The following is a 214,064-nucleotide window of genomic DNA, read 5'->3' on the forward strand; positions in this document are numbered from 1 at the left end:
AACTCTACACTCATTAAAACCCATCACCTTATTCCACTACTTTAACCCTATCTTAACCTACCCCGGGCCAACGACCCGAGAGGACGAGACACTACCACTCAACACACCCTGTAACTCTTCTGAAATCGAATCTCGTACCCCCAAGTACTTCTCTGCAGCTGCCACCACAACATCTATTTTCTATGACTTACGTGTCATCTCTGCGGTACAGCAGATAACAATTGCTATGAATGCTAAGCCAACCTCACTGAAACATATATCACTCATTGGCCTATCCCTCTGTTCTGGCAAAGATCTACTATTCACAGGGATTCTCTCTGAATCCCTCACCCTCCACTACCTTCTTCACTTCCTCTGCATACAACATCTTCTGCACTACAATGACCCTGGCCACCTAAACCTGCCTCTCTCGCACCCGACACCTCCACTTAGGGTTACCTTCACCGACTCAACGGCACCCACCATCTTTTCCACCCAACTTGAAACCGACCATGGATCAGACAAAAGGCCTGGTTCCACCTTCTTCAAAAATCTTACTCCCACTGAACCAATCGTATCTTTATCATAACCATACCCATCAATGGAAGAATTGGGCTCCAAGCTCCTCACAACAACTTCTACCCCTTCCACTCTGTTTGAACTTGATAGCAATCTTCCTCGACATACCCTCTCCCTTGTCATTGCTATCTTCAACAGATACAAACCCATCCTCTGCCTCCCTCAGTCTTTTCAACCTCCTCTCTCTTTCCCTCCAATCCTCCTCCCTTGACCAGTATAGACAGTGTTAATGTGCATCCATAGTATATAGTGAGCAGTACTGTGCATAATGTAGCAGATGCAGGAATGCCCTCATGCAGGAACACCCCGAAATGTGGGCTGCAGTTGCACACTATTGACAGAAAGACACATCAACCTCAAATAAAGCATCCGAGACAGCAAAACAGCGCTCCTCTGTCTTAGTATGTGTAGGCCATGTATCTGATGCCGTCTGGTCAAAAAGCATATAGCATGTCATACAGCCACAGTTGTAGAGCGGTCAGACTTTCTGGATGTTTAGTTCAGTCCTATGTGTTCTCTGGCCAATCTCTGATATCTTGTCGTGGATCTTGGCTATGATGGTGGGCTCCCCATTGACAGAAAATAAATATCTGCTGTGGGAAACCGTGTAGACAGTGTTAGTGTTCATGTATAGTGCAGTATAGACAGTGGTAATGTGCGTCCATAGTATAGAGTAGTGAACAGTACTGTCCATAATGTAGCATAGAGCCCATGTCGTATGTCCAGAGTGTTCCCAGAGTGGTATACCAAGAAGCAAGCTAGATCTACTCAGGGTCTTTTAAATCTAGCCAGCTTCAGTTAGCTTCACATTCCAGCTCAGGCTTCATCCGTACTACGATGGTGGATTTTGCTCGTCCACCTGCCGCAAAAGGCTGTCACATGCTTCCCAGTCGAAACAGTTTAAGCTTATACATTTTGTGAAGTTTTTGTTCATTTTGGTGTTTGGTAGGTTTTTTTCAGCTGTTTGCGTACACCAATTTTTGTGTTGAGGCAAGTCGAAGTTTGGTAGTCAAAGTCTACACCCCTTCATCAGTGATTGGTTCACAGTAGGGGTGGGAACTATGGACGGGATTCTTCAATGAAGTGTTTGCTATCATTCAGTTGAGAATTACTGCACTAAACTGATGTGTAATTGCGCGACTAAGACCTCCTCTGCAAAAACTTTAAAAATTCTATACAAATTTCTTGATGTATCTATTTTGAGCAAGTGTTTCTGGCTATATTGTTACTACGGTGGCTCAAGAGAGACAAACAGTAATATTGCCTCTTTCTCCTAGTTTTTCAAGCCAAGGTCTTTAGGAAGTGTGAGCACAGAAGTTTGCATCGCCTAGCCGAGTTCTGCTAGGAGCAAACTGAACCTATGTATGGGGACGTCTTTACTCTAGAATAGTTATTGCAAATTTTATCAGGCTATGGTGTAAAATAGTCCAAATTAGAGCCATCTTATGGGCAAAAGTGCCATATTTTATTATCTATTGTTAACGTCTTTGATATGCTTATCGATGCACAAGCCCCTTCCTCCCCCACTCCTATCGATCTGATTTCATTGGTCCTCGCAAATCAGACACTTCATTCAGGATATATGAGAAAGCTCCGAGTTAGCCTACCCCAGAGAAGGTTTGTTTTAGAGGATTTGTTGCCTTGGAAATGTACACTGAACAGAAATATACACACATGTAAAGTGTTGGTCCCATGTTTCATGAGCTGAAATAAAAAATCTCAAAAATATTCCATATGCAAAAAAAGCTTATTTCTCTCATTTTGTGCACAAATTTGTTTACATCGCTGTTAGTGAGCGTTTCTCCTTTGCCAAGGTAATCCATCCACCTGACAGGTGTGGCATATCAAGAAGCTGATTAAATAGCATGATCATTACACAGGTGCACCTTGTGCTGGGGACAATAAAAATCCCCTAAAATACGCAGTTGTGTCACAATACAATGCCACAGATGCCTCAAGTTTTGAGAGAGTGTGCAGTTGGCATGCTGACTGCAGGAATGTCCACCAGAGCTGTTGCTAGATAATTGAATGTTAATTTTTCAACCATAAGGTTCCTCGAACATCATTTTAGAGAATTTGTAGCCACGCTGGGAGGGAGGCTGACAAGTATTTGCATATAATAATGCCTTTTTGTGGGGACAAACTCATTCTGATTGGCTGGGCCTGGCTGCAAGTGGGTGCGCCCTCCAAGGCCCACCCAATGGCTGTGCCCCTGTACAGTCATGTGAAATCCATAGATTAGGGACTAATGAATTCATTTCAATTGACCTCCTTATATGGACTGTAACTAAGTAAATTCTTTGAAGTTGCATTTATATTGGCCTTCCGAGTGGCAAAGCGGTCTGAAGCACTGCATCTCAGTGCAAGAGGCGTCACTACAGTCCCTGGTTTGAATCCAGGCTGTATCACATTCGGCCGTGATTGGGAGTCCCATAGGGTGACGCACAATTGTAAAAAAAAATCTGTAATGTTGCAATTATACATTCATGCAGGAGGAAATACAATGATTGCACTAGTGCATATGCGTGAAAGTGGTCTGCACACAGCACATTATCCCCGGAGATTCCAAACTCGGGCAACGTGTCCCCCATATGACATCACCGTGATGTCATAATGAGTGGGGGAAAAAACACCTGCATCAGAGACAGTGCAAAGGTTTTCATACTCTGCCACATCCTGAAGAGTTACCTTGTTGTACAATGTCTACCATTTACAACTGGAATCTACATTGAAATTACAACACATACAGTATTTATTATGAATACATTTCTTTCTTGTTGTCCCATGATTTTCACTTAGCAAAAAGAGTTAATGTCAACGCGAAACTGATTGTGAGGACGAACAAAGGTACTCTTTACATAGTCCTATATGCATCCCAAATCAACCCTATAAAGTACACTGTCAGCCATGGTCAAAAGTAGTACACTATGTAGGGAATAGGGTCCCATCAGAGGACAAACACTCATGATGCATCATGGACAGTAGCTGTGAAGTGATACACATTGCTACAGTGTGGTTTTTACTATGTTTATGAGCTTACTAGTACTAAATATACTGTATTTCAAACATAGAAGTGGATTAATTGGATAATAGGCCTATGTGGCTCTGGTGATTTGTTGTCTGTCAGGGTGGGTGTGGTCTCCCATGGCACCACATTACATCACAATCGTGATGTCATAAATAATTGTATTCTGATATGATGACAGCCTAAATGGTTTGCCATTTTCGGCAACACTTACAAGTTCAATTCAGGGTCAAAATCATTGCTATATTTTGGATGGTTATTTTTTAAGTGATTGATTGGTGGTAAGTAGTTGTGACCACTTCTGATTTAGTGTAAAAAGGCCTACTTTGTGACAATTTAATTTAGATGATTTAAATAATCTAATAATATTTTTAAGCCATATTGTACCTTTTTCAGGATTACTGTAATTGAAGGAACTATGGGAAAGTTCTCCTTCCCAAGGCTCATCATAAGAATGGTTAGAATCTCTTTTCTCTCACCACCCTCATAGTCAAAACTCCAGTGATTTAAAATCATCACTTTGACATACAGGCCTATGAGCTTTTCTAAGATTGAAAATAACAATAACCTCATTACTGACTGCATGTTTGTCATCATTTTCATTTCTAGCCATGGGCAAATCGGACTGCACAGGACAATTTCTGCACAGGAACTACTGAACTCCACAGGCCCAGAACACACCAGCCTCACAACTCCTCACAACTCCCCAGTCTTAATGTAAGTCCCATCTGCAGGCTACATCTACGACCCACTAAAGTGGTCCAGACTAATCATGTATGGACAATCAGTGTAAACGTTGTACTAACTACGGCTTGATCTAGTGTCAACATTATACCTTATTGATATTCTATATCAATGAAATACAATGGAAGGTACATAATAATCCAATGAGTAAAATAAAATATACCATGTTCTATTCTCAATATCCCTACTGCCCCAAAGGTGTGTAGGCAGGGCAAGGAGGACACCGATTCAACCCAGAAGAAGAGGAAAAAGAAGAGGCTAAATGAGAAGGGAACCCAGGTTGAACTAGGCATGCGGGAGGATATCCGTGACCTTGACCTCGCCCATTGGAGATTGGCCAAAGAGACATGGAGAACTGAGCGAGGAAACATGAGGGAGATTAAGGCGCTGTATGGAGAAATATTTAGGCTGCACCAACTCTTGGAGGAGGTAACAAGAGCAGTTTTCTTCAATCAGACTTTCATAACAGTAGATATACTGTAGTTGCTTTAGATGTTCCCAATCCTGATACACAGAAATGAGATCTAAATAGATAGAATAGTGAAATAAGAAGGCAAGAAAAGAACTGCACATTGGAAGTATTCTGAGGAAGGTCTGCAGTCTGCACATTGGAAGTATTCTGAGGAAGGTCTGCATTCTGCACTGGTAGTATTCTGAGGAAGGTCTCCATTCTGCACTGGTAGTATTCTCAGGAAGCTCTGAATTCTGCACTGGTAGTATTATTAAGAAGGTCTGCATTCTGCACTGGTGGTATTCTTAAGACGGTCTGCATTCTGCACTGATAGTGTTCTGAGGAACGTCTGCGTTTTGCACTGGTTGTATTCTTAAGAAGGTCTGCATTCTGCACTGGTAGTATTCTTAAGAAGGTCTGCATTCTGCACTGATAGTATTATTAAGAAGGTCTGCATTCTGCACTGGTAGTATTCTTAAGACGGTCTGCATTCTGCACTGATAGTGTTCTGAGGAACGTCTGCGTTTTGCACTGGTTGTATTCTTAAGAAGGTCTGCATTCTGCACTGGTAGTATTCTTAAGAAGGTCTGCATTCTGCACTGATAGTATTCTTAAGAAGGTCTAGAATCTGCACTGGTAGTATTCTGAGGAAGTTCTACATTCTGCCACTGGTAGTATTATGAGTTCTGTCGGCATTATGCTCTGGTAGTATTCTGAGGAAGGTCTGCATTCTGCACTGGTAGTATTCTGAGGAAGGTCTGCATTCTGCACTGGTAGTATTATGAGTTCTGTCGGCATTATGCTCTGGTAGTATTCTGAGGAAGGTCTGTATTCTGAACTGGTAGTATTCTCAGGAAGCTCTGAATTCTGCACTGGTAGTATTATTAAGAAGGTCTGCATTCTGCACTGGTAGTATTCTTAAGAAGGCCTGCGTTCTGCACTGGTAGTATTCTTAAGAAGGTCTAGAATCTGCACTGGTAGTATTCTGAGGAAGGTCTGCATTCTGCACTGGTAGTATTCTTAAGAAGGCCTGCGTTCTGCACTGGTAGTATTCTTAAGAAGGTCTGTATTCTGAACTGATAGTATTCTGAGGAAGGCCTGCGTTCTGCACTGGTAGTATTCTTAAGAAGGTCTGCATTCTGCAATGATAGTATTCTTAGGAAGGTCTGCATTCTTAGAATAAAGTTGAAAAAGAATGGAGGAATTTCTGAATCGGAATGATTCCAAAAGTGTGGACCTTCCCATTTTCCTAACAGGCTAATATACAGTAATAAAACGTGTTTTCTTTATGATATTTATTACCCATACACATGTAATTGTTTTAAGATAGTAATAACAATGACCATCAAGCTATTAAGTAATAAAAATGTGTCTGTCATATTCTGAGGAAGGTCTGCATTCTGCACTGGTAGTATTCTGAGGAAGGCCTGCGTTCTGCACTGGTAGTATTCTTAAGAAGGTCTAGAATCTGCACTGGTAGCATTGTGAGGAAGGTCTGCATTCTGCACTGGTAGTATTATGAGTTCTGTCGGCATTATGCTCTGGTAGTATTCTGAGGAAGGTCTGTATTCTGAACTGATAGTATTCTGAGGAAGGCCTGCGTTCTGCACTGGTAGTATTCTTAAGAAGGTCTGCATTCTGCAATGATAGTATTCTTAGGAAGGTCTGCATTCTGCACTGGTAGTATTCTTAAGAAGGCCTAGAATCTGCACTGGTAGCATTCTGAGGAAGGTCTGCATTCTGCACTGGTAGTATTATGAGTTCTGTCGGCATTATGCTCTGGTAGTATTCTGAGGAAGGTCTGTATTCTGAACTGATAGTATTCTGAGGAAGGCCTGCGTTCTGCACTGGTAGTTTTCTTAAGAAGGTCTGCATTATGCAATGGTAGTATTCTTAGGAAGGTCTGCATTCTTAGAATAAAGTTGAAAAAGAATGGAGGAATTTCTGAATCGGAATGATTCCAAAAGTGTGGACCTTCCCATTTTCCTAGTAGGCTAATATACAGTAATAAAATGTGTTTTCTCTATGATATTCATTACCCATACACTTGTAATTGTTTTAAGATTGTTATTACTATGACCATCAAGCTATTAAGTAATAAAAATGTGTCTGTCATCATACAGATTGGGGTGGATAAAGGGGTGATCAAGCAGCGCTCCACCTCCTCCATTCTTTGTCCCGTCTCCCCGACACTGCCAGCTTTCCCCTGGTACAACCTCCACAGGTACCTCGCCAACAGCCATTCGGAGCCAGACCAGCATGCTGCCGGCACCCAGAAGGACCCATCTAAGAAACATTCAATCTTTCCCCCTCTGGACACACAGAGCTGCACCTCCCCTGAAAGATGGCCTCATTCAACGTCCAAGACATCACACCCACACGCTTCACACCGATTTGCTGTCCCATCCCACCCCCTGGTTTCCGGCCCTCCTGCCCGGATGAGACAGACCCATCCGCATGTCCACCCCAGGTCCCCATTGACTGGCCAGGCAAAGGTCAAGGATGAGGTCAAGAGGCCAGAGATTGCATCGTCTGAAGAATTGTCTGAGGAAGTTCAACGGAGAGGTGCAGAAATTGCGAACATGTATAAAGCACAGCTGATTGAGAGGATGGCCCAAAAGAGAAAGGAAGAGATTCTGAAGAAAAGGGTAAACAACGATGACAAGAACGATGACACTGAGGCCTCCTGCTCCTCTGCAGTAGAACAATCCAATACCCCTGCCACAGCCCCCGAGCGCCCAGCCAGCCCAGACGCCACGCCAGTGGCCGCCCGAGAGGACACTCAGGGGGACACCCAGCAGGACCTGGTTGAGGTTGTGAATGTGCTCAAGAGGCAATCATCTGATCTATACCTGCCTGACGACGTATGTGAGGAGTCACTCACATGGAAATCCATTTACGAGGAGCTGTGCCCGCTCGCTCACAGGGTGAACACAGAAGCTGACTACATCAAGGCGCTCCGCGTCATCACTGAGAAGGCTGTGACTCCCTCGTGCTCGTCTGAGGATGATGTGTCTCAGAGTGTGAGTGAGGACACAAGTCAGGAGGGGAGTAGTGAAAGTGAGGAGAGCATGAGTGGACAACAGCAGAGATGTCTACACAGAGATCCTTATGGTGAGAGGGACAGGAAGGAGATTGATAGTGGTAAAATGGAAGGGAGATATGCAACCGCCAATGCAATGTCTATGATGGCGAGCCGAGGGAAAGAAGAACTTAATGCCATGAGCTACGCAGACAGGATCAAATATTTCAAGGACGAGGCTAAGAGAAATGAAGAGATGATGAAGATCGAAAGGAGGAAGGAAAAAGCCAGGGACGAAGAGCTCAAGAAGTGGGAAAAGAGACAGAAGAAATTGAATGAGGAGGAAAGGAAAAGGACAGAAAATATGGAAAAAAACAAGTTAGAGGAGCAGAGGAAAAGGGAGAAGGCAGAGATGAAACTAAAGATCGAACATGAGAAAAAGAGACGAGAGCAAGAGAAAAAGAGAGAGAAAAAGGAAAGAAAAAAGCAGGAGATGCAACAGAAGGCCCGTGAAAAAGAAGAGAAAAAGAGGACAGAGGAAGAGAAAAAGATGGAGAAAAAGAGGGAAGAGAAGTTGAAAAAGATTGAGAAACAGAGGATGGAGGAGGAGAGGAACAGGGAAAAGGAGAGAATGAAGGTGTTGGAGATGCAGCAAAAGGCACGAGAGAAAGAAGAGAAGAGGAGGAAAGAGGAACAGAAAAGAAGATTGAAGATACAGCAGGAACAAGAGAAGGAGGAACAGAAAAGGCAGACAAGGATACGAGACGAGGATAAGAAGAGAGCAGAGCTTCAAAAAATAAAAGATCACGAGGCCAGGTTCAAGATGGAGATGGAGAAACTATATGAGAGAGAAGAGAGGAATGCACAGATTGAAAGAGAAAAGAGGCATGCGCTGTGTCAGAAAAAAGGGCAGACACAGAGAGCAAAACAGGTGGTGGTAAACGAGGTCACATCGTCTACATCTGACGCCTCTGTGCGGAGGGAAGAGAGGGAGCAGCGTCCAGAGACCGCTCTGCGAAGAACAAGGAAGAAGCAGAAGAAATTGGCGGACGAGTCAATGACAACTTTTGAGTAGATGACAAAAGAAAGGGAGCAGACAAAAGAAGAAATGTCAATGCTCCTAGGTATGTTAATAGATGTAAATAAACAAAAACAAATTAGATTTTTTTAAAGAGAAAAAGCAAACAACAAAACGAGAAAATGAGCAAAAGCAGGAAAAAATTATAAGGAAGCCAGGCATGAGGGTGAAGAGGAGGAAACATGAGAGAGGAGGAAGGGAGACCAGAGTGGTTTATCAGGAGGGAAGTAGGATATGTAGAATTCAAGTTCTGAGGACAGAATCGGTAGGACCATGAGATAAAAGGTAAATGAGATCAGCAGTAAAGGAGAGCTGAGTGGATCAAAACAAAGTTATGGAAAACACAAGGGGTGGCAAGATAAACAGAGACCCAGAGAAAAGAGGTAATAGAGAGGAGATGGAACTAGAATTCCAATGTACGAATGGCCAAAATAACTATCTAAATAACTAAGGATGAGCAGAAAAGGAGAAGACCAAGAGCACAGGAAAAAGAGCCAACAGACATGTCAAATAGAAATGAAGTCTGCCTCTTCTACTTCTCTTTTAAAGTTGCTTTGGTTTCCTTTTGTCCTCTTTCTAAGCCTGTTCAAGTCTGAGATAGATGAGAAGAGCAGCCAAAGAAACAGATCTGTTGAAGCATCAATTGGAAAGGATGGGAGGGTTGGAGGAGGAGCACAGCTCCATGACTACATTAGGTAAGTGTTTACTATCAAAGCCTGTTCTCTGTAGACAACTGTATTAGTGTTGATAGAAGTTCATTTATGGAATGTCTTTCAACTCAAACACTACAATTACTGATCTCATGTGATTATTCACCTCATGTGAGCGGGCTTTCGGATGTTTTTTTCTTGAAACAGATTGTGGCATATGAGGTCACTTTATCTGTTGAAGCATCAATAGGAAAGGATCAAAGGGAGGGAGGCAGGAAGAGGAAAACACAGAAGAGCAGATGAGGTAAATGCTTGGGCTTGTGATGAGAGGATAGGGGCTCCAGAACTGGGGTTCATGATTGAAAATGCTCAGACAAATGTATTACTGTGAATCCCATTTGTTCAATGACTATTTGATGAATTCCTGACGGGATAATTGTTTTACAGGAGCACTCTATGTTCTGCTTCCATGTGGATTGACAGCATTGCTTTCATGAGCTGCTGGAGGACAACATGGAAGAAGAGGGAGAATGTCTATGATAGGCAGTTTGCCATGGCCATAAATGGGCTTTTGGGTGTTAATTCTTCCTGCATTATATCATACAACTTTACAATAAAAATGAATTGCAAGCATCAGCCTTTTCTGTTTGAGTGTGATCAGCGCAGTGGTAGTAAGATTAGTGTAAACCCATGGAATATTCTGGCCTTCTAGGCAGAGTTCCTCTGTCCAGTGTGTTCTTTTGCCAAGTGTCTGTGTTCTTTTGCCCATCTTAATCTTTTTATTGGCCAGTCAGATATGGCTTTTTCTTTGCAACTTTGCCTAGAATGCCAGCATCACGGAGTCGCCTCTTCACTGTTGACGTTGAGACTGGTGTTTTGCGGGTACTATTTAAAGAAGCTGCCAGTTGAGGCATCTATTTCTCAAACTAGACACTCTAATGTACTCTTGCTCAGTTGTGCACTGGGGCCTCCCACTCTTTCCATTCTGGTTATTGCCGGTTTGCACTGTTCTGTGGAGTAGTACACAGCGTTGTACGAGATTTTCAGATTTTCAGTTTCAGTTTGAGACTGTAATCGAACCCACAAATGCTGATGCTCCAGATACCCAACTAGTCTAAAGGCCAGTTTTATTGCTTCTTTAATCAGAACAGTTTTCAGCTGTGCTAACGTAATTGCAAAAGGGCTTTCTGATGATCAATTTGCCTTTAAAAATGATACATTTGCATTAGCTAACAATGTGCCATTGGAACACAGAAGTTATGGTTGCTGATAATGGGCCTCTGTACAACTATGTACAGTTGAAGTCAGAAGTTTACGTACACTTAGGTTGGAGTCATTAAAACTCATTTTTCAACCACTCCACACATTTCTTGTTAACAAACTATAGTTTTAACTAGTCGGTTAGGACACCTACTGTGTGCATGACACAAGTAATTTCTCCAACAATTGTTTACAAACGGATTATTTCACTTATAATTCACTGTATCACAATTCCAGTGGTTCAGAAGTTAACATACACTAAGTTGACTGTGCCTTTAATAAACAGCTTGTACAATTGCAGAAAATGATGTCATGGCTTTAGAAGCTTCTGATAGGCTAATTGACATCATTTTATTCAATTGGAGGTGTACCTGTAGATATATTTCAAGGCCTACCTTCAAACTCAGTGCCTCTTTGCATGACATCATGGGAAAATCAAAAGAAATCAGCCAAGACCTCAGAAAAAAATTGTAGGCCTCCACAAGTCTGGTTCATCCTTGGGAGTATTTTCCAAACGCCAGAAGGTACCACGTTCACCTGTACAAGCAATAGTATGCAAGTACAAACACCATCAGACCACGCAGCATCATACCGCTCAGGAAGGAGACGCGTTCTGTCTCCTAGAGATGAGCGTACTTTGGTGCGAAAAGTGCAAATCAATCCCAAAACAACAGCAAAGGACCATGTGAAAATGCTGGAGGAAACATGTACAACGTATCTATATCCACAGTAAAACGAGTTCTATATCAACATAACCTGAAAGGCCGCTCAGCAAGGAAGAAGCCACTTCTCCAAAACCGCCATAAAAAAGCCAACTGCACACGGGGACAAAGACCATACTTTTTAAAGAATTGTCTTCTGCTCTGATGAAAAAAATAAATAAAACTGTTTGGCCATAATGACCATCATTATGTTTGGAGGAAAAAGGGGGAGGCTTGCAAGCCAAAGAACACCATCCCAACCGTGAAGCACGGGGGTTGCAGCATCATGTTGTGGGGGTGCTTTGCTGCAGGAGGGACTGGTGAACGTCACAACATAGATGGCATCATGAGTGAGGAAAGTCATGTGGATATATTTAAGCAACATCAAGACATGTCAGAAAGTTAAAGCTTGGTCGCAAATGGGTCTTCCAAATGGACAACGACTCCAAGCATACTTCCAAAGTTGTGGCAAAATGGCTGAAGGACAACAAAGTCAAGGTATTGGAGTGGCCATCACAGAGCCCTGACTTCAATCCTATAGAGAATTTGTGGGCAGAACTGAAAAAGCGTGTGAGAGCAAGTAGGCCTACAAACCTGACTCAGTTACAACAGTTCTGTCAGGAGGAATGGGCCAAAATTCACCCAACTTATTGTGGGAAGCTTGTGGAAGGCTACCCAAAATGTTTGACCCAAGTTAAACAATTTAAAGGCAATGCTACCAAATACTAATTGAGTGTATGTAAACTTCTGACCCACTGGGAATGTGATGAAAGATATAGAAGCTGAAATAAATCTTGATTATTCTGACATTTCATTCTTAAAATATAGTGGTGATCCTAACTGACCTAAGACAGGGAATTTTTACTAGGATTAAATGCCAGGAATTGTTTAAAACTGAGTTTAAATGTATTTGGCTAAGGCGTATGTAAACTTCTGACTTCAACTGTAGATATTCCACTAAAAAATGAAAAAAAAGCCTTATCCAGCTACAATAGTTATTTACATTGTCGACACCATTTCTGATCAATTTGATATTTTAATGGACAAAAAAGGCATTCAAAAACAAGGACATTTCTTAGTGACCCCAAACTTTTGAACGGCTGTGTGTATAAATCTTTATGTATATTGGTTTAGCATTCCTTGCTAAAAGGTGGGCCACTTCCATGGTACCGGTTATCCTGAGTTGAGCTCAAGAGTTCACCCAAGTTACCTCGCCAACTCAAGCCTGTTTCGTAGTACACCCTTCTAGAGGGCGAAATTGTTATTTTGGTGAGTCTATGATCCCTGCTGTCTAAGTCCTGTTACAGCATCATCGTTAAATAATTTGTTGCCTAGGTAGTCGGCCAAGTTTAAGGAATAACTCACCATTAATTTAAGTCTCTCCTGCTATGCTAGATCTACTTCTTCTCTGATCCCACCTTGGGATGTATGATGAGCATAGCTGAGAAGGTCCATTATAGAATGAAACAGAACACTGCAAGCAACATCACACTGACTGGATTCTTTTCAGTCTAGGTCATTTTATTTATTTCCAAGACAAGTGCAGTGGTATAGGCCTAATTCAAGGCAGCAAGAGCACACAGGAGCAATTAAACTACTGCCACACACACGTATAATCCATCAGAAAGCTTTAAGGGACTTGTTCAACTTATTCATTGTTGAGAAGTTAAAATGTCAGTGCCATTTGTGTTGGAATCTTCAGTCGACAGCAGCGGTGTTGAAATCTTCTTCGATGGTGTCATAAATGCTAAACTGTGCATTGTTATTCTGTGAAAGACAGGACATGAACATGGTTAGAATACAGTGCGATAATGACTGCATTTACAAAGGCAGCCCAACTCTGATATTTTTCCTGTCTGTGTGTGCATGTCTTTACCACATTGATAGAGTTTGTTGAGGCGTGCTATGTCCAGGGGGCTCAGGTGATTTCTCTGTCCAATCTGGACTCCCCTCTTCTTGGAGTGAATAGTGGGGTTACGGTTTGATGAGAAGTAGTATCTGCCAGGAGAAACCCAACAATTGGGGATTAGAGGACTTGCTACTTTAACACAAGGACTGCGTCACAATGCCACCCTAATCCCAATATAGTGCACATAGTTTGACCACAGCCCAGGTAAACAATAGTGACCTAAATAGGGAACCATTTGGTACACACAGGGAAATGTTACTGGAGCTGGATACTGTACAGTCGTGGCCAAAAGTTGAGAGAATGACACAAATATGAATTTCTACAAAGTTTGCTGCTTCAGTGTCTTTAGATATTTTTGTCAGATGTTACTATGGAACACGGAAGTATAATTACAAGCATTTCATAAGTGTCAAAGGCTTTTATTAACAATTACATTCAAGTTGATTCAAAGAGTCAATATTTGCAGTGTTGACCCTTTTTCAAGACCTCTGCAATCCGCCCTGGCATGCTGTCAATGAACTTCTGGGCCACATCCTGACTGATGGCAGCCCATTCTTGCATAATCAATGCTTGGAGTTTGTCAGAATTTGTGGGGTTTTGTTTGTCCACCCGCCTCTTGAGGATTGACCACAAATTGTCAATGGGATTAGGGTCTGGGGAGTTTCCTGAACTTGGACCCAAATTAGCGATATTTTGTTCCCCGAGCCACTTAGTCATCACTTTTGCCTTATGGCAAGGTGCTCCATCATGCTGGAAAATGCATTGTTCATCACCAAACAGTTCCTGGATGGTTGGTACCATTCTTTATTCATGGCTGTGTTCTTGGCTGAGAAGCAACCCCACACGTGAATGGTCTCAGGATGCTTTACTGTTGGCATGACACAGGACTGATGGTAGCGCTCACCTTGTCTTCTCCGGATGCCCCAAACAATCGGAAAGGGGATTCATCAGAGAAAATGACTTTACCCCAGTCCTCAGCAGTCCAATCCCTGTACCTTTTGCAGAATATCAGTCTGTGCCTGATGTTTTTCCTGGAGAGAAGTGGCTTCTTTGCTGCCCTTCTTGACATCCTCCAAAAGTCTTCACCTCACTGTGCATGCAGATGCACTCACACCTGCCTGCTGCCATTCCTGTACTGGTGGTGCCCCGATCCCACAGTTGAATCAACTTTAGGAGACAGTCCTGGCGCTTGCTGGGCTTCAGGGCACCCAAGAAAGTCTTCTTCACAACAATTGAACCGCTCTCCTTGAAGTTCTTGATGATGCGATAAATGGTTGATTTAGGTGCAATCTTACTGGCAGCAATATCCTTGCCTGCGAAGCCCTTTTTGTGCAAAGCAATGATGACGGCACATGTTTCCTTGCAGGTAACAATGGTTGACAGAGGAAGAACAATGATTCCAAGCACCACCCTCCTTTTGAAGCTTCCAGTCTGTTATTCGAACTCAATCAGCATGACAGAGTGATCTCCAGCCTTGTCCTCATCAACACTCACACCTGTGTTAACGAGAGAATCACTGACATGAGATCAGCTGGTCCTTTTGTGGCAGGGCTGATATGCAGCGGAAATGTTTTGGGGGGATTCAGTTCATTTTCATGGCAAAGAGGGACTTTGCAATTAATTGCAATTCATCTGATCACTCTTTATAACATTCTGGAGTATATGCACATTGCCATCATACAAACTGAGGCAGCAGACTGAAAATGTATATTTGTGTCCTCAACTTTTGCCCACGACTGTACACAGTCACAAAACTAATATTTACTTATTGCTATCAGTTTAAAAACAAGGTGAGTAAAATTAGGACTTTAGTGGGAATAAGGAGGAGAGGAGTATGACTGACGTTCCGTAGTGCATTATGGAGTCGTAGTCATAGGGCAGGTCCTGAGTGTCTCCTTTCTTCACCTTAAAATTATTTTCTTTTCCTGGAAGTTAAAAAGAGTTACAAGAAGCAGATGTGACTGGTGGACACTGCTGGGTGTGAATGTGATATAGGGGAATGAAAATGGAAATGTAGACAAGTTGAGATGGAAACCATTAAGTTGAACCTCTAGCAGGAGGAAACTCTACAGGATTCAAGGCATGAATATTTCATCTTACCTAATGAAACCCATTGTGGGTGGTAATGTAACAAAACTGCCTTCAAAACGAGCTTACATGTTATCCCAGGATACCCATTACGGGTGGCAACTGTAAAAGGTATATTTTACACCAGGATACCCATTACGGGTGGTAACTGTAGATGACAACGTAGTGTTATTCGCGTCAGGCAAATTTAGCGAACAAGGTTGCTGCGTTCACGCCAGGGAAAATTCACAGGAGTAAACTAATTCAGTTCAATTCTACATCATTGGAAATGAGCCTGAAATACATAGTATTGGTCTCAAACTGAAAAACACTGATGGTTACTGGTGTAAGATTCTCTCTGGTGTTTACAGAACTGGTGCTGTGAGATTAGGATATCAGGATTCAAGGTAGCTATGATATTAGGCTATCAGGACCTGCTTAGACAAAGCAATTTCAACAGTAGAGAAAAGGGTTGCAATGTATGGGGAAATGAATGGCTGCAGTATTTCCGTTATAATAAGTACATTTGTAAAGTGTTCCACTGGATATCATAAGGTGAATGCACCAATTTGTAAGTCGCTCTGGATAAGAGCGTCTGCTAAATGACATAAATGGAAATGGAAATGGAACGTTAAGGCATAAATGTATGAAAGACTATTCTTATTTTAAACTAGTGGTTCTGTCCTTGTGGTATGTAGTGTTTCATGTTGTGTGGACCCCAGGAAGAGTAACTGCTGCTTAGGCAGTACTTAATAAAATACTAAATGTCAATAGTTATTCTATACGGTCTTCACTCCAGACCACAAAAAGCTGAATCAGGTATGTTAGTGCTGGGCTGCTACTAAAGCCTGCACACTGCAGCTCTTCATGGGACAAATTGACCAGCCCTGCCCCTGATCCACATGCACTGCCCGTGAGGTGGTTTAGTATGTTGTGTTGGTGTGAGTTACCTGGGACCACGTTGTCCCACTGTATGGTGACGTATTGGTCACGGTCTGGCCGTGTGTGCTCGTGGTGCAGGCCCAGGGCATGCATCAGCTCATGACACAGGTTCCCCACGTTACAGGCTCTACCGAAGTACACAGACTGGGCCCCGCCCTGGAAACCTACATACGACGCACAGCTAGAGTTAAGTGAAGAGAGATAAAGGGGAGAGAAGCGGGAGGAGAGAAATGGAGGAGAAAGAGGCGATATGACAGGAAGAGAGGAAAAATAAAGGATTGAACACAGGAAAAGGAAGGAGAGGTTGTGAGTTAACTGTAAACTGCTGGGAAGGAGAGAATGTGTTAATGTGCCCACTTTGGACTCACCCTGTCCCAGAGATGAACTCTATGTAGTTCATCTCATTGGTGTATTCGTGGAAGCGGATACACGTCTGGTCTGAAATAAGCTTGAACGCTGCTAGTATAGTTTCCTTTCTGTCCACTGTGTGGATCAGAGACAATCTACCATTAGACGGTGCATATCATTCTCACTGTATTAGAAAACATCTAGTGTTACAGTGTTCATCTCTCCTACTGTATTCGACACTCACCCAGATAATCGTTGATCTTGTAGGGGATAGAAGTGACGCCTTCATTCTCAGGCCAAAGTGACTTCACAGCTAATCGGTCTTCCTGTAGGACAAACACCTAGTCTTAAATCCAGCTGTTGCTAGAGTATAGGCCTCAGATTAATTCAATTGTTATTTACGCGTTTCCCCTATGAATGTTTTTAACCCCTGTGCGGCCTCTGTCCCGTAAGCGGGACGAACATCCAGCGAAAAACTCCTATCGACATTAGCATAACGAAATGTAATATATATTTTTTTCAAATATAGGACTGTCTCATATCGTTTTATAGATACACCTCTCCTGAATCGACCCACGTTGTCCGATTTCAAAAAGGCTTTACAGGAAAAGCAAAACATTAGATTATGTTAGAGGAGTACATGGTAAAAGTAGCCACATAGCCATTTTCCGACCAACCACATGCATCACAAATAACCAAAAAACAGCTAAATGCAGCACTAACCTTGTACAAACTTCATCAGATGACACACGTAGGACATCATGTTACACAATGCATGCATTCTTTTGTTCGATAAAGTTCATATTTATATATAAAACCAGCATTTTACATCGGCGCGTGACGTTGACTAACTATTTTCCCTCAAATGCATCCCGGGAAACAGTGCTACAATTTACTCAATTACTATTCGAAAACATTTTGAAAAAATGTAATATTGTCATTCTAAGATTTATAGATGAACATCTCTTGAAAGCACCTGTAATACCAGATTTAAAAATAACTTTACTGGGTAATCAAAAGGGGATGCGATACCTAGTAAATACAGCTCAGCACCATCTTGGAACAATCGCATATCACATCTAATCTTGTATACTATTGTCAATAATCCCTTACCTTTGGTTGTCTTCATCAGAAAGCACTTCCAGGAATCCCAGGTCCACAACAAATGTATTTTCGTTCGAAAAAGTCCATCCTTTATGTTCCATTAGCTTGCTGTTGTTAGCGCGTCTGAAGACTGCTCCAAAACCTTCGTCGGCCGCGGGACAGCAATTTCGGAAAAAAACATTTCCCCCCCAATTTAGGTTCGTTCAAACATGTCAAACGTTGTATAACATAAATCTTCAGGGCCTGTTTCAACAAGATTCGAGGGGGACGATTGCATTGTGTTTCAAAACGTTTCGAAAGGTGGGGGTAGACAGGGCCGCCGGCGTCATAATGGTGATGGCCCTCCTCCTGTGACCAATTTCAACAGACTCTCATTCTGTCAGTTTCCACAGTAGAAGGCTCAAACCACTTTGTAAAGACTGGGGACATCTAGTGGAAGCAATAGAAAGTGCTCAATGAACCATAGCTCACGGTGTGATTAATAGGCAAAGATGTGAAGTTGAGTCCACAATTCAGAATTCCACTTCCTGTTTCGATCGGTCTCGGGGTTTTGACTGCCATATGAGTTCTGTTATACTCAGACACCATTCAAACAGTTTTAGAAACTTTAGGGTGTTTTCTATCCACAAGTATTAATTATATGCATATCCTAGCTTCTGAGTTTGAGTAGTAGGCCGTTTAAAATGGGCACGAATATTTTTAAAAATGCGCTGTGGTGCCCCCTATCCTAGGGTAACGTCATTAAGTTCTAAAATGGTCAAACTATTTCAGTATTAACTTCAATGACTAAAACCAGACTAAGTATGTAGAAAAAAAAGAATGGAGCAATATACAGTGTACTTTCCATGACAGACTGACCAGGTGAATGCTATGATCCTTAGAGGTCACCTGTTAAATCAGTGTATATGAAGAGACCGGTTAAAGGAGGATTGTTAAGCCTTGCGACATGGATCATGTCTATATGCCAGTCAGAGGGTGAATGGGCAGGACAAAATATTGAAGTACCTTTGATCAGGGTATGGTAGGTACCAGACTCACCAGTTTGAGTGTGTCAAGAACTGCAACGTTGCTGTGTATTTCACACTCAGTTTCCCGTGTGTGTGAAGAATGGTCCACCACCCAAAGGACATCCAGCCAATGGCAGTCCAGTGGTCGAAAATGGGTGACACGAATTGTGCAGAGCAACAGACGGGCTACAGTTATAGTCAATTGACAGTCCAGTAAAACATTTGTTCCCAAAGACCCCAAAAATGCTCAGCTCGTAGAACCTTGACACAAATGGGGTATGGCAGAGTTCCACTTCTTTCAGCAAAAAACTTGTTGCAGTGGACTAAGGAAACACTGGACACAGGAGAATTGGAAAAGCGTCTGGTATGATAAATGCCGTTTTTTTGCAATTTCACGCTGATGGGAGGACTAGGGTATGAAGAAAACCACATGCATCCATCATGCCGTTTGTCAACATTGCAGGCTGGTGAGTGGCAGTGGTATGCTGTGGGGTGCCTTTTCATGGCACACGTTGGGTCCCATGATAAAAGTTGAGCAACGTTTGAATGTCTTAACATAATTGAAAAATCAGGTGCATCCCTTCATGGCAGCAGTGTATCAGCAGGTTAATGCCCCATGAAACAAGGCTCGGATTGTCCAGGAATGGTTCCACGAAAATTACAGTGAATTCAGCTTAGTGCAGTGGCCTGACCAGTCACCAGATCTCAATCCAATTAAGCATCTGAGGGATGAGATGGGAACAAGCCATTTCGGATTAGAGATCCACTACCAGCCAACTGGGCACAATGGTGGGAAGCATTGAGGAAATCATGTGGCCAGCATTCCTGTGGAATGCTTGACACCTTGTAGAGTCCATGCCCTGACGAACTGAGGCTTTTCTGAGGGCAAAGGGGGGGTGCAACTCAATGTTAGGTGTTCCTAATGTTTTGTAGACTATTATTTTTTTATATATATATATATATATATATTTTAAGATCTTTTAGAAGAGAAATATATATTTTAGAAGAAAAAAGGAAAAAAAATAAATAAATAAATAAACTAAAACCGTGCAATTGGCAACGCCCACTACGATTTAAATTGAGATTGTCACTGGCCGACACACAATAAATCTATTATTTGCATGACTCACTGTGCAACAGTGTTTAACATCAATTTTTTATGACTACCTCGTCTCTGTAACCCACACATACAATTATCTGTAAGGTCTCGAACAAGCAGTGAATTTCAAACAGATTTAACTACAACGACCTATTGGTTTTCAAATAACTTGCATAAGGCACCTATTGGTAGATGGGTAAAAAAAGCAGACATTGAATATCCCTTCGAGCGTGGTGAAGTTAATAATTACACTTTGGATGGTGTTTCAATACACCCAGTCCATACAAAGATACAGGTGTCTTTCCTAAGTCAGTTGCCAGAGAAGAAGGAAACCGCTCAGGGATTTCACCATGAGCCCAATGGTGACTTTAAAACAGGTAGACTTTAATGGCTGTGATAGGAGAAAACTGAGAATGGAACTACATTTTAGTTACAATACTAACCTGATTGACAGTGAAAAGGAAGCCTGTACAGAATAAAATTATTCCAAAACATGCATCCTGTTGGCGTCAAGACACTAAAGTAATACTGCAGAAAATGTGGCAAAGCAATTATCTTTTTGTCCTGAATACAAAGTGTAATGAGAGGCAAATCCAAAAGATTACAGAGTACCACTTCATATTTTCAAGCATGGTGGATGCATCATGTTATGGGTATGCTTGTAATCGTTGCGGACTGGGGAGTTCCAGGATAAAAAAGAAACGGAATGAGATAAGCACAAGCAAGATCCTAGAGGAAATCCTGGTTTAGTCTGCTCTCTACCAGACACTGGGAGCATAATTCACCTTTCTGCAGGACAAGAAACTAAAACACAAGCGCAAATCTGCACTGGAGTTGCTTAGCAAGAAGACAGAATGTTCCCGAGTAGCCGAGTTACAGTTTTGACAAATCTACGGCAAGACCTGAAAATGGTTGTTTAGTAATGATCAACAACCAATTTGACAGCTTGAATAATTTTGAGAAGTTACACAATCCAGATGCGGAAAGCTCTTAGACTTACCCAGCGGGACTCACAGCGCTAATCGCTGCCAAAGGTGCTTCTACAAAGTATTGACGCTGGGATGCAAATAGTTTAGATATTTCCGCATTTCATTTCCAATAAACTAGCAAAAATGTCTAAAACATTTTCACTGTCATTATGGGGTATTTTGTGTAGATGGGTTAGAATTTGTGTTTAATCCATTTTGAATTCAGGCTGCTTTCGGAAGGCACTGGACCAGCTTCTGGTATGCACAGACTGAAACGAATGACTGCAAAATCGTTTAAGGTTTCTTTACAAGACAGAATGTTGAATAAAACCACATTTAAACTTACTCTACTGGTGGTCCGTGGTGTTGATCCTTCAGATGGTCAAAACATCCACAGGAAAGTACTGTTAACAACTTTTTAGAGTGGCGGTACTGAAGTTGAAATTTCTATCACCTGGCACTTCAGTTAGTATGCATGCATTGTATATTTTTCCTGTGGATATTTTGGCTCAAATTTCAACCATCTGAAGGACCAACACCATGGACAACCGGTAGAGCAAGTTCAAATGTAATTCTGTTCAACAATCTGGCTTGAATGATTTTGCAGTCATTAGCTTCAGGCTGTGTATACCAGAAGGTGGTATCAATCTGATTCATCAGCCTAAAAAAAGATGCAGTAACAGGACAGAAAGCAGGGATAATAGACTCACCGAAACCAGAATGTCTCCCTCCACGATAGCAAGGTCGAACTGTAAGTCCTCTGTAACAGAGAGAGAGGGTCTGAAACAACCACACTGACACAACATGTACTAGTTACAAGTCACTACCTCCAGTGCCATTAAAGTCCAGACCTCGCAGTAGAGGTCCAGGATTGTGCGCTTCATCTAATGAATGCGTTACCTTCTCTGGTTTCAGGCATTTTAACCCAATCATTTTGTCTGTGGCGTGGTCCCATTGAGGCAGTAGAACCTAAAGGCAATTGTTAACATTAAACACATTTTGCAATATTTTATTTTTGATAGATAAGCCATGAACTTGAAGAAAACCAATGGAATTGTTTCTTTAGGCCCATCACACCAAGAGATTGACTTGAGAATCACAGTAGAGGCCTACCTGTGGCAGTGAAAGTCACATTTGTAGAATTGTTGATGGGGTTTGTAGAATTGTCCACTGAAATACAGAAAGAAAATATAAAGAGGAACAGAACAACAGTTTTGCAGTGGGGCTGGCCTACATGAACTAAAAATGGTAAACAGGCCTAGTTTTCAGCCTGTAACCTTACGAAATGAGTGGTCCCCAATGCAGGCCTGCTTACCTGTGGCAGGGAAAGTAGAATTTGAAGTAGTAACATTTGTCAAATTGGTGATGGGAACACTGCCCACTGAAATACAACAAGGGTAACATAATACATGTTACATAATAACATGGTGAACCAATTGGCGTCTACAGTGGAACTGGCCTGGCCTAACTCAAATGGAAAACACTCAAAAGTAGGATGTCACGAAAACAAAATGACTGGTCCTACCTTGGACAAACCAGATGAGAATCAGAAACCAAACCATGTTGAAACAACAATTGTCCCCCAAGATTTGGGAGAAAAAAAAACAACCAGAGAAACAGCACAAACAAATTTCTTCAATAGCTCTCCTTCCAGTCAAATAGTTGGTAGGGCAGCAATCACAAAAGAACAGGTGCCTCCTCCTTCTTCTTCTTCTTCTTCTTCTTCTTCTTCGGTGAGGTTTAAAGATGGTTGGCATCCAATACGTTGCATTATCGCCCTCTACTGAACTATCGTATGAATCCATTACCTTTGTGATACAAAATGGGAAAGGGGGAACCGTGAAAATGTAAAAATATATATATATTTAATGACTCTACTAACTAACCCTACACTCATTAAAACCCATCACCTTATTCCACTACTTTAACCCTATCTTAACCTACCCCGGGCCAACGACCCGAGAGGACGAGACACTACCACTCAACACACCCTGTAACTCTTCTGAAATCGAATCTCGTACCCCCAAGTACTTCTCTGCAGCTGCCACCACAACATCTATTTTCTATGACTTACGTGTCATCTCTGCGGTACAGCAGATAACAATTGCTATGAATGCTAAGCCAACCTCACTGAAACATATATCACTCATTGGCCTATCCCTCTGTTCTGGCAAAGATCTACTATTCACAGGGATTCTCTCTGAATCCCTCACCCTCCACTACCTTCTTCACTTCCTCTGCATACAACATCTTCTGCACTACAATGACCCTGGCCACCTAAACCTGCCTCTCTCGCACCAGACACCTCCACTTAGGGTTACCTTCACCGACTCAACGGCACCCACCATCTTTTCCACCCAACTTGAAACAGACCATGGATCAGACAAAAGGCCTGGTTCCACCTTCTTCAAAAATCTTACTCCCACTGAACCAATCGTATCTTTATCATAACCATACCCATCAATGGAAGAATTGGGCTCCAAGCTCCTCACAACAACTTCTAACCCTTCCACTCTGTTTGAACTTGATAGCAATCTTCCTCGACATACCCTCTCCCTTGTCATTGCTATCTTCAACAGATACAAACCCATCCTCTGCCTCCCTCAGTCTTTTCAACCTCCTCTCTCTTTCCCTCCAATCCTCCTCCCTTGACCAGTATAGACAGTGTTAATGTGCATCCATAGTATATAGTGAGCAGTACTGTGCATAATGTAGCAGATGCAGGAATGCCCTCATGCAGGAACACCCCGAAATGTGGGCTGCAGTTGCACACTATTGACAGAAAGACACATCAACCTCAGATAAAGCATCCGAGACAGCAAAACAGCGCTCCTCTGTCTTAGTATGTGTAGGCCATGTATCTGATGCCGTCTGGTCAAAAAGCATATAGCATGTCATACAGCCACAGTTGTAGAGCGGTCAGACTTTCTGGATGTTTAGTTCAGTCCTATGTGTTCTCTGGCCAATCTCTGATATCTTGTCGTGGATCTTGGCTATGATGGTGGGCTCCCCATTGACAGAAAATAAATATCTGCTGTGGGAAACCGTGTAGACAGTGTTAGTGTTCATGTATAGTGCAGTATAGACAGTGGTAATGTGCGTCCATAGTATAGAGTAGTGAACAGTACTGTCCATAATGTAGCATAGAGCCCATGTCGTATGTCCAGAGTGTTCCCAGAGTGGTATACCAAGAAGCAAGCTAGATCTACTCAGGGTCTTTTACATCTAGCCAGCTTCAGCTAGCTTCACATTCCAGCTCAGGCTTCATCCGTACTACGATGGTGGATTTTGCTCGTCCACCTGCCGCAAAAGGCTGTCACATGCTTCCCAGTCGAAACAGTTTAAGCTTATACATTTTGTGAAGTTTTGTTCATTTTGGTGTTTGGTAGGTTTTTTTCAGCTGTTTGCGTACACCAATTTTTGTGTTGAGGCAAGTCGAAGTTTGGTAGTCAAAGTCTACACCCCTTCATCAGTGATTGGTTCACAGTAGGGGTGGGAACTATGGACGGGATTCTTCAATGAAGTGTTTGCTATCATTCACTTGAGAATTACTGCACTAAACTGATGTGTAATTGCGCGACTAAGACCTTCTCTGCAAAAACTTACAAAATTCTATACAGATTTCTTGATGTATCTATTTTGAGCAAGTGTTTCTGGCTATATTGTTACTACGGTGGCTCAAGAGAGACAAACAGTAATATTGCCTCTTTCTCCTAGTTTTTCAAGCCAAGGTCTTTAGGAAGTGTGAGCACAGAAGTTTGCATCGCCTAGCCGAGTTCTGCTAGGAGCAAACTGAACCTATAAATGGGGACGTCTTTACTGTAGAATAGTTATTGCAAATTTGATGTAAAATAGTCCAAATTAGAGCCATCTTATGGGCAAAAGTGCCATATTTTATTATCTATTGTTAACGTCTTTGATATGCTTATCAATGCACAAGCCCTTCCTCCCCCACTCCTATCGATCTGATTTCATTGGTCCTCGCAAATCAGACACTTCATTCAGGATATATGAGAAAGCTCCGAGTTAGCCTACCCCAGAGAAGGTTCGTTTTAGAGGATTTGTTGCCTTGGAAATGTACACTGAACAAAAATATACACACATTTAAAGTGTTGGTCCCATGTTTCATTAGCTGAAATAAAAAATCTCAAAAATATTCCATATGCAAAAAAAGCTTATTTCTCTCATTTTGTGCACAAATTTGTTTACATCGCTGTTAGTGAGCGTTTCTCCTTTGCCAAGGTAATCCATCCACCTGACAGGTGTGGGATATCAAGAAGCTGATTAAATAGCATGATCATTACACAGGTGCACCTTGTGCTGGGGACAATACAAATCCCCTAAAATGCGCAGTTGTGTCACAATACAATGCCACAGATGCCTCAAGTTTTGAGGGAGTGTGCAATTGGCATGCTGAGTGCAGGAATGTCCACCAGAGCTGTTGCTAGATAATTGAATGTTAATTTTTCAACCATAAGGTTCCTCAAACATCATTTTAGAGAATTTGTAGCCACGCTGGGAGGGAGGCTGACAAGTATTTGCATTTAATAATGCCTTTTTGTGGGGACAAACTCATTCTGATTGGCTGGGCCTGGCTGCAAGTGGGTGCGCCCTCCAAGGCCCACCCAATGGCTGTGCCCCTGTACAGTCATGTGAAATCCATAGATTAGGGACTAATGAATTCATTTCAATTGACCTCCTTATATGGACTGTAACTCAGTAAATTCTTTGAAGTTGCATTTATATTGGCCTTCCGAGTGGCGAAGCGGTCTGAAGCACTGCATCTCAGTGCAAGAGGCGTCACTACAGTCCCTGGTTTGAATCCAGGCTGTATCACATTCGGCCGTGATTGGGAGTCCCATAGGGTGACGCACAATTGTAAAAAAAACTGTAATGTTGCAATTATACATTCATGCAGGAGGAAATACAATGATTGCACTAGTGCATATGCGTGAAAGTGGACTGCACACAGCACATTATCCCCGGAGATGCCAAACTCGGGCAAAGTGTCCCCCATATGACGTCACAGTGATGTCATAATGAGTGGGGGAAAAAACACCTGTATCAGAGACAGTGCAAAGGTTTTCATACTCTGCCACATCCTGAAGGGTTACCTTGTTGTACAATGTCTACCATTTACAACTGGAATCTACCTTGAAATTACAACACGTACAGTTTTTATTATGAATACATTTCTTTCTTGTTGTCCCATGATTTTCACTTAGCAAAAAGAGTTAATGTCAACGCGAATCTGATTGTGAGGACGAACAAAGGTACTCTTTACATAGTCCTATGTGCATCCCAAATCAACCCTATAAAGTACATTATCAGCCATGGTCAAAAGTAGTACACTATGTAGGGAATAGGGTCCCATCAGAGGACAAACACTCATGATGCATCATGGACAGTAGCTGTGAAGTGATACACATTGCTACAGTGTGGTTTTTACTATGTTTATGAGCTTACTAGTACTAAATATACTGTATTTCAAACATAGAAGTGGATTAATTGGATAATAGGCCTATGTGGCTCTGGTGATTTGTTGTCTGTCAGGGTGGGTGTGGTCTCCCATGGCACCACATTACATCACAATCGTGATGTCATAAATAATTGTATTCTGATATGATGACAGCCTAAATGGTTTGCCATTTTCGGCAACACTTACAAGTTCAATTCAGGGTCAAAATCATTGCTATATTTTGGATGGTTATTTTTTAAGTGATTGATTGGTGGTAAGTAGTTGTGACCACTTCTGATTTAGTGTAAAAAGGCCTACTTTGTGACAATTTAATTTAGATGATTTAAATAATCTAATAATATTTTTAAGCCATATTGTACCTTTTTCAGGATTACTGTAATTGAAGGAACTATGGGAAAGTTCTCCTTCCAAAGGCTCATCATAAGAATGGTTAGAATCTCTTTTCTCTCACCACCCTCATAGTCAAAACTCCAGTGATTTAAAATCATCACTTTGACATACAGGCCTATGAGCTTTTCTAAGATTGAAAATAACAATAACCTCATTACTGACTGCATGTTTGTCATCATTTTCATTTCTAGCCATGGGCAAATCGGACTGCACAGGACAATTTCTGCACAGGAACTACTGAACTCCACAGGCTCAGAACACACCAGCCTCACAACTCCTCACAACTCCCCAGTCTTAATGTAAGTCCCATCTGCAGGCTACATCTACGACCCACTAAAGTGGTCCAGACTAATCATGTATGGACAATCAGTGTAAACGTTGTACTAACTACGGCTTGATCTAGTGTCAACATTATACCTTATTGATATTCTATATCAATGAAATACAATGGAAGGTACATAATAATCCAATGAGTAAAATAAAATATACCATGTTCTATTCTCAATATCCCTACTGCCCCAAAGGTGTGTAGGCAGGGCAAGGAGGACACCGATTCAACCCAGAAGAAGAGGAAAAAGAAGAGGCTAAATGAGAAGGGAACCCAGGTTGAACTAGGCATGCGGGAGGATATCCGTGACCTTGAACTCGCCCATTGGAGATTGGCTAGAGAGACATGGAGAACTGAGCGAGGAAACATTAGGGAGATTAAGGCGCTGTATGGAGAAATATTTAGGCTGCACCAACTCTTGGAGGAGGTAACAAGAGCAGTTTTCTTCAATCAGACTTTCATAACAGTAGATATACTGTAGTTGCTTTAGATGTTCCCAATCCTGATACACAGAAATGAGATCTAAATAGATAGAATAGTGAAATAAGAAGGCAAGAAAAAAACTGCACATTGGAAGTATTCTGAGGAAGGTCTGCAATCTGCACTGGTAGTATTCTGAGGAAGGTCTGCATTCTGCACTGGTAGTATTCTCAGGAAGCTCTGAATTCTGCACTGGTAGTATTATTAAGAAGGTCTGCATTCTGCACTGGTAGTATTCTTAAGACGGTCTGCATTCTGCACTGATAGTGTTCTGAGGAACGTCTGCGTTTTGCACTGGTTGTATTCTTAAGAAGGTCTGCATTCTGCACTGGTAGTATTCTTAAGAAGGTCTGCATTCTGCACTGATAGTATTCTTAAGAAGGTCTAGAATCTGCACTGGTAGTATTCTGAGGAAGTTCTACATTCTGCCACTGGTAGTATTATGAGTTCTGTCGGCATTATGCTCTGGTAGTATTCTGAGGAAGGTCTGCATTCTGCACTGGTAGTATTCTGAGGAAGGTCTGCATTCTGCACTGGTAGTATTATGAGTTCTGTCGGCATTATGCTCTGGTAGTATTCTGAGGAAGGTCTGTATTCTGAACTGGTAGTATTCTCAGGAAGCTCTGAATTCTGCACTGGTAGTATTATTAAGAAGGTCTGCATTCTGCACTGGTAGTATTCTTAAGAAGGCCTGCGTTCTGCACTGGTAGTATTCTTAAGAAGGTCTAGAATCTGCACTGGTAGTATTCTGAGGAAGGTCTGCATTCTGCACTGGTAGTATTCTTAAGAAGGCCTGCGTTCTGCACTGGTAGTATTCTTAAGAAGGTCTGTATTCTGAACTGATAGTATTCTGAGGAAGGCCTGCGTTCTGCACTGGTAGTATTCTGAGGAAGGCCTGCGTTCTGCACTGGTAGTATTATGAGTTCTGTCGGCATTATGCTCTGGTAGTATTCTGAGGAAGGTCTGTATTCTGAACTGATAGTATTCTGAGGAAGGCCTGCGTTCTGCACTGGTAGTTTTCTTAAGAAGGTCTGCATTCTGCAATGGTAGTATTCTTAGGAAGGTCTGCATTCTTAGAATAAAGTTGAAAAAGAATGGAGGAATTTCTGAATCGGAATGATTCCAAAAGTGTGGACCTTCCCATTTTCCTAACAGGCTAATATACAGTAATAAAACGTGTTTTCTTTATGATATTTATTACCCATACACATGTAATTGTTTTAAGATTGTTATTACTATGACCATCAAGCTATTAAGTAATAAAAATGTGTCTGTCATATTCTGAGGAAGGTCTGCATTCTGCACTGGTAGTATTCTGAGGAAGGCCTGCGTTCTGCACTGGTAGTATTCTTAAGAAGGTCTAGAATCTGCACTGGTAGCATTGTGAGGAAGGTCTGCATTCTGCACTGGTAGTATTATGAGTTCTGTCGGCATTATGCTCTGGTAGTATTCTGAGGAAGGTCTGTATTCTGAACTGATAGTATTCTGAGGAAGGCCTGCGTTCTGCACTGGTAGTATTCTTAAGAAGGTCTGCATTCTGCAATGATAGTATTCTTAGGAAGGTCTGCATTCTGCACTGGTAATATTCTTAAGAAGGTCTAGAATCTGCACTGGTAGCATTGTGAGGAAGGTCTGCATTCTGCACTGGTAGTATTATGAGTTCTGTCGGCATTATGCTCTGGTAGTATTCTGAGGAAGGTCTGTATTCTGAACTGATAGTATTCTGAGGAAGGCCTGCGTTCTGCACTGGTAGTTTTCTTAAGAAGGTCTGCATTCTGCAATGGTAGTATTCTTAGGAAGGTCTGCATTCTTAGAATAAAGTTGAAAAAGAATGGAGGAATTTCTGAATCGGAATGATTCCAAAAGTGTGGACCTTCCCATTTTCCTAGTAGGCTAATATACAGTAATAAAATGTGTTTTCTCTATGATATTCATTACCCATACACTTGTAATTGTTTTAAGATTGTTATTACTATGACCATCAAGCTATTAAGTAATAAAAATGTGTCTGTCATCATACAGATTGGGGTGGATAAAGGGGTGATCAAGCAGCGCTCCACCTCCTCCATTCTTTGTCCCGTCTCCCCGACACTGCCAGCTTTCCCCCGGTACAACCTCCACAGGTACCTCGCCAACAGCCATTCGGAGCCAGACCAGCATGCTGCCGGCACCCAGAAGGACCCATCTAAGAAACATTCAATCTTTCCCCCTCTGGACACACAGAGCTGCACCTCCCCTGAAAGATGGCCTCATTCAACTTCCAAGACGTCACACCCACACGCTTCACACCGATTTGCTGTCCCATCCCACCCCCTGGTTTCCGGCCCTCCTGCCCGGATGAGACAGACCCATCCGCATGTCCACCCCAGGTCCCCATTGACTGGCCAGGCAAAGGTCAAGGATGAGGTCAAGAGGCCAGAGATTGCATCGTCTGAGGAATTGTCTGAGGAAGTTCAACGGAGAGGTGCAGAAATTGCGAACATGTATAAAGCACAGCTGATTGAGAGGATGGCCCAAAAGAGAAAGGAAGAGATTCTGAAGAAAAGGGTAAACAACGATGACAAGAACGATGACACTGAGGCCTCCTGCTCCTCTGCAGTAGAACAATCCAATACCCCTGCCACAGCCCCCGAGCGCCCAGCCAGCCCAGACGCCACGCCAGTGGCCGCCCGAGAGGACACTCAGGGGGACACCCAGCAGGACCTGGTTGAGGTTGTGAATGTGCTCAAGAGGCAATCATCTGATCTATACCTGCCTGACGACGTATGTGAGGAGTCACTCACATGGAAATCCATTTACGAGGAGCTGTGCCCGCTCGCTCACAGGGTGAACACAGAAGCTGACTACATCAAGGCGCTCCGCGTCATCACTGAGAAGGCTGTGACTCCCTCGTGCTCGTCTGAGGATGATGTGTCTCAGAGTGTGAGTGAGGACACAAGTCAGGAGGGGAGTAGTGAAAGTGAGGAGAGCATGAGTGGACAACAGAAGAGATGTCTACACAGAGATCCTTATGGTGAGAGGGACAGGAAGGAGATTGATAGTGGTAAAATGGAAGGGAGATATGCAACCGCCAATGCAATGTCTATGATGGCGAGCCGAGGGAAAGAAGAACTTAATGCCATGAGCTACGCAGACAGGATCAAATATTTCAAGGACGAGGCTAAGAGAAATGAAGAGATGATGAAGATCGAAAGGAGGAAGGAAAAAGCCAGGGACGAAGAGCTCAAGAAGTGGGAAAAGAGACAGAAGAAATTGAATGAGGAGGAAAGGAAAAGGACAGAAAATATGGAAAAAAACAAGTTAGAGGAGCAGAGGAAAAGGGAGAAGGCAGAGATGAAACTAAAGATCGAACATGAGAAAAAGAGACGAGAGCAAGAGAAAAAGAGAGAGAAAAAAGAAAGAAAAAAGCAGGAGATGCAACAGAAGGCCCGTGAAAAAGAAGAGAAAAAGAGGACAGAGGAAGAGAAAAAGATGGAGAAAAAGAGGGAAGAGAAGTTGAAAAAGATTGAGAAACAGAGGATGGAGGAGGAGAGGAACAGGGAAAAGGAGAGAATGAAGGTGTTGGAGATGCAGCAAAAGGCACGAGAGAAAGAAGAGAAGAGGAGGAAAGAGGAACAGAAAAGAAGATTGAAGATACAGCAGGAACAAGAGAAGGAGGAACAGAAAAGGCTGACAAGGATACGAGACGAGGATAAGAAGAGAGCAGAGCTTCAAAAAATAAAAGATCACGAGGCCAGGTTCAAGATGGAGATGGAGAAACTGTATGAGAGAGAAGAGAGGAATGCACAGATTGAAAGAGAAAAGAGGCATGCGCTGTGTCAGAAAAAAGGGCAGACACAGAGAGCAAAACAGGTGGTGGTAAACGAGGTCACATCGTCTACATCTGACGCTTCTGTGCGGAGGGAAGAGAGGGAGCAGCGTCCAGAGACCGCTCTGCGAAGAACAAGGAAGAAGCAGAAGAAATTGGCGGACGAGTCAATGACAACTTTTGAGTAGATGACAAAAGAAAGGGAGCAGACAAAAGAAGAAATGTACAAGTCAATGCTCCTAGGTATGTTAATAGATGTAAATAAACAAAAACAAATTAGATTTTTTTAAAGAGAAAAAACAAACAACAAAACGAGAAAATGAGCAAAAGCAGGAAACAATTATAAGGAAGCCAGGCATGAGGGTGAAGAGGAGGAAACATGAGAGAGGAGGAAGGGAGACCAGAGTGGTTTATCAGGAGGGAAGTAGGATATATAGAATTCAAGTTCTGAGGACAGAATCGGTAGGACCATGAGATAAAAGGTAAATGAGATCAGCAGTAAAGGAGAGCTGAGTGGATCAAAATAAAGTTATGGAAAACACAAGGGGGAGGCAAGATAAACAGAGACCCAGAGAAAAGAGGTAATAGAGAGGAGATGGAACTAGAATTCCAATGTACGAATGGCCAAAATAACTATCTAAATAACTAAGGATGAGCAGGAAAGGAGAAGACCAAGAGCACAGGAAAAAGAGCCAACAGACATGTCAAAAAGAAATGAAGTCTGCCTCTTCTACTTCTCTTTTAAAGTTGCTTTGGTTTCCTTTTGTCCTCTTTCTAAGCCTGTTCAAGTCTGAGATAGATGAGAAGAGCAGCCAAAGAAACAGATCTGTTGAAGCATCAATTGGAAAGGATGGGAGGGTTGGAGGAGGAGCACAGCTCCATGACTACATTAGGTAAGTGTTTACTATCAAAGCCTGTTCTCTGTAGACAACTGTATTAGTGTTGATAGAAGTTCATTTATGGAATGTCTTTCAACTCAAACACTACAATTACTGATCTCATGTGATTATTCACCTCATGTGAGCGGGCTTTCGGATGTTTTTTTCTTGAAACAGATTGTGGCATATGAGGTCACTTTATCTGTTGAAGCATCAATAGGAAAGGATCAAAGGGAGGGAGGCAGGAAGAGGAAAACACAGAAGAGCAGATGAGGTAAATGCTTGGGCTTGTGATGAGAGGATAGGGTCTCCAGAACTGGGGTTCATGATAGAAAATGCTCAGACAAATGTATTACTGTGAATCCCATTTGTTCAATGACTATTTGATGAATTCCTGACGGGATAATTGTTTTACAGGAGCACTCTATGTTCTGCTTCCATGTGGATTGACAGCATTGCTTTCATGAGCTGCTGGAGGACACCATGGATGAAGAGGGAGAGGGTCTATGATAGGCAGTTTGCCATGGCCATAAATGGGCTTTTGGGTGTTAATTCTTCCTGCTTTATATCATACAACTTTACAATAAAAATGAATTGCAAGCATCAGCCTTTTCTGTTTGAGTGTGATCAGTGCAGTGGTAGTAAGATTGGTGTAAACCCAAGGAATATTCAGGCACTAGTTTTCAGTTGTTATAAAATAGTTTTAGAAGAAATGATCATCTTTTGAAAACAATATGGAGACAATATGGAAATATCAAAAGAAGTGTTGCATTTACTTAGTAATAGCTATTTGTCCCTCATAGAGAATGGTGTCCTTGTTGTGATCAGTCCATCGACAAATGCATGTATGCGCGCACACACACCCACAGAGAGTTAGTCATGATTTCCCTGAGTCAGACTCTGGTGAAGGTTTCTTTGCATCTTGAGCAGTCTGTGTTGTATCCTTGCCAGACTCGTCTATAACAATCTCGAAGGACGCCTCTTCTTCTACCCTCTTCACCTTCTCCCCTTTCGCTGCAAGGATTTCCTCAATGTTCCTGTAAGAAAAAGGAAAAAAAACATGAATAATAAAAAACAAAATGATTCAGGAATAATACTCCAGTCTTAAGGAGGCTACACACTTCATGCAGACCGAGCGAAGGAGCATCGTATATAGTTTGTTCCAAACTAAAGTACCGAGAACTGTGTGAAAATGATGCTGCATTTGCGTGAAGTGTGTAGGGCCCTTTAGTCCACACAAACATTACAGCCTATTAATACGGGATTCACTTATGATTCACTATGACTGCAGTTCCATTTCTCTTCTGTGCATATCACTATCAATAGGGATAACACATATCCTTGTAATACTGTACAGTCGTGGCCAAAAGTTTTGAGAATGACACAAATATTAATTTCCAAAGTTTGCTGCTTCAGATTCTTTAGATATTTTTGTCAGATGTTACTATGGAATACTGAAGTATAATTACAAGCATTTCATAAGTGTCAAAGGCTTTTATTCACAATTACATGAAGTTGATGCAAAGAGTCAATATTTGCAGTATTGACCCTTCTATTTCAAGACCTCTGCAATCCGCCCTGGCATGCTGTCAATTAACTTCTGGGCCACATCCTGACTGATGGCAGCCAATTCTTACATAATCAATGCTTGGAGTTTGTCAGAATTTGTAGTGTTTTGTTTGTCCACCCGCCTCTTGAGGATTGACCACAAGTTCCCAATGGGATTAAGGTCTGGGGAGTTTCCTGGCTATGGACCCAAAATATCAATGTTTTGTTCCCCGAGCCACTTAGTTATCACTTTTGCCTTATGGCAAGGTGCTCCATTATGCTGGAAAAGGCATTGTTTGTCAGCAAACTGTTCCTGGATGGTTGGGAGAAGTTGCACTCGGAGGATGTGTTGGTACCATTCTTTATTCATGGCTGTGTTCTTAGGCAAAATTGTGAGTGAGCCCACTACCTTGGCTGAGAAGCAACCCCACACATGAATGGTCTCAGGATGCTTTACTGTGGACATTTCACAGGACTGATGGTAGCGCTCACCTCGTCTTCTCCGGACAAGCTTTTTCCGGATGCCCCAAACAATCGGAAAGGGGATTCATCAGAGAAAATGACTTTACCCCAGTCCTCAGCAGTCCAATCCCTGTACCTTTTGCAGAATATCAGTCTGTCCCTGATGTTTTTCCTGGAGAGAAGTGGCTTCTTTGCTGCCCTTTTTGACACCAGGCCATCCTCCAAAAGTCTTCGCCTCACTGTGCGTGCAGATGCACTCACACCTGCCTGCTGCTATTCCTGAGCAAGCTCTGTACTGGTGGTTCCCCGATCCAGCAGCTGAATCAGCTTTAGGAGACGGTCCTGGTGCTTGCTCGACTTTCTTGGGCGCCCTGAAGCCTTCTTCACAACAATTGAACCGCTCTCCTTGCAATTTTACTGGCAGCAATATCCTTGCCTGTGAAGCCCTTTTTGTGCAAAGCAATGATGACGGCACGTGTTTCCTTGCAGGTAACAATGGTTGACAGAGGGAGAACAATGATTCCAAGCACCACCCTCCTTTTGAAGCTTCCAGTCTGTTATTCGAACTCAATGAGCACGACAGAGTGATCTCCAGCCTTGTCCTCTTCAACACTCACACCTGTGTTAACGAGAAAATCCCTGACATGATGTCAGCTGGTCCTTTTGTGGCAGGGCTGAAATGCAGTGGAAATGTTTTTGGGGGATTCAGTTAATTTGCATGGCAAAGAGGGACTTTGCAATTAATTGCAATTCATCTGATCACTCTTCATAACATTCTGGAGTATATGCAAATTGCCATCATACAAACTGAGGCAGCAGACTTTGTGAAAATTAATATTTGTGTCATTCTCAAAACTTTTGGCCACGACTCTAGAATGCATGCATGTAAAATGTTCAGACCTATATTAACTTGGCCACCAACCTCTTTCCCTTCAGGTCAGAGAACCAACCCAAGTTGTCAGCAATAATGTGGTGTTTTTCACATCCTGGGCAGGTCACTAGGACAACACCTTTATGATAGGCTACCTTGGATATCCTCTTTGTTGACCTGGTTGAGCACACCTGCATACAGATAATTTACAGTCAAATAATGATACAGTTTATTAGAAGAGTCAGGGTGAATCTGAACTTTATAAACTATCCATATAATCGTATTCATTATTATCTAAAAGGCAAAACAGATATTTTCAGTTCGCTGCAGCTAGAGACAGAAACAAGCTGCAAATAAACACTCAACCTGGACAGTTTTATCTCAATCTCTTCATTCAAAGACTCAATCATGGACACTCTTACTGACAGTTGTGGCTGCTTTGCATGATGTATTGTTGTCGTGATGTGCGTTTTGTCCTATATATATATATATATATATATATATATATATATATATATATATATATATATATATATATATATATATATATATATACACAGTGGGGAAAAAAGTATTTGATCCCCTGCTGATTTTGTACATTTGCCCACTGACAAAGAAAGGATCAGTCTATACTTTTAATGGTAGGTTTATTTGAACAGTGAGAGACAGAATAACAACAAAAATATCCAGAAAAACGCATGTCAGAAATGTTATAAATTGATTTGCATTTTAATGAGGGAAATAAGTATTTGACCCCTCTCAATCAGAAAGATTTCTGGCTCCCAGGTGTCTTTTATATAGGTAACGAGCTGAGATTAGGAGCACACTCTTAAAGGGAGTGCTCCTAACCTCAGCTTGTTACCTGTAAAAAAGACACCCGTCCACAGAAGCAATCAATCAATCAGATTCTAAACTCTCCACCATGGCCAAGACCAAAGAGCTCTCCAAGGATGTCAGGGACAAGATTGTAGACCTACACAAGGCTGGAATGGGCTACAAGACCAGCGCCCGCAAGGTCCCCCTGCTCAAGAAAGCACATATACATGCCCGTCTGAAGTTTGCCAATGAACATCTGAATGACTCAGAGGACAATTGGTGAAAGTGTTGTGGTCAGATGAGACCAAAATGGAGCTCTTTGACATCAACTCAAATTGCCGTGTTTGGAAGAGGAGGAATGCTGCCTATGACCACAAGAACACCATCTCCACCGTCAAACATGGAGGTGGAAACATTATGCTTTGGGGGTGTTTTTCTGCTAATGGGACAGGACAACTTCACCGCATCAAAGGGACGATGGACGGGGCCATGTACCGTCAAATCTTGGGTGAGAACCTCCTTCCCTCAGCCAGGGCATTGAAAATGGGTCGTGGATGGGTATTCCAGCATGACAATGACCCAAAACACACGGCCAAGGCAACAAAGGAGTGGCTCAAGAAGAAGCACATTAAGGTCCTGGAGTGGCCTAGCCAGACACCAGACCTTAATCCCATAGAAAATCTGGAGGGAGCTGAAGGTTCGAGTTGCCAAACGTCAGCCTCGAAACAAAATCCCTCCTGAGATGTGTGCAAACCTGGTGGCCAACTACAAGAAACGTCTGACCTCTGTGATTGCCAACAAGGGTTTTGCCACCAAGTACTAAGTCATGTTTTGCAGAGGGGTCAAATACTTATTTCCCTCATTAAAATGGAAATCATTTTATAACATTTTTGACATGCGTTTTTTTCTAGATTTTTTTGTTGTTGTTATTCTGTCTCTCACTGTTCAAATAAACCTACTATTCAAATTATAGACTGATCATTTCTTTGTAAGTGGGCAAACGTACAAAATCAGCAGGGGATCAAATACTTTTCCCCCCCACTGTATTGTAATGAAACAGGCAGGGAGCAGGTTTCAAACCCTCGACCTTCTAGCCCGAAGTCCAGCGCGCTATCGACTGTGCCGCACGAGCATGCTTTTGCGGCACAGTCGATAGTACGCTGGACTTCGGGCTAGAAGGTCGAGGGTTCGAGTCCTGCTCCCTGCCCGTTTCATTACTATATATATATATATATATATATATATATATATGACAAAACACACAATACATAGACATTATATTTTTTATCCCAGCAGAAGGTATTTTGCCTTTTGGTAGGCTGTCATTGTAAATAAGAATTTGTTCTTAACTGACTTGCCTAGTTAAATAAAAGTTAAAATATATATATTTTTAAATCCATCACACTCCTACTCTGAGATGCTTTGTGGATACGGCCCTGAGTGCCAGTGTTTTGATCACCTCACCAACCAAATCTTGATTGACAAATCATCCTATGACTGTCACTGTAGAAACATGATGTGAAAAAGAACTGATCTTCCATTTCAAATCTCATCCATTACCTTGCATGTGTAAACCAAGTGGTAATGTGTTGAATGAATCTTCCCAATGGAATCGCTGCAGACGTGTGTTGTGGTAGAGAATTGTTTATCTAAAGGTACATCTCTTCGATACTGCCTGAAAGCAAATGGCAAAGTCGGACCACTGCTGTGTCTTGACTGTGAAGTGGACCATTGACTGGTCCCTGATGCAAGCGGTTGTACGTGCTGTAGTCTTGTCCTTGATAACCGAGTCCATGATCTCAACAAAGTATAACTTCTATGCCAGTGCCAAAATATACGATTCGTAACCCGAATTGTATTCTGTTGAAACATTGAGGAAAATTGCTACGAAAATATTTTAAATTCCGTAAGGTCAAGCTTCTGTTGTCCTCAGCGTGGTTGAGTCGCAATGTAATGACGTAAAATAAAATGGTTGATTGGTTTCGATTGGAAGCCAATCGTTTGTTTCCATTTTGGTGACGGATCTCACGTTACACCAATGAGAAACCACAATTTGAAGAAGGCGGGTCTATTGATCCGCACGTGAACCAATTAAATAGTCGCAAACATTACCGCTTCAGTTTAGCAAGCGACATTTTTTGAATGTTTATATGCATTGGTAACAGATTATAAACAAAAATGAGCGACGAAGCTGTCTTTGAAACAATTGAAGAGGTCAATAAGCATATCTCACACGTCGAAGAGTCAACCTGTGTGAAATATATTTCTTACCGTGTGGACAAGCGCTTCAATGACCAAGGTAAACTAGCTATCGACGTTAGCCAAAGAGTGTGCTGCGTGTAGGAAACGTGCATTGATCAAGCTGCAGACAGTGCAAACAATCACGAGTGACATGGCTATCTTTCAGCAGTTCCATACTATTTAGCTACCTACATTGATTGATTAATATTCTTATGTAGTGATGAAACCTCCAGAAACTACTGGTGTATTCATTAGTCGGATTCCGTTGCAAACGTTTTTGTGTTGCATTTTGCAACGGAAACAGTTTACTCCAAACATATAACGCTTTGCAACGAAAACGTGGTTTTCTATTGGACACATTCAGGTAAGTCCCTCCCCGTTTTAGTTCCGTTTGGTTCCTAGAAAGTAAATGGCTTCCGTTGACAAAACGTTTTGCAACAGAAAATGTTTTGCTGCAAATCAGACTAATGAATACCCCTCTGGACTCATGGCTCTTTCAATGTGTTCTGCTAAACAGGTTGGAAACCACAGGACCACAAGAACCGGTTATACTGGGAATGGAAGTACGGCAAGGGTACTCCCTGTATCCCCTTTGACAGCGTACCCTTCATGTTCATCGGACACAAACTGATGGGATGCCACAGGGGCCGGGCAAAGTGTGGATTCAAGAAGAGGCAGGAACTTGAGGATCAAAGGGTGCTGATATCTATGATATTCTGAAATGGCTTTTAAGTGTTCCATGTAGCTACAGTTTGTTACACCAGATAATGTGATCTAACAAAATATTTTTGGTATCCATTAGTGGGAGTTACAAGTTAGATACCGTTTGGTGTAGCACAGAGAATTTTCCACCAACCTTAGATTGGCAATGCTGTCTTCATCCTTGAATCTTTGGTTGGATCACATTATCAGGTGTAACAGTCTGTAGCTAGGATGTATTTTGCATCTAAACCTGAATCAAATTCATTAGGACACAATATGGAAAAACGTTAAAAAGCATTGTAAAGGAGCTTTTCTTATTGGAGTAGAGGTTGTCCCTCCCTATTTCATTACATTTTCTTCCATATGGTGCCTAATGAATACGACCCTGGTTCCATCAATGCTTCTAGGTAGTTGAGGTTCACAACTAATCTCAACAATTCCATTCTTACCTACCACTAATTTAATCCAAAATCCTCAAAAAGTTCTACAGCTGCACCATTGAGAGCATCCTGACTGGCTGCATCACAGCTTGGTATGGCATCAGCTTTGTATCCGACTGCAAGGCGCTACAGAGGGTAGTGCATACGGCCCAGTACATTACTGGAGCAGTGCTACCTGCCATCCAGGACCTCTATACCAGGCGGTGTCAGAAGAAGCCCCTAAAAATGATCAGACTCCAGCCACCCATGTAATAGACTGTTCTCTCTGCTACAGCACGGCAAGCGGTACCGATGCAACAAGTCTTGAACCAACAGGACCATGAACCGCGTCTACCCCCAAGCCTTAAGACTGCTAAATAGTTAATCAAATAGCTACCCGGACTATCTGCATTGACCCTTTTTGCACTAACTCCTTTGACTCATCACATACGCTGCTGCTACTGTTTATCTGTCCTGTTGCCTAGTCACTTTACCCCTACCTATATGTACATATCTACCTCAATAACCTCGTACCCTTGCACATCGACTCAGTACAGGTACAACGTGTATATAGCAAAGTTATTGTTACTTATTGTGTATTCATTCCTTGTTATTGCTTTTCTGTTATTTTACTTTGTTGGGAAGGGCCTGTAAGCATGTCGCTGTTGGTTTACACCAGTTGTTTACTAAGCATGTGACAAATAACATTTGATTTTTATATTTCAGGAAAAAGATGGCAAGGAAAAAAGAAACCTGTTGCTGAAAACCAAGAAGGTAGCATGTCCTGCTGTGTTCACAATCAGCCGTATTGTCAAGTTCCCTGGATTCAAGGTACGGGTTAAATACTGTGTTTATGTTTATATATGTTTATTATGTAACTCCAGTGACCGTGCAACACAGTCAACAGTAGGATGCACATCAGACGTGTGTGTGTGTGTGTGTGTGTGTGTGTGTGTGTGTGTGTGTGTGTGTGTGTGTGTTCGCTCCACACTGCATCAGTTGGAGAAGGACACATCACGGTTGAGGAGGGTCATGTCTATTTCCATCAAACAAGCTCTCCAGACAGACCCAGCCTCGGTGCAGTGGAAGATACAGTATTTCCTCAAAATACCCAGTGTCACTGACCACAAGGGCCACCCTATTGGAAAGGTATTACTATGTTATTACTATACTATGACCATGGGATCTATTGCATTGGACTCTCTTTAGGCTACATAACTAGTATCTGTATGTCTATTCGGTACACAGATGTAATAAAACCTTGATCTCTTAAAATTCCCTGTGGAATACAAGTATCTGACCCTGTAACAGTGGTTAGGGGTATTTTCTCTACTTAACGCCACTCTTCTCGTTCCCTCAGGGTGCAGATCAGATGGACGACAGGGTCAAAGGTTACATCCGAGCGTTGGTGCAGCAGGGGGTGAGGAAGGTGAAGGAGGTAAAGAACCAGATGGTCCAGTACGTGCGGACGGAGCTGTTCCGAGACACGACCCCGCCGCCGCTGAGGCGCTTCTTCCCCACAGAGAAAACCATCCATGCCGTCATGGCTCAGGTTATCGCGGAGGAACACTACAGCAAAATAGACCTGGTCAACCTGCTGGTGAGAAGGCTGTGCTGCACTCCATCATTCCCACCTATTCATCAGATATTTGGATTGTCTTCTGAGACATTGGGGCTTGTGGTGTTAGCTGTATGTTTTCAATGCAATTTATGAATAGTTTGTATGCATGTCACCCACCCTCTTTGAAACACTTGTTTAACGGGGCATTTTACTCACTATTGTTTCATTAGTGTACTTTTTGATATAGTCCCAAAACATTCTACATGTCAACATTCATGCTTTCAGTATATATAGCTTTCAGTCTTTCAGTCTCAAAAGACCAACTTGTGAAAAAAAGATCAGAACTAGGCTGCCTGTCTAAACGCAGCCAGAGTCACTGAATTGGATACATAGTCATTGCCTCCATTGCGATTGTATTTATATTTGAGTAATTAACAGACGTTCTCATCCAGAGTGACTTACATGAGCAATTAGGGTAAAGTGCCTTGCTCAAAGGGCACAGACAGATTTTTCACCTAGTCGGCTGATTCTAACCGGCAACCTTTCTATTACTGGCCCAACGCTCTTAACTGCTAGGCTACCTGCCGCCCTACTTGTTGACAGTAGATGCTGGCCATTATTATGTAAATGTACAACAACAACTGGGTTGAGTGATGTCATTCTCTCAGACCCCACCACTCTCTCCCTGAGCCCATTCCCCAAACAGACAGAACAGCAACACCAGCAGAGCTAAAGCACCCCTCATTCTGGAACTCCTTTTTAGAAAGTATGTAGTCTGAAACTTCTACACACTGGGTATGGTGAATTAATACATGGGAACTTTAACAGGTGTCCTCAGTGGAACATTTTGAGAACTAAGGACTGTGTGATGTAACAGAGCACAGATAAATATTACTCCATGACACGTCATTGGGGTTGTTTAAGGCCATGGGAATATCACTGCTGTGGTTTAGAATAAGACAGACATGTTATAGCAAAAGTCAAGGTGCACAACCATATATAAAGCTCACGCTGGCGCAAAAAGGAGTTTGGTTAGCACTGAAATAATTGAAAGGACGCAAAAGTTTCACCTCAGCTATTAACCATAACTCCCCCCTCTTAGACCTTGGCAGAGAATTGGAAGGCGGAAGCTCCTAGAATCAACTTCCTGCTTAGGGTTCAATCAGAGAGCGAGAACCTGTTGCTCTGCTACCAGACGGACTGGCAGCGACGGCTGCTTCGGCAGTATGGCAAGGAGGTGTGCTTCCTGGACGCGGCCTATAAGAGGACGCGCTTCCCCCTGCCACTCTTCTTCCTGTGCGTGCGCACCAATGTGAGCGTGGTGCCGGTGGGCCTGTTTGTGGTGCAGTCGAGGAACGCCGAAGCGTTGGGGGAGGCGCTGGGGGTGTTCAGGCAGTGGAACCGGGGCTGGAGCCCAGCCTACATCCTCACTGAACACTGTCCTGTGGAGATGAAGGCGGTGGAGGCAGCATTCACAGGTGAACAGTGGTGAGGTTTTAATGTTAGCTATGAGGTGGGAAAAGCAAGTTAGCTTCATAATGTTCTCTCAACACTGTTGGCTGTGAGTTTCAGGATTTTCTTTTGAAAAGACCTGTTGGTCAAGAAAATGTTTAATCTGTTACAATCTCTAAATACTAGAGGATGAGCGGGTTACAGTTTGCTAATTACGGACTGTTTCTCATTCCAATCTCAGGTGCTCAGGCAGTCTTCAGCGATCACCTGCGGGAGAGGACCTGGACCAAGTGGCTGAGCAACCGGTCCCGAGCCATCACCAACCAGGAGGGGATCTTTGATATGATGAAGGCCATTGCTGAATCCCTTACCAGAAAGCAACACCAGGGGGCAGTAGAACTACTACAGCAGAGCCCCATCTGGTTGGAAAAGAGACAACTTTTCAAGAACTGGTTCACTAACAAGTGGCTGTCAGAGGAGAAGGTTTGTAGTGCACATGTCAATTAATGAAATCACAGGGGCAATGGGGTCAGGTCCTGGACCTGCTGTGTCTTCACATGCGTATTAATGAAGGTCAGGGTGGTTAGATGGAAAGCAGATTTCAGACCTGTGCTTAGAGGTGCTTTCATCCTGAAGCAGACAGCATGTTTAAACCACAACTACTGTATGTAGACAGTCTGTAGAATGTTTTTGCTAGCTGAATCCATGATACGGTATCTAGCTATAGATCCATAATATGCTAGCTATAGGTCCATAATGTGCATCCTAGTCTAATGATGGAGCATAGAGAGGCTAGCTACATGCTCTTGTTTTTGTTCATTTAGAGATGGGCGAACGCTGTGAGGGTTGATATTGTCAACTTTGTGTCTATGGTGAACGGAGGTCTGGAGATGCAGAGCGACTTTTTCACACATAATAACATGAAGGTCCATAAAAAAGACACCCTGAGCCAAATGCTGCAGTTTCTTGTTGATGACTACTTCCCACAGATGCACCAAAGGTAAGTTCGTTTTAGAATAGGATTCAATGTCATTTAGAATAGTATTCGCTGTCAAAAGTGGTCTTCTGTTGACATATCTGCAAAATTTATGAAGATAAACACCATATATTTTACAGTGCTTATCTTTTCCATTGGGGTTAAGATGTAGAATGTGGACTCATCTTGACATTTGACTACTTTTGTAAACTTTTATTTTGGAGTGTAATTCCCCTTTAATGTAAGTGCTGTGATGTTTGGTCAGTCTAAACCTGCTACACTCCCTGAACCTCCAGGTACACAGACCTCAACAGCCAGTCCTCTGGCGAGTACAGCCTCAACCCCACTGTGCCTCCGTTCCTGTGGCATCGCCCTTGGAGTGTGGTGGCCCTGGTGATGGACAACATGTCTGCGGCCTTGCAAGACCCCGACATCATGGTGGAGCAGGCCAGCGACGCCGCCGACGGCACCTTCCGGGTGAAGAGTCGGGCAGAGACCACGGCAGCACGGTCCTACACGGTCAGCTTCGGTTCAGAGTCCACCTGGCCCTCCTGTGAGTGTGAGGTGTGGAGGGACCAGCGCCTGCCCTGTGAACACTTCTGTCACGTCTTCAGGTCTGAGCCTAACTGGACCTGGGAGCACCTGTGTCCCAAATACAGGGACCACCCTCTGCTCAGGCTGCATTCACAGACCACTCACACCACAACAGAGGAGATGGAGGAAGCCCTCAATGGTCTAATGCATCTCTCCCCAGCTTCCCCAGTCTCTCTTCAGTGGGATGGGCCTGAAGAAACAGTGCCACTGGTGCAAACTCCTCAAACTCCACAGTTACAACTGCATAGCATACACACACAGTGGGTGGCCCCACAGGCTTCACAGGGCCTGCGGGAGAGGGAGGAACTGCAAAAGGAGGAACTGCAGAGGGAGTGTGTGGCCAAACTCAAATCCATCATGGAGAATGTGAGCGGGATCAACGACATTGACCACCTACAGGAGCTCAGGCAGAAACTGGACGTTCTCCAGGCTCAGAGTGAGGCCATGGTGGTTCAGAAGGACGCTAGCGTCAAAACAGTTCTCACCTCAAAGGGGAAGAGAAAAAGGGCAGGGATGGAGATTATCGTGGCCATGCCCAAACGCATCAAAGTTGAAAATGTTTAGAAATAGCTTTTTTCTAAAGATGGAAAATAAACAATGTACAGTATTAAAAGGCGGCTCTGCCACTTTTAACTTGTGGGTTGTTTTTATGTAGTATTTAGTGTCCTACACAATTTGTTTTCTTTTTCTTTTTTCCCCCCATGTCTATTGCCTCTTAGTGAGGAGCAAAATCGGAAATTGCTTGTCTGACGTTTAATAAGTAAGATCCCTGAGATGACTAATAAAATAATTAGTCTGTCATTTTCATTCGTCTATATAACCCGTATGTAGTTTTCTGATCATATGTGAACTCCCTGCTATATGTAACTCTGGTTGTCTTCATCTAACAAAGGTCTCTTTGTTAGGATGTGGTGACATTGTATCCAGTTCTGCATCAGCTTGATTAAGGCACTGCGCAGGTTCACAAATCTATCCGTAACAAATTAATAAATCAGTTATTGCACAGTGGTTTGGCAGTTAAGGTTATTTTGTGATCGGATAATACGCACATTAGCTTGCTTAACCTGATTATGAGTAATTGGCATCAACCAACGCATTTCCCTTAAGTGAATTAATTGCGTTATTATTTAAGCTTTCCAGGAGCTCAAGTGTGTACGATGAAGCAGAGCTGTCTCAGCTAGCACCAGATGTTGTGATGGGCGTATACACTAATGCGCGTGCACATTATTTCGACATTACAAAATTGGATGGATTGACCTCAAACGCCTCTATGTGCAGTGGCTCCCAATAGTTTAGCTAGCTGTGCCCAGAGACGGCAGTGTGAATATAGCCAGAAAATACTTATCTAATAGAAATCCCCGATCACACTTGTAGGCGATGTCATGGCAACGTTTGCAAGCCAAACCTCGTAGAAACCAATACAAAGCCTGGATTGCTGATGCTATGTAGTGGTCGTTGAGAGGCTTTGAAGCCACCGGTCGGCCATATTGGCACTCCGTAGTAGGAGCAATCCTCCATAGGAATTAATGGAATTCTACAGTATTTCAATAACATGTTTCAAGGAAAAGATTACATGTATTTCGTTGTAGTGGGGACAGTAACATTAATCTCTAAAAGTTATACATTGAGGAACATATGTTTATATATATATATATAAGTTTGGGGTCACTTAAATGTCCTTGTTTTTTAAAGAAAAGCAAAAAAAAATGGTCCATTAAAATAACATCAAATTGATCAGAAATGCAGTGTAGACATTGTTAATGTTGTAAATGACTATTGTAGATGGAAACGGCAGATTTTTTTAATGGAATATCAGAGGCCCATTATCAGCAACCATCACTCCTGTGTTCCAATGGCACGTTGTGTTATCTAAGCCAAGTTTATCATTTTAAAAGGCTAATTGATCATTAGAAAACCCTTTTGCAATTATGTTAGCACAGCTGAAAACTGTTCTGATTAAAGAAGCAATAAAACTGGCCTTTAGACTAGTTAAGTATCTGGAGCATCAGCATTTGGGTTCAATTACAGGCTCAAAATGGACAGAAACAAAGAACTTACTTCTGAAACTCGTCAGTCTATTCTTGTTCTGAGAAATGAAGGCTATTCCAGGTGAGAAATTGCCAAGAAACTGAAGATCTTGTAATACTCCCTTCACAGAACAGTGCAAACAGTCTCTAACCAGAATAGAAAGAGGAGTGGGAGGCCCTAGTGCACAACTGAGAAAGAGGACAAGTACATTAGAGTGTCTAGTTTCAGAAACGGATGCCTCACAAGGTGACTCCGTGATGCTGGCCATCTTGGCAGAGTTGCAAAGAAAAATCCATATCTCAGACTGGCCAATGAATAGAATAAGATGGGCAAAAGAACACAGACACTAGACAGAGGAAGATTGGAAAAAAGTGTTATGGAAACACTAATCTAAGTTTGAGGTGTTTGGATGACAAAGAACATTCGTGAGACAATGAAAAGATGCTGGAAGAGTGCTTGACACCATCTGTCAAGCATGGTGGAGGCAATGTGATGGTCTGGGGGTGCTTTGGTGGTGGTAAAGTGGGAGATTTGTACAGGGTAAAAGGGATCTTGAAGATGGAAGGCTATCACTACATTTTGCAACGGTTCGAATCCAGGCTGCATCACATCCGGCCGTGATTGGGAGTCCCATAGGGCGGCGCATTGTAAATAAGAATTTGTTCTTAACTGACTTGCCTAGTTAAAGGTGCCATCTATTACTTTTTTTAAAATCAAATGTGTATATATAAATTGGTAGAAAGCATAGAGATAAATAGGACTCAGCTTTATATCTGTGCCATTATAGCGACAGCATGCCCATGCTAAAATGGCTTGTTGGCCTCTATCATTTTTATTTTTTTAAGTTTGCACAAATCTTTATTTAACTTGTTGTAAATAACAGTAACATGCAAAACATAAACATAACATAACAGCCAGAGGGAATCCAAAGAAATTAGAGACAAATAAAAAAAACTATATCAAATCAAATACAGACATATATCGAATACATTTTTTTGACATATTGTTTTGTATACGTTTTAGAGATTCTACGTACTGTTCCAAATCAGATTAAAAAATTTTAAAAAGGGGCTTTTTCTTCATAAATTTGTATTTGTGGATGAAAGATTTTCCTAATAAAATAAAGAGATTTATGACATACTCACGTTCAATTGTGGAATCAGTGTAGTAAAATGATATGTCAAACTTAGTAATATCAATGGTTGTATGCAATTTGCGGCTAAGATATAGTTTTACATCAGTCCAAAACACTTCACTATATAAACAATTACAGAATAAGTGTTCAATAGATTCAGTTTCTAGTTCACAAAAACTGCATTCACTGGTAACGTCAAATATATATTTAGAAATTAAGCTATCATTCTCTATGGTAAAAACACGTCCGCAGGTCTAAAAGTCGCCTCGCGCCGAACTGCGCATTGACATCTCAAACCACAACCCCCGGCCTGGTCGATCTCGCAAACGTTACCAGAAGTCTCGCGATGTTGTACCTCTGGGTTTAGAAACTCTGTGTTGGTACTTAGCTAGCGAGCTACATTATTTGAATGTTTACATGACTGTTTCTCTGCGTTGGTAGCTGATAATAATCAAAAATGAGCAACGAAGCGGTCTTTGAAACAATTGAAGAGGTCAATAAGCATATCTCACACGTCGAAGAGTCAACCTGTGTGAAATATATTTCTTATCGTGTGGACAAGCGATTCAATGACCAAGGTAAGTTAGCTAGCAAGCTAACGAGCGTCACAGATATAACAATGAGACAGACATTTCACCGGATGGATAAATATGATGCATCCGGTTGGCGTTTCCTCTCTACCAAATATGGTGATGAGAGGAATCCCAGTGGCCGGCAGTGAGTGAAGATGGAGCGAGATGGATTTTCGCCAACATTCTGCAAATGTTCTCATCGATGAAACATTTGATCTCCATACAGTTCTTTCAAAAGTATAATCTATAACAGAGTGGACTGTGTTTTGTAGACTTCACCCTTTGCCAAGGTTTAAAAAAATAAAAACCGTTGTTTAGAAGAAGTGCAAGTGCGAATTGAGTTATTGCACAAGCGCACTTCACAGAGTAGTCGTTCCCTAAAGAAGATATGCAAATCAATGATAGAACGCGCCAATAAGATCTCAGTCGCTCGTGCTTGGCTCTGCCCACCTCCTTGCTTGTTCTGCTCGCTATGATTAATTTGCTCCTATTGGAAACGACAGGCTCTAGTCTATCTTGGGTTAGTTATAAAAAATCTTTGAGAGTGTTCTGGAGCAAACTTGCATTGATCAAGCTACTGCTATCTTTTAGCCCTTCTATACTATTTAGCTACTGATACTATTATACTAAGTAGCCATTGATTGATTATTATTCTTATGTAGCTAGTGATGTATATTCTGCAAACTACTGGGGTGTATTCATTAGTCAGAAACCGTTTACTCCATACATAAAATGTTTTGCAAAAAAAACACAGTTTCTATATGACATTCAGGTTGGTCCCTCCCCGTTTTGTTCCGTTTGCTCTGTTAGCTTCTGTTTGGTACCTAGACAGTAGACGATTTACATTGCAAAACGGTTTGTAACAGAATCCGACTAATAAATACACCCCTGGCTCTTTCAATGTGTTCTGCTAAACAGGTTGGAAACCACAGGACCACAAGAACAGGTTATACTGGGAATGGAAGTACGGCAAGGGTACTCCCTGTATCCCCTTTGACGGCATACCCTTCGTGTTCATCGGACACAAGCTAATGGGATGCCACAGGGGCCGGGCAAAGTGTGGAATCAAGAAGAGGCAGGAACTTGAGGATCAAAGGGTGCTGATATCTATGATATTCTGAAACGTCTTTTAAGTGTTCCATGTAAATGATTAGGACGTATTGTGCATCTGAGACTGGATAAAATTCATTAGGACACATCATAGCAAAACCTTTCAAAACATTGTGCAACGGAAAAAGGAAAGGAGCTTTTCTTATTGGAGTTCAGGTTGGCCCACCCTATTTCAGTAAATTTTCTTCCATATGGTGCCTAATCAAATAACATTTTATTGGTCGAATACACATATTTAGCAGATGTTAATGCAGGTGTAGCGAAATGCTTGTGTTCCGAGCTCCAACAATGCAGTAATATTTAACAACAATACGCACAAATCTAAAAGTAAAAGCATGGAATTAAGAAATATATAAATATTAGGACAAGCAATGTCGGGAGTCCGGAGTGTGTGTGTGTGTGTGTGTGTGTGTGTGTGTGTGTGTGTGTATATACACACTTCCATTCAAAAGTTTGGGGTCACTTAGATATGTCCTTGTTTTTGAAAGAAAAGCACTTTTTTTGTCCATTAAAATAACATCAAATTGATCAGAAATACAGTGTAGACATTGTTAATGTTGTAAATGACTTTTGTAGCTGGAAACGGCAGATTTTCTTATGGAATATCTACGTAGGCGTACAGAGGCCCATTATCAGCAACCATCACTCCTGTGTTCCAATGGCACTTTGTGTTAGCTAATCCAAGTGTATCATTTTAAAAGGCTAGTTGATCATTAGAAAACCCTTTTGCAATTATGTTAGCACAGCTGAAAACTGTTGTACTGATTAAAGAAGCAATAAAACTGGCCTTTAGACTAGTTAGGTATCTGGAGCATCAGCATTTGTGGGTTCGATTACAGGCTTAAAATGGCCAGAAACAAAGAATTTTCTTCTGAAACTCGTCAGACTATTCTTGTTCTGAGAAATGAAGGCTATTCCATGTGAAAAATTCCCAAAAAACTGAAGATCTTATACAACGCTGTGTACTACTCCCTTCACAGAACAGCGCAAACTGTCCCTAGCCAGAATAGAAAGAGGAGTGGGAGGCCCCGCTGTACAACTGAGCAAGAGGACAAATACATTATTGTGTTTAGTTTGAGAAACAGATGCCTTGCAAGTCCTCAACTGTCAGCTTCATTAAATAGTACCCACAAAACACCAGTCTCAACGTCAACAGTGAAGAGGCAACTCCGGGATGCTGGCCTTCTAGGCAGAGTTCCTCTGTCCAGTGTCTGTGTTCTTTTGCCCATCTTAATCTTTTCCTTTTATTGGCCAGTCTGAGACATGGCTTTTTCTTTGCAACTCTGCCTAGAAGGCCAGCATCCTGGAGTTGCCTATTCACTGTTGACGATGAGACTGGTGTTTTGCGGGTACTATTAAAAAATCTGTTTCCAGCTACAATAGTCATTTACAACATTAACAATGTCTACACTATATTCGGATCAATTTGATGTTATTTTAATGGACAAAAAATGTGCTTTTCCTTCAAAAACAAGGACATTTCTAAGTGACCCCAAACATGTGTATATATATATATATATGGTACCAGTCAGAAGTTTGGAAACACCTACTCATTCAAGGGTTTTGCTTTAGTTTGACTATTTTCTACATTGTAGAATAATAGTGAAGACATCAAACCTATGAAATAACACATTGAATCATGTAGTAACCAAAAAAGTGTTAAACAAATCAAAATATATTTTATATTGGTATTTCTTCAAAGTAGCCACCCTTTCCCTTGATGACAGCTTTGCACACTCTTGGCATTCATGAGGACTGCCACAAGAATGGAAGACCCAGAGTTAACTTCATCAGAGTTACCAGCCTCAGAAATTGCAGCCCAAATATATGCTTCACAGAGTTCAAAAGACACATCTCAACATCAACTGTTCAGAGGAGACTGTGTGAATCAGGCCTTCATGGTCGAATTGCTTCAAAGAAACCACTACTAAAGGACACCAATAAGAAGAGACTTGCTTTGGCCAAGAAATACGGGCAATGGACATTAGACCCGTGGAAATCTGTCCTTTGGTCTGATGAGTCCAAATTTGAGATTTTTGGTTCCAACCGCCATGTCTTTGTGAGACGCAGAGTAGGTGAACTGATGATCTCCGCATGTGTGGTTCCCACTGTGAAGCATGGAGGAGGAGGTGTGATGGTGTGTGGGTGCTCCTTCAAGACTGTTGGAAAAGCATTCCAGGTGAAGTTGGTTGAGAGAATGCCAAGAGTGTGCAAAGCTATCATCAAGGCAAAGGGTGACTACTTTGAAGAACCTCAAATATAAACTATATTTACATTTGTTTAACACTTTTTTGGTTACTACATGATTCCATATGTGTTATTTCATAGTTTTGATGTCTTCACTATTATTCTACATGGTAGAAAATAGCAAAAATAAAGAAAACCCCTGGAATGAGTAGGTCTGTCCAAACTTTTCACTGGTACTGTGTATATTTATGTGTGTGTGTGTGTGTGTGATGTATAGACATTATGGACAGTATGTGGATATAATATTTAGTGTATCTGTAGAATACGTAGGATAGAATAGTGTGTATATATACAGCAAAAGTTGAATAGGATGGCACTGAGTAGAATACAGTACATAAACTCAGCAAAAAAAGAAACATATTCTCACTGTCAACTGCGTTTATTTTCAGCAGACTTAACATGTGTAAATATTTGTATGAACATAACAAATAACAACTGAGACATAAACTGAACAAGTTCCACAGACGTGTCTAACAGAAATGGAATAATGTGTCCCTGAACAAAGGGGGGGTCAAAATCAAAAGTAACAGTCAGTATCTGGTGTGCCCACCAGCTGCATTAAGTACAACAGTGCATCTCCTCCTCATGGACTGCACCAGATTTGCCAGTTCTTGCTGTGAGATGTTACCCCACTCTTCCACCAAGGCACCTGCAAGTTCCCGGACATTTCTGGGGGGAATGGCCCTAGCCCTCACCCATCCGATCCAACAGGTCCCAGACGTGCTCAATGGGATTGAGATCCAGGCTATTCGCTGGCCATGATAGAGCACTGACATTCCTGTCTTGCAGGAAATCACGCACAGAACGAGCAGTATGGCTGGTGGCTTTGTCATTCTGGAGGGTCATGTCAGGATGAGCCTGCAGGAAGGGTACCACATGAGGGAGGAGGATGTCTTCCCTGTAACACACAGCATTGAGATTGCCTGCAATGACAACAAGCTCAGTCCGATGATGCTGTGACAAACAGCATGATGCTGTGAATCGATCCCGCTCCAGAGTACAGGCCTCGGTGTAACGCTCATTCCTTCGACGATAAACGCGAATCCGACCCTCACCCCTGGTGAGACAAAACCGCAACTAGTCAGTGAAGAGCAATTTTTGCCAGTCCTGTCTGGTCCAGCGACGGTGGGTTTGTGCCCATAGGCAACGTTGTTGCCGGTGATGTCTGGTGAGGACCTGCCTTACAACAGGCCTACAAGCCCTCAGTCCAGCCTCTCTCATCCTATTGCGGACAGTCTGAGCACTGATGGAGGGATTGTGCGTTCCTGGTGTAACTCGGGCAGTTGTTGCAATCCTGTACCTGTCCCGCAAGTGTGATGTTCGGATGTAACGATCCTGTGCAGGTGTTGTTACACATGGTCTGCCACTGCAAGGATGATCAGCTGTCCGTCCTGTCTCCCTGTAGCGATGTCTTAGGAGTCTCACAGTACGGACATTATAATTTATTGCCCTGGCCACATCTGCAGTCCTCATGCCTCCTTGCAGCATGCCTAAGGCACGTTCATGCAGATGAGCAGGGACCCTGGGCATCTTTCTTTTTGTGTTTTTCAGAGTCAGTAGAAAGGCCTCTTTAGTGTCCCAAGTTTTCATAAATGTGACCTTAATTGCCTACCGTCTGTAAGCTGTTAGTGTCTTAACGACCGTTCCACAGGTGCATGTTCATTAATTGTTTATGGTTCATTGAAGCATGGGAAACAGTGTTTAAACCCTTTACAATGAAGATCTGTGAAGTTATTTGTATTTTTACGAATTATCTTTGAAAGACAGAGTCCTGAAAAAGGGATGTTTCTTTTTTTGCTGAGTTTACATATGAAATGAGTAAAACGGCATTTAAACATTATTAGTGACCAGTGTTCCATTATTAAAGTGACCAGTAATTCCATGTCCATGTACATAGGACAGCAGCCTCTAAGGTGCAGGGTTGAGTAACTGGGTGGTAGCTGGCTAGTGACAGTGACTAAGTTCAGGTTAGAGTACTGGGTGGAGGCCAGCAAGTTATGGCTATTTAACAGTCTGATAGCCTTGAGATAGGAGCTGTTTTTCAGTCTCTTGGTCCCAGCTTTGATGGACCTGTACTGACCTTGCCTTCTGGATGATAGCGGGGTGAACAGGCAGTGGCTCAGGTGGTTGATGTCGGGTGGTTATGGTCCTTGATGATAATGAATATGTCCCTGGTTTCATCAATGCTTCAAGGTAGTTGTGGGGTTCACAACCAATCTCAACAATTCCATTCTCACCTGCCACTCATTTTGGTCTTTCAGGCAAAAGATGGCAAGGAAAAAAGAAACCTGTTGCTGAAAACCAAGAAGGTAGCATGTCCTGCTGTGTTCACAATCAGCCGTATTGTCAAGTTCCCTGGATTCAAGGTACGGGTTAAATACTGTGTTTGTTTATATATGTTTATTATGTAACTCCAGTGACCGTGCAACACAGTCAACAGTAGGATGCACATCAGACTAATATACGTGTGTGTGTGTGTTCGCTCCACACTGCATCAGTTGGAGAAGGACACATCACGGTTGAGGAGGGTCATGTCTATTTCCATCAAACAAGCTCTCCAGACAGACCCAGCCTCGGTGCAGTGGAAGATACAGTATTTCCTCAAAATACCCAGTGTCACTGACCACAAGGGCCACCCTATTGGAAAGGTATTACTATGTTATTACTATACTATGACCATGGGATCTATTGCATTGGACTCTCTTTAGGCTACATAACTAGTATCTGTATGTCTATTCGGTACACAGATGTAATAAAACCTTGGTCTCTTAAAATTCCCTGTGGAATACAAGTATCTGACCCTGTAACAGTGGTTAGGGGTATTTTCTCTACTTAACGCCACTCTTCTCGTTCCCTCAGGGTGCAGATCAGATGGACGACAGGGTCAAAGGTTACATCCGAGCGTTGGTGCAGCAGGGGGTGAGGAAGGTGAAGGAGGTAAAGAACCAGATGGTCCAGTACGTGCGGACGGAGCTGTTCCGAGACACGACCCCGCCGCCGCTGAGGCGCTTCTTCCCCACAGAGAAAACCATCCATGCCGTCATGGCTCAGGTTATCGCGGAGGAACACTACAGCAAAATAGACCTGGTCAACCTGCTGGTGAGAAGGCTGTGCTGCACTCCATCATTCCCACCTATTCATCAGATATTTGGATTGTCTTCTGAGACATTGGGGCTTGTGGTGTTAGCTGTATGTTTTCAATGCAATTTATGAATAGTTTGTATGCATGTCACCCACCCTCTTTGAAACACTTGTTTAACGGGGCATTTTACTCACTATTGTTTCATTAGTGTACTTTTTGATATAGTCCCAAAACATTCTACATGTCAACATTCATGCTTTCAGTATATATAGCTTTCAGTCTTTCAGTCTCAAAAGACCAACTTGTGAAAAAAAGATCAGAACTAGGCTGCCTGTCTAAACGCAGCCAGAGTCACTGAATTGGATACATAGTCATTGCCTCCATTGCGATTGTATTTATATTTGAGTAATTAACAGACGTTCTCATCCAGAGTGACTTACATGAGCAATTAGGGTAAAGTGCCTTGCTCAAAGGGCACAGACAGATTTTTCACCTAGTCGGCTGATTCTAACCGGCAACCTTTCTATTACTGGCCCAACGCTCTTAACTGCTAGGCTACCTGCCGCCCTACTTGTTGACAGTAGATGCTGGCCATTATTATGTAAATGTACAACAACAACTGGGTTGAGTGATGTCATTCTCTCAGACCCCACCACTCTCTCCCTGAGCCCATTCCCCAAACAGACAGAACAGCAACACCAGCAGAGCTAAAGCACCCCTCATTCTGGAACTCCTTTTTAGAAAGTATGTAGTCTGAAACTTCTACACACTGGGTATGGTGAATTAATACATGGGAACTTTAACAGGTGTCCTCAGTGGAACATTTTGAGAACTAAGGACTGTGTGATGTAACAGAGCACAGATAAATATTACTCCATGACACGTCATTGGGGTTGTTTAAGGCCATGGGAATATCACTGCTGTGGTTTAGAATAAGACAGACATGTTATAGCAAAAGTCAAGGTGCACAACCATATATAAAGCTCACGCTGGCGCAAAAAGGAGTTTGGTTAGCACTGAAATAATTGAAAGGACGCAAAAGTTTCACCTCAGCTATTAACCATAACTCCCCCCTCTTAGACCTTGGCAGAGAATTGGAAGGCGGAAGCTCCTAGAATCAACTTCCTGCTTAGGGTTCAATCAGAGAGCGAGAACCTGTTGCTCTGCTACCAGACGGACTGGCAGCGACGGCTGCTTCGGCAGTATGGCAAGGAGGTGTGCTTCCTGGACGCGGCCTATAAGAGGACGCGCTTCCCCCTGCCACTCTTCTTCCTGTGCGTGCGCACCAATGTGAGCGTGGTGCCGGTGGGCCTGTTTGTGGTGCAGTCGAGGAACGCCGAAGCGTTGGGGGAGGCGCTGGGGGTGTTCAGGCAGTGGAACCGGGGCTGGAGCCCAGCCTACATCCTCACTGAACACTGTCCTGTGGAGATGAAGGCGGTGGAGGCAGCATTCACAGGTGAACAGTGGTGAGGTTTTAATGTTAGCTATGAGGTGGGAAAAGCAAGTTAGCTTCATAATGTTCTCTCAACACTGTTGGCTGTGAGTTTCAGGATTTTCTTTTGAAAAGACCTGTTGGTCAAGAAAATGTTTAACCTCTCTTGGGGAGCGTCCCACCCACGGTTCACACTATTCAACACCCAGTGAAAAATCAGAGCGCCAAATTCAAAACCACAAAATGTCATAATTCAAAGTTCTCGAACATACAACTATTTTACACCATTTTAAAGATACACGTCTCCTTAATGTAACAACATTATCCGATTTCAAAAAGGCTTTACGGCGAAAGCATAAAGTTAGATTATGTTAGGACAGTTCCAAGACAAGAAAAACCACACAGCCATTTTCCTAGCAAGGACAGGCGTCACAAAAACCAGAAAACCAGCTAAAATTATGCACTAACCTTTGACGATCTTCATCAGATGACACTCCTAGGACATCATGTTACACAATACATGCATTTTTTGTTCGATCAAGTTCATATTTAAATCCAAAAACAGCATTTTACATTGCCGCTTGATGTTCAGAAAATATTTTGCCTCCAATACTGCCAGTGAATCAGCACAACAATGTACAAAAATACTCATCATAAACGTTGATAAAATATTAAACTGTTATTCAAAGAATTATAGATGAACATCTCCTTTATGCAACCGCTGTGACAGATTTCCAAAAAGCTTCACGGGGAAAGCACACTTTGCAATAATCGGAGTACTGCGCTCAGAAAAAGACATCAAGCAATACAGATACCCGCCATTTTGGAGTCATCTAAAATCACAAATACCATTAGAAATATTCACTTACCTTTGATGATCTGCATCAGAAGGCACTTCCAGGAATCCCAGGTCCACAATAAATGTTGTTTTGTTCGATAAAGTCCATAATTTATGTTCCTTCAAACATGTCAAACGTTGTATAGCATCAATCTTTAGGGCCTTTTTAACTTAGAACTTCAATAATATTCCAACCGGATGATTCCAGTGTCTTGAAAAACGTTTTGGAACACAGCTACCCCTCACGTGAACGCGCGCCAACAAACTCATGTGCTTTCCTGAGTCAACAACTTCCAACTTCCTCTGTTCGACTCTCTGTTCACCATAGACGCCTCAAACAACTTTATAAAGACTGTTGACATCTAGTGGAAGCCTTAGGAAGTGCAAAATTAACCCTAAGTCACTGTGTGTTCGATAGGCAATGACTTGAAAGGACTACAAGCACCAGATTTCCCACTTCCTGGTTAGATTTTTCTCACATTTTTGCCTGCCATATGAGTTCTGTTATACTCACAGACATCATTCAAACAGTTTTGGAAACTTCAGAGTGTTTTCTATCCAAATCCTAATAATATGCATATTCTAGTTCCTGGGCCCGAGTAGTAGGCCGTTTAATCTGGGTACGTTTTTCGTCCGGCTGTGAAAATACTGCCCCCTACCCAAGAGAGGTTAATCTGTTACAATCTCTAAATACTAGAGGATGAGGGGGTTAGAGTTTGCTAATTACAGACTGTTTCTCATTCCAATCTCAGGTGCTCAGGCAGTCTTCAGCGATCACCTGCGGGAGAGGACCTGGACCAAGTGGCTGAGCAACCGGTCCCGAGCCATCACCAACCAGGAGGGGATCTTTGATATGATGAAGGCCATTGCTGGATCCCTTACCAGAAAGCAACACCAGGAGGCAGTAGAACTACTACAGCAGAGCCCCATCTGGTTGGAAAAGAGACAACTTTTCAAGAACTGGTTCACTAACAAGTGGCTGTCAGAGGAGAAGGTTTGTAGTGCACATGTCAATTAATGAAATCACAGGGGCAATGGGGTCAGGTCCTGGACCTGCTGTGTCTTCACCTGCGTATTAATGAAGGTCAGGGTGGCTAGATGGAAAGCAGATCTCAGACCTGTGCTTTCATCCTGAAGCAGACAGCATGTTTAAACCACAACTACTGTATGTAGACAGTCTGTAGAATGTTTTTGCTAGCTGAATCCATGATACGGTATCTAGCTATAGATCCATAATATGCTAGCTATAGATCCATAATGTGCATCCTAGTCTAATGATGGCGCATACAGAGGCTAGCTACATGCTCTTGTTTTTGTTCATTTAGAGATGGGCGAACGCTGTGAGGGTTGATATTGTCAACTTTGTGTCTATGGTGAACGGAGGTCTGGAGATGCAGAGCGACTTTTTCACACATAATAACATGAAGGTCCATAAAAAAGACACCCTGAGCCAAATGCTGCAGTTTCTTGTTGACGACTACTTCCCACAGATGCACCAAAGGTAAGTTCGTTTTAGAATAGGATTCAATGTCATTTAGAATAGTATTCGCTGTCAAAAGTGGTCTTCTGTTGACATATCTGCAAAATTTATGGAAGATAAACACCATATATTTTACAGTGCTTATCTTTTCCATTGGGGTTAAGATGTAGAATGTGGACTCATCTTGACATTTGACTACTTTTGTAAACTTTTATTTTGGAGTGTAATTCCCCTTTAATGTAAGTGCTGTGATGTTTGGTCAGTCTAAACCTGCTACACTCCCTGAACCTCCAGGTACACAGACCTCAACAGCCAGTCCTCTGGCGAGTACAGCCTCAACCCCACTGTGCCTCCGTTCCTGTGGCATCGCCCTTGGAGTGTGGTGGCCCTGGTGATGGACAACATGTCTGCGGCCTTGCAAGACCCCGACATCATGGTGGAGCAGGCCAGCGACGCCGCCGCCGGCACCTTCCGGGTGAAGAGTCGGGCAGAGACCACGACAGCACGGTCCTACACGGTCAGCTTCGGTTCAGAGTCCACCTGGCCCTCCTGTGAGTGTGAGGTGTGGAGGGACCAGCGCCTGCCCTGTGAACACTTCTGTCACGTCTTCAGGTCTGAGCCTAACTGGACCTGGGAGCACCTGTGTCCCAAATACAGGGACCACCCTCTGCTCAGGCTGCATTCACAGACCACTCACACCACAACAGAGGAGATGGAGGAAGCCCTCAATGGTCTAATGCATCTCTCCCCAGCTTCCCCAGTCTCTCTTCAGTGGGATGGGCCTGAAGAAACAGTGCCACTGGTGCAAACTCCTCAAACTCCACAGTTACAACTGCATAGCATACACACACAGTGGGTGGCCCCACAGGCTTCACAGGGCCTGCGGGAGAGGGAGGAACTGCAAAAGGAGGAACTGCAGAGGGAGTGTGTGGCCAAACTCAAATCCATCATGGAGAATGTGAGCGGGATCAACGACATTGACCACCTACAGGAGCTCAGGCAGAAACTGGACGTTCTCCAGGCTCAGAGTGAGGCCATGGTGGTTCAGAAGGACGCTAGCGTCAAAACAGTTCTCACCTCAAAGGGGAAGAGAAAAAGGGCAGGGGTGGAGATTATCGTGGCCATGCCCAAACGCATCAAAGTGCTCTCCCGGGTTGATGTAGAAAATGTTCAGAAATAGCTTTTTTCTAAAGAGCGAAAATAAAGTACGGTATTAATCAGGTTGTCGCTCTTATTTCTTGGGTGATGTACAAATAACTCTTTGTTAGGATGTTATCACGTTGTATCCAATTCTAGAAAGTGTTTGGCTGCTTGTTCACAAGGGTCAGCTTGATGTAAGGCTCTGCGCACGATCACAAACCTTTCCATAACAAATTAATAAATCAGTTATATTGCACAGTCCAGACTATTTAGAAATTAGCCAAGTATCTCAACTCCACGCTTATTTCTTCTGCGGAGTTGAGTGGAGCCTAGAGGTTTTGGAGTGAACCTCCAACTTTCTTCGAGTCGCTGTACAATCGATACTTCAAAATTGTAAATTCTTAAACCCTTACCCTTACCGTGTACCTATTTTTGTCCTCTCTGGCTTTCTTTGTTTGCTGAAATCCATACCTTTTAAATAAAAAGTTAATCGAATACAACCACTGACTGTTTCCTCGTTGAAATTCATTTCGCATATTTGCGCAGAGTTGCCATGTTAGAGCAACAGCTAGTGGCATCATGCCCATAGGGGGCACAAAAGCACGTGGCCCCTCAGATTTTTCCTTTTTATTTATTTTTATTAAAAACGAAACTTCAGTTTTAAGCCCACGTTTTATTATAATTATTTATAAAAAGATCTGTCAGTGGTATTTTGCATCGGGAGCACACTGAATGGACCAGGCAAAGAATACCCCCTTCCTCCATTCTCCCTAGTAAGTGTGTGATTCCAAGGTGCACAAAGCAAAGAGATGCCTAGGCAGGACACAAGATACTGTAGTGCATGCAGTATCATCAGTAGAGGAGGAAAGAGAGCGTACAGCAGTGGACAACGACCTGCTCTCAGAAGTTCAAGGCCGACCGCGGTACTGCAGGCACTGTTAGCAGAAAACAGGATCACCGTTATCGTGAATGCAAAAATGGCAGTCTTCATGGTGAATCATTGTGTAAAGAATTGTTTTTCGAGGACAATCATGGTATCAATAATTGCTTCTAATACATCAGATGTACCCTGGTCAGCCTTCAACTGACCCTTCTCATTGAGTTACTCAATGAGAAGGGTCAGCATTGAGCTAGCCTGCAACGTCACTTCCTGGAGTATTTCAAACTGTGCATGTTATCAAATACAGTACAGTAAGCAGAAACTGCTTCTCCAATATAAATCCCCCGATAACGCTTGTAGACGATGTCATGGCGACTATGGCTAGCTAAGCTCATGCGCAGAAACAGTCATCGGTTCTAACCGTCATATCAAAGGCACTCCTTCCATATACAGTGTTTTTGGAAAAATGTTGACGTATGCAGTTTGTCATTTTCACGAGGTTGGAGTAATAACATCTTCAACTACTTAAGATATTGTCTGGAATCTAGATTGTGCCTTTAGATTTAGAGAAAAGGAACAACTAAGGAATCATTTTTCACTTCTCTCATTTAGTTATCAAACCCCATACCCCGGCCTGGTCTGCTTGGTCTTTTTTGCAAGCCTTCCCAGAAGTCTGGGGATGTTGCGCCACTGGGTTTAGAAACTCTGTAACGTTATTTCTCCATGAGACGCTGTTTTAACCGACTTAATTTGGCTTCGATGTGCTATTGAGGCTTCACATAGGAATGAATGGTGTCACATGATCAAAGGATTTGTCCATTCATAAATACAGTCATTGGTGTAGGGCAGGAGTACAGAATTACCTTCAGCCGCAGGCAGATTTCTTCTTGAGCGGATGGTCAGGCGGCCGGAACATAATTATAAATAATTTGTACATTGCAAATTGACAGCAAGAAAACCACAAATATAGTATTTGACAAAAACATTATAATTTCAAACCTTGATTACATTGAGAAATAGATATATAAATTAAAATCACTTTGAGCTGATTTCCTGGTGATTTATTTTTTTATAGCACTTTTTCACCCCAATTTCGTGATATTCAATTGGTAGTTACAGTCTTGTCCCATCGCTGCAACTCCGGTACGGACTCGGGAGAGGTGAAGGTTGAGAGCCATGCGTATTCCGAAACAACACCCTGCCAAGCCGCACTGCTTTCTGACACACTGCTCGCTTAACCCGGAAGCCAGCCGCACCAATGTGTCGAAGGAAACACTGTACAACTGGCAACTGTGTCAGTGTGCATGTGCCCGGCCCGCCACAGGAGATGCTAGAGCGTGATGGTACAAGGACATCCCGGCCGGCCAAACCCTCCCCGAACCCGGACAATGCTAGGTCAATTGTGCGTCGTCTTATGAGTCTCCCGGTCGTGGCCGGCTGCGACACAGTCCGGGATCGAATCCGGATCTGTAGTGACGCCTCAAACACTGCAATGCCTTAGACTGCTGCACTACTCGGGAGGCCAATTTCCTGGTGATTTTACAGCCTTTAATGTCCAAAAATGAAATATATACACACATATATATTTATATACACTGCTCAAAAAAATAAAGGGAACACTTAAACAACACAATGTAACTCCAAGTCAATCACACTTCTGTGAAATCAAACTGTCCACTTAGGAAGCAACACTGATTGACAATAAATTTCACATGTTGTTGTGCAAATGGAATATACAACAGGTGGAAATTATAGGCAATTAGCAAGACACCCCCCAAAAAGGAGTGGTTCTGCAGGTGGGGACCACAGACCACTTCTCAGTTCCTATGCTTCCTGGCTGATGTTTTGGTCACTTTTGAATGCTGGCGGTGCTTTCACTCTAGTGGTAGCATGAGACGTAGTCTACAACCCACACAAGTGGCTCAGGTACTGCAGCTCATCCAGGATGGCACATCAATGCGAGCTGTGGCAAGAAGGTTTGCTGTGTCTGTCAGCGTAGTGTCCAGAGCATGGAGGCGCTACCAGGAGACAGGCCAGTACATCAGGAGACGTGGAGGAGGCCGTAGGAGGGCAACAACCCAGTAGCAGGACCGCTACCTCTACCTTTGTGCAAGGAGGAGCAGGAAAAGCACTGCCAGAGCCCTGCAAAATGACCTCCAGCATGCCACAAATGTGCATGTCTGCTCAAACGGTCAGAAACAGACTCCATGAGGGTGGTATGAGGGCCCGACGTCCACAGGTGGGGGTTGTGCTTACAGCCCAACACTGTGCAGGACGTTTGGCATTTGCCAGAGAACACCAAGATTGGCAAATTCGCCACTGGCGCCCTGTGCTCTTCACAGATGAAAGCAGGTTCACACTGAGCACGTGACAGACGTGACATAGTCTGGAGACGCCGTGGAGAACGTTCTGCTGCCTGCAACATCCTCCAGCATGACCGGTTTGGCGGTGGGTCAGTCATGGTGTGGGGTGGCATTTCTTTGGGGGGCCGCACAGCCCTCCATGTGCTCGCCAGAGGTAGCCTGACTGACATTAGGTACCGAGATGAGATCCTCAGACCCCTTGTGAGACCATATGCTGGTGCGGTTGGCCCTGGGTTCCTCCTAATGCAAGACAATGCTAGACCTCATGTGGCTGGAGTGTGTCAGCAGTTCCTGCAAGAGGAAGGCATTGATGCCATGGACTGGCCCGCCCGTTCCCCAGACCTGAATCCAATTGAGCACATCTGGGATATCATGTCTCGCTCCATCCACCAACGCCACGTTGCACCACAGACTGTCCAGGAGTTGGCAGATGCTTTAGTCCAGGTCTGGGAAGAGATCCCTCAGGAGACCATCCACCACCTCATCAGGAGCATGCCCAGGCGTTGTAGGGAGGTCATACAGGCACGTGGAGGCCACATACACTACTGAGCCTCATTTTGACTTGTTTTAAGGACATTACGTCAAAGTTGGATCAGCCTGTGGTGTGGTTTTCCACTTTAATTTTGAGTGTGACTCCAAATCAAGACCTCCATGGGTTGATAAATTGGATTTCCATTGATTATTTTTGTGTGATTTTGTTGTCAGCACATTCAACTATGTAAAGAAAAAAGTATTTAATAAGATTATTTCTTTCATTCAGATCTAGGGTGTGTTGTTTAAGTGTTCCCTTTATTTTTTTGAGCAGTATATATACATACACACACACACACACACACACCAGTCAAAAGTTTGGACACACCTACTCATTCAAGAGTTTTTCTTTATTTTTACTATTTTCTACATTGTAGAATAATAGTGAAGACATCAAAGCTATGAAAAAACACATGGAATCACGTAACCAAAAAAGTGTTAAACAAATCAAAATATATTTTATATTTGACATTATTTCAAAGTAGCCACCCTTTGCCTTGATGACAGCTTTGCACACTCTTGGCATTCTCTCAACCAGCTTCACCTGGAATGCTTTTCCAACAGTCTTGAGAACTTGTTGGCTGATTTTCCTTCACTCTGCGGTCCAACTCATCCCAAACCATCTCAATTGGGTTGAGGTCGGGGGATTGTGGAGGCCAAGTCATCTGATGCAGCACAGGTAGTCACCTGGAAAGCATTTCAATTAACAGGTGTGCCTTGTTAAAAGTTCATTTGTGGAATTTCTTTCCTTCTTAATGCATTTGAAACAATCAGTTGTGTTGTGACAAGGTAGGGTTGGTATACAGAAGATAGCCCTATTTGGTAAAAGACCAAGTCCATATTATGGTAAGAACAGCTCAAATAAGCAAAGAGAAATGACAGTCCATCATTACTTTAAGACATGGTCAGTCAATCCGGAAAATGTCAAGAACTTTGAACATTTCTTCAAGGGCAGTCGCAAAAACCATCAAGTGCTATGATGAAACTGGCTCTCATGAGGACCGCCACAGGAAAGAAAGACCCAGAGTTACCTCTGCTGCAGGAGATAAGTTCATTAGAGTTACCAGCCTCAGAAATTGCAGCCCAAATAAATGCTTCACGGAGTTCAAGTAACAGACACATCTCAACATCCACTGTTCAGAGGAGATTGCATGAATCAGTCCTTCATGGTTGAATTGCTGCAAAGAAAACACTACTAAAGGACACCAATGAGAAAAAGAGACTTGATTGGGTCTATAAACATGAGCAATGGACATTAGACCGGTGGAAATCTGTCCTTTGGTCTGATGAGTCAAAATTTGAGATTTTTGGTTCCAACCCCTGTGTCCTTGTGAGACACAGAGCAGGTGAACGGATGATCTCTGCATGTGTGGTTCCCATTGTGAAGCATGAAGGAGGAGGTGTGATGGTGTGAGTGCTCTGCTGGTGACACTGTCAGTGATTTATTGGGACTCCCAATCACGGCCGAATGTGATACAGCCTGGATTCGAACAAGGGACTGTAGTGACGCCTCTTGCACTGAGATGCAGTGCCTTAGACCACTGCGTCCGTGTGTGTGTTAACTATTAAACTGTACAAGAACGCTTAAAAGGCTGCAAAAATGTTTAATATCGGTTATCGGTATCGCTTTCTTTGTCAAGGAAAATATTGGTTATCGATATCGGCCAAAAATGTAATATCGGTGCATCCCTAGTACATACATATCCCAACCAGAAGCCATGGATTACAGGCAACATCTGCATCAAGCTAAAGGCTAGAGCTGCCGCTTTCAAGGAGCAGGACACTATTCTGAACACTCATAAGAAATCCTGCTACGAACCATCAAACAGGCAAAGTGTCAATACAGGATTAAGATTGAATCCTAAAGGGAAACCCAGCTGCCAGTTTCCCAGTGATGCAAGCCTACCAGATGAGCTAAATGCCTTTTATGCTCGCTTCGAGGCAAGCAACACTGAAGGATGCATGAGAGCACCAGCTGGTCCAGACGACTGTGATAACGCTCTTGGTAGCCGATTGTGAGCAAGACCTTTAAAACAGGTCAACATTCACAAAGTCGCAGGCCGTGACAGATTACCAGGATGTGTACTCAAAGCATGTGTGGACCAACTGGCAAGTGTCTTCTGACATTTTCAACCTCTCCCTGACGGAGTCTGTAATACCTACATGTTTCAAGCAGACCACCATAATCCCTGTGCCCAAGGAAGTGAAGGTAACCTGCCGAAATTATTACCGCGCCGTAGCACTCACGTCGGTAGCCATGAAGTGTTTTGAAACGTTGGTCATGGCTCACATCAACAACCTCCTCCTGGATACCCTAGACCCACTCCAATTCGCATACCGATTTGCATACCCTAACAGATCCACAGATGACGCAATCGCACTCCACACTGTCCTTTCCCACCTGGACAAAAATAAATCCTATGTGAGAATGCTGTTCATTAACTACAGCTCAGCGTTAAACACCATAATGCCCACAAAGCTCATCACTTAGCTAAGGACCCTGGGACTAAACACCTCCCTCTGCAACTGGATTCTGGACTTCCTAGCGGGCCGCCTCCAGGTGGTAAGGGTAGGCAACACCACATCTGCCACGCTGATCCTCAACACTGGGGCCCCTCAGGGGTGCATGCTTCACTGTTGGCGTTGAGACTGGTGGTTGTGGGTACTATTTAATGAAGCTGCCAGTTGAGGACTTGTGAGGCATCCGTTTCTGAAACTAGACACTCTAATGTACTTGTCCTCTTGCTCAGTTGTGCACTGGGGCCTCCCACTCCTCTTTCTTTTCTGGTTAGGGCCAGTTTGCGCTGTTCTGTGAAGGGAGTAGTACACAGCGTTGTACGAGATCTTCAGTTTCTTGGCAATTTCTCGCATGGAATAGCCTTCATTTCTCAGAACAGACTGACGAGTTTCAGAAGAAAGGGCTTTGTTTCTGGCCATTTTGAGCCTGTAATCAAACCCACAAATGCTGATGCTCCAGATACTCAACTAGTCTAAAGAAAGACAGTTTTATTGCTTCTTTAATCAGAACAGTTTTCAGCTGTGCTAACATAATTGCAAAAGGGTTTTCTAATGATCAATTGGCCTTTTAAAATGATACACTTGGATTAGCTAACACAACGTACCACTGGAACACAGGAGTGATGGTTGCTGATAATGGGCCTCTGTACACCTACGTACGCGACATTAGTGGGTTTTCAATCATGAACTGCTTGTTTCAAGTCCTGCCACAACATCTCAATTGGGATTAGGTCTGGACTTTTTGTGTGTTTTTAAGCATGAACTGCTCGTTTCAAGTCCTGCCACAACATCTGTTGTTCTATGCACATATGATTCAAAAGTATAACTTTTTGGACGACATGGGGAACCCTGGTGTAGAGTGACACACATCGTTTGATTTTATTTTAGCTGCTGGTGATGGGCAGGAGGAGGTATGTATGTAAATTAATTTGATCAAGCTATGAGCCTAATAATTCCTTCTTGATAAATAGAACAAAAATGTTTTTTTTCTCTGTAATACTAGCCTCCAAGAAATGTTATGAAGTTGGACATTCATAGAGAGCGAATTCAAATTCACTGAATTCATTGATATTTTCCACTGTGGAATTCATAGACATTTTCCACTGGGAAATTCATAGACAGAGCTATGCAAAGATTGACAGACTGGCAATAAATAGATCCACAATTGATTAAAATTGATTAAATTCTTGGGTTATGATACAACACTGAACAAAAATACAGGGGCGCAACTTTCACTGGGGACGGGGGGACATGACCCCCCACCCTCACATTCTGAAATTACATTTTTGCCCCCCTCGGTTATATCATAATACAAAACGCAGCCTCCGTGTCCCTTCGGACCATGTGGACGCATCAGAGCTGTCGGGTAGGCTGTTTTCCGGTTTCAGCAGGCTGGATTTAGGACCACACGGACACCACCGAGCGTGCGGACAGGCTGTGTTAAGGGAAGGCTTCTGAAAGGCTGGCGTATAGGACCAGCATGGGAGAGATGATCAGAGGCAGCTGCTGTATGTGTCGCTCAATTTCTCAGAGTTATAAGCAAAGCAGGGCAGAAACTGGCAACTCTTTAGTTGACTGATCTAGCTGGCAAGGTAACTGTTGTTTCAAAGAAAACAAGTTTAAAGTATTTATTCCTAGTGCTGAGCTAGTAGTGTAACTGTCATGTTACGTTTGCTAATGTTTCATCCCCTCTCGAATGAAGTGAATGAACTACTAGCAGCTAGGTAGCTAGCTAGTAGCTACCATGACCAGTTCAGCTCTAGCTAGCCTCTAGCTATCTGTCAGGCAGCAGTATCTAACAGCTGTAGTGTGTATGGTAATGTTTTGTATCCTTTGTTTGTTCCGTTTCAACAGAAGTAAATTTGATAATGTACCATTAGCTACACCTAGCCAAAAGTTGGCTAATGTTAGCTAGCTAGCTCACTAACTTTAGCTATTAGTTTTGTCTCAATTACCCTAGACTTGAATCAAACGATGAAACCAGCGGCCAAACCATTGAAAACCGATATGTTTAATTAGTCAGTATAGCAGCGTAATGTTATTGATCTGTCCTTTTCCCTAGCTAATTCCCTACTTTTCACACTGACATGGTATAAACAGCTTTACATGCTTCACTGTCACGGTGCACAGTCAGTACACAACACTACTCTGATCATGCCAAATGGATCAGGTGGTGACAGGGGTCCCTGCAGGGTCAGACAGCCAGGGAAGACCAGTCTATGGAGCTCAGGTGAATTTTGTTGTATAACAATCAGTGAATGGATACAAAGTATCCATTCACTGACACAAAGTTCCATCTTGAGTTATGGGTACTGTCTGGGATCTGGGAATAATGGTCATTTCAATTATTGAACTACTTCTATTCTTGGATAATATAATGTATAAGTGTACACCAAGGTAATTCTTTGTCATGCCTCCTCTGAGCAGGATCAGATGGGGACAGGGGTCTCATCAGGCTCAGGCAGCCAGGGAAGACCAGTCTGATGGCGCAGAGGTGAACATTTCCAGATACAACACTTTATTCTCTCTGTGCAGTAAACACTGGACAAGCAAGAAGCTTCATTGATTTAAACTATGTTAAGGCAGTCTGACAAACCTCTAAAGTTGATTTCCAAAATGTATCCCTTAATACATTTTGGAAATCAACTTGAGGTTAGAGGCTTTTCTGGATGGTACAAAACATGTAAAACAAAATTGAAGAAGACCTGGGAGACGTTATTTATGAAGAATGGATACAGATATGTTAGAATGCCCAGTCATGTTCATATAATCTCAGACATAAATTACTGCAGTTTAAGACCATCCATAGAACGTACTACAGTGGCTTGCGAAAGTATTCACCCACATTGGCATTTTTCTATTTTGTTGCCTTACAACCTGGAATTAAAATGCATTTTTGGGGGGTTTGTATCATTTGTTTACACAACATGCCTACCACTTTGAAGATGCAAAATATTTTTTCTTGTGAAACAAACAAGAAATGAGACAAAAAAAATAAAACTTGAGCGTGCATAACTATTCACCCCCCTAAGTCAATACTTTGTAGAGCCACCTTTTACAGCTGCAAGTCTCTTGGGGTATGTCTCTATAAGCTCGGCACATCTAGCCAGTGGGATTTTTGCCCATTCTTCAATGCAAAACTGCTCCAGCTCCTTCAAGTTGGATGGGTTCCGCTGGTGTACAGCAATCTTTAAGTCATACCACAGATTCTCAATTGGATTGAGGTCTGGGCTTTGACTAGGCCATTCCAAGACATTTAAACATTTCCCCTTAAACCACTCGAGTGTTGCTTTAGCAGTACGCTTAGGGTCATTGTCGTGCTGTAAGGTGAACCTCCGTCCCAGTCTCAAATCTCTTGAAGACTGAAACAGATTTCCCTCAAGAATCTCACTGTGTTTAGCGCCATCCATCATTCCTTCAATTCTGACTAGTTTCCCAGTCCCTGATGAAAAACATACCCACAGCATGATGCTGCCACCACCATGCTTCACTGTGGGGATGGTGTTCTTGGGGTGATGAGGTGTTGGGTTTGCGCCAGACAGCGTTTTGGCCAAAAAGCTCAATTTTAGTCTCATCTGACCAGAGTACCTTCTTCCATATGTTTGGGGAGTCTCCCACATGCCTTTTGGCGAACACCATTTTTTCTTTAAGTAATGGCTTTTTTTCTGGCCACTCTTCCTTAAAGCTCAGCTCTGGGTACGGCTTAAAGTGGTCCTATGGACAGATACTCCAATCTCCGCTGTGGAGCTTTGCAGCTCCTTCTGGGTTATCTTTGGTCTCTTTGTTGCATCTCTGATTAATGCCCTCCTTGCCTGGTCTGTGAGTTTTGGTGGGTGGCCCTCTCTTGGCTGGTTTGTTGTGGTGCCATATTCTTTCCATTTTTTAATAATGGATTTAATGGTGCTCTGTGGGATGTTCAAAGTTTCTAATATTTTTTTATAACCCAACCTTGATCTGTACTTCATCACAACTTTGTCCCTGGCCTGTTTGGCGAGCTCCTTGGTCTTCATGGTGCCGTTTGCTTGGTGGTGCCCCTTGCTTAGTGGTGTTGCAGACTCTGGGGCCTTTCAGAACAGGTGTATATATACTGAGATCATGTGACAGATCATGTGACACTTAAAGTCCACCTGTGTGCAATCTAACTACTTATGTGACTTCTGAAGGTAATTGGTTGCACCAGATCTTATTTAGGGACATCATAGCAAAGGGGGTGAATACATATGCACCCACCACTTTTCCGTTTATTTATATAAAAATAAAAAATTGAAACAAGTTATTTTTTTTATTTCACTCCACCAATTTGGATTACTTTGTGTATGTCCATTACATGAAATCCAAATAAAAACCTATTTCAATTACAGGTTGTAATGCAACAAAATAGGAAAAATGCCAAGGGGGTGAATATTTTTGCAAGACACTGTACATGCCAGTGAAACTGAACATCATGCACTCAGAAATTGAATTATTCTGCTGGAGGTGTAAAACACAAAAGGGGACATATTTGCATATGTTACCGTCTTGTGAAGGCTGGCTGAATTCCGACAAAGAGTATGTTCTTTTATCTCAGCATGTCTACAGATTCTCACTTCTCCCTATTTTTGTTTGCTTGGAAATGTTGATACTGGAGACTTATCAAAATAAATTGTGTAACCTAGCATTTATAGCAGCTAAGAAATGCATTGCCATTAATTGGAAGGTTGGTTATCCTCCCACAATGGATGGAATAAATGTCAAGTTATGTATCACTAGATTTGATTCATTACAAGATTAAGGGAACATTGTGCAACTTTCATAAGGTCTGGATGCCTTATATGGAATACTGTACAACAAAGGAGTCTGTATTGAAAACATGCCCACGTCATGGGAGAAATCTTTTTAGGCAATCCCTGCCCTGCTGGGCTTAGACCTGGCCCTGGGAGTCTGCCGTGCTGTTGGATGTCACTCTGGCCTTGGCCTAACACACCTGAAACCAATAATGAATGTTTCACTAAGATCCTAAAGCTGCGTGGGGTGTGTTGGGTTGGGGCGCTGCAGGGCCGTGGACCCCTAGGGGATCTGTTGCCAGAGAATTGAATGTTAATTTCTCTAGCATAAGCCGTCTCCAACGTCATTTTAGAGAATTTGGCAGTACGTCCAACCGGCCTCACAACCGCAGGCCACGTGTAACCACGCCAGCCCAGGACCTCCACATCTGGCTTCTTCACCTGCAAGATCATCTGAGACCAGCCACCCGTACAGCTGATGAAACTGTGGGTTTTGCACAACCGAAGAATTTCTTCACAAACTGTCAGAAACAGTCTCAGGGAAGCTCATCTGAGTGCTCGTTGTCCTGACCAGGGACTTGAACTGACTGCAGTTCGGTGTCATAACCGACTTCAGTGGGCAAATGCTCACCTTTGATGACCACTGGCATGCTGGAGAATGGCCACTGGCATCCAGGTTTCAACTGTCCCGGGCAAATGGCAGACAGTGTGTATGGCATCATGTGGGAGAGTGGTTTGCTGATGTCAACGTTGTGAACAGAGTTCCCCATGGTGGCAGGGGGGTTATGGTATGGGCATGCATAAGCTAAAGATAAACACAATTGCATTTTATCGATGGCAATTTGAATGCACAGAGTTACCGTGATGATCCTGAGGCCCATTGTCATGCAATTCATTTACTGCCATCACATGTTTTCAGATTGCAATAAATAGCTGTCGTCGTCACCCCCCTCATCCATCCACATGTACTTCGTGCCCCCTCTCGGAATAATGTGCATGGCAACAGCATGGAGGAAAAATGTGCTTGTATTTGATTGTTAGCTGAAATCCATACTTTTTAATAAAACAAAGAAAGGCATGCAACAACAGAGGAGAAAAATAGGTAGGTGCACGGTAAGGTTTAAACATTTACATTTTTTAAGTATTGACTGCACAGAGGAGGTTCACTCCAAATACTCTAGTCTCCACTCAGTTCAGATACGTGGTTATTTCGAAATCAGATAATAAGCACATTAGCTTGCTCAGCCTGATTGTCATGAATAATTGGCATCATCAATAACTTCAATCAACTCATTTCCCTTCTAGTGAATTATTTGCTTTATTACTACAGCTTTTCAGGGAGCATGTGAATGGGCGCGTTCGAGCGGCTAACTTTTGTCAAGTTGGTGACAATCGTTAGTCAACGCCTTCCAAAGTGTGATGCATTATGGGGATACAAATGTCTGACTTTCACCTACATGATGACTGCATGAACTACAAAAACCATGTGATCAAAGGTCATGAAGTAAGTGACTGCAGTCTACTGCAAATTTCTGCAAGTGGCTCTTCACCAACTATATCCTGCAACCATCACCTGCATTGTGGGAGGCTCTACTGGCAACAAATGAGCGGATTCGTTTATGCAGCGCTACGGGGTACCGGTCTATGGCCCCTTACATGAACGGGCAAACACGGTGGGGGAGGAGTGCCTTCTCAAATCTAACAGTAATGTGCACTGCTCGCTCATGTTGTCAACAAGGCAGCATGGTGCATCGTCCAGAAACATACAACATCTCTTTTCCATAAAATATGTTTCAATTTTCAAAATAGTTTTCATAATAAAGCGTTTTTATCAAAAGCAATCACTTTGCATGTGAAATCACAGAATCCTATTCATTTTCCACGTGCTTAATTACGTCAGTTTTGTGTTGAGTCTACTTTGCTGTGTGCTTTGAACGGGCACCTGGCTCACACCCGGGGCCAGATTAATTGAATCCCCTCAATCATTATGGGAGATTTTGTTTGACCCACGCGGGCGTGCTCTCACTAAATGATTGTGCAATGTAGGCACATGATTTCAGTTTGTGAGGGTGTGATACAGGGGTTAAAGACATGTTAATATCGACATTATAAAGATTTTTTTTATAAGCAACACTGTCATGTTGATCTGAGGCTTGCTGTTGGAAAACCACATTAATATCCTACTGTCGGTTGTCGCAGATACACCTCCCCTGACTACACTCCTCGACATTCGTCTACAGTCGGTTGCTTTAGACTTACCACTCAAACGAGCCCAGTGGAAACCCTCTGGTACCATGTTATTATGATCCAACTTCCTGGGTGGAGACAGCTGCCTCCCGAGTATTTTCTGTTGCTGCGAATGGTGTGTGAACGTAAATATGTCCATTCTGTGAAACATTAAGAAATGTATCACTTATGTGCGGAAGAGGCGAAAGACAGTTATTGTAACAAATTAGGTGAGTACGAACTATAAAATGCTACATTACGACAGTCCATATCGCAGCATGTTCATAGAGAAATGTCGACTCTTGTGTATATACATCGTTTCTGCCGCCCTAGGCGAGACAAAAAATGTGCCACCCTGCCCCGCAAAACTAGAATAGTGTAGCCTACGGTGTGGCCCGCAATGGCATTTTATGAATACACATAAATGTAGTAGGCCTATCGTTTAAATCGGCAGATTCATTAATCCTTATTTCCGAGACTAATAATTTTGGGTCTGAATATCAACTACCCAACTTTATCAAGATTTATCCTGAGAATCCATGAAATCAATGTCTTTACACAGCGAGACATGCAGAGGTATTTTTTTCTCGCTATGATGCAATTCCCCAAATGGATAAATGGGTCTACAAACCTGAAATCACTGATTTAACATGACAATTTAGCACACGGGGCGAATTTCCTGGACAGTTTAGCCGTTGTGAGTATCCTGACTTTATTTATTTTTCCAGATATTGTCAATATTACTTTGATTTGTCCTGTTTTTAGGATAGGCCAATATTGTTTGGTAACATGTCATATTCACAACTAAACGCATTTTTTTATTGATTGGGCGCCATTTAGGTTAGGCTATTTGATCGGATTAACGTGCATGATGTAAAACGTGTATCTCATGATATTGTGATTAAATGTAATTCTCCAGCCAGTAGGCTACAGAAAACGACACTCTTTCTACCGTAGGCTAGTAGGGGTTTTCAAACTTTTTGGGACCCCATTTGTGATGGCAAATTCATAAACCTCATAATCAGCACAACTCGAGTGAGAAAAGAATAGCATACAGGGAAGGGAGTGCATGGCAGGAAGAACCAAGTCTCTCAGGCCCTGGGAAGAACATTTTTAAAGGCCAGCTTGTAGGCATTGGAGAGAAAATGTTGCAGTTTTTAAGCAAATTTCCTGCAATTCTACACATTTTGCCATGAAGCAGAGAGAATTTTGCAGTTTTAAAGCTTAAAGTAACTGTCCAGTGTTTCCAGTGTCCATGAAATATGACCTATAATTAGTTATAATATGAGTGAAATAGTTTTCTGCACAAAAAAAATGCAATTAAGTATGATAAAAAAAAATGATATTTTCTGTCTTGGAATGTACCCCAACAACAGAATGGTGTGAGCATATATCAGTCATTCAAAATATTCATGCAGGTACACTGCTGATTGGCCAGCATCATCCTCAATTCGGAAATGGAAAGCATTTTTGAAAAAGTCTGTTTGAGATAAGTTAGAGATGTAAAAATAATAATTCTCCAATTTATGATTTGACCACTAAGTATAGGCTGAGCCAACAATATTATTTGGGTATGAGTTAACAGCATATGAACTTTTAAGTAAGACTTTCACTGGACAGTTACCTTAAATTACAGTGCATTATGTATAAAAAATATAAAAAAATTATAAGAATTGTGGGAATACAGAAAGTATTGCGTTAAAATGTATAACTGGGGGAGTACTGTGGATTCCAATATCCCTGTGATCCTCACAGGCCCAAGTTTCCCATGGTTAAGAACATAAATTGTAGATTAATAATATTGTATTACTGAACTTATTCCATGGATACCATGGCCTAAATTAGTTTAATCTGTTAGTAACATTCATTTACAAATGATTGTTTCTTTATATTTCGAGATCTGTCCACAGACCCCCTGCAGTACCTTGTCCTCAGACCCCACTTTGAGAACCCCTGGGCTATTGGCTACATGATCTTGGTTTGATCATTTTTTTGGAACATTGGTGGAGCACAGCAGTGGTGCTTCTCTCCAACAGCATCCTGGAGAGACATGCAGACATGGACAATATTTGACAAAGTTGGTACTGCTTATCATGGGGCGGCATCAGCGTTCAACTAAATAGCCCATATGCCACTGGGTGAGAAACTAGCTAGTATTCATGTGAATATTCTAAAATCTGCATAAAACAAATGAGCATTTTCCTACCAGAGGTTAGCCCTGCTGCTATTATTCCTTACGTCGTTTGTCATTTGCTGCACAGCCGGTAATACACTCGTGTACCCTGGCGACCGGTTCATACATAAAACATCCTTTATTCAGGCTGCAAAGGCGTCGGTTTCTTTCTTTAACTCGATTTAATGGCCCTTCGGTGGAAAAGAAAATATGGAAAATATGTGTACTGTCTTTATTAAAACAAAATGTTCCACCACCATGCTAGAGTGGCTAATTGTTTTTCCTGTTGTTGTCCTAGGTTGAAGTTAACAAAATAATTACATGCAGAAGTGTTCGAAAATAAACAAATTCATTGGACCAGTGCCGGACTTAAAAACGAAGTGAATGTTAGCAGTACAGAAAGTTCACCATCAAAGTGGAAAATAAACACAATCATAGTGAATTTCAGCGAACTACTCAACAAACTCGTACCTACCCGTTTTAGTCATTCTATTCATTTAACATTTTTTCAAATGATCTACAGCCACTTTATTACTTGCTTTTCCGACCGCCGGTCGTGTTTTAAATGCTAATCCTGTAGAATCTGCAACGGCGCTGGTCCTATAAATATTTCACATTGTCTTAACTTGTGTGTATTTTTTCCTCCCCTTTTTTTCCCCAATTTCGTGTTTACGATCTTGTCTCATCCCTGCAACTCCCTAACGGGCACGGGAGAGGCCAAGGTCCTCTGACACATGACCCGCCAAACCACACTCCTTAAAACACCCGCCTGCTTAACCTGGAAGCCAGCCGCACCAATGTGTCGGAGGAATCACTGTTCAACTGGCGACTGGGGTCAGCCTGCAGGCACCCGACCCGTCTCAAGGAGTCGCTAGAGTACGATGAGCCAAGTCCAAACGTTAGTGGAGAAAAGCGGCCACAAGCGGCTGTTCAGACTAACCAGAGATGCCTTTCCATCAAGCGGATAAAAGGTTGTGGGCGGTGACATAGTGCACATACACGTCTTGTGGTTAAATTCCCATGTAACAAATAAAAAATGCAAGTTAAATGGGTTTCCATAGCATTTTCAACTCTACTGATGGTTTTGTCACAACTGTTACAAAAAGTGTTATTATATCAAATGTGCCCACTCTGTTCTTGAATCGTGCTAGCCAACAGCTCGGTACAGTGTGAGTAGGCTACCTACATGATGAGAATATTATGGATAAAACTTTTTTATTTGTCCAAGCGTAAATCGTCATGTCACCAGAATAAAATACTCTCTTTTATTGGAAAGGATCATCAAGCTCATCACTGTGCACTTTCACCACCTTGTGAAGTTTGACTCCAAGTTTACTTCAATATGATATGTGAATGTTTGCTCATGAAGGCATTAACACTTCTGTTTTTCGGTTAATTTATTTTACCAACACAAAAAATGTAAAAAGATCCCACCATGTCGAATGAACAAATTGTCTGTCTGCATTTATAAAATTGTACCGGCATTTCCTGTTTCCATCAGCCCGTTCGTGACATTTTTCCATAGACATTAAAACCAGTAGATAGTGACAGCGCTGATGTCATCTAGGTATTCGTATTGAAAACTCAAGATCGCTTATGAAGCTGGAAGTATTTGAATTTGAAGCGTTACATATTGCTGAATGGGGCTGACTGGCATAAAAAAATTGCTAAGGATCATGGTGAAAGTGGACGTAACTAGCAAAGGATCATGGTCAATGTAGTCATTTTGTAGCAAACTTTAAAATAATTCACTGTGGGGATGGAACTTGATCATAATAAACACATTTTTGAGCCCAAAGCGTCCGTCTGCATTTTTGGTTTGACCTTCCTGCAGATTTGTAATTTACTTAGGCTTTCTAGGGCAGACCAGGGCTTTTGGCACTGCTAGGTTGCTATGCAGTAACCCACCAGCAGAGCCCATGACTTTGCTCTCCAGACCGGACACTGGGGGCAGGCTTTTTGAATGCGTCCACATTAAATAGAAACCTAGTTGGTCCATTGAATTTATCCCAGATTTTCATGCAAATATTATAAAATCTGCTTTAAAACATATGCGGATTTCCACACCGGAGGTGTTTCCACCAGACTGACTTTGTTGCGACTGTGCGTGATGACGTAGTGCACATAAAACACTTTTGCGCTTAAGTTTTCATGTACTGAATATAAAACATGAGTTGAATGTGTTTCCATTTAATTTTCCACTCTGATAGTTTTCTCAGACAAACTGTTGCGATAAATGGCAAACTTGCCCAATCTGGTTTTCACGCATACTCTTTCGACAGCAGTTCGCTGATTTAAGTGGACATTGGACAGATTATTTGATGAGATGGATGTGGCAGCTAATCACCGATCATCTTGTCCCTAGCATACAAATTTAAGACCCTTGATAGTTATTGGAAAGGTGTATCAAGCTCATGACTGTGCACTTTCACCACCCTGTTGCCTAAACTGTGCATGCTTTTCCAAGTCACAGCAAGTAACCCAGGCTGCCGCACATGGAACGGGGTGGAGTTGCTGTGGGGGGCATGTTTTCATTGGTTGAGGTGCATTCACATTCCACCATGCTCAAGAGAACATATCCTGGGCGGTGATACGTCAGCACGTACACGTCAGCTAGCTAAGCTTGCCACTCTTGCTAGCTAGTTAGCTGGCTAACATGATTTAAAAAAATAGTTTTACAGAGTCACATCGACTAAAATCATTGTTTTCTAATCTATTTTTGGGTTAATCATTTCTGTTGCATGTAAATACTTTTTATGCATGTTGGATCACTTTGTGTTGGATCACAAATCACATGTTCGATCACAAAGTGCTGTGAAAATTGTGTCCCGGGATTTATCCCCTGTACCCCCATTTTTACACAAGGGCCCTTCTGTTAGTTTACTTTCAGCTTGCTGCAGCCAAGAGGATCAGATTACCTCGATCAATCCACCTGGGGAATAACTTTAGTTAAGATTCTACAGTACCTGCCTAAACTTGAATACTAACCCAATTCCATGTCAGGCAACTGTCAGGGAAACTTTGAAATGCAGTTGCAGTTCTATCAGACATTCTTGGGAGGTTAATTAAGTAGGTGTGCCAGGGGACCAGACGGATGGGGAAGACAGAGAGGAGGGATATTGGGTGTACTGTTGTTGGGCAGATCTCCATATGTTTTATACTGTCTGAACCTGAGCAGACCGGACACATCTAGGTTACTCTGACCCACACGGGCAAACAGAAAATATTTATCAAGCTGCTACATAATGATCTGAGTGACGTACCCTTAAAGTGTCAGATCTGCCTGATAGTGCTCACTGTGAAGCTGCTGTACGTGAACTGAAAGGCTGTGTGACGGGGTGTTTGAGTCACCCGGGCTCGCACACAGTATCAGTAATTTATGCGCTCTGATGCAAACGTAGAAGTCTACAACTGGAAATATGAGAACTAAAATGTCACTTTATAGGCAACTTGATTCTGAAAATTAAAATAAAATAAGAGTAGAGGGAAACGGACTAGTTTTTGTTCGGTCTCCAGTCAGTGTTATAACTAGACTTATTTCTGACAAACTGGGAGTTGCTGCATGAGAGGGCAGCGATCCAAAGAGAGAGAGAGAGGCAGACTTAAGATGGCTACATGGCTCAGGCTCCTGCCTGGCATACTGATTTGGACTGGATGAGCCTCTGTTAGCGTCCATCAACCACATTGCATGGGGAGGGGCACATGGAGAGCGGGAGAGACAGAACTGAAGAAGTTATAAACTGTCTACACCACCCACTCCACCACATCTGACCTCAAGCATACAAAGAGGAAACAGGAAATATCTTACTGCGAGGGTTATCTAATCAGCAGTATCACAGGCTCTGCTGAGGGTGGGCACTCTAAGCTTCAGTATATTCTCAATTTTGGGATCTTTTCATTAAGTAGCGTGTCGGGGTTAAACCGCAGTGTTTCCCCTATATGCATTTACGCCACTGCTAAATCCAATCCAAGATGGCATAGCAGTCAGACATCCTCGTCTTGTCGTGTCCCGTATATATATTTACATCTTCGCATATTTTTTATATATTTTTTTCTAGAAACTCAACTTCAAAACACTCTTCTGCAACCCGCCTCACCAATTTAAAAATAAAAGTATTATTTACCTAAAATCTGAAATCCACAACAGAAGCTAGCCGCCAGGGAGGCTAGCCGCCAGGGAGGCTAGCCGCCAGGGAGGCTAGCCGCCAGGGAGGCTAGCCGCCAGGGAGGCTAGCCGCCAGGGAGGCTAGCCGCCAGGGAGGCTAGCCAGTTAACTAGCGAACGTTAGAATTAATCTAACCACGGTTGGCGGTCATCAGCTATCCCTCTCCTTAATGTCAATATGCCTTGTCCATTGCTGTTCTGGGTAGTGTTTATTGGCTTATTTCACTGTAGAGCCTCTAGCCCTGCTCATTATACCTTATCCAACCTCTCAGTTCCTCCACCCACACATGCTATGACATCACCTGGTTTCAATGATGTTTCTAGAGACAATATCTCTCATCACTCAATGCCTAGGTTTACCTCCACTGTATTCACATCCTACCATATCTTTGTCAGTACATTATACCTTAAAGCTAGTTTATCGCCCCCAGAAATCTGCTCCTTTTACTCTCTGTTCCGGATGTCCTAGACAACCAATTCTCATAGCTTTCAGCCGTACCCTTATCCTACTCCTCCTCTGTTACTCTGGCGATGTAGAGGTGAATCCAGGCCCTGCAGTGCCTAGCTCCACTCCTATTCCCCAGGCGCTCTCTTTTGATGACTTCTGTAACCGTAATAGCCTTGGTTTCATGCATGTTAACATTAGAAACCTCCTCCCTAAGTTTGTTTTATTCACTGCTTTAGCACACTCTGCCAACCCGGATGTCCTAGCCGTGTCTGAATCCTGGCTTAGGAAGACCACCAAAAACTCTGAAATCTCCATCCCTAACTACATTTTCAGACAAGATAGAACGGCCAAAGTGGGTGGTGTTGCAATCTACTGCAGAGATAGGACAGAACTCTGCAGGCTACTATCCAGGTCTGTACCCAAACAATTTGAACTTCTTCTTTTAAAAATCCACCTCTCTAAAAACAAGTCTCTCACCGTTGCCGCCTGCTATAGACCACCCTCTGCTCCCAGCTGTGCTCTGGACAACATATGTGAACTGATTGCCCCCCATCTATCTTCAGAGTTCGTGCTGCTAGGTGACCTAAACTGGGACATGCTTAACACCCCAACCATCCTACAATCTAAGCTTGATGCCCTCAATCTCACAAATTATCAATAAACCTACCAGGTACCACCCCAAAGCCGTAAACAATTTCTCCATTTCTCCTTCTCCCAAATCCAGTCAGCTGATGTTCTGAAAGAGCTGCAAAATCTGGACCCCTACAAATCAGCTGGACTAGACAATCTGGACCCTTTCTTTCTAAAATTATCTGCCGAAATTGTTGCAACCCCTATTACTAGCCTGTTATACCTCTCTTTCGTGTCGTCTGAGATTCCCAAAGATTGGAAAGCAGCTGCGGTCATCCCCCTCTTCAAAGAGGGGGGACACTCTTGACCCAAACTGCTACAGACCTATAACTATCCTACCCTGCCTCTCTAAAGTCTTCGAAAGCCAAGTCAACAAACAGATTACCGACCATTTCGAATCCCACCGCACCTTCTCCGCTCTGAAATCTGGTTTCAGAGCTGGTCATGGGTGCACCTCAGCCAGGCTCAAGGTCCTAAACGATATCTTAACCGCCATCGATAAGAAACAATACTGTGCAGCCGTATTCATTGACCTGGCCAAGGCTTTCGACTCTGTCAATCACCACATCCTCATCGGCAGACTTAACAGCCTTGGTTTCTCAAATGATTGCCTCGCCTGGTTCACCAACTACTTCTCTGATAGAGTTCAGTGTGTCAAATCGGAGGGCCTGTTGTCCGGGCCTCTGGCAGTCTCTATGGGGGTGCCACAGGGTTCAATTCTTGGGCCGACTCTTTTCTCTGTATACATCAGTGATGTCGCTCTTGCTGCTGGTGAGTCTCTGATCCACCTCTACGCAGACGACACCATTCTGTATACTTCTGGCCCTTCTTTGGACACTATGTTAACAACCCTCCAGACGAGCTTCAATGCCATACAACTCTCCTTCCGTGGCCTCCAACTGTTCTTAAATACAAGTAAAACTAAATGCATGCTCTTCAACCGATCGCTGCCTGCACCTGCCCGCCCGTTCAGCATCACTACTCTGGACGGTTCTGACTTAGAATATGTGGACAAATACCTAGGTGTCTGGTTAGACTGTAAACTCTCCTTCCAGACTCACATCAAACATCTCCAATCCAAAGTTAAATCTAGAATTGGCTTCCTATTTCACAACAAAGCATTTTTCACTCATGCTGCCAAACACCCTCGTAAAACTGGCCATCCTACCGATCCTCGACTTCGGCGATGTCATTTACAAAATAGCCTCCAATACCCTACTCAATAAATTGGATGCAGTCTATCACAGTGCCATCCGTTTTGTCACCAAAGCCCCATATACTACCACCACTGCGACCTGTACGCTCTCGTTGGCTGGCCCTCGCTTCATACTCGTCGCCAATCCCACTGGCTCCAGGTCATCTACAAGACCCTGCTAGGTAAAGTTCCCCATTATCTCAGCTCGCTGGTCACCATAGCAGCACCCACCTGTAGCACGCGCTCCAGCAGGTATATCTCTCTGGTCACCCCCAAAGCCAATTCCTCCTTCGGCCACCTCTCCTTCCAGTTCTCTGCTGCCAATGACTGGAACGAACTACAAAAATCTCTGAAACTGGAAACACTTCTCCCTCACTAGCTTTAAGCACTAGCTTTAAGCACCAGCTGTCAGAGCAGCTCAAAGATTACTGCTCCTGTACATAGTCCATCTATAATTTAGCCCAAACAACTACCTCTTCCCCTACTGTATTTATTTATTTATTTATTTATTTATTTTGCTCCTTTGCACCCCATTATTTCTACTTTGCGCTTTCTTCCACTGCAAATCTACCATTCCAGTGTTTTACTTGCTATGTTGTATTTACTTCGCCACCATGGCCTTTTTTGCCTTTACCTCCCTTATCACACCTCATTTGCTCACTTTGTATATAGACTTATTTTTCTACTATATTATTGACTCTGTTTGTTTTACTCCATGTGTAACTCTGTGTTGTATGTGCCAAACTGCTTGCTTTATCTTGGCCAGGTCGCAATTGTAAATGAGAACTTGTTCTCAACTTGCCTACCTGGTTAAATAAAGGTTAAATTAATAAATTAAATTAATATATATATATATATATATATATATATATATATATATATATATATAGCCACAGATTTTTTTGTGTATGTTTTTATACAGTACCAGTCAAAAGTTTGAACACCTACTCATTCAAGGGATTTTATCTTATTCTTTACTATTTTCTACAATGTAAAATAATAGTGAAGACATCAAAACTGTGAAATAACACATGGAATCACGTAGTAACCAAAAAAGTGTTACACAATGTCAAATATAAAATATATTTGGAATTCTTCAAAGTAGCCACCCTTTGCCTTGACAGCTTTGCACACTCTTGGCATTCTCTCAACCAGCTTCATGAGTTAGTCACCTGGAATGCATTTCAATTTACAGGTGTGCTTTGTTAAAAGTTAATTTGTAGAATTTCTTTCCTTAATGTGTTTGAGCCAATCAGTTGTGATACCCCTATTTGGTAAAAGACCAAGTCCATATTATGGCAAGAACAGCTCAAATAAGCAGAGAAACAACAGTCCATCATTACTTTAATACATGAAGGTCAGTCAATCCGGAAAATTAAGAACTTTGAAAGTTTCTTCAAGTGTAGTCGCAAAAACCATCAATCGCTATGATGAAACTGTCTCTCATGAGAACTGCCACAGGAAAGGAAGACCTAGAGTTACCTCTGCTGCAGAGGATAAGTTAATTAGAGCTATCAGCCTCAGAAATTGCAGTCCAAATAAATGCTTCAGAGTTCAAGTAGCAGACACATCTGTTCAGAGGAGACTGAATCAGTCCTTCATGGTTGAATTGCTGCAAAGAAACCACTACTAAAGGACACGAATAATAAGAAGACTTGCTTGGGCCAAGAAACACGAGCAACAGACATTAAACTGGTGGAAATCTGTCCTTTCCTCTGAGTCCAAATGTGAGATTTTTGGTTCCAACCGCTGTGTCTTTGTGAGACGCAGAGTAGGTGAACGGATGATCTCCGCATGTGTGGTTCCCACCGTGAAGCATGGAGGAGGTGTGGGGTTGCTTTGCTGGTGACACTCTGATTTAGTGTTCAAGGCACGCTAAACCAGCATCACTACCACAGCATTCCAACAAGTGCTCAGCACTTGAGCATTCCTCATGAAGCTGGTTGAGAGAATGCCAAGAGTGTGCAATGCTGTCATTAAGGCAAAGGGTGGCTACTTTGAAGAATCTCAAATATTGAACACTTTTTTAAAAAGTAGTGTGGTGAGTAGGTGTGTCCAAACTTTTGGCTGGTACTGTACATTTTGTTGAGAGAAGTCTTAGTGCTAGCATCGGGTTGTGGTGGTAAATAGTAGAGGTCGACCGATTAATCGGCATAGCCAATTAATTAGGGCCGATTTCAAGTTTTCATAACTATGGGTAATGTGCATTTTTGGATGCCGATTACATTGCATTCCACGAGAACTGTGTGGTAGGCTGACCACCTGTTACGCGAGTGCAGTAAGGAGCCAAGGTAAGTTGCTAAATAGCGTTAAACAGTTTTTTTAAAGATAAATCTTCACATAATCACTAGTTAACTACACATGGTTGATGATATTACTAGGTTAACTAGCGTGTCCTGTGTTGCATATAATCAATGCGGTGCCTGTTAATTTCTCATCGAATCACAGCCTACTTCGCCAAACGGGGGATGATTTAACAAAAGCACAATTTTGAAAAAGGCACAATCGTTGCACGAATGTACCTAAGCATAAACATCGATGCCTTTCTTAAAATCAATACACAGAAGTATCTTTTTTTTAAAACCTACATTTTTAGTTAAAATAAATTCATGTTAGCAGGCAAAATTAACTAGGGAAATTGTCACTTCTCTTGCGTTCATTGCACGCAGTGTCAGGGTAAATGCAACAGTTTGGGCCGTTTGGCTCATTGCGAACTAATTTGCCAGAATTTTACATAATTATGACATAACATTGAAGGTTGTGCAATGTAACAGCAATATTTAGACTTAGGGTTGCCACCTGTTCGATAAAATACGGTTACGTATTTCACTGAAAGAATAAGTGTTTTGTTTTCGAAATTATAGTTTCTGGATTTTACCATATTAATTACCAAAGGCTCGTGTTTATTATAATGAAGTCTATTTGATAGAGCAGTCCAACTGAGCAGTGGTAGGCACCAGCAGGCTCGTAAGCGTTCATTCAAACTTTACTGCATTTGCCAGCAGCTCTTAGCAATGCTTGAATCACAGCGCTGTTTATGACTTCAAGCCTATCAACTCCTGAGATTAGGCTGGCAATACTAAAGTGCCTATTAGAACTTCCAATAGTCAAAGTTATATGAAATACAAATGGTATAGTGAGAAACGCGTCATAATTCCTATAATAACTACAACTTAAAACTTCTTAACTGGGAATATTGAAGAACTGGGAACATTGAACCACTAGCTTTCATATGTTCTGAGCAAGGAACTTAAAGATTGGCTTTTTAACATGGCACATATTGCACTTTTACTTTCTTCTCCAACACTGTGTTTTTGCATTATTAAACCAAATTGAACATGTCTCATTATTTATTTGAGACTAAATAGATTTCATGTATTATATTAAGTTAAAATAAGTGTTCATTGTTCATTCAGTATTGTTGTAATTGTCATTATTACAAATATATATTTGTAATAACCGATTATTGGAGGACCCAAAAACACAATACCGATTAATCGGCCGATCAATTAATCCGTATCGGCTTTTTTTGGTCCTCCAATAATTGGTATCGGTGTTGAAAAATGATAATCGGTCGACCTCCTAGATGGCTTCTAAAAATATAGATAAACTCTCTTGGTAAATAGTGTGGTCTACAGCTTATCATGAGATACTCTACCTCAGGTGAGCAAAACCTTGAGACTTCCTTAATATTAGATTTCGTGCACCAGCTGTTATTAACAAATAGACACAGACCGCCGCCACTTGTCTTATCGGAGGCAGCTGTTTTTATCTTACTGATGCACGGAAAACCTAGCCAGCTGTATGTTATCCATGTCGTCGTTCAGCAACGACTCTGTGAAACATAAGATATTACCATTTTTAATGTCCCGTTGGTAGGATAGTCTTAATCGGCACTCATCCAGATTATTAGCCAATGATTGCACGTTGGCTAATAGTACGGAAGGTAGAGACGGGTTACCCACTCGCAGTCGGATTCTTACAAGGCACCCTGACTTACGTCCCCTATATATCCTTCTCTTCATGCGAATGACTGGGATTTGGTCCTTGTCAAGTGTGTAAATCCTTCATGTCCGACTCGTTAAATTAAAAAAATATTTGTCCAGTATGAGGAGACTAGTCGTTGTTCTGATATCCAGAAACATTATGCACAAAACAAGCTACAAATAACGTGAAAAAACACACACAATAGCACAATTGGTTAGGAGCCCGTAAAACAGCATCCATCTCCTCCGGCGCCTCTAGATTTTATAAGAACAAGGCTAAGCATTATTCCCATTTTTTTTTTTTTGTCACAGCAAATTTCAGGTCTGCTGAGTGCAAACTTGAACATTGAAATTTCTGTGCAACTTCCAGCGCGCGTTTACTGTGAACACTGAGGCTGCATCCACTTTAAGTTAGTTTTAAGTGGTCAAGTAAGCTACTGTGGCTATTTGATCATAATGTAGGCCTGCCAGTGTGGCCTACCATCACAAACAATGGAGAACTCCTGAGTGGCGCAGTGGTCTGTGGCGCTGTGCCACTAGAGATCCTGGTTCGAGTTCAGGCTCTGTCGCAGCTGGCCGCCACCGGGAGATTGGCCCAGCGTCGTCCGGGGAGGGTTTGGCCGGCAGGGATCTTCTTGTCCCATCACGCACTAGCGACTCCTGTGGTGGGATGGGCGCAATGCACGCTGACACGGTCGCCAGGTGCACAGTGTTTCCTCCGACACATTGGTGCGGCTGGCTTCCGGGTTAAGCGGGCATTGTGTCAAGAAGCAGTGCGGCTTGGTTGGGTTGTTTTGGAGGACGCACGACTTTCGACCTTTGCCTCTCCTGAGTCCGTACAGGAGTTGCAGCGATGGGACAAGACTGTAACTACCAATTGGATACCACGAAATTGGGGAGAAAAAGAAAAACTGGAGGAAATGCATCCCATAACATTTTAACATTGAAATAGCTGTTGTATGGTTCAGCCTACAGTAGCGGCCAATGTGTGGTGTTCAATGTAGGCCTACACTCCATGAGTCTTAACTAAAAAAAACATGCAGGGCTTGACATTAACCTGTTTATCCATTGGTCCTTCAGACAAGGAAGGGACTGAAATTGTTCTTCAAAAAGAAAGGAGGACCAAGGCACTCTTCATATAATTTCGGACTGAAATTGTTGTTTGATGCAAGAAACCACTTTACAAAAGAAAATGCATCATTATTTCCATACCCTTATTCCAGAGAATCAAATAAATTATTCTACCCTCTTTCAATTGGTTACTTGGCTTATTCAAGCCTGGCTCAAAATACTGCCCCTTTAAGACAAAAAAAGCTATTTTACCTGACTTGCTTTTCAACGATGTCTAGAAATATACATGTTTTGTGCTCTTGTAGGAAGCAATTACTCCCCAATTCCTGACTACAAATGATCTAAAGTTGGGCTAATAACTCACTAACTTACAAAGGATAAGAACAAAATTACACGTCACTACATGTAGCTCTCACTTTGATCCCAAAACAAGCGCATTGACTCACGACCACTCATGCTGTAAAAACAGTCTAGTTCAAAGTGAATGGCACATCCATATGGCAATTGTCTATTTGCATATACAGTGTATTCAGACCCCTTGACTTTTTCAAAAAATGTTATGTTACAACCTTATCCTAAAATTGATTCAATAGTTTTTTTTTCTCAATCTACACACAATACCCCATTAAAAAAAACAAAAAAACATTTGGTCGAAGGAATTGTCCGTACAGCTCCGAGACAGGATTGTGTCGAGGCACAGATCTGGGGAAGGGTACCAAAACATTTCTGCAGCATTGAAGATCCCCAAGAACACAGTGTGGCCTCCATTATTCTTCAATTGAAGAAGTTTGGAACCACCAAGACTCTTCCTAGAGCTGGCTGCCCGGCCAAACTGAGCAATCGGGGGAGAAGGGCCTTGGTCAGGGAGGTGACCAAGAAACCGATGGTCACTCTGACAGCTCCAGAGTTCCTCTGTGGAGATGGTTGTATTTCTGGAAGTTTCTCCAATCTCTGCAGCACACCACCAATCAGGCCTTTTTATGGCAGAGTGGCCAGACGTAAGCCACTTCTCAGTAAAAGGCACATGACAACCCGCTTGGAGTTTGCCAAAAGGCACCTAAAGGACTCTCAGACCATGAGAAACAACCTGGCACAATCCTTACAGTGAAGCATAGTGTTGACAGCATCATGCTGTGGGGATGATGTTTTTCATCGATAGGGACTGGGAGACTCAGGATCGAGGGGAAAGGTGAATGAAACAAAGTACAGAGATCCTTGAAAACCTGCCCCAGGGAGCTGAGGACCTCAGACTGGGGCAAAGGTTCACTTCCAACAGGACAATGACCCTAAGCACACAGCCAAGAGAACGCAGGAGTGGCTTTGGGACACGTCTCAATGTCCTTGAGTAGCCCAGCCAGAGCCCGGACTTGAACCCGTTCGAACATCTCTGGAGAGAACCGAAAATTGCGGTGCAGTGACGCTCCCCATCCACACTGACAGAGCTTGAGGGATCTGCAGAGAAGAATGGGAGAAACTCCCCAAATAACAGGTCTGCCAAGCTTGTAGCGTCATACCCTAGAAAACTTGAAGCTGTAATCGCTGCCAAAGGTTCTTCAACAAAGTACTGAGTAAAGGGTCTAAATACTTACGTGAATGTAATATTTCAGTTTCTTTTACATTTGCAAACATTTCTCAACCTGCTTATCATTTGTCATTATTGGGTATTGTGTATAGATTTTTTTTTTGGGGGGGGGGCTATTTAATACATTTTATAATATGGCTGTAACGTATCAAAATATGGAAAAAGTCAAGGGGTCTGAACACTTTCCGAATGCACTGTAGGCCTACTGCAGCTCTGATTTGATTATGGTGCACCGGTCTGTGTAGAGTATAGGCCTGAGTCGTGCTTGTCAATGCAATAGAATCCTACTCCGATGTGTTCTGCCTACCACAAAATCTCTTGCATAGTTCGTTTTTGTTTTGTTATGTTACCTTGGAAGGGGTTAAATATTGCGTTGATTTGATCACAATTCCCTCAGTAAAGAGAAACGTTGATAGTTAAAACTAACGGGGAAAACTCTAAAGTTGAGTGAAGTTCAATCTTATGCTTCTCTGCACGGGCTGATATTTCTTCTGTGCGGCAGTCCCAGGGGAGATGCACGCCCGCGCACAGCTTGGAGGGAACATTGAACACTGGGCATAAGCCTTGGCAAAATGTGTGTAATTGCAGGAAATTTGCTTTAAAACAACAAAATGTTGTCTCTGTGACAAGAGGCGGGCCCCTAAAACTGTGCCATTGGCCACGCCCCTAACGCTGCTTAAAAAAATACTAGGGGAAACACTGAAACGGTACAAATGCAGAGGACTTTGTGTACTTGACTGGTTCATTTCCCAAGTTATGTCCTTTTTAAATGGGGGGTTTTCCCCATATACCGTAGTAGTAGGGCAATTCCACGGTCACAGAATTTTGTTAAACTTTTTAAATCAATGGTCTCAACGTAAGTCTGTTACCGTGGAATTGCCAAGTAGTAGTAAATTCTCAGGCTTGAAGGATTTCTTGACCAGAAAAAACTGCAAGTCCTTAGTAATAGGCTATAACTACAGCTAAGAGTTTTTCCTGGTCAGATCACTTGATCAGAAAAAACTCCTGGCCCCAACAATGTCCTAATAAATGGGTTGTTTTCCCGTGTCTGAGAGATCACTGGTGGTGATAGACTAATGCTGAGCTAGACATAACAGGTTAAACACCATGACGATGCAAGCCTTTTCTGGCAAAACAACTTTGCAGCCGTGTTAATGGATTCCTCTTTGGTTAAATTATAATCTGTCACATTTCGCTGTTGCCGCCATTGAATACCATCATTAAACCTCACGCATTGAGTAATATTTCTTCAGAACGTAAACAGGAAGAAACATGTTCACTCTTGCAGCGAGTCACTGTTTTCTTAATGGACTTTTAAATGCCAAAGTTCTGGAAAGCTCTCTTTCTTTAATGTCAAGTCCTCCTACATGGTGGGTTTGTCCTTTTTTATTACTTTGATTTCACATTTTTGTGAGGGGTCTTCTCACAGAACATTGAGTCAGAGATGTTACTAACTTTAGTGTGTGCATGCGTGCTGTGTCAGGTTCTGTGCCCTTCTGTATCCAGCTTGCTCTGCATTCTCTGAGCCACACAGTGTTCTGTCTGCTCACAGGATGTCTGGGTTGTCCCTGATGAGTAGCAGACTCTCCATAGCTGGGAAACATAATAACTGCTTTCCCTGCACCAACCTGGGAACCCACAGACATAATGCCCCTAGTCATCTGGGAATGGGTACAGAGTTCTGATCATATTTCCCATAATTAGCTTCCTGGGGTTTTGCATTCTGATATAAATAACATGTTGGGTTACAGATGAGAATATATATATATAATAATTGACGCAATTGTGGAGTTGAATGTAAAGAATGCTCTGTTTGAGGCGCAGGTAACTGATTTGGTTCTGGGAGCTGAGATTAGTTGACTAGTAACATTGCAAAGGAAGTCACATTTAATATACATAGGTCTGTGGTTTAGTTAACTGGAACTGGAATAAAGTAACCACACACAGGCAGTTGGGTTTGTGTGTTTGTTTAACTGTCTGCACTTGTGCTGCAAAATCAGTGGTTGAAGAAAGCTTCTAAGTTAATTGAGAACGCATAATGACATGACGTGTCTCCCCATGAGTCAGAGTATCTGATGAGCAGTGTCTGTGGTTCGATGAGCTATGTTTGTAGTTCAAGATAAAGCATGTTGGAGCAAACCTGTAAATATTTTTTTAATGAACTTTGAAATATACTTGTGGCAATGTGAATGTCTTGCATTACATTTAGTCTCTGTCTCTTTCTCTCCATAGGTAAACTATCATGATCCCCATCACAGAGCTCCGGTACTTTGTTGACACCCAGCCGGCGTACCGCATCCTGAAGCCATGGTGGGACGTCTTCACAGACTACATCTCCATCGTCATGCTTATGATCGCCGTATTCGGGGGAACGCTGCAGGTCACCCAGGACAAGATGATTTGCCTGCCCTGCAAGTGGGTAGTCAACAAGTCCTGTGAGTACCTCAATGTGAGCTTCCCAGACCCATTTGCCTCTGAGCCCAAAGGCATCAAGTATGAACTCGATCGGCACCAGTACAACTACATTGACGCGGTCTGCTACGAGAACAAGCTGCACTGGTTCGCCAAGTACTTCCCCTACCTGGTGCTACTGCACACCCTCATCTTCCTGGCCTGCAGTAACTTCTGGTTCAAGTTCCCCCGGACTAGCTCCAAATTGGAGCACTTTGTGTCCATCCTGCTCAAGTGTTTTGACTCGCCCTGGACCACCAGGGCTCTGTCCGAGACGGTAGTGGAGGAAAGCGACCCCAAGCCCCTGGGGAAGATGAACGGTTTGGTGGACAAGAAGGCATCTTGTGTCAGCGAGGATGTGGAGGCCAGCATTCCCATGCTCCAAAGGACTAGGTCCCGCATCGAACAGGGCATAGTGGACCGCTCCGACACTGGCGTCCTGGACAAGAAGGAAGGCGAGCAGGCCAAAGCTCTGTTTGAGAAGGTGAAGAAGTTCCGGATGCACGTTGAAGAAGGGGACATTGTTTACCGGCTCTACATCCGCCAAACCATCATCAAAGTCCTCAAGTTCATCCTGATCATCTGCTACACGGCCTACTATGTGCACTACATCAAGTTCAGTGTGATCTGCAAGGTTGACATTGAGAAGCTGACAGGCTATAGGATGTACCACTGTGCTCACCCCCTGGCCACCCTCTTCAAGATTCTGGCCTGTTTCTATATCAGCCTGGTGGGGATTTACGGTCTCATCTGCATGTACACCCTCTGCTGGATGCTCAGCCGCTCCCTCAAGCGCTACTCTTTTGAGTCGATCCGTGAGGAGAGCCACTACAGCGACATACCCGATGTGAAGAATGACTTTGCCTTCATGCTGCACATGATTGACCAGTATGACCCGCTCTACTCCAAACGCTTTGCTGTTTTCCTATCGGAGGTGAGTGAGAACAAACTGCGTCAGCTGAACCTCAACAACGAGTGGACGCTGGACAAGCTGAGGCAACGCATCACCAAGAACTCCCAGGAGAAACTGGAGCTGCACCTGTTCATGCTTAGCGGAATCCCTGACACAGTGTTTGACCTTCTAGAACTGGAGGTGCTCAAGCTGGAGCTCATCCCTGATGTCACCATCCCCCCCATCATTGCCCAGCTGGTCAGCCTGAGAGAGATGTGGCTCTACCACACACCAGCCAAAATCGAGGCCCCAGCTTTGGCCTTCCTGAGGGAGAACCTGAAGTCCCTCCACATCAAGTTCACAGACATCAAGGAGATCCCTCTGTGGATCTACAGCCTGAAGAACTTGAGTGAGCTGCACCTCACAGGGAACCTGAGCGCAGAGAACAACCGCTTCATCGTAATCGACGGGCTACGGGAGCTCAAGAGGCTCAAAGTGCTCCGTCTGAAGAGCAACCTGACCAAGCTACCTCAGGTGGTGACGGACGTCGGGGTCCACCTCCAAAAGCTGTCCATCAACAACGAGGGCACCAAGCTAATGGTGCTCAACAGCCTGAAGAAGATGATGAACCTGACAGAGCTGGAGCTGTTGCGCTGTGACTTGGAACGAATCCCGCACTCCATCTTCAGCCTGCACAACCTGCAGGAGATCGACCTGAAGGACAACAATCTCAAGACCATCGAGGAGATCATCAGCTTCCAGCACCTGCACCGGCTGGTAAGCCTGAAGCTGTGGTACAACCAGATCGCCTACATCCCCATCCAGATCGGCACCTTGACGAACATGGAGAGGCTCTACCTAAACCGCAATAAGATCGAGAAGATCCCGGGCCAGCTCTTCTACTGCCGCAAACTGCGCTTCCTGGACCTGAGTCACAACAACCTGACCAGTATACATGCCGATGTGGGCTTCCTCCAGAACCTGCAGTACTTTGCTGTGACGGCCAACAGGGTGAGTCGAGATCTAGTATTTGAGTGTCCCTGAGAAAATGTTTACTACACGCCAGTGGACGCTGCGGAGGAGAGGACGGCTCGTAATAATGGCTGAAATGGAGCAAATGGAATGGCATCAAACGCATTGGAACCATGTTTGATGTATTTGATACCATTCCACGTATTCTGCTTCAGCCATTACCACAAGCACTTTCTCCCCAATAAATGTGCCGCCAGCCTCCTGTGCTATACACCTAGAACTAACAAACCTTTTCTTCTTTCCTCTATCTAGCTATTTCATGGTCAGGTCAAATGGTCACCAAACACTTGTTAAGGCCTTTATCTATTTGTCACAGGAACATTTTTGACATTTTTCTTGAAACGCCCTTCTTTCTTCCTCTTGGACATGTGAATGGGGTCAAAGGTCACACTGGGTAACAGGAAGGTAGGACTTAGCATTATGAAGCCAGTTATGTTGGGGTTAATGGCCCCAGGGTTGTTCCACCTCAAAGCACAAGAAAGAGGATTTTGAAACCCACCATCTGAGATTGAGCTGAAATTGTCTGTAGTTAAACAGATAAGATCAGCATTCCTGAAACATTATTGTGTTGAAATATAATTTGATCTCTGTGAAATTAAGCTAATTGATTGCACCTAAATTGTCTATTTTAATTTATTGGATTCATATAATCGTCAATAAATATAGTACCGAACATCCGATTTGGACCATAATCCTTCCTAACAATGAGTGAGACATGAGGAATCCAATAACATGGTGAAAAGCCACCCATGGACCCCAATAGCTTTTGCTTATGTGGTCACAATTCAAGCCAGTCCGTCATCCATGAAAGCAATTCAGTTTGTCCTTCTCTTATCCTTAATCTGTGTCCAGGAAAGGCTCCTCTGTGTGTGGTTTATCCCTTTAAAAAAAAAGGTCTGTATTAGTTAGACCATTCCTGGTAAACCGAGCAGTTCTAATGACCTCAATGTTATGGTCTCTAATGGTAAACGTCCCAAACACACAGTGGCCATGTCCAAATACCCATACTAGCCACTAAATATTATTATTATTATTTTTTTTTTTTAATAGTATGTCCAATTTCTAAAATAGTACTCCGAATGTGTCATCTAATGCACTATTGCGTTGACTCCTGCCATTTGTTCATTTTGGTACAGTGCATCAATTTATCAGCTGTTGTAAAACACATGAGTCGGAAAAGACGAGTGAATTCCACTAGATCAAACCCTGAAATTAGTATATGCAGTTTAAATATGTAGTATACTACTATGGGTGTTCATTCATTCATTCATTCATTCATTCATTCAATCAATCAAATGCATTTATAAAGCCCATTTACATCAGCCGATGTCACAAAGTGCTATACAGAAACCCAGCCTAAAACCCCAAACAGCAAGCAATGCAAATCTACAAGCACAGTGGCTAGGAAAAACTCTCTAGAAAGGCTGGAACCTAGGAAGAAACTAGAGAGGAACCAGGCTCTGGGGGGTGGCTAGTCCTCTTCTGGCTGTGCCGGGATGAGATTATGACAGCACATGGCCAAGGTGTTCAAATGTTCATAATGACCAGCAGGGTCAAATTTATTATTATTATTATTATTGTTATCATCATCACAGTGGTTGTAGAGGGTGCAACAGGTCAGCACCTCAGGAGTAAATGTCAGTTGGCTTTTCATAGCCGAGCATTCAGAGGTCGAGACAGCAGGTGCAGTAGAGAGAGCGCAAATCAAAAATGGCATGTCCGGTGAACAGGTCAGGGCTCCATTGCCGCAGGCAGAACAATTGAAACTGGAGCAGCAGCATGACCAGGTGGACTGGGGACAGCAACGAGTTATCAGGCCAGGTATTCCTGAGGCATGGTCCCAGGGCTCAGGTCCTCTGGGGGAGAGAGAGAATTAGAGGAGCATACTTAAATTCACACAGGACACCGGATAAGACGGGAGAAATACTCCGGGAGACACTGTGGCCCCATCTGCTGATACCCCCGGACAGGGCCAATCAGGCAGGATATAACCCCACCCACTTTTCCAAAGCACAGCTCCCACACCACTAGAGGGATATCTTCAACCACCAACTTACTACCCTGAGACGAGGCTGAGTATAGCCCACAAAGATCTCCCCCATGGCATGAACCTGAGGGGGGTGCCAAACCTGGACAGGAAGATCACGTAAGTGACTCACCCGTCCTAGGGACGGCATGCAAGAGCACCAGTAAGCCAATGACTCAGCCCCCGTAATAGGGTTTAAGGCAGAGAATCCCGGTGGAGAGAAGGGAACCGGCCAGGCAGAGACAGCAAGGGAGGTTCGTGGCTCCAGTGCCTTTCCGTTCACCTTCACACCCCTGGGCCAGACTACACTCAGTCATAGGAGCTACTGAAGAGATGAGTCTAAAATAAAGACTTAAAGGTTGAGACGAAGTCTGCGTCTCTCACATGGACAGGCAGACCATTCCATAAAAATTGAGCTCATTAGGAGAAAGCCCTGCCTCCAGCTGTTTGCTTAGAAATTCTAGGGACAATAAGGAGGCCTGCGTCTTGTGACCGTAGCATACGTGTAGGTATGTACGGCAGGACCAAATCGGAAAGATAGGTAGGAGCAAGCCCATGTAATGCTTTGTAGGTTAGCAGTAAAACCTTTAAATCAGCCCTAGCCTTTACAGGAAGCCAGTATAGGGAGTCTAGCACTGGAGTAATATGATCAGTTTTTGGTTCTAGTCAAGATTCTAGCAGCCGTGTTTAGCACTAACTGAAGTTTATTTAGTGCTTTATCCGGGTAGGCGCAAAGTAGAGCATTGCAGTTGTCTAGAGTGACAAAAGCTTGGATTAACTTTTCTGCATCATTTTTGGACAAAGTTTCTGATTTTTGCAATGTTACGAAGATGGAAAAAAGCTGTCCTTGAAATAGTCTTGATGTGTTCGTCAAAAGAGAGATCAGGGTCCAGAGTAACGCCTAGGTCCTTCAGTTTTATTTGAGACGACTGTACAACCATCAAGATTAATTGTCAGATCCAACAGAAGATCTCTTTGTTTCTTGGGACCTAGAACGAGCATCTCTGTTTTGTCTGAGTTTTTAAAAGTAAAACATTTGCCGCCATCAACTTCCTTATGTCTGAAACACGGTCTTTCAGGGAGGGCCATTTTGGGGCTTCACCATGTTTCATTGAAATGTAGAGCTGCGAATCCTCCACATAGCAGTGAAAGTTAACATTGTTTTGAATGACATCACCAAGAGGTAAAATATATAGTGAAAACAATAGTGTTCCTAAAACGGAACCTTGAGGAAGTGCGAAAATTTGTTGATTTGTCAGAGGATAAACCATCCACAGATACAAACTGATTTCTTTCTGACAGATAAGATCTAAACCAGCCCAGAACTTGTCCTTATAGACCAATTTGGGTTTCCAATCTCTCCAAAAGAATGTCATGATCGATGGTGTCAAAAGCAGCACTAAGGTCTAGGAGCATGAGGACATGGCCACAGTGTTTTTGTAATGGTGTTGTATTTAATGGTAAATGTCACTAATCACACTACATATAGAGATGTTTTTAATGATTTTATTGAAAAACCTTTGACTTCCTTGCAGTGATTCATAATTGTATAACTTTATTAGGTTTGTCGCAACAGTTTTAGTCACTAGCCCATTCCTCCATCCAAGTTTTGGGCTTGTAGGGAAAGTCTTCATATGGAATTTGCACCATCGGGATAGCCATCTCATAAAGCTGCCATTTGTTAAACTGTTCAAGGAGAGTTGGATTGAAGCATTAGGTTGCTGGAAGGACAAACTGAATTGCTTTCATGGAGGACTGTCTTGACTTGTGAGTGATCACACAATGTATTTTCATCATGAGCAAAAGCTATTATTTTTTTTGTAGTTGATGCATTTAAAAACTCAAGAGCCCATCAAAATTGATAAAATGGTGTAGCAGGAACAGCAGCATCTATTGGGCAAAACATGGTACTTTCAGAGTAATGTATGGTAAATCTTGACTGTGACTTTAATGGCAAATTTTTCATAAAGGCTGGAAAACACCAGATTCACAGGGAATATATTACATAGGATGAAGAAACAATACTCCAAGCCGCAGCTCCATACTACTTGTCAGACATAGACCTTGTGTACCTATTGTAGAGTTGTGTAGGAGACTGGAATGTCTACATAGTCAGTGCCATTGAGATAAACTGTTCACTTGAATAGTTAAATATTCTGAAAAGTAACAGCCTACCCTGCTAATAATGTTTCAAATTAGTTAAAATAGGGGAACCTGCTGGACCTACTACACACCGTTGGTTAACTGAGACAATGTGCCAGAGTTCTAAAAGTACAGACGAGTAGTTATGTTATGCTAATGAGTTTGTCACACTTCTGGCTGCAGATCAAGCGGTCCTGTCCCTGGGGTGATTTTTCATGGCAAACTGGTTTCATTCTGTATTATTTTTTTGGTTTTATTTGTACTATTCCCCACCCTATTAGATGCAATTCATCTTTGTTAAGCAGATGGCTGGAAAAGGTTTAGTGTGTCCTGTACAGAATACCTCAGGGAGATGCAATCTTACAAACAATTCACAAAACTCCCGACTGAGTCTGAGATCATTAACATGAACTTTGACTTATGTGAATTCTTGTCTGAGTGCTGACTTCTAGAGTTTTGAAAATAATGTAAGTGTAGTCTAACTCTTGTAAGTGTAAAGCTTATAAGTGAAAGTGTAACACTTTAGTGGAATGTATCATGTAAAATATCATTTGTGTAATATCATATGTAAATGCATTATAGGATTTCATATCGTTTAATCATGTAAATGTGAAGTGACTCCGCTATAGCAATGGCCATTTTGTGTTTTTGCATTGGCCGATTTTTGCATGAACGACACCATTGTGACCATTGTGACTTCCTGTACATTCCTGACAGACAGGCTGACTTCATTCTCCTTACAACGGATTTGCCTGATTTTGGTGGACATTGTCTAATGCTGAGCCAGTTCATTAACTGAACACACCGTTCATCGAATACATTTAAGAATCAAGTTTAGTGTGAAAAATAAGGACTTGCAAGGAATTCTGGGAGGTTATACAACATTTTCCCCATTGCGTACTGGTGGGCATCTGCTGAGTGGAATCAGATGGTTTGAGTAAACAATACTATTATGTTTTTTTTTTTTAATTTTACTGCACTCACTCACCCATATACGTAGTTCCATACTGAGAATAGGCCACAAACAGGGTGATATGCTGCTCAAAATAGCCCCGTTTACAAGGAACCCCTCTGGTGTGTTCTGTGTTTTTACGCCCTTCTCCAGAGTCTTCTCTTTGCCATTAGTACATTATCGACCCAAATGAGTTGTGAAATTTGTAAAACGTTATTCCCAGATGGGCCCCTAACGAGGACCCGCCGCTCACCACTGTACGCCAATGTTCTAAAGTGTTCTAGGTTTTTGTTTTTCTCTTGAAGAACAATGCCTGGGTAGCTCCAGCTGCCTCACATCTTCAGTGTTTTGAAGCTAAGAAAAGCATTTGTAATTTGATAAGGCAATTCTACGCTCAGTGAATCAGCTTACTCTGATCATATTTTGGCTTAAATTAGCAGCATCTATGTAAAATGCACTCATTGTGCTGTTGCCTCAACATATGACTGAACTATTAATAACAGGTGTTGGTGTGAGCATAAGTAATTATACAAATATGTATGGTACTCTAAGACTGTAACTGTATGTCTGTATCTCTATGGCTCGATTGGCTCCCTTCTTTAGGGCAGAGTGTCTAGGTTTGTTTCTGATTGGCTTAAAGTCCTATGGGCTGGTGTGACTGTTTTTTGATTGGGTAGTTCTGGTCGGAACAGTATGTACTGAACTCTCCTTTCTTCCGTCTTTTGCCAAGTCTGTTCTTGAGAACATGGCTGTTCACTGGGGAGGAGTTCAACTTTAAGCACCTTTCGCAGCCTAAAGCAAGAAACAGTATGCCTGTTTAAACCATACACTATAGTATGCATAACCTATGCACAAATACAATTAAATTATATTTTATGAAGTCAAAAACAGACAAACATTTCTCCTATTTCAACGTTCATCCTCTCTGATCTCTCTCCTTGTCACTGTCAGATCGAGTCGCTCCCGCCGGAGCTGTTCCAGTGCAAGAAGCTGCGCACCCTGAACCTGGGCAACAACTGCCTGCATACTCTACCGTCGCGCTTCGGCGAGCTGACAGGCCTGACCCAGCTGGAGCTGCGGGGTAACCGTCTAGAGTGCCTGCCCGTGGAGCTGGGGGAGTGCAGGCAGTTGAAGAGGAGCGGCCTGGTGGTGGAGGAGGACCTGTTCAAGACACTGCCCACAGAGGTCAAAGAACAGCTGTGGAGGGCCGACAAGGAGCTGATCTGAGGAGAGAGTCCAGAGAGAGGCAGCCTAAGGAGAGGAGGAAAGCGGGAGAGAGGATTGGGCAGTGGAGGCTGATGTCACTTTCAATTGATGGCCATTCTCAAATGTCTCCCTCCTTCCAGCCTCCACTAGTATGGGGTAGGAGAAAGGGGGGAGATGTGTCCATATTGCTGGACACGCATCCAGAGAAGGATGGATGGTTGGTTGGTTGTTGTCTTGGCTCTCCTGGCTGAATTATTTTTTTTTAGGGTCACTGGTAGGACTGCCACAATTACAGTGTAACCGATGAAGACAGTCATAACCATTTAAAAAAAATACAAACAGCTGGCTGAATAACCACAATGCAGCAGCATCAGCACACAGAAATAGAACAGTCTAGGAAAATCTAACCTTGGCAATTTGACTGGTAAACTTGTAGGTACACTTGCAATGGCTGCCTGATATTGCGACGCAATAATTTCCATGGTAATGTAGAATGTTCATTCAAATTATGTTAACTGATGTAGCTCATGCAATGTATTTTTTTGTAATGTCAGTTGAGTTGATTGAATCAAATCGCAGCACAAATTACTTCCTGCTTTGAAACTATGGGTACACTGTCAATAGCCGCCACTCCACCCATTATGCCATAATTTACTTGAATTGGGATGCCTGTTCTATTCATTATATTTCTATGGCAGCACTTGCCGTCTGGAGGAGAGGAGAAAATGTAAATCTACCAAAAAATTATACATTTTTTGCTATTCAAACATGTATTACGGTGACTGCGGTAATTACAGTTATCCAAAATTCCATGACCATCAAATCCCTAGACACAGGGTCACAAGATGTTCATTAACAGACTAACCAGATGGAGACCTCTCCTCATCAACTTTGTGGTTCTTTCCCCCTTTTAAAAAAAAAATAAAACGATGTGCAAAATCGATCCTTGTCGAATGCTGATTAGGAGAGGATGAGAGACAGAAATTAAATGCTTGTGAGATTGAGGATTTTTTATTTTTTTTGTACGGAGTCATCTCAGTATGGATCAGGGGTGTCAAACTCATTTTGCCAAGGGGGCTGCATTTGGTCTTTGAGGTCAATCCTCCCGGACTGTCTAGCTTTCATTTCAGTGATTTAATAGCGAGTTGGACACAGTCAAGAAACTGTATGAATGTAAGTCCATTATCATTTCTACACCATTTCCATTTGGTTTTAGTCATTTTAAACTATATTGAGTCTGTTTCCCCCCCAAAAGGAAAACAATATTTCTATATAGTTTTTCTCAAACAACCGGCAGGCAGTATGTTTTGACACTTCTGGTATAGACAGTGGCCACAGAAGGACAACATAAAAGAGTTGGTGTGAGAGTGAAAGGTTCATGTAGCCTACAAAGCAATATGTGTGTGTGCTCTGTTTTCCATCTTCACTTGGAAGTATACAGTCCACGAGTCTGTTTATCCAAACGCCAGTGAGATGACACAGGATCTGACTGGTTAATGAAACACTATGGCCGATGCAACCAAAGCAGGGCCCTGTTTTATTAGGCACCAAATAGTGGGAAATGGACTGAAACTACCTGGACTAATTTTAGTTTTCTGCAAAACATTTCAAAATGTTTGTTACAGTGTGCCCTAATGAAAACAACCCAGATATTTGCACTCCAAAACAGTAACTGTGGATACATCATTGGCTTATACAGAACACATTTGTGCGGTATATTCTGCATGAATATCAGAGATACTTTTTTATTGAATGGACTTGGAGTAGACACCATTAGAGGTCAATTGCCACCAAAGGTGATTCCTTTAAGACCAGCCAGGCAACTCTTGTTACTAATATGGCCTTCCCTTTTAGGTGCTGTAATGTATGTCCCACGCTGTGTGTCATTACAACCATCATGTTCATGATTTTGCTAAATATGCAGACAAATGTATATCTTATAAATGTACAACATTATGTTTCAAGAATTTACATGGTATTATTATTCTTACCAGCTGTTCCAAGTTATTTTAAAAGGAGAGGGAAGCCTCACTTTGGAGGAAAGTGAGATGAATTCATCTTTGTTGACATTTTTTTAAATGTAATAACTACATACATAACTGCCCTTTTTGCAAGGTTACCAATGGGTGTTTTGAGTCCAGTTCTGTTCTGAAAAGGCCTCAGTCTTGGATTTGTTAGTAAAGGCTAGAGCCCAGCTCTAAAAGGCTGGAGCAACGCTCACAGAGTAAGAGTGCATCAGAAGAACAAGCAATCCCAGAGCAGAGGCTCGCTGGTCGAGACTTGACTGGTTGAATTCAGACCTACTTTAATGTTGAAGTATTATTCTCTGACATGTTCCAAACTGTTTGAAACATTTGAAAACAACTGCAAACAGGTACACCCCAGGTCACTCCTTAAACGGCTGTTATGTCTGATGTGGTTCAGCTATCTCAGGGCTTCACTGGAGAGCTCATTGATTCACAGCTTTAATGTGGCACAGGTTTGAAGGGGTAAATATGATAACAGTTAGCGCTGACTGAATCGGAGAAGAAAATTGAGTTTCTGATAATAGAACAGAATAATATATTTCAGAATATATTGTTGTATATAATTAGTCATTCTTTAAAAGCCATATAGTGTCATAAAGAATCCCCCTCTTTGTGTAAGCCTCGTTCTGTTCAGCTGAGGTAGCGGTTACATGCTATTCTTCTGTATCACATCTAACTCTATAAATGTATTGTTTTTACACTGAACTATTTGTATCTAACCAGATCTAATGCTCCAGCTTTTTCTCCTTTTTCATATAGCCCTCCCCAACAAATTAAACATCTGTTTTTATCCTGACCTGTACTTGTACTGACCTTCAACACAGTGGGAACACTGTCACTTCCCTTAATCACAAGATTAGGCATTCCCCCCCTAAAAAGCACAGAGAGATTTCAAACTTCTATTTCACAACCCCCCCCTCCCCCTCTAGTATGTCGCCATGGAGGAAACAGGTAGAGGGTGAGGTCAGCAAAGGGTTTACAGAGCAGTGGAACTAGGAAATGTGGTAACATTTTATTTGGATAGTTCATATGTATGTTCTACAGACTAAGTTACATTTCAGCTATCTACTAGCCCTAACCAATTACATTATATTTGAGTCATTTAGCAGAGGCTCATATCCAGATCTACATACATGAGCAAATAGGGTTAAGTGCCTTGCTCAAGGGCAACATATTTTTCACCTAGTCTGCTTGGGTTTTAAAACAAGCGACTGGCCCAACGCTTTTAACTGCCAGGCTACCTGCCGCCCTAACCTTAACCCTTAACTTAGACCTAACCCTTATTCTAACCCTAACTGTAACCTTTGCAAGAAGTTGCTTATCAACAAAGTGTGACCGGAAGTGTGTGTGACCCACAGAAAATACTTCCCCCGATCACGTCACTGTAGGAATGGTTTCTGTTCGGCTCAAGGTGCATGTTCTAGGGTCAGATTGCAGTACCCTCATTATGAGCTTAGTCATTAGGAAGATTAAATAAGATCTGATCCTGTATCAGTGGTTGGAGACAACCTCTACTGTACATAACCCCCCCCCCCCCCCATCTGTATAGGACTGCCAGTATGTTCGGTGCTGTAGGTAGTCATACCATGGTCACAACAGTTGACTGTAAGGGTGCAGGTAGCCAAGCGGTTAGATCTGGAGGCAAAAGAAACGCACACCTATTTAAGCGAGGTGCTGGCCAGCGGAGTGGAACACTTAAATAAAGGAGAGGAGCTCAGATGCTAAAGTATTTATGTCCAACGTTTCGACAGACAAGCTGTCTTCATCAGGGTATAATGTAACATCTGTATAGGATCTATATAGGACTGTGCCAGTATGTTAGGTAGTCATGCCATGGTCACAACAGTTGACCGCAAGGGTAGCAGGTAGCCAAGCGGTTTGAGCATTGGGCCAGTAACCAGAAGGTCACTGGTTTGAAGACCTGAGCCGACAAGGTGAAAAATTTGTGTGCCCTTGAGCAAGGCACTTAACCGTAAAGTGCTCCAGAGGCACCATATTACTATGGCTGACCCTGTAAAACACCTTTCACTGCACACATCCTATTTCATCTTCATCCCATCACTTTTATCTCCCATCAGCAATGTGACTGTTGTGAATGTCATTTTACATGTATGTATCCCAACATTTCTTTATTTAATGTGTTTTTTTTGCAGATTTACTGAATGTTTGTTTTCATAAGCAACATTCAAGTTCTCATAGACTAGTCAGAAATGATGTTCAATGCTCGTTTTATTTCAATAGTCCTCCTGTGTATCCAGTGTGGGTGGAGCGCCCTCCTGTGGGAGGTCTGAGTAACAGAGGAAAGTGTTCACTATCATTTTCTCCATTTTGTAATGTAAAAAAAATGCTGTAAGGTTGTGTGTATTACCATCAAAATATTAGAATTTTCTGACTCTTAATGGCCAGTCATTTAACCACATTGTGTATCATTTGGGTAGCATACCAAAACAGTCTACGCAGCATTGATGCTTCTCATGATTATGTATTTTACCTGTTTTGGGGGATAGTTTCTAGGTTAACTCTTGCATATGCATAAATAGGCAAACTCCCTACTTTTTAATAGGGGGTTCATGATACTACACGATATGGTTCATGATAGAGTTCAAAAGTTGGTCTAAAAACACAGCCTATGGAAACAGTTCAGGGAGTCCGAGATAAAGGCTTCTTATTACATATTGTACATTGCTAAGTTGATGATAACAGCCAAGTTATCACCCAACTAATGCCGTCTTTATTCATTCATCGTGTTATTTTTCCCTCTGCGATGTTATGAAGGGTCGTAAGTAAGCATTTCACTGTTAGTCTACACCTGTTTACGAAGCATGTGACAAATACAATTTAGTTTTGTGATATCTCCGTAGCATTAACAATTGACACGGACATGGCATGCTCTCAATATTGGGTAGGGCTACGGAAGTGCACATTGTCTGTCTGTCAAACAATGGTTTTTATTTCTTATAAGCCATACATTGGGTGGTCAACAGGACAATGATGCATATTTCTGTCAGCCAACTGAATGAGATCAGTTGGTACAAGCCTGTATCTTTCTTTCTTTGATGTTTGGCTGGCATTGTAAGGGCCCTGATGTGTGCTGGCTTTTGTTCCTGTCAGGTTTTGGTTCCTTTCCATCTGCTTGGACAGTCTGGTCTTCATCTCAACCCACACATTTTATGCCAGGCTCACATACTGTACGCCACCCACATTGGGCGGCACTATGTTGCTCTTGTTTCATTTAAGTGTTAAAACATAACATGGACCTGTCAAAAGTTAACGGGCAAATGACACTATCTCTTCTACATCAGTGTTGCCCATGTAATGATAGGTCTTCACTTCGTTGCCAAAATGAGTGAACACTGGCTTTCTTAGTGGAGAAATGATGAATGCCCCAGACTCTTGCAACAATGGAATATTTGAGCCTTGACAACACCACAACAGTTGTTTTACTGTGCCTATTTTTATTTGTACTATTCTGATATAAATGATAAAGGAAAACACGTATCACTGTCTCCATGTATTTATTTCCATTAATGACTTGCCTACTGATATCGACCCCAATTCAAAACAATTGTCAATGGAGAATCTCCATTCAAAGTACCCTTTTAGTCCAGAACTATAGGCCTAATCTGGGAAACCAGCCTTTAAAATCTCAGCAACAGCTAATGTACAACAGTCTTAAAGAATGCCCACTATCCAGTTCAAGCGTTTGGATGGGATGGCGTTTGGGGATGAATTGCAGATACAGGTAGGCCTAGGTCCTGAGCAGCAGCATCGACATGGTTAACATCGAAAATCCTATTACTTCACTACTGTTACATTTTAATCGAGTTAGACGTCTACATCACGTGGTACTTCTAAGCAGTTTAGACCAGGAGAACCCGGTTAAAGTAGATACGGAGCTTAATTTTGAGTTTTCAGCATGGACTTTCTAACAGATCAAGATGCGAAAAAGGTCAGTCTAAAATGTAGACCTAAGCGTATATATTTATAATTATTTTGTATTTACTGTCAAACTTGCGTAGTAATGGCTCTCATAGCGATGGCCTATCGTCACTTATATAATTTCAGTAAATCAGTTACTTATCCTGTAGGCTGCACAGATATGAGAAGCATTTCATTTGTAGGCTACATTTTGTGCAACATCAATGTGGCATTTTTGTCCATACAGTGAAAATGCAACTTGCATGCCCATGATTCAAGTGATTTACAATGTAGCACATGCAGCCTACTCACTAAATTCATTGTAGACCATCAGCGACCCTTGCATAACTTCAGCTGCTGCCAAGACCTCGGCTACAATTCTAATTAAAAAACGAAACTAACTTAAACACATTTTGTGAAAATCCAAATTACAGCCAAAAAAATGTATTTCTATAGGACTAGTGTGCATATACTGTGGTGGTGAATACTTTCTGGACTTTTTCAACAGTACCAGGAGGACGGGTACATGATCCTGGACGGGCTCCTCAGCCCGGCGGAGTGTGATGAGCTCCGGCAGAGGATGGGAGAGATCGTGGACCGGATGGACGTTCCAGAACATTGTCGGATCCAGTTCTCCACCAATCACGACGAGCAGTTGAAAACACAGGTTAACATCCCACTGGGCACAACTGGTTGATTCAACGTTATTTCAAGAAAAACATTAAATGTTGTTGACATTGAATCAACTTGGGAAACTGATTTCGATTTGCAAAATGTAATCAACGTCAGGGACGTTGGGGGGGTTCATGTTGGATTTACATTAGTTGACAACTCAACCAACTGTAAATCAAAAGGAGATGTTGAGCCGACATCTGTGCCTGGTGGGATTGCACAGGAATTGATTATGTCTGCTGTAGCCTACATTGAGTGAACTGGTTTGCTTTCTGGTTTGCTTTCTGGTTTGCTTTTCTGACCCAACCATGTGTCTTCTCCATGTCTACCTATTACAATTATAAAGATGCAGGTAAGGTTCTTTATTCCCTTCTAAGCATTTCCTCCCTCTAGACTTGTCTTTATAATAATTCCTTTGTCAATGCTCATGTGTGACCCTTGCTGTCACTTGTGTAACATTGTCGCACTCCACACTGCCCTTCCCCACCTGGACAAAATTAACACCTATGTGAGAATGCTGTTCCTTGACTTCAGCGTTCAACAACACATTTGCCACGCTGATCCTCAACACGGGGCCCCCTTAAGGGTGCGTGCTTAGTCCCCTCCTGTACTCCATGTTCACCCACGACTGCGTGGCCAAGCATGACTCCAACACCATCAGTATAGGGAAGAGGTCAGAGACCTGGCAGTGTGGTACCAGGACAACAACCTTTCCCTCAACGTGAGCAAGACAAAGGAGCTGATCGTGGACTACAGGAAAAGGAGGGCCGAATACGCCCCCGTTCACATCGGCGGGGCTGTAGTGGAGCAGGTTGAGAGCTTCAAATTCCTTGGTGTCACATCACCAACAAACTATCATGTTCCAAACACACCAAGACAGTTGTGAAGAGGGCACGACAACACCTTTTCCCCCTCAGGAGACTGAAAAGATTTGGCATGGGTCCCCAGATCTTCAAAAGGTTCTACAGTTGCACCATCGAGCATCCTGATTGGTTGCATCACCACCTGGTATAGCAACTGCTCGGCAGCCAACTGTAAGGCGCTACAGAGGGTAGTGCGTACGGCCCAGTACATCATTGGGGCAATGCTTCCTGCCATCCAGGACCTATATACTAGGCGGTGTCGGAGGAAGGGCCAAAAAATTGTCAAAGACTCCAGTCACCCAAGTCATAGACTGCTGAACAATTAATCAAATGGCCACCCGGACTATTTACATTGACCCCCTCCCCCCTTTGTTTTTACACTGCTGCTACTTGCTGTTTTATCTATGCATAGTCACTTTACCCCTATCCACATGTACAAATGACCGCGACTAACCTGTATCCCCGCACATTGATTCGGTACCCCCTGTATATAGCCTCGTTATTTTGTTACTTTTTATTTTATTGATTACTTTAGTTTATTTAGTAAATATTATTTAGTAAATCTTGAACTGCATTGTTGGTTAAAGGCTTGTAAGTAAGCATTGTATTCCGCACAATTTTTTTTGTTGATTTGATCTTATAGCTGGAATACCTTATCCTTATCTATCTGCAGGGAAACGCTGACTACTTCATCACCAGTGGAGATAAGATCCGCTTCTTCTTTGAGAAAGGAGTTTTTGATGATAAAGGTGAGGCCTTATTATGAATCAAGGTTAATCTCTCAACTCACTGAAATGTGATGCAATATAGAATGTGTTGGATTCATTTGACATTGATTGACAGCTAAGTGTCACTTGCTTTATAGGAGATTTCACCGTGCCAAAAGAACACTCTCTCAACAAAATTGGGCATGGTGAGTTTCAAATCTTTGATTAGATGTTGTGCTTATCTTTCAAAAGTTTTGATAACATTTTTTGCCAAGACTATCAGATAGATCTAGTATCCAGTAATCTACAGTATTCATGATCCTATTTCGTCTCCAATAGCACTCCATGCCTATGAGCCTTTATACAAAACTGCCACTCATTCACCCAAGATTCAGGTGAGAATTCCTTCAGCAGCTAGTCAGTAAAGGACACAACAGATTAACTGTTACAGTTAGATTAACACTGAAGAATACAGACTTCTCTTATCTGTATTTTTTTGAAACTGCACTGTCGGTTAGGGGCTCGTAAGTAAGCATTTCACTGTAAGGTCTACACCTGTTGTATTCGGCGCATGTGACTTATAAAATTTGATTTGATTTGACTGCCCTGTTTGTCTCCCAGGGTATAGCCAAGAAGCTTGGTCTGAAGAGTCCTGTGATTTTGCAAAGCATGTACATTTTCAAGGTAGAGTGCACACCAGCTTTTTACATTTTACTAGTCTGACTTTTTCTTTAAAAAGTGTGGTAACTGGTTCTGACATTAGTCCGTTGTGTTTTTCAGCAACCAGGGATTGGTGGAGAAGGTAAGAAAATGACTGAAACAACTGTTTACGAATACTGTAGAGTTTCTGTGTGTGTGTGTGTGTGTGTGTGTGTGTGTGTGTGTGTATTTTGAAGCCCATATGGCACTTTGCCTGCCTGTTTGTCAGTGACGCCCCACCAAGACGCTACATTCCTCCACACGGAGCCCCTGGGCAGGGTGATGGGCGTGTGGATCGCCCTGGAGGATGCCACCCTGGACAATGGCTGCTTGTGGTTCATCCCCGGCTCACACAACAGTAAGGCACTAATGATGACCTTTGACCCATGTTAAAAGTCCATTCATTATTCATTGGTGCCAAGACCCGGGACTGGTTATTTATCTCAGCTCCTCCTTTGAGATTTCAAAACAAGTTCAAGTAAATTGAGAACCACTGCCTTCATCAGTCTCAACCAGGTTTTGAATAACAGGGGTGCCCCCCTAAGGAGTCAGCATGTAATTCAAACCATGATCTCCCCCTTCCCTCTAGATGGTATCACCCGACGTATGGTGCGGACCCCTGAAGGCACCTATCCCCTGACAGACTTTGTTGGGAGAGAGGCAACCTATGACGATAAGCTGTTTATACCTGCACCTGTCAAAAAAGGTATGTGGCTCATTTCTACTGCTGACTGTCAACTGGCCTGTAATGGTGGGTCACATAATATTTACATAAAATAAACCAAAGTGTGCCTCGCTCTTGACATCAGGGACACTGACCTCAAAAGGGTTGGTTAATAACTGCAAAACAGACCTCAGTTTGTAGTGTCTGCACTGTTGTCTTTTCCACTGTGTTAGAGGGAGCAGGGTGGAGTGGGGATCAAAGGTTACTGAGTGGTACAGACTGAAGCACACAGCCAGTTAACACTTCATTGACTTGTGAGTCTTTAGTAACCGTTAAAGCTGAGTTAATCAGAAAGTATCAACATGCACAGTTGACTTAAACTTGTCTGTCAGGTTCATGACTGTTTCCGTAGAGAAACATTGATAGCATGTTAGTAAGTAACTTTCTATCTATTTTGTCTCTGCTCAGGTGGGGTGGTGCTGATCGATGGAGAGGTTGTCCATAAAAGTGAGCAGAACACGTCAGAAAAATCGCGCCATGTCTACACTTTCCACATCATGGAGTCTCAGAAGACAAAATGGAGCCCTGAGAACTGGTGAGTGTATGACAATGTTCCCTTCCTATGAAGTCAAACACACATAATCCAGGAAAATATGTAATAGAGTATGTCCTGCATAGTCAATGCTCAATTATGAACTGGGTGGTTCGAACCCTGAATTTCTTATTGGCTGACAGCCGTGGTATATCAGCCCATATACAGTGCATTCGGAAAGTATTCAGACCCCTTAACTTTTTCCACATTTTGCTACATTAGTCTTATTCTAAAATTTATTAAATCGTTTTTTTCCCCCTCATCAATTTACACACACTACCACATAATGATACATCAAAAACAGGTTTTTAGACATTTTTGCAAGTGTATTCAAAATAAACTTAAATATTACATTTACATAAGTATTCAGACCCTTTACTCAGTACTTTGTTGAAGCACCTTTGACAGCGATTACAGCCTCGAGTCTTCTTGGGTATGATGCTACAAGCTTGGTACACCAGTATTTGGGGAGTATCTCCCATTCTTCTCTGCAGATCCTCTCAAGCTCTGTCAGGTTGGATGGATGGATGCTGCACAGCTATTTTCAGGTCTCTCCAGAAATGTTCGATCAGGTTCAAGTCCGGGCTCTGGATGGGCCACTCAAGGACATTGAGACTTGTCCCGAAGCCACTCTTGCGTTGTCTGGGCTGTGTGCTTAGGGCTGTTGTCCTGTTGGAAGGTGAACCGTCGCCCCAGTCTGAGGTCCTGAGTGCTCTGGAGCAGGTTTTCATCAAGGATCTCTCTGTACTTTGTTCCAGTCATCTTTCCCTCGATCCTGAGTCTCCCATTCCCTGCCGCTGAAAAACATCTCCCCAGCTTGATGCTTCCACCACCATGCTTCACCTTAGGGATGGTGCCAGGTTTCTTCCAGACGTGATGCTTGGCATTCAGGCCAAATAGTTCAATCTTGGTTTCATCAGACCAGATAATCTTGTTTCTAATGGTCTGAGAGTCCTTTAGGTGCCTTTTGGCAATCTCCAAGCAGGCTGTCATGTGCCTTTTACTGTGGAGTGGCTTCCGTCTGACCACTCTACCATTAAGGCCTGATTGGTGGAGTGCTGCAGAGATGTTGTCCTTCTGGAAGGTTCTCCCATCTCCACAGAGGAACTCTGGAGCTCTGTCAGAGTGACCATCGGGTTCTTGGACACCTCCCTGACCAAGGCCATTTCTCAGTTTGACCAGGCGGCCAGCTCTAGGAAGAGTCTTGGTGGTTCCAAACTTTTTCAATTGAAGAATGATGGAGGCCACTTGGGGATCTTCAATGCTGCAGCCATTTTTTTGGTCCCCTTCCCCAGATCTGTGCCTCGACACAATCCTGTCTCGGATCGCTACAGACAATTCCTTCAACCTCATGGCTTGGTGTTTGCTCTGACATGTACTGTCAACTGTGGGACCTTATATAGACAGGCGTGTGCCTTTCCAAATCCATTGAATTTACCACAGGTAGACTCCAATCAAGTTGTAGAAACATCTCAAGGATGATCAATGGAAACAGGATGCAGCTGACCTCAATTTTGTGTGTCATAGCAAAGGGTCTGAATACTTTTGTAAATAAGGTATCTGTTTTTTATTTAATACATTTGCAAGCATTTCTAAAAATCTGTTTCTGCTTTGTCATTATGGGTTATTGTTTGTAGATTTAAAAAAATATATATATATATATATTCCATTTTAGAATAAGGCTGTAATGTGGAAAAAGTGAAGGGGTCTGAATACTTTCCCAATGCACTGTATACCTTCCCTGTAGCTCAGTTGGTAGAGCATGGTGTTTGCAACACCAGGGTTGTGGGTTCGATTCCCACGGGGGGCCAGCACAGAAAAAAATGTATGATATGTATGAAATTGTATGAAATGTATGCATTCACTACTGTAAGTCGCTCTGGATAAGAGCGTCTGCTAAATGACTAAACTGTAAACGTATACCACGGGTATGACAAAATATTTAGTTTTACTGCTCTAATTACATTGGTAACCAGTTTATAATTGCAATAAGGCATCTCTGGGGTTTGTGAAATGGCCAATATACCACGGCTAAGGGCTGTGTCCAGGCACTCCGTGTTGCATGTAAGAACAGCCTTTAGCTGTGGTATATTGGCCATATACTACACCACCTCGGACCTTATTGCTTAAATATACACCTTTTTATTGGTTAGTGACAGTGATCCAAATGGATCTTCGTTAGGTCTTTCACAGAATAGCACACGAGGCATTCGCGGCACGCTGTACACTTCTGATACATTGAAATAGATACAGTAAGTGATTAGGGGGGATATAAGGTGTTGAGGTAAAGGTGTTCCTCACTCTTTTTTGACAGGTTACAGCCCACAGAGGAGCTTCCTTTCCCTGCCCTGTACACCAAGTAATCCTGGTTCCCTCTGTCTGCCACTACACTGAATGGATGGACAGAGGCAGACACCTTCCTGTCCCTAGAGAAGATCTTCAGTCAAACAGGACTAACACATTATCAGAATTCAACCAGCAGAAATGAGATCCAATACAAGACCTGTCTACCAGTGAAAAATGATCATGCATTAACATACTATACTTATGTCACCCAATACAAGAGGTCTACAAGACATGAGATACTGAGTGAAGGACAACAGTCATTGTGCGAATAGATGATTTTATATAGCAATGGACCAAAATGTGATTTTACATATGCTCGCTCCCAAATGTATGAATTTTAATACCAGAATAATTTGTTAAATAAACAAATTATCCCCTTCAGATTAAATGTTTTTGACGTTCTCTTTTCTGGTATTATAAACTTTTCTACTACTTGACAGCATCGTTTTTTCTTATGCATCTCAGCCTCACTCCTGAAAAAAACAAACATTCTTGACTAGGTCCGGGATTAAATCTGATCGCGCATTGCGGATTTTAAAAGGAGATTTACGAGATGACATGCAGTGTTTACCGTGAATCGAACAACAATGGCTTTAAAATATGCAACGCCTATAACCTGCAATCGGATTGATCCTGGCTTAACGCCATGATAAAGTGACCAGCAGAGCCCAGGTTGCCAGTGGTAGAGGGTCAGAAAGGGGCTGTTGAAATGTGGTCATGGTTAAGTCAACCTAAATATGGTTACATTTGGACCCAGGGATATAAAGTCACCTCTGTTATTTCCCTCATGTGTGTGTGTGTGTGCGCTTGCGCTCCAGGACATTGGTCAGAAGACTTGCAATTAGGCTTCTATAATAAAATGAGTGGGCATCTAGGGTTGTTTACACAGGCAGCCCAATTCTGATTTTTTCCCCCACTAATTGGTCTTTTGACGAATCAGATCAGCTCTGAAAAAAAGCTTATGTGAAAAGATCTGATGTGATTGCTCAAAAGACCAATTTGTGGAAAAAAAGACAGCCGTAGTGGGGCACTGTCGTGAGCAATGAATCAACATGGCAATGTTTACACAGACAGACAATTCTAATCTTTTTACCGATCACATCAGATCTTTCAGTGAAAACAATTATCAGAATTGGGCTGCCTGTGTGTGCGCATGTGCTTCAGGGTATTAGTCAGAAGACATGTAATTAGGCTTTATAAGATTAGTGAACATTTAGTAGTAGCACACTGAAGTGAACAATGAACCAATGTGTTTGTGTGTAGAACAGTTAATTCAAATCACGTGTTTTAGCAGTTAATCTCATTCAGATTCCCTTAAGTATCCAACATATCTTCTATCTGATCAGAAACACGGTTTGCCTCATCAAGGTATGTCTTCCTGATAGATCAACGTGAGACATTATGCCCACAAATCTACCCTGCTATCTATGGATGAAAAACAGACAAACATCTAGCATAAAAGGCCTTTAATGATGCAACAATCTGCCATGCAATACAAGTGTTTCCCGTCAAAGGCAAGAAACGGGACAAAAAAAGGCAAAAACAAGCTCATAAGTTATCATTACGGATTATTGGAAACGGCAACAAACAAAATACTACTTATTTATTACAGATTCATCAAATACTGTCAGTTCCATGCTGAAAAGACAAGTAAACAAACATTATAAAAAGAGAAGGTCTCTCCAGAATGCACAGTAAACTGGAGGAAGGAGAATTGGAGCCTGGCTGTACCAGACTCAATGTGCACTATTGTTTGAGTGCCAATGTCAGTCTAGTTTAACTAGGCTATGAGAACGCAGAGGCTCCTATGGACCACAGGAGAGACCATGTATTTGATACCATTCCGCTCCAGCCATTACCAGAAGGTGCCACACCTTATTTGGGGACGATGGGCTTCTGGTCATGGCTGGAGCGGAATGGTATCAAATACATGGTCTCCATGTGTTTGATGCCGTTACATTCGCTCCATTCCAGACATTGAGTCATCCTCCCCTCAGCAGCCTCCACTGCTATGGACAGTTGTAGTTTGACGTGACATGTCTGACTCAGGCGTTTACACAGGCAGATCAATTCTGATATTTTGCCCAATTATTGGCAAAAGAGCTGATTGGTCAAGACTAATTAGTGGAAAAAGATCAGAAGAATTGGGCTGCCTGTCTAAACACAGCCAGATAGGAAAAGATGCATCTACAGATAACTAGTATAGCATCTCAATGTTAGCTGATTTAAAAAAAAAAATTAAAAGGTACATGTAGTTACTTTCATTGCACCATAAATACATACCTTCCTGCAGCTTATAAACACTGTCAGGAAATGAATTTAATCATTTCTAAATTTAACAAAACATGAATCCAATATGTTCATGATACATGTGGCCCTGTTATCATCTCTACAATTTATTTCCAATATACAAATCAGATTTTTGGGGGATGGACATTAAGGAAATTAATGTATATTTTGGAAAGGGTCCTATCAAAACACCCGGATAAAAGACAAAGGATTCATACAAAACTGAAAAGATACTGTAGGGTAATTTCTGTATACAAGTTACAGTAAAGGATTTCAAAATGTTAAATGTCATGCTATAGTGTATAAACTGCTGCCATATTGAAGAATCAACCAGTCTACTTAAACACAAACCATGCTGTCAGCTAGAGTATCTACAGTACTAGGTAATGTGTGATACAAAATATACTTCTTTAAGGCAAATATGTCCCGCAATCAGTCCGTAATATTGCCACAACAAGAAATGCAAATAAATTATATTCAAATGAAATTGTAACAAAAACAAATGCTCTGAAAAACAATTGATCAAATTATGTTCTTCAAAAGCCTGTACAAAGGTAGCTTTCCTTTAGGAAAAAAAAAAGCCCATCACAATTTATTAAAACGTGCCATTTCCCAGTGTCTGCCATGACAGCTGATCAGGGCAGGGAAACTTAATTCCGGCTAAAATACATTTTGTCCAATGTACTGAACTCCATCTCCTGTTGTATAATTCAGGAGTTTGGATTTCAGAGTGTTACAGTGACATTCATCCTCTGTCCCTCAGGGGAATCCCTCACCTCCCCATCAAGACAGAGCTGGTCATATTCACTAATAATAATAATAATAATAATAATAATAATAATAATAATGTGGGTGCTCCTATTTGTCCTATTTCACTCATGTACAAGTGTGTTAATATGCATGTGTGAATTGGAAATGTATTATTTTTTTGCATATCCCAACTCTGAGACACCTTTGCAGAGTGGAGTCATGGCCAGGGTCAGCCATTATCAAGTGGTTAGGCACCAAACAGAAGAAAACAGACTGAAACAAGGCGGGACTACCCCAAACTTGTCCAATGAGGAATGCTCGTTTTCATTTTCCGTTGCCAGACATTTTGCTACGGTGTGCCCTAATGAATACGACCCTGTTCTCAAACAAAATTATTAAACCTCCCTTATCCTCACCAAGCAACTGATATGAAGAAAAAAACAGTAGTGTGCATGTTGAACACACTTGTTGTATTCTAGCTGAACATCACTGATTCTATTGTCATGCTCTGTTGTCCCACAAAATGAAGAGCAAAATCTGGAGTGTATGTTCCATCTTCATGTATTTCTCATAATGTATGCAAGCTCATTCCCTAGCTAGCAGTGCTATCAGATTGTAGTTCATCCTTTGTGCCAGCCATATTGATTTTCCCACACACAGTCATGTTAGTGGAGAGATTATCAATGCAACTGATCATAACTATTACTCTCACAAAGCAACAAAACAAAAAAAAAAATCCTCAACAGTCATCCAATGAGGATTTCCATACATTCCCTTAGACTTTAAAATTCAGCAATTACATTGGTTAGCCTTTCCACTCTGACCTCTGGTCAAGAGGTCACCGTGTGGCTGTGTTTAAGTGCATCTGCTCAGCCGCTGATCACAGACTGAGAAGACCGACTGATCTACAAATCGCCTTGCATCCTAAACGGATACTCACTATGATTTGCAGATCTGTCAGTCTACCGCCGCCGACTGCAAGGTAGTCGATCTCAAACATGACCTGTGTGCGGTGCTCCACGGGGGTCATCAGAGCAGCAGCAGGATGAAGAGGTAAAGTGGCAGCAGCAGGTTGTCTATCTGCGAGGTGTAGGCCTCCAGCATGGCTACCATGGTGATGGAGCCCACGATCCATGAGTAGGTGGAGTTCAGATTGATGGTGGGGTCGAATATGAGGAAGATGGCCACGGCGATGATCTGGGCGAATACCGACGTGGCTGTGCCCTCCACTGTCTTCTTGGTGCCCGGCCAGCGGATCTCGCCCATGCTGCTGCCGAACACCGACGCCACCGTGTCCCCCACACCCACCGCCAGCACCCCGGCATAGGGCACCAGGCCCCCCGCCCCGGGCAGGATGCCTTTGGGGGCGCAGGGCCCCGGGAACAGCCAGATAGGCAGGGACATGCCTAGGAGGAGATAGATGTGAGTGAGGATGAGAGGTCCAGAGTCACGCTCGTCTAGGAACAGGGTGAGTAACTGACGGAGGAGTTGCCCCAACGGGCGGATGCGGAAGTAGCGCACATACTCCAGGAGCAGGAAGGCCCCCAGGCAGCCCACAGAAGCCACGTGTAGGAGCTGGCGGTCATACACTAGGCCTGGGACGAAGGTGGCTACTACAATGAGGTGGAAGTACTTTCTGACTACTGTAGAGGCCTGGTGCTTCTTGGAGCCTGACTGGCGCTGGTAGTTCTGGTGCAGCACAACCAGGGTGGCCAGCGTGGCCAGCAGCACCCAGTAGCCCAGCAGGCACAGACGCTTGTCGTTCAGAGTCACAAAGTCCAGCAGCCACATGATGGGGTGGCGGCGGATGAGGAGGGAGAGCCAGGGCATGAGGATCCCCAGGCCCAGCACAGCCGTCATCATGTGGAAGAAGAGCGACGACACCCAGGTCTCAGACTCCATGAAGCAGAAGAGCAGGGCGAAAAACACCCCTAGGAGAAGAGATCCTACCACCACCACGGGCAGGAAGTAGTGGACTGGCTCCCCTTTGACCTCAGCCATGTTGAGTGAGCGCTTTATGAGCTGGTTGACGATGAAGCTGATGCCCCCGACGATGAGGAGGGCCTCGCCGGGCGTGAAGCAGCGCGGTAGCAGGTAGAGCACGATCAGACTCAGGTAGACGAATATCAGAAGCACCTCCAGAACCTCAATCACCTCCGACACCGTTAGGGTCTGCTTCACCGTGTACAGGATGGCACTGCTCGCCACGCCTGCGATCACGCATGTGTTGGTGGGCACGGGCCTCGTGATGCCCAGTGCGAGGAGCGACAGGAACAGTGCCAGCATCATGCCTGTCACCGTGACCACCATGGAGAAACGCTCAAAGTAGACGTTCCCCGAGGCGGCGCACTTCTCCCGCAGCGCCACACCCAGCAGGGGCATCACCATGACGGCTGGGACGATGCCGCTGTTGGCTGACAGGCGCCACTGAAAGACGGCGTTGCCATTACGGAGCAGGCGGTCCCACTTGTGCTGCACGTAGAAGGCCTGGATGACCAGGGCCACGCAGCACCAGGAGTGCTGGTTCCACACGGCCATGTGGACACACATCACCACAGAGAAGACCACCGCAGACTCCACCAGAACCGGGTTGGTCTGCATGGTTGCAATCGGGGGAGAAGACAGGGAGGGAGGGCGGTTCACAGCAGAGGACTCCAGCTTGAATACAAATCTCTTATTTAAAAGGTCTGTCAATTCCTTTCTGCGGCACACATCATGGTTAGTTATTATTTTAGTCCACAATCTTAGGCCTGTCCTGTATCTGTGAAGACAAAGTAGCAAAATGGCTGAAGCAAAATACAGTGAAAAACTATTTCATGAGAATCAAACGTTGAATATATTAGACATATTAAACCATTGTTTTCACATTACACACACTTATTTCAAAAGATCCACACCCCACATCGACTTGAAATAGCACTGAACCTTGGCCCACTGACTAATGCTGCGTTCAGTCGCCAGTCGAATTAGGAAACTCGAAAATGTCCGACATGTAACTGGTTAAACACCACACGTGTGAAACTACAACCAGAAATTTCCTAGATTCGACTAGTGCGTGAACGCGGCATAATGCCCATGACCGATTGCCACACTTAATATTCACTCCCAAATTAACTGGCAGTTAGCTAAATGAGATCATGGCTAATAATTGCTATGGATTAATTATTTACCATAAATTGTACTAGACAGTAAAGTCTAGAGATGACAATACAAAAATAAGATAACGGTTGGAGTTAAGGCATTTCTACTTTTCTCATACAAGAGGTGGCGAGGGTTGGTATTATTTATACGGTATCTTTAAAAAGAACGATGTATGGTAACAAGCGTTAATTCATGATCATTCGAGATATCAAATAGCTTTTTGGCTATATGCATATGAACTGCTACATAACGTGGCCTTGCTACATATCCCTCTCACTGTAGTGAGAAATGCTTGAATGCAATTTCAGCCGATGCAGCGACCCCGCATCCTTGTTAACGTTAGCAAAAATTAATCTGACAAATGTACTGAGTTGAGTTCTCGTTCAGATAACCGTTTAATGGTCGAATACCGGCTATTTAAAATGAATTGAAAGCATCACAAATAGACTTACCCGGTAAATACTGCACATATCAGGTTAAATGAGTAAAGCGAGATCCGATCTTTCGACTAATATATTCTGCCCAATCAGCTGGCGTTCCTCATACCCAGTAGGAGCTGGCCATATTGACAGCTAAGTCACGTGGTACATGGAAACCTTTATTTATGATGCATGATGTGCGATATTTTCTTATTATATATTTAATTTCATGTGAATGGCAAATGTTTGGTATTTATATACATTTAAATCATAACTAGAAAAATAACATCCACAGGTCACGTGATGGGGTCCATGTCGCAGACAATTTACGTCACGTTGCAGGGAGAAGATGGCGGACTCGGAGATGTATGTGAGGTAACTAAATGAAATACAACATGTTTATTTTGACCATTATAGCGTTCAAATTCATGGGTAAAGTTTAAGATGTACATTAATTTAGAAATTGTACGTAAATTTGCACAGCAATGTGAAAGCTTCCCTTGGAGGGAACTAGTTGCTAGTAGTAGCAAGCTGCTAGCTCGTTAACATGCTTGCTAACTACATTTGAATGGCATACTAGCGCGGTCTGTTACACAGTTCCAAACGCATGACGACAGCAGCAGCATGCATCAACGAGACGTGAACTAGTAAGCTTAGTTAGCGTACAACTGGCATTTGACTGGGAATACACTTTCAGACATGTATTCCTAATAAAAACATGTATTTGATGATTTAGCGAACTAACTTAACGTTGAAGTTGATTTTGCGTATTAAACTGTCTGGTACAGCTAATTAGCTAGCTAGTCAGCTGGAGGGAGTTGACAGCTGGTTCACAATAACAAACATCATAGCACACTTGTTATTAGTTAACTTTGTTCTAACTGTGGCCACTCACTGCACTTTTATGAAGCTACGTTTTAATAGCCATGTCTAACTTAAACCATATTTGCCATTATGCCACTAAAGCCATAACTCCGATTTGAACAGTTAACTGAGTTTAACCACCTGAAAAATAAGTATCTAGGGAACTATGGAATTGTTTTGCTTTTGCAGGAGCAGCCGAGAGTTGTGGACTATCTTACTGGGGAGATCTGCATTGAGGGAACCGGTATGTAACGTTTATTTCCTCACCTATCATATATATTTTATAATTCAACAAAGTCTTACAATGTCTGCCACTGTGCTTTTTTTTTCCTTCAATATTACATTCATCCTTGATGGATGAAGGCTCAAATAGAGGAAGAACTAGATCGAAATTGGGAACGATTACTTCAAGGACTGTGTTACTACAAAACACCCAGGTATGCTGTGCAATCTAACTATTTAAATGATCCTATATGAAATACTTAAGCTTGTTGATAGACCAAATTATGTTTGGCATTTTTCCTTGTTTTAGTTCATCAGCGGCGGAAAAACTGAAAGCGGACAAAGGTGTGGCCCAACCATTGAAGGACTTTGGTCTGAGGATCAGTAAACTGCTGGTAAGGAATGCTGAAATGATCTGACGGGATAGTGAATTAAATCAGATATACTGATTCTGTAATGATGCATGGCAAAAACAGGTATTATTTTGAATACTACAGTGGCTTGCGAAAGTATTCAACCCTTTGGCATTTTTCCTATTTTGTTGTCTTACACCCTGGAATTAAAATTCATTTTGGGGAGGGAGGGGGGGTTGTATCATTTGATTTGCACAACATACCACTTTGAGATGCTAATTATTTTTTTGTGAAACAAAACAAGACAAAAAAAAACAGAACTTGAGCATGCATAACTATTCACCCCCCCCCTAAGTTAATACTTTGTAGAGCCACCCTTTACAGCTACAAGTCTCTTGGGGTATGGCTCTATAAGCTTGGCACATCTAGCCAGTGGGATTTTTGCCCATTCTTCAAGGCAAAACTGCTCCAGCTCCTTCAAGTTGGATGGGTTCTGCTGGTGTACAGCAATCTTTAAGTCATACCACAGATTCTCAATTGGATTGAGGTCTGGGCTTTGACTAGGCCATTCCAAGACATTTAAACGTCTCGCCTTAAACCACTCGAGTGTTGCTTTAGCAGTATGCTTAGGGTCATTGTCGTGCTGTAAGGTGAACCTCTGTCCCAGTCTCAAATCTCTTGAAGACTGAAACAGGTTTCCCTCAAGAATCTCACTGTATTTAGCACCATCCATCATTCCTTCAATTCTGACTAGTTTCCCAGTCCCTGATGAAAAACATACCCACAGCATGATGCTGCCACCACCATGCTTCACTGTGGGGATGGTGTCCTCGGAGTGATGAGGTGTTGGGTTTGCGCCAGACATAGCGTTTTCCTTGATGGCCAAAAAGCTCAATTTGTCTCATCTGACCAGAGTATCTTCTTCCATATGTTTGGGGAGTCTCCCACATGCCTTTTGGCGAACACCAAACTTGTTTGCTTATTCTTTTCTGGCCACTCTTCCGTAAAGCCCAGCTCTGAGTGTACGGCTTAATTATTTTGTACATGAAATCCAAATAAAAATCTATTTCAATTACAGGTTGTAATGCAACAAAATAGGAAAACGCCAAGGGGGATGAATACTTTTGCAAGGCACTGTATATAGTGTAATGATGCATGGAGACACAACACCACTTAACTTGAATACAGTATATGGACAGGGTATGATTAACAGTTGTAATTCCTTTCCTTTGTGGAATTTATTAACATGCTTCTTTTTTTCAGGGTCTGGATCAACAGCAGAGTGTACAGATTTTACAATGTTACCTTCAAGAAGATTACAGAGGGACCCGCAACACACTGAAGGTAGTCTCTCTACCTCGCTCTCGCTCTGTGTGGTGATACTAGGTTGGGAAAAAATATCAGATGCCTGACTGTGAAGGAAATCTATACTACTGAATATTTTCAGTCTAGACACATGTACCTTGACTAGAGATATCTTATCTGCTCTCATAGGATGTTCTGCAGGATGAGAGACCGAGCCAAGCCCTACTTCTGAAGGTTAGTACAAGCTCCCAAAAGCTAACTAAGTTTGCTGGTATTTTATTTCACCAGCTCATAAAGCATAATCAGGTCAATTGATAGGGTTATACACTGATTCTTTGAGTGTGTGTGTTCAGATCGCTGACTATTACTACGAGGAGCGTGTGTGTCATCTGCGATGCGTCCTCCTCCTGCTGACGTACTTCCAGGATGAGAGACACCCGTACAGGGTAAGGAGCTCCCTTCTGTCTGCTAGGACTTACACTGTGGTCCAATGTTACACTAGACCCATCTGTATGTATGGGTAATGGGGGGTTGGGTCAGGCTGGTAAGCTCATTTGCTGGTAAGTTCATTTCATGCTCATGCTAATACAGTACAGGCCAATGTTGGCTATTTGTTGTAGCTATGATCTTTTACGGTATATCTAACACATTGTAACTTGTGTTTACATTTATTGATACCAATTATGCTAAACAACAGTGAAGCATACAATGGTACAGGTTACAAATAGTACAGTTTAGACATGGAAGTGTGTAAACATAAAAAAAGGAATGACAACTTTGAATCAATGTAGGTTTTTTTTGTTTGCTTTGGGTGCAGGTGGAGTACTCCAACTGTGTGAACAAGCTGGAGAAGGACCTGGTCACCAACTACCAGAAGCAGTTTGAGACCCTGTTCAAAGCTGAATCCCCGACATGGGAGACTCACGGCAACCTCATGGTTAGAACTACATTCTTTACTACCATATTCCAAGTTACACATTGAGTTTAGGATCTGATTGACGACTCAGTGCTTGACGTCAATATGGGTATCTCAAACTCTCCATAAGTTCTTATCCTAATGTTTTCAACATTATCGTGTGGAATTTCTTTCTACCTACAGTACCAGTCAAAAGTTTGGACACCTACTCATTCAAGGGTTTTTCTTTATTTTTACTATTTTCTACATTGTAGAATAATAGTGAAGACCATCAAAACAATGAAATAACATGTGGAATCATGTAGTAACCAAAAAAGTGTTAAACAAATCAAAATATATTTGAGATTCTTCAAAGTAGCCACCCTTTGCCTTGATGACAGCTTTGCACACTCTTGGTATTCGCTCAACCAGCAGCACCTGGAATGCTATTCCAACAGCCTTGAAGGAGTTTCAACATATGCTGAGCACTTGTTGGCTGCTTTTCCTTCCCTCTGCGGTTTAACTCATCTCAAACCATCTCAATTGGTTTGAGGTCGGGTGATTGTGGAGGCCAGGTCATCTGATGCAGCACTGCATCACTCTGCTTCTTGGTCAAATAGCCCTTACACAGCCTGGAGGTGGGTTGGGTCACTATCCTGTTGAAAAACAAATGATAGTTCTACTAAGCACAAACCAGATGGGATGGCGTATCTCTACAGAATGCTGTGGTAGCCAGGCTGGTTAAGTGTACCTTTTTGAATTCTAATTAAATAACTGACAGTGTCACCTCCAACGCACCATCACACCACCTCCATGCTTCATGGTGGGAACTACACATGTAGAGATCATCTGGTCACCTACTCTGCGTCTCACAAAGGCACAGCGGTTCGAACCAAAAATGTCAAATTTGGACTCATCAGACCAAAGGACAGATTTCCACCGGTCTAATGTCTATTGCTCGTGTTTCTTGGCCCAATCAAGTCTGTTCTTCTTATTGGCGTCCTTTAGTAGTGGTTTCTTTGCAGCAATTTGACCATGAAGGCCTGATTTACGCGGTCTCCTGAACAGTTGATGTTGAGATGGGTCTGTTACTTGAACTCTGAAGCATTTATTTGGGCTGCAATCTGAGGTGCAGTTAACTCCAATGAACTTATCCTCTGCAGCAAAGGTAACTCTGGGTCTTCCTTTCCTGTGGCGGTCCTCATGAACACGAGTTACATCATAGTACTTGATGGTATTTGTGACTGCACTTGAAGAAATGTTCAAGTTCTTGACATTTTCCGGGTTGACTGACCTTCATGTCTTAAACTAATGCCGGACTGTCGTTTCTCTTTGCTTATTTGAGCTGTTCTTGCCATAATATGGACTTGATATTTTACCCCTGCCTTGTCACAACACAACTCATTGGCTCAAACGCATTAAGAAGGAAAGAAATTCCACAAATTAACTTTTAACAAGGCACACCTGTTAATTGAAATGCATTCCAGCTGACTACCTCATGAAGCTGGTTGAGAGAATGCCAAACCTCTCTGCCATTTGTTTAACACTTGTTTGGTTACTACATGATTCCATATGTGTTATTTCATAGTTTTGATGTCTTCACTTTTATTCTACAATGTACAAAATAGTGAAACTAAAGAAACCCTGGAATCAGTAGGTGTGTGTCCAAACTTTTGACTGGTATTGTATTTCAACCAGAAAATCAAGGAAATCAAAGGTTTTTATCAGTTATATATTGAATCTTATTTCTATTATGTGCATCTTTCTTAATCAATCATGTTTCTCTCTGGTCAGACGGAGAGGCAGGTGTCCCGCTGGTTCCTGCAGTGTCTGAGGGAGCAGTCCCTGCTGCTGGAGATCCTGTTCCTGTACTATGCCTACTTTGAGATGGGTCCCGGAGACCTGCTCAGCTTCACCAAGATGTTCAAGGAGCAGGGCTTCGGCCTCCGCCAGACCAACAGACACCTGGTAGACAAGAGTATGGACGCCCTGGTCGACCGCATCGGGTCAGTCACAGCACTAATACACTGGAGTGGATGGAAATATTCATAGCTAGCTACTAATTGTTGGGCTCTATATTGATCTGGGGTTAGGGACATGGCCTAAAATTTAGAAGATTGCAAGCTACATTTCTTTCCTTTAGCAATTCATTTGTAAACAGAATGGCAGAGCACTAGCGAATGCACTGTACTGGATGTAAGTCTACATAGCCAGCTAGCTACTTCCTAATGGCATATTTATTGGTCAGACAGATTTAAGTACGTTACATTTTCAGGATAATTGCTACATTTGTTGCTTGGGCAAGGGATTCAGCTTAATTAAAGAACAATACTCTTTTCTAAAGGTATTCCCTCTTGTTAATGTATCCCTCCTTCTGTCTTGCAGGTACTTCAGCTGTCTGATCCTGGTGGAAGGCATGGACATAGACTTCCTCCACAAGTGTGCCCTAGAGGACCGCACGGAGCAGCACCAGTTCTCCAACACCCCTGCCATCAGCAAGGTAAACACTGAGCACCTTTACATGTACTGTTGGAAATGACATGTATACACTCCAGTTTTTGTTATCAAGTCATCAGAATGAGCAAGTTCAGATTGAAATGTTCTGAAAGTAGTTGTTTTGATTATCAGTTCGATGGGGGAATACTTTGCAATTGATCAATAAGTGACTCATTGTCAACTTTGTCACACACCAGGAGATGGACCAGATGCTGCTGACGTTTGGTGACATCCCTCACCACGGGCCAGTGCTGCTGGCCTGGGTCCTGCTGAGACACACTCTGAGCCCAGATGAGTCCAGCCCTGTCATCAGACGCATCGGGAACACCTCCCTACAGCTGGGGGTGTTCCAGTACCTCACCACCATGCTGCAAGGTCTGGGAGGCACTGGGAATAATGTAAGAACACACACATTATAACAAAAATACACACAACGCTCACCTAGCACAGGACAGCACACACAAACACATATTTTACATACGCATACAGCACAACACACACAACCTGCAAGAATTATTCACACAATGTTTCAGAAATATGCTGCTTTCAATTTGTATTTATTTAACTAGGCTAGTCAGTTAAGAACAAATTCTTATTTGCAATGACAGCCTAGGAACAGTGGGTTAACTGCCTTGTTCAGGGGCAGAACAACAGATTTTTAACTTGTCAGCTCAGGGATTCGATCTAGCAACCTTTCGGTTACTGGCCCAATGCTCTAACCACACCTGCCACCATGTTATGTTTCCTCCTCCCACAGTGCACAGCCAGTACAGCCAGGATGTGTATCTACGGCCTCCTCTCCTTTGTCATTACCTCCTTTGAAGAGGAGACGCTGGGCAGCCAACAGGTACCAGGCCTTGCTATCTCACGTTGAGGCTCAGACAAGTAACGATAATGTTGAGTTGTAGCACAGACTGATCAGTAATATCACAGATTCATGACTTGAGAAATTTGCATAGTTTTACATTCCTAATGATGCTGATAAATAATATCGCAGATTAATGATTGAATGGTCCCCCCCATAGCATCTGATAAATGCAGCGTGTGAAGTCCTCTCTGCGCCCAGTCTGGCTGAGCTCTTCTGGGAAACGGTGAGGAGAAATTAATTAAACCAATTCTGCTTCATGAAGGATGTGAAATCACTCCAAGAATATGTCTCTAGCTAAATGTCCTAATATATGGTTTTTTTAATGCTTTTCCCAGAAGCCCACTATGGGATTGGGAATGATCCTGGATAGCGCAATGGGAATGTTCCCACACAAGACTGGTCTGCTGTTGCAGCTCCTCACTGCGCTCCTGTCAGATAAGTCCACCGCAAAGAAGGTATTGATTACACACACTGTTCTGCTGGTCTGTGGTCACACTTGATTCATGTGTCTGTGGTTACACTTGATTCATGTGTCTGTGGTTGCACTTGATTCATGTGTCTGTGGTTGCACTTGATTCATGTGTCTGTGGTCGCACTTGATTCATGTGTCTGTGGTCGCACTTGATTCATGTGTCTGTGGTCGCACTTGATTCATGTGTCTGTGGTCGCACTTGATTCATGTGTCTGTGGTCGCACTTGATTCATGTGTCTGTGGTCGCACTTGATTCATGTGTCTGTGGTCGCACTTGATTCATGTGTCTGTGGTCGCACTTGATTCATGTGTCTGTGGTCGCACTTGATTCATGTGTCTGTGGTCGCACTTGATTCATGTGTCTGTGGTCGCACTTGATTCATGTGTCTGTGGTTGCACTTGATTCTTGTGTCTGTGGTTACACTTGATTCATGTGTCTGTGTGTTAGGTGTACATTTTCCTGGACAAGATGTCATTCTACACCGAGGTCTACAAAACGAAGCCCAATGATGTCATCTCTAGAGACGACGAGACACTGTGGAGGAGACAAGCACCAAAACTCCTCTACCCGCTCGGTGTGTTTAGGCTGCTTGTTAGTCTGTTTCTTCTAGTGGGTGCACATTAGTCTTTTTGTGATGTTATAGTCTTTAAGTAATTGTCTTTCATTATATTTCTGATTGAGATCTCTCCCTCTGTCCGTCAGGCCTGGGCCAGACTAACCTGCGGATGCCTCAGGGTGTGCTGGGTCAGGTGGCTGTGGGGGAGCAGGGCTACGTGGTGCGCTGGGACTACTCCTACAGTGCCTGGATCCTGTTCACCTGTGAGATAGAGATGCTGCTCCACGTTGTCTCTACTGCAGGTAACTAGATAAATACAGGCACATTTACAGACCCACACACATACTTACACAGGTCAAGTCATATTGTATACCCAAATGTATCCTCAAACATACAGTACACACACTCAAATCATTTCTCTATCAGCAGAGATCCTTCAATACAAGAGTTTTTGATTCAGAGTATGTGAATATGTGTGTGTGATTCTCTCCCTGGTCCAGATGTGATCTTACACTGTGAGCGTGTTAAGCCCATCCTGGACCTGGTCCATAAGATGATCAGCACAGACTGGACCGTGTCTGACTGTCTGCTGCCCCTCACCTCACGCATCTACATGTTACTGCAGAGGTGAGACTCAACACACACATCTCTTTATCACTCTGTCATGGACAGTAATCATATATTTCACGTGGAATAATGATTAGCTTGTTTGGGCTCCCTTCAAAGTTGATTTCTAAGTATTTTGTATTTGTTGATACTTTGTATTCATGGATTATTTGAGAATATTGTGGTGTCTTTGAGTTAGGTTGACGTCAGTCATCAACCCTCCAGTGGATGTGATAGCGTCCTGTGCGAACTGCCTAATCGTCCTGGCTGCTAGGATGCCTGGCAAGGTGGGTTACAGATGGTCTGGTAGAGCAGGGTTTCCCAAACACAGTCCTGAGGCTTCCCCTGGGTCCACCTTTTGGTTTTTGCCCTAGAACGACACAGCTGATTTTAAATAATCAAAGCTTGATGGTGAGTTGGTTATTTGAATCAGCTGTGTAGGGGGGCCCAGGACCGAGTTTGGGAAACCCTGCTCTACGTGGCTCTGAGGGGCCTCATAGCCTCCAACAGACTTAAAGGACCTGTGCAGCCAAAACATGAACTCCTGTGTGTTTTATATATATTTCCACACTGAGGTTGGAATAATACTGTGAAAATTAAGATAAGGCCTTTTTTATTGGTAAGAGCTGTTTGAAAAGACCACCTGAAATGTCATCCTGTTTTGGTGGGAGGGAGTTTTGGTCTGCCTGGTGACATCACTAGGTGGTACGTTTGTTAATAGACCAATAGGAAAGAGTTCCAAACCTCTCTGCCAATAACAGCTGTTACCAGTTATCCCCTCCTAACCATTCCCAGACAATCTTAGCAAAATTATTGCTTGAGAAATTGCTCTTTGATAAGAAGCTATTTTTGATCATTTCATTGAAAACAATCACAGGTACTTAATTGTTAACAAGAAATTATTTGATATTGAGATAAAAATGGATCTTTACCATTCCTTAAAGTGTGTGTATTGTTATGCCCCCTCTACTTTCTGAGTAGGTTTGGTCCAGCTTGCACCACACTGGTTTTCTGCCCTTCGCCTCCTCCCCTCTGACCAATATGGCACAGTCCATCAGGTAGGTTGTGTCACGCCATATCATATTCACAGGGGGGGAAGTCTTTGAGGGGTCTTGTTTTGTCATAGTTAATATTATGTATTTGTATATATCCAGTGCTGAGGGGATGAAGGCAGGTAACTACGGCAACCTGCTGGTCCTGATAGAGCAGCCCAGAGGGGAGTACGCTGTGACCATCGCCTTCCTGCGTCTCGTCACCACCCTGGTCAAGGTATCTCGCTCTCTATTCTATTAAAAGTCTAGTAATGGCTCATCAACCCCCCAAAAAACAGCTTACATGTATGCCATCTCAATGTCTTTCTTTTACATGGGGCATTATATAGCCGTTTCAAGTAAATCTGTTTTTAAAGGGGAAAAATTAAAATAAGCATACAGACAGACGAGACAAAAACAGTCAATACATTATCATAACACTTCTCCATGCCTCAATCTCCACAAAGGTCTTGTGTTTAGGGGCTAGGAGTTTATTTGGCATTTAGCGGCTGACTGACTGACTATCCGTAGTTGTAATGACGGTGTGTCCCTCCTGCCCTCAGGGCCAGCTGGGCAGCACCCAGGACAAGGGCCTCATCCCCTGTGTGCTGCTGGTGCTGAAGGAGATGCTGCCCACCTACCACAAGTGGCGCTACAACACCCACGGAGTCAGAGAGAGGATTGGTGAGTACCTTCACAAGTCTATGGTGGTCAACTACATCAGTGATATCCCTTTTAGAATATGTGCAGTGTGTGTCAGTCTCAAATTGCACTCTGTTCCCGTTTTTATAGTGCACTACTTTTGCCCAGGGCCCACAGTTGAGGGTGGCCTTAGCCGTATTGAAAGGGCTGACTGGAAAACTACTGTCAGACTGGAAAACATTCTGAATCCTCTTTCACACTACTTTCTTTAATCCCTCTAGGTTGTCTGATCCTGGAGTTGGTCCATGCCATCCTGAACCTCAGTCCAGAGGGAGAGGCTAGTGGCAGGTAGGGCTGCTGTGCATATCAAAACAACATTCCTTATTCTACCTAAACAGACATTAAATCACTAAGAAACAAAATGCTTCTCGTCCGTCTGAATGGCTGGTTATTGAATTTGGGCCTGAGTAAAACGCACATCTGAATAGTGCGTTGCAGACTGACAGGACTCTGTAGACTCACCCCATAGTATTACTATCAAACAGAAAAGGATTGGTGTCATATTTGAACCTTTCTCTATCTCTCCCCCAGCACACCAACCCTCCAGTCTCTGTGTATCTACAGTCTGGCTAACACCGAGGCTGGCCAGGCGGTGGTTAACATCATGGGGGTGGGAGTGGACACCATAGACGTGGTCCTGGCTGCTCAGCCCAGCAGGTAACGCGTCACTCTACACCTTGGCGTGTCTACAGCTGACCACTCTGCTACACCAGTGGTCTTTCTATCATAGTGTCTCAGGAGGGGGAGACCGGTTCAGAACATTACATGTGGATTTAGTTGCTACACCTTTCTTTTTTTTAAGAGTGGGGCAGTCCCACTCAAGTGTTTTTTTGTTTATTGGAGAGGACAGAAGTACAGAGGAAAGATGGAGCATTTAATGAAATGCAGTGGGACGGATTCAAACCCATGCTGCAGTGGTAATATGTGCTGCTTAGACCGCTTGACCACCCTAGACCACTTACAATGAATTCTGTTTATATAACTGAGTAAGCACATGGGCCCTATTGTATGTTCTATTGTTTGTGAATTGGAAACTGATGATTTCCATGTGAAACTTTTCTGTCTCCCTCTAGTGGTGGCTCGGAGGGCCCAGGTCAGATCCTTATCCAGACGGTCAAGCTGGCCTTCTCTGTCACCAACAACGTGATTCGCCTCAAGCCACCGTCGAGCGCCGTTTCGCCCCTGGAGCAGGCGCTGACGCAGCACGGTGGCCACGGCAGCAACCTAATCGCCGTGCTTGCCAAGTACATCTACCACAAACACGACCCGGCCCTACCGCGCCTCGCCATCCAGCTGCTTAAGAGGCTCGCCACGGTAACTCAATACACATTGCACATATGATGATCAGAGCAATCAACTAAGGTAGTGAAAATCCCGACATAGTTCTAGCAGCATCATAAGTTACACTTGCCACATTCTGTTGGGTAGTGTTTGGAGGTTAGCGAGCAAAAACACCAATCAATCAAATGTATTGCCTTTTTTACATCACCAGTTGTTACAGGGCTTAAAAGTAGAGGGCAAGAGAATGCAGTGAGACACTGTTGAAGGAGATGTCAACAGAAATGGGGACAAGACTACAGTACTAGTCTCTCAAGATCTTGTGTAATATTTACATAACCTTCTGGTTTCCAGGTGGCTCCCATGTCGGTGTACGCCTGCCTGGGCGGTGATGCGGCTGCCATCAGGGATGCCTTTCTGACGCGGCTCCAGAGCAGGACGGAGGACATGAGGATCAAGGTGATGATCCTGGAGTTCCTCACCGTGGCTGTGGAGACCCAACCAGGCCTCATCGAGCTCTTCCTCAACCTGGAGGTCAAGGACGGCGCAGAGGGGTCAAAGGTAAGAGCTGGGCGGGGCAGGCAGTCTAAGCGTAGGACAGGAACATGTTAGGACTTAGACTTGTGTGTTGATGTTTAATACGTATAGTTATATTTTCTTTTTGTGAGTTTCTGAATCTTTATACCAGACTCGGTTCAGTAATTTAAAGGACAAGTCTTTCTTCTTTTCTCTCTCTCCCTCCCTCCCAGGAGTTTCTGTTGGGTGAGTGGAGCTGTCTGCAGGTTGTGTTGGACCTGATTGACTCCAGGCAGCAGGGGAAGTATTGGTGTCCCCCCCTGCTGCACCGCGCCGCCCTGGCCTTCCTCCACGCCCTGTGGCAGGACCGACGGGATAGCGCAATCTCTGTCCTACGCACCAAGTGAGTGACCTGACACACACACAGCCAGAGATACACGCTTGAACATGCACGTACACACACACACATGAGAGATTATGCCGTAACATTAGTTTTTTTGTTGTGTGTTTCAAGTAACACCTCATGGCACAACGCCTCTCCCCCTTGTTACCTACTTTTGGTGTGCATGTATTGACATGTATGTGTAACTGATAGATACACACACACACACACACACACACACACACATGTTTTTGTTATTATATGTATGTAAATTATAATGTCTTATGTCTTTTACATTATCTGTCGGACCCCAGTAAGACTAATTGTCGCCATCGGTGTTGGCTGATGGGCATCCTAATAAATGATTGTATTAAATCTATGACGTTTCCTCCCACAGAGAGAGGTTTTGGGAAAACCTGACCACACCGCTGTTTGGAATCCTTCCCTCCCCCTCAGACATCACTGAGCCTTGTGTTCTGGAGACCTGTGCCTTCGTCATGAAAATCATCGGCCTTGAGATCTACTATGTGGTCAGGTAACTAGGCTACATGTTTCTATAGCTACATACAGCAATTCAAGCCAGTATATTTGGTGGATTGAGTTGTTACTGGTATCAATGGCTTTATCTACCAAACTGCATATGATATGTGTCAAGCTGTCTGCATTACGCATTATTCTGTGTGTAAATCCAGGACACTCCATTTAATTGTTATGTATTAATTTGTGGATGTACATCATCCATTTTGTATGATATGTTACGAACTTGCTAAATATACAATATGTTTCGAATTACAATTTGTTGCCAATGTTGGCTAGGTGGCTATCATGAGCTAGCTGGCTAACGTTAGGGGTTAAGGTTTTATTTTTATTTAACCTTTTATTTAAGTAGGGAAGTCAGTGAAGAACAAATTCTTATTTACAATGACGGCCTACACCGGCCAAACCCTAACCCGGACGACGCTGGGCCAATTGTGTGCCGCCCTATGGGCCAATCACGGCCAGTTGTGATGCAGCCAGGATTCGAACCAGGGTGTCTGTAGTGACGCCTCTAGCACTGAGATGCAGTGCCTTAGACCACTGCGCCACTCGGGAGCCCACTGGATAATATATTGGGTTAAGGTTTGGCGTTAGGGGAAGGGTTAGCCAACATGCTAAGTAGTTGCAAAGTAGCTAAAAAGTATTTGAAGAGTTGTTAATTAGCTAAAATGCTGAGGTTGTCCGTGATGAGATTCAGGGACACAACCTTTGGGTTGCTAGACATTCGCATTATTCGCCCACCCCGATCAACCATCCTCCTTTCGGTTTTGTCTTAAGTAACCTTCTGTCTTAAGTAACCGTAACATATCATACTCATTTGAGTGTCCCAGATTTCCATTTATTATGTCTAGTCTGAGACCAGGCTGGTGTGAATTGATGGTGCAAAATGCTAAACAAATTCCTGTGACAATAAATGAATAAAATATACATTGAGATATGAAATAAACTAGTCTGAATGAGATTGATTTGAGTTGAATTTTTTTTAATGTAATGGATAGATCAGACACGATTCCCTGTTCTACATGACGGACATTCATATCTGTTCCACACAGTATACTTCTATCTGAATGGCCCTCTCTTTTCCCCAGTGGCTCTCTGGAGCGCTCTCTGAAGGATGCACTGCAGAAGTTCTCCAGCGGGCGGCGCTACGAGTACTGGTCCCAGTATGTTAAGTCCCTGGTGGTCCACGTGGCAGAGACGGAGGAGGATGAGGGCGTGCACTCGTTCTCCGAGACCCAGATGGTCATCTCAGCCTGGCGGATGCTGCTCATCCTCTCCACCAGTCATGTATGTCACACACCACTCCACTCGTCACTGTGGCGTTTAAAAAAATTCCCTAGAATTCTGTCAAACATGGCAGAGGAAGTCGTCCTAAGAATTCCATGATGAATACATGCATAAGCGATAAACAATACCCCATAAATATATGGGAGGTAAAAAAAGATACTATGCTGATCAGTGTGGTTGGTTGCAGTGTGACTGGTTGGTTGATTCATTGATGTGTTGTGATGTTTACAGTCGGATGTGATGCAGTTAAAGGAGGACTCTGCCAGACTTAAGCTCTTCATGGACGTACTGGATGGGACCAAAGCTGCTGTGAGTTAGTCACCATGACAACTGCTCTCATCTCTATTTCATCTCTGTCCTCTTCTCACTCACTAGCTATCACCTCCCCCTTCTCTCTCTCTCTCCCTCTCTAGTTGCTGGTGCCCATGTCTGTGCCCTGTCTACGTCTGGGATCCATGATGGCTACTCTTCTGCTGATCCTGCTTAAACAGTGGAGAAGGTTTGTGTGTGTGTGCCCACATGCGTGAATTGATGTACATTTTGTCCACACACATTGAAATATCAGGATAATGAAAATCATCTCAAAGCTGTTCTAATTTAGTGAGGTAGTACATTGGTTGTTAATAATCAAACTCTTTCTGCACATCTTAGCACTAACACCTTTTTCGTCTGTCCCCCTGTCCTGTTTACCCCTGTCCTGTTTCCCCCTGCAGTGTGGTGGCCACGGCCCCTGACGTCCTGGCCCCTCTCTCTCTGATCCTGGAGAGTGTCCTGCAGGCCGACCAGCAGCTGATGGAGAGTACCAAGGCCAAGGTGTTCTCTGCCCTCATCTCTGCACTGCAGATACAGGGACTCAACGGTGAGGGGGGCTAATCGCTGTGTATGCAACTCAATATTAGGAAGGTGTTTTAATGTTTTGTACACTCATTGTACATGACTTGTGGAGTACTCTAACAGTATTGCTCATTACATTGATCAGGTGGGGAGATCTCCCAGCTGCCCCAGCTGCTGCTGTGTGTGTGTGAGACGGTGCAGGATGAGGCGCTGGCACTGATTGACAGCACTCGTCACGCGGCTCAGGTGAGGGATGTCCCGGATGACAAAGACAGCATGGAGACTGACGCCGTCCGCAGCGTCCAGAAGGACCAGAGAGACGGGGTGAGTCACACAGCGCTGGCAATTTAGAATGAGATTAACTTTATTATTCACGTAATGTGGACATTTCTCTTCAGCTTAACCACATAAAAACAGAGATTAAGCAACACTAGAATAATTGTACTCTTCTAAACACACACAGTGCATAACGGTTGCTCCAAGTGTTTTGAAAAAGGGCACATCCAACCAAATAGTAAGCTGCAATGAATTACCTCTGCATGTGCTGAATAAATTCTAATCTTTGATCTCGGTCAGGGCAGCTCAGCATGTCTGTGGTGGACCGTCTCTAGCTTTGGTTTATGTAAAGCAAGAGTGGAATCAGAAGTTTTGATTTAGAGATTTGCATGATTTCTTGGTAATTCATTGAGTAATGAGGGGATTCACACCCCTCTTCCTCTCCCTCTTCATCTCTGTCTCAGGTGTGTGTGCTGGCCTTACACCTGGCCAAGGAGCTGTGTCGTGCCGATGAGGACGGGGAACACTGGGTTCTAGTGATGAGGAAGATTCCTGCTCTCCACTCTATTCTCAGCGCTCTAGAACTCAGCCTGCGCTCCAAACAGAACCTCTACTTCACCGAGGCTGCCCTGCACCTGCTGCTCACGCTAGCCCGCACACCACAGGTACACACACTACTACAACATTTCCATATAAATTACTAAGACAGATATATTAGACATGATTTCTAATACAAAAACAAAAATAACTAAATGCTTTATCAACCACATTAGTAATAAAGGATATTTCATCCCTCCTGTCCTCCAGGGTGCAGCAGCAGTAGCCGGGGCCGGCGTCATCCAGAGTATCTGTCTCCCTCTGCTCAGTGTCTACGAAGTGCCCTCTAACGGAGCCTCACAGGTAACACACAAGCACAACATGAACGTCCCAAAGGGCACCCTATTCCCTGTATAGTACACTATGTTTGACCAGGGCTTATGTCTGGTCAAAAGTAGGGAGTAGGGTGCCATTTGGATCGAATACTAAACCGATCATTAATTGACACTGCATTGAAGAATTGTTGTAGTGTAATTCTAATGTTAGGCGCTCCCGCTCTCTCCCTAACGTTAGGCGTTCTCTCTGTGTTATTATAACATTAGTTTCTCTTCATCTCCCTGGTCAGGGTTTCTCCCGTAAGTCCCAGGATGCTCCCTGCTGGCCGGGGGTGTACCGCCTCTCTATGTCCCTCATGGAGATCTTGCTCAAGACGCTGCGCTACAACTTCATCAACGAGGCCCTTGACTTTGTCGGAGTGCACCAGGAACGCATACTGCAGGTGTGTGTCTGTCTGTGAATTGTCATGTGTGTGTCTCTGTGTGTGTGTACACCATCTCTTCTTTTCTGTATATGGAACCTAAAGTCTCATTCTCTGTTTCTGTCAGTGCCTGAATGCGGTGCGGACGGTCCAGAGTCTGGTGTGTCTGGATGAGGCTGACCACACAGTGGGCTTCCTGCTGCAGCTGTCCAGGTTCTGTAAGGAGTGGCAGTTCCACCTGCCCCATCTGCTCCGAGATGTACAGGTCAGTCAGCACTGAGCAGCACCAAATGTACACTTCAACTCTAATAATGAATGAAATTATTTGTTTTATTTTTCCCCAAAGTATGTTTTAGCTTACAGCAATAAAGACTCAGGTTTTTACTTTTTGTCAACCTGCAGATCAATCTGTGTTACCTGTGCCAGACGTGCACCTACCTCCTCCACAGCAGGAACATGCTTCATCACTACCTCCAGGTCAGACAGACATTACCATGGTGTTACTGGGATTAGAAAGTAAAATTTGTTATACCAGGTTGAATTAATGTCTAGAGAACTCATTATTTCCATTTATTTTACCGGACCTCTGTCATTGTCCCCAAGGCCAAGAATGGGGAGGCGCTGGCCTCCGGCCCCCGTGCCCAGAGAGATCCTCAGACGCCCTCCAAAGCTGCAGCCGAAGGAGGGGGCGGGGAGAGGGAGGAGGCGGAGCAGAAGGCCCTGCTGGCGGTGCAGTGCAGCCTGCTGAAGATCCTCAGTAAAACTCTGGCCACGCTGCAGCACTTCACCCCCGACTGCTGCCAGATAATACTGGACCAGGTGAGAATAACACACTTTGTCTCTAAAAACTCTATCTGCACTGTTTGAACCGTGACTCCTGTCATACCCACGACTCCGTTAGCTCAATCTAACAACTTACCAAACACTCACATCCTGCACCATCAGCCTCTACATAGTTTCCATACACCTAAAGAATGTGTTTGAACTGCCTTTTAGAGTTGAAATGTGTTAGCATATGTACACTGACTGAGATTGTGTGTGACAGTGTATGGACCTGGCTGAGTACAGGACCTTGTTTGTGCTGAGCTTCACCACCTCGGCCTTTGACGCTGACGTGGCGCCCTCTTTTGGAACCCTGCTGGCAACCATCAACGTGGCCCTAAGCATGCTGGGAGAGGTTGTCCACCCCCCTAATAATTTCAAATCTATTCAGTTCGATCCAAGTCAAACTATGATCACATTGAAATTATTTTATTTCTTGCAAATGGGGAAATATAAATTGTACTGTACATTTGACTTTGTGTTCTGTCCGTATTTAGGTAGAGAAAAAAGAGCCAGCTTCTCTGAGTGTGGCCTCCCTGGCCTCGTCAGAGGAAACCCAAGCCCTCAAGTAAGAGACCGAGAGAAAGTTGTTCACACTGGTGGTAATATTGCTCATTTCTAACTGGTATGTGTGACTGTCCTTCCAGGTCTCTGCTGATGTTCACCATGGAGAACTGTTTCTACGTGCTCATCTCCCAGGCTGTCCGCTGTCTGAAGGACCCCAGCATCGCCCCCAGAGACAAACAGAGACTCAAACAGGAGCTTGGCTCTGAACTGGTGAGTCATTCAAACTCGAAGCATCATTAAAGTACCACCAGACTAATTCTTGGTCCTTTTTTGCCATTCCACTCTAGTCCCATCTGTTCTTTTCAGCTCAGTGTCTTGTTTCTAGTAGCCTGCAATTCATATACATTTTTTAAAATATTGTTTGATGTGATGCCTGTCTCTCCCCTCCAGAGCACCCTCCTCTCCAGCCTGTCCCGTCACTTCCGCCGTGGCGCCCCCTCGTCCCCGTCCAGCAGCCTGCTGCCATCTCCCCAGCCCCCAGGCGCCAAGGCCAGCCACGAGGGTCAGGAGCCTTTCATCCAGCTGGTGCAGGCCTTCGTACGCCACATACAGAGGTAGACCCACCACGTGGTTTTCCTGTTAGGAAATTATGGGCCTGAAAAACTCTTGGCACACATGCTCATACGGAACCATAACCGTTCTCTTCTGAATTATACTTTTCACGGTGCAACAGTGTCGGTTCATTCTCTTCAGCTGAAGTGATGTTTGTACAGCAGATTGTGAAAGTGACTGGCTTGACAAAGCCATTTGGGTGTTCAGAAAATGCTCTCATCTCCACTTTGTCATGCTTATAGCCTACTATACCTCAGTGGGAATGTCAAAACAGAGGATACAGCTAAAAACAAAAGTCCATTTTGAGATACTGTAGACATTTACGTGTAAGGGAATCATCAGTAGCAGATCTTGGTGCTATTGAACATCAGTCTTGTTGACAGTGTCCAGTCTTTCCACCGGCCTAGTTTTATAGGCCATTGCTGACAACAGACCTTTTGGTATCGAAGAAATCAACCCCTTATATATCAAATTGTGAAGCCACATTTAATCAATTTATACATTTGTAATGAGCTGCCTAGTTACTTTAACTGCTGTTTTCTATATCATTTTGACTTTAACGCTTAGACTGAGGGATGTTTTCTCTTTTTAAAAATGTTATTTGCATCTGCTTGGATTTTCTGACTTATCATTTGTACTGCTACATTAAAACAGGTTTGCTAATAAAATACCTTTTAGGTAGAACATGACATTGTGTCTTCATGTATAGTTAATGTGTTTATCATGTTTTGAGGACATTGACTTATGCATTTGTACATTAAACTACAAAGCCCAGGACAATATACAAACAAGAACCCACAATTCACAAGTCAAATGTCGCAGGAAAGACTTCATAAAATACATCCATTGTATAAAAAGGATATTACAATCTTAAGAAATTAAGGGGGAGGAGACATTTACAAGAGGGATGGAAATGTAACATTTCCTTTTACAACTTTTGTACCAAACATAGGTCAAGATAGGCAGGTGTGCAAGTACAGTACTATTTGCATAGCTCAGGGTAAGGTTACTCAAAAAGCAGACAGTATTAGAGCAGGGATGAAGGGGAGGGGCCTGAAGGCAGTGCATCCCTGACAGTTGGGGTACATCTCAATAGTGAGGTGTAAAGTGGCTTCCTCGTCCCTTTTTCCTTAATTTGAACAGATTAGGGGAAAACCAGTAATGCTTTTGCTAAACTGTATAACACATCAGTGCAGACAAAGGAAAGGTGACGAGAGGAAGGCACCGTAGACTATTGAACTGGCAGCTCTAGTAGCTGCAGTGGGATGAGGCGTCACTGTTCCTCTCCTCTGGGGATTCAGTGTGTCTGCCGGGGCTGAGGACACTCACTCCCTTGGAGGATCCTGAAGGACCGATGGTCACTGACCATTGACCGGGACCTCCTGTAGAGGCAAGGATACATCAGTTAACCAACCATACACATACATTGGCAACGTCCTAACAATAGCTGATCAATGTGTCTCTTTTCATTATGATCCATGCAGAGGGCTTTAAATCTGCTTTCAAATTGAGGTCTGAAAATCCAGTGGATCAACATTTCCCAATGTTAATGAATGTGGTAAATCTTAGACGACAACAGAACATGCAATATATGAATCCAAAGACCAACCAGAGAAATATCACTCAAAACAGCCTTGATGGCTGAGCTAGCATGGGCCTGTGAGAATGACCAGCATGCATTTGGGCCGGTTGGTCCGGTCTTTCTTTTCATGCAACGCTAAGGCTGCACACCTGATTTTTAAAGGCAGTTCAAATATTAGGTTGGCAGCAGATGTCGGCTCAAGCGTCATTATTACTTTTAATAGTGAAGTACAGTGCAAGCAAACCAAGTCATAAACGCTATGGAACAAATCAAGTCAACGAACAAACCCAGGTCACAGAACAAACCAAATCATGCATCAGAACACTTAAACCCTGTCCCCTCACACACTTACCTTCCTCTGGTCCTCCAGACAGGCCTTTCAGCCCAAAGACGGTATAATAATTTGTCTGAGATTTGTCCACATTTTTAGACAGAGTGAGAAGAAAGACCGATAAGAGATGGCACATTAGAGAGAAAAGGCTAAGGAGTTGGTTGGACTGACAATACTGGTTGGTGTCTGTCTAAACTGATTCTTTGACTCACCTCTAGATTCCCTCTGGCCTTCTTCAGCACTCCGTGGGTTAACGACACTGGTTTGAAAGAATAACAAATCATGTCAATTAAAATGTTTGGATCTGCTTCTACGCTTGCTGTTTGGGGTTTTAGGCTGGGTTTCTGTACATCAACTGATGTAAGAAAGGCTTTATAAATACATTTGATCTCAATCAAATGCATTAATTATTCTCAGAATAGGATCTGAATGAGTTACTAAACTAAAATATAAAACGCAACGTGTTGGTCCCATGTTTCATGAGCTGAAATAAAAGATCCTAGAGACATTTTCCATATGCACAAAAAGATTATTCTCTAAAATGTTGTGCACAAATTTACATCCCTGTTAGTGAGCATTTCTCCTTTGCTAAAATAATCCATCCAACTGACAGGTGTGGCATATTAAACAGTATGATCATTACACAGGTACACCTTGGGCTGGGGACCATAGAAGGCCACTAAAATGTCACAAATCTCTCAACTTCAGGGAGTGTGCAATTGGCATGCGGACTGCAGGAATGTCCACCAGAGCTGTTGCCAGAGAACTGAATGTTAATTTATCAACCATAAGCCACCTCGGTCATTTTAGAGAATTTGGCAGTGCGTCCAACCGGCCTCACTACCACAGACCACATGTGACCACACCAGCCCAGGACCTCCACATTCGGCTTCTTCACCTGCGGGATCGTCTGAGACCAGCCACCTGATGAAACTGTGGGTTTGCACAACCGAAGAGCTTCTCAGGGAAGCTCATCTGCGTGCTTGTTGTCCTCACCAGAGTCTAGGCCTGACTGCAGTTTGACGACTAACCAACTTCAGTGGGCAAATGCTCACCTTTGATGGCCACTGGCACGCAGGAGGTGTGCTTTTCATTGATGAATCCTGGTTTCAACTGTACTGGGCAGATGGCATGTGTGGGTGAGCGGTTTGCTTATGTCAACATTGTGAACAGAGTGCCCCATGGTGGCAGTGGGGTTATGGTATGGGCAGGCATAAGCTACAGACAACAAACAATTGCATTTGAATGCACAGAGATACCGTGATGAGATCCTGAGGCCCATTGTCGTGCCATTCATCCGCCGTCATCACCTCATGTTTCAGCATGATAATGCACGGCCACATGTCGCAAGGATCTGTACACAATTCCTGGAAGCTGAAAATGTCCCAGTTCTTCCATGGTCTGCATATTCACCCGACATGTCACCCATTGAGCATGTTTGGGATGCTCTCAATCGACGTAAGACAGCGTTTTCCAGTTCCAGCCAATATCCAGCAACTTCGCACAGCCATTGAAGAGGAGTGGGACAACATTCCAAAGGCCACAATCAACAGCCTGATCAACTTTATGCGAAGGAGATGTGTCGCACTGAATGAGGCAAATGGTGGTCACACCAGATACTGATTGGTTTTCTGATCCACGCCCCTACTTTTTTGCTTTTAAGGTATCTGTGACCAACAGATGCACATCTGTATTCCCAGTCATGTGAATCCATAGATGAGGGCCTTCAATCGACTGATTTCCTTACATGAACTGTAACTCAGTAAAATCTTTGAAATTGTTTATATTTGCTTCAGTATAATGAAAGCGTTGCGTTAATTCTCAATCAAATGCATTATCATTATTCTCTCAAGCATGGGAGGTGAAGTGAGTTCTTACGCTGGTCAATAATGACCCTCTCCATGCCCTCTTTGAGCTGGTTGGTGGTCCGCAGCCGTTTGACTGCACCGCTCAGCATCCGCTCCTGCTGGGACAGACGGCTCTTCAGACTCGCTATCTCATTCTTCAACAGCTCATCCTGGGAGAGGGAAGGGTGGAGGGAGGAAGAATTGTTACTTCATGACTGAGTCACCCACAACATTTACACTGGTCTTATCAGTACCCCCAATTAGTATGGAAAGTGGATTACGTCACAATTAGTCAAACGTAAACACGACTGAGACACCCTGGAGACATATAGTTAGCAAAAGTGTAGCGCCAGCAAACATTATGCATGCAGTCTCCTTAACTGATAAGGTGTCTCCACTAATGTTTACTTTTTAACCTTTGTGTATAGACTGTGTGGACAGTTAATATATCTATTTATAATTTGTGGGGAAAATGTGTTTACTTATCATGTAGAGAGTCTTGTTGTGTGTGCACTGAAGACTGAGTTGAGAGGGTGTGTGTGTGCGAGTGTGTACCTGCTGGTTGCTGGTTGCGGTGCCAGAGGGCAGGGATACCCTCCAGACCAGTTTGAGCAGCTGGCCAGCCTCCTCCAGGACCCGCTGCATGGTGTTCACACTGCTGGACAGAGCCTTCAGGTGACCCTGCTCCACCACCTGGGCAATAACACACAGAAAATGTAATGAATTATTAGAGCAATTTACTGTATGAATGACTTTCAAATACTACATGCAGTTGGCTGGACTTCACCTGAGCAGGAAACAGGAAAGTCTAACATGTATTAAACAAGGGAATGTGCTCAAAAGAGTTGTATTTACCCTCTTGTCAGTCCCCTGCTGGCTGAGTGTGCAGACACACTCCTGCAGGTGTGTGTCCATGGTGCGGGTGAGCCTCCTTCCCTCTGAGATCTGCTTCCGCAGGGCATTGTGGTCCTCGATAAGACCCAGGATATGGCGCCCTTGGCGGTTGGCCCACAAGCGGTGGCCGGGCACCAGGCGGGATGGAGGGGGAGCCGAGCCAGAGATACTGTCCCCAGAACTGTTACTACACTGTGACACGGCGTCCATCTCCGACTGGGCTTGACGCTTCAGATCTGGCAGAGAGAACACGAACACACACACCGTTAATGACTGGTAACTATCTGACACAGACGTACATTGATGTTATACACAGTTACTCACCTCTAACTTATTGACATTATACAAATGTGACATTTGTTGTGGTGTACCTACAGGCCAGTAACATACAGTACATTGTGGAGTGGGTGTGCTGTGGGTTCTCACCATGAGAGGAGGAGTGGCGGGGAGGATCACAACCAGGAGACCTGCCTGTATCCTCTGGAACACACAACATCGGACAAATGTTTATGCCACGGGACTTGATGGTTGAATATGAGTGTGCGTGCGTTCAGTGAGAGAGCGAGTACATATATCCTACCTGACGTGGGTAGTACATGATAGTGTGTATGGATTTCTACCTCTATACTATATACACTCCATGACCAAAAGTATGTGGGCACCTGCCTGTCGAACGTCTCATTCCAAAATCATTGGCATTAATAAGGACTTCCACTAGATGTTGGAACATTGCTACTGGGACATTAGTGAGGTCAGGCACTAATGTTGACCGATTAGGCCTGGCTCGCAGTTGTTGTTCCAATTCATCCCAAAGGTGTTTGATGGGGTTGAGGTCAGGGCTGTGTGCAGGCCAGTCAAGTTCTTCCACACCGACCTCAACAAACCATTTCTGTATGGACCTCACTTTGTGCACAGCGGCATTGTCATGTTGAAACAAAAAAAGGGCCTTCCCCAAACTGTTGCCACAAAGTTGGAAGCACCAAATCGTCTAGAATGTCATTAAGATTTCCGAACCATTAAAAACAGCCCCAGACCATTATTCCTCCTCCACCAATCTTTAGTTGGCACTATGCATTGGTGCAGGTAGCGTTCTGGCATACACCAAACCCAGATTCGTCCGTAGGACTGCCAGATGATGAAGCGCGATTCACGTGTTTCCACTGCTCCAGAGTCCAATGGCGGCGAGCTTTACACCACTCCAGCCGACGCTTGGCATTGAGTATGGTGATCTTAGGCTTGTGCGCAGCTGCTCGGCCATGGAAACCCATTTCATGAAGCTCCCGACTAACAGTTATTGTGCTGACGTTGCTTCCAGAGGCAGTTTGGAACTCGGTAGTGAGTGTTGCATCCGAGGACATAAGATTTTTACGCACTACGCGCTTCAGTACTTGGGGGCCCTGTTCTGTGAGCTTGTGTGGCCTACCACTTCGAGGTTGAGTCGTTGTTGCTCTTAGATGTTTTCACTTCACAATAACATCACTTCCAGTTGACCGGGGCAGCTCTAGCAGGGCAGCAATTTGATGAACTGACTTGTTGAAAAGATGGAATCCTATGACGGTGCCACATTGAAAGTCACTGAGTTCTTCAGTAAGGCCATTCTACTGCCAATGTTTGTGAATGGAGATTGCATGGCTGTGTCCTAGATTTTATACACCTGTCAGCAACGGGTGTGGCTGAAATAGCCGAATTCACTCATTTGAATGGGTGTCCTACTTATGTGTTTAGCTCCAAAAGTATTGGGACAGTGACATGTTTTGGCTCTGTACTCCAGCACTTTGGATTTGAAATGAAACAACGACTATGAGGTTAAAGTGCAGACTGTCAGAGGGTATTTGTATCCATATCGGGTGAACCGTTTAGAAATGGCAGCACTTTTTGTACATACAGAGTGCACTAAACATTAGGAACTCTGCTCTTTCCATGACAGACTGATGAGGTGAATGCTATGATCCCTTATTTATGGTACTTGTTAAAGAAGGACTTTTAAGCCTTGAGACAATTGAGACATGGATTGTGTATGTGTGCCAATCAGAGGGTGAGTACAGTTGAAGTCGGAAGTTTACATACACTTAGGTTGGAGTCATTAACTCGTTTTTCAACCACTCCACAAATTTCTTGTTAACAAACTATAGTTTTGGCAAGTTGGTTAGGACATCTACTGTGTGCATGACACGTAATCTGTCCAACAATTGTTTAGACAGATTATTTCACTTATTCACTGTATCACAATTTCAGTGGGTGAGAAGCTTACATACACTAAGTTGACTGTGCCTTTAAACAGCTTGGAAAATACCAGAAAATGTCATGGCTTTAGAAGCTTCTGATAGGCTAACTGACATAATTTGAATCAATTGGAGGTGTAGCTGTGGATGTATTTCAAGGCCTACCTTCAAACTCAGTGCCTCTTTGCTTAACATCATGGGAAAATCAAAAGAAATCAGCCAAGACCTCAGGAAAAAAAATGTAGACCTCCACAAGTCTGGTTCATCCTTGGGAGCAATTTCCAAATGCCTGAAGGTACCACATTCATCTGTACAAACAATAGTACGCAAGTATAAACACCATGGGACCAAGCAGCCGTCATACCGCTCAGGAAGGAGACGCGTTCTGTCTCCTAGAGATGAACGTACTTTGGTGCGAAAAGTGCAAATCAATCCCAGAACAACAGCAAAGGACCTTGTGAAGATGCTGGAGGAAACAGGCACAAAAGTATCTATATCCACAGTAAAACGAGTCCTAAATCGACATAACCTAAAAGGCTGCTCAGCAAGGAAGAAGCCACTGCTCCAAAACTGCCATAAAAAAGCCAGACTACAGTTTGCAACTCCACATGGGGACAAAGATCATACTTTTTGGAGAAATGTCCTCTGGTCTGATGAAACAAAAATATAACTGTTTAGCCATCGTTATGTTTGGAGGAAAAAGGGGGACGCTTGCAAGCTGAAGAACATCATCCCAACTGAAGCACGGGGGTGGCAGTATCATGTTGTGGGGGTGCTTTGCTGCAGGAAGGACTGGTGAACTTCACAAAATAGATGGCATCATGAGGATGGAAAATGATGTGGATATATTGAAGCAACATCTCAAGACATCAGTCAGGAAGTTAAAGCTTGGTCGCAAATGGGTCTTCCAAATGGACAATGACCCCAAGCATACTTCCAAAGTTGTGGCAAAATGGCTTAAGGACAACAAAGTCAAGGTATTGGAGTGGCCATTACAAAGCCCTGACTTCAATCCTATAGAAAATCTGTGGGCAGAACTGAAAACGTGTGTGTGTGTGTGAGCAAGGAGGCCTACAAACCTGACTCAGTTACACCAGCTCTGTCAGGAGGAATGGGCCAAAATCCACCCAACTTATTGTGGGAAGCTTGTGGAAGGCTACCTGAAACCTTTGACCCAAGTTAAACTATTTAAAGGCAATGCTATCAAATACTAATTGAGTGTATGTAAACTTCTGACCCACTGGGAATGTGATGAAAGAAATAAAAGCCCAAATAAATCACTCTACTATTATTCTGACATTTCACATTCTTAAAATAAAGTGGTGATCCTAACTGACCTAAAACAGGGAATTTTTACTTGGATTAAATGTCAGGAATTGTGAAAAACTGAGTTTAAATGTATTTGGCTAAGGTGTATGTAAACTTCCAACTTCAACAGTAGGTGCCAGGCGCACCGGTTTCTGTCAAGAACTGCAAAGCGGCTGTATTTTCCACGCTCAACAGTTTCCCGTGTGCATCAAGAATGGTCCAACATCCAGCCAACTTGACACAACTGTGGGAAGCATTGGAGTCGACATGGGCCAGCATCCCTGTGGAACCCTTTCGACACCTTGTAGAGTCCATGCCTCCAACTAATTGAGGCTGTTCTAAGGGCAAAAGGGGGTGCAATTCAAGTGTTCCTGATATTTTGTATACTCAGTGTAGTCCCCCCATTTTAGGGGACCAAATGTATTGGGACAAATTCACTTATGTGTATTAAAAGTCAGAAGTTTAGTATTTGGTCCCATAGCACACAGCTTGTAACTCTACAAACTTGTTGGATGCATTTGCTGTTTGTTATGTTTGTGTTTCAGATCATTTTGTGCCCAGTAGAAATGAATGGTAAATTATGTATTGTCATTTTGGAATCACTTGTATTGTAAATAAGAATATATATTTCTACATTAATGTGTATGCTACCATGATTATAGATAATCCTGAATGAACCGTGAATAAATGACGAGAGAAACATTTTAGACGCACAAATATCATACCCCCAAGACATGCTAACCTCTCACCATTACAATAACATGGGAGGTTAGCATACCCCCAAGACATGCTAACCTCTCACCATTACAATAACATGGGAGGTTAGCATACCCCCAAGACATGCTAACCTCTCACCATTACAATAACATGGGAGGTTAGCATACCCCCAAGACATGCTAACCTCTCACCATTACAATAACATGGGCGGGTATGATATTTATGCCTCTAACTTTCTCATTCATAATTATTCACGATTCATTCAGGACTATCCTTAATCATGGTAGCATTCATATTAATGTAGAAGTGTTTAGAAATATATGATATTCTTATTTACAATACAAGTGACTCCAAAATGACAATACATAATTTACCATTAATTTCTATGACAAAACATTTATATTTTGCACATCTACAAAAAGTGCTGTTCTTTCTTAAAGAGTTCCCTTGATATGGATAAAAATACCCTCAAATGAAAGCTGACAGTCTGCACTTTAACCTCAGTCATTGTTTCATTTCAAATCCAAAGTGCTGGAGTACAGAGCCAAAACAACAAAAATATTGTCACTGTCCCAATACTTCTGGAGCTCACTGTACCTGAAGTAGCCAGTAGATAGTTGATATTGATGGTATCTGGGCGGTTGGGACCTCTGAGCAGCTGTTCCTCCAGTCTCTGCCTCAGGGATGTGTTGGTCTGGATGCTCCTCTCCAGCTGCAGCCTCAGGTGGCGGATCTCTGACAGCAGCTCCCCCAGGTCCACTTGGTTCGACCCAGACCCAGGACCAGACTGTTGGGCTGTACCACTGGACTCTAGAGAGGGAATGTCAGAAACAACTAAGCGACAAGTGTTGGTGCACGCGCTTGTAGGACACTACCTGTGTGCTTGTAGGACACTACCTGTGTGCTTGTAGGACACTACCTGTGTGCTTGTAGGACACTACCTGTGTGCTTGTAGGACACTACCTGTGTGCTTGTGTGTCCCAGTGTTGATCTGTTCGTAGACCTGCATCTCCACACGTAGAGACTGGAGGAGGTGTTGACTGTCTGACAGCTGCTGTCTCTGCATCTTCACCTCACACTGCAACCTAGAGGAACACACGTTTAGGACGGGTATACAAGCAAGTTGCACGCACACACGCACACACACACACACACACACACACACACACACACACACACACACACAGTATAGGGAATTGGGGATACCTAGTCAGTTGTACAACTGAAATGTGTCTTCCACATTTAACCCAACCCCTCAATCAGAGAGCTGCGGGGGGCTGCCATAATCAACATCCACATCTTCAACGCCCGGGAAACAGTGAGTTAACTGCCTTGCTCAGGGGCAGAAAGACAGATTTTTACATTGTCAGCTCGGGGATTCGATCCAGCAACCGTTCGGTTACTGGCCCAACGCTCTAACCACTAGGCTACCTGCCGCCCCAGTAGCAACCCAACGAAACACCCACATTTACCATCACATCTACACTGCACCAGCGACTAACACGTCACATCTACACTGCATTAGCGGAGACAAGACAGAGACCAGTCACAGTATACACTGAGAAAATCAGCACTTCAATCTTGCCATGCAACTTGAAAGTACACAAATTAACCAATTGCATGACATTGTACGTTCATCATTACCATAACCAACACATTACACATCATCATTACTGACACCATTACACTCTGCAACCTGAGAACACACTAATGTGGTATCCCTTACATCTGTGGTTCCCAAACTTTTTATAGTCCCGTACCCCTTCAAACATTTCACCTCCAGCTACGTACCCCCTCTAGATCATTTTGTGCTCAATAGAAATGAACAGAAATGCACCAGGGTCAGCACATTCTCAAATATTGTTTTTGCCATCACTGTAAGCATGCCACACACACACACACACACACACACACACACACACACACACACACACACACACACACACACACACACACACACACACACACACACACACACACACACACAATACGATACATTTATTAAACATAAGAATGAATGTGAGTTTTTGTTACAACCCGGCTCATGGGAAGTGACAAAGAGCTCTTATAGGACCAGGGCACAAATAATAATCAATAATTTTGCTCTTTATTTAGCCATCTCGTGTTTTTCTGCTAAGGGGACAGGACAACTTCACCGCATCAAAGGGACGATGGACGGGGCCATGTCCTGTCAAATCTTGGGTGAGAACCTCCTTCCCTCAGCCAGGGCATTGAAAATGTGTATTCCAACATGACAATGACCCAAAACACACGGCCAAGGAAACAAAGGAGTGGCTCAAGAAGAAGTACATTAAGGTCCTGGAGTGGCCTAGCCAGTCTCCAGACCTTAATCCCATAGAAAATCTGTGGAGGGAGCTGAAGGTTCGAGTTACCAAACGTCAGCCTCGAAACCTTAATGACTTGGAGAAGATCTGCAAAGAGGAGTGGGACAAAATCCCTCCTGAGATGTGTGCAAACCTGGTGGCCAACTCCAAGAAACGTCTGACTTCTGTGATTGCCAACAAGGGTTTTGCCACCAAGTACTAAGGCATGTTTTGCAGAGGTGTCAAATACTTATTTCCCTCATTAAAATGCAAATCATTTGATAATATTTTTGGCATGCGTTTTTCTGGATTTTTGTTTTGTTATTCTGTCTCTCACTGTTCAAATAAACCTACCATTAAAATTATAGACTGATCATTTCTTTGTCAGTGGGAAAACGTACAAAATCAGCAGGGGATCAAATACTTTTTTCTCCCTCACATGGTCGCTGCCCATATCATTGCATAATGCAGAAAATACACAAGAGTTCAGGGGCCTTGCTTTAAAAAAGTTAACCATTTTCACTGTTGTGTCCAAAACATCTTTCAAGCTGTCAGGCATTCCCTTGGCAGCAAGAGCCACTCTGTGGATGCTGCAGTGTACCCAAGTGGCGTCGGGAGAAACTGATTGCACGCGCGTTACCACTCCGTGATGTCTCCGTGTCATGGCTTTTGCACCATCAGTACAGATACCAACACATCTTGACCACCAAAGTCCATTTGATGTCACAAAGCTGTCCAGTACTTTAAAAATATCCTCTCATGTTGCCCTGGTTTCCAGTAGTTTGCAGAAGAGGATGTCTTCGTCAATTGACCCCCCATAAACGTAACAGACATATACCAGGAGCTGTACCAGGCCCGCCACGTCTGTTGACTCATCCAGCTGTAACGCATAGAATTCACTGGCTTGTATGCGAAGCAGTAATTGTTTCAAAACATCTCCTGCCATGTCACTGATGTGTCGTGAAACAGTGTTGTTTGATGAAGTCATTGTCTGTATAGTTTTTTTGGCCTTTTCCCCCAGCATTGTCCCAGCCATATCCTCGGCAGCAGGAAGAATTAAGTCCTCCTCAATAGCATGGGGCTTGCCTGTCCTAGCCACTCGGTAGCTCACCATAAGATGCTCCTAGCCCCTTCTTATGAATGGTATCTGTTGCTTTTGTACATGTCTTACTACTCGAAAGTCGTCTTTATTCTCGCTCAAAAAACTCCTGTGGCTTATTTTTTTCAAATTGTCATGTTTAGTTTCTAAATATCTGCGCAAGAGTGAAGGTTTCCTGCGAGAGAGTAACGGTAAATGTGATTGGACGTTAATTATTTGACTAGGTTACCTGTATTTGACATTGTGTTGTTATTTAACTGAACACTAGATGGTTTAACTTTATTTTTGGCAGTGAAACGAGGGTACACAGGCAAGAAAAAAATAAAAATAAATCACCCAAATGTATAGCCCCGTTGGAAAATATAAATGTACTGTTTGAAAATGGGGAAGAAAAAAAAACACTACCCCAGTTTGGGAATACCTGGCTTACATGACCTTGGTGACTCATGACCTTGGTCTCCCAGTGACACAGTTGAGTGAGGATGACACCCAATACCAGGAGTCTACTTCTCCACAGCAGTATCACCTCTCCTCTCCATTTCCACCTGGGGTTTGTGTGTGTGTATGTGTGTTGAGTATGATGTGCCCTGTGTGAGTGTGTGTTTATGCACCCTGTGTGTATGTGTGTGTGTATTTAGGAGTTTGTATTTGTATTTATTATGGATACCCATTAGCTGCTGCCAAAGCGGCAGCTACTCTTCCTGGGGTCCAGCAAAATTAAGGCAGTTTATACAATTTTAAAAACATTACAATACATTCACAACACACTGTGTGCCCTTAAGCCCCTACTCCACCACTACCACATATCTACAGTACTAAAGCCATGTGTATGTGTGTATGTTATCGTGTGTGTGTGTATGCATGCGTCTGTGTTGCTTCACAGTCCCCGCTGTTCAATAAGGTGTTTTTTAATCTAATTTTACTGCTTGCATCAGTTACTTGATGTGGAATAGAGTTCCATGTAGTCATGGATCTATGTAGTACTGTGTGCCTCCCGTAGTCTGTTCTGGACTTGGGGACTGTGAAGAGACCTCGTGGCATGTCTTGTGGGGTATGCATGGGTGTCCGAGCTGTGTGCCAGTAGTTTAGACAGACAGCTCGATGCATTCAACATGCAATACCTCTCATAAATACAAGTAGTGATGAAGTCAATCTCTCCTCCACTTTGAGCCAAGAGAGATTGACATGCATATTATTAATATTAGCTCTGTGTACATCCAATTGCAATTTTCTTAAGTCCTTTTTTGTGGCACCTGACCACACGACTGAACAGTTGTCAAGGTGCAACAAAACTAGGGCCTGTAGGACGTGCCTTGTTGATAGTGTTGTTAAGAAGGCAGAGCATCGCTTTATTACGGACAGACTTTTCCCCAACTTAGCTACTACTGTATCAATATGTTTTGACCATGACAATCTAGGGTTACTCCAAGCAGTTTAGTCATCTCAATTTCCACATTATTCATTATAAGTTTTAGTTGAGGTTTAGGGTTTAATGAGTGATTTGTTCCAAATACAATGCTTTTAGTTTTAGAAATATTTAGAGTGAACTCCTTGCCACCCACTCTGAAACTGCAGCTCTTTTTAAGTGTTGCAGTCATTTCAGTCGCTGTAGTAGCTGACGTGTATAGTGTTGAGTCATCCGCATACATAGACACTCTGGCTTTACTCAAAGTCAGTGGCATGTCGTTAGTAAAAATTGAAAAAGCAAAGGGGCCTAAACAGCTACCCTGGGGAATTCCTGATTCTAACTGGATTATATTTGATAGGCTTCCATTAAACAACACCCTCTGTGTTCTGTTAGACAAGTAACTCTTTATCCACATTTTAGCAGGGGGTGTAAAGCCGTAACACATATGTTTTTCCAGCAGCAGACTATGATCGATAATGTCAAAAACTGCACTGAAGTCTAACAAAACAGCCCCCACAATTTTATCATCAATTTCTCTCAGCCAATCAGTCATTTGTGTTAGTGCTGTGCTTGTTGAGTGCCCTTCCCTATAAGCACGCTTAGTCTGTTGTCAATTTGTTTACTGTGAAATAGCATTGTATCTGGTCCCCCCAAAAAATCCAGAAGTTTACTAAGGGTTGGTAACAGGCTGATTGATCGGCTATTTGAGCCAGTAAATGTGGCTTACCATTCTTGGGTAGCGGAATGACCTACACTTTCTAGTAGGCTTAAATTGAAGATGTGGCAAATAGGAGTGGCAATATTGTCTGTTATTATCCTCAGTAATTTTCCATCCAGATTGTCAGACCCCGGTGGCTTGTCAATGTTGATAGACAAGAATCATTTTGTCAACTCTTCCACACTGACTTCACAGAATTCAAAAGTACAATTCTTGTCTTTCATAATTTGGTCTGATATACTTGGATGTGTAGTGTCAGCGTTTGTTGCTGGCATGTCATCCCTAAGTTTGCTTCTCTTGCGAATGAAAAAAATCATTAAAGTAGTTGGCAATATCAGTGGGCTTTGTGATGAATGAGCCATCTGATTCAATAAACGATGGAGCCGAGTTGGCTTTTTCCCCCAAGATTTCATTTAAGGTGCCCGTAGCTTTTTACTATCATTCTTTATATAATTGATCTTTATTTCATAGTATAGTTCATTTTTATTGAGTTTAGTCACAATTTCTTAATTTGCAGTACGTTTTCCAATCAGTTGGGCTGCCAGACTTATTTGCCATACCTTTTGCCTCATCCTTCTCAACCTTACAATTGTTCAATTCCTCAACAATCCAATGGGATTTAACAGTTTTTACAGTCATGTTCTTTATGGGTGCGTGCTTATTAGTAACTGGAATAAGCAATTTCATAAATGTGTCAAGTGTTGCTTCTGGTTGCTCCTCATTGTGTGATGTATTGTTGTCTCTACCTTCTTGCCCTTTGTGCTGTTGTCTGTGCCCAATAATGTATGTACCATGTTTTGTGCTACTACCATGTGTTGCTACCATGTTGTTGTTATGTTGCTACCATGCTGTGTTGTCATGTGCTGCTGCCTTGCTATGTTGTTGTCTTAGGTCTCTCTTTATGTAGTGTTGTCTCTCTTGTTGTGATGTGTGTTTTGTCTTATATTTATATTGCATTTATTTATTTTTAATCCCAGGCCCTGTCCTTGCAGAAGGCCTTTTGGTAGGGCGTCATTGTAAATAACAATTTGTTCTTAACTGACTTGCCTAGTTAAATTAAGGTTAAATAAAATTACACACCACAGACCAGAAAATATTATTTACATCATCAACATATGAATCACTACAAACGTGCTTTTCCTGTGTGTGTGTGTGTGTGTGTGTGTGTGTGTGTGTGTGTGTGTGTGTGTGTGTGTGTGTGTGTGTGTGTGTGTGTATATATATATTACCTGTGGATCTCCTGGCGGCTGTAGTGTAGTGTGTCCTGGAGGTGTGTGTGTGTGTGTGTGTGTGTGTGTGTTTCTGTATATTACCTGTGGATCTCCTGGCGGCTGTAGTGTGTCCTGGACACAGTGTGTCCTGGAAGTGTGTGTGTGTGTGTGTGTGTGTGTGTGTGTGTGTGTGTGTGTGTGTGTGTGTCTGTATATTACCTGTGGATCTCCTGGCGGCTGTAGTGCAGTGTGTCCTGGAGGTGTGTGTGTTCCAGGATGCTCCTGTCCAGGCGGTCCTGAAGACGTTTGTGTTCCTGTCTCAGGACCTCACACTCCTTCCTGCTCTGCTCCAGCTTGACCGTCCGTCTGGCCAGCGCCTCACGCAGTTTCTCGTTCTCCTTCTGCTTGTCTGGAGAGATCATAATAATATTTAAATATAATATTAATAGGATGGACAACAAAATGGGCTATTATTCTCCCTCTGCTATATTGGGGACATTTTGTGGCTCAGTTGGTAAGAGCATGATGCTAGCAGTGCCCATGTTGTGGGATCAATCAATTCAGGAATCACAAACACACTAGTATGTGGGGAAAGCGGCTACTCGTTAGTGGTACCTCTGGAGCCCAGGTTGAGCTGCTCCTTCAGGGCCTGGTTCTGTCCCCAGAGGAACCGCAGCTCGCTGGTCAGCTGGCCCTGCTCCTCCGTACCGTGGATGAAGATGTTGGTGGCTGCTAAGTTCATCATTGAGGAGGAAGTCAAACACAATATGCTCTGTGTGAGTATCCATCTCAGCCAGTCAGTGTGACTATGCAAATATGAACATAGAGAGAGCGAGGTAGAGGTGTGTGTACCTGGGTCTCTCTCCACCTCGCCCAGTCTTCTCTCCAGCTGCTCTCTGAGCCGGTCGTTGTTGTAGATGGTCTCCTCCAGACGCTGTCTCAGGGCTCTGATCTCCAACAGGTGCTCTGCTAACAGGTCTGACAACAATGTCAGTCAAAATACACACACGTTTTTCTAACCTTGTGAGGACAAGTGTCACTAACACACACAGATCCAATGAACATACCATTAGAAACAACTACAGGCCTATAATCCCCACTCAGACGTGACGATCACCACCCACTCCTGGCTCTGTACCTGGGTTCATGCTGCGTAGCTGGGTAGGATCCTGCTGTGAGGCTGGGTGTCCCTCTCCCCTCTGGTCCTCCCTGTTCTGTGGTGACCCCCCAGCCTGTCCCTGGCTCTGCCCCAGCCCCTCTCCCTGGGTGTGTAGTGGCGTGGAGATCCCCTGGACCAGGATAGAGCGGTGGAGGTCCAGCTCGCTGCGCAGCGTAGCGTTAAGCTCCTCGCTGCTCCTCAGCTGCTCCACCAGGCGCCCATTCTCTCTCTGCAGGCCCTGGAGCTGCCTGGCTCTCCCTTTATGTCCAGAAACTACCCCAGGGACAGACACACCCCCATCCTTAGCCACGCCCCCAGTCTGCTGGGCTGTAGACTCTGGAGCCAACGTTGAGCCCCCATTGGACTCTTTCATTGCTGAATGGATGAAGTATAGGATTAGAGGAAATTTGAACAAGTTATTTACAACATTTTTCTTTGTGCGACGTAGCCTAAATATTTCTCAAACAAAATCCTAGAGAGAAAAACTATAATCTCAGTCCACACAATATCCCTATGTACCCATACATTCATCTTTGGTAGCATCAAGTGCCATTTTCCACCAGCCTCGAATTATGTAATTTGGTTCCACTTTCTCCTCCTTTACATCCATGGTATCAGAGTTGGCCTCGCTACCTACAGTGACTGGCTTAATGACAGCTCTGATGGTTAGCCTAGCCTAGCCCCTTCAAACTAATACTATAGAATGCTCCCCGTTAGCTTAGTCTCCACGCACAACAAACTTGTCGCCAAGTTAGCCTGGCCTATGAACACTTCGCCCAACACTCAGGAAGGAGCCCTATGAGTAAAAAACTGCAACACGCTAGCATCTGCAGTGCCGCAGGACTAAGCTAAAGGAGAGTTCTTCAGTAGCCCTCCTCTCCTCTCACCTGTCCTCCCACAACACATCATCGATCTTTGTCCACACTCAAAGCGAAACACAATTTGAAGATTAAACCAGATAGATGGTACTACTAAATAATGCAGGTCTAAGTGGAGAGAGGGGAGGGGATGGAGGGAGAGGAGGGGAGGGGGGAGAACACAGTAATGGGTGTAATCGGACACCCGTACTGCCCTTGGCTGGCCCTATTCGTCCTTTCGAGATCCCTGACTGGTCCACAATGGGCCTGAGTGGAAAATAAGTACCATTAGACTGACTGGGATTCAAAGGCAATCTCAACGCCACGGACCCGGCTGGGCCGCCAGAGGGGAACAATATCCATATTTAATGGAGACCTAAAAATTCATCCGGCACCAGCCCAGAATAGCTTAACTCTGCACTAGAGGTCGACCGATTAAATCGGAATGGCCGATTAATTAGGGCCGATTTCACGTTTTCATAACAATCGGAAATCAGTATATTTGGCCGTTTTTTTTACACCTTTATTTAACTAGGCAAGTCAGTTAAGAACACATTCTTATTTTCAATGACGGCCTTGGAACGGTGGGTTAACTGCCGTGTTCAGGGGCAGAACGACAGATTTTTACCTTGTCAGCTCGGGGATTCAATCTTGCAACCTTACGGTTAACTAGTCCAACGCTCTAACCACCTGCTTTACATTGCACTCCACGAGGAGCCTGCCAGTTACGCGAATGCAGTAAGAAGCCAAGGTAAGTTGCTAGCTAGCATTAAACTTATCTTATAAAAACAATCAATCAATCACTAGTTAACTACACATGGTTGATGATATTACTAGTTTATCTAGCCTGTCCTGCGTTGCTCCGACGTGTACCTAACCCTAAACATCAATGCCTTTCTTAAAATCAATAAACAAGTATATATTTTTAACCTGCATATTTAGTTAATATTGCCTGCTAACATTAATTTCTTTTAACTAGGGAAAATGTGTCACTTCTCTTGCAACAGAGTCAGGGTATATGCAGCAGTTTGGGACGCCTGGCTCGTTGCGAACTGTGAAGACTATTTCTTCCTAACAAAGACAGCCGACTTCGCCAAAACGGGGGATGATTTAACAAAAGCGCATTTGTGAAAAAAGCACAATCGTTGCACGACTGTACCTAACCATAAACATCAATGCCTTTCTTAAAATCAATACACAGAAGTATATATTTTTAAACCTGCTTATTTAGCTAAAAGAAATCCAGGTTAGCAGGCAATATTAACCAGGTGAAATTGTGTCACTTCTCTTGTGTTCATTGCACGCAGAGTCAGGGTAAATGCAACAGTTTGGGCCGCCTGGCTCGTTGCGAACTAATTTGCCAGAATTTTACGTAGTTATGACATCACATTGAAGGTTGTGCAACGTAACAGGAATATTTAGACTTAGGGATGCCACCCGTTAGATAAAATACGGAACGGTTCCGTATTTCACTGAAAGAATAAATGTTTTGTTTTCGAGATGATAGGTCATTAATATGGTCGAATCTGGAAACTAAGGCTCGTATTTCTGTGTGTTTATTATATTATAATTAAGTCTATGATTTGATAGAGCAGTCTGACTGAGCGGTGGTAGGCAGCAGCAGGTTCGTAAGCATTCATTCAAACAGCACTTTCGTGCGTTTTGCCAGCAGCTCTTCGCTGTGCTTCAAGCATTGCGCTGTTTATGACTTCAAGCCTATCAACTCCCAAGATTAGGCTGGTGTAACCGATGTGAAATGGCTAGCTAGTTAGCGGGGTGCGCGCTAATAGCGTTTCAAACGTCACTCGCTCTGAGACTTGGAGTAGTTGTTCTCCTTGCTCTGCATGGGTAACGCTGCTTCGAGGGTGGCTGTTGTCGATGTGTTCCTGGTTCGAGCCCAGGTAGGAGCGAGGAGAGGGACGGAAGCTATACTGTTACACTGGCAATACTAAAGTGCCTATAAGAACATGAAATACAAATCGTATATAGAGAGAAATAGTCCTATAATTCCTATAATAACTACAACCTAAAACTTCTTAAGTGGGAATATTGAAGACTCATTAAAAGGAACCACCAGCTTTCATATGTTCTCATGTTCTAAGCAAGGAACTTAAACGTTAGCTTTCTTACATGGCACATATTGCACTTTTACTTTCTTCTCCAACACTTTGTTTTTGCATTATTTAAACCAAATTGAACATGTTTCATTATTTATTTGAGGCTAAATTGATTTTATTGAAGTATTATATTAAGTTAAAATAAGTGTTAATTCAGTATTGTTGTAATTGTCATTATTACAAATAAATAAAGAAATAAAAATAAGTGTAAAAAACGGGCGATTAATCGTTATCGGCTTTTTTTTGGTCCTCCAATAATCGGTATCGGCGTCGAAAAATCATCATCGGTCGACCTCTACTCTGCACTACTCACATACCACACCTGGTTCGTATTCATTAGGCACCGAATGGAAGAAAACAATCTGAAACAGGGAGGGACTAGTTGGACTAGTAGTGCTCATTTTCATTTTCCATTGCAACAAAGTTTTTAAACGTTTTCCGTTGTGTAATAAATGCGACCCTGGCAAAAAACAGAGGAAGAAGGAGAGACTCGGGGACAGTGACCGGACCTGGGTGACATTCAAAGAGTGGCTTCTCTTTAGCATGGACCTTTCTCTGCTTCCCTGCACCCGATAGCAAGTCTGGGAACATCGGTTGAGCTCATTCTGAACAACTGACAACTCTTGACATTGTCCATTTCATACAACTTTGATGATGAACTGAAAACTGTCTGGGTTTTCAGCTACACGTGGCATAATACAACAGCATTAAGTTATTTTGTCTGTTCAGCATGTCATAACTAGTAGCTTGATGATCTCTTACCATGATAGGCCTGGTTGCCATGGAGTTTGCTGCAGGCTGGCAGGGTGGGGCTGTTGTGGTAGGAGGCTGTGGCCTGGTTAGAGACCCTGTCCGACAGGTCCGAGTCTGAGCTGTGGTGGCTGCTAGGAGTTTGGCCTCGCAGCTGAATCTGTAGACTCTGGACCAGACGGGTCTTCTCCTGTAACTCTTTAGACAGCCTGGGAGAGGAAATAAGAGAGAGAGCGGGCGAGAAAGAGAGCCAGAGCGGGGAAAGAGAGAGCCAGAGCGGGGAGAGAGAGAAAGGGAGAGTTAGAGCAGGTTATAAGGCCACGGGGGAGGCCTCTTCCACACAGTCTGAAGTAGTCCGAAACAAAGTCCAAAATAGTGAAAAAACACTTAAAAATCACTGTCAGAAAGAGGGGGGTGAGTGCCTCAGAGAGAAGTGTTTCTTTCACATGACTGTAGATGTCTGTTGAGAGAACAGCAAACTCAGAAAAACACACACAGAGGACCCAAAACACAACATACCAAGAACGAAAAGCCTACTATCTAGAAAGGGTCTATTTTGACAGGTCTCGAAACATTCCAAAAGAAATAACCAGCTGAAGGAAGACATGTCGAAAGAGTCATAAGTCAAGAAGAGTTCACAGCAAACTCATGCTTCCAACCTCGCAGAATCCCTCTTGGTGACCGGCCACTCACAAATCTAGCTGCTCCCTGGCACACTCGGCCAAACTCTGGTTCTGTTGGACCAGGAAGCAGACCTGCTGCTGCAGCAGCTCTCTCTCGCCCTCTAGCTGCAGCCGCAAGTACTCTATCCCCTGCTTCAGCCTGGTAGCAGCAGGGCTGTCTGGCTGCTGTAGCTCCCTGTCACTTTGCAGGTACTGCAACTCCTGATGGAGCAAGGTGTGGCTGTCCAGTAATAATGTGAAGAGACAATATTCCTCTAAATGTCGACAAAGTTGACACAACCACACAGTGTTGAGTAAGACAGCTGTAAGCCTATGGATGTCCGTGAAATGTGAGTGTTTTAAGCAGCTGAGGTAGAAGAAACGTTGGACTCTCTTGGGGTGGCAGGTAGCCTAGTGGTTAGAGCGTTGGACTTGTAACCGAAAGGTTGCAAGATCGAATCCCCGAGCTGACAAGGTAAAAATCTGTCGTTCTGCCCCTGAACAAGGCAGTTAACCCACTGTTCCTAGGCTGTCATTGAAAATAAGAATTTGTTCATAACCTAGCTAAATAAAGGTAAAAATTAACAGATACAGTCAGGGCTGTCTATGCTGGAAAACATACATCTCACATAAAAAGGCTAAAAAGGATCCATTTGTGATGGAGGGTGTTTGTGTGGGAAGGGAGACACACACACACACACACACACACACACCTTTGCGCCAGCTCCAGTGCTGCCCCGTCCTCGTTATCCAGTTGAGTGTCTCCTAGACACAGGGAGAGAGAGGGATGGTGAAAGGCTTGTCTCTTTCAGTCGATCACACCTCACTCTCTTCTATCTGTCTATTTCCGCCCCCTCTTTTCTCTCCTAACCTCTTCAGGTAGACTATGTGCTGTGTCCTTATGGTGATCACACCATAATGGTGATCCCCCCATGACATCTAAATAGTGTTTATTTACAAACAATGGGAGTAAAACAAGCTTATATTTTTGGTTCTGATGGGGTACGACAGTTAAACTAAGCTCATGAGCTATTTATAAGTTATATTCTTCAACAATCAATGGGTACATATAATTACATTTTTTTTTAAATGTATGTAGCAATTGCAGATTGTTTATTTAACTAAACACAGCTGCTATTCAGAAGCCACCTTACACTTGACAACATTTTGGACCGTCTGTTAGGGCTGGGCGGTATATCATATTTTATGATATTTTATGATATACCGGTATTAATGCTGTGACCGGTTTAGGTTTTTACTTTACCTTCTATACCGGTATTTGAATGTTTGGTTTGTTAAACGTGATATGCCAAGTGTAATGTCAATTTTTATAGTTTCCTTGGCTACTGGAGTCATCTTGCTCCGCTCTTTCTCTGTGTGCCACTTTCCACACAGACCTAGCCACGCCCCCTTTCACACTTGCATTCAGTCTGCATGGTCAATGTAGCACATGCAACAATGTTGATGATAACAATGCTGTTTTCACTTTGCTTCTTAATATAAATCCACTAGTGTTCTATAATGACACTATCAGTTTGTTTCTTACATCAGCATACATCAGCAAACAGCTAGTTTGTATTTTCTTAACAAGTGGACCTAAATCTTGTGTGATGCTAATTGTTAGCCACTAATGCTAACAGCTAGCTAATAAATGTACTGAGTAAGAGCAAACGTAGCTAGCTAATACAGCCTGATAATATCAGTGATGGTGTAGACCTAAATCAGCATGTTGTTTGTGCAACAGTATCTTCTTAATCAAAGACGAATATGCAAAGCAAGAATATATTAGCTACATGAAGTAGCTAAGAGAGAACATGCACTGTAGCCAAAGCTTATAGGGTCCCCCTTAAAAATACTTTCAAGTACTACTTAAGTCGGGGTTTTTTGTATCTGTACTTTACTATTTTTGACAACTTTTACTTTACTACATTCCTAAAGAAAATACTGTACTTTTTACATGAATTGGAACATTTTCCCTGACACCAAAAAGTACTCGTTACATTTTGAATGCTTGAGCAGGACAGGAAAATGGTCCAATTCACACACTTGTCAAGAGAGCATCTCTGGTCATCTACGGTCTCTGATCTGGAGGACTCACTAAATAGAAATGCTTTGTTTGTAAATTATGTCTGAGTGTTGGAGTGTGCCCCTGGCCATCTGTAAATAAAATAAAACAAGAAAATGGTGCCATCTGGTTTTCTTAATATAAGGAATTTGAAATGATTTATACTTTAGTACATTTTATAATTTACATTTACTTTTAATACTTAAGCATATTTAAAACCAAATACTTTGTCTTTTACTCAAGTAGTATTTTACTGGGTGACATTCACTTTTACTTGAGTCATTTTCTATTAACGTATCTTTACTTTTACTCAAGTACCGTAAAATATCGTCATAACGTAAACATTTCTTTTTTTAAATACCGTGATATAATATTCTCGTGCTTGCCAAGTGGTGAGAGGCCTGTATTCTCGTGCTTGCCAAGTGGTGAGAGGCCTGTATTCTCGTGCTTGCCAAGTGGTGAGAGGCCTGTATTCTCGTGCTTGCCAAGTGGTGAGAGGCCTGTGTGTGGGGTATCTGGTATTGGATGATGATGTGTGGTTTGGCTAGAACGTGTATTACACTACAAAAGTAGTGCAACTTTGATCTTTCATTTTAAGAAAACGAGACCCTCACAGATGTTCGCAATCCCAACATCGCATCTCTGCATTGGTGAGTAAGTTATGAAAGAATATACAATTTCAGAATGGGTTGGTGAATGGAGCATCTCAGAACAGTCTAAATAGACTCCATTCTGTAGAGGCCATGGGCTCTTTAACCTCTCTGGGAAATGGGGGCAGTATTGAGTAGCTTGGATGAAAAGCATGCCCAAAGTTAAATGCCTGCTACTCAGGCCCAAAAGCTAGAATATGCATATAATTAGTAGATTTGGATAGAAAACACTCTGAAGTTTCTAAAACTGTTTGAATGATGTCTGTGAGTATAACATAACTCATATGGCAGGCAAAAACCTGAGAAAAAATCCAACCAGGAAGTGTGGAAATCTGAGGTTTGTAGTTTTTCAAGTGATTACCTATCTCATACACAGTGTCAATGGGGTCATTTTGCACTTCCTAAGGCTTCCACTAGATGTCAACAGTCTTTAGAACGTTGTTTCATGCTTCTACTGTGAATGGGGAGAGAATAAGAGCATATGGAGTCAGATGACTGAGAAAATGACATGAGCTCAATCTCACGAGCTCCCGTGAGAGTTAGGTGTGTTCCTTTTCATTTCTGAAGACAAAGGAATCGTCCGTTTGGAATATTATGGAAGATTTATGATTAAAACATCCTAAAGATTGATTCTATACATTGTTTGACATGTTTCTACGAACTGTAATATAACTTTTTTGACTTTTCATCTGAACTCACTGCGTGAGCACAGTGGATTTGGATTACTCGACTGAACGCGCAAACAAAATGGAGGTTAAGATTAACTTTATCGAACAAAACAAACATTATTCTGGAACTGGGATTCCTGGGAGTGCATTCCGATGAAGATCATCAAAGGTAAGTGAATATTTATAATGTCATTTTTGTCATTTCTGTTGACTCCAAAATGGCAGGTTTCTGTATGGCTTGTTTTGATATCGGAGCGCTGTACTCAGATTATTGCAAAGTTTGCTTTCGCTGTAAAGCTTTTTTGAAATCTGACACAGCGGTTGCATTAAGGAGAAGTGTATCTATAATTCTTTGAATAACAGTTGAATATTTTATCAACGTTGATGATTAGTATTTCTGTAAATTGATGTGCTCATTCACCAGAAGTTTTGGGAGGCAAAACATTTCTGAACATTACACGCCAATGTAAAATGGGGTTTTTGGATATAAATATCAACTTTATCGAGCAAAACATACATGTATTGTGTAACATGAAGTCCTATGAGTGCCATCTGATGAAGATCATCAAAGGTTAGTGATTAATTTTAGCTGCATTTCTGGTTTTTGTGACGCCTCTCCTTGCTTGGAAAATGGCTGTGTGGTTTTTCTTGTCTAGGTGCTGTCCTAACATAATCTAATCTTTGAAATCGGACATTGTGGTTGGATTAACGAGAAGTCTATCTTTAAAATGGTGTATAATACTTGTATGTGTGAGAAATTTGAATTATGAGATTTTTGCTAGCGTCCCACATTTCCCAGAGAGGTTTTAAGAGTCCTTAGTACATGTTTGTATAGCTGCTTTTAAAATCCTATTACTATCATCAATGTCAACTATGACTATCATCAATGTCTACATACAATGTTTGTTGTGCTTACCTTTCTCCAGCCGGCCCTCCAGCCTCTCCAAGACGCCCAGGCTCTTGTCCAGCTGCTCTCGGAACACCTCTTCCACGTAGTAGTCCACGTCGCTGGCCTGTAGCAACTCCTCGAAGGCCTGCGACAGCTTCTCCAGCTGCATCCGATGCAGTGCCCCCAGGCCCCGGCTCTCCTGGATCTGACGACGCAGCTGGGACAGTTCCCTCGCCTGCGACTGCACCAGGGAGTCGATCCTATAGGGAACAGATGGGATCATTTAAAAAAATACTTTTTAACCAAACAGAGAGGTTTACTGGTGATGACAATAGCTAGATTGCATAGACAGATTTATCGGAAATTTCTAAACAAATACACTGCAGAGAGCTGCCCTCACAAATTAGACCCCAGGGCTCTCTGGTTAAATGAAGGTGAAATAAAAAATAAAAACTGTAAACAAACATTAATTTGGGTCCATAATAATACAATGAAATAGTAACTGAACAGCCATTCAGAGTTCAACTTTTGACCATGTCAAAAAACATCCTTAGTACTTTATAATGAAGAAAGTTAAGAAACAACTACTTAGCAACCTGGCAGGTGAGGCTGATCGACTCCGCTGCTGGGCCTGCAACAGCTGCTCGCTCATACTCCTGTTCACGCTCCTCTCCCTCTCCAGCTCCATGCTCATACTCTTCATCTTCTCCTTCGTCACCTCCCCCTCTCCCTCCAGGCTCCTCTCCTCCTTCCCACCCTCCTCCCCCCTCTCGGAGCCCGTGTGACCTCCCGTGGCAGTGTGGGAGTCAGATGTGGCGGTCAACAGTTCGCTGGACAGGGAGGCGCGGCGGCGTAGCATGGTCTGCAGGTGGAGGATGACCTGGTGTTGGCTCTCTAGCTGGGTCTTCAGCTCCCTCACCTGGGCCTTGAGCTGGGCTGGGTCTTCACACAGACCGTAGGAGTCAAACGTCTGGAGGCTCTTCAGACTCACCTAGTGAGAGATGGGGGATGGGGAGGAGATAGAACAAGAAAGCACAAAAGTGAGGGAGGATAAAGAGAAAGAAAGCGCATAAAGGTGAGGGATTAAGAGAGACAATCAAATCAAAACACAGGACGAGGACAATGTCCAATAAAAATGTGAAAAGCAGTAACTAGGGAGGCAGTACCTTGGGGGAGCTGAGAGTGGGGGAGCTGGGGTAGGAGGCACTGGAGGCCGTGTCAAGGTTCTCTGTGGAGGAGAACGAGGGCTCCTCCTGGTCCTGCTTCAGCAGGCAGGGCAGGCTGCTGTTAGCACTGCCAAGGACAAGCTGCATATCTGGAGGGATCATCGCCAACCACACACACAAAAGGATCAAACAGGGGTCTACAGTATATACCTAAAATAAGCAAGTCTGACGAAGATGGTACAATGTGAAAGGAGAGAGGATCAGTTTTGTGCCGATGTTTTACAGTTGACCGTGGTCAAATAAGGAGGAGTTAGTGTCCCATAGAGCAAGCCATTCCAGAGTACAACAACCAGAGTGCACGCATGCAGGAGAGATACAGGCAGCGAGAGACAGACAGGCAGAGACACAAGTGTGCGGTACAAGTCAGTGCCCTGGTTAATCCACATAGGAGAAATTGTGTGACTATCAGACCCATACAACACAGTGGAGTTACCACCACAATGTTCCAGGCCAGTGTTCATTCCCCATGCAGTCTTTAGGGCTGAGTCTCAATAGTCTAAAGTCGCTTCCTCTCCTTTTCTCCTTACCTCTATCTGCACTGACCTGAAAACACAGGCTAGAGGAAAACAAAATGGCGGATGCCCGGGAGCTGCTTTCACCTGTCCAGTCCTTTTTATGTCAGAGCAGATGAAGGAGAGGAAAGGAAGCCACGTCAGACTATCGAGACGCACTCGGACGATGTGTGACTATCAGACCAGAAAAGCACAGTGGTGTTATTATCAAACAGTCTTACAGCCCAGTGTTTTCATTCCTCATGCAGCAGACGCTATTCCACCACTGTGATTATTAGTGTCCACTCGACAGACAGACAGACATGCTCCGTCTAGACGTGGTCGTCTACCTGTGCTACTGCTTTCCTCCCTATCCACCTCGGCCTCACTCTTGCCACTGGTTTCGTAACCCAGGTCTTGCAGGTCCACCTGCACGCCCTTGTCTTCCTGCTCCAGAGGGGGCGCTAGAGGCAACACGCAGGCAGGCGGGGGTTAACAAGAGAAGGTTCAGGTTCTCTCTTTAGGACGTGATGTCATCATTGCATTTGGATTGTGTCGTCAAACGTTGATATTTGATGTAACAATTGAAATCACACAGGAAGTAGTTTAATTCTACACAGAGCCAGTCACTGTCATTCGTTGTCATGCTATGCGAAGCTCCCTTTAGTGCATCAAAAACAGTAACCGAAAGGCTTGGCTGTCATGCTCGACACACCAGTACATGCACTTCTTGCAATAGAGGTCTATGCACATTTATAAAAACACAGCTCAGCAAAGTGCAGGTTGCACACATTCCTCTAAGAACGTATGTCAAGACAAACATTTTCAAACAAAAAGCTGATTCCAAATTCCTGACGTTGTGTTGTTGTTCTGTCTAGATCTGGGCTTTAAATGAATATTGAAAAACAAAGTAGCCAACAGATCCGGCTCGAAGGGCCATATAAGAAATAGTAGGAAGGAATGTAATTTTTAAATGTATGCATGAATCTTATCAACAATTTCACCTCAATTATTGTTCCCTTACCTCTCTGTGTTGCTACATGACTGGTCTTCTTGGAGGAGTTCTGCAGAGCTATGATGGACTGAGCCGTGGCCAGCTTCTCCTCCAGGCTCTTACAGGCCCTCTTCCTCTCCTTCAAAGCCTTCTGAAGGCTCTCCAGCTGGGCCTGGACATCTCGTGGTGGTACCCAAGCTCCAGGCTCCATTGTCTGGGCTTCCCTCTCCCTGCGTCCCCTCTCCTCCTGCAGGTCGTAGAAGGCCTTCTGGAGGAGGCAGATGTTATGGTGGAGCTCTAGGGGAGAGGGGGTTTCAGCCCCAGGAGTGGTGTGTCGTGTGGGGGTCCTACTGATCTGTTGGTGGGTGGGTTCGGTAGAGCCCAGGTCGTCCAGCGCTTCTCTCTCCTGTAGAGCTCTCTGTAGTCTGTCTAGCTGCTGTTGTAAGTCAGAGCTGGTTTGAGCTGCTCTGGTCGTGGTAGAGGTGCTAGTGCTCGTGTTGATACAGTGAGCTGTGAGTGAGCCTATGGCCGACTCGGCTGCTCTGAGACACTCGGAGAGATGCTTGGCAACCTGCTCAGATCCTAGGCTGCTCTTCTCATCGGACGCAAACTTGCTTCTTCCATGATGTTTTCCCCAACCTCTCTGTCCCTTCGTTTCATTCCCTCTCGGAAACTCATTTAGATCTTCTTCTGGCTGCCTGCCGTAATTGCCCTCCAGGCCTGCGGGGGCAGTGTTGGCAGTGCCCTGCTGTGCTGCGACAGCCTCCTCAGCTGACCTCAGCCTCTCCTGCAGCTCGTTCAGCCGGCTCTGCTCCCACACCGCCTCCTGCAGGGAGTCCGCTTGCTGCTGCAGCTCCGCGTCGAGGCCCAGGGGGCACCCCGAAGGCCCTGGAACCGAGGTTTTCAGGACCAGAGGGTCAAGAGAAGCACTGACCTGCCGTAAGGCCGCCTCCAGCCTAGTGCACAGCTCCTGGGGGTCCAAATGACCGTCCAGAGCGTTGGCGGATGACGAAGTGCCGGGGAGCGAGGCAATGGCCGCCTCGACCATGTTGAGACACTCTACCAGCTGGGTGTTAAGTCTCTCTTTCTCCTCAAGGGCTGTCTGGAGCTCAATGCACTGTCTCTGAAGTTTGTACTCTGAACCAGGGGACCCAGAGCCTAGTACTCCACCCTGGCTGTTTCTGTCCAGGTTACAGGCTGTAAGATAAGTGATGGTGGACTCGGCGGCCTGCAGGGCTTCCATATAATGACGGTTGAGCCGGTCTTTCTCCCGGAGCTGGGCCTGAAGTTCGTCCCACTCGGCCATCTGCTCCTCCAGACGGTCTATCAGCTGCTCCTTGTCCTGGCACTCCTGGTGGAGGAGCTCCAACTGAGATAGGAGTTCAGCGTCAGTGGGGGCCTGAGCTTGGAGGAACTCCGTCTCCAGGCCCTGTCTGGTGGTCCCCCTAGTGGTGCTGCTGTGGTTAGAGCCTGGGCTGCAGTGCTGGGCGGCTCTAGGAGAGCTGTGGGAGTCTGATGTTTGTTGGTCATGGTGGTGGTCCAGGCCTAGTTGATGTAGTACGTCTCCTCTCAGATGTTCAGAGAACTCGTCTGATGCCTGGTTTACCGACTCCCTGCTGCCAGCAGTGTCTGTTTTGTTGTGTCGCACGGGGACGGGCAGGCGAGATTTGACACCAGCCTGCAATACAGAAACAAACAGCAGAGCAGGAATATTAAAATGTGTGCAAGTCTCCTCTTTACTTCATGTTTCTTTCTCATTTCAATGACAGTACTTACCCCATGTCTTGCAATGCGATATGAATGTCCCTTGGCAGGCTGTGTGTGGCTGTTCCCCTGTGTGGCATGACCATCTTCATGTTCTTTCCCTCTCTCTTCTCCTTCAAGCAGTTTCTCTCTACCATGAGCTCCTCCCTCCTGCTCCAAACGCAGCCTCTCCATCTCCCGGGTCATCGTCACCATCATGTCCGGCTGACTATCCGACCGGGTCTCTACGTCCACCACCGCTTCAGTCATCTCCAGCTGCTCCTTCAGCAACTGGATAATCTTGCGGTGACCTTTGGCCTCTGACCTCAGCCTCTCCAATGTCTTGCGGAGGTCGCCCTGTGCGTCATCGATGTCGCCCGAGGTGTCGGCGCTCTCCTTGGACTCTGTGGATTTCTCTTCCTTTAATTGACCCCTCAGGTCCACATTCTCTGACCGCAACCTCTGTAGCTCCTCCCTAAACCCACATAATTATTAGTGGAAAAACACAATTGCTTTCCTCCTCCTTGTGAAAATGTACCCACCCCCTTAAAACACAGGAATTAGATAGTAGATGAAGGTGACTCACCTGAGGTGGTTGACCGATAAGGCCCCACAGTCGGACAGAAGAGAACAAAGCTGCTCCCAGTCTCTGTCCCGCTCCACCTCTCCCTGCCGGCTGCTCTGTGACTGGCTCTCACTGGTGGCTTTGGAAGACCAGGGAGGCCATATCCCTCTCTGGATCTGGGCCAGGGTACTGCTCACAGTCACATCAGCAGATTGGTGGCCGTCATTCAGCCTTCCATCTACCACCTGAAAGGGGAATTTGTCAGAGTGTATGAGAAGTACTATACGTGGTATGGGGCATAATGCTCAATGTATACTTTCTCATGTCAAAATTCCAAGGAACTCCTCAGATTAGGAAAAACATACCCACAACACATATTTAATGTGCTCTAATTGCTATGGTTCTTTAAGATTCATAAAACAACTAAACATTTATTTTCCTTATCACCCATCTTTAAATCAGCCCTGCTTACCTGTCCAAGGCCGCTGTCCGTCTGGCTCCCTTTGTCCTGGCCAGAGTCACTGTGGACTCTGTCACTGTGCGGTGACTTTTTCTCCTGTCTCCGCTCTAGATGCTGCTATAGTAATGGGATGGGAGGCGTATGTGACACATGGCTTTGTAACGGAAAAAAAAATGCAATGAGGGAACAGAATCCATAAGACAACACGGCACCACAGCAAAGGCAGAATGGCGTGACAGCGACGTGTCTAATGTGGCATGGGGTAAGAAAAGACTGTTTCATGGGACACATAAGAAAGAACAGGGACGGAGTTAGGAGGGGTGGAAAGAGATGGTAAATGCTGTATACTACAGAGACATAATGCATTAGTTAAGAGGTAAAACAGATATAGGACACAGTACTGCAGATGTAAAAGTGTTTGGTAAGGAGACAGAACAAACTAACATACATCAGTGAGGGTTCAGGGTTAAAGGTTAGATCAGTAAGAGGTTAGAGGGAGGATTTGAATGAAGCTGTGCCCAGGGCTCTAAATTAAAACGCGCCACATGAAATGTAGGAGCACCAGAATTGTTTTATTGATTGACATTCTAGCTACTTTTAAAGCACATATCGCCCTAGAAACTAATATGTAACGCTGTAAATATGTTTATTATAAAAGCTAAAATGTTGATACGAATACCGGTCATTGAATTTACAGTCATTTGTGGAATATTCGATTTCTACAAAGCACTATTTTCCTATTGAGATGCATTTCTTTGAACATTTTAAACAGTCTCTTTAAAAACGTCAGGTTTGTGATGAAGACGTGCAAGAGATCTGTAGTTCATTCACTGCTGTGATCATTGATCTCCTGAAGAAGATATCCCCTTTCCTTTCCTTCTGTGCCACCAGATGTTTGGTTATACTGCTGAAGTTACCTGGTTGTTAGCTAGTTAGTCAAAGGGCTAACATGCTTGAACAAAGTGTAAACAAATGGTAGCGAGGCTCGACGCGCAAGTAGTTTTTGAACAGCCCACAACATGGTTTTTGAATGTAAAATGAGATCCCAGCGACCCACTGAAATGTGGGTCAGATATTTTGACCTGGTTGGGCTAGAAGCCAGATGTTTTCGCTGTAGTAATGGTACAACCATGACGCTAATGAATCTCTTAGGCGGAAACAACTGTACAGCGAAGCCTCATTACAACAATTATAACCTGGGAGACTTTTTTCATAGTCGCACAGTGCTCCCAAAATAAAACTCATGGTCTCACAGCAAAATATTTCTTTGTATATCGCACTTTAAAGCCCTGCCCAGAGCGTCAGGACTACTTCTGGTCTGCATTCAGTACGTTTTTACATTCTGGAACGTTCAATTGAATGGAAACGATGCTGTACTGAACAACCAGTTTAAAAAATGGGTAGGGTTTGGGGAACGCTGTCAATATGGCTAATGCCCTTTAAATAGGTCACTCATTTCTTCAAGCCACACCTCGCCACACCCAGCAAATAAGAGCAAATGTACCGGTCTGTTCAAGAATGTTTGTGAAATATGTTGTTCAGTATAAACCGTTCCGCAACGTAGCAAACACTCAAGCGAACTGAACATACCTCCGAATTCCAAATCGACTACTGGCACTAAGCACAAGAGCCTACATATAGATCTACACGGATCTGTCAGCTAGAAACAATACAGTAATAACTTAACCTTCCTCTCTGATAGAATTTCCACCATATTAAATGCCCTTTTCCAATCATTTATGATCTACAGAAGTGCCAAGGTAACTGCCAAATGGGTCGATTTGAAAATGAACATACCTCTTTCCCAGAGCTGCTTTGTGATAGGTTGTGGTCTGAGCCCTCGGTCAATGAGAGCGTCCTCTGCAGGTCCTCATTCACAGCCTGCAGTCTACTGACATAGTCCTGCAGCTCCATCACCTACAGGCGATACAATGACGTTAGCAACTCATCAGTAGTGATGTACACCTTGCATTAACCACTAGCGTTGAATACTTAGAAACAAAAACTGTGTTTCCCTCCAGTTTAGCTCTTCGGCTCGATGCCAGAATAAAACTACATTATTTACAGGAAAGAGGTATGATAATGTATAAATAAAATAACATTAAGTATGACCGTGTATGAATCAAATATGACGTATGATAATGCAGTGATAATGCAAGTAAAAAGCTGACCTTCTGTCGGAGCTCCTCTACAGACAGATGGTCCAGGCCCTCCCCCTCTCCTACACAGATACTCATGTAGGACGTCTGGTCGGCCATGAAACTACCCAGGGTGTCAGCTGGAACAGAGGAGTTACTTACTACCAATATACACTTTATATTTAAAGGAACACTCCTTTAAGTCTGTGACTGACTAACACCAAGGAACCCAGGCACTCTAAAGAGACCCTGCAGTTCAAGCGTCTCCTCGAGTTTCCCATCCCGGCTCTACTGTCCTTGTCAATGTGCTGAGACATCGTCAGGGTTTGTGATAGTACAGTATCCTGGTTCTCACCAGTGTCATTGATGGCACCCACCCCTCCCCCACGGTTCTTGATGGCTCCGAGGCGGGCCTGCAGGGAGGCGTTCCAGTGCTGGGCGTCCTCCAGCTGATGCCTGACACTCTGCAGCTCCCTGGGGTCAACGTGGCCCTGGCGCCCTGCAGAGACATGATTGGGTTAGAGAGAGACGGAGGACCAGGGTGTTCTTTAGGCACTAATGTAGCAGGCGTAAAAGAAAATGCCTGAGCGGAGTTCCCACATCCGGTTTTAGGTGGAAAAGGAAGCTAGGTTGAATTAGCTGTATTCATGTAAACCGGATACATCCGGTAGTTGGCATCTCTGCTAAGGGTGTTTAGGCACCAAACGGAAGAATAAGGACTAAAACAGGCAGGGATTGCCTGGACTTTACAACATCTTAAACCGTTTTTCTACGGTGTGTGCTAATGAATACACCGCAGATGTTTTTACAATGTGTCCCATCTTAAAGCCATGTGAATGTTCCTGGTCCACTAAAAGTCCTATTTCTAACCATAACCTAGTCTTTATTTAACTGCAAAGTAAGAGTGACTGGCTGCAACCCACCAACCCATGATTCCTAGTTCGAGAGACCAAGACAGATGAATAAAACACTATCTACTGAATCTACTCTCAGAAAGCTGGGGTGAAACACTTGAAAAAGTAAGAAAAATGTATGTTCACTGTTTGCTACTCCAAAATGTGATCTTTAGTAAAGCTTCTGTTCTTCTTGTATGTTGGGTCACCACACTTCATTTAAGATCACCTCTGGGAGCAACACACATTAGCTTCAGCCCTTTCCAGTTCCTATGTTACGTTTGGAAGTGTATATTTAGTTTGTGTTTATCAAGATCACATAATCGAGCATGAATAGAAACCTTATGCACAGGTGAACTACGCATAGAACAGAAATATCAACACTCAACAGCCTGGGGTTTGGGTCACTGCATGTAGAGTTACATAAGGAAAGAGTCAGTGGAATAACGCTTCAAGCGCACCCATGTTGTTTACATTCTGTTATACACACAGGTTCATTCAAAATCATTCTACATGCTGTACTGAATTCAACCACCTAGATTGGAATACTCAGTGTATATCTAACATTAGGAACACCTTCCTAATATTGAGTTGCACCCCTCCCTTTTTCCCTCAGAACAGCCTCAATTCGTCAGAGCATAGACTCTACAAGATGTCGGAGTGTTCCACAGGGATGCTGGCCCATGTTGACTCTAATGCTTCCCACAGTTGTGTCCAGTTGGCTGGATGTCCTTTGGGTGGTGGACCATTCTTGATACACACGGAAAACTGTTGAGCGTGAAAAGCACAGCAGCGTTGCAGTTCTTGACAAACCGGTGCGCCTGGCACCTACTACCATACCCTGTTCAAAGGCACTTAAATCTTTGGTCTTGCCCATTCACCCTCTGAATGGCACACACACAATCCATGTCTCAATTGTCTAAAGGCTTGAACACCCTTCTTTAACCTGTCTCCTCCCCTTCATCTACACTGACTTAAAGTGGATTAACAAGTGACATCAATAAAAGGACCATCCAGGTGAAAAACCTGGATTTACCTGTTCAGTCTCATGGACAGAGCAGGTGTTCTTAATGTTTTGTACATTCAGTGTACATACAAGTCACTCTTACAATGTATCCAATTTCAGTTTGTGTAGTTGTTGCTTTAGCTTTCTGTAACTTTGTAGCAAGTACGGTCTGCATGTGTAGGTGCATATCATGTCATGATTTCAAGGTGTCCCGATATCTTTTCCATTCTAGAATGCCCTTCTAGCCAGTAAGAAATTATTATTCAACAATGCTGTTGTATAAAATATAAATAATGGCCAAAATAAAATGTATCGTATACTGAACAAAAATATAAACGCAATAGGTAGTGTTGGTCCCATGTTTCATAAGCTGAAATAAAAGATCCCAGAAATGTTCCATATGCACAAAAAGCTTATTTCTCTCAAATTGAGCACAAATTTGTTTACATCCCATCTGACAGGTGTGGCATATCAAGAAGCTGATTAAACAGCATGATCATTACACAGGTGCACCATGTGCTGGGGACAATAAAAGGCCACTAAAACATGCAGTTTTGTCACAACACAAGGTCACAGATGTCTCAAGTTGAGGGAGTGTGCAATTGGCATGCTGACTACAGGAATGTCCACTAGAGCTGTTGGCAGATAAGTGAATGTTCATTTCTCTACCATAAGGCACGTGTTGTTTTAGAGAATTTGGCAGTACGTCCAACCGGCCTCACAACCGCAGACCACATGTAGGGCGTCGTGTGGGCAGTTTGATGATTTCAACGATGTGAACAGAGTGCCCCATGGTGGTGGTGGGGTTACGGTATGGGCAGGCATAAGCTACGGACAACGAAAACAATTGTATTTTATCGATGGCAATTCGAATGCACCATGACAAGTTCCTGAGGCCCATTTTTTGTGACCAATAGATGCATATCTGTATCCCAGTCATGTGAGATCCATAGATTAGGGCCCAATTCATTTATTTCAATCGACTGATTTCCTCATATGAACTGTAACCCCGTAAAATCAATGAAATTGTTTCTTTTTTTTATGTAACTAGGCAAGTCAGTTAAGAACAAATTCATATTTACAATGACGCCTAGGAACAGTGGGTTAACTGCCTTGTTAATGGGCAGAACGACAGATTTTTCCTTGTCAGCTCGGGGATTCGATCTAGCAGCCCTTCGGTTACTGATCCAACGCTCTAACCACTAGGCTACCCGCCACCCTGTATAAATATAAAGCCACTATAAAGAGCAATTCCCTCTACTAAGCAGCATTGAATACGAGCCCAAGGCATCTTACCTATATTTATATAGCTGGCTCTCTTTATTGTGGAGGAATGGTATGAACTGGATGGCAGATGGGCGCGCGCACACACAGGTTGCACCATAGATGACTAAATCATCAGGTTCAGACTGTCACACCTATACAGAGCTCTGTCACTGGCACCTTGCCTCATCAATCAGGGTTGTATGTTGGCATGTGTCCTAACACTGCATCCACTGAAGCCTTGCACTACTAAACAGTGACATTCCATCACTCTCTGTCATTGAATTCAGTTCAGCATGTAGGATGATTTTATTGACCTGTTCATGTTTTGTAAACAACTTGGGTAATATGCTTGAAACGAATGCACGCTTCACAAGCAAGTGCACGCTTTGGAAGAAGGGTAGAGAACAGGGAAGCAGCCACAGAGAGGTATGCTTTGTAACTGCCCCCAACCCTGTAGGCTGTTATTGAATCAGCTTACAGATGGCTTGATAAGAGCGTGTGTGTGTGTGTGTGTGTGTACTAACTGCTATGTTTCTAATAGAGCAGACATTGGATAAGTGACAATGATTTCATGTGATATGCGAGTGAAGTGATGCAACGAGACAGACATGACTTTTTAATGGATAAACAAAACAAAAGTAGAATATAAGTAAATGAGTAAAGGTAAGCAGACAGACAGACAGACAGACAGACAGACAGACAGACAGACAGACAGACAGACAGACAGACAGACAGACAGACAGACAGACAGACAGACAGACAGACAGACAGACAGACAGACAGACAGACAGACAGACAGACAGACAGACAGACAGACAGACAGACAGACAGACAGACAGACAGACAGACAGACAGAGACAGACAGACAGAGACAGACAGACGCATTATGTTTTATTGTGCAGAGCAGCTCATAACCAGGACAAAGGAAATGACTTTCCAGGTGAGAGGATGAGTTTATAGGAGGTGCCAGTGGGGACATTAACAGAGTAGAGAAAACAACGTAGGCTATTGCGGTCTTGTTTTAGACATGCAGATGGGGAGGATGCTAATGATGAAGATGGCAGTGAACAGAAGACAGCAAACAGATGAAAAAATGACCAGGTGGACAGCAGGCTTGGCAACACCAGGCAGTGTTAGAACATGTAGCGACCAAACTGACCATGGTTGATAGCATGCATGCGTGTGTGTGCCTCTCCCTCTTTCTAAGAGAGTACAACTTCCTATTAAAGTAACATGAATAAAATGTTAGTGTTGGACATTTTAAAATAATATAGTGGGTCTCTACTTCCTTAACTCAATATAGACATTGTTCATTCACAGCTGAGCTTCAGCTAGCTGTCTAGTTCAGGAAACAAAGGATCAGAACCCCTCCTCCCTCTCATTCTTTCCTCCCTCGTCTCCCCCTCCTCTGTGCCCTTCCTAGGTCCCTTCCTCTCTCTAGTCTCCCCCTCCTCTGTGCCCTTCCTAGGTCCCTTCCTCTCTCTAGTCTCCCCCTCCTCTGTGCCCTTCCTAGGTCCCTTCCTCTCTCTAGTCTCCCCCTCAACTTCTGTGTACTACTACTGCACCTTCTCTTGAGAGCTTGGCTCTGGCAATCTCTCTTTCCAGGTCTTCTCTGAGCTCCTCGTTGCTCCGGATCCCTTCTTCCAGCTGCTGTCTGAGGAGCGTCACCGCTGTCAGCTCCATTTGGAGGGCGTGAAGACGCTGGGCACTGCAAAGCACACAATGTATGAATTACTATTCCACATATACACACGTAGACAAATCTAATTGTATTTGTCACATGCTTCATAAACAGGTGTAGACTAATAGTGAAATGCTTACTTATGGACCCTTCTCAACGATAGAGAATTATTTTTAAATAATAGAAAAATAACATGAGGAATAAATACACAATGAGTAACGATAACGTGGATATGTGCACGGTGTACCAGTAGACAATATCTGTCTATGGAGACACTGGGTATTGCAACAACAAAAAATAAACCCTTTTGAATGCCACACCAACCAAAGCATATAAAAAAGGACTTTGGTAAGACTATTTCAATTACATGGCAATAGAATATGATGTGGAATAAATCCAATCTGTGATAATCGTCCAGATACCTGTCCTGTTCTTTGACGGTGCGAACCAAGCTGGAGTAGAGCTGCTGCTCGGCCCTCAGGGCTCGGTTCAAAGAGCGGTGCTCCACCTGCAGGTCAGCCAACAAGGGCAGGACCTGGGGAGGGAGGGGGGCACAGGTCAAAGGTCAGATGCCACTCAATCAGTTGCTATACAAGGGTCATATTCATTGTGCATGCAATGGGAGTTGTTTTAAAACATTTCTCAATGGAAAACGAAAATGAGTGATCGTTATTGGACAGGTCCAGGTAGTCCCGCCTTGTGTCAGTCAGTTTTGGTGCCTTATGAACAGGACCCAGGTCACGGTGGGTTTATTCTCATGCTTGACTGTTTTTGAAAGCAGACCAAAGAGTGAGCCTTTTCAAATTGTGACTTTGTGTTGTTGAACACTTTATTTTCACACAATTAAACCAGACATCACAAAAGGTTGTGACTTTATTGATTTTTGATGTAACACTCGACTATGGTACATTCAGACATGGCCATTCTTCTGAAGATAGATGTCACACTACAGCTCATAAATACGTTTCAGGCAGGGCTTGCTTTTGCGTGGTGCTACCTCTTGCTGGCTGTCACCACCGATGATGGTCCTCTCCCGCTGAGGGAGGCCAGGGAGCGAGTGCTCCACCCCGGCTTCAGCAGCCTGATCCTGGGGCTCCCGGGTCTGACTGTCCCCTCTCTGGCCCAGACGCTGGTGGAGGTCCTGTCAGCACATACACAGCAGAGAGACTGAGGTCAAACTAGTTACAGCAAATGAAACAAGTGCCCTCGAAGGGGTTAAAAAAAATGAATGTATTGAAGTGAAAGTATCGCTCAGATGTGTTCATTTCCTTTCAGAATTTACAATGACTGCAATAGATTATTTATAACTGAGCCATGCTCAAGAGGTAGCACAGGTGGTGATGGCCAAAATCAGTTCAAGGTCAGCCAGGTGGATTAACCCGGTGCAAGCTACCCATGAAACCAAATGGCACCAGGTAACCTCCTGAGCCTGTTTGAATGTGTGTATGAGTGTCTGTGTAGATTAGTAGCAGTGTGTGAGGAGACCACTGGCCATCCACTCACGTTTAGAATCTCGTCCTTGGTCTCCAGGGTGGTGGTGAGGGAGTCTATGCTGGCCGCCTGGCCCTCGATACGCCCCTCCAGCTCAGACAACACTGACTGGAGATCAGCCAGGGACATCTGGAACACAGGAGAACAATGGGATAGAATGAAGACATTGACCCATGGTCCATTTTCTATTATCCACCTAATAGTCAGGATTTAAACTTGTGGAGGGTAATTTAATGATTCTGATCTGTACCCAGAGGTTATTTTTACCAAGAGCAAAGGAAAAAAACGATGTTAACTCAATGACAAACCAACAAAGGATCAATAAAGTGAATCACTTTCTTATTCCTCAGTCAAAAATAATGTATTCTTTGACCAGAGTAAATGGGAATACCTAGTCAGTTGCACAACTGAATGCATTCAACCGAAACGTGTCTTCCGCATTTAACCCGACTCCTCTGAATCAGAGGTCGAGGGGGGGTGCTTTAAATCGACATCCATGTCATCGGCGCCCGGGAAGCAGTTGTTGTTGGGGGTTAACTGCCTTGCTCAAGGGCAGAACAGCAGATTTCTTTCCCACCTTGCCGGCTCAGGAATTTGAATCAGCTGCAGTATGTACTGTTCTCACCTTGAGCTCATTCTCCCTCTTCAGAGCCTTGTTGAGAGCCTCAGTCTTCTGAGCCAACTCCTTCTTCAGGATGACCACTGTCTTCTTGATGAGAGGGACCTTCTCCAAGCTGTCTTCATTGTTGTTCCTCTTGGAGAGGTCACCTACAGAGGGAACAAAACCAGTAGAGGACATTAGTGGGGTCAGGGTGCTGGTGGACAAAGACAGTTTGACAGTTTGTACTTCAGCCAACTGCTGTTTTGTTCATTGGCATGCCAAACTGTTTAGCACAGCTTGCAGCTTTAAGAGGTAAAGCCTCTCACCTTCCCTCTCCTCCAGTCTCTCCTGCAGCAACTGGATGGTCTGTCTGAGCTCCAGCACCTGGGACGGTGCAGGTTCCTTCTGCCTCAACTCAGCCAGGAACTGGTCCCTCTCCCGGCCCCGCTCCAGAAGTTTCTGGCAGAGGAAATCAAAAGCTAAACACAGCGGAGCTCATAACCTTGCCATTAACTAAATTCAACATTATTCTACCAAGACAAATCAAGGATGGCCAAAGTACAGGTTTTGTTCTAGCCCAACATTAAAAAAAAAATTATAATAATGTTTTGTTAATTTTATTTACTTGTGAGGTGCGTTAGAGCTAGGCAGGAGCAAAATGCTGCACATATTGTAGCCAGCCATGATTTAAATCAAAAACACAAAATAGTAGTGTACTCTGCACCCATCCAAATAACTCTCCAAACTCACAATGATGATGGATTCCTTCTCGGTCAGCAGGGCCCTGAGCTTGGCAGTCTCCAGGTAACCCTCCTGTGTTGCAGTGGAACTAAGTTTCTCAGCGGAGGCCAGCTGCTGCTGCCGGGTACACAGCTGTCGCCTCAGCTCCTCGATCTCCTGGATGCGCTCAGACAGTGTCCTGTTATAGTGCTCCGCTGACTCCTGGAGGGACAGGAGAGAAAACATGAGATCATAAACACTAACCCTCCTGTAAAAATATTACAAGGTTAAGACATAAAATGTGAGTGTGGATGTTATTAGACAAAGGCTTTCTCATCACAATAAATCAACCAGTAAAAATGCCTCCAGTGTGCGTGTGTGTGCGCATGTGTGTACCTTGAGAAGCTGGTCCTTGCTGCTGATAGTGGCCAGCAGACCCTCCACGGCGCTCTCGTTGTCCGCCACCAGCCTCTCACGGGCCTTGACCGCATTCACCAGCATGGCCTCTGCCACCTTTAACCTCTGACCCATCTGCTCTGCAAGGTCACGGGCCTGAGACTGGGACTGGCTCAGCAGGGCACTTACCATTTCCTACACACATACAGAGAGAGGCAGAGAGAGACCGAACAAAATAAAAATAAATCTTTACTTATCCAACTTTATCCTTCTGGGATTAAACCTCTTTCCAAGATATACTAGGTCAATATAATATCAAATCAGTATAGCATTGAACGACAGCATGTTTGGTGAATGATGTCACTGTTTTGTTAGTATTGATGCCTGTGTTATAAGAGTCTTTATGTTCAGGTAATATTATGTGAGTGTCAGCTAGTAATACATGGGATTACTTTCTCCTTATGCGTCTTCCTACCTCCATGTCCTTGGTCTTGCCCTCCAGGGACAGCTGCAGCTGACTGATGATGGAGTCCTTTTCCCTGCAGGCTCGGTTCAGGTTGTCCTCCACATCCTGCTTGGCACGCTGCAAGTTCTTCAGAGTGTTGGCCAGGTGCTGCAGCTCCACGTCCTTCTCCTTGATCAACGTGTCAAAACTCTGCAGGGAGCAATGGAGAGTGAGAGACCAGTGTTGTAGACTCTCCATTCAACATGATGTTTACCCTAGCAGTCCTTGCAACAACTCCATATAGGAGGTAGTGTGTGACTTAAATATGATATGCAGGGTTGGTGTCAATTCCATTTAAATTCAGTCAATTTAGTAAGTAAATTGAAATTCCAATTCTCCTCATTGAAAAGCAATGAGGGAAATTGGAGGAGTTTACATTTTTGTTGACTAACTAAACTGACTGAATTGAAATGGAATTGACTCCAACGCTGGTGGGGTGATCATGGTCCCTTACGTTGATGGTGTCCTCATTGTGAGACAGCAGGTTGTTGAGTCTCTCCAGGTCCCTCTCCTTCTCCCTGAGTGACAGATGCAGCTGGTGGATCTCATTGTCTTTCTCTTCTAGCGCTGCAAACTTCTCATCCAGTGCTTGCTGTGGAGGAGCCATACAGAATATTGAAATTAAAAGACCAAAGGCATACAATGTTCTTCATCAGATCGGAGCGAGCGAGAAAGATCGACATCCTGTTTGTGACAATCTTCATTTTTAATGACGTTGTTCATTAAATCATTCCATTTCCAAAGTACACTTCGGCAATATGTACATTTTTACATCATGCCAATAAAGCAAATGAATTGAGAGACACAAATAGTTTACATTTCAAACATTGATAGAAAGCCCACCTCCAGAGCCTTTTCTTTTTCTTTCAGTCGTTCTCGCAGCTTTAACAGCATGGTGTCGCTTTCCTCAGGACTTCTGCTCTGCTCCATGTCTCTCATCATGTTCATGTACTCCTGATAGAGGGAAAAGAGGGAAAATAGAGAAGAGGGAAAAAAGCAACAGCAAGAGAAAGAACAAAATCGAAGAGGGACAGAAAGGAAAATAAAGTGGGAAAGAACAAACAGTTTTTCCCAGTTCCCGTGCTACATTTTTACATTTTAGTCATTTAACAGACACCTCTTATCCAGTGACTTATAGTAGAGCGCATACATTTTCATATATACACACTACCGTTCAAAAGTTTGGGGTCACTTAAAAATGTCCTTGTTGTTGAAAGAAAAGCACATTTTTTTTACCATTAAAATATTATCAACTTGATCAGAAATACAGTGTAGACATTGTTAATGTTGTAAATGACTATTGTAGCTGGTAACGGCTGTTTTTTTATGGAATATGTACATAGGCGTACAGAGGCCCATTATCAGCAACCATCACTCCTGTGTTCCAATGGCACGTTGTGTTAGCTAATCCAAGTTTATCATTTTAAAAAGGATAATTGATCATTAGAAAACCCTTTTGCAATTATGTTAGCACAGCTGAAAACTGCTGTGCTGATTTAAAAAAAGCAATAAAACTGGCCTTTTTTAGACCAGTTGAGTATCTGGAGCATCAGCATTTCTGGGTTCGATTACAGGCTCAAAATGGCCAGAAACAAAGATCTTTCTTCTGAAACTCGTCAGTCTATTCTTGTTCTGAGAAATGAAGACTATTCCATGCGAGAAATTGCCAAGAAACTGAAGATCTCATACAACGCTGTGTATTACTCCCTTCACAGAACTGCGCAAGAACTAGCAAGCGCCACATTCTACCAACTGAGCCACACGGGACTACCGTATTGTGGTGTACTATCACCACAATATGGTGCTAGTACACCATATTTACCTAGTTCCATAGAAAAGGAATATATAGAACAGGCCTCACCAAATTGCTAGTGTTTGATATTCTAAGCCCCCTTCTATAGATTATATTTCTATGGTTTCACTTTTAGTTTCTCGAGCTCTCAGACTATCTACCTGTAGCTGCTGCTCCTTGTCGGCCAGGCAGGTGGTAAGGCGCTGGATGGTGACCTCGTGACTCTGCAGCCTCCTCTTTGTCTGCTCCAGCTGCTCCTGGTACTGCTGCTCCAGACTGCTTTCCCTCTCGCCCAGCTCCCCATTAAGCTTCTTTAGCTGGTTCTGCATCTCCTGCATGGCGTAGATAGTTTACCCAGTAAGCACAATACGTTGAAAATACATCTTCTCAACCAAAAAGACGTCCATTCAACCAAAAAGGGTCAAGAGTTCATTCCTGGTTGGGTCGTGCGGTTTAGCAAATGCCCAAAAAATAAGTTGCCCTCAACTTTAGGAAAATGAATGGCTTTGGGGAATATATTCTGCATTCTATTATGCGCGGGTAAAACCACGTAGTTACATGGTAGTAAAACAAACAGCCGTTGTAACACTACAGATTGGGTTAAATAGGACAGCTTTTATACCTGCTCCCAGTTTGCCCATATCAAAGCTTTTCCACACAACGAAGTAGGGCTGGGCAATATGGCCAAAATATCATATCACAGTATTTTCTCATTTTTGACACTTCTGAATAACAAAAGTTCTAAATATGCTTCATGGGTAGTGTATGACCCTAGGATGGCAAAAATTAATCCTAAGTGGTTTTATTAAATGGTCTTTCTCCATTCTGATTGCATTGCTTTATACTGTTCAACGAAACTTCAACCAAAAATAATAGGACAAAACTGACAGTGGTCTTATTTGTAGAACATTGCATAGGAATCAAAATCCCATTCTTTAGCCTCCAACTCTGGTACTCGACCAATGGTTGCCATTTGCAAAGTTATTTGTTTGAATTCCAACACTCACTTCCAGCATTTTAATACATTTCTTCATTTCCTTCATTAATTTGTTATTATTTGCACACTGCGTCACGTTTCCCCCCCATCTTAGTATGCCTGTTTAGTCCTTGACAGAATAATTATCCTTTTTCATTGTGCAATTTCAGATTTAATTGCAGTTCTTACTTTCGCCACAGACGATTTCCGGGAGTTTATTTGGCAAGGTTGCCCTCCCGAAGTTGTTAACTTGCTGTGCAAGCAAGTTAACTATTCATTCTCAGCTGTTAGTAGTTTCTTACGGGCAATAAAAATGGATGATTGCCATAACTTTGAGTAATTACTGAATTATTTAATGTAACTAATCAAACATTAAAATACTGCTATAGAAGGTGAAGTAAAAATCCAAACTGGTCCGTGAATGGATACTGGTATATTGTTTTTATTTATTATTGCTACTGAAGGTAGTGTTAGTCGGCTGTATATGAGCCAGAACTCCTGTATTTTTCATCCTGTAGCTCAGGGATCATCAAGTAGATTCAGCTGTGGGCCCATTTTTTGTTGAGCAGATGGTCGGGGGGCCAGAACATAATTACAAATCATCTGTTGACCGCAAGAAGCCCAAACAGATAATATTTGACTAAAACATAATCATTTCAAATCTTGCTTTCATTTGTATATGATCTCGTGTCTCTATTATGTCTGGAAATACTTGGGAACAGATTTCATAAATTAATATCACTTGGAGGTGTTTTTACACTCTTATGTCCAACAATGAACATTTATTTTAATTTTACTTGGGGGGCCAAATAAAAACCCCGGGGGCCGCCAGTTGGGGACCCCTGCTATAGCTTGTTCTCCATTTCCTTTTTAAATAGTGAACCAACATGTTTTTCAGCACTTTTATTTCCCTGACTGATCAAAACTTGTTTTCTCATGCTCTCTTGTCTCTCTGCAGCAGACATATAGTGAACAATATGTTTGGAACATCAAATCACAATAAAATCTGTTTCAAATCGCAAAACGGATAGAATCTTGAGAATCACAATAGATAAATTATCAGCACCTAAGTATCATGATAATACCGTATCGTTAGGTTCCTGGCAATTCCCAGGACAACAATAGATATTCCTCCTGTGGCCTTACATTGAGAGCTTTGTCTCCCTTCTTCTTCTGCTGCTGCAGCTCCTCTAGCTCCTGCTCCAGCTGCTCCTTGGCCTGCTGCAGATCAGCCAGCTCCTGCTCTCTCCTGCCCAGGGAGCGCTGCAGCTTCTGCGCCTCCAGCCGCTTGGTGTGGTGCTCCCCCTGGAGCTGGGACAGCTCCGCCTGCTTCTCCATCAGCAGAGACTGGTGCTCCTCCGCACCCTGGGGGGAAATCATGAATATGGATGGAGTTCGAGAAACAGGAGACTTATTTTTGTATTTTGAGTGCATGTGTGTGCAACGCAGAAGTCTGTATTGATGTGACCTTTGGCAAACACGCACAGATAGACATTACAGCCCTAAAGCAGAGTAGATACACACACTGCAGCTGCCTGCCAGATCTCACAATACCTTTAACGATGCTTAGCGAATGCCCTCATATGACATAGTACTTCCATGCCCGACTGCACAGTGAATGACGTGGCACACAGCCATTGGTTGATGCATGCAGCGCGACTGATGTATTGGGCCTGGAACGCAGCCAATGCTGTGTCTGATCTGACTTGCCTGGTATTTCTGGAGCTGGGCTTTGTGCGCTGCCTCCCTGGCTTTGGCTAATGCCTCGTCCCTGTCCTCAATCTCATGGCACAGCTCTTCAATCTGGAACACAGACAGAGACAGACGTGTTGGTGTGACAATGTTACATAAGCCCTCAGTCTGCGTAGCAGAGATGGTATAGCATATGAGGCGATATATTTTTGGGTGGCCAACAATAGTTGGTTACAGCAGTATTTTATCAAAATCACCCTCAACATTTATTACAGTGTGAATATTATCTAATCAACCTCACCTCTTTCTCCTTTTCTTTGAGCACCAGACTGAGTCCCTGGATGGTTTTGTCTCGTTTCAGAGCGTTCTTCTTCTCCGAGCTCAGCTCGTTCTCAGTCTCCTCCAGCTTACCAGACAGCACCTGTTAAAAAAGTTGTCGTCAAGTGGTCACTTGTGGTCCTCTATAGCTAAGGTCGTGAGAGAATGGCACTTGCATCGCCAAGATTGTGGGTTTGATTCCCAGGGCCACTCGTATGTGAAATGTATTCACACATGACTGACAGTTACTTTAGATAAAAGCATCTGCTAAATTGCATATAATTAAGTAGCCAAAACAAGAGACAGTAAATTCATCTTCCTCCAACATGTTCGATTAATCACAATGGTACATTTTGAATCCACCCTAAATATGTGTTCCTACCCCATAGCCATTTCTGTAGAACTGAAATGATTGCCTAGGTGTATTCATTTCCAAATAGTGGAAATTCCACTATGAAAACATTTACCGGTATGTATGTATATATATTTTCTTTTTTTTTTTAAATATTTTCTACATTGTAGAATAATAAAGAAAAACCCTGGAATGCGTAGGGGAGTCCAAACATTTGACTAGTACGGTGTGTGTGTGTATATATATATATATATATAAATGTTTGCTAAATAAATACATTTATTGTACATTAATTTGATATACATTTTCTTTTTCACCCAAATCACCTTGTTGTTATTCTGGATGTCCTCCAGGGTCTTGGAGAGGTTCTGGTTCGTTGCTCTGAACTGGTTCATCTCCTCACTCAGCTGCCTCTGGGCTGTCTCCAGCCTGCTCACCTCATTCAGCTGCTCAGTGAAACCCTGGGAGAGGGAAACAGAATTCTTGGAAATTAGTCAACAAAGAGAATGAGTTGGCTAAGAAAGGAAAAGAGGACATCAAAGGGGAAGGAAAAACTGTCACAGGGGCAGAGAACGCCTGTGAATCCCTTTTATTGATTATTTATTCATTCACATATACTTTATTTCCCATTATCAACGGAAATGGATCCTTTTACTGCGACGATATCCAACCTCACAACTGGTTGATCTTTTTTAGTCAAATAATTATCCAAATTCAGTCTAAAGCTACATTTCCATGGCCTCCCAAGTTCTCTACAGAGGATCGGTCTGAGGTGAGATGACTGGACTACCTCAGCTCTGAGAGGAATGTAACCATCATTAAACTCCTCTGAGAGGTCCTGGAGGGACTTCCACTCAGCCTCCTTCCGTCTGCGTCGGGCCCCAGGGGTGATGCTGCATCCTGGGGGGAGTTGCTGTCCCACCCTGGGCTTCCTCCGCAGGACGGGGATGCGGCTCCCGGGGGTCCCTGGGATTGGTCGTCTGGGGATGGAGCGCAGCAGCTGCAGCAGGTCAGAGATGGGAGGCTGGGCTGGGGAGTGCCCTCTCTGGTTTCTGGTGGTAGTATGGCCCACTGAAGGAGAGCATTCCCTCACCGATATCTTTGACTCTCTGCACGGTCTCTGTGACAGGGGGCCCAGGGGTTCTGTCTGGTGAGGGTGGTCAGGGTTGAGGGACTGAAGCGAGGCCGAGCGGAACCTGGGGGAGGAGAGGGTGCCTTTGCGGTAGACCAGGTCCTGGTACATCATGCTCCGGGAGCGGAGCCCAGGGTTCTTCTCCGGGCAGGGATCCCCACCGGACTGCACCCTCCTGGGGGCTGAGCTTGACTGACCTGCGGCTCCCACTGGACCACCCAGGAGGTCCATACTCACAGAGTGCCTCACCCCTCCATCTTCCTTCCTCTGCCCTTCTGACGTAAACTGTTCTCCCCCGCACTCATCAGGACTTCCACCTTCAGAGGACCTCCAGAGGGGGGTCATAATGGTGCTTACCTCCCCCACGTCGGGCCTCTCCGGCAGGGGGTTGTGGCGTCCATAGACGTGGGCCACACACTGCTTCAGATTCTCTCTTTCCTGCTGCAACCGCTGCACCTGGGCAGCATGCTCCTCCTGCAGCCTGCCGATCTGCACGTCACACTGCACTATGCGCTCCAGCGTGAACACACACTTGCCGCACAGGAACTCTGACGCCTGGCCATCGGGGTCGCGGTCGACCTGGCGCCCCAGCACGTGGGACAGGATGACCTGGAGCTGCCGTTTGCCCGACGGGTTGAAGATCCAGCGGCACTGGCTGCCAATGAGGCGTAATCTGCATACGCGGCATGGGTCCTTCATGGTGATGACCAGAGATGATGGTTCGGTCCAACAGAGAAACACACTCAGATAGGCTCCGTGTATAAACGCTCCAATCTCCCGCAGTCGTCAGCTTGCCAGCCATGGCACAGAGAAAATGCTCTCTCCATTTCTGTGACAGGAACAGTGCAGTAAGCTCACAGTTTAGTCCAACACTCAAAAATGCTCCTTACAGACCCTAAACACAAAAAACTCTCCGCTTTCCCATGGTCGTCAGTCTGCCAGCCATGGCATACAGCAGACTCTCCTGCTCTGATTGAAGAGGAGAGACTGACAAAGCTCTTCCTGGTGAGAGCAGCGTAAGCGTTAAGCCCCATCTTCTAATCCCTCCTCCGCTGTCCCACACATTCAATTAGACCAAATCCCCTGGACTGGACCCGCGGTGATCTCCTGTTACGGCTGACTGCTGGCCTCATAATCCAGCCCCATCTGAACGCAGGACTATCTACTCATCCTGGCTGCCCCAATAAGGACAGCAGGGCCTGGGGTCTACACAGGTGAGGTGACATTGACCGGGGGCTGGTTAAGGTGTGTTGGTCTCCTTGGCAAGGCTAAGGTAAATCTGATTTAAGATTAAGAGATGGCCTCACCTGGTCCTCAATGCCACCATCTGCCTCACCTCAGAAAACATGATAGAGCTACAGTGATGAACTGCCTGGCCCCTTAGACCTCTATGTGCGTGTGGCTCTCTGATACACACTGCTGACCTAACAACCCAGAGACTGGACTCTTTTTACCCAGTTTTACCCCTTTTACACCATGTAATCTGACAGACAGCCCAGACAGAATCCAATAGCAACCTATAGGGGTTGTGGTTTTTAATATAAAGTTGTCCATAAATAACCCTAAGGGCAACTCTCTCCTGCCGGGATGCTAATCCTGTATTAACACAGAAACCTGGGCCAAGAGAGAGGAGGAAACATGGGCACTGACAGCTTCCGCTACTGTCTGACAGGACAAAATGCAGATGAAATCCATCTTCTGATCTGTTATCAACAGTGCTTCATTTGAGCTGGATCCTGGCGGAACAGGATCTGGCACCTCTCAATTTTGGACTGTTTCGTTCCGGAACCCATTTGCCAGGAGGCGGTACCTCTCCTGGCACGAAAAAGTATTCTCACCATATGCAATGTAAACATTCTAATCACAGTTCATTCAATTTAGCCTCCCCTGAAATTCTCCTGCCCCCTAAAAAACTGTAACGTGAAAAGTTTAGTGTTGGGCTGACCCGGGTTTATGGTGTGCGCAACATTGTAGTCTAGAATGATATTAACTTTCCTGGATCGCTCTCCGCTCTAATAGACATGAGCCCGCAACTGATCTCTCCAGCGTTGCACTTCATCTATTTCCTTATAGAATCATAGCTGCGGGAAGGGTGCTGGAGGTGCCGCAACTCCTCTGATAAATTGAAATACATTTGTCAAAATGATAGAATTACTTCTGTCTGTTCGGGAAAAGAAATGTAATAATTCAGAATACTACATCAGGAGTAGGCCTATAATTTAGCCACAGAGGATCATTAGGTTTTTTTTCTTCACAGCCTAGCTGTGGATGGTGTATAGTCCAATCACAAGGAATGCCTACAGCTGGGAACACAAGGCAAATCTGTCAGCGAAAGGCATGTAGCCAAAACAGGCCTTTCGCAATATTTCATATGCAATCGTGGGAAAACACCGGTCGGAAAGCAAATGGAAAGAAGAAGACTAATCTGTCTGTAGGCTACCAAATATGTTATCAACTTGCAAATAGGCCTATTGATCGAACAGCATTGTTTTACAAAGTAAAAAAAAAAGAGAGAGGCTTCTGGCACGAGCGCATCAGCCATCACCAGTGAGGGAGCTGTGCATCATTGGGTGAGTCAGTGAAACCGAAAAGCTTTTTCAGGACTAATTTCCTCCTCATAAATGTACAATATCTGTCTCTCCACACACCTAGGCTAATGATGGATTTTTTTTAAAATTCAGATGCCACCCGGTTACTCATCCCTGCACCTTAGAGGCCCTATGTACATAGATGTGGAACACTGGTCACTTTAACAACGTTCACATACTGCAGTAGTCAAGTCCAAACTATTCAACTATTGCTGTACATACACTATCCACGTATTCTTCAGATATAGTATATATTCGATCCCCATACTGTCCATAATGTCTATACATCACACTTATACTCCGGATTCCGACATTGCGCATACTAATATATTTCTTAATTCCATTATTTTACTTTGGATTTGTACGTATTATGTATTGTTAGATATTACTGCACTGTTGGAGCTAGGAACAGGCATCTAACTACACTCGCAATAACATCTGCTAAACATGCTTTTGCAACAAATTACATTTGATTTAGGTCATTTAGCAGACGCTCTTATCCAGTGCGACTGACAGTCAGTGCATTCAACTTATTGTAGCTAGTTAAGACAACCATACATCACAATCATTTTACATCATATAGGTTAATAAAGTAGACAGATTCTAGCAGTAGATTACAGTGTTAGCTTGTAGATGGTTGAGAAGAATAGAACAGAGATCTAACAACTCTACTTCTCTCCCTGGGGAACCAATGATGTCAGCTTCCTCTGATGACGGCAACTTCTATAAACTACAAAGCTCTTGCCTGCCACAACAAAGCAGAACACACACAGAAAAACCAACAGAAACCAACAGCACTGTAAAACAACAAAGAACAGAAGAGGAGATGTACGGACGTAAAAAGGGCAACAAAATAGACAATCATTTCAGAATGCATTTCCTCTCATGGAGCAGATTCAGAGTCAAACCGCCTGACAGATTGTGTCTGTTCCATGTCGCACACAGAGATATGGCCAGAGGACGTGTGTGTGTGTGTGTGTGTGTGTATACACTTGAATTTCATGAATGCAGGAGACAGCTAAGAGAGGGTAGCTAATGCCTGGTGGGCACACCGTGACCTGTCACTAAATAAAAGAGCCGCCACAGAATTAAACAACAAAAGGAGTGTCATACAACCCAACAAAACAGACAATCACAAGCAAGTTCACTCTAGTTGGACACTCAGGTCAGAGAAGTCTAATACGCATTAGTGTATGCACAGTCAGACACTATGGGAAGATCTCCCCAAGTCCCCACATCCTGTCTCCTCTCTCCCCCTCCTCAAAACCCATTGGAGGAAAAGGTCAGAGGGGAGGGACCATTGGCTTTCTCATCCAATGGGTTTTGAGAAGGAGATGAGGAAGAAGATGGGAGGAGTATGCATTATTGAGATCTTCCCCATCCAGAAACAACCTTGGGCTTTTTCCTCCAATACGGTCGAGAAGGAGCCTAGGAAATACTGGATGGGAAGGAATCATAGATTCCGGGGCGGTCTGTCATCACATGATGTAAGAGGGTAAAGTCGGTAGATTGAGATATTGAGCTGATATGCGTTAGGCAATATGGCGACAGAAATTGAGCAAAAAACCCACCTGATGGTCCTTCTCCGTCCTGCCCTTCTCACGGCCCAGCTCAGCCCTCAGAGTCTGCAGTTCCTTGTCTTTTTGGCCAATGAGAGCAGAGAGTTGTAGGGTGTGCTCTGTGGTTGGTGCGTCCGTCCCCTGGTCTCTGCCAGTACTTTGTAGCTGTTGGATCACAGCTTCCTGGTTCATCACAGATATCCTCAGTTGATCTATGACACTGGAGGGACAAAAAGTAGGCTACGTTATGTTCACATTATCAAAACATTTATCCCCATTATAAACAAATGGCATATTGTCCTTACATTTAGGTGCCATTGGATAACACAAAAGTATTAGGTTTCGTACTCAAGGCAGGTGAAATGGAAGAGACAGAGTACATCAAGAGCTACATAATCATCTCATTTCTCCATGATCAACATGTTGGTGTCAGTGTAGAATATCACAGCAGATATTAAATTAAGTACATGGGCTGCAATTGAAATGGAACCCTATTCCCTATATAGTGAACTACTTTTGAAAGGTCAAAAGTATTGCACCATATAGGAAATAGGGAGCCATTTCGGACACAGCCTAGGTTTTTACACTTTGTTGAAAAACCCCTTTGAATCTGTCCTTACCCATTTTTCTCCTGTAGAGCCTCCTGCAGGTCGTGGCTGGGAACATGGACAGGGGTTCCCGACCGACCCAGGGACAAGAGCTGCTTCTCCATACCAATGCTTCTCACCTTCTCTTGCTCAGCAATGGCGGCCATCTTGTCGACTTCCTTCTCGGCCGCTCTCAGACCCTGACATGGAAGAGAAAATTGATGGGAATGTTCCAAGACTAATCACTGACCTTTTCCAATAATGTTCCTTTTCATTATCACCTAACTTTGACTAAAGTCTCTTAGACACATGGTAAGACCAGTGGAGGCTCCTGAGGGGAGGACGGCTCATAATAATGGCTGGAATGGAGCAAATGGAATGGCATCATACACCTGGAAACCATGCGTTTGATATATTTGATGCCATTCCACTGATTCCGCTTCAGCCATTACCACAAGCCCGTCCTCCCCAATTAAGGTGCTCTGCAGTCAGTGTTCATATTAGTGCAGTAATGGCGTAGCCCAGTGCTCACCTGCTCCAGCTCAGCGATGCGCTTGTTGAGAGTATCTCGGAGTGCATCCATCTCTCTGTGGGCTCGCTCTCTCACACGCAGGGAGTCACCAGACTCTCTACCTGCCAGGCTCTCCAACGCTTTCCTGATAACAAGACAGGAGTGATCAAAGTTTATTTATTTATTTATTATTTGGATTTTCAATATTTGACAGAATAAACAAAAGTTATTTGACAAGTAAAGGGCAAAAATACACAACTGGCCCTCTAACACACACACACACACACGGATCAATGACAGTCCATTTTTTCCAACTAATGAACTAGTGATTAATCAAAGAGTGAAAAGTGAGTCAGTGATGTTTAGGACAGTCATATTTGAATACCAGTCAGGACTATTGATGACTGAAATGACAGCCGCAGTCTGTAGTCACAGACCGACAGCCGCAGTCTGTAGTCACAGACCGATAGTGTCGTCAGCCGCAGTCTGTAGTCACAGACCGATAGCGTCGTCAGCCGCAGTCTGTAGTCACAGACCGATAGCGTCGGTACTCACAGACCAATAGCATCAGTAGTCGGTACTCAAACCGTATCAGTAGGCTGTACTCACGATGCAGACACCAGTAGCTCATGCTTCTCTGCCAGATCTCTCTTCATAGACTCCACCTCCACCTTCAGCTCAATGTTCTAGGGAGGACAATCATTCAGTCAAATTCCATTCACTTTAACACAGATGTTTTACATGGATAAACCTGGCACACCGTAGCTTAGATCCAATGGTTCATTCCTGCATTGTATTTTGTTTGGAGTGGTTCCTAAAGCACTCCAAGTATGCTCTGAGAATATGTTGAGTATGGTCCTCAACTGCATACTTCAACAATGTAATTCGCTTTGGCACTGGAAGCTATGTGTTCATATCGTAACAATGAGTATGTGTGTACTCAAATGCAGGTGGGTCATCGCAAAATAGAATAAGACAATATTTTTCTATGAGGAAGACAGAGACTTGTCTCCGAGATCAGTGGACTAAATGTGAGATATGTTAGTTGTGCATTTAGTAAAGTAGTGAAACTGGTCTGAGATCAGTGGGCTAAATGTAAGACACCAGGTTCTCCAAAGGAGTTTTAAACAAGGTGGTGCTGTTGCTGCTGCTGCGTACGGCAGTGGGAGACCCACAAGGTGGAGCAGCGCCACTCTTACATTCTTTGGGGAGAACCCTAAGACATGGTGGATGAGTATTTAGTAAAGTAGTGAGACTGGTCTGAGAACAGTGGGCTAAACTCTGGTGGGGGTTAGCTGTGTTTTTGGGTGGAACTAGGGCTGGGAGATATGGACAAAATATCATATCAATATATTTCAAATGTTTTACAGTATGACGGTATTTGACGACATTTTATGTTTTGGAATAATAAAAAAGTTCTAAATATGCTTTCTAAGTAGTTCCTGACCCCAGGGTGGTAACACACACATTATAGGCATTCTCCATTTATACTGTTCAATCCAACTCCAAACAAAAATAATGGCCAGCATTTTCATACATTTCCTGCACTTTTATTATCATTTCGACACTGTGCCACGCAGTATGATGAGGCAAAAAAATCTAGGCCTAGTTCATTGGTGAACTGTTGGAGTCATGATATATAATGACTATTCTAATTCTATAGTTGGAATATAGTGGGCAGCACTGGAGGTTGGTGGCACTTTAATTGGGGAGGACGGTCTTGTGGTAAGTGGAATGAGCGGAGTAAGTGGAATGGTATCAAATACGTCAAAACACATGGTTTCCTTGTGTTTGATGCCATTCGCTCCGTTCCAGCCATTATTCATGACTCTATTCACATCCCCGGAGAAAAAGCAGCCATCCTCCCCTCAGCAGCCTCCACTGGTGGGCAGCACCTTGAATACATTGGATTTTCAATATTTGACAGAATAAACAAGTTATTTGACAAGTAAAGGGCAAAAATACACAACTGGCCCTCTAACACACACACACACACACACACACACACACACACACTTGGATCAATGACAGTCAATGTTTACGGAGTAAGTGGATATGCCACGGAGGAATTATTGACAGGGTAGGAACCAGTGTTGATCAGAGAGTGAATCTAGCCGCAGATTTGAATTCACGAGCAATAAAGATAAAACACCATGTTAAAAACGTAGGTGTTATTTTAGATCCTGAACTAAATTTTGAATTACACATTAGGAATGTGACCAAAATAGCTTTTTACCACCTGAAACACTGCCATGCTTTTATTACAAGCAGGCTTGACTACTGTAATGCTCTCCTGTCTGGTCTTCCCAAGAAAGCCATTGGTGAACTGCAAAACATTCAGAATGCTTAAGCACCGGTACTGAGCAGGACCAGACGGAGAGCACACATTATGCACCGGTTTTAAGGTCTCCGCACAGGCTGCCTATGAGTTTAAGAATTCATTTGGAGCTTATTCTATTGTTTTTTTTAAATCAATCCACGATTGTGCACACCAATACATGTCAGACATGCTTTTAAGTGATGTACCCAGTAGGTCCCTCAAGTCCTCTGGCACAAAGCCTAGGACCAAGAGGCATGGCGCGGCAGCCTTTATGCCCCCAGCCTCTGGAATAGCCTGTCAGAGAACCTGAGGGGGGCAGAAACTGTAGATATATTAAAGAGAGATCTTAAAACATTTTTTATCTTTGCTTTTCCTTAGGGTGCTTTTAGTTGTTTAGTTTGTGTTGTTCTTTAGTTGTTTTATCTTATGTTTGTTGTGTAGTAAATATTTCTGCTTTTATTTTTATTGTTTAGTTTTTCCTGTAAAGCACATTCCATGTTTGAAATGTGCTGTATAAATAAAGCTTGATTTGATTTGAGGCAGTGTTTCAATGGGTCCCTAATTAGATGTTACATTACATGTTGTTTTCTTACTTCATGTAGCTAGCTAGCCAGAATATTCATGCTTCACCTACTCCTCTCTGATAAGATACCGTTGCACAAACATGCTCATCTAGGCCTACACCAGCATTGGTACCACACAGTATTAGCTAGCTAGGTTTGCTGACTCGTATTAAATTTATCAAGCTAAATAGCCAGCTAACTAGTGATTAGCATTAGCAGCTAACACAAATTATTTTAGCAACAACTTGCTAAGACAAACTAGCAGACAGTAGTTTGCTAGTTTGAAAATAAACTAGTGTAATTCTAGAATGCTTGTGGAAAGCAGCATGTCACCAACATCTTGTTGCATCCATCTGACCATGCAGAGTGAACAGGAAGAAAGTGCTTGTAACTCCGTGGTCGGGCAACTAATCTCTCCTTGAGTGACAGGGGGCATGGCTTGGTGTGTTTAGTAGCATGCAGGAGGAGAGGGAGGTGACTAAAGTATCAAACAGAGTAAACTAAAAAAACTGACCAAATAAGCGGATTTGTTGAGTTGCGGATCACATTTAACAAACCAAACATTGAAATACCATTAAAAACTCAAACCGGTCCATACATCAATACCGCCCAGCCCCAGGTGGAACAATGGCCTGTTGTATTCATGGCTGCTGGGGCCATGTGGTCATCGTTCCTAATTATGAATGACTGAGTCACATATTACATTATCATGGCACTGACGGGTGTGAATGAGGTAACACACACACCGTTTTGTAGATGTCCTCTGTGGAGTCATCGCATTTCTGCTGCATGCGCTCCTCCATGAAGTAAATACGCAGCTTCAGGTTGAAGTTCTCCTTCTTCAGAGTCATGATTTGCTGAGAATAGAAGGAGATGAAAAGAAATACAGACTTATGTAACCTCGGACTTCATTTGATTTGAAAAGGAGACACTGTAGGACAATGAAAACTAAACGTTATGACCATTAAAGCTACTACATTCTTGAAAATCAAACCACTGTATAACCATCCGATGTATAACTGCCTATACAGTCTATAACAAGGCTACTGCAAATACAGTAAATGAGGTCAAAATAACATAGCAGCTGAGCAATTTATCCCTGGAGAAAAAGCAGTCATTTCACATGGTCCAGTGGAGAAGCACACACACAGAAAGACAGAAAGAGAGAAAGAGGACAGGGGGTGGGGGTAGTGTAATAAGCCATGTTTGAGAGTTTGTGTGGTCTGGGAAAGGGGAGAGAGGTATTCAGCTTCGGGCAGACTGTGCATCAGTGTGCTACAGGGCCTTTAACTGCACACATTTGGAGCGGGAGATGGAGTCCAGATGACCACTCTACCAACCTCTAATCATCCAGCATAGGGAGAAAAGAGAAATGAGCGTAAACCACTGAATTTCAGCAGGCTTCCCCTACTGTAGGCTCTCCCTCCATGCTTGGAACACGGCTAAGTGGTTGTCCTGTTCTCCTTGGTTTGGCTAGACACTGGATCAGGCTTATTAAAAACCATAATATCCGACATGTCTGTCGCTGATAGTGGAATAAGGCTTGGCTCCATAGTGCTTAGCCTACATGCATGCTGCAGTGGTCTGTATTTCCATTCAATGGTTTACCATGAAATGATTACCATTTTAAATGGAACATATTAGGATAAATAACAAGTGTGAGACAGACAATGCTGGTTAGAGTCTCAGAGGATCCTTTTTATTTAACTAGGCAAGTCAGTTAAGAACAAATTCTTATTTACAATGACGGCCTACACCGGCCAAACCTTAACGATGCTGGGCCAATTGTGCGCCACCCTTTGGGACTCCCAATTACGGCCGGTTGTGATACAGCCCGGAATCGAACCAGAGTCTGTAGTGACACCGCTAGCACAGATGCAGTGCCTTAGACCGCTGCACCATTTGGGATCCTGACAAATGAACAGCCCTCTTGAAATTGTATCTACAATGGTTGGAGACCTTGTCAGGTAAGGCAGAAAACATCTCCATAATAGGGATTGAAGTGATGAAAATCCCTCACATTCTCGTAGTCTTTTAGGGTGAGAGCGGCCTTGACGGGGGACATCTTATCTGGAAACGTAGGGGCTGTAGAAGAACAAGAGGGAGAATTGACATTAGTTCAGTTCACATACGGTAATGACCATAGAAATAACATTTACATTTTAGTCATTTAACAGACGCTCTTTTCCAGAGCGACTTACAGTAGTGAAAATACATACATTTCATTTTCATTTCATGCATTTTTTTACATTTTATTTTTTTGCACTGGCCCCCCCGTGGGAATCGAACCCACAACCCTGGCGTTGCACACACCATGCTGGCGTTGCAAACACCATGCTCTACCAACTGAGCCACAGGGAAATAAGAATGAAAGGCTGTCTACATTCAAGTCATTGATGGCATAATGGGTGGACTGGCAGCCATTTTGAGTGTACTCATGCCATGAAGTAAAAGGAGGAAGTGCACCCTGTGCTGTAATTTGTTGAGTCAGCTTAACTTACATTACAAAAAATACATTCCACTGCATGAGCAATATCAGTTAGCATCATTTGAATTAATATTCTACATTAATCAGTTGACAGAACATTCCAAAATACCCTGGAAATTATTGCGTCACAATACTAGGCAGCCATTGCAAGTGTATCCATGAATTTGCCAGTGAATTGCCAGGGTTAGAGCTTCCAAGCCCGTTCTATTCCTTCTTATTTATATGATAATGACATAGTTCATCTTAAAACCTTTGGTACAGTACCAAACTTTTATTCTGAAAAACACCAGGGTAAATCATAGTGATGATAAACACACACATAGATCAGAGGTGAAAGAGACAGAGTGTTATCTTGGAAAGCTGCCCCGTTTAGCACTCCTGAGGTCAGTGAGCCAAGCCAACCACAGACTGACTGACTGCACCACTGCTCATATAACACTAAATAAATTAACAACACATTTTTACACTACACTAATAACCCGTTCACAGCCCCACTGCTTAACATTGGAACTCTCTCTTCAGTTTATTTTGCTTCTCAAAAATGACCAGCGGACATGTTCAATCTCATATTCAGTTGGGTAGTTCAGCGTCCCCGTCCGCCCCAGTCCCAGAGGAGAGTCCAGTCTGCAGCTTGGAGTCACGGTGGCGTGTCAGCTACAGGCTGCAAAGAGACGCTATAATTGTCTCAGGTGTCTGGTTACCTAGGGGTTTAGCACAGCTGCGCCTGACGGAAAGCCCTGCTAAAAAGGTGTCTGGATCAGCTGGCAAAAAAATTAAAAAATAAATAAAAATGCAGATTCTTACCTGGAGTCAGTAAATCAATTGATTGTAAAAAGCAGTTGCTCTGCACATACTCTTTGTTCAACAGAAAATAACTCATTTAGGGGTAGTATTCCATTTAGGGGTAGTATTCTCTCACTTTCAAAGTCACAACACTCAAGGGTAGGTAACCTAGGTAGTGGTACGCTAGAGGAGCACACGGAAGCATGTACTGTACCTGTCATGTTGTCCATGGAGAAATCCCCGACGTCTATGGAGTCTGGGAGTTTGGACATGCTACAGCTGAGGACAAAATCAATCCATTAGGGAAAAAAACAAACAGCCAATCTGAGTCTGGATCCAACATGTGAAGACTCAACATTGTAGGTAATAGGCTGTAACACACAGCCAAAGTATCAGTCAATACCACAATCAAAAACACAGAAAACCTCCTCTCTAGCACAGCCAATGCAAAATTGTGCAATCAAATGCCCTGCAAAAGGATAAAAAAATACAAAAAATGTCCTGATGTAGTTTAGGCATTACTCATGCTTGGCTCGCCTGCTCCCTAGCCCCTAAGGAAGCTCCATAAATAGCAGGAGAATTAGTCTCTGGTTCTTTTGATTCACTATGACAGTGCAATGCTTTTCTCTCCCAGGTCATTGTTTAGGTTATTCCTCAGTGTGCCATGCAGAGTAGACTGGACTGGAGAAGATCATGTGCCAATGGCAGGCTGGCTCTCAGGTCCAGAGCAGAGGGGACAGACTTAGAGGGCTTTCATTGCTAAACAAGCAGCTACTGTGGACCTGCTCAGCCAAACATCACTCAGACAAGAAGGGAACACAGTGGAGTCACACAGTGAGGCACACAACACAATACACACATCTGGACAAGGCTGATGACATTGAGGAAATAATAAGATTGCGATGAAAACAGTGCTGTCAAAGCCAGTGATGGGGAAGCTCTGCTACCACTAAGCTAAGCTCACAACTAAACAATATTCGATAGCTGCCCCTACGATCGGCACCAACATCTCTCAGGCCTTCCTAACCCAAGTGAATACTACCCAACAATTTGGAGAGAGAAACCATGTCTAACGCACTGTTAAAGAGTGTCCACACTCTCTCAGCCATTTAAGCTGCCCTGACTTTTGGCTCTAACCATATGACCAGCTCTGTATGACTTCCTTCCCTCTCTTCCCCTGGCAGTGGCGCTGATCCCAGAGCCCAGCAAAAACTCATGTCCACAGCAGTTGTATGGTCTACACACCCTGGATGCCTACTGCCCAGGAGCAAGATTGTATAATACTTGTCAACAGGTTTGAACTAAGACAGACAAATTACAAGTGTTAACCACAGGGCACTCACAAATTCAGTCACAGCAGCAATGACGCAAACAACTCAAGGACACCACCACAGCAGAGAACAATTGGCACGGTTCAGTGTTTTGATAACTGATCTGACAACACACAGACAGACACAGCCTTCGTGTGTCACTGAGCACTATTTAACCACAAAGTCAGTGCTTACCAAAAGTAGGAAGAGGACTAATGGGCTGGCATAGGATATAGCTATGATGTTGTCTTGTTCACTGTGTGATGGGTGTGTGTGACATGTACAGTTATAGCTCAGTGTCTATGAAAATAAAGCATTGTAGAGTAACAGTACCAATGACTTGACACATGCCAACTCTGCTACTCAGCGTACTATGAGCCGGAATGAGGCAGCCAGTAAACATCGACTTCCTCTTTGTACATTTTAATTTTCCTGTTTAGCATTCCAATGCCACTTACAAAGCCTAATATTACATAACGAGTAAGAATAGTTGTAGAGATCTTTGCTCTAGAGTAACCAAATTGCACTGTTTAATGGCTGATTTAAGCAAGTCAGGTTTCAGAATGAAGTCATTTACACCACTCCTGTTGCTTATGTCTTGAATTACTGTGGAGACTTACCACCTGGATGATCCCATTCAACACACGCACCCACCTTATTTATTGGTGGGATACATGGTTAAACGATTCACTGGAACACATTGAAGCTCACACAGCTACTATTTTAACCTTGGCCAGGAGTCTAAGGATAGCAATATGTCCAACAAATTACAACTAAAACCAAACAAGTAGGTTCATCTACAACTAGACTCTCTCTAGCTTACAATGGGGTAAAATGAGAGGCTCACCTACCAATACTAGACGGTGACTCACTTCATGGCAAGCATACAGGAAAAAAAAAATATCCGTATTGGCTAGCCTAAACATTACATAGTTGCAAGGAAGAAGCAATTTCACAACCACATGCATGGTTTCCGCTTTTCACGTGAGCTCTCCGAAAATTATTAGAGGGGAGGACTTTGCTGATTTGTTGTGACAGGGAACGACTCAGCCACATGTGAAGTCATCATCCGTGGTGTTTAAAAATAGGCTAGTATCACAAGCGCAGACAGCAATAAACCACATGACCTTGCCAGTAAATCCATGACCAACTGTACTCAATAATAGAGCTAGCTAGTGTAGCTAAATATGAAAGAACAAATGGGGCTAGTTTGCCTGACAGACCGATACCTCTGGTTACAGTCGGAGGTTAACGTCATACATTTGTTTGGAAATGTTCTCTACCCAAGCCAGAATGTTGAATATAATATCATTTCAATTTACTCTACCAGTTACATGTGGTCTGCGGTTGTGAGGCCGGTTGGACATAATGCCACATCCTATAAAAGGACAGAGGCAGTTATGGTAGAAAAATGTACATTCAATTATCTGGCAACAGCTCTGGTGTAGAATTCTGCAGTCAGCATGCCAATTGCACGCTCCCTCAAAACTTGAGACTAGAGGTCGACCGATTAATCGGAACGGCCGATTAATTAGGGCCGATTTCAAGTTTTCATAATCGGTAATCGGCATTTTTGGACACAGATTGCGGCCGATTACAATGCACTCAACAAGGAGCCTGCTGTCGTTACCGAGTGCAGCAAGATGCCAAGGTAAGTTGCTGGCTAGCATTAAACTTATTTTATAAAAAACAACCAATCTTAACATAATCACTAGTTAACTACACATGGTTGATGATATTACTAGTTCATCTAGCTTGTCCTGCGTTGCATATAATCAATGCGGTGCCTGTTAATTTCTCATCGAATCACAGCCTACTTCGCCAAACGGGTGATGATTTAACAAGCGCATTCGCAAAAAAAACCACTGTCGTTGCACCAATGTGTACCGAACCATAAACATCAATGCCTTTCTTAAAATCAATACACAAGTATATATTTTTAAACCTGCATATTTAGTTAATATTGCCTGCTAACATGAATTTCTTTTAACTAGGGAAATTGTGTTATTTCTCTTGCGTTCCGTGCAAGCAGTCAGGGTATATGCAGCAGTTTGGGCCGCCTGGCTTGTTGCGAACTGTGTGAAGACCATTTATTCCTAACAAAGACCATAATTAATTTGCCAGAATTGTACGTAATTATGACATAACATTGAAGGTTGTGCAATGTAACAGGAATATTTAGACTTAGGGATGCCACCCGTTAGATAAAATACGGAACGGTTCCGTATTTCACTGAAAGAATAAACGTTTTGTTTTCGAAATGATAGTTTCCAGATTCGACCATATTAATGACCTAAGGCTTGTATTTGTGTGTTTATTATATTATAATTAAGTCTATGATTTGATAGAGCAGTCTGACTGAGCGGTGGTAGGCAGCAGCAGGCTCGTAAGCATTCATTCAAACAGCACTTTCGTGCGTTTTGCCAGCAGCTCTATGACTAAAAACCTATCAACTCCCAAGATTAGGCTGGTGTAACCGATGTGAAATGCCTAGCTAGTTAGCGGGGTGCACGCTAATAGCGTTTCAAACGTCACTCGCTCTGAGACTTGGAGTAGTTGTTCCCCTTGCTCTGCATGGGTGACGATGCTTCGAGGGTGGCTGTTGTCGCTGTGTTCCTGGTTCGAGCCCAGGTAGGAGCGAGGAGAGGGACGGAAGCTATACTGTTACACTGGCAATACTAAAGTGCCTATAAGAACATCCAATAGTCAAAGGTATATGAAATACCAATCGTATAGAGAAATAGTCCTATAATTCCTATAATAACTACAACCTAAAACTTCTTACCTGGGAATATTTAAGACTCATGTTAAAAGGAACCACTAGCTTTCATATGTTCTCATGTTCTGAGCAAGGAACTTAAACGTTAGCTTTCTTAAAGGACACATATTGCACTTTTACTTTATTCTCCAACACTTTGTTTTTGCATTATTTAAACCAAATTGAACATGTTTCATGATTTATTTGAGGCTAAATTGATTTTATTGATGTATTATATTAAGTTAAAATAAGTGTTCATTCAGTATTGTTGTAATTGTCATTATTACAAATGTTAAAAAAGTTGTAAAAATATATATTTTTTTTAATTAAAAAAATGATTCAATAAAAAATACATTAATCGGTACCGGCTTTTTTTGGTCCTCCGATAATCGGCACGCCAATAATCGGCATCGGCGTCGAAAAATCATAATCGGTCGACCTCTAGTGCAGTTCGTGCAGATTTAGGACTTGAGAAATAAAGAATCGTAAGCTGGAAACCCTTTTTTTAACAAAGGCCATTAAAACTGCTGTTCTGGCGATTGCAAGAACTGTTGTGCATTGACTGTGTATGTCCGAATCAATTTTTTCCTCCCTATGGCTCACATAACTAGAATAGGCAACGAGAGGAATATTTATCTTGCATAGAACAAACAAGCCGATTCAGGTAAATAGGTCAACTATTCTACTATGGGGTTTTCCGATTTTTCTATTAATTACTTGTTTTGTTTGACCAGGAAAAGTAAACGTGGACTCTTCTACCATCTTCAAAGTGCGCCCAAGCAGAAATATGTTTTAATGTTCCATATTTTTGTTTTATTGTTGCATGGCGGAAATTATTTTTGCCCTGGCGCTGCACCACAGCATATGGAGCGGGAAAACACTGGTTAGTATGTGTGCATGTTCTTCCGTCTGCTTCAGGTGATGAGCAAACAAATCGTGATAGCCACACACAGACCAGTGTTTCAGTCGTTTTAATAATACTTTCCTGTGGATATGTTGTCTCATTTAAACCCACAAAAAAAGTCAAAATTAGCGGACAACAGGTAGAGTAAATTCAAATTGAATTTGATTCTACATTCGCGTCAGAGGAGACATATTGGATCTCATCAATACAAATGAACGTGACTGTTGTCCAAGGGCCAGCATAGGAACGTCGGGGTTAGTTAGTTATTGGAAGGCACAATAATCAACTGCCTTGTTGGTTGTTTAGTTAGTTAACATTAAGTAGCTATGAATATTTCACCACAACCGAGTGCACGAGTTGCGCAACTGTGGTGGCTTAAATCAAATTTTATGGCACCTGCTTCGCAGACAACAGGTGTAGACCATCAGTGAAATGCTTACTTAAGGGTCCATTTCCAACAATGCAGTTAAAAATAAATGACACGAGGAATAACGAAGTTAAACAAATTACATGGCTATAGTGAGTACAGTTGAAAATAACATGGCTATAATATAGAGGAAGTACCATTACCGTACCCCCTAGAAATTGAGGTAACTAGCTATGTAAGTTAGGGGTAAAGTGACTAGGCAAAAGGATAGGTAAGACCGTAGCAGCAGTGTATGTTGTGAGTCGTCAGTATGCACATGTTGGTGTGTCAGATTCCTGTGTGCATAGTCAGAGCAGGCTCGGGTAGTCATTTGACTAGCTATTTAGTAGTATTGTTTAGAAGACAATATTTGGTTTGAATGAACGTTAATGACAACACTGGCAAGAACAGAGGCTAACTAGCCAGATAACAAGTTGGCAACCAGCTACCATAAGATTTGTAACAATAACTAAGATAACGGAAACACGTTAGCTAGCTTGTGCAAAGTCAAGTGAGGAGTTACAATACGTGGGAAGCTAGCTATTAGTTGCAGCCCTATTGTCTTACCCGTCTGAAACAAATGTCACAGACCACTTGAGCTAGTTAGCTTTAATCTTAGTGAGCTAGTTAGCTTTAATCTTAGTAAGCTAATAACGTTTATCAACAAATTTTGAACTGACTTTAGTTGAATAACGTTAGCTAGATATGCTAGCTAGCTTTAACGTTATTGGCAGGCAAATCACGTACCTTCCATTGATGTCAAAGGGAAGCGTCTGATCATCTCCAACGACGGAGTCCATCCTGAAATGGTATTCCCTTCTAATTAATATCAATATTTACGAGTAAACCTCAATATGACACGGGTATAAAATTCAAAGAAGTCGTTACTACCGCCATTTTGATTTAACGTCATTATGGGTGTATTCATTATGACTTGCAACGGAAGCCGTTTAACATTTTAAATAACCAAACGAACCGGTGAGGGACGTACTTGAATTTGTCCAATAGAAACTCTGGTTTTCGTTGGTAAACGTTTTCTGTTGCAGAACTTTTGCAACAGAAGAGGTGTAATGAATTCACCCCAATGCCACTTCGTGTGCAACCTTGGAAATTTTAGGGTGGAGCCCGAAAGCAGGCGCGCAGTGTCCGATTGGTTAAAACAAATACACTTTTCCCAATGATTGGTGGGGATGCTCATGAAAAATGTAGTGTGTGTGTGTGTGTGTGTGTGTATTTATATATAAATAATGTGTGTGTATGAAGCTGGCCTAGTTGTTAGGTACGCAAATACTTGGAAAATGAAACCTTATTCTTTTTTTTCTTATTTTTAAAATAAAAATTGAGTTAACAATTATTGCTTACATTATATTTGACCATGGATGGACACTTTTTCATAATGACACCACCAGTGATGTTATACAATTGAAATAACGTTTATGGCTTTTCTTGTCTAGTTCTCCTTGATTCCTCTTGTCGTCTCTGCTCCCTTACAAAACATGTCCTATAAAGTCCTGTGGTAGTGTTATCACAAACAGTTTTAAAAGATTGATGTATTTCCCCTGTGGTAGCTAAATTTACTCAATGTTCAAATTTTAGGTTTACTAATCTCATATTCTAATGTTGTGACATTTGATGCCTCCACAGATTATAGCTGACTTTGGTTGGGGGAGTTTGGTCATGATGGTTTTACCTGGGTTCATAGCACCCTCTGCTGACCATCTATGGCAGTGGTTCTCAATCCTGGTCCTGGGGACCCAAAGGGGTGCACATTTTTGTTTTTGCCCTCGCACTATACACCTCATCAGGATTTTGATGATTTGAATCAGGTGTGTAGTGCTAGGGCAAACACAAAAATGTGCACCCCTTTGGGTCCCCAGGACCAGGATTGAGAACCACTGATCTATGGGAATGCTTACTTCTTTAATTTCAGGTACAAAGCAAACCTGATTCTAATGATCACCAAATCGTCAAGTCCATTAGTTCTGGAATACATGAAACAAAATGTGGACTGGTAGGTTAGGGGTACTTCAGCAGAGTGATCTTAGTGGACTTGATCAATCAGGTCACTTTAGGCCAGGGGTGTCCAACATCCTGCCTGTGGGTGGTTTGTGTAAAACAAGCTCAATGTACTGTAAAATGACTAAAACCAAATTGAAACTGTAGAAATTATACTAGACATTCAGGGAGCTTTAAAAAAAATCCCCAAACTATGGATAGAGGACTTTTTTTGATGGAGTGGATATAAAGTGTATTCGGAAAGTATTCAGACCCCTTTACTTTTTCCACATTTTGTTACATTACAGCCTTATTCTAAAATTTATGATTTTTTTTCCCCCTCATCAATCTACACACAATACCCCATAATGACAAAGCAAAAACAGGTTTAGACCTTTTTGCAAATGTATTGAAAATATTTTAAAAACTTTTCACATTTACATAAGTATTCAGACCCGTTAGTCAGTATTTTGTTGAAGCACCTTTGAAAGTGATTACAGCCTCAAGTCTTATTGGGTATGACGCTACAAGCTTGGCACACCTGTATTTGGGAAATTTCTCCCATTCTTCTCTGCAGATCTTCTCAAGCTCTGTCAGGTTGGAGGGGGAGTGTCGCTACACAGCAATTTGAGGTCTCTCCAGAGATGTTCCGGGCTCTGGCTGGGCCCCTCAAGCACATTCAGAGACTTGTCCTGAAGCCACTCCTGCGTTGTCTTGGCTGTGTGCATAGGGTTATTGTCCTGTTGGAAGGTGAATTTTCACCCCAGTCTGAGGTCCTGAGTGCTCTGGAGCAGGTTTTCATCAAGGATCTCTCTGTACTTTGCTCTGTTCATCTTTCCCTCGATCATGACTAGTCTCCCAGTTCCAGCCGCTGAAGAACATCCACACAGCATGATAATGCAAACACCATGCTTCACCGTAGGGATGGTGCCAGATTTCCTCTAGACGTGACGCTTGGCATTCAGGCCAAAGAGTTCAATATTGGTTTCATCAGACCAGAGGATCTTGTTTCTCATGGTCTGAGAGTCTTTAGGTGCCTTTTGGCAAACTCTAAGCGGGCTGTCATGTGCCTTTTACTGATTGGTGGAGTGCTGCAGAGGTGGTTGTCCTTCTGGAAGGTCCCCCCTTCTCAGAGGAACTCTGGAGCTCTGTCAGAGTGACCATCAGGTTCTTGGTCACCTCCCTGACTAAGGCCCTTCTCCCCCGATTGCTCAGTTTGGCCAGGTGGCCAGCTCTAGGAATTTAATACATTTTTAATTAACCTTTATTTAACTAGGCAAGTCAGTTAAGAACAAATACTTATTTACAATGACGGCCTACCCCGGCCAAACCCTAACCTGGACGACGCTGGGACAATTGTGAGCCGCCCTATGGGACTCCCAATCACAGCCGGTTGTGATACAGCCTGGAATCGAACCAGGGTCTGTTGTGACGCCTCCACCACTGAGATGCAGTGCCTTAGACTGCTGGGCCACTTGGGAGCCCATGTAGAAGAGTCTTGGTCATTTCAAACGTCTTCCATTTAAGAATGACGGAGGCCACCATGTTCTTCGGGACCTTCAATGCTGCAGAAATGTTTTGGTACCCTTCCCCCAATCTGTGCCTCGACACAGTCCTATCTCAGACTGTGTCGAGGCACAGTCCGTAATACAGTCCGTGAGCTCTGAATTGTGATACAGAGCTCACTGTATCACAATTCCAGTGAGCTCTGCGGAATTGGACAATTCCTTCGACCTCACGGCTTGGTTTTTGCTCTGATATATGGGACCTTATATAGACAGCTGTGTGCCTTTCCAAATCATGTCCAATCAATTGAATTTACCACAGGTGGACTCCAAACAAGTTGTAGAAACATCTCAAGGAGGATCAATGGAGCACAATATCGAGTCTCATAACAAAGGGTCTGAATACTTATTTAAATAAGGTATTTCTGTGTTTTTTTAATAAATTAGCAACATTTTCTAAAAACCTGTTTTCGCTTTGTCATTATCGGTACTGTGTGCAGATTGAGGAAAAACTTTTTTTTGGTCCATTTCAGAATAAGGCTGTAACGTAACAAAGTGGAAAAAGTCAAGGGGTTTGAATACTTTACGAATGCACTGTATAACACACAGTGCAGCCCTACGGGCTTCATTGAAGACCGAATGCGGACCCGGGACAAAATGAGTTAAGACACCCTGTTTTAGGGTTTAATTCATTAATGATCGACTGTTGTATTTGAATCACCTGAGTAATATAATGATCAAGAAATGTGGAATGGCTTGGTCACTTGAACCTGTTGCTTCTTTGGGGCGGCAGGTAGCCTAGTGGTTAGAGCGTTGGGCCAGTAACTGAAAGGTTGCTTGATCGAATCCCCGAGCTGACAAGGTAAAAATCTGTCGTTCTGCCCCTGAACAAGGCAGTTAGTCCACTGTTCCTAGGCTATCATTGTAAATAAGAATTTGTTCTTAACTGACTTGCCTAGTTAAATAAAGGTTAAATACAAAAAATGTATCTCCTATTTACAGTTGGAGACGGAAGTTTACATACACTTAGGTTGGAGTCATTAAAACTCGTTTTTCAACCACTCCACAAAATTCTTGTTAACAAACTATAGTTTTGGCAAGTCGGTTAGGACATCTACTCTGTGCATGACAAGTCATTTACCCATCAATTGTTTAGACAGATTATTTCACTTATAATTCACTGTATCACAATTCCAGTGAGTCAGAAGTTTACATACACTAAGTTGACTGTGCCTTTAAACAGCTTGGAAAATTCCAGAAAATTATGTCATGGCTTTAGAAGCTTCTGATAGGCTAACTGACATCATTTGAGTCAATTGGAGGTGTACCTGTGGATGTATTTCAAGGCCTACCTTCAAACTCAGTGCTTGACATCATGGGAAAATCAAAAGAAATCAGCCAAGACCTCAGAAAAAATTGTAGACCTCCACAAGTCTGGTTCATCCTTGGGAGCAATTTCCAAACGCCTGAAGGTACCGCGTTCATCTGTACAAACAATTGTACGCAAGTATAAACACCATGGGACCACAGAGCCGTCGTACCGCTCAGGAAGGAGACGCATTCTGTCTCCTAGAGATGAACGTATTTTGGTGCGAAATGTGCAAATCAATCCCAGAACAACAGTAAAGGACCTTGTGAAGATGCTGGAGGAAGGTACAAAAGTATCTAAATCCACAGTAAAACAAGTCCTACATCGACATAACCTGAAAGGCCGCTCAGCAATGAAGAAGCCTCTGCTCCAAAACCGTCATAAAAAAGCCATACTACGTTTTGCAACTGCACATGGGGAGAAAGATCATACTTTTTGGAGAAATGTCCTCTGGTCTGATGAAACAAAAATAGAACTGTTTGGCCATAATGAACATCGTTATGTTTGGAGGAAAAAGGGGGAGGCTTGCAAGCCGGAGAACACCATCCCAACCGTGAAGCACGGGGGTGGCAGCATCATGTTGTGAGGGTGCACTTCACAAAAAGGAAAATTGTGTGGATATATTGAAGCAACATCTCAAGACATCAGTCAGGAAGTTAAAGCTTGGTCGCAAATGGGTCTTCCAAATGGACAATGACCCCAAGCATACTTAAGACATACAAAATGGCTTAAGGACAACAAAGTCAAGGTATGGGAGTGGCCATCACAAAGCCCTAACCTCAATCCTATATAAAATTTGTAGGCAGAACTGAAAAAGTGTGTGCGAGCAAGGAGGCCTACAAATCTGACTCAGTTACACCAGCTCTGTCTGGAGGAATGGGCCAAAATTCACCCAACTTATTGTGAGAAGCTTGTGGAAGGCTACCTGAAACATTTGACCCAAGTAAAACAATTTAAAGGCAATGCTACCAAATACTAATTGAGCGTATGTAAACTTCTGACTCACTGGGAATGTAATGAAAGAAATAAAAGCTGAAAGAAATAATTCTCTCTACTATTATTCTGACATTTCACATTATTAAAATATAGTGGTGATCCTAACTGATCTAAGACAGGGAATTTTTACTACGATTAAATGTCAGGAATTGTGAAAAACTGAGTTTAAATGTATTTGGCTAAGGTGTATGTAAACTTCCGACTTCAACTGTGTGTGTGTGTGTGTGTGTGTGTGTGTGTGTGTGTGTGTGTGTGTGTGTGTGTGTGTATATACAACTGTGTGTGTGTGTGTATGTATATACAACTGTGTGTGTGTATGTATGTATGTATGTGTGTGTGTGTGTGTGTATGTATATATATATGTATGTATGTATGTGTGTGTGTGTGTATGTATATATATATGTATGTATGTATGTGTGTGTGTGTGTGTATGTATATATATATATATATATATATATACACACACACACACACACACACACACACACACACACACACACACACACACACACACACAGTTGAAGTCGGAAGTTTACATACACCTTAGCCAACTACATTTAAACTCAGTTTTTCACAATTCCTGACATTTAATCGTAGTAAAAATACTGCTCAAAAAAATAAAGGGAACACTTAAACAACACATCCTAGATCTGAATGAAAGAAATAATCTTATTAAATACTTTTTTCTTTACATAGTTGAATGTGCTGACAACAAAATCACACACAAATAATCAATGGAAATCCAATTTATCAACCCATGGAGGTCTGGATTTGGAGTCACACTCAAAATTAAAGTGGAAAACCACACTACAGGCTGATCCAACTTTGATGTAATGTCCTTAAAACAAGTCAAAATGAGGCTCAGTAGTGTGTGTGGCCTCCACGTGCCTGTATGACCTCCCTTCCACGCCTGGGCATGCTCCTGGTGAGGTGGCGGATGGTCTCCTGAGGGATCTCCTCCCAGACCTGGTCTAAAGCATCCGCCAACTCCTGGACAGTCTGTGGTGCAACGTGGCGTTGGTGGATGGAACGAGACATGATGTCCCAGATGTGCTCAATCGGATTCAGGTCTGGGGAACGGGCGGGCCAGTCCATAGCATCAATGCCTTCCTCTTGCAGGAACTGCTGACACACTCCAGCCACATGAGGTCTAGCATTGTCTTGCATTAGGAGGAACCCAGGGCCAACCGCACCAGCATATGGTCTCACAAGGGGTCTGAGGATCTCATCTCGGTACCTAATGGCAGTCAGGCTACCTCTGGCGAGCACATGGAGGGCTGTGCGGCCCCCCAAAGAAATGCCACCCCCACACCATGACTGACCCACCGCCAAACCGGTCATGCTGGAGGATGTTGCAGGCAGCAGAACGTTCTCCACGGCGTCTCCAGACTCTGTCACGTCTGTCACGTGCTCAGTGTGAACCTGCTTTCATCTGTGAAGAGCACAGGGCGCCAGTGGCGAATTTGCCAATCTTGGTGTTCTCTGGCAAATGCCAAACGTCCTGCACGGTGTTGGGCTGTAAGCACAACCCCCACCTGTGGATGTCGGGCACTCAGACCACCCTCATGGAGTCTGTTTCTGACCGTTTGAGCAGACACATGCACATTTGTGGCCTGCTGGAGGTCATTTTGCAGGGCTCTGGCAGTGCTCCTCCTGCTCCTCCTTGCACAAAGGCAGAGGTAGCGGTCCGGCTGCTGGGTTGTCGCCCTCCTACGGCCTCCTCCACGTCTCCTGATGTACTGGCCTGTCTCCTGGTAGCGCCTCCATGCTCTGGACACTACGCTGACAGACACAGCAAACCTTCTTGCCACAGCTCGCATTGATGTGCCATCCTGGATGAGCTGCACTACCTGAGCCACTTGTGTGGGTTGTAGACTTCGTCTCATGCTACCACTAGAGTGAAAGCACCGCCAGCATTCAAAAGTGACCAAACCATCAGCCAGGAAGCATAGGAACTGAGAAGTGGTCTGTGGTCTCCACCTGCAGAACCACTCCTTTATTGGGGGTGTCTTGCTTATTGCCTATAATTTCCACCTGTTGTCTATTCCATTTGCACAACAGCATGTGAAATTTATTGTCAATCAGTGTTGCTTCCTAAATGGACAGTTTGATTTCCCAGAAGTGTGATTGACTTGGAGTTACATTGTGTTGTTTAAGTGTTCCCTTTATTTATTGGAGCAGTGTGTATATATATACAGTTGAAGTTGGAAGTATGCATGTATATATATACAGTGAGGGAAAAAAAGTATTTGATCCCCTGCTGATTTTGTTCGTTTGCCCACTGACAAAGAAATGATCAGTCTATAATTTTAATGGTAGGTTTATTGAACAGTGAGAGACCCGAATAACAACAAAAAAATCCAGAAAAACGCATGTCAAAAATGTTATAAATTGATTTGCATTTTAATGAGGGAAATAAGTATTTGACCCCCTCTCAATCAGAAAGATTTCTGGCTCCCAGGTGTCTTTTATACAGGTAACGAGCTGAGATTAGGAGCACACTCTTAAAGGGAGTGCTCCTAACCGCAGCTTGTTACCTGTAAAAAAGACACCTGTCCACAGAAGCAATCAATCAATCAGATTCCAAACGCTCCACCATGGCCAAGACCAAAGAGCTCTCCAAGGATGTCAGGGACAAGATTGTAGACCTACACAAGGCTGGAATGGGCTACAAGACCATCGCCAAGCAGCTTGGTGAGAAGGTGACAACAGTTGGTGCGATTATTCGCAAATGGAAGAAACACAAAAGAACTGTCAATCTCCCTCGGCCTGGGGCTCCATACAAGATCTCACCTCGTGGGGTTGCAATGATCATGAGAACGGTGAGGAATCAGCCCAGAACTACACGGGAGGATCTTGTCAATGATCTCAAGGAAGCTGGGACCATTGTCACCATGAAAACAATTGGTAACACACTACGCCGTGAAGGACGCCCGCAAGGTCCCCCCTGCTCAAGAATACATATACATGCCCATCTGAAGTTTGCCAATGAACATCTAAATGATTCAGAGGACAATTGGTGAAAGTGTTGTGGTCAGATGAGACCAAAATGGAGCTCTTTGGCATCAACTCAACTCGCCGTGTTTGGAGGAGGAGGAATGCTGCCTATGACCCCAAGAACACCATCTCCACCGTCAAACATGGAGGTGGAAACATTATGCTTTGGGGGTGTTTTTCTGCTAAGGGGACAGGACAACTTCACCGCATCATTTGATGGGGCCATGTACTGTCAAATCTTGGGTGAGAACCTCCTTCCCTCAGCCAGGGCATTGAAAATGGGTCGTGGATGGGTATTCCAGCATGACAATGACCCAAAACACACGGCCAAGGCAACAAAGGAGTGGCTCAAGAAGAAGCACATTAAGGTCCTGGAGTGGCCTAGCCAGTCTCCAGACCTTAATCCCATAGATAATCTGTGGAGGGAGCTGAAGGTTCGAGTTGCCAAAAGTCAGCCTCGAAACCTTAATGACTTGGAGAAGATCTGCAAAGAGGAGTGGGACAAAATCCCTACTGAGATGTGTGCAAACCTGGTGGCCAAATACAAGAAACGTCTGACCTCTGTGATTGCCAACAAGGGTTTTGCCACCAAGTACTAAGTCATGTTTTGCAGAGGGGTCAAATACTTATTTCATTTTATAACATTTTTGACGTGTGTTTTTCTGGATTTTTTTGTTGTTATTCTGTCTCTCATTGTTCATATAAACCTACCATTAAAATTAAAGACGGATCATTTCTTTGTAAGTGGGCAAACGTACAAAATCAGCAGAGGATCAAATACTTTTTCCCCCCACTGTGCCTCCACTGTACCCGCACCCTACCATACCCGTCTGTACATTATGCCCTGAATCTATTCTACCATGCCCAGAAATCTGCTCCTTTTATTCTCTGTCCCCAATGCACTAGATGACCAGTTTTGATAGCCTTTAGCCGTACCCTCATCCTACTCCTCCTCTCTTCCTCGGGTGATGGAGAGGTTAACCCAGGCCCTGTGTGTCCCCAGGTGCTCTCATTTGTTGACTTCTGTAACTGTAAAAGCCTTGGTTTCATGCATGTTAACATCAGAAGCCTCCTCCCTAAGTTTGTTTTACTCACTGCTTTAGCACACTCCGCCAACCTTGATGTCCTTGCCATGTCTGAATCCTGGCTTAGAAAGGCCACCAAAAATTCGGAGATTTCCATCCCCAACTACATTTTCCGTCAAGATAGAACTGCCAAAGGGGGAGTAGTTGCAGTCTACTGCAGTTCTGTCATACTTTCCAGGTCTATGTCCAAACAGTTCAAGCGTCTAATTTTAAAATTTAATCTCTCCATAAATAAGTCTCTCACTGTTGCCGCCTGTTATAGACCCCCCCCCCCCCCAGCTCCCAGCTGTGCCCTGGACACCATATGTGATTTGATTGCCCCCCATCTATCTTCAGAGTTCGTTCTGTTATGTGACCTAAACTGGGGTATGCTTAACACCCCGGCCGTCCTACAATCTAAACTAGATGCCCTCAATCTCACACAAATTATCAAGGAACACACCAGGTACAACCCTAAATCCGTAAACATGGGCACCCTCATAGGTATTATCCTGACCAACTTGCCCTCCAAATATACCTCTGCTGTTTTCAATCAGGATCTCAGCGGTCACTGCCTCGTTCCCTGCATCCGTTATGGGTCCGCGGTCAAACGACCAGCCCTCATCACTGTCAAACGCTCCCTAAAACACGTCTGCGAGCAGGCCTTTCTAATCGACCTGGCCCGGGTATCCTGGAAGGATATTGACCTCATCCCGTCAGTCAAGGATGCCTGGTTGTTCTTTAAAAGTAATTTCCTCACCATCTTAAATAAGCATGCCCCTTTCAAAAATGGTACAACTAAGAACAGATATAGCCCTTGGTTCACTCCAGACCTGTCTGACCTCAACCAGCACAAAAACATCCTGTGGCGTACTGCACTAGCATGGAATTGTCCCCACGATATGCAACTTTTCAGGGAAGTCAGGAACCAATACACACAGTCAGTTAGGACAGCAAAGGCTAGCTTTTTCAAACAGAAATGTGCATCCTGTAGCTCTCACTCCAAAACGTTTTGGGACACTGTAAAGTCCATGGAGAATAAGAGGACCTCCTCCCAGCTGCCCACTGCACTGAGGCTAGGAAACACTGTCACTACCGATAAATCCACGATAATCGAGAATTTCCACGATAATTGAGAATTTCAATAAGCATTTCTCTACGACTGGCCATGCTTTCCTCCTGGCTACCCCAACCCCGGCCAACAACTCCGCACCCCCTGCAGCTATTTGCCCAAGCCTCCCCAGCTTCTCCTTCACCCAAATCAGGATAGCAGATGTTCTGAAAGAGCTGCAAAACCTGGACACGTACAAATCAGCTGGACTAGACAATCTGGACCCTCTCTTTCTAAAATTATCCGCCGCCAATTTTGCAACCCCTATTACTAGTCTGTTCAACCTCTTTCATATCGTCCGAGATTCCTCAAGAGTGGAAAGCTGCCGCGGTCATCCCCCTCTTCAACGGGGGTGACACTCTAAACCCAAACTGTTACAGACCTATATCCTTCCTGCCCTGCCTTTCTAAAGTCTTCGAAAGCCAAGTTAACAAACAGATCACTGACCATTTCGTACCATCCCACCGTACCTTCTCCGCTGTTCAATTCGGTTTCCGAGCTGGTCATGGGTGCACCTCAGCCACGCTCAAGGTACTAAACAATATCATAACCACCATCGATAAAAGACAGTACTGTGCAGCCGTCTTCATTGACCTGGCCAAGGCTTTCAACTCTGTCAATCACCATATTCTTATCGGCAGACTCAACAGCCTTGGTTTCTCAAATGACTGCCTCGCCTGGTTCACCAACTACTTCTCAGATAGAGTTCAGTAAGTCAAATCGGAGGGCCTGTTGTCCGGATCTCTGGCAGTCTCTATGGGGGTACCACAGGGTTCAATTCTCGGGCCGACTCTTTTGATCTGTATATATCAATGATGTCGCTCTTGCTGCGGGTGATTCCTTGATCCACCTCTACACAGACGACACCATTCTGTATACATCTGGCCTTTCTTTGGACACTGTTAACAAACCTCCAAATGAGCTTCGATGCTATACAACACTCCTTCAGTGGCCTCCAACTGCTCTTAAACACTAGTAAAACTAAATGCATGCTTTTCAACCAATCGCTGCCCGACCCGCCCACCCGACTAGCATCACTACTCTGGATGGTTCTGACTTAGAATATGTGGACAACTACAAATACCTAGGTGTCTGGCTAGACTGTCAACTCTCCTTCCAGACTCATATTAAGCATCTCCAATCCAAAATTAAATCTGGAATCGGCTTCCTATTTTGCAACAAAGCCTCCTTCGCTCACGCTGCCAAACATACCCTCGTAAAACTGACTATCCTACCAATTCTCGACTTCGGCAATGTAATTTACAAAATAGCCTCCAGCACTCTACTCAGCAAAAATCGCTGAAGTTGGAGATATATCTCACTCACTAACTTTAAGCATCAGCTATCTGAGCAGCTTACCGATAGCTGCAGCTGTACACAGCCCAACTGTAAATAGCCCATCCAACTACCTACCTCATCCCAATATTGTTTTTATTTACTTTTTTTGCTCTTTTGCACGCCAGTATTTCTACTTGCACATCATCATCTGCTCATCTATTACTCCAGTGTTAATTTAATAAATTGCAATTACTTCACTACTATGGCATATTTATTGCCTTACCTCCTTACGCCATTTGCACACACTGTATATAGATGTTTCTATTGTGTTATTGACTGTACATTTGTTTATGTGTAACTCTGTGTTGTTTTTTGTTGCACTGCTTTGCTTTATCTTGGCCAGGTCGCAGTTGTAAATGAGAACTTGTTCTCAACTGGCCTACCTGGTTAAATAAAGGTGATATAAAAATTAAATAAAAGTGATGCAAATGAATCCAAATAGTTGAATTATGCTATACTTTTATTTTGAAGGCTAACCGCAAAGTCCACTATTGTGGCTAGCTTCACATAGATGGGTCAGACCATTAAACAAATAAGAACTGTCTTATAAATTAGGGTTATTTTAGATGATGACACCTAGCTATATAGTTAGCTAGCTAACTATATAGCTACCGAAACAGATAGTCGTTTTGCTATGTTTAGCTTTTTTTTATGATCAGCACTGTAGCTGCGCGCGACAACTTCACCAGCATCATAGCATACATATCGATGAATCATTGTGACATATAAAATACGAGTGATAGTGTAATCAATGTGTAGTAACTATGTAAAACAATCATTAACGCGTTAAATTATTATGTGACGTGTAGTCATATTCAGGTCCTGATTGGTTAACAAGCTTATTTGACATGTCAAATAGTGTTAAACTGCATACTTTTTGACACGCAAAGACCCAAACGGCGTTCCATAGCAAAGACCCAAACGGCGTTCCATAGCAAAGACACAAACGGCGTTCCATAGA

At 43.4% G+C, this 214,064-nt stretch overlaps 9 protein-coding genes and 1 long non-coding RNA gene across 17 annotated transcripts; 6 read left to right on the forward strand and 4 right to left on the reverse strand.

Moving 5' to 3' along the window:
* Nucleotides 1-12,970: 12,970 nt before the first annotated feature.
* LOC115159954 (astacin-like metalloprotease toxin 5) lies at nucleotides 12,971-22,610 on the reverse strand. Its single transcript, XM_029710101.1, has 11 exons — nucleotides 22,459-22,610; nucleotides 22,249-22,314; nucleotides 22,047-22,103; nucleotides 21,834-21,902; nucleotides 21,644-21,693; nucleotides 17,000-17,081; nucleotides 16,776-16,890; nucleotides 16,416-16,588; nucleotides 15,242-15,323; nucleotides 13,366-13,487; nucleotides 12,971-13,256 (listed from the first exon to the last, which is right to left on the reverse strand). The coding sequence occupies exons 1-11, from the start codon at nucleotides 22,493-22,495 to the stop codon at nucleotides 13,252-13,254; spliced, it is 858 nt and encodes a 285-aa protein (XP_029565961.1). The 5' UTR covers nucleotides 22,496-22,610; the 3' UTR covers nucleotides 12,971-13,251.
* A 9,130-nt stretch (nucleotides 22,611-31,740) lies between these two features.
* LOC115159959 (uncharacterized) lies at nucleotides 31,741-32,899 on the forward strand. The gene is made up of 2 exons (XR_003868976.1): nucleotides 31,741-32,311; nucleotides 32,474-32,899. It is a non-coding gene; the product is annotated as an uncharacterized LOC115159959 (long non-coding RNA).
* An 82-nt stretch (nucleotides 32,900-32,981) lies between these two features.
* dnlz (DNL-type zinc finger) lies at nucleotides 32,982-38,061 on the reverse strand. Its single transcript, XM_029710106.1, has 3 exons — nucleotides 37,554-38,061; nucleotides 35,229-35,368; nucleotides 32,982-33,333 (listed from the first exon to the last, which is right to left on the reverse strand). Exons 1-3 carry the CDS (start codon nucleotides 37,863-37,865, stop codon nucleotides 33,174-33,176), a joined length of 612 nt encoding a protein of 203 aa, XP_029565966.1. The 5' UTR covers nucleotides 37,866-38,061; the 3' UTR covers nucleotides 32,982-33,173.
* Nucleotides 38,062-38,080: 19 nt separating this feature from the next.
* Nucleotides 38,081-44,745, forward strand: LOC115159957 (uncharacterized). The gene is made up of 9 exons (XM_029710104.1): nucleotides 38,081-38,292; nucleotides 38,752-38,930; nucleotides 40,082-40,186; nucleotides 40,355-40,504; nucleotides 40,716-40,955; nucleotides 42,019-42,394; nucleotides 42,610-42,851; nucleotides 43,193-43,368; nucleotides 43,641-44,745. The coding sequence occupies exons 1-9, from the start codon at nucleotides 38,172-38,174 to the stop codon at nucleotides 44,500-44,502; spliced, it is 2,451 nt and encodes an 816-aa protein (XP_029565964.1). The 5' UTR covers nucleotides 38,081-38,171; the 3' UTR covers nucleotides 44,503-44,745.
* A 2,679-nt stretch (nucleotides 44,746-47,424) lies between these two features.
* On the forward strand, nucleotides 47,425-59,506 carry LOC115159956 (uncharacterized). 2 transcript variants are annotated; one of them, XM_029710102.1, is made up of 9 exons: nucleotides 47,425-47,679; nucleotides 48,592-48,770; nucleotides 53,292-53,396; nucleotides 53,529-53,678; nucleotides 53,890-54,129; nucleotides 55,193-55,568; nucleotides 57,135-57,376; nucleotides 57,708-57,883; nucleotides 58,157-59,506. In XM_029710102.1, exons 1-9 carry the CDS (start codon nucleotides 47,559-47,561, stop codon nucleotides 59,040-59,042), a joined length of 2,475 nt encoding a protein of 824 aa, XP_029565962.1. In that variant the 5' UTR covers nucleotides 47,425-47,558; the 3' UTR covers nucleotides 59,043-59,506. The 2 variants fall into 2 exon arrangements, with proteins under 2 accessions (XP_029565962.1, XP_029565963.1); XM_029710103.1 differs by lacking the exon at nucleotides 47,425-47,679 and having other exon boundaries at nucleotides 48,678-48,939.
* Nucleotides 59,507-72,270: 12,764 nt separating this feature from the next.
* On the forward strand, nucleotides 72,271-103,757 carry LOC115159960 (volume-regulated anion channel subunit LRRC8A). 2 transcript variants are annotated; one of them, XM_029710107.1, is made up of 3 exons: nucleotides 72,271-72,512; nucleotides 89,764-91,885; nucleotides 97,978-103,757. In XM_029710107.1, the coding sequence occupies exons 2-3, from the start codon at nucleotides 89,774-89,776 to the stop codon at nucleotides 98,251-98,253; spliced, it is 2,388 nt and encodes a 795-aa protein (XP_029565967.1). In that variant the 5' UTR covers nucleotides 72,271-72,512; nucleotides 89,764-89,773; the 3' UTR covers nucleotides 98,254-103,757. The 2 variants fall into 2 exon arrangements, with proteins under 2 accessions (XP_029565967.1, XP_029565968.1); XM_029710108.1 differs by lacking the exon at nucleotides 72,271-72,512 and adding an exon at nucleotides 79,425-79,478.
* Nucleotides 103,758-104,081: 324 nt separating this feature from the next.
* On the forward strand, nucleotides 104,082-111,108 carry phyhd1 (phytanoyl-CoA dioxygenase domain containing 1). Of its 2 annotated transcripts, XM_029710110.1 has the most exons (11): nucleotides 104,083-104,208; nucleotides 104,686-104,844; nucleotides 106,386-106,461; nucleotides 106,578-106,625; nucleotides 106,759-106,814; nucleotides 107,041-107,103; nucleotides 107,200-107,221; nucleotides 107,348-107,476; nucleotides 107,708-107,824; nucleotides 108,251-108,377; nucleotides 110,689-111,108. In XM_029710110.1, the coding sequence occupies exons 1-11, from the start codon at nucleotides 104,176-104,178 to the stop codon at nucleotides 110,735-110,737; spliced, it is 879 nt and encodes a 292-aa protein (XP_029565970.1). In that variant the 5' UTR covers nucleotides 104,083-104,175; the 3' UTR covers nucleotides 110,738-111,108. The 2 variants fall into 2 exon arrangements, with proteins under 2 accessions (XP_029565971.1, XP_029565970.1); XM_029710111.1 differs by lacking the exon at nucleotides 107,348-107,476 and having other exon boundaries at nucleotides 104,082-104,208.
* A 1,063-nt stretch (nucleotides 111,109-112,171) lies between these two features.
* On the reverse strand, nucleotides 112,172-117,425 carry dolk (dolichol kinase). Its single transcript, XM_029710109.1, has 2 exons — nucleotides 117,353-117,425; nucleotides 112,172-116,520 (listed from the first exon to the last, which is right to left on the reverse strand). The coding sequence occupies exon 2, from the start codon at nucleotides 116,358-116,360 to the stop codon at nucleotides 114,789-114,791; it is 1,572 nt and encodes a 523-aa protein (XP_029565969.1). The 5' UTR covers nucleotides 116,361-116,520; nucleotides 117,353-117,425; the 3' UTR covers nucleotides 112,172-114,788.
* A 220-nt stretch (nucleotides 117,426-117,645) lies between these two features.
* Nucleotides 117,646-136,722, forward strand: nup188 (nucleoporin 188). The gene is made up of 42 exons (XM_029710118.1): nucleotides 117,646-117,694; nucleotides 118,373-118,427; nucleotides 118,547-118,620; nucleotides 118,716-118,800; nucleotides 120,022-120,102; nucleotides 120,253-120,297; nucleotides 120,417-120,509; nucleotides 120,881-121,000; nucleotides 122,753-122,964; nucleotides 123,344-123,458; nucleotides 123,652-123,852; nucleotides 124,212-124,301; nucleotides 124,480-124,545; nucleotides 124,658-124,777; nucleotides 125,243-125,369; nucleotides 125,498-125,653; nucleotides 125,852-125,978; nucleotides 126,157-126,244; nucleotides 126,939-127,015; nucleotides 127,112-127,226; nucleotides 127,552-127,672; nucleotides 127,912-127,978; nucleotides 128,222-128,347; nucleotides 128,764-129,004; nucleotides 129,323-129,529; nucleotides 129,718-129,887; nucleotides 130,264-130,401; nucleotides 131,492-131,690; nucleotides 131,922-131,999; nucleotides 132,104-132,189; nucleotides 132,404-132,549; nucleotides 132,670-132,848; nucleotides 133,265-133,465; nucleotides 133,608-133,700; nucleotides 133,963-134,115; nucleotides 134,222-134,359; nucleotides 134,497-134,571; nucleotides 134,698-134,913; nucleotides 135,140-135,271; nucleotides 135,414-135,484; nucleotides 135,564-135,693; nucleotides 135,874-136,722. Exons 1-42 carry the CDS (start codon nucleotides 117,669-117,671, stop codon nucleotides 136,039-136,041), a joined length of 5,208 nt encoding a protein of 1,735 aa, XP_029565978.1. The 5' UTR covers nucleotides 117,646-117,668; the 3' UTR covers nucleotides 136,042-136,722.
* A 17-nt stretch (nucleotides 136,723-136,739) lies between these two features.
* Nucleotides 136,740-201,654, reverse strand: cdk5rap2 (CDK5 regulatory subunit associated protein 2). Of its 5 annotated transcripts, none has more exons than XM_029710114.1 (50): nucleotides 201,476-201,654; nucleotides 195,565-195,629; nucleotides 194,100-194,164; nucleotides 192,826-192,936; nucleotides 189,806-189,882; nucleotides 189,218-189,341; nucleotides 188,719-188,885; nucleotides 188,111-188,318; nucleotides 183,146-183,280; nucleotides 182,451-182,570; nucleotides 182,168-182,260; nucleotides 181,604-181,822; nucleotides 179,643-179,813; nucleotides 178,533-178,643; nucleotides 178,144-178,281; nucleotides 177,660-177,839; nucleotides 177,185-177,379; nucleotides 176,819-177,010; nucleotides 176,395-176,527; nucleotides 176,093-176,235; nucleotides 175,480-175,596; nucleotides 174,974-175,117; nucleotides 174,399-174,511; nucleotides 173,861-174,003; nucleotides 169,486-169,629; nucleotides 169,164-169,270; nucleotides 168,790-168,909; nucleotides 167,005-167,109; nucleotides 166,554-166,777; nucleotides 166,001-166,442; nucleotides 164,255-165,902; nucleotides 163,581-163,694; nucleotides 162,680-162,828; nucleotides 162,110-162,504; nucleotides 161,541-161,773; nucleotides 157,955-158,006; nucleotides 156,592-156,788; nucleotides 152,835-153,230; nucleotides 152,549-152,674; nucleotides 152,312-152,425; nucleotides 151,916-152,105; nucleotides 145,900-146,021; nucleotides 145,534-145,746; nucleotides 141,116-141,169; nucleotides 140,651-140,925; nucleotides 140,351-140,488; nucleotides 139,827-139,965; nucleotides 138,161-138,207; nucleotides 137,970-138,024; nucleotides 136,740-137,417 (listed from the first exon to the last, which is right to left on the reverse strand). In XM_029710114.1, exons 1-50 carry the CDS (start codon nucleotides 201,526-201,528, stop codon nucleotides 137,284-137,286), a joined length of 9,150 nt encoding a protein of 3,049 aa, XP_029565974.1. In that variant the 5' UTR covers nucleotides 201,529-201,654; the 3' UTR covers nucleotides 136,740-137,283. The 5 variants fall into 5 exon arrangements, with proteins under 5 accessions (XP_029565974.1, XP_029565972.1, XP_029565975.1 ...); XM_029710112.1 differs by having other exon boundaries at nucleotides 152,312-152,428; XM_029710115.1 differs by lacking the exon at nucleotides 201,476-201,654 and adding an exon at nucleotides 197,512-197,632 and having other exon boundaries at nucleotides 152,312-152,428.
* Nucleotides 201,655-214,064: the final 12,410 nt, after the last annotated feature.

The sequence above is a fragment of the Salmo trutta genome, chromosome 23, assembly GCF_901001165.1.
Source record: "Salmo trutta chromosome 23, fSalTru1.1, whole genome shotgun sequence".
In the NCBI taxonomy this organism is placed as follows: Eukaryota; Metazoa; Chordata; class Actinopteri; order Salmoniformes; family Salmonidae; genus Salmo; species Salmo trutta.

Excerpts from the sequence above, each read along its gene's own strand:
- LOC115159954 (XM_029710101.1), bottom strand. The coding sequence starts at position 22,495 with ATGGTTTGGTTTCTGATTCTCATCTGGTTTGTCCAAG. Across the intron at positions 22,104-22,248 it reads TTCTACTTTCCCTGCCACAG|TGGACAATTCTACAAACCCC; the intron begins GTAAGCAGGCCT and ends TCTGTATTTCAG. Across the intron at positions 13,488-15,241 it reads TCCATAATGCACTACGGAAC|ATACTACTTCTCATCAAACC; the intron begins GTCAGTCATACT and ends TTCTCCTGGCAG.
- dnlz (XM_029710106.1), bottom strand. The coding sequence starts at position 37,865 with ATGTTTCAACAGAATACAATTCGGGTTACGAATCGTATATTTTGGCAC. Across the intron at positions 35,369-37,553 it reads ACTTGGTTTACACATGCAAG|GTGTGCTCAACCAGGTCAAC; the intron begins GTAATGGATGAG and ends ATCTGTATGCAG. Across the intron at positions 33,334-35,228 it reads TCTGACCTGAAGGGAAAGAG|GAACATTGAGGAAATCCTTG; the intron begins GTTGGTGGCCAA and ends TTTTTCTTACAG.
- LOC115159957 (XM_029710104.1), top strand. The coding sequence starts at position 38,172 with ATGAGCGACGAAGCTGTCTTTGAAACAATTGAAGAGGTCAATAAGCAT. Across the intron at positions 42,852-43,192 it reads AGTGGCTGTCAGAGGAGAAG|AGATGGGCGAACGCTGTGAG; the intron begins GTTTGTAGTGCA and ends TTGTTCATTTAG. Across the intron at positions 43,369-43,640 it reads TTCCCACAGATGCACCAAAG|GTACACAGACCTCAACAGCC; the intron begins GTAAGTTCGTTT and ends CTGAACCTCCAG.
- LOC115159956 (XM_029710102.1), top strand. The coding sequence starts at position 47,559 with ATGAGCAACGAAGCGGTCTTTGAAACAATTGAAGAGGTCAATAAGCAT. Across the intron at positions 54,130-55,192 it reads TAGACCTGGTCAACCTGCTG|ACCTTGGCAGAGAATTGGAA; the intron begins GTGAGAAGGCTG and ends CCCCCCTCTTAG. Across the intron at positions 57,884-58,156 it reads TTCCCACAGATGCACCAAAG|GTACACAGACCTCAACAGCC; the intron begins GTAAGTTCGTTT and ends CTGAACCTCCAG.
- LOC115159960 (XM_029710107.1), top strand. The coding sequence starts at position 89,774 with ATGATCCCCATCACAGAGCTCCGGTACTTTGTTGACACCCAGCCGGCG. Across the intron at positions 91,886-97,977 it reads TTGCTGTGACGGCCAACAGG|ATCGAGTCGCTCCCGCCGGA; the intron begins GTGAGTCGAGAT and ends TGTCACTGTCAG.
- phyhd1 (XM_029710110.1), top strand. The coding sequence starts at position 104,176 with ATGGACTTTCTAACAGATCAAGATGCGAAAAAG. Across the intron at positions 104,209-104,685 it reads CAGATCAAGATGCGAAAAAG|TACCAGGAGGACGGGTACAT; the intron begins GTCAGTCTAAAA and ends CTTTTTCAACAG. Across the intron at positions 104,845-106,385 it reads ACGAGCAGTTGAAAACACAG|GGAAACGCTGACTACTTCAT; the intron begins GTTAACATCCCA and ends ATCTATCTGCAG.
- dolk (XM_029710109.1), bottom strand. The coding sequence starts at position 116,360 with ATGCAGACCAACCCGGTTCTGGTGGAGTCTGCGGTGGTCTTCTCTGTG.
- nup188 (XM_029710118.1), top strand. The coding sequence starts at position 117,669 with ATGGCGGACTCGGAGATGTATGTGAG. Across the intron at positions 123,459-123,651 it reads ACACCCCTGCCATCAGCAAG|GAGATGGACCAGATGCTGCT; the intron begins GTAAACACTGAG and ends GTCACACACCAG. Across the intron at positions 124,546-124,657 it reads CTGAGCTCTTCTGGGAAACG|AAGCCCACTATGGGATTGGG; the intron begins GTGAGGAGAAAT and ends TGCTTTTCCCAG.
- cdk5rap2 (XM_029710112.1), bottom strand. The coding sequence starts at position 201,528 with ATGGACTCCGTCGTTGGAGATGATCAGACGCTTCCCTTTGACATCAAT. Across the intron at positions 174,512-174,973 it reads GTGGTGACAGCCAGCAAGAG|GTCCTGCCCTTGTTGGCTGA; the intron begins GTAGCACCACGC and ends CTCCCTCCCCAG. Across the intron at positions 162,829-163,580 it reads GGAGGAAAGCAGTAGCACAG|ATATGCAGCTTGTCCTTGGC; the intron begins GTAGACGACCAC and ends TGATCCCTCCAG.